General features: G+C 39.6%; 1 protein-coding gene across 1 annotated transcript; it reads left to right on the forward strand.

Annotated features, from left to right (window-relative positions):
• The first annotated feature begins 13459 nt into the window (after positions 1–13459).
• On the forward strand, positions 13460–169337 carry LOC139155896 (teneurin-3). Its single transcript, XM_070731260.1, has 24 exons — positions 13460–13696; positions 46138–46260; positions 61509–61720; positions 65171–65381; positions 65847–65948; positions 66123–66317; positions 69576–69776; positions 72738–72923; positions 91258–91404; positions 103691–103907; positions 105404–105523; positions 106252–106513; positions 121142–121409; positions 123834–123977; positions 128668–128917; positions 133144–133373; positions 134027–134181; positions 135691–136565; positions 149423–149598; positions 150216–150451; positions 154139–154435; positions 156363–157974; positions 162266–162396; positions 164840–169337. Exons 1-24 carry the CDS (start codon positions 13525–13527, stop codon positions 165593–165595), a joined length of 7278 nt encoding a protein of 2425 aa, XP_070587361.1. The 5' UTR covers positions 13460–13524; the 3' UTR covers positions 165596–169337.
• The last annotated feature ends 82427 nt before the right edge of the window (positions 169338–251764 follow it).

The following is a 251764-nucleotide window of genomic DNA, read 5'->3' on the forward strand; positions in this document are numbered from 1 at the left end:
CTCTTTCTCTCTCTCTCCCCTCTGTTGCTATCACCCCCTCTCTCTTTCTCTCTCTCCCTCTCTTGCTATCTCTTTCTCTCTTTCTTTCCCCCTCTCTCCCTCTCTCTTTCTCTCCCTCCCTCTCTTGCTATCTCTTTCTCTTTCTCCCCCCTCTCTCCCTCTCTCTTTCTCCCTCTCCCTCTCTTTCTCTCTCTCTCCCCCCTCTCTCTTTCTCTCTCTTTCTGTCTCCCCTCTCTCCCTCTCTCTCTCCCTCTCTTGCCATCTCTTTCTCTCCCTCTCTCTTTCTCTCTCTCCCTCTCTTGCTATCTCTTTCTCTCTTTCTTTCCCCCTCTCTCCCTCTCTCTTTCTCTCTCTCTCCCTCTGTTGCTATCCCCCCCTCTCTCTTTCTCTCTCTCCCTCTCTTGCTATCTCTTTCTCTCTTTCTTTCCCCCCTCTCTCCCTCTCTCTTTCTCTCTCTCCCTGTTGCTATCCCCCCACTCTTTCTCTCTGTCCCTCTCTTGCTAACCTCCTGTCTCCTCTCCTTGCTATCTCTTTCTCTCCCTCCTCTCTTTCTCTCTCCCTCTCTTGCTATCTCTTCTCTCCCCCACTCTCCCCTCCTCTCTTCTCTCCCTCCCTCTCTTGCTATCTCTTTCTCTTTCTCCCCCCTCTCTCCCTCTCTCTTTCTCCCTCTCCCTCTCTTTCTCTCTCTCTCCCCCTCTCTCTTTCTCTCTCTTTCTGTCTCCCCTCTCTCCCTCTCTCTCTCCCTCTCTTGCCATCTCTTTCTCTCCTCTCTCTTTCTCTCTCTCCCTCTCTTGCTATCTCTTTCTCTCTTTCTTTCCCCTCTCTCCCTCTCTCTTTCTCTCTCTCTCCCTCTGTTGCTATCCCCCCTCTCTCTTTCTCTCTCTCCCTCTCTTGCTATCTCTTCTCTCTTTCTTTCCCCCCTCTCTCCCTCTCTCTTTCTCTCCCTCCCTCTCTTGCTATCTCTTTCTCTTTCTCCCCCCTCTCTCCTCTCTCTTTCTCCCTCTCCCTCTCTTCTCTCTCTCTCCCCCTCTCTCTTTCTCTCTCTTTCTGTCTCCCCTCTCTCCCTCTCTCTCTCCTCTCTTGCCATCTCTTTCTCTCCCTCTCTCTTTCTCTCTCTCCCTCTTGCTATCTCTTTCTCTCTTTCTTTCCCCCCTCTCTCCCTCTCTCTTTCTCTCTCTCCCTGTTGCTATCCCCCCACTCTTTCTCTCTGTCCCTCTCTTGCTAACCTCCTGTCTCCCTCTCTTGCTATCTCTTTCTCTCCCTCCTCTCTTTCTCTCTCCCTCTCTTGCTATCTCTTTCTCTCCCCCTCTCTCCATCTCTCTTTCTCTCTCTCCCTCTCTTGCTATCTCTTTCTTTCTCTTTCTGCCCCCCCTCTCCCTCTCTCTTTCTCTCTCCTTCTCTTTCTCCCTCTGTTGCTATCCCCCCCCTCTCTCTTTCTCTCTGTCCCTCTGTTGCTAACCCCCCCTCTCTCCCTCTGTTGCTATCTCTTTCTCTTCCCCCCTCTCTCTTTTTTTCTCTCAGCAGCGGCAGCAGGGTGATCAGCTGTGAGGCGGAGCTACGGAACCGAGGCACGGACGGCGGCGGCGCAGGCTCGCCCAGCTGGGAGGCGGTGTTCTCGCCCCCCCCCCCCAGCTGAAACTGACATCCGGCCGGGGCGATTCTTCCCCGGCCGGACAAGCACGCTTGTGCTGCCAAAGGCAGCGTGTGGGCAAGCCTGCGCTCTGCTCAGGCTCGCCCAGCTGGGAGGCGGTGTTCTCGCCCCCCCCAGCTGAAACTGAGGTCCGGCCGGGGCGATTCTTCTGCCGGGAGGGCAGCGCCGCCGCGGACCGGCTGGAAAACCCCAACGGCCCGGTCCCGGTCCGCGGACCGGCGGTTGGGGACCTCTGGATTACAATAACAGTTTGTTAACAGAGTTTTGAAACTTAATTTTCTTCTGTTTCATTATTATTGTTTTTCCTGCTAACTATTTTGTCATTAAGATAACACATAGAAGACAAATGAACAAGTTGCAAATAAATGTAGTAGTTAAAATTTTGGGGAGGGCCTGTTTCACAAGTGGTAGAACTAATGTTGTGCTGAATAATAATCAGTATTCAACTTGAAGGGATAATAGATACACTGTATAATGTTTTTTAATGCATCTTTTTTAACATTCTAACTATTTTGTGGGTTTTTTCTTTCTGTTACCATATTTTTTCGGAGTATAAGACTCACCTTTTTCCTCCCTAAAAGAGGGTGAAAATTTGGGAGTGTCTTATTCTCCGAATGTAGCTTTTTCGAAGCTTTTTCTCCAGCCCTACCTAGGTGCTAATGATCTTTCTAATTTCCTACTCTCCCCGAAGAAGGGTTTTCTCAGCCCTAAGTCTTTGTAGGCTTTCATTCCTACTCTCTCTGAAAAAGGCTTTTTCAGCCCTAACACGGTGCTAACAATTTTTCTGGCTTGCAGCATTTTTTTTATTATTACTCCCTATGAAGCAGTTTTTTTCCTGCCCTAAGGCTTTGCAGGTTTATTTGCATTCCTACTCCCTCCTGAAAAAGGTTTTTTCAGCCCTAACCAGAAGATAAAATAATATGCTGAACTGAACAGACTAAGGATCAAATTAAAAAAAAAGCATTAGAGAGAGTGTTACAATTTCCAGTTAGAACTCAGTCTCAGACTGGACAGACGTGGTCATTTCTATTCCTGTCTGATATTTGGAGTTATCATTCAAGACAACTTCTGAAACAGCCCTGTTATATTTATTAATACATAATATAGTTTAATTTGAAATTATTATTTTTGTTTCTCTATCCATTTTATAAATTCTTATTTTGGTTATAATTTATCTTAAGCATCCTGAATTTTTTAAAAAAAATATTTTAAGTGTTTTCTTAAAATTCAACACCGCTGTGTGCTTTACTATATTGGATGAAAAAAACAGGATTCAAATGAAATATGCAATAATAGCATTTGAACAATCTGTGCTGATTCAACAAAATTGTCATTTTATAATTATACTATCATCTTGTTTATCTGGCAAGAGCTATTTGTACTTGATTAAGAAAGCAGTAGGAAGCTGCTTATAGCCTGAGTTTAACTTTGTATAGGAAATCTGCCCTTCTAGTAGTTTTGTGCGTAACTGCCCACCCCTAAATCTTCATTTTATCTACTCAGTGTTGAATTGTTAAAAGCAGCTGATTTTGGCAAAGTTTTGGCAAGTAATTATTTGCAAACTGGTGAGTGCAGCTGCTTTAAAAGTTAATTCTGGCTGTCCCACATGCATGTACTCTGCAAAGACCTTTGATTTTACTTCTTATATGCAGGCACACACTCTCTCATAGACAACCAATGTTGTTTCTGAAGCCCACTGCATAATACTTGCAAAGCAGGCAACTGCTTTAAATTTTTAAAGAGAGATGCTTTGTTCATGTTTACAACATTGCAAAATACTATTTGAAATTTTTTGACAGCCCTGCTTGATGACATTATGATAATGATGATAACCAGAGATTATGGAATAAATCACTAATAGTTTCATTCTTATCCCAAGGTTTTATGGCTCATTGTAATATCATTAGAAAATGTATCATTTTAAAAATGAAAGGCAAAATGACTAAAATGCTGAATGCTACATGAATTATTTCAAAAAGGAATGCAAACCTGGAACCAGGTTCCTTCATTGTTCATTACAAAGGTAACACATCTCCTTTCCCCCTCACATCTAAAGAAGAGTCCAGGATGGGTTACTCTAGCCACATAGCTCTATGGACCTGGTTGAATTTTCTGAGGATTCACCTCTCTAATGACGACATCCTCAGTCATTCGTCTCAGTCCTCAGCTCATGGATGCTTTTATTTCAGCTCCTGTGAGCTCTGGGTTGATCCTTTGTGAATTTTATTCACCTATTCTGGACTTTCCCTGATTTCTCCTTTTCATTTCTTCTTTTCTTGGACCTTTGACTGGAATGACATTATTTTGCTCCCCTACAGTTTCTCTGGGTTCGCAGTGAATGCCTGTCTTGCGTTGCTTTTGGGCTCCTGGGCAGGCTACTTTGAATTGCTGGGGGGGGGGAGCTAGATGCAGGGCCTGTGCTGCTCCAAGTCGTGGCCATGTTTTGAAGTCCCTAACTGACTGGTGGGGCACTGAGCTATTAGTTTTCGCTTTTTTTTCTGAGTTGCTCTACTTGCCTTTGGCGGTGGTGCCGGCTAGCAGCTTGATTTTTACTTTCTGCGTGAAAGTGTGGGCTAGCTGCTTCGGAATTTGGGCCGTCTGAGTGCTTTGACTTTTTGGACTGCTTTTTCAGTAGTAGTAGTAGTAATAATAATAATAATTATTAATTAGATTTGTATGCCGCCCCTCTGCGTAGACTGGCTTCTTACTTAGATTTGTGCAGGTCTCTGAAGAAATAAGGCGCCCTGCCTTTGTGTCACAGCCGCTTGTCTGCCTGAGTAAGGCATTATTAATTATTGTCGGCTCGCCCATGTTTTTTTTTAGCAGGAGCACCATTTTTGCCCAATGGTTGGATTTTTGAAACAGACCTGTGGCTGCCATTTTGTCTTTCATTCATATCAGTAAGGCTGCCATTTTGACACTTGTATTCTGCCACCTCCTTTTGGCAGCTAGTCATTGACAATGGAGCCAGGTCTGGGACTGATCAAGGCTCACCCATGGTTGCCTTGGAGTGCCCCTGCTGGAGGTTTTAGTAGAGTCGACCTTTTCGTGCCTTTTTTGTGGCTCCTGAGGCAGCACTTCATTAGTGCCTCTTGTCTGGAGTAGGAGTCCCCTTAGTGACTGTCCTCCTATCTCCATTGGTACAGGAGCAGCGGGCTTTGGCGTAAGTCTGCCCTACTTTCTGTTGGTTGTTCTGTGGCTTTCACTGTAGCATTCTATTTTCCCCCCCCCAAAAAAAATGTTTTCCTCAGCAGGCAGCAACTGTCTGTTCTGGGGTGGCACGATGGGACAGCATCCTCTGGTGGTCCCAGAGTGCGCCCTTCTCTTTTCTCTACTCCTATTGCGGCGGGGTTCCGCCAGGAGGAGATGTCAGAGCTGGACATTTCCCAATGGCCCCAATGGCACCTCTGCAGAAGGGGTGTAAGGCTCCCTTAGATCTGGCGTTCATGTCACTATTTGACCAAGTCACCGAAGTTACTTGAGGTTCTGCTACATTGAGTGCCATTACAAATACGCGGCCCTTCCCTTTGGTCTGACCTCAGCCCCTAGGACGTTTACCAAGGTCATGGCAGTGATAACAGCTTCCCTTAGGTCGATTCCCATCAGGGTCCAGTGTTTTCTGGCTGACCTGCTCATCTAGGCTTCTTCCCAGTGGCTGGCGGAAAAAGACCTGGCCATGACAATACAGGCCTGCTGGACCATGGTTTATCTGTAAATCTGGCTAAACTACCATGAATCTGGCCCATCTTGGAGCTTTGATTGACACAATCTCAGTTCAGATTTTTCTTTCCCAGGAGCAACAGGACAGCATCTGGTCCTTAGTAGATCAATTATGCACAACTAGAGAGCCGCCGGTGGTGCTCCTGTCGCAGGGAAGATGGTTACATGCCTGGACATCGTTCACTAGGTACAGTTTCATGCCAGATTCCTCCAATAGCTGCTGCTCCCTCAGCGGGCAGGTCGCAATTCATCGTTCACCAGGATCTGAATCCCTTCAGAGGTACTGTGGTCTTTCAATTGGTGGGTATAAGGAGCCATCGAGAAGGGCTGTTATTTCCATGAGTCAGTGAGATTGTTGGTGACCTCAGACACGAGCCTATTTGGCTGGTGTGCCCACTTCGCCTCCAAGGCAGCTCAGAGCAGATAGTTCCCATGAGAGCTCTGGTAGAACATCAATTGGCTAGAACATCAATTGGCTAAAACTCAGGGTGGCCCGGTTGGCCCTTCAATCTTTTCAAGTAGGATTGCAGGGTCAACATGTCCTCCTGATGGAGAAAGTGGCTACAAAGCCCACATGAATTGCTGTGGGGGTACTCGTTCGAGGTCCCTTATGCAGGAGTTTGATACCCTGTGCCAATGGGCAGAGGATCATGTTGTTGCTGTTACTAGCCATATATCCTCTTACCTCCTCCCATTAGTTCCTGCAGATCAATTTCATTATCTGATACATTGTCTTATCCATAATCTCAAACTGAATATGATCCACCATATACCAATACCTTGTATTGGTGTTTACTTCTTCCTGGGGAAGGGGCATCACAGAAAATAATTGAGAAGCACTGCTTTAGCCCAATCCCAAAAAAAGGGTAGCATCAAAGGCTGAAATACATAACCTAAGGAAGGTTGTTCACGACAATACATATAAAAATACCAAACACAAATATTAAAAACCATAGTAATAAACAATTCAAAATTATAGGTGTAGTGCAATGATGGCAAACCTATGGCACGGGTGCCACAGGTGGCACGCGGAGCCATATCTGCTGGCACTTGAACGGTTGCCGTACTCAGTTTTTGGCTGAGGGGGGGGGATGAGGGAGGGCGTTTTTACCCTCCCCCAGCTCCAGGGAAGCCTTTGGGGCCTGGGGAGGATGAAACACAAGCCTACTGGGCCCACCAGATGTTGTCAAACAGGCTGTTCCCTGCATCCAGAGGGCCTGTTTTCACCCCTCCCTTAAATTATGGGTGTGGGCACTCGCGCATGCGCAATAGCATGCACATGTTTTTTCGGCATCTGAGGGAAGAAAGGTTCGCCATCACTGGTATAGTGCATAGGAAGGAATCTCTAAGATCACTGTTCACTATTAAATCTTCTGTTCTATACTAATATATAAAATATATAAATGTAATACAGTGATCCCCCGTTTATTGCGTCCCCAACCATTGCGAACAGGGTACTTCGCTATTTTTCAACCCGGAAGTCAAAATACCATCTACGCATGCGTGCCCGTGGGCACGCATGCGTAGATGGCAACCGGGAGATCAGCTGCTGGGCGGCTTCCCTGAGTCTTCCCCCTCTTGCTGGCGTCAGCGAGGAGTTTCCCCACCGCCCACGCAAACTCCTCGCTGCCGCCCGCCCTTCGCCCGCCCACGCCGTTCATTCTCGCCGCTTTCGAGCTGAATCCGGGAGCAAATTCGCTCCTGGATTCAGCTCGAAAGCGGCGAGAATGAACGGCGTGGAAAAGGCGTTCCTTGCCGTTCGTTCTCGCCGCTTTCGAGCTGAATCCGGGAGCGAATTCGCTCCTGGATTCAGCTCGAAAGCGGCGAGAATGAACGGCGTGGAAAAGGCGTTCCTTGCCGTTCGTTCTCGCCGCTTTCGAGCTGAATCCGGGAGCGAATTCGCTCCTGGATTCAGCTCGAAATTGGCGAGAATGAACGGCGTGGAAAAGGCGTTCCTTGCCGTTCGTTCTCGCCGCTTTCGAGCTGAATCCGGGAGCGAATTCGCTCCTGGATTCAGCTCGAAATCGGCGAGAATGAACGGCGTGGAAAAGGCGTTCCTTGCCGTTCGTTCTCGCCGCTTTCGAGCTGAATCCGGGAGCGAATTCGCTCCCGGATTCAGCTCGAAAGCGGCGAGAATGAACGGCGTGGAAAAGGCGTTCCTTGCCGTTCGTTCTCGCCGCTTTCGAGCTGAATCCGGGAGCGAATTCGCTCCCGGATTCAGCTCGAAAGCGGCGAGAGCCAGCGCCCCCCGGACCCCCAACCCGGGTTTGGGGGGCTGCTAGGAAGCCCTCCATGCCGGCGGCAAACAGCCGCACCGCCCCCAATCTTCGGCTCCTCGCTAGCGCTGTGGGAATAAAAACACCATCTGCACATGCGCAGAAGGTGTTTTTACTTCCGCATCGCTACTTTGCGAAAACCCGCTCGTTGCGGGGGCTCCTGGAACGGAACCCTCGCAACGAGCGGGGGATCACTGTATATATATTTATCTAAGGTAAATATAGCATTTGGTTTAAGTGATTTTTAAAAATGTTAACATATTGCCTATCTTAGATTTTTTTTTCTTTTATTTGAAATATACACTTTTTATCCAAAATAGCTCTATTCTAAACAGCTTACAAAAATATTAAAAATAAATATTCTGTATCATCTAGTTAAAAGCAAGATACACCTAAAAATTTTATAACTTTATCAATAGTATAGTCAATTTTTTAAAAAAATTAGCCTCAGTTGAGGCTATTTAAAGAAGAAATCAGACCTAAGCTCTGATTTTTATAGCTATTGCTGTTTCACATTTATTAAGCTTATTATGCTTCTTAAGATAGTGGCACACCCAAGAGGGACTTAAATCAGATGCATGAGAAAAGGAATGTTCTTTAACACTGCAAAATTTCAAATCATTCAAGACTTTAAAGTTTTCAGATATACTCAGAAATAATTTAGTAGTGAAGACAACTTAGTAATATAGAAACTGAGTTACTGTTACTGTTCTATGTTTTTTGTGAATGAATATAGAAGTAATATTTTTAAGATTGAAGAGGGATTTAAAAAATAAATTAACCAATATCTATAATTCAGTTTATAGACTAGAACTAAGACACATCTAACAGTGTGCTGGCATTAAAATCTTACAAATATCCAGTACTTCATACTCATATTTAATGTGTTCTTCCCTTTAAAGCAGTTATTCCACAGTACCAATCCACTTTCATAATCACAACTTAACAGAAATAGCAGATGTATATTTATATATTTCTTATGGAAATCCAAGTTACAGGTATTTGGCAGATTTGAAATACTTTATTTGAAATTATTGTTCAAGATATATAGTAACAGAAATATGAGATGTATAAGCTTTTAGTTTTTAATTTCTGTGAACTGGGGTTGTCTCCTGGTGTGAAATATGTCCTAAGATAATAACCCATCAGTTCAGAAAATAATAGATTTTAGAATTCAGAAGCCTGAAGAGATCATTTATTACCTTACTATAATACACAACATAACAGATAGAATCATTGCCCCTTTGTTCTTCATTTCCTATCTTGCATTCATTGGTTACATTGTAAGAGCTTTTTGTTTTGTTTTGTTTAGTTTTTGTGTGTATTTTCTGTCTTGTCTACAAAAGTAAAAAGAAAAAAATATCTGCAATAAAATAGAAGCTAATTTTTGTTAAATTAGCTGGGTATGGTATTTCTGTAAGAAAGCAGGAGAACAAGAAGTGCAATTTCTGACTTCCCCATGGTCTGGTCAAACATTGAACATGACCCCTATGCAACCTTCTTTCCTATAAGGTGCCTATGCATTTTGCATCCATTTTTCATTTCATTTCACTGCTGCTTTTTCTCTGCGCTTTTTCAAGTCTGATTCTATCATTATTCTGCTCCATTATTTCTAGTCTACTCAGGACAGTATAAGAACACTTCTGGTCTGATTGAAACAATTTGATGTAAAGCTTATAAAAGTGTTCTGAATTTGAACCATTTTATGTATATCTTATCTCATTTTAAGTGTTTATCAAATGGCTCTGTTGATCAGACTAGGAAAAGTTGGCTAAATTGTCTTTTTTTCCTGAAATAAAAATAGTTGACTTTTTTGTTATGTGTTTAAATAACTTGATAGTCTTAGAAGGTATAGTGTAGCAGAAAATCTCTGTTAATGTTGCATTAATAGTAATATTACTAATATTAATTCTGTAAGAAGCACAAGAGAATATCTTACACCTACGTATAGTTCATAAAGTATAACCTACATATTCTTACTATAAAAAACGTATTTCTGGGCAGCATCTTTACTAAATTAAACCCAGGGTAGAGAAATATTTGATAGTACCATGCATTTCAAAAAAAGAAAACAAAACTTCCAAATTAATCTCACAATTTCAATTCTCATTTATCCATAGGAAAAAGTCTTCCTTTCTGTTTTAACTATTGTAAAGGAACAGGATTTTATATACATCATAATATATCTCCTTTGCTGCTTCTGGGAATTTAAAGAATTAGTATAGCTCCCTAGTTTGTGTCTAAATATTCACATACTACATTACTGCAACATCAGCAGTAATAGGATTTTGTGCATTAGTAGTCATTTTCCTACTTGAGTTCAGATAATATGAAGTGTTTGTATGCATTCTATGTACATGCATTGAAACTACATTACTTAAACCTACATAGAAGGCAATATTAGACACATCAATACAGGCAAGGAACAGATACTGTCTTTTCATTGTTCATTCTAATCCGAAATGTTCAGTGGTAATTTTCTTTTTTAAACGTATAATCAAACTAGTAGAATACTTTTCTGCTCCAAATTTCTTCTACTGAATGGTTTTTGTATATACTTGATTATCTAATTTACCATTCGTAAATGTAGGTTCATTGGGATAAAAAGACATTAAAAGTAAGAAAGGAAAGCTGCTTAAGGCTATGTTCTGAGGATTTTATTGAAACTAGGGTTTTTTTCAATTTTATATACAATGCATATATTCTTCTGTGAAACAAAACATACATTACTCCCCAGATTACAAAAGTACAAGCTCGTTTCTTGGAATGAATGGTACATGTGGTTCATGAATAGCCTGCTGGGGGGGGAAGGAGAAAATAAAAGTGGCTAATTAAATACCTTTTTAAAAATGCAATAACATTAAGTTTACCAATACTAGGTTTACACTTTTAAAACATGAAACTTTAAAATGCTGCTAAAAACTACCTGCTGACTTTCAAGGGTTCATTGCCAATGGAAAATAAGGAATATAGGGATCGTACAATTTGTCAACTGATTTTGACTGCAAGTAAAATAGTGGCATTTTCAACAGCTCATAGCAGTGATAGCGAACTTGTTTTGGTTGGGTGCCAAAAGGGCACGCATGTGTGTGATAGCGCTCATGCATGCTCATGCCCATAATGCAGTGATGGGCTCCTACGGGTACAGTCAGGTACGTTGTACCGGTAACAAAATTTGGAGAATTAAGAATTTTTAAAAATGAAGATAAAATATAAAATAAATCTGTATGTGAGGTTTTTCTGTTGCTTGTTCTACCTTAATTCCTCTCTCTGAAATTTCTTGTTTTTTTCTTCTGTTACTGGCTACCATGTAGAATACTTACAACTTTCCACATTGTGCATTTATACTTGCACTGTGTCTCTATACTTCTGAGTCCTATGGGATTGGGTGGAATATAAGTCAATTAAATTAAATTAAATTTTTCTCTGGACCATATACTCCCTTTAAAGAAAAATTATTTCTTTTATTTGGCTGTTTTTAGTCTGGTTTTTTTTGTGGATGCAGGTAATTCACTTAGTGTAGTATTCACTAAGGCTGCATTACTATTACTATTACTATTTGTCTTCTCATCGTTCCTATCACCCATCTCCTCCCACTTATGACTGTATGACTGTAACTTGTTGCTTGTATCCTTATGATTTATATTAATATTGATTGCTTCCTGATTGTTTATTTGTACCCTATGACAATCACTAAATGTGGTACCTCATGATTCTTTACAAATGTATATTTTCTTTTATGTACACTGAGAGCATATGCACCATTGGGGATAATAAGGACTGTTATGCAATTCTTTTATCCCTAAATCAACATAAAGACATCTAAGCAGAGCTGATTGAAAATTAGATCATTTTCTTTGGTATGGCTACCTCACTAAAGATTTTGACCAATTCGCAAGAGTCTTAAGACTCATTTGTGCCGCCAGGCTTGGGGCTATTAAATTCTTGCCCTCTGGGCGATGAATGTGCTGAGAGAAAGTTGATTGAATGGGAATGACTACTTTTTATGGCTTGGGTTTTTTAGATTTTATATTTAATTAATTGGACCTAAAATGTTATACATTGTTTTATTATATGTTGTAAGCCACCCCCAGTCCTCAGAGAGGGGCAGCATAAAAATCCAATAAATAAATAAATAAATAAAATAATATTTTTTTAAATAGTCATATTTCTTAATGGAACTGTTTCTGTATAGTTGAATAAGGGTTAGTATAATAAATTCCTATCCAGATATCCAGACTGCTGCTCCACATCTTCCTCCTATTACAGTACATATTTTTGCTACAGGATTTTTTTTCCATGTTTGTCTTTAATGAAAAAATGAATGAATAATGAATACGGATAATATGTTTTGTGACATTTCTCAAGCAAGTAATTTTGAGAAGATATTTCTATGATGACACCGCAAATAATAATGCACCATTCCTCTTAGTTCTAGAATATGAAGAACTGATTGACCAGAATTGCTGGATTTTAGCAGTTACCCAATAATTGGTTATCTCTACTTTTAGCTAAAAATATCAGCAATATTTTTAGAGTTCATTTTTACCACACTCTGAACAAGAATAAATAATTTCTCACTCTTTCCCAAGAAAATTGCCTGCAGAACTTTGGGAACATATAGTGTAAAATAATGTATTCTTATACGTATCATTTAGAGTTGACCAAACATGACATCAATATATCAATATTACCTCCAATAAATTTGGGGAGTGAGAATTTCAGCAGCTTTTTAAAAATGCATGTAAGATATTTCTGTTTTCGGCACTGTTTTGCCCAAGCCTATTCTATTAAAAAAGTTTATTAGATGGCAATACTACCTGACCTCGGATCATCTCAAAAAGTTAACTAGTGATTCTCCTGGTTAATATATGTACCATGATATTTTTAAACAAAAAACAATATAGTCTAGACTGAAGACTGATAGGACATGACAGAAGAGGATGGTTTTGATATTTCCATTTAAAAATTATTTTTAAAACTATTGTATACTATAGTCTGTTTTCCCACAATTCCAACCCTGTTAGGTGGATTGGACATTGTCAAGAAATCTATGTATGAAGTGGCAAAAGTTATTTTTACATGTTCAGAAGTATAAAAAACAAATAATAGATAACATTATCAAAATATGGAACAAATGGAAACCAGATTACTTAAAGACCTTAATTTGGAGCAAGCCTAAGAAAGATATAAAAGAATTGAACAATGATTGAAATGTAAATAAAACTCTCATTTGATAGTCATTGGCATTCTTTCATAATGACTTCATATTTTTGTTGAAATAAATATGCTTTTATGAGCTGCTGTGACCTACAAAATATATTCTTGCAGTATTTTGTTTTGCCAGCTAGAGGTTCCTGACAGAAGTCAACAGGAGACTAGATTGGCTTATAGAACATTTATCTTTATCTTATCATGTAAGAAATTTATTTTCTTATTCTTGAGCTCATGAGGCTTTCATAATATAGGAAATATTTATCTAGTTGGTGGTACAAGCTATACACTGTTTCTCTAGATATGTAAGGTTTTACATGTTCTTTAGAAAATGTTTCCAATTAATTTGATTTAACAATTCTCTTAGAAAATCATGTTGGAAGCATTAACAGTATCAATCAACAATTCTAATAACATTTTCCACATAGTACTTGATACTTGCAGCTAAAATATTTAATATCACGTTTAAAACTATTCCTATTTAAGAAGGATTAAGTAAATACAAAGGGAAATATAATAGATAACACATTAAGAAGATAATATTTTACAAATTAGTTTGTGTAGATTTTAAATGTATGTTTTTCTTTTCCCTGCAGGCATTTCCTATTCAAAACAGGAACAGGGACAACACCACTGTTCAGTACTGCAACACCGGGTTACACAATGGCATCTGGCTCAGTTTATTCCCCTCCTACACGACCACTACCTAGGAACACCTTATCAAGAAGTGCTTTTAAATTTAAGAAGTCTTCAAAGTACTGTAGCTGGAAATGTACAGCACTCTGTGCTGTTGGGGTGTCTGTGCTTCTGGCAATACTACTATCTTATTTTATAGGTAAGCTTTCCTTTTTATGTTCATTATAAACATGCATTCTAGTACTGCTGGAAGTAAAGATCTAGGTCTTAAAATAGAGAGTCAGCATCGCAGTTTAAAGATCACTTATTAGCAATTGCTGGAAACCATGTGAGTATTTTTTATTAAAAATATTTTTACATGGAATAGGAAATACCTGCATTTTATAAATATTTTCCTGCAAAAAATGGGATGTGAAATGTCATTTTAAAAAATTGAACTATAATTTAGGAATGTTTTTCTTTTATAAGTGTTGGCTATAATTTAGCCACCATGTTTATACTAAAAGTGTAGCATATTGGTTGTACATAAAATAATTTTCTTCTAGCAAAAAGCCTGCATATCTTTACTTTTAAAAATGTCACCTACACGTGAATAATGAAAAGCATTGCTTAATTCTTGTTTCTTTTTCCCATGCTATAAAACATTATTTCACTGAATAAGTTACTCATGATTTCTTATATTGTACAGTTGAGTATATGCTGTGTTAGTTAATTGTAAAATGCAGTGATCCAACTATCAATTAGTTCATTATATCATAGTATAATGGCAGAGATTTTTACATAAACAGTAAAAGAGTGAAATGTCAGATTTTACTGGCATAAGTGAAATGTTTTTGAACCCCAAATAAAATATTCTGTTAAGATAAGCCCTAAACTTTCTGAAATGTTAAAACTTTGTGTTAAAATGCATTTCTTAAATTTAAGCTCAGTCTAAAGCACCAGCTGAATAAAATATTTGAACTTAGACCCTTGCTGAAGCCACTGAGAATAATGTTAAAGTAATAAAATAACATAAAAATAGTTCTTCAGCAGTTGAAGAAATTTGCTTTCCTTACTGTTTGAATATGATTGCCTGAGGTTATTGCCACACACACACACACATTACCAAAGAAAATTAAAATAATTGCAATTGACTGATTGTGATTCATGATAATTTGATGCAGTATATGGCAATACTGGTAAGATGTTTAATAGACTCAAGACTTTTTGGTTCAAAGTATTAGACAAATTGAATTAGACAATTAGATAACTCTGCATGTGCAGAAACAAAAAAACGTTGAAAACACCAAAATTTTGTGGTTCTATTCCCCCTCCCCACCTGCATGACCCCCACCCATGTGATCCCCACCCGCCTGCCCATGCCACCCGCCCACCCAGAGGCATCCCGGCATACAAAGGTAAGTGTAGCCCTTCACTGACCAAATCGACTGTTCATCCTTGGTTCTGGGGGGAAGAACCTGCCCCCCTCCGAACATTTTCGCAATTTAGATGTCCTCCTGGACTCACAGCTAAGATTAGACCAACATTTGACAGCTGTAGCTAGGGGGACCTTGGCACAGGTTTGCCAATTATGACCCTACTTGTATCAGGAGGCTCTTCTCACAGTCACTCATGCTCTTGTCCAGAATGCAACTGCGCAAGTTGTCATGGGTACACCTAAGTACACCCACATCACACCAATCCTCGGTGAACTGCACTGGTTCCCATTTGGTCTCCAGATGCAATTCAAGGTGTTTGTCATTACCTTTAAAGCCCTACATGGCTTAGGGCTTGATTATCTTTGAGACCGAGTTCTACCATATAGCTCCCAGAGACCGGTGAGGGCCCACAGAGTTGCTCTTCTCCGGGTCCCATCAGCTGAACAGTGTCAAATGACAGGTCTGCGGGGGAGGGTCTTCTCTGTGGCTGCCCTGGCTCTCTGGAACCAGTTACCTCCTGGGATCCAGACTACCTCCACACTATTGGCCTTCTGGAAAGCAGTAAAGACCTGGATCTTATGATAGACCTGGGGCCGCTGATCTTATGGTGGTATCCAACGACATCCAGCCATGAGCAGTATGCAGGGGCCTAACTGTGAATTTTAAACTTTTAAAACTCTTTTTAGAGGATTTGTATTATTATTGATGTTTTATATTTCTGCCCAGAGTCCCCAGGGAGTTGAGCGGCATAGAAAATGAATGAATGAATGATAATACAAAAATACACACACACATACACACACACACACACACACACACACACATACATAAGTTGGACATAAAAAGAATTTGTCTGCAGTGCATAAACTCTCAGTGTATATACAAACAGCAAAGTGATAAGGCATAGATCATAGATGTTATGTTTTAGTTAGATATATAGTCCATCCTTATTCAAATTCTTGACCTTGCAGAGCTTCAGGTAATCTATCTATATATATATAAGTGATATACCATCACACATCATCACATTTAAGAACCATAAGGCTTACAAACTTGAAACTTGGCACGTATGCTTCTCTTGGCTACTAGGTGCTCACTAAGAAAGGATTTTTCAAAATGACCATTAGTATTTTTTATACAGTATATAAGAATATATACATGCTAAGCAGTTAGACGTTCTATTCCCCCTCCCCACCTGAAAAGAACCCCTTCACTAAATCAGGCATGGGTATGGCCAGCGTATGACTCATCCAGCCTGCAGGCTGGGAATTTAGACATTCTACTTCACCTCCCCACCTGAAAAAAACTTTGTTGTAACTGCCAGTTGCCTTATTTTATTTTATTTTATTTATTTATTAGATTTGTATGCCGCCCCTCTCCGTAGACTCGGGGCAACTAAGAACTGTAATAAAACAACATATCACAAATCCAATACAGTGATCCCCCGGGTATCGCGATCCCGATCATTGCGAACGGGCTAAATCGCGATTTTTCAACCCGGAAGTAAAAACACCATCTACGCATGCGCGCCCTTTTTTTATGGCCACGCATGCGTAGATGGCGCCGGGCAGATCAGCTGCTGGGCGGCTTTCCAACTGAGTCCTGAAGCTAATTGGCTTCAGGACTCAGCTCGGAAGCCGCGCGGCTGTTTTAAAACGTCGCTGCCGGCATGGGGGAAGCCCCCCATGCCGGCGGCGACGTTTTAAAACAGCCGCGCGGCTTTCCAGCTGAGTCCTGAAGCGAATTGGCTTCAGGACTCGGGAAGCCGCGTGGCTGTTTTAAAACGTCGCCGCCGGCATGGGGGGCTCCCCCATGCCGGAGGCGACGTTTTAAAACAGCCGCGTGGCTTCCCAGCTGAGTCCTGAAGCCAATTCGCTTCAGGACTCAGCTGGGAAGCGGCGCGAGCGAACGGCGTGGGCGGCAGCGGAAGTAAAAACACCATCTGCGCATGCGCAGATGGTGTTTTTACTTCCGCAGCACTACTTCGCGAAAAACCGATCATTGCGAGGGGTCCTGGAACGGAACCATCGCAATGATCGGGGGATCACTATTTAAAATAACCAAAAACCCTTATTAAAAACCAAACATACACACAAATATACCATGCATAAATTGTATAGGCCAGGGGGGAATGAATATCTCAATTCCCCCATGCCTGACGACAGAGGTGGGTTTTGAGGAGCTTACGAAAGGCAAGGAGGGTGGGGGCAATTCTGATCTCTGGGGGGAGCTGATTCCAGAGGGTCGGGGACGCCACAGAGAAGGCTCTTCCCCTGGGTCTCACCAAGTGACATTGTTTAGTCGACGGGACCTGGAGAAGGCCAACTCTGTGGGACCTAACTGGTCACTGGAATTCGTGCGGCAGAAAGCGGCCCCTTATATTAACACGCTCTGATGCTAAGGAGTTACATATTCTACATAAATGTTCAAGTGTCAAAGTATTAAGCCCGATTGTAAATACTCATTAATTTTCAAGCTTTAACTGTCAATTTATCAAGCCTGATCACATAGTTTTGTAGCAAAGCCACTAGGGTAATTATTTACATAAAATATGTCACAGTACATTTCGGCACCTTTAAGCGCCAATAATGTCAGACATTGAATATCTAAATATGCTGTTATAATGTCCTTTGATATATTTAGAAACTGAAGTATAGTTGATTAAAACTGATCTAAATTTTAATCACATTGGTTTAACTAAATTATTATTTTAAATAAATAATGTTATTAAGTTAAGGTATATTGTAAGTTAAAAGTTTCCTATTAACTTCAATACATCAAAAAGATATTGACAAAATTGAATGGGTCCAAAGATGAGCTACAAGAATGGTGGATGGTCTTAAGCATAAAACGTATCAGGAAAGACTTAATGAACTCAATCTGTATAGTCTGGAGGACAGAAGGAAAAGGGGGGACATGATCAAAACATTTAAATATGTCAAAGGGTTAAATAGGGTTCAAGAGGGAAGTGTTTTTAATAGGAAAGTGAACACAAGAACAAGGGGACATAATCTGAAGTTAGTTGGGGGAAAGATCAAAAGCAACATGAGAAAATATTATTTTACTGAAAGAGTAGTAGATCCCTGGTACAAACTTCCAGCAGACATAGTTGGTAAATCCACAGTAACTGAATTTAAACATACCTGGGATAAACATATATCCATCCTAAGATAAAATACAAAAAATAGTATAAGGGCAGACTAGATAGATCATGAGGTCTTTTTATGCCGTCAGTCTTCTATGTTTCTAACTTGGAGGCATTTAAATACATTCAATTGTGCCTATTTAATGCTCCTTTTTTTCAACTTCAGTTTGAAAACATATAAGACTGACCATAAGTTTGTCTTAAATTTTGATACTACACCATGTTTTATAAGCAGTTAAAAGGGGTGGAGATAAGGGTTGCTTAGTCTCTATAGTTCATAATGCCTTTTGTTTCATACTTGGCATTGTGTTAAGCATACGTTTTGCTGTAAATATACATTAAATCTGTAATTTTTCTTCAGCAAAGAAATTTTATTTTCTTTGAAATAAAAACAATAAAAAGCTGCATATTTTCAAAAGGAAAGAAACCTGTTAAGTCTTGGTTCTTGGCTTCTAATTATTTATATTATCTAGGGCTCCTAACCTTTATTGAACAGATGTTTCCAACCTTCTATATTTTGGAAGGACAAGTCTTAAACTTGTGGAGTGCTCATTGATATTCATAAATGTACTCTGTTACTTTTCTGCATAATTGTCCTACATAATATCTGTAACAGTCCTTACATTGTATGTTGTTGGTATGGAATGTTGTAGATGACTCCTGGAGGTGTGTTTTTTTTTCCTTTTTGGGGCTACATGATCTTTTGGTTTACTTAAGAAGTTTTGGAGGGCTTTAGTTGGTGTGTGTGCTACAATGATGCCTTGCAGTTGTCGTCTATTGGTGATTTCTGATAAGTTTTTATGTAAAAATTTGTTTGTTGTTTCTGATATGTATTCATACTAGCAGTTAGAAGACATGATGAAAATTCCTTAATCTGAGCAGACTGAATCATAGTTTCAACTGGCAAATGGCACATCCAAGAGCAAGTAAATCCGAAATGCTAGGGAATTCCTGGAAGGATGGCATTCAGAGAAATCAGCCACTAGTAGACATTTGGAGATAAATCACATTTACATACTATTTTAAAGAGAGAACAGTTTTGTTTTGTTTGTTTTAAAGCTAAGAGGAAAGCAAAAAGACCAGACTATACCTCTTCCAGCAACCAACATAGATAAACAATGAGCAAAGAACAATAGCCTAAATTGGGGAACTATCAAGGAGAAAGCCACACCTCCACAAACATTGGTAGGATAAGCTACGTATATAAGCAAGTAGCAAGCACTACATTCAGCAGCACTGATGTTACGTAGGCCAGTAATGAAATCTCAGAGCACCAGAATCCACAATTCAAACCTTAGCTGCATGTTTTTAGTCTTTTAATTATCTTTAAATTTTTGGAGTTTTACAGCACTTTTTTTTTGTTACTTTTAAAAAAATAAACATAACAATTTTTACAACTTTGGAATAATTTCCTTCTATTATTTTGTGCTATTTTGCTGCTGTTGGTGCCTCTGGAACTGTAGAATATGGTTCTGGGGTGCAAATGCAGTTGTCTGAGATTTCCTGCTATGAGGAAACTATAAACAAATTGGATAATAAAAAGGTTAGATTCTTTAATCTGTTTTATCATTCCCAGTGGGAAATCAGTGAGAAACAAGCTTCTCTGGCATTTGTCAGGGCATATCTTCCCACGTGGTTACAGAATATTGTCACATTTGGAATATTGGAAATAGAAACACTATTATAACTAGATTTAGTCTATGCAGTGATTTAAATTTTGTTAGGCATGAGAAACTGTATATAAAAAGTCTCCGTACTTTACAATTCCTGTAAACATCTCTCCATGACAACCACAAGAGATTGCTTGTTCTCTTCAATTTATGAAAAATTTATATCTTACTTGACCTTAAATTTGATACAACTCTTTTCTTCATGTTATGAGAATATCCTCCATCTAAACTTTCAATTCACTTTTTGTATAAATTCCACAATAATGTTCTTCTTTTTCCTGGATATGAACATACTGCTTTCTAAGATATCCATTTTCAAATCATAGTATAAAAGTGTCTGCCCTACATTGCAGAATGTTTAAAATATATAACATTTTCTACTTAGCAAATTAGAGGGTATTATAGCTCTGGAGTCACAATTTGTCCTGTGCTCTTCTTGCTATGGAGTTTCAGCCTAAGACCCAACTCCTTTGAGGAAAATGTGTACTTTCTCATTTGATAACATTGTCCTTAGCAGTACAGCTGCTTCTTCAGAAACTGGAATTGTAACTGGTTGTCCAACTTAAGCATATGCCCTACAATAGAAGGACTCTGTTATTTCTTCTGCTGAAAAAGATAGTTAATATTCCTGCTTATCAATTGTTTCTGATAGGCAGTGAAAAATACTAATGGAAGGAATAACATGCAATTTGATCCATCTTGCCAAAAGTCTTCACTGTTACTGAGTTCTGTGCATAGTTAGCTGGCTTTTCAAAATCCAACAAGGAGGCAGTCAACACAGGCTGAACCAACTCCAGAAGATGTCAACCAAGTCTTTGCAGAGACTCTTTTTTAATTTATGGAAGCAGTCTTCTATTGATCAGTGTGTCAGAATATCCAACTATTTGGGCAATTGTCAGATTCCTTTCTTTGACATTATACGATAATGGGATTAAGCATTGCATATTTTTAAACTACTCAAATATCTATCCATTTAGTTTCTGAATATGTTCTATTGGAATAATGAAATAACTGGGGGGGGTTTCAATATTCATCAAAGTATGCAAGGAAAATTTGATTGAAAAGCAATATTTTAAACTTGTCTTTTTAATAAATTACATTTTTTCAGAAGTAACCCTCAGTTCAGCTCATTGGGGAGATTTATCAGCTTTGATATGGCATTAACTTTTTCCATATTTCTTTTTGTCCATGCCACATGTTTTCTTTATCAATTGAAACTACAGTGGTACTTCTACCTACAAATGCCTTTATTTACGAACTTTTCTAGATAAGAACCAGGTGTTCAAGATTTTTTTTTGCCTCTTCTCAAGAACCATTTTCCACTTACAAACCTGAGCCTCCGAAACTAACTGGAAAAGACAAGGAGAAACTTCTGTGGGGCCTCTCTAAGAATCTCCTGGGAGGAAACAGGGCCTCCACCCTCCCTGTGGTGTCTCCAATCGCATGCATTATTTGCTTTTACATTAATTCCTATGGGAAAAATTGCTTCTTCTTACAAACTTTTCTACTTAAGAACCTGGTCACGGAATGAATTAAGTTCGTAAGTAGAAGTACCACTGTATTCCAGTACAAGGAAGTCTACTTATCATTAGTCAGAGATCGTGGCTTCAGTGATTTTGCTCTTCACCTGAAAGAAGAATATTCACATGATTGTTTTGTGCTTCTTTCAAATATATCACAGCTCTACTGATTTTAGATTAATTTTTGTCTCTAAAAGCAAATGCAGGTAGCTTTCATTGGAAGTTTGCAATATTAGGACTATAAAATACCCATCATGATAAATCTGATCTTCCGTCACGATTCATTAATTTACTAATCATTCTTGTTCCATAGACCTGACATTTCTTCTCTAGCCACTCCTATTTTGCCATATCCATATAAATCTCAATCCTGCATAGCTTTTTCAAAATATTACTTCTGTCCTTTGATGACCTGTTCATCTGATGACTAGACACATACCATATGCATCTGTTCAATCTATTATGTTCAGCAGGGATGAGGTTGGGAAGGGGCAGGGTAGTAATTTGTTAGACTTTGGGTTAGAAGATGAATCTTTGGAAATCATATTGAATCAAGATATGGTAATACAAAACAAATAAGGCCAAGATGAATATAATTTCAGGCTTTGCATAGGATGAGAGAGATCACACTGAGTAACAATATATGCAAGGAGTATGATCAACAATATATGAATACAAACCAATGTTCATGTAGCTGCAGAAAAAAACAGTCCTAGGGTGTCTCAATAGAATCATAGTGTCAACATGATGAGAATCCTTGTTATTGTATCTTCTTTATTGTTCAGATCAGATCTAAATCATTTCATATCCGGGGCATAACATTTTAAGAAAAACGTTGACAAACTGAAGCATGCCCAGAGGAAAATACCAAGATGGTAAAAGTTCTGGAACAACAACAGCAAAATGTATGAGGAATGGTTGAAAGATTATCACTCTGGAAGCAAGTTGGACATCAGATAAATATATCCAACAAAAATTAAATAAATTGTATATGCTCATTTTAGTGTTCCTCTTGAATATCAACTTGACCTGTAATAAAGCTATAGTGTTATAAGCTCAGTATCTCTGGATGGTAAATTAAAGTCCCTGAGAACCATTAGCCTAGGGGTCTCTCTAAGCCAATTTTAAAATTTGCTAAATAAATAAACAAACAATATATTCATATACTATGATAATATATGAGCCGGCCAATCTGGTTTGCATCACTTAAACTTTGGCAGGGGAAGATTCTTCTTCAAGATAAACATACCTGGTTTTGGGGAGTGGCACAGCCACAGCTCCAGGAAAGAGGAAGTGGCCCAGGTGGGGCTGGGGAATCTATTGTCTCCAGCAGAGGAAGGCAAGACCAGGTAGAGGGCCAAACTCATGTCCTCCAGAGGAGCCTCTGTGTCCCACTTAGGTCATGCAGAGGTACCCCAGAAGGTGGAGCTGGCTGTCCAGAGCTCTAGGTAGCAGAGGGCAAGCGCCCAGCCCGGCCTTTTGACTTCCCAGGGCACTGGGACCCCACAGACCAGGCCAAACCCACTTCCTCCTCAAGGCTGCTGCTGCTGTGCTCACTCTCCTTGGCCAGGTTGCTCATGGTGTGTGCAGGAGAAAAATGTATGGGTCAGAAGGAGGCTCGCTCCCTCTCCACGTGAGGAGACCTAGCTTTGTAACAAAAGCATCTTTGACAATAGGAAGGGAGACCAATAGGAGAAGTCAGAAGGACGAGACAAGGAGATGGCAAAAGGGCAGCAGGACTGCTCTCAGACCTTCCCTCCCTCTCATTATAATTTTCCTTCCTTCCTTCCTTCCTTCTTTTCTTTTTTTCTTTTTCCTTCCCTCTCCATTTTCCTTTCATTCTTCTTCCTTGCCCTCTTTCCTTCTTTTTTCCTTTCTTGCTCTCCTTCCATCTTTCTTTATTTGTCTTTGTCTTTTCCCTGTTTCTTTCTCCTTTTCTTTTCCCACTTGGATGTTCAAATGCAAAAGGGGAAACATTTCTCGATGCCTCCTTGCCTAGTGATCAGAAGCCACTTTTTACTAGGAGTTTATTTTGTTAGCAGTCTGCCAATGGAAACAAGCTCAGGAGGAGCATGCACGGCCCTCTTGAGCTCCATTTTTGGCTGTGGCATCCTCCAGCACTCTGCCAGTCACCACCAGTTTGTAGATCAGCTCTTGGTTAGCCTGGGCACCATGGGCCAGTTCTTCGCTATTTCCAGGGTGCACTTCTAAAATGTGCACTTTCATTGCAAGGCAAACCGGCAGGCAAGGTAAATGGAACCCACCCTTGCTCCACACCCAATATTGTGAGTGTGAAACAATATCTCTGCTAAGGAAGGATGATCTGCAGGACCACTCTGAGGAATATTCTCAGTGGCAGGTAAAATCACTTGCGTTTGCTCAGACATGGACTCTCATGGATGCATCTAGTTAAGGAGCACAATATGCAAGTAATCTGGAGCAGGTTTGGCTTTGTGACTCCTTAGGAGATGGATAGGATTTGCTAGTCCATTCATATTTTCATCTGGATATTTAAAACCACTCAGAAGATGACTTGGTTGAGTTTATGCAGTGTGATGTTAATGTCTTTGAGGGGATGGCCTCATCAATCTCCAGACAAATGCTAAATACACCATTTTTGGCTATGAACAGTATCACAAGCCATCCCTTAAAACTTTAAAACCCTAAATTACCATTTCCCATTCCCTTAACAACCATTTACTCACCATTATTACTGGTACTCACCAGTGGATAAGACACTTAGTAATCCTGATATTTATAAATATAATTATTTATTAACAATAATTATTTTTTTGTTATTTATTTGCAAAAATTATTAGTTTGGCGATGACATATGATGTCATCGGGCAGGAAAAAACGTGGTATAGAAAAAAAACGTGAAGTATTTTTTTATTAATATTTTTTTGAAAAACCATAGCATAGGCTATTCGTGAAGTTCGAACCCGCAAAAATCGAGGGAACACTGTGCAGCATTTATTTTATTTCATAAAGCATTCCCTCCCCATTCATTCTCCCTCCCCACACTTCATGGCAGTCTGTCACTGCAGAATGGGACAACTCACAGTAGCCAGGTTGATTATTGCAGTCAAGCTTTCGCAACTAGTGGGCATGACTGGGTAAGCCTGACACCACTCATTGGACGCAGTTGACTTGGGATGGTTGGGTCGGTATGGAATAAGTTGCTCTAGCTAAGTCGATGTGGGAACAACTCAGTGCCCCACAAGCTCCTCACCTCCCCAAACTGCTGGTAGCCAAGCTCATGCACACGTGCACACACATTGCTTTCCAAGTCTGGGGACTTTTATTCACAGGGGAAGGAGCGGTCCTTCTCCCCAAGCCCAGGTATGATTGATAGCTTGCCAGCACAGGTGTTGATTAAAGTCTCCCAAGCTTGGAATGAGAAGGAGGTATACTCAGCATGCCACAGGAGACATTATCCCAATTTTAGACATTGTTGGCACTTGGCCTGTTCCCCCGTTTAATGCCCCCTCCCAGCAAAACAGGAAGCGTGGAGTAGAAATATTGCAGGAAGCAATTTCCTCCGAGTCCAACTTCTGCCTTGACATGTCTGGAGAGAAGGAGGGGTTGGCACAGGAACTGTATGGGAGAGACTGGTCAGGCAATGCAAGAGGTGAATGGTGATGCTGCTGCATGTGGACATATGGAGTCTAACTTCTGCCATGACAGACCTTTGGAGAGCAAGAGGAGAATGCAACGCTTTCCAGTCCTGCACGAAGGAGATTAGCCCTTCTCGAAAGGGAATCCCCATTTCCAAACATGCGTGGTAAGGATATTGGCTTGTTGAGACAACCTTTCCTCACATAGCTCCCTCACCACTCCTTCCTTCTCTCAAGATATCTTTGTAGTTCAACCAAGATGCCTAGCCAGCCTCTCTGCACAGTTCCCCTGCCACATCTTCTCTCCAAAGATCTGTCAAGGCAGAAGTTGAACTCGGAGGAAACCGCTCCCTGCATCTTCCATGCTTCCATGCACAGCAAAGTCCTCCATCTCTTGCTTTGCCAGGAGGAGGCACTGGATAGAGAAATGCCGATGGCAATGATGTCTGAGATTGAGAGAACAACATCCTTTGGTATGCTGTGTGCTTGCATGCGTGCGCACACACCATTCCAAGCTTGGAGACTTTTATCCACATCTGAGCTGGCAAGCTGGCAATCATGCATGGGCTTAGGGAGAAGAACCTCCTTTCTCTGTGGATAAAAGATCCCAAACTTGGAATGTGGTGTGTGTGCATGTGTGCAACAGTTTGGGGAGATAGGCATGTGGGGTACCAAGTTGTCCCCATGTCTAGTTAACCAGAACAACTTGTTCTGAGTTGACCCAGCTATCCCGATTCACCCATGCACAGTGAGCAATGTCAAGTCAGCCGTGCTCACTCGGCCTCTGTGAGTCATCATAAACTCCTATCACTGTGTAATAATGAAGCACAAACAAACATAAGGTGGCAGCTGACAGGATGATTGGCCTTCAGCTCTAGAAGATGGGAGGGCAGGGGAAAGAGAGGGAGAGGGAATGAGAGAAAAAAGAGAGGGAAAAAATAAGAGAGAGAGAGAGAAAGGAAATGGAAAGAAAGAAAAAAAAGAAAGGGGCGGCATACAAATCCAATTAAACTTGAAACTAGGAAGGCAAAGAAAGAAAGAAAGAAGAAAAAGAAAGCTTCAGTGAGTGCAGTGGGGTCTGGCAACTTAGTCATTTGGTGCAGCGGTCTCTTAAATAAAAATCATGTGATCATGATCACGCTTACAATTTTACTTCAGTTTTTCTTTGCATGGTAGTTGAACTGGGGTTCTTTCTTTTTGTTTATTGATACCATACATTTTTGCATAGGATAAATAAGCAAAGCAAATAAGAGCAGATTGACCCTATGAAGATCATAAAAGTAAAATAACTGAGTTTTTTAAAGCACTGTTGTAATTCCTGATGACCACTAAACGAGGCAGTTTAGTAAGTAAGGACTGACTATACTTAAGTATGGACTGACTGTATTTCAGTTAATAGCATTCTAAATGTGAAATCTGATACTTAGGACTACAGTTTTCAAGGTCTGGATTCTGTAAAGCAATTTACATAATGTAGTGGACTATGCTTGCTCATATGTGCAGTTAATAACATGAATCATTTAGTATGAAATAATTTAATTTAGCTGTTTCAAAATGGCATACATTAAACAAACAGTGGAATAAGAAATTTTTGACAGAAAAATCAGATATTAACAACTTAGATGTCAAGTCACATTTGAAAACCCAGTTAATGGCCATTTCTAATGTGATGTAAATGTTTTACTATAATTGAGTTATGTGTCAGTATATATTAATAAAGTGAAGGTTCAAAGTTAATTAGAATTTTACACAGTGATGAAAACTGGACAAATTTACATTCACAAAACACTTACCAAGGTAATTAACAAATAGGCACCCTGTGATATAATTGATAGAGTCATACCTTCTAGAATAAATATGAGACTTCTTTTTAAAAACCTTAATAGATTGTATTATATGCATTTATTCAAAAAGAAAATGAAGAAAGCTGAGTAAAGTTGAGATGGTTATTACAGAGAGCACTTTAGATTAAGAAACATTATTTGCTGGGAGGAAAGCATCATATTTGCAACTTTCAGCTATTTTGACTCTTTAATCAGTGATAGATGAGCATATGAAAATAGTTTTTCTTGCTGCTTACAATATGTCTTTCAATTCAACAGATGAAGCGCTCCATAGGTCTAAATTAGAATATATCCTGTGTAAATTGATCTGTCCCCTTCTGTTTCAAACCATACCATATTGAATGTTAAGGTCTACAAATAGTTCTTACTTATTTCATTTAAAATAAAGGAAGCTACTGTTTGAGATTGTAAAATTCATTAAAAGATATTCTCATCTGAAATTTAGAGCATGGAAAATAAAAGACTAGTGTATCTGCTATGTATGCCTCCTCACCTTGATTTCTTAAGGATTCAGGAATTAGAGGACAAAGGTATAGAAACAAAAGCATTTTGTTATTGCTATGACCTATGATCTTAGATTTGTAAATGCATGTAAATAAAATATAAATTAATGTAAATAAGACTTCATAAATATATCCCCTTAATAATTAACATACTTTTTTCTTTGAAGAAGCAAGAGAGAGAAACCAAAGGGACTAATTCCATTCATTTTAAGTATATTTAAAGGCAACTGAATACTGATTTTCAGCCAACAAGTTTTTAAAAATAAATTCAATCTTGAATAATCCCTTTTTAAGCTTAATTCAATTTAATTTAATAATCCTATTTAATGCTGCACTGCATTGGGGTTTTAATGCAGAAAAGTCCTCTTTTTCTCCTTACCCTTGACATAATAAACCAATCATTTTATGGTATGGATTAATATAGGACATTAGAGGGAAAACTGGTTGAGTTTCTTTGTATCAAATATAAATGGAACATTAAAATTCTTACAGGGTTTTTTTTTTTAAAAAACCACATTGATGCACTGTAGCTCTCTTACTTTTATTTGCTACAAAGGCAAAAATCAGTATTTCTAACTTGAAGAAAAACAACAACAACATTTTGTAGTAATGAATTCATCAAAACTTCCTATACTGCATAGAACAAGAAAAGCCTACACATCAGCCCGAATAGGACACCTGACTTTTTTGTTTCCATTCTTGTGAGGTGTTTTCCACCATCAAATTTCTACACATGAGTTCTTCCCAGCTGACCTGCCTTTCATCTGGAGTCACTGGGTCAAACGCAGTGAGGGCTTTGGTTCTCTCAGTAGGCGAGCCTCGAGCTGAGGGCCTTGCATTTGTGGGGGAGGTTCACCACAAGTCAGCCTTAGCAACTTCGCTCCCCTCATATTTATCCGGCTCCTTGTGAGTCATTGTGGTCTGGCCCAACATCATTAGCTGCAGTTGTCACTGGAGCTGTCACGCTCTCATGACTACCAGTCAGGAGAGCTTCTGCGCTATTTACCGCTCAGCAAAGGGGTGTCAGCATGACTGACCTGCAGCAGCCCATTGCGTTCATGTGGCTGTCACCAGCCCTACGGAATGGGGGTCTTTGCTCCACAGGCCGGTTTTGCTGCTTCATAGCCAGTTTCATTAATTCTACTGGAGGACACCCAGGGCTTGCCTTTCTATCTGGCACACTTTCAATGACTTGTTCCAGCCACGGCAGCAGCCATTGTCCTTGGGCCATACAGTGGGGAGGCGACCATCCTTTTGCTATCTGAGGCCGCTCTGTGAGACGGTGGCCATTTTGCCTAAAACAGTCCCCCTCTAGCAGCAGCCATTTTAGAGTGCAGTGGCCATTTTGTTTCTACAGAATGCAGCATTGGCCATTTTGAGGGCTGTGACCACCATGTTACCCAGCTTGCCCTCTTTCTATAGCGACAACTCTGCAACAGGATGGACACATGACAGAAGCACACAAGGGTAAACTCAAAAGTCACTCACACAAGAGTGCAGTCACTCACATTTAGTGCCTGCAGCCTCAGTCTCTGATGCAGCCGGCTTTTTTTCCAATGGGGGCATTCACCCCATCAGTATTCAGCAGCCTCTGCCAGGCTGGGCAAGGTTTCCAGGGCCACCCAGTGGAATGAATGTCACAGGGCCAAAGTGATGGGCAAGATTTGCATCAAGTCTGCTTGCGACAAACAGTTCCCTATTTGGAGCCATCCTGAGGGGCCCACCTTAGCAACCAGAAATGAATGACCTGGACGGTACCCAGGCTGAAGTGGCATTTCTTCATCCATGTCATTGGACAACCCAAACCTTAGCATCACTGACAAGGACATTTGGGAGGTCCTGTCCCGCCCTGAGATTTTGGGGGCTTCAGCTTCCCGGTCCTCTGCAACCTTTACTCCGATGGCTGCTGGGCTTGCTGCTTCATTGATAATAGCAATGCTTGACCCAAATGTTCAGGCTCTTATAGCAGCTGCAATCAAGCAAGGCAATGAAGTGGGTCTTCAACAGAGAGCCAGACTGGCAATTTTTGCAGTCCAGTCAACTGGCCCTTCTGACCACACTTCTGCCTTGGAGTGTGCTAACTGTGGAGACCAGTCTTATAGCCAATCTCTGGGGTCTCCGTCTGATTTAGAGGAGGATGAGATTTTGACCTTTCCGATGACTGAGGGCCTCACCCAGACCATCCTGCTTCTTTGGGTCTTCTTTCACCCTGACCTTTAAGGTGAAGAATGCTGCCAACTTTGGGTCGGCTGCCTCAAGGGCATCAGAGGCTTCATCTCTAAGGACCCCCTGTTTGAGGAGCCTACTTCTGAGGCTGAGGTGATTCCGGCCCCTCATCTCTTTGTTTACCCTTTCCTGCGGCAGTGGCAGACTCCCATATCAGAGCCCTTGCCCATTCTTTTGGACAAATGGTATTTCAATATGGTATCTCACCTGGTACAACATCTCGAGCTGCCTCCTGTTGATGCCCCAGTTTCGGCTTTATATTCTTCTGCTCACCTACAGGGAATCTGATGAGCTGTTATGACCAGAGGACCGGCAGACGGAGCAGGCCCAACAGAGGGCTTACCAGGTGACCGCTTGGGCTTTCCAAGCCTCCACCACTGCCTCCTTCTCTTCTCTCATATTGTTGCGTTGGTTGAGGCAACTCTAGGGGTGCCTCCCTCTGTCTGACCTTAGGGCCAGCCAGGACCTCAACAAACTTCTGGCCGCAGCCCAGTTAACATCTGACGCCACCCTTCAATCGGCCCACTTTGCTGCCAGAGCTACGGGAGTCTCCACTGTGGCCAGGAGGATGCATTGTCTGCATAGTTGGTCTGCAGACACATGCCATAAGTGGTGCTTGGCATCCACTCCCCTTAAAAGGCCAACAGTTGTTTGGCGAAGATTTAAAACCCACATTGATCGAATTGCAAGACAAATAAAAGGCCCTCCCTTCCCTCACCTTTTGTCCTTCCCCTTACAACAGGCAATCCTTTTGCGCCCCTGACCAAGGTCCTGGGTAAGGGAGGTTTCGTCAAAGAGAGGGAATTGAGGCAGGAGGACAAAGATATCAATTTGTTAGCTTCCATCCTCATTGGCTGAAGGGACAGTGTCATCCCATTCTTCTAGGTTAGGTCCACCCTACGAGAAGAGGCATATATGTAAGACCAACATCTCTTTTCTTAAAAAAGAAAAAAGAACAATTGCCAGAGGAGCTCATTTAACTAAAACAAAGGTATCATTACCAATGAGCAAGAAAGTGGCATTTTCTACCTCATTTCTACTATCTTTTAGGGTGATGAGTAATCTGTTTAGAGATTCTTTGTTCCTTAAGGAGAGAAATTGCTAGCCTATAGGTATGTTCTGGAAAGTCTGTAGCAGTGTACCAAGTAATTTGCTGGGCTACCAACATATCAAAAGCTTTCTCAAGAAAATAGGAAAGTAGACCAGCTAACAATAGATGTTGGAAGAAGCCTGTGATACTTCTAGAGAAATTAGAAAGGACAATCTAATTTTGAATAACTTCATCTGTTTTAAATAAACTGTGGAGCCCCTTCAATTTTCAAGTAGGAATGCCCATTAATTGTAAGATTTTCTTGTTTAAAAGAGTATGCCTTGAGAATGCTCTTTTAGACATTTCTTTTACATATACATTTTAAACTTAGTGTAAGACTTTCCTTACTTATGAATTATTTATTAGTTTATGAGAAAGAGTGCAGTATGATTAACATGGTGCCATAAAATTCTTGATCATAATTGATGAAATGTGGTTGTGGGAACGTTTGTTCCACAGATAGAGGTTGGGAAAGTAAATATATCTTTGCAATCAATCACTATTTTAATAAAATATCTTCCAAACTTGCATATTGTGGTTAAAAAGTATGGTGAATAAGAGAAAGTTCATAAAATCTTTTACTAAGGATGTGCATGAAATTGAAATTATTAAATTTTGGGTTTGGAATCAATTCCAAGTGGAACATTGTATTTAAAATTTCTGGATTGGTTGATTGTGATGAATAAAGCTTCAAATAAATTAAGTATTTTGTGTACTTCCAAAATAAATTGAAAATTTTCAGATATGTCAATTTCCATGGACTGCTTATTGACTGCCTTATTCAATGACTAAAGTTACAGTGCTGAAATAATTATTATCAATATCCACATTTATAATTACAGAGTTTTCCTGAGTTACATGATCACCATATTGAATATGTTTTCCTGTGCCTGACCCATTGTTTTTCTCCCCTCCCTGTAGAATGGAGAGATTGGAGGGAAGGGATTACAAGATAGTAGCATCTTATAATAGAATTATAATAGAATTATAATTATAATAGAAACATTGAATGAAGAAACATGGACATGGAAGAGCTCAGGCAGTGAAAGATGAAATACTTTAATTGCAAAGTGATGTCTCCTATCCAAGCTCCAAGTTAAGCTAAAGTGGAAGAACAAAGCCAATCATTTTTCACTATATGTTCTTCTAGTCTCTATTTTTAAGGAGAACATCAAATCACTAAAATGCCCAGCCACATTGATTGGGAACCAGAGGAAATGTAGAATGAATCGTAAGAAGTTGTTGAGTAAATGTAAAAAGAGATTGCCAAACATGAAGAAAAAAAAGAAGGTAAAGTAAATGTCGGGACATATCATGAAAATGATGTATGATCTCTGGCGGGCCCAGAATAGGGGATATTCCTCTGTCCTGGTGTTTCTTGACCCCTGGTGTCTTTCTGCGCTGTCTGGAGGGATTGGGAGTGCTTGGCACGGTTTTACAGCGGTTCTGCTCCTACCTCTCCAGTCAGTTGAGTTGGTGTTGGTTGGAGGACAGAGATCAACCCCTTGGTCCCTCTGCTGTGGGGTGCCTTAGGGGTTGGCTCTCTCCACCTTACTGTTTAACATCTACATGAAACCACTGGGTGAGATCATCTGACGGCACAGGGTGAGTTTTCAGCAGTATGCTGATGATACTCAGCTGTACATTTCCATCCCGTGTCAATTCAGTGAAGTGGTGGCAGTGATATGCCTGTGCCTGGAGGCTGTGAGGGTCTGGATGGGCGTCAACAGGCTCAAACTCAATCCCGACAAGACGGAGTGGCTGTGGATCCTGCCTACTAAGGACAATTCCATCGGTCCATCCATTACCCTGGGAGGAGAATCTTGACCCTCTCAGAGAGGGTCTGCAACTTGGGAGTCCTCCTTGATCCACAGTTGGGGCTAGAGCAACATCTCTCAGCTGTGGCTAGGGAGCCTTTCACACAGGTTTGCCTGGTGCACCAATTGCGGCCCTATTTGAATAGTGAGTCTCTTCTTACAGTCACTCATGCCCTCATCACCTCAACGTTTGATTACTGCAATGCACTCTACATGGGGCTATCCTTGAAGAACGTTCAGAACTTCAGCTTGTTCAGAATACAGCCGCGCGAGTCGTCATGGGTGTTCCTAAATACACCCATGTAACTCTATCACTGCGTGAGCTGCATTGGATTCCGATTGATCTCTGAAGGCTATTCAAGGTGTTGGTTATTACCTATAAAGCCCTACATAGCTTGGTACCAGATTACTTACAGGATCATCTTCTGCCTTACACATCCCAGCGACTGATCAGAGCCCACAGAGTTGGCCTTCTCCATGTCCTGTCACTGAAACAATGTCGGCTGGCAGGGCTGCAGGGAAGAACCATCTCTATGGCAGCTTCAGTCCTCTTGAACCAATTCCCCCGGAGATTAACTCGGCCCCCACCCTCATGGCCTTCTGAAAGGCTAAAAACACAGCTTTGCTGGCAGGTCCGGGGTCATTGAGCATTATACTCTGCTCAAGCCAGTAGCACTGAATGAATGATGTATGAATGATTAAAACTGGGGTTTTTAAATTGTGTTTTTATTATTGTATTTTCTTATTGTTGTACACCGCCCTGTGTCGACTTGGACAAGGGTGGCCGATAAATTTGATTAAATAAATAAATAAATTGCCAAGAAGAGAAAAGACAAAGTTCTCAAGAAGGAACTTAACAAAGAGTTTTTCACAGCTTTCAAGAGAGACAAGAAGCAGTACTAAAGCAACATCAGTTAAGATAATCAAATGGAATCAGATGTGGGAAAATAAGGAAACATTTTGAACTCAACCTTGAATTGGTATCATAGGGATGCCAATGGATAGAAAGTAACTGACTCAAAATTAAAGATGGAAAGAGTGTAGGTAAATTCTGTACAATAGATCTGTTCAAATCCAAAATACCTTTAAAGTTGAACAACCCTTTGGTCATTATCAAATCAGAAGGCTGCAGAAACTGATGGCTTATCTTCAGAAATATGGCAAACTAGAAAAGAAGAATCAAATTATGCCAGAAAATCTGGAGAATTCACACATTGGCAATTACATTGGAAGAAGTTAGTCTAAATGCCAATGTCGAAGAAAGTATAATATTTTTATACTTCAGAACAGAAAAAAAATGGTTTAGAAAAGAAATACTATTGCTGATGCATGCTGGATAACTGAAAAACCAAAGAATGTCAAAAAGATGTCAATATGTGCTTTATTGATTGTAGAAAAGCCTTTGATTGTGTTAGTTGTGTAAAGCTGTCAGATGTTTTTAGGAAAATGGGAACCCGGAATGCATCATTGTCCTTCATCAAAAACACAGTCAAGGAAGATGCAGTCTAGATGGAATTTGATAAAACAGACTGGCTTCAAATTGTCAAGGAGGGAGACAGGATTGTATGTTCCTGGAGTGGTTTCACAATGAAGGAAGAAATATCAATAATCTACTAATGGTAGCTAGCAAGCCCTAGATGATGTTGAACATTATTATTATTATTATTATTATTATTATTATTATTGTTGTTGTTATTATTATTAATTAGACGTGTATGCCGCCCCTCTCCGGAGACCCCGGGCGGCTTGCAACATACAATACAAAACAATATACCGTATTTTCTGGCGTATAAGACGACTGGGTGTATAAGATGACCCCCTAACTTTTCCAGTTAAAATATAGAATTTGAGATATACTGGCCGTATAAGACTACCCCTCTTCTGACGCACATGCATTCGCTCCCCTTCTGTGCTGCGGCCGCGAGGGAAAGGAAGGGGGGGAGGAACGAGTGAGTGAGCGAACGAGAAACGAGGTGTTGGTGGAGACGGCGGGCTGAGGCAAAGGGCTGCGTTTTCCTTCCCTCCCTCCCTCCCTCCTGCCCCCATCCTGGATGGAAGCCCCGCTCGGCCAAGCAGCCCTCTTTTGACGCACATGCCTTCGCTCCCCTTCTGTGCTGCGGCGGCGAGGGAAAGGAAGGGGGGGAGGAACGAACGAGTGAGCGAGCGAGAAACGGGGTGTTGGTGGAGACGGCGGGCTGAGGCAAAGGGCTGCGTTTCCCTTCCCTCCCTCCTGCCCCCGTCCTGAATGGAAGCCCCGCTCGGCCAAGCAGCCCGGGATCTCCGCCGCTTGCAAACCGGGCGGACGGAGCGGACCCGCGCTCACTTTCGGCTCCGGGGACTGCGGGTGGCTACGGCGCCGAAAGGAAAAAGAAGTTGCTGAGCGTCCCTTCGTCGTAAACCTGACGGGAGGCGATGCCGCAAGACACTGTCTCCTCGAGCGCTCCCTTGCCTCCCGAACTCCCGCCTGTGAAGAGAAACCAAAGGGGGAAATAAAAAAACAAGGCGTCGTGCGAGCGCCAACCGATTCCAGAGCTCCCTCGCCGGCTTCATCGACGCGCTGCTGTTGCTGCTGTCACTGCCGCCTGAGGCGGCGGCACTCGAATCTGGCGTGGTGGAAAATCTGGAGGCAGGCAAAGATTTTCCACCACGCCAGATTCGAGTGCCGCCGCCTCAGGTGGCAGCGACAGCAGCAACAGCAGTGCGTCGATGAAGCCGGCGAGGGAGCTCCGGAATCGGTTGGCGCTCGCACGACGCCTTGTTTTTTTATTTCCCCCTTTGGTTTCTCTTCACAGGCGGGAGTTCGGGGAGCTTTCGGCTGGCAAGGGAGCGCTCGAGGAGACAGCGTCTTGCGGCATTGCCTCCCGTCAGGTTTATGACGAAGGGACGCTCAGCAACTTCTTTTTCCTTTCGGCGCCGTAGCCACCCGCAGTCCCCGGAGCCGAAAGTGAGCGCAGGTCCGCTCCCCCCCCTCCTCAATCCCGCTCCCTCCCTCCTCCCGCCCGCGGCTCTGGCACCCGTGTTAAGCAGCAGCTTTCGCTGCGTGGCTGCTGCGTATGAATGACTTCGGCACCGAATGGGCGCAGTATCCGGCGTATAAGACGACCCCCCACTTTGGAAAAGATTTTCAGGGGTTAAAAAGTCGTCTTATACGCCGGAAAATACGGTATGTACAAATCTAATAATGAAAACAATGACTAAAATCCCATTATCTTAAAAAACAATCAATATTTCGCAATCATATCCACACATAACATTTAATGGTCAGAAAGGGTGGGGCATGAAAGACAAGAGGAATAAATATATATTTAAAAGCCTAGAGGTTAAAGCTACTGCCTTACAGACAGACTGCCCAAGTTCAAATCACACTAAGGGTATGGCTAGCAGATGAGAGCAAAATAGCTTAAAATAGTTCTATACTAGTCTTCCTTCCTTTTCATTAGCAGCAAAAATATGTTACATATATTTTTATACATATACAGAGCCAGGGTGATGCAGTGGTTAGAGTGCAGCACTGTAGGCTACTTCAGCTAACTGCTAGCTGTAGTTCAGCAGTTCAAATCTCACCACCGGCTCAAGGATGACTCAGCCTTCCATCCTTCTAAGGTGGGTAACATAGGACCCAGATTGTTGGGGGCAATATGCTGATTCTGTAAACCGCTTCGAGAGGGCTGTTAAACATTATGAAGCGGTATATAAGTCTAAATGCTATTGCTATACGTACCCACACACCTAAAATTCTAATGTCTGTTTATCTGTAAGCTTTCATGGGGCAGTTTTTGAAGTAAGGTATCTTATATGGGCAAATTTATATAATGTGTCCAAAATCCAGGACCTATGGAATACTATGGAATACTTAGGAAACCTGTTAGATGCAGAAAATATAAAATCTTGACACACTTAATTTTGGAAAATATTTGTAGCTCATTGAAATCAGTGCTAGCACTGATGATGTTACCTATTTGGGTAATGAAATGTCTGTGTGATGATCCGGAGCATGGCATGAAAGCAACACAACCAGAGAACAGGTCTAATTCCCCTTTATTGCTCCAACTGTGCCTTCAAACATTCCCACATTTACTACAAGTCCTGGAACAAAGCTCTCACACACACTTTCAGAAGCCTATGGCTGCAAGTAATCCAGTAAGCCAGGTTAATCAAACAGCAACCAGGGCCATCAGTCCAATAAGCCAGGTTAGCCCAAACATTAACCAGGTCCAGCAGTCCAATAAACTAGATTAGCTAAACAGTAACTAGAGCAAGAAATTCAGCAAAGCAAGCAAACTGGCAAGCCCCACAAGACAGAGTACAGCCATCTTCAGGCTTTGGCAAGTGCATATGAGGCTCCCCAGATTCAGCACTTGTTCCCAACAAATGCCCCTCCCGCCGGCACCTGTTCAATGCTTCTAGTTCTGATTTTGACAAATTCACTTTTGAACTTTTAGAAAACTTTTAGAAAAAGGACTCTGTTTTATTTGACTGAATTCTGACTGGCAGCTTGACATACAGATTGAGAGAAATCCAAAGAATAAGAATTGTGTAGTAATATAGACAGGTTTTTTTTAGCTGCTCCGTTTAGAAAATAATTTGCCAGGCTCACCTTTACATTGTAATTACAAATATAACTATACATTGTTAATTAATTTAATACAATGAAATGTGTATAAAAATTGATTAAATGTAAGTTGCTGTTAAAGCATAATAGCAAATGAAGATCTATCAAGCAGTTGCAAAATTATAAATATTTTTTTAAATTTTGAAAGGACCATTTTTTAAATTTTTACAAAATTACTTCCTGAATTTGGGTAGCACAACTAATAGAATCTTTCCTTCTGATTCCATAATAAAGAAATACATCAGTTATCAAAACAATATTAATTTTTTTCTAAAATCACCAAAAATACTGTGGGTATGTTTTTGTATATGGGTATGCGTGTTTGTATCTGTGCATCCATCATTTTAATTTGCAAAAAAACTTGCAATTCTACCATATTATCTTATGGAATCTAAAATAATGTTAATCTTATGTATCAGGAGACATAATAACAATACAGTGGTCCCCCGAGTTTCGCGATCTCGATCTTCGCTAAACGCTATATCGCGATTTTTCCACCCAGAAGTAAAAACACCATCTGCGCATGCGCGCCCTTTTTTTCTATGGCCACGCATGCGTAGATGGTGGAGTTTGCGTTCCCCGCCGGGCAGATCAGCTGCTGGGCGGCTTCTCTGGGTCTTCCCCCTCTTGCTGGCAGGAGGGCGAGCGGCGGGCATCAGCGAGGAGCCGGGGTTTCCCCTTTGCGTGGGCGGCCGGTAAGACCCCAGCGCCGCTTCCCAGCTGAGTCCTGAAGCCAAACGCGGAAGTTCGCCTTTGCCGTTTGGCTTCAGGACTCAGCTGGGAAGCGGCGCGAGCGAACAGCGTGGGCGGGCGAAGGGCGGGCGAGCGGCGGGCGGGCAGGCAGGCAGCGGACAAGCGGCGGGCGGACAAGCGGCGGGCACGGCAGCAGCGAGGAGTTTGCGTGGGCGGCGGGGAAACCCCAATCTTCGGCTCCTCGCTGCTGCGGCGGAAGTAAAAACACCATCTGCGCATGCGCAGATGGTGTTTTTACTTCCGCACCGCTACTTCGCGAAAAATCGATCATCGCGAGGGGTCCTGGAACGGAACCCTCGCGATAATCGGGGGACCACTGTACTTTGTTAATATATATTTTGTAAGAAACTGACACACAGATTGAATATATAAAATTCACTGTAAACCAGTGATAACTGCAGTGCATGCACACATTTAATATAGATTTTGAATGCCAAAAGCACTCAGAAAATAGTTACATAGCACTTTCTTTTTTCAAATATTCAAAATAGATTATTTTTCCCTCCCTATCTTTTCACTTCCCTTTTCTAAAATGTATTTAGTTCCAGCTGTTTCCTGATAATTTAATATAATTGTCAGGGAAGTTATTTAATGAATAAACAGGTCAGGGCACTTTTAAGAAATAAAATTTTAGAAGAAAGGTTTTTGCTGCTATTCAGTAGGATATTTCACTATAAAATATTAGGTGTGGAAAGAATATAATTTTTTTACTATAACAGAAGTATAACAGACAGCCCTCATGGAAGCACTTCACATACTTACATTGAATATGCCTTTCATTATGGTAGTAAAGGCTAATAATTTAACCTATATATTATTGAGTAAACCTTTCAGAAATAATTGAGTTTACCATAATTTATTTCTAAGTTTGTACATACTGACTTGCAGTTATTCTGAGGCTGTGAGTACATTTGATTCTCCCTTGGAATATTGTGATAAATACATCGACCAGTGTTTAAAATAATAATAATAATAATAACACATTTAGTAAACTTGGTATGAACTCATATATTAATTTTATTTTTCCATTCTATAGAAAAGTTTGCTGTAATGAGATTCTTTTAAATGCGCATTTCATTCGCAATTTCATGTTTTCATTTCATGTCCAAGTAGAATAATAGTCCAAGAAGGTATAAAATCATTCAGCACCTTTTATTACATTATATTATAATGGAATATTTGTTGTAATTGTTGCTGCCATCTTATTATGGAATGAATTGCATTCTCTGTATCATTTGTGAATTGTAACACACCATGCAAATTTTATTACAAAACAGGGAATTTTAGCTATCTCTAATATTTGAATGTTACGTTCATTTGACCTTGCTATATTTGACTCCATAAATCTTTCTAATAGATTTCATTACTTTTAGTCATTAACATGTGAAAAAGCTATTTATCATGCATATTTTCAATATGCCCAGCGATTCTACAATTATCCTTGTAGCTTGACATGCATAAACAAGTTTGTTTGCCTTTTCTAAAATTATTAGTAAACTCATATATATTTTAAAGAAATATATTTCACATATGAACTTTTGAAAACCTACTGGCATTTAGAGGTGTTTTTCCTTCTGTGCTAATTATCTAATATTAAATTAGCTTTGTAAACTGACTTTTAGCTGGATCATGAGGAAAGGAATATAATGTAGATGCTTTGCGGTATGCATTGTAGTCTGTGTGTGTGCATTTAAAAGTAAAGTCGAGAAAAGATGAAAAAACAATGGATGTAATCTTCATCTCTTTGGTTATTTTTAAAAAAAATTTGCAGTTTTGTTACAATGTTTGTGTATTATATTTTAGGGTTGAGATAGCATTGTGTTGTGTTAATCAGATAGAAGCCATGTAGGAGATATTTAATTGCTGCATTTTCATTTTTAAAAAATACAAACAGCTTTTTCTATAAATATTTCAAATACACAAATTAAATATCAAAATTCTGTTATATGCTTCTTTGGTTACGATCCCACCCATCTATTTAGATCACTGGAAAAGGTCTTCTGAAAATGCTCATACTTCAAGAAACTCAATTACCATATGGGGAAGTACTTTCTCTTTTATAGTTCCCAGGTTATGGAATGGGCTCTAAGGAAGTGATAATAACAAATAGCTTTTACCAAGGTTTTAATTATTAATTACTTTAAATGACTGATTTTAATTTTGATTTCGTCTTTGTTATGCTTTGTATTTTTCACTGTAATAAACTACCGTGAGCCTCCAAGATGGTTATATTGTCCACAAGCTGTGATTGGTACTTCCTATACTTTTGTTTTTGATTAATTTAAATATTTCATAATCTTTTTATTTGTATGAATGTTTCATAGTTTTTTTAACTTATGAGCTACTAGAATCACATTAGTGAGATGCACTGCTTTGCAAACGAACAAACAAATACTTTGAAAAAATACCAAGATAATTCCAGCAGTTTTCAGGAAATGATATTTGGTCAGGCGAGTTGCATTGAAAATAAGGAAAAATAAATGTAGAATGGGCATGGCCAATGTTCAAACGATACAGGCTTCTCCTGCGCTCCTCAGGGAAAGCCAAACCTCAGCTGTTAGGACACCTGAAACCAAACCAGAACCAGTTCAGATCTTTCCTGGAGTGGCAGTGGAGAAGAGAGGCACCAGTCAGGGGCCAGGGGAGCTTGCAAACCACCACAGAGAACCTGCACCAGCCTCTTGGCAAACAGCTAAATGAATGATTCTGTCGCCGTAGCTAGGCCAGCCACGAATGGAGAGATCATGGATTACCTGAGTGACAAGTGACAAGATCTAAGTGTTTGTGCTGGAGAAAGGTGAAGAAGAACTGAGCTGGGTGAGTGTTTGGCCAATTTAATGATGAAGAAAACTTAAAAGGAACTAAAAGAGGCTTCAAACTGGCGGAATTGGCTATCTAGAAATAGGAAATAGCAGAGATTTAGATATTTAAAGGAACAAGTCCTTTTATAAAGGAACAACTCTAAAAACCCAAACTTTAGGATAACTTTATAATTGGATTTGGTGGGAGTTAAAGCAACTGAAGAAGAATAAGAATTTGGAAAAAATATTTTATAAGTCACAAGTAGATTTAAAATACAGAGTTTCTTCTTTATTAAAAAAGCTGTTTGGGGAAGTAACATCACCATCTGCTGTTAAATTAAAATATTGCAACAGATTGTGGAAAGTTTTGGATTTGGACAGCTGGAAATTGACCTTGCTCGTGAGATAACTAGAAACTTGGTGAAAGAAGATAAGAGAATTTTGGATTGGATTGGATGGAAATACAAAGGGATTATATGGATTTAAGATTACTTTGTGAATTGTGAACTTGATAACATGGAGGTGTATATCTATGAAGAACTGATTGAGATGTTTAAAGACCTTTATGAAGATATTAAAAAATTGTCTTTTAGAAACCAGAGGTGAAAAGCAAGTAAAAATGAAATTGGACTATAAATAATATTTAGAATATACAATGATGGAAAATGAAAATGAAAAAAATGAAAACCCAGGAGACCCAGGAATTGAAAACCCAGGAGTTGAAAAGAGAATAAAAAAGACAAAACAGATTGATGACTACACTGGGATCTACAGTAATAAGTAAAATGAAAAGAGGATTGAAAATGACAAACAGATGATTACATTGGGCTTTTTAGTGATGTGAAAAATGAAAAGTGAATAAAAAAATAAGCAAATTGATAATTCCACTGGGATTCACAGTGACATCAAGAGAGTAAAAAAGGAGTATGAGTATCAGAAAAAACAGGGATAATAGGGAGAAGAGATTAGGAGGAATTGAGAAAAGTCTTATAAAAATATCATATATAAAAAGGAAGGAAAGGAATTTGGGAAAAAAATATTGATACAAAAGCAAAAGAAAGAAAAGGAAAAGTTAAGAGAAGAGGTTGGAAAGGGAAAATTTATAAGAAGTAGAATTTGTGTGAGACCAAAAGAGCATGGATGACTGATGGCTGAATGTTATAAGATTTTTTATTTAGAATCATTGTGCTATATCTAATTATGTTAATAATATTAGTTGTGTATAGGTATGTACAATTAATGAACATAATTATCTCATTAAGAAGTTTTTTTTATAAATTACATGTTGGTTTGAATTAAATTTTGTACTGCACAGAATCTTATCTAGAGGTTCTCCCAAACCCCCGTAAACCCCTGTAAACTCCCAGCAGCCCACCCCTGAATTAAGGTATTAGTCCATTAAAAGAAAGCCCAAAATCTGTAGTTCAGTCAGCCGTGGGTTGCTACTGGTCCAGTCCAGTTCTATGAACTGGTAGCAACAGGAAGTTCCTCCCACCCACCCCGGACATTTATGCACATGCAAACAGGTAGCAATGTGATTTAGAACCGATCACTGGGTTCAGTCATATTTTTATTAGGCTCAATAAACCGACTCAGATATTTTGAGTTCTGTAGGCCTTTTCTTCCGGTAAAGTGTCATGAATGTAACAGGGAAGTTCAGTCAGACCAAATGAGCTCAGTTCAAATTCAAAGTGTAAGATGTAGGTTGTGTTTCATGTATTAGCAATAGAAGTTGTCACTGCACTGTATAAGATTAAATATTTGTTTGTTTGTCAAACATGTACACGATAGCAGGTATCGATATAAACATAAGCAAAGTAAATATAGATAAATGAGGACAATAAGACAGGGACTGTAGGCACAATGATGCACTTATGCATACCCCTTACAGATCTCTTAGGAATTGGGTGAGGTCGACAGTAGACAGTCTAAGGTTAAAGTTTTGGGGGTTTGAGGAAGAAACCACGGAGTCAGGTAGTGCATTCCAGGCATTGATCACTCTGTTGAAGTCATATTTTGTTCAGCCAAGTTTGGAGCGGTTTACATTAAGTTTGTATCTATTTATTTATTTATTTATTTATTTATTTATTTTGTCTAGCACGTGTTGGTAATATACATAGATATAACATTGTTTATATCTGTAAGATGGGTACTGATAAGAGAGAACATAAGGACAGGGACAGTAGGCATGCTGGTGCACTTATGCACGCCCCTTACTGACCTCTTAGGAATTGGTTGAGGTCAATTAGGTGAGCCGCCCTGAGTCCTCGGAGAGGGGTGGCATACAAATCCAATAAATAGATAGATATAGAGAGAGATGACAGTCTAATTTTTGGGGTTTGGTGATGAAACCACAGTCAGGCAGTTGTTTTCTAGGCATTAACCACTCTGTTGCTAAAGTTGTATTTTCTACTGTCAAGTTTGGAGCAGTTCACTTTATGAACCGCTCCAAACTTGTCTTTTAAATGGTTGTCCTTTAAAGATAGCTTTAAAGGACAACAAAAATAATTGCTGCCTTCAATGCTTTGTTTTCATGGGGAAAAGCATATTTTTTCTTTGTATGGTTTAGGAACTTAGTTCAGTGATCACAGTTTGTTTTGAGCCAGAAGCGAATTGAGGTATGATTGCATGTAAGGTTTATTGGCTGTTATTTACTCTGTTTCCTGATTTTTTTATACACAACGTAAAGAATTAAAGTCATGTTTGGAAGGGCAACATTCTGTACTTCCTCATTTAATTTAAAATTAATTTAATTAATTTAATTTAAAAGGTATGTTCCTTTTTTATTCAACAATGTAGTATTCATTCTCAAATAAATGTGTTTACCCTCAGCCCAAAGAAGCAAACTTCTTTTATTTCTGGACATGCAAATAATGTTCTCCCATGTCTCTGGAAGGAGAGTCCAGCATGGGTTTAGCTCGAGTCTTATTGGTAGGGACTGAGTTATAAATTAATATAATTACCATATTAATTAGGTACCGCCCCCTTGCTGCCCCTGTACCTCAGTTTTAAAAAACTCAGTCAAGGAAGGGACTTTGAGTTTTTTACTCCTGAGGGAGTGTATTCAATTATAATGATAATAAACTGTTAATTTCTTTATTAATGTTGTTGTTTTATCTTTATACAGGTATCATACAGCTGGGGTTTCTGCCCTCCGCGGGCAGCACCCCCTTCGGTCTCCTTATGGGGCCTCTTCTCCCCGCGAGTACTGCCCTGAAGAGGAGAGGATGGGCTACAGGTCCCTGTCCCCCGAGGCCAGACCTAGCCCTACACCTCGGGTGGGGGGGGGGTCCGCCCCCCCCATTAACGAGGGCGGCGAATGGCCGGACAAAAGGGGAAAAAAATGTAAAAAATAAAGTCACAGCGTTACCGGGCCGCCTCCCAGCTGATTTCCAGCGTGCCGGTTGTCGATATCGAGCTGAGGCGAGCCGAGGGAAGGCCGAAGGCAGCGGCGCCGCAGGGAGAGGTCCCTTGCCGTTTTCCCCTCACTGGCTGCAAGACAGGCTGGAGAGCCACTTTGAAGGTCGCGCCCGCCATTTTGTAAGGTGAAAAGAGCGCGAAAAGCCGGTATTATTAGCAGGGAGCCTGGCGGAGCGCCAGGGATCGTTGAGGCATGTTCTGCCTAGTAACTCCCCTGATTGGTGGTGGGCTGGTCACGTGACGTGACGTCATTGCCCACGTCATAGCCAAGAAGCTGTAATACAGCCTACAGCTTTGGTATTGTGAGGAGAGTGGCTGCGTTTATTGTTACCGTGCTGTATATCTGGTTAATATTAGCTGTGAGTATGCTGCCCCATTACAATATTAAATAAGGATGGCTGATCAATCCAGCAATCGTGGGGAGGACCAACCCCAATCCACTGCTGTGCCTGCGAAAAATAAGGACAAAGTGTCTGGCAAGGCCAAATCGAAGTCTTCTCAGTCTTCAGCTTCAATTAAGGAGGCTGAGAGGAAAATCAGGGCCTTAGAACAAAGGCTGGAGGCGGCCTTAGCTTCCCCTGCTTCAGGAATTTTGGCCATACCCCCATTCCAGCCTCTTCCCCCTTCAAGAACAGCATCCCCTGGATTGCCCTTGGGGGCCATAGGCACTGCAAGTGAAAGGGATTGGTCTCCTGACCGTCAGGCCTTGTCAGGCCCTCCTCCACCTTCGCCTCTCACTAGGCCAGATAGGCCTGCTTCAGCCACTCATCATGCCTATGGGGTTTCTTCAGGGACACAGGCTTGTGCTCCAACAGCAACGTTCACTCCAACAGCTGCAGGGCTTAGATCCCAAGCTGATGTCTGGCAGGCCTTCCCACCATCCCTGCAGGACATGATTGCCAACGTTTATGCGCAGGGAATGGCGGTTGGGGCCCAACGTGTGACACCCCCATTACCACAGCCATCCCATCCCAGGGACCTTTGGTCAGCACCACCGCCCCCCCCCCCCTGGGCTGGATTCACTTGTAGGAGACACTGGGCTGCTGGAGGAAGACAGTGAGCATGGGAACAATGAACTGTCTGATGATGAGTATGCCTTTCCAGAACAGCCAGCTCCCGCAGGGCTATTTAAGCCAGCTTTATTTAGGCTACTCTTGCACAAGGTGAAACAAACCTTGGATGTGCCAGGTGCGGCGGCACCTCCGGATGCAGGGGATGGACTTAGAACTTCTGCCTCCCTGTGTAAAGAGCAGCCCAGGGAGTCTGATACTGTTCCTGCAATGGAGATATTCTTAGAGAACATCAAGCGCACCTGGCAACACCCAGCAGCGGCCCAAGGCCCCTCCAATGTAGAGCGTCGTTTCTACACATTTGACAACGAGATGGAGAATCTCTTACAGTTTCCGCCAGTGGACAAACCGGTAGCCACACTGGTGTCCAATGCCGCCTTTCCTTCTGAGACTACGGATAGTCTCAAGCCAGATGAGAGACGGGCCGAAACCCTCCTGAAGAAGGCCCACCAGATGGCAGCATGGGCCCTACGGGCTGCATCGACGGCCTCCATCTTTAATAGGGCATCCATCATGTGGATTCAGGAGGTTCAGGCTAGGATGGGACCTGAAGATCCTCGTCTAAAACAGGATCTCAACAAACTCCTGGCTGCGGCCGAATTCTCGTTACATTGATTTTAAATGCAGAAGTGTATGTACTTGAAGTATTTGTTTTTTAAAATATAGTTGTCTGTTTAATAAATCAAGAATGTAGATGCAGTTATAAAGATATAATGAAATTGGAGAGGAGTTGTATATTTTAAAATTAAAATAATTCTTGCCATCTAAAGATGGGTTGGGAAGACATAAAGTCATTAAATCGCAGGTGAAAATTACTCTAATTTCCATTTCAGAAGGTAAGTGAACGGGTTACATTTTGCTTCTATTTCTATTAAATGGAGAATTATGTACTAGGGGTACTCTGCATTATTGTTTTATGGCTAAAATTAATTTATAATGAATTTTTATATGTCCTTTTAAATTTATCAGACACCATTATGCCAAAAACAAAGTAAAATAATTAAAAGCTTATTAAAATATCCATTTGTATTGTATTTTAAAATACCGATGTTGGCTATGTAAATGTTTTCACTGTTCATTGTAGTTTTTTCACCTAATATAACTTGTGAAATGATATATTTTCTTCACCAATAGCAATGCATCTATTTGGCCTCAATTGGCAGTTACAACAGACTGAAAATGACACGTTTGAAAATGGAAAAGTGAATTCTGAAACTGTGCCAACACACACTATATCATTACCTACTGGTGAAAATGGTAAGACAACACATAATATGAATTGGAGTTTTTTTATTCCAATATATTAAGTTTTTAAATATTCTCTGTTATTAGAAATTTAAAACTATAGTTATCTGAATGATCTTGAGCTAGGCCCTTGCTCTCAACTCAACTCTCCTAGGATTCTTGTGAGCAAAATAGACAGGGGCATTATGTACATCATTTAAATTGTACAAAGCAGAGGTGGAACACAAATCCAATAAAATACAAAATAAGAAAATACTTTGAACATTTCTTAGACTTATATACCACTCATAGTGCTTTACAGCCCTCTGTAATTGGTATACAGAGTCAGCATATTACCTCCAACAATCTCATTTTACTAACCATGGAAAGATGGAAGGCTGAGTCAATCTTGAACTGGTCAGGATCAAATTGCTGCAGTCGGCAGAGTTAGTTTGCAATACTGCATTCTAACTACTGTGCCTCTACGGCTCATAGTAACTCAAACCCCATCATGATTAGGCCTCTTATACACCTATATATGCTTGAATTGGAAACAGTGATAATAATAATCAGGCTGCATGTTTTTTGATGTCTTTCCAGATACAATACTTCTGGATTATAGATACAAGCAAATTGGTTCCCTTTTGTTTTTTCAAGTTCTTTCTAAAGTAGTGTTTTCCTATACGTGGTAGCAGTATCCATTGTTCTTTTAATATAACTATATAAAGCAAAGGATGTTGAGTTTTTGCCAAACCATGTACATATATTTTTCTGTGAGGATATTCATCTTCTGCCAGTGCTGCATTTTTCATGAATCTTTCCCTTGTGTTATGAACTGAAATAGCTATTTCTTATTGTACATTATCTGTCTTTTATGTCTTTTCATGCATAATAGAGGTTTCCCTCAAATTATGGCCGCAAATGGGCTGCAGCTTCCTTCCCCTAAGCAAGACAATTGTTAAATAAGTTGCAACTAATTTTAATGACCTTTTTGCCACAATTGTTAGGTGAGTCACACAGTTGTTTAGTGAATCTGGTTTCCCATTGAATTTGCTTTTGTGAACTTCCAAGCCATCTTGGAAGTTCACAAATGGCAATTACATGATTCTCATCTGCTTCAGTCATCATAAATACTTGCTGTTTGCAAGTGCCGAAATTTTCATTGCATGAGTGGAAGGATGCCACAATGGTCACATGTTGACCAGCTACCAGACATTTTTTTCAGCACCAACATAACTTTGAACAGTCACTAAATGAATGATCATAAGTCAGGGACTATCTCTATGTCATTTTCTTAGGTGTAGGAATGAGCCGGCTCGAGTTTTCAGAGAGGGGCGGCATACAAATCTAATTTTTTATTATTATTATTATTATTATTATTATTATTATTATTATTATTATTATATGGCAGCTGGCGTCTTTCAGCAATAAATTATTTTATTGAGATGGCTCCAAAGAAGAAGAAAAAAGTGTTATACCACAATTTTTGAAATCCTAAATATCTGCAGATATTGTTACTATTAGTAGCACTGATGTCAAAAAATCAGTAGTACTGTTTTCTTTTTTTGTTTCAGCATAAGGTATATACTTCTATGTTTGTATGTCAAATCAAGTAAGTTATACTGCTATCTGGGAGTGAATTTACACTGTAACGATATTTAATGTCTTTCTGTCTTCTCTTTTCATGTCTTATCTTTATAAATAGTTATGTTCAGAAAATAATGAGAACACATGAGGAAGTTAATAAATAGCCAGAAGTCAAAACACAGGGCACCACATGACCAAAAGTAAATAGGAATCAATGTGTTGTATGAATCAAAACTGGAGAACAAAAAAAGGTTCCAAATGCCACGATAATTGAGAAACAGTAACAGAAATAGGGTTTGACAGGTTCTGACTGGTTCTAGAGAACTGCTAGCGGAAGTTTTGAGTAGTTCGGAGAACCAGTAAATACCACCTTTGACTGGCCACACCCCCATCAATTCTCTGCCTCCCAAATCCCAGCTGATTAAAAGGAAATGGAAATTTTGCAGTATTCTTCCCCTGGAGTGGTGTAGGAATGGAGATTTTACAGTATCCTTCTCCTGCCATGGCCACAAAGCCATGGCCACAAAGCCATACTACACCCACAGAACTGGTAGTAAAAAAATTTGAATCCCACTACTGATCAGGAACAAGACTATGTTAATAACCAATTACTTTTTGCCTCTTCTATTTTGCCCATTTTAGTTTAAGTAATTTCAGGAATGTAAATTATTTTTTCTTTAAATTGCCTCTTAGATCTTCAACCTCTACTTATATGTACAAATATGTATTTGCTATCATGGTTTCAGAGGCTTCCAAATATTTCAGGCTGAAATTCACGTAGTCTACCTAACATCCTGTTAAGCTATTCTTAAATAAGATAGCTAGCCTTCTTTTCCAACTCAATCCAATTTCAACTAATAATGATTTTTTTAAAAAATTTCAATTCTCCTTTGAAATAGCATGCATATTGAGCTGCCTCCTGTTCATTCAGTATCTCTTAAATTAGAACTGCATTGTAGTCAAAGGTTATTAAGAGAAGAGCTTTGGAATTTTAATTTCATTAACTGAGGTGGAAATATACCTTAAAATTAAAAAATCGATAATTTTCCTGGCAATCTTTTAATTGGGAACTTTGCCCACGCATTCAATTGATTTTATACTTCTGCTGTGGAGAAGTCCTTGAAATTTTGTAAAAAGCAAATCAGTATAATGATTTGAGACAGCCTCCAGTAACTAATAAGATCTAAACCTTTTCTGAATATCTTGTGGATCTTTCCAGATAATCTAGCCAGTGTTTTTGTCGAGGCTCTATTCTTGGGATAGCGAGGTAAGACAGGCTATTGATATAATTGCACTTAAACATTTATTAGTTAAACATTAGTCACTCAGTTGCTGGAAGTTGGTAGCATAAAAATTTAATAACTTTTATCACTTTCTTCATTATTGTGGAAAACCAGAAGACCTCCTGAACACTTATAGGAAATGTAGCTGCTCAAGAGATAACTAGAACATAAAGGGTAGAAAACTTGCCATGAATAGTAAACAGGTGTTAAAATGCATTATAATGCTTGCTGTGAATTAAAAGATGCCAATAAGTTTTTTGTGCTACACTGATGCATCATTGAGTAGATATCTGAAGGACTCATATGTTTTGATGTGTGGGAGCAAATAGTTGTTGCAGTTTATTTGCAAGGTATTTGAAAGATGAAATCATTTATTTTCATGCTGTCAGAATGCCAAAAATTAATACTAGTTCAAATTAGATGTTCATTGTTTCAACCTAGTACAGTTTTATGAAATCAGTTTTAACAACTTGTGCATCCAATCATATGCCCTGGTGTACCTGTCCTTCATAGTTGATGTCTTGTCAGAAGGCCTTGATGAAGTGAATCCATGTATGGTAAATGAGTTTCCATCAGGCTTATGCATCAGAATTTTCATTAATTTCTAGACACTGGTGACATTCCAGTTGGCCTACAAAGAAGCTACTTTTTAGTTCCAATGCAAATTCATTGGAATAGTTTTCTTTAAACATCAGATTTTTCTTCCCTCTTTGTCCTTCAAAAGATTCTAAAAAGTGCTTTAAAAAGATTTTGTAGAATAATATGCTTTGTGTAGTTGGGATATTATTGTAGTTCTGCTCCTAGTGACTTATATATAGCTTTTCACTTATTTATTATTTATATGGTACTCTGTTTCCCATCATGGAGTTTGTAATATATGATCTTGTAGATTCTCCTTAATTAATGCAATATTCCACAACACCATTTTTTAAAATTTAGATCACAGGTCACCAACCAATGGTCCGCAGACTACTGGTGATCTGCGGGAAAAATTTGGTGGTCCACAGAGAAATCTTTGCATTTCTCTTGAGGACCCAAGCCAAAGTTTCCTGCGCTGCTCACACTTCAGCGCTTTGACTCCCAGAGACAGGATGGGTGTCTTTCAGGCAGTTAGCTTGACCGCCTGTTAGGGAAAAGAAGCAGCTGGATTCAGTCTTAGCTTTGTTGTCCATTGCAGATGCTAGATCGGCTCCCTGCAAACTCTCATCTTTCGAGGAACGCTCACTGAAGCGGCACTTCAACTGGGCTCCTCGAGAGACAAGAGTTTTCAGGGACCTGATCTAGAATCTGTAATAGACAAAAAAGCTAGAGTTGACTCTGTCTGCTTCTCTCTGCTGTACTGCTTCCTGGATGTGGTTTGAAGCTCCAAGCCCCAAGTGCCACCTCATCAGTCTCCTGCAACCCCCCTGCCCGCAGGTCAAGCCCAATGGCGACTCTTGTATGCCAAGCCAAGCCCTTTGTGTACTTCAAATCTTCCCCCATCAGGAAACCCCACAAAGCCCTCGCTGCCTCTTCAATTCTCTGCCTCTGGCCAGCCTTTTGGATGAGGTGAAAATACTGGATCGTTGGAAGCTGGGTGGCTATGGCCAGGAAGAATAGGAAGAAGAGTGGCAGCAGTTCCAGGAGGAGGGGAACCTGTTAAACAGCATATTTTTACCTTACTTTTCCACACAAAGGCTTGTTTCCCACCTGGCTCTTTTCCTATGGCTCTTTCTGGAAAAAAAGACCTCTTCCTCTTTTTGTATCCAGCTGGCGCTTTCCAAAGCTCGCTTTTCCAGCATTGGTTGCTCAAAACCCCTTTGATTGTGATTTTAAAAAAAAATTATTATTACATTGGCTGTCCCTTTCCAGACATTTGGAGCAGCCGGAATTATTATTAAGGCTTGTTTATGATATGGAGATTGATATGATATACAGCTTGTTTTGAGGTTTTTTGCAAGGATTTAAAGAGAATCTTTAAGGAAATTGAAGATGATTGGAGATGATTAATGATGTGCAAGAAGAGGAAGTGAACCACAGAGAGGAGAGGAAAGAAGATTTCAAGAAAGGACAGGATAATGATTATCTTTTATTTCATGATTACGCTGGGATGTACACTGAAAAGAAAAAGTATGGACAGAAATATTGGATATGGCAAATTGATGAGATGGAAATTAGAGGGGAGAGAGTGAGAGGAATAGAAGTGTTTGAAAATGGTTAGGCTGATTATTATATTATATTGCGTGGTAACATTGGGATAACCAATGATAAGAAAAGAAAGTATTGGATTTAAAAAGAGGAAAGAAAGACAGGGAAGAGACTGAGAAGTATGAAGAGAAGAAAAAAGAAAAGAGCAAGAAATTTGAACTTCAAGGTGTCAAGAAAGAAATTGGGAAAAGATGGAAAGGAAGAGCTGAGGTTAGAGGGAATTGGTTAATTAGATATTACGTTTGTATCGTTTTGTCTTTTTTTTCTTTATTATAGATATTTTTCAATACAAGCAAATATAAATATTTATGAAAGTATGAAAATTGCTATGGTTAATTATATATTAACCTTGTTTTGTTTTTTGCTTTTTTATTATAGGTATTAAATTTTTAAAGTTTTAATATAAACAAATATAATTACTAATGAAAATATGAAAATTATTGAGGATCAAGTGGAAGAAATGTAAAATGGATGGAATATAATATGAGCTAAAGTTTGGGAGGAGTGATTTCCGATTGTGATGTAATAATTTGTTTTTTCTTTCTTTTTTGTATTTGTTTCTGTTTTTTGTTTTGTTTTTTGTGCATTATGTTAGTTGAATAGAATATATCAATGGGATATTAATGGATATTAATGTGACTGATTAAGGTTAAGAAACTATAATAATCTATGAATCTATGCAATCCAAGTGAAAATTAATGGGATTTGGATGAAATTTTGAATATACGGTACTACCATGTGGAAGAAAAATTGATGAAAATGAGGACATTATATTTTTACAATTGATTGGTTAAACTATTAATAAGAAAATTATTTGTAAAGAATTTATATTACATTTGTTGCTGAATATTAATTTATAGACAAATGTGGATTTTTAAGAGCCAAGGGTTTTTAGTTACCAGGATTTTTTTTAAAAGAAAGATAGATAGGAGATACAACAGCTTAAATTTAAGAAGTTAGAGAAATATTATTTATTAGATGAAGGGAGTATTAGCGTTAAAATTAATTGTAAGATAATTTGACTATCCGGATAATGAAACTAAAAAATGAGGCAGCATTACTTAAGCAACTTACATCAAAAAATAAGATATGGATTTGCGAGTTTGTGTTTGACATGGCTTTGAATAGAGAGCATATGTTTGACTGATATTGAAGATATATGATGTTATAAGCATGTTTGTTATTGTGGAGAATTTGAATCCTAACAAGATATCCCCTTGTAAAGAAATTGAGGAATTTATATGGCTTGGATTGGATTACAATTCTGAAGGAACAGGTACATAATCTGGCAGTTTTACCACTGTCACAGATAAAGTCTGCATTATGAATAGTGGGAGGCAATTCTAGTTAATTTGGAAACTCCCAGAAAAGGCTCTTGCAATGTTGTGTGTGTGTGTGTGTGTGTCTGCTCAAAAAAATAAAGGGAACACTCAAATAACACATGCTGGATCTGAATGAATGAAATATTGTCATTGAATATTTTGTTCTGTGCAAAGTTGGATGTGCTCACAACAAAATGAAATTGATTGTCAATCAGTGTTGCTTCCTAAGTGGACAGGAGTTTCACAGAAGTTTGATTTACTTGGAGTTATATTCTGTTGTTTAAGTGTTCCCTTTATTTTTTTGAGTAGTATATATAGGCTGCATTCAAAAGTGACCCAAAAAGTACAGCTATCACAAAAACTCTAGCAAAGTTGCTGAACTGTATAGTCTACCATAATGTTATTCTGAAAAAAATGCAGTGACTGCCAGTTTACTGTTAACCTGGTTTAGAGTACATATAATGTTGAACCATAAGAGAGGCTGAGTGCCAAAGAATTGAAGCCTTTGAAATATTGTACTGGGGAAGACTCCTGTGAGATCCTTGGATTGCAAGGCGATCAAATTGGTCAGTCCTAGGGGAGATCAACCCTGACTGGTCTTTAGAAGGCCAGATCTTGAAGATGAAACTCAAATGCCTTGACCACCAAATGAGAAGGAAGGAGTCACTAGAGAAGAGCCTAATGCTGTGAAATATTGAGGGAAAAAGAAGAAAGGGGCGACAGAGGATGAGATGACTGGATGGAGTCACTAAAGCAGTACAGTAGGGGTGAGCTTAAATGGACTCCAGAGGATGGTAGAGAACAGGAAGGCCTGGAGGAATGTTGTGTACAGGGCCACAATGGGTCAGACACAACTAACAACAACAAAAATGACATAAGATCTGGAACATGGATATTTGATGCTCTCTCTTCATGTGTGTATTTCATACCAAAGAAGTAGGATATCCTCATATGCATGCAACATGTGTCATGACCAATCTTAATACAAAAGGCCCAGTTATGGTGTTTCTTCCTTGTTTAGTTAAAGTCAATACCAAGCTTTTTAACCTTCTGGAGACAAGATTTACTCAGACATTTTGTTTAATTGGTGCTACTTTATCTGTCTAGACTAGATTGCTATTCTTGCTTTATGTGTTACATTTAATGGTTGTTAGAGCTATTGAATTATTATTGTTGTTTTTTAACTCATTGTGAATTATTTGTTATTCTTGTAAGAAATCGTAGCCTGCTTTGAAATTGTTTTTAATATGAATGTACTAAATATATAATGACACAAATGGTTGCATCAGTCTTCTTCATGCTTTTATTTTCTTATACAGAATAAGATTTATAAATACATAGATAAAATTGCATTGTGTGAATGATTTTAGATATAAAATAAAATTCTAGTGTAAATTAGTAAGGACACAATTTTAATTGTTTTTTAATTTAATATGTATTTTAATGGTAATTTAAAAATCAAAAGATATAAAGACAATCTAAATAGGAATCTCACTGCTTCAGGAAAAGTGATAGAGAAGTAGAACAGAAATACAGTTTAGGAGCAAACTCTATCTCTGATGGAAGCTTTTTTTAGTGTCTTCTCAATTGTTCTGTGGTAGGCAAGACGGAAAACTCATGAATTGATTACTTTGGTTTTTGTGGCTTATCTTTCTTTAAAGTGTTTCTGGCTATATTTGGATTGTACCAGAGTTGTACATCTCCCTCCCTTTGAATGTTATGCACTTTCTTAAAACCTGTATTAATGTACATTTTTTCTATTTTTCAAATAATTTTATTGGTTTTAACTAATAATAAAATACAATACAAACTAAAGGAAAAAAAATACAAAGAAAAGATAAAAGACAACAAAAACAAAAGTGAAGAAAAATGAAAACAAAACAAAGAAAGTAACTTCCCACAGTCATCCCAGATTTCACAGTCTCTTCACTTTTCTTAATTAGCGAATACAAGACTCTTTATCCCATAGGTCAAATCATCCCATAACTCAATTCTTAACTATTGGCAAATCCAGCAAGCAATGTGTCCTGTCCTGCTGACTTACATGTACACATACTGGTGGTTTAGTGGGTTTATTAATATTCTCCAGCAGTTCCCTTCATCAAAAAACTAGACCTGCCCCAATTAAGTCCAACCAAAGCAAACCAGTACTAGTTCACAGATCAATGAGTCCACAAGGCACTTGAAAGTTTCCCAAAAAAGATAAATACACCAGGCAAAATTAAATCCACAACACAGGAGGATTCACAAGGAAAGAAATGATTGTTGACCTTAAATTTTTCAAAACTGTGATAAGTCTCTTTTTTAAGTCCAGCACTTTTTTCTAAAGTGGTAATAAAGGCTTGTTCATATTGCTCTCCATACTTAAATAGGTTTTGTTGCAAATTCTTTTTTTCTATAACAGTTTCTTCTGGAAACATAGTGTTCATAAGAATACAGAACGTAGCTGACATAGTTGAAGCCCCATTACAGTTCTTCAAGAAATATCTCTGAATGCCATTATAATTTATCTATTTTGTTGTTTTCAAAATCAAGAATAATTTTTCTCCAAAAATGGTTTTTATTAATTTTATAAGGTTTTAATATTTGAAATCATATATTCTACTGTTTTCTATAGCCAAAACAGCTTTGATTTTTGCTGTTTATTTTATCCTTAAACTTGTAAAGTTCTGTTTAATTTTTTTATATTAAGGATTGAAAGCAGTCACCCAATGTTTCCAATTCTTTTCATTTTGAAGATATCTAACTTCTTTAAAGTAGTTAATAGGCAATTTCCTAAAGTGGTTACCAAAGGAAATGTGTTTGCAGCTGGAGCAAGAATAGTAAATTCCCTAATCTCCTGATTCTTCCAGTCTCCAGAGACTGCTGCCTTGCAGCCTCTCTTGTGAGACATCTGTATGTATCCTCTCTCCTTCCTCCAGAGATGGTCAAAGGAGTCAATCTGCTTGTCCATTCCTTGTTTCTAGCTGCAGTTGTTGCCTGTGCTTTCTCAAAGCTGTCTTCAGTCTGTCATATTCCTGAAAAAAATCGCTTCAATTCATTTTTTCTAGATGATATATGAAAATAAAACACTACTAATTTTGGTATGGGGGCATTTTAGATTGAAACCATGTATAACAGGATTATATTTTATTGGCTTTTTCTGATGTTCTCCTTTCTAAGTTAATTCACTTTAGGCTAACAAATCAATATTTTTTAAAATGAAAAGTTGATTTAAATGGTTAATGAATAGAGCATTTGTTATATCATTTTGTATAAATATGTTTTCCTGTTCACATTTTATAGATGAATTTTGTGTAACTTTGAAGCAAAATAGAAGCTCTTATAATCAATTTTATGTCCATCATAGTTTCAAAAGAGGTGTGAAATTATTTAGTTTCTTATCTGTAGCATTTTAGAGAGTCTAGATATTCAGACTAAGAAAATATTTTCTATATTTCTTTTTACACATCAAAACATGTTATTATTTTAGTATCCATTATTTTTATCCTTAGGAAGATAGAGTGGCTTCTTACTTTCATTAAAAAAATGGAAATATTTCTGGGTATTTGGCACAAAACAACAAACTAAAACAAGAGCTACAACTAACCTTGCCTTCCGTAAAAATTTAAAGACGCATTTATGCCACCAGGCCTGCGCCATTAGATCCTAGCCCCCTGACCAAGGAGGGTCTTAGTATGTTTTGTGGCGTGAATGGTGATGAATGTTTTAAAATTATATTGGAGCTTTTAAAATCTTTTTAGTCATATTAATTGGAATTTTAGGTGTATTTGCTATGTTCTTTTGATATGTCTACGGAGAGAGGCGGCATACAAATCTAATAAATAAATAAATGTTGTGAGCCACCCCGAGTCATCGGAGAGGGGCAGCATACAAATCCAATAAATAAATAAATAAATAATAAACCATTTAGATGTTCATTTCACCACATTTAAAGATTGTTTATCATTTAAATATTTGGGAATAGTTTTCCCAATGAAACTTTTTCTATAAAAGTTTCTATAAAAATCAGTATAAAGAGATGATTATATGTTCCATTGATGTTATGGGGAAATTATAATTTAATAAAAATAATATTTTAGAATGGGTATGTTTAATTAGAAAATTGCTATGTTAATATTTTGTAACATTTCAAGCAAATTATTAAGATATTAAGTGTGTTCAAAAGGAGGAGGACAAATTCCCTTATTGTTTCAACCTTAGGTATTCAAAAATAGAAGATATTTTTTTGATTTTGGAAATGGGAATATCAACAAGTATTGTGACTGTGATCCTTAATTTTTCATCTCAAGACAAAAATAAACACGATAGCAATCCATGCTGTGTAGTAGCAATCAATGAACTTTTTAAAAAAAGACAAAAATATTATTTAAAAAGCATTGCAAGGGCCCATTTAAAAAATAATGGAAGTAATTGTTTCTTGTATAATCAGACAAGTAGTATTGACCTTGGAGGGGTATAAATTGAAAGGAATAAATTCTTTTTTTAATCTTCCATATTTCCTTTCAGTTATCTCCAGGACAAAGTATTAAGTAGATAAAGGAATCACATCTGCCTATTTTAGTATACATTCCCTAAATATTCCCAATAGTCAGGAATATGACTATTATATTTTTAGGAAGGAAGGAAAGAAAGAAGGAAAGAAGGAGATCGGTTATTTCAAATGAGAGTGTTTGGGGGGTTTTGTTTGTTTTTGAGTTTTGGGGAGTTTTTGCAAAATTGAGATTAAATTGAAAATGCACATGTATGTATGTATGTATGTATGTGTATATATACAGTGATCCCCCGCTCGTTGCGAGGGTTCCGTTCCAGGACTCCCCGCAACGAGCGGGTTTTCGCGAAGTAGCGCTGCGGAAGTAAAAACATGGTGTTTTTACTTCCCAGCAGCGAGGAGCCGAAGATTGGGGTTTCCCCGCCGCCCACACAAACTCCTCGCTGCTGCCGCGCCCGCCGCTCGCCCGCCCTGAAAGGGAAAGCCCCCCCAGGCCGGCTCCGATCCCCCCAGGCCGGCTGCGACGTTTTAAAACACGCGCGCCGTTTCGCAACTGTCTCCTGAAGCCGGACGCGGAAGTTAGCGTCCGGCTTCAGGAGACAGCTGCGAAACGGCGCGCGTGTTTTAAAACGTCGCAGCCGGCCTGGGGGGATCGGAGCCGGCCTGGGGGGGCTTTCCCTTTCAGGGCGGGCGAAGGGTGGGCAAACGGCGGGTGGCCGGGGCGAACGGCGGGCGAGCAAGTGCTGGGGGGGCTTCGCCCTCCCACCAGCAAGAGGGGGAAGACCCAGGGAAGACCCCCAGCAGCTGATCTGCCCGGCGCCATCTACGCATGCGTGCCCATAGAAAAAAAGGGCACGCATGCGCAGTTGGTGTTTTGACTTCCGGGTTCAAAAATCGCAAATTACCCTGTTTGCAATGGTCGGGGACGCAATAACCGGGGGATCACTGTATATTCATATGCATGCAAACCCAAGCTTAATAAACTAGTCCAAATTAAGCAACATGTTGTCCTTGCCTGTTAAAAGCAGCCTGTTAAAATCTACTTCAAAGACTTCACAGAATTTAATTCCAAGAGCATGATGATCACCCAAATTTGAGTTAGTGAACCAGACACTGTACAAAGAGTCTTTGCAAATCTGCATGGAATTAAGTAGTTTCACAAGAATCTCATCCAGAAAAAGGATCACTAAGGCACTGGTTGGGGACTAGAAGTGATAGCAAGCTGAGACATCATGACATTTTATCTTTCACATGTCTCATGTGTCCCAGTGGCAAGTCAGGTCTCACAGGCTTTCTCCAGTTCCCATCAGCTAGACAATGTTGCCTGGAAGAACCTAGAGAAAGAGCCTTCTTTGTGGTGGTCCCTGACCTTTGGAATCAGCTCCCCAGAGATTCGTATTGCCCCCATCCTCCCCGTCTTCCACAAAAGTTTGATGATCCATCTCTGCCAACAGGTTTGGGGCTGCTAAGATTAACAGCTAGCCCCGGCCGACAAATGAACCTATGCTTGACTGTTTGTGTATGGGTGAATGGTGGTTTTGGCATGTTTTAATTTAGATTTCTACTTGTTATTTTGTTGTAAACCGCCCTGAGTCCGAGGAATAGGGCAGCATAGAAATTTAATAAAAAAATTAACCGATTTAGATTTATTTCACTGAATTAGCAAACTGTATTCAATGCAGACAAAAACTTAAAATTTAACTTAATATATTTTTTATTGTTTCTGAAGATGCTGTCACTGTTATCGATAACTTTTGGGGAGAAATATTTGAAAATAATAAATATTATTTGTATACAGACTAAATACATTTATTATAGTAAATATACAGAAGAATAAATTCTAAAATCAATGTTTTGCTATGAAGCCTGTGGTGATATTACTTGGAACAGATCAGGTTTAGATGAATGGATCGGTCAGTCAGTCTGTCTGTCTGTCTCTCACTCAGTGCAGAAGGAAATAATTTTCTTTACAATGCTACAAAGTCAAAACAAAGGATTGAAATGTAAATAAATAAAAATATCAATATATTTTTAAGATTGATCAAGACATTACAAAGTGAACACATGCTACTGGACAGGAGTCCCCAAATGTAGCTTTTTGGAAACTACTCTGTTTCCCCGAAAATAAGACAGTGTCTTATATTAATTTTTGCTCCCAAAGATATGCTACATCTTATTTTTAGGGGATGTCTTATTTTTTTTTCAATGAAGAAGAATTCACATTTATTGCTGAACAAAAAGAAAAGAACATTTATTATATACTGTACAGTAGTTGTCATCACAAAACAGCCTAACCAGGCAAAGTGTGAATCCTATCAAGAATTTCTTACTACCGTACCATTATTTCCGTGTACAACAATTATACTTTCTTCATATGTTATATATGTTCTGTTCAGGAATGCTGTGAAACAAAACTTCTGCGTCTTACTTTCGGGGGTGACTTATTTTCAGGGAAACAGGGTGGTCCATGCAGCTGGAAGTGAGCTGTCAACAAGTAAGCAAAGCTTCATCTGTATTTGCAGCTGCTTCCCTGCGCTACCATCACTGCCTTAGCTCCACCTCAGTTTATCAAGCATTAGATTTTCATAATAGCACGAATCCTGTCAACTATGAAGGACCTAGGTTGCATGGTCAGGGCCGCCACAGAGGAGGCTCTTCCCCTAGGCCCCATCAGATGACTTTGTCAACAATGTTGGAGAAGGCCAACATTTTATATTCTAAAAACAAGTTGATCACACACACAGACACACACACACCACAGAGAAAGAGGGAGAAATTTTATTCTTTGAGAAGTTTAAGAGATGAATTCGAACTAGAAACATTTTCTTTTTTAGCTTGTTCTTGCTGCTTAGCATACTATTTTTAAGAAAAAGGTTTGAACTACTGTCTTCAAATCCCCATCATCTACATCAAAGTCTGTCTCTAGCTTGTGAAAGTTACACAGCTTCCCCCCCCCCCCTTTTAATCCATTTCACACTGAAGAAACATATTATTGGCTGTGTACACTGATTACTGAAATCATGCACCCTCCATCCTATTATTTACTTCTTTGGAATATTTGTAATTTTCTTCTCTTGACTATTAAAGAGTACAGTCCATTGCACTATAGTTGGCAATGTAGCAGATTATAAAATGCAGGGATTCCACTTCATTTTTTTAACCACTAAGGTCTCATACTAAATTTATATTGATACATGAATTGTATATTTGTGGTCCACATTTTCCAAGTGTAATAATAAAAAAAAATGACTGAAAATTAGGAGCATTGTTATTTATCTTTTTTCCCCTAAAGGTATTTTTTTCACTGCGGTAAGTTTTTATTTGGTAAAGGAAACTGATGTTTATCTGAATTAGGGAACTTTTAAACCAAATCATCTGAAAATACATTGATGTCCTAAAACATTACTTTATTATCTCTATTATCTCCTGCTACAAAAAACATAAAATAGATTTTATGAGAAATAAATATTTTACTCTGAATAGTTTTGTTATCTATTCTAGATTAATTCAAAACTAGTTTTACAGTATTTGAAGACATCTCCTATTATCCTCACTAGCACTTGAGACTGTTTAATTAAATGAAACACATAAAAAATAAGAAAGTAGAAATATTTCAAATAGCAAACGGAACAAGTAAGCACATCTGCACAATCTGAAGAAGTATTTCATATGTAGCAAGATCTTACATATTACACTACAAAAGTTAAGAATTTTACAAATGAAAGGCTTTGTCTTAATTTTTATTCTGTATATTACACATAAGATTTTACATGACCATCTTATAGAATGTTCTGCTTTGTGGTTACAGAATAACAGATTATTTGTGCTATGGTCTTTCTGATTGCTGGAATATGTTCGCTATTGTGCTAGTTTACACAACATTTATAAATAAAAACAGTGAATTCTTTTTTGACCATATACATACATTAAATGGAAGGGGAAGCTTTCTTAATATACACATGTTTACTGTTTGAATTTTGTAGCATTAAATAGGGCTTACAATTTCTACTAATACCTGTTAAAATAAGAATTTGCCTCTGTGTGTTTGTGTCCGTGTGTCTAAATTTGTTTATACAAATATAATCCTTGAAAAAAATATAGTTAATATTTTGCCTAACAAAATTAGATATACAGCAGGTAAATAGTGAATAAAATTTTAAAAAAATAGATTAATCACTAACAAAATGAAAATAAAATGCATCCTATAACATTTTAAAGTGAAAGTTATAGGATTAGAGTTTGAAAATGTTTAAGTAAATTTTTTAGTCGTTATTTTTTTCCTCAGTAATTCCTTAAAATCTTTAACATTCGCTGAATGATTTGATTAGTAGCTTAGTTGAAACTAATGTAAATGTTTGACAACTTACTGAAAAAAATAAAAGCTAATACTTTATATTATTAAATTTTCAGGTAAATTAGGATTTACACAGGAAAATAACACTATAGATTCTGGAGAACTTGATATAGGTCGAAGAGCAACACAAGATGTTCCACCTGGGATCTTCTGGCGGTCACAAGTCTTTATTGATCAACCACAGTTTCTAAAATTCAATATCTCCCTTCAGAAAGATGCTTTGATTGGAGTATATGGCCGAAAAGGTTTACCACCTTCACATACACAAGTAAGAGTTGTTTTTAGTGAAAGTAATATTCAGGTCCTCACATCTTTAGAAATGGTTATTATTTTGGATTTTAACAATTTAGTTTATTTTTTATTATTTCATAAATTGTGCCATGGTCATAATATTGGTCCTTCTGAATTATATTTTTACAGTGTATACTTATGCTTTATAAAGATCAGAACACCCAAACGTGAGCTCTCTCATACACACAAATATACACTAATTTATAGAAAAATAGCATACATTTTTTTCAGAAATCTTAAGATAAATTATATGATAAGATATAACTGCTACATTTTAATTATACTTTAATGTGATATAAACTTGATTATGTTTAAAATTGTTTTTTAAATAAATATTTTAACAAAAAAACATTACAATTATTTCTTAAACAAAGGAACTTGAGATTAGATGAGCATTTTCATAAATAACACTTATATGTTTATTCCTTTCTTCCTTCAAAAACCTTTATGATTGCATTTATTTTATTTTCATTTTGCTTTATTGCTGTAAGAAGTTATGTTTTTCAGCATTTGTACGTGTGTGCGCTAATATTCCCAGATGTAGCTGAATGACTTCCCCGTACATTTTGTGTCTGTGTCAGAACAATCTTAGTTGCACAGCTCTGTTTTCTCAGACATCACAAATAAGTCAGCCTGAAGTAATTGATAGTGGCTGACCATTCAAAAATAGTCAGTGGTAGTTTCAAGTTAGTATGACACATTTTTAGAATGTTAGTTTTACTGCAACAAGGCAGTCAATATGTTTATCTAAAGAAACTACAAAATAACAGATACCAGAACAAAACAAAAATGAATGAACTCTTGAGGCACTTATATAAATCTAACACATACTGTACTATATAAGGAGTTTGTAAAGATTATAATTGCTGCAAAGAGTAGCAGCCACTGACACTAATTCTGCAACAAAGATTTTCAAATTTTATTTTAATAAAAGATAGCTCCAGTGTTCAATGAATGCTTATTACTTAATACATGTTGTTATTTCCAGTGTTGCTGTCAAGATCTGGAAGAAAGTTATTGTGATGAAATAAGGCAGATGAAAAACAGAATGAAAAATATGTTAATATAGAATTTAGCAATGTATGCTGTTCACTGCTGCTTTTATTTATTTTTTTAAATAGCTCTGTGACTGCTGGGTCAACAGGATTGTTGTTTTTTTAAGACTCATTAAAAATGCTACTTCACAATCACATATAAAGAGAAAGAAAATAAACTATTATAAACAAATCCTGTAAATGATTTCCCTCAATCATTCATTGAATATTGAGATACAATTATTGTCATTACAAAGTTTCTCTTTGAAAAGAAGTCTGTTGCCTCCTTTTCAATTAAAAATCTGAGTTATACAGATTATACAGGGGGAAAAGCAAGGAGGACACCCAACAGTGACACTGACATAGTGAATTAAACCAACTAACTAACATCTGGACTAAACAATAGGAATCTTACTTTTGACAATCGGGGATGTGAAGATAAAGACTGATAAAGAATCTTCCTGTGCAGAAAAACATAAGAAAAACTACTTAAAGAATTACTATTTTAAGCAAGGTTGTTGGCTTTAAAAGTTGCAATCCCTGACTAATGAGTTCTAGTGGTCAGTGGATTTATAATCCTTTTCCTTCTGATATCAGCAAAATGTTAAATGATGGCTAATACTTTTCCCGATGCATTTAAGGCTTCTGCCTCAATCATGACAGGCACATAATAAGCTGCAGCTTGTGTCCAGTTCTGAAAAGGGAGCAAAATTTCAGGATGCTATTTGAGAGAGCAAGCAATTTCCCTTCATGGTTACTCACTGAGCTATCAGCAAACTGCCTGTAGCACAGTTACTTGACACATAACTCATCGTTAAAGACAATTTATTCTCCATCACTTTGATGCTTGGAAAATTATTGGAAAATTTCCAATAAAATTACCTGTCATGTTAATAGTATTTGAAACAAATATATTTTAATTCTATTTAAAAGTAGATTCTATTCTCCTTCAGATATTTATTTTTATTTTATCATTTGTCTTTTTACAGTCACAGTTGTATGCCAAAAAATAGGTGGCCTTATAAATGTTACGCATAAATAAATACCCATTTCATTAAAAGTATAAATTTGGCTGGTCACCTTCACTTATCTGTTTAAAAGCAAAACCAAACTACAATATTCAAAAGGGAAACATTTTTTTCTAGAATACACATCTAAAATCGTTTAAGATTTTACAGATTAAAATCAATTTCTCAAGATACAGAAGGATCTTGCCAGACTAGAACATTGGGCATTATCAAACAAAAAGAAATTTAATGGTGAAAAAAGTAAGGTTCTACATTTAGGCAAGAAAAACAAAATGCACAGGTATAGTATATGTGGTAGATTGTTGAACAGTAGTAACTATGAGAGGGATCTTGGAGTCCTAATGGACAACCATTTAAATATGAGCAAATAGCGTGCAACAATTGCCAAAAAAGCCAACATAGTTCTAGGATTCATTAACAGAGGGAAAGAATCAAGATCACATGAAGTTTAATACCACTTTATAAGGCCCTGGTAAGACCACACTTGGAATACTGCAGTCAGTTTTGGCCGTCATGATGGAAAAAGACTCTAGAAAAAGTCTAAAAAAGAGCAACAAAAATGATTAGGGGACTGGAGGCTAAAACATATGAAGAATGTTTACAGAAATTGGGTATATCTAGTTTAATGAAAAGAAGGATCAGAGGAGACATGAAACAGTGTTCCAATATCTCAGGGGTTGCCACAAAGAAGAGGGAGTCAACCTATTCTCCAAAGCTAATGCAATTTCATACTCTTAAGCTTTGAAAGGCTTACTCTCTTTTTTTACAATTTGCAGAAACAATTTGTTAATAATTAACAAAGAAACTTTGTTTAATTTTGTGTAATAATTTTGAAAAAGTTGATTTTCTAATAAACATTTGATAACCAATTTGTTGGTGCTTCTGACAGCAGTGTGGTATTTAAACCAAAATAACAACTTTTCTTATTTATATTTTTTTTCTTGTGATTTTAAGACAGAAATATATAGTCACCATGTTTTTGACAATAGATTGTGATTGTTCAAAATTATTAATCCACAGCCTCTATGTGTTCTTTATTTTTATATTCTTAGTTGTGTCCAAATATTAAGATTGTGGTTTATCTTTAGCAAAATACAAATCAATATGATGCACTTCAGCCATGAATATATGCTTTTTAAAAGAATATATCCAGGTTATTTTAAAAGATGATACTCAAGTTGTGTGTTACACACTTCGTTAGCAATTAAAGCAAAATGATTCAAGGAAACAAAAGTCTCATTTGACATAATTTTAAAATGTTATACTTATTACAGCAAACAATATAATTATAGTTTTGAAAATTAATTGCATAATGCATTGATACACAATGTAGCATGTGATTCATTCCCCCCCCCCCCCTTGCAGTATGATTTTGTAGAACTTTTGGATGGGAGCCGATTGATTGCAAAGGAGCAGCGTAACCTTCTTGAGACAGAGAGAGCAGGCAGACAGACAAGATCTGTTAGCCTTCATGAAGCAGGGTTTATTCAGTATTTGGATGCTGGGATCTGGCACCTGGCTTTTTACAACGATGGGAAAAATGCAGAGCAAGTGTCTTTTAATACAATTGTTATCGGTAAGTAGAGTATTCACACTATTCTTTAAGAATTGATATTTTGAATATCTCAAAACTTCTAAATTTCAAACTTTCTAACAGCCTTTCTGCTCTGAGTCTTCAGAGAGGGGCGGCATACAAATCTAATAAATAATAATAATAATAATAATAATTATTATTATTATTATTATTATTATTTTCTAACTATACATAATTATTAAACAAGAAATGTAATTCCATGTTATAGACACAAGATATGAATTAATTAAAAATGTGACATAAAGCTTGTAAAATTTTATTTAAATGTTAGAATTTTATTTAAATATTTTCATTTATTTTCTTGAACGCACATATAATTAGGCATATCATTTCAAAGATAATGTTAATTTACTAACATTAGTAGGTTATATAAAGAAGGGCTTTTGCTGCTTTATTTCAGTGCATTGATTGCTGCCTGTTAGAATTTTCTTCTTTTGGTAATTTCAGAGTCTGTGGTTGAATGCCCTCGAAATTGCCATGGAAACGGAGAATGTGTTTCAGGATCATGCCATTGTTTTGCTGGCTTTCTTGGCCCCGATTGTTCAAGAGGTATATAAACTGAATTATTTCTTAAATAAGTTCAAATAAGCAGCAGAAAAAACAAGTAGTTACTAAGAAACAAGAAAAAAGATTTTGAAGTACAACTTGTCAAGATGTACCTCTGCCTCTAAAGCTTGATTGAAAAGAATTATGTTAAGTTTTCTGTCATGTTTTATTTCACAGCAGCCTGCCCAGTATTGTGTAGTGGCAATGGGCAGTACTCCAAAGGACGTTGTTTATGCTATAGTGGTTGGAAGGGTACGGAGTGTGATGTGCCTACCACCCAGTGCATTGACCCTCAATGTGGAGGCCGTGGGATTTGTATTATGGGCTCTTGTGCCTGCAACTCTGGATACAAAGGAGAAAACTGTGAAGAAGGTAAATAAGCAAATATTGACTTAGGATTGAACTATTATGTTATACACTATATTCCACTACAGCATATTATTGATTAAACATAAGATAACATTAAGTAGATACCATGATGTTTTAATTTCAACTTCTGTGTGTTTCATTCATACATATAATCTTTCAAGCAGGTTAAATACAGAATATAAATACATGTATATTCTAGAATAGTAAACTTAAATTGCTTTATTGATTTATAAGCAAATTAATGTTTTAAGAGCACTGAAAGTAGAAAAAACTAAATTCTTGAAAAATACAGATTTTTTAATGTGTGTGCGTATGTGTGTGTATAATCTTTATTAACTGAACAACTGAAATGACTGATTTAAGAGTATTAACACTACAGTTGTATAAACCTTGTGTGTATCAACTGAATAATTACAAAACTCTTTCAACTGGAGGAAAAAAATGTGGTGATTTTTGCTGGATTTATTTAGACAGAAAAAGCACAACTTTCCACTCTCAATCAAATTGATTTTATTGATCAGCACACACAAAGTAATACAATTAAGTCTCTGGAATTAAATTTTCAGACCATTGACCCTACAAGTGTAACGTTTTATTGAGTCAAATTGCTAAATTAAATCTCATCATCTAAAGCACATTAAAGGGAATTAAGAAAGATAGAGCTGTGCAACTCATTTATTTCCTAAATAGGCTGTGGGTCAACCTGTAGCCGCCTGCTTTTTTGGATCGGACAAGTACATTTCTAGGCTGGATTAATTTCTCTTGTCTTTTTGAATTTCTTTCTTTCTTTCTTTCTTTCCCTATACATAGGCAAATTCTTTCTAACATCAGCAAAGAAATATTGTGATACTTGTAAAAAAGAAGGCAACAATTTTGTCTTTCCTCCATTTCTTGGAGAATATTAATTTACACAGCAGATAAAATAAATATCTAACAGAACATTTGTTATAAACAGTATAAATTAAATAACTGCATTTTACTATTAATATTCAAAGATGCTTTAAAAATAAGAAATGACTAAGTGGGTACTAAAAATAGTGTGCCACAACTATGGTTTGAAAGTAAAAATTGGTGTGTCCAAAACTGAGATTTAATTTTGTTAGAAAACTGAAGAAAAGTATAAATGGAAGATATAACAAGATATTAATTCAGCATTTGGGAATTGTAAAAAGTAATTAAGGCTTTCTGATTGTATGATAGATTATGAGTCAATGGAAATTCATGTTCAGAATCTTCTGAAATTCATAGAATCATACCATGTAATTAGGCCTTTTAGTTTATTTCCAAAGTGACACAGCATTAGCACTGAGCTGACAGTATTTTCTATTTTTATATATTATATTGTATTTAACCTGTCTGTAACATTTGTTCATATATTTCCTTTGGCTGGAGAATTACTCATTGGGACATGTCACAAGTTGTCTAGTTTTCAGCATAATAGCTTTAAAGTGCCCTTTTCTTTAAACTCAGAATCAATATTGCAGAAATAAGATTCTCTCCTTTGATGGTATCAAGCTCTTCAAGGCAAATTCAGCAAAAAAGAACCACATGAATTTCCAGAAATTATCTTTATTGCTAGTATGGAATTAAAACAGAACTTGAAAGCCCACCAAAAAAATAAAGTTCTGTACCTCAAACTATATCTAGCATAATTAAGGCAGAGTAAATTAATCCTTTCTCACATTTTCCCCTTTCAGGAATCCTTTTGGCAGTTGTGAGGGTATTTTTCCTTTTTCCCATAGTCTGTTAGGTATTTTATGAGTGGTGGACATTGTCTTCCCTGCTGCACCATCCAAGGACTCAGAAAATTGCCCAATGTGGGCTCAGAGCACCCTACAATATTTGTGATGCCTAATCCCAAGCAGTGGAAAAGGAACTGAGTGTGTTACAGACTGTGATTCACTCTAATATCTGCTTCAGAGCCTTGCCATATTTGTCGCTTCAGATATTCCGGTTGCAGAATGTAAATCTACCATTCATTACTATGCAGTCTTAAGGCTGATTTACCCACAACTACCTAGAGTCATCACCACATGCCTATGCTGCAAAAGGGTTGATGGGTAAGCAGAGTTTGCAAGATGTTCAAGTGGGCAGGAGCAACAGCAGATAAAACCTTCCTCCTGGACCCTGCCAGCCAGTCTGACGGGATCTGCAACATGCCTCCTCTGCTGGCACAAGTGGTATGCCAATGCAAGGAGGGTAAGATGCTCCCTCAAATAACCTGGACCCATGTCATGAAGTGCTTTAAAGGTGATCACCAACACCTTGAACTCCACCTGGAAGCAGTACACCTGATAACCAATGCAGCTGATTGAGTAATGGTGTTACAGGGGCCATTCTTGGGGCACCGAAATTACCCATGCTGCTGTACTCTGTCCCTGCTATAGCTTCAGAGTGGTCTTCAAGGGTAGCCCGTGTAGAGCGTATTACAATAGTCCAGTCATTTAATAGCTATCCAAAGATCCCTCAGGCACATGATTACCATTACAGACACCATTACAGCAGATACACAATAGGAAATACATCTCTAAAGTAGTATATTTAATTTCAAATCAGTAAGCAGGGTCATGGTCAATTTGCTTTGGCACTGATTTTAGGTCCCAGTTGTAGTCGCTAAACAAGGACCAATTTTTAATTCCAAAATAAATATGTTCTTTGCTAATCTGACTTTATATCGGTCTATGCAGGGAACGGTGTTCAAGCCTTTCTTTTTTTACATCCATTTTCTTTCTTAAATTTCCTCCTCCTGAGCCTTTCCATCACTCAATTGGAAGATGCTTTTTCTCTGTAGATGAGTTTTAGCGCAAAAGACAAATAGAACTATGTAAATTATACTTCATTCTTTATGCATAGATTTTGCGGGTATCAGGAAATTAAACATATAATGGGGACATAAAAGAGAATTAGGGAGGACACGTTTAATATGATACTAAGTTACGAACTGTTTCGGTTTTAGTTATTTAAAAGTTTTATTTATTGACCATCTTGCCTATGTAACTTTCTGTCCTGTTACATAATTTATGACAGAGACACATTTGTCTTTTTCCAGGCCGCCTAATTATTAGAACATATAGCTTTGCATTATGTTATCCTGAAGATGAGTTTGGGTTCTCTTTTCATTTTTCAGTACCTAATAAAATACATGATTCTTTTTTTTTTTTTTTTTTTTTTTTTTTGGTTTTGGTTTATTCATGTTTAATATGAGAAATATAGCCTGGGAAAAAATAGTGCAATTTACAGATGTCAAACTTTTTCTTTCAGCCGATTGTTTAGATCCAGTCTGTTCAAATCATGGTGTTTGTATCCACGGGGAGTGTCATTGCAATCCAGGATGGGGTGGTAACAACTGTGAAATACTGAAGACATTGTGTCCAGACCAGTGCTCTGGCCATGGCACGTATCTACAAGAAAGTGGCACTTGTAATTGTGATCCTAGTTGGACTGGCCCTGATTGCTCTAATGGTAAGAATTTTGGAAAAAATATTTTGTACTAATAATATTATAAACCTCCAACATTCTGTAGTGCTGATTTGATTAATTTATAAATTCCACTAAAACCTACCATTAATGCAAATATTTGCAAGACTAACAAAGTTTTTATTTTCCATAAACAGTTTCTTGTATCAACTACTATATTTAACTTATTTACAGTTAGCAATAGTTGTTAGTTTTAACTTGTAATATACAATGTGTAGTACCCCCATTTAAGATCCTCTGAAAATTGCTCGGAGTACAATTGCCAAAATAGTATTGTTTCAATGGCCAAATGTTTAAAATATTTAGGTATTACAATACTTTGTATATATGCTAAATCATCAATAGCATCAAATTGAATTGATGTTATTATACTGTACACCTAAATGTTTTCATATTAAACTACCTTAACATAAGTTACTCTCCTTGTCAATGCCACCAACTAAAGCCAATGTACAGGAACTGAACATGAAGAAAATGTGCTAGGTTCCCTTTCATATGATAAAATTGGCAGAAATGCAAACAAAAGCCTACAGAACCTAATTCTATATATTTCAAAGACAACTCGAGCTATGTCCAGACTTTCAGAAAATATATGAGAAGAGAGGAAATACATATGTTTTGATCTAATTCTTTGTTTCAGGAAGTTCTGCAAAAAAACAGTAAGCACAGAAGACAACATGTGATCTTGATCCAACTTTCCATATGTGTGTTAATCAATTCCACTCCACATGATCAAATCACCTTCATTCAGATCTATTATAGACTTTCCCTTTTTTCTTAGTTCACAGATACATATCTATTTTCCTTTCATTGATAGTGACTTGTTAATTTGTGCTTTTTAAAATGTTATACTCATGACATTCCAGTCAAAATTTTCCATATTCCATAGTCATTATCAAATGGGTCACTAAGAATTCATTTTGCCACCTGTCGTGACTTAGATTACCAAGGATTTTGAAAAAAAATTTAGAAAGATAAAAAATAATTTAGGTTATCAGTCTTAATAGTTTCCATTCCACATGTAGAATTCCCTGTTAACAATAAGAACATAATACTTACTTGTTATAATGTATTTTTGCCTCAAATTTTAATCAAAGCTCAGTTTGATCCCAGACATTCTTAATCTAAAAATTAACTTGGAAATCAGCATCCATTTGCTCACATTTCATCAAGGAAATGAAACTACTTTTTAAATTAATTTAATGTTGCAAATAACTTTTCAACAATGTTTAGAATTATGTTATTTGAAATTATTTCCACCCAATTAAATGAAGATATTTCAGTTTAGAAAAATTGTTAACATCCCAAAGGAGAAAAGTATAAGATGTTTTGTTCCCTTTTCCTTGGTGGTTGTCCATTAATTAGCTCCCCAATTCCAGTTTTTCTAAATTAACCCTAATTAATAAGCTCATTACAAAGACTGGCACACCTTGCTTTAAAGCAGATCTGCTAAAAGCTGATAAACACCTTCTCTTTAATGAAAAATTGATTAGACTGAGCAGAAAAGGCAAGTCTTTGGAAAATGTGGGTATTCTGAAGTTAATCTATCCAAACATTTTATAACAAAAAAAAATCCAATTCATAACATAAAACATGATAGGAGAAAAGCTTTGCAAGTCAATATTCTTTCTGACACATATACTGTCAACATACTTAAGTGTACATTTGATGTTCTACAGTGCTTTGAAATAGATAAAGTAGTCAAGGTGAATGAATCTTTTTCAGACTTTTATGTTTTTTTTCACCTATCACAAATAATTTCTTATAAACAAGAAATTGTTCCACGAGACTTTAACTTGTCCTTTGGTTATGTTAGATTGCATTTTTCATGAAAACACAAGAAAAAGAAAAAAAAACAAGTATTTTTCATGTTTTACAGAGTAATATAATTATGTACCTTTATTATCGAAGCAGTTGTTGTATTTTCCTGGTTCATAATGAAATTTAAGTTAATCATCCCTGCATAGCCTTCTTTTCTGTCACTTAAGACATAAAACTGTTAGTGCTCAAAAGAAAATTTCAAAATAACAAACATTTATCATACTCAATATAAAGGTCATTAACACTGTACAACTAAGACTTCATTGTTCAAATTAGTTCTATTGATCAGTAATTGTAACAAGGCCTAAAATAAATGGAACCTCAGCATACAAAAATGGCAATAAAAATTATAACTAATCAAGAGAAAGGTTGCTGTATAGATTCATGCCAATCTCAAATATTCACACACACACTCATAGTAAAATAATTCTTGCCACAATGATACAGTACATGAAGTTAGTATTTTTAATGATAAAAAGATACATCTCTGAAACATTATTTTGCTACTTAATATTGTTTATACAAAGCATTCATACTTAACATTTTTGAGATTATAAATACCTTATATTTATTTTTAAAAATGCAAGAAACCCACCTCATCTTAAGAAAAACATCTATGTGGAATTTACCACTGATAGTGTTACTTAACTCTCAAAAGTGTCTGAGAACTGAATTTAAGCAAAATATATGTGTGATTCTAAAATCTGATGAATTCACATTGTATAGTATTTAAAGTCAAATATTAACATTATAGTGTTTTAACTTTTAAGTTTTAAAAACAATCCCATTTTTTAGAACATGTAACACGGTTCACTGAAAATAATCTAAAAAGACTCATAAATTTACACGTGTATGGTTTCAAAGTAGTTCTAAGCAGTACGTAATTTAAAATGGTCACATATTAAAAGAACTCTAAGCTAAGTGAAGAAATCGGTAGAGAGATATTACTAGATCTGCTGAATAAATAATCAAGTGTTAGGAAAGATATAACATATAAATTGCTTGATTTAATTTTCAAAGAGTTCAAATAGCTGGATTTTGGAGTTTAAATAATTGCTGTCCTCTTTTTTTCTTCTGCCTTCTTCCTTCTCCTTTCATATACCACATTCTTTATTCCTGTCTCAGAAATCTGCTCTGTTGACTGTGGTACTCATGGTGTCTGCATGGGTGGAACGTGTCGATGTGAAGAAGGTTGGGCTGGAGCATCTTGCAATCAAAGAGCATGCCACCCTCGGTGTGCTGAACATGGAACTTGTAAAGATGGGAAATGTGAATGCAACCAAGGCTGGAATGGCGAACACTGCACAATTGGTATGTTAGCAGAGAATTCTCAATACTGAACTTAAAAAGTATGTGTCTCTCTGAAATTGAATATTGTTTATTGAAGCTTATTTCTTCAACATAATATTTTCATTTACATATTTGTAAAATGTTATGTTTTTTAAAAAAGAAAAAAGAAAGCAAGTACTGTATATAATGTAAATAGCCTTTGTAAATAGCTTGTCCCAGATAGGAAGGGCAAGAATTTCATTTTACATTTACTAAATTTTCGGTTTAGATTCAGAAGAAAATATTAGAGAAAATGTGCTTTTACTTCTTGGACTCTTAAATCTCTAGCTAAATTAGTTAATGCTAACTGGATTTTTATAATTTTAGGCAATAATAGAATACCTTATGTTAATGTTATAAAAAGAAAAGAAAAAAATATAAGGAAATATGAGACTTGGCTGCAAAATAGCCTAGCAGTCTGACATTGTTTTTGTTATGTTTTGTTAGCTAGCATATGAATTATGTAGGATTTCCACATAACTTTCTATTTCAGTACCGAAAAATTGAAAATGCTGCCTTTCATCACTTTCATTTATAGCTTTTTTTAGGAATAGATATCCTTTGTTTTACATCCTGATATAAAATAAATTTGCTTTTGATTAGTAACACAATATAAAAAGTACTCTTCCCTAGAATTCATTTAATGTTCCTTTCTAAAAGTTAGTCTGTGCCTAAATAAAATGTTCATCTCTGATTTCAGTCATTAACCATCATATCAGGGGGGGAAATACCTCAGCGATTCTTCACATTTGCTCCATATGTCTCCATAAGTCTATGTGACATAGATTATAATTTATCAGTTACAAATTAGACTTTTTCTGTTGTCCTCACTAACCTTAGTAGCACACTGCTGGTTTATAGTTCTTTAAGGATTATCTGCTCTTGTACAATTTTTTTCCAATGCCTTTGACAGAATACACTGTAAAAATAAGCCTTATGATTTTCATGTATTTATTCCATTTGCTTATAGTTATTGCACTGCTGCTTTTGCACTACAACAAAAGTTTTGGATAATAAAACAATTGTTATAATGTTGTAGATAGCACAGTAGCTTGGCTTGGGCTTTTGTTATTTGCACAAATTACCTAGTTTGGCAATAGCATATGACTATTTCTCTCCATTTCTATAAGACTATAATTCTCAACATTATATCAAAATCAGCTAGTTAATTATAGGTTATAAATTCTGCAAAATGCGGCGATATTCACACAAAATATATTATCTTGTTTTGGATATTTCAAATTCAATTTTATTTTTTAAAATACATGTTTTGTGATTTAATATCATCAGTGCACCTGTGTTGCTGTGTATATATGGGTAGCAATAACGTAAAATTGATAGAAATTGATGGAAAACTAAATATAGAATCAATTGGATGCTAAGAAAAAAAACCATTTGGATTAGTATGGTAGTTCACAGCAAGATAAAACTACAGAATAAAACACTAGTAAGACAAAAAAATAGTATCTGACTCAACATTTTTAGTAAATCTGCATAAAGTAACCTGATAAATGTTGTATTGTATTTTATTTCTGATAAAGGCTGGTAAAATTGATAATTACTGTATAACTGAAATAAAAGCAGATATATCTCTGCAATCTGCAATTAGAGACCCTTCATAAACCAAATAATAGAATGCACCAAATGTAATGCATGCATCAGTAGAATTTGGGTGCACTGATTAAAAGGTACTACAGTCATGGTGGCTGGCAAAGTATAAGACTGTAATTCTGCCCAGACTTCAAGTGCATCAGTTTATTTTAATACTGTTTAACAGCTATTTCCCAGCTGTTAGCATTTCATTTTCAATTTTTTAAACCGAATGGCTACCAAACATTCCAGAAGGCTTAGCGCAGAATAGAGGCATGCTGACTGGCATGCCTACATTTTTTTTTTCTGAACAAAGCATGTCTTTGTGATCAGTAATGATCTTGCTTCCCAATGCAATAAAGAACTGGAATGAAAACAAATAGCTGCTCTTTTGTAGTTTAAAGGAATTAGGATTTCCCTATGGCCAGATTACCATTTGAATTGCCTGCATATACATGAAAATCAGTGTAGCTCAATAAACAACTTGATGTTTAAAGCACTATTAGTGGAGAACACCTCAAAGGACTACCTTTCCTTAAATTGGAGACATGGGATTTGGGGGGCTTGGTAATATGTTGCATCCTGCATACAAACAGAGCATCTAATTGAAAATGAGGCAGAAAGGAAATTAAACATTAAACATTAAAAAGAAATAGAAGTTCTCGTTTTGTTCCGCAATTTGTAGTCTAGTAGCACAACATGCATTGTTGCCTTGTGCATGGTTAAAACTTTCACACAAATTAATATGATCATGGAGCAACCGTGCTTCTTTTCCAACATTGGGAACATGCTTACCCATTGTTCAATGGAATAGTGCTGTTTATTTTTCCAAAAGGATAGCTATTTGTGTAGGAGATGAAGCAGGGTGAACCAAAGGGAAGAAAAGAGAAACAGAGTGGCACAATATCCTTATGTGTTAACTTTGGTGCATCGGTTGAGAAAGCAGCAGATCATAAGGCGTTGGTGATGGTGAAAATGCAAGGGTATTATTACTGTTGCAATTGTATTCATGAATCCTTTCTTTGAACTATTGTGTCTTTTCAAGCTTACTTTCAAGTACCCATTAAGCAAAAGTATAGGCCTGGCCCAGACATAAGATATAATTGAACAAATGGAGCATATTTTTTATCCATTTTTTCAGGGTATAAAAATCAGCATGCATTTTAAAGAATTGTACTATATTTAGCAAGGTGTTAAGCGACACTTATACAATAAACAATAAGAGGCTTTGGCAACAAAATAGGACTTTCTAGTCATGAAGCACAATTCTTTTGTTTGTGATATTTACATACTCAATGCATTGCCTTCTTTTAGGAATGCTACATTTTTCAGATTCTAAAATAATGAAGGCCTAAATGGATCATCTCCATATTTCTTCTGCTCATTGTCTAGAAAAAAGGTTACTTTTCTGTATTTTGCCTATATATGGAAACAATTAGATACAGTTTTGATCAGAGCAAACTATATCCATTTTTATACATCAGTTTCACACCTCATTCAATTTAAGAATTCGTTAAAGAATCTACAATTGTATAATGCATAATCTTTATTTCTATTTCTATTAAGATCATTTTTTTCAATTCTGTTCAACATTTGTAAATTGATATAATATAAACTAAATAACTAAAATTATTTAAATTTGGCTATACCAGATGTATATCAGACACATTAAGGGTATTCATGAGTATTCATGAGGCATTTTTAATGTTAAAATAAATTGTTAAGCAGGATGAAATATAACAATCTTGTTAGTGTTTTTGTTATTTAGTAATCTATATCTTCAACTGTGAAATAGTTCCATTTTAAAAATTAAAAACAAGCAAGATAAATGCTTGTGGCTTAAATATAAATAAATTTAAGCATGAGAAATTTCAGTGTTTCAGTGATATTTTCAATTTAAAACATAGGATCATATGTATGTATAACTTCAGTTCAAAACCGCCAAGTACGTCTAGAACTGTTTATTGGACGTTGAAACTGAACTAACAAATCTTGCTCATACTTGCTAGAGCAGTGATGGTGAACATATGGCAAGGTGGCATGCGGAGCCATAACTGAGAACACGCAGGGCATTGCCCTATGTCAGCTCCAGCATGCATGTGTGCGCTGGTCGACTGATTTTCAGCCTATTTTCATAGGGGGAGAGTTTGTGGGGATTGTGGGCATGCACGGTGGGAAGTGCGGGGATTGTGTGCAAGCACGGGGGAAGGCATTGCATTATGGGTGTGGGCACGCATACAAATACTATTGTGTGTGCACACACTCTTTTGGCACCCAAGCCAAAAAAGGTTTGCCATCACTGTGCTAGAGCATAAAGCTTCAAAGGTGTCCCACTTTAATAGAATTTTGAAATTTTATGAAAACAGAAGACTATTGATAGAATATGCTTGCAATGTACAGATAGTCCTTGACTTACAAACACAATAAAGCCCAATATTTTTGTTGCTAAGTTGTTAAGTGAATTTTACATTTCTTGCCACAGTTGTTAAGTAGTTGTTACATTAGTATCATGATTGTTAAGTAAATCGGGCTTCCCCATTGACTTTGCTAGTCACAAGGTCACAACATGACGCCGGAACACATCAACTGTCATAAATACATGCCAGTTGCCAAGTGTCCGAATATTGTTCACGTAACCGTGGGGATGCTACAAATGTTGGAAGTGTGAAAAATGGTATTAAGTCACTTTTTTCAGTGCCATTGTAACTTTGAATGGTCACTAAATGAATTGTTGTAAGTCATGGACTGCCTGTAGTGACTTAAGTCCTACATTATGGCTTAAATGTTAATTGAAGAAATTTTTCTAGCATTTATCAGGTGAAGATTGAGCATTTGTATTATTTTAAGTGTGTGTGTGTGTGTGCACGCATGCATGCATTTGAATTTTTTTTATATACAAGTTATAATTGTCTTAAGTTATTATTATTCCAATAAGAAGGCTAAGCTGAGTGGATTGATTTGGTTTTCCTGAAGCCTATTTCTTAATATTTTCTCAACTAGGACACACAATGAAGCTAATTAGTCTGAGTAATATAAACTGCCTGGAAAAATAGGAAGAAGCTGGAAGAACAAGATAAAGGGGTGGGGGTGGGTGTTTCAACATTATGGCTCTTAGCACATTTTTTGAGAAAACTGCAAGGAGCAACATATAGCACTAAATGTTAGAAACAAAAATTAAGATTTTGAGGAGAATTGCTGTCTTAGAACTGATTTGTTAGGCAGTCTGTTGTTCTTTGACTCTTACCTTAACTATGCTGTTATGCATTCATATATAAAGAGAAGATGAGCCCCAAGTTTACAGATACGTTGGCTGTCTTCTGCCATGATGGATTAAAAAGGTGCAAAAATAGATTTGCTATCCTCTTCTTATATTAATAAGGAGAAGTTAAGAAATAAAACAAACATTTCAATTTGTATGATTCTTGACACAACTACTTTTTGAAATTCCAAGAATAATAGCGTGATTACCAGTTACAAACTGACAATATAAAACTTTACACAAACAGTAAGAAAACAGTACTTGAGATTGAAAATTGCAGACATGCTGTGAGTATGTTACTATAAGGAAATTGATATATATGAAAAGACAGAATCTTCAGAAATACAGCTGGTCTTGCATTCTACAAGGTATGCAAGAAAAAATGCAATCTATTACAATTGTAGGTTCAAATTCAGAATTATTCTTACTGCTGCAGAATTACAAAATGATGAGTAGGCATTCTGTAGGAAAAAATAAAGAACTGTCAGCATGGAACTTGGACTAGTTCAAAAAAGGACAATATTTTTATAATAAAAGATCTAGGGTAAATAGAAACATAATCTCTTAAATTTGAAACTACTAGGCATTGCATAAGAAACAGAAGATATTATATGAACTGAATTCATAGTATTATGTTAGTAATTACAATTAAGGGAAGCGAATTGTCTCTGTGCCAATTTACATTGAGGTTATGAGATAGTTTAACTGAACTGAACATAAAATATGTGTGCAATCATATTATGGTATGCAGTTATCTAATTAATGATTTAACATGCACACAAATTACAGCAGAAGGTCATATTCATAGAAACTACTCTATTGGAATTACATTCTTCATTTATACTCCTACTCCATGTTATTTTGAAAAAAAAATCTTACTTTCCTTTATCATTATGTTCATACAACAGCTTTTGATATTGAATGGTATTGGGATAAGACAATTATCTTTTTATATAATACTATAATAATTAAGATATACAACTATGTTAACAATATATCCTATTTTTCAGACTATAAGACGCACCTAGATTTTAGAGGTGTAAAACAAGGAAAAAAGTATTCTGAACCAAATGGTGTAGTAATATATTATTTAATAAAACACCAGAGTAGCAGAATATTTCTTACAAACATGTATACCTTTTACAACCGTATACACTTTTTACAAACTTCAAACTTGACACTTTTAAAACTTGTGGAATTCAACTCCCAGAATTCCTCCTCCAGTCATGCTAGACTGGGTAATTAGAAGGCAAAAAGAGTCCCGTTTTTGCGAAAAATTGGGTGGTAAAGGGTCTGGGAAGCCTGCAGGGATGTGCTGGGTGATGGCAAAAATGGGGTGGGAAAAGGGTCTGGGGAGCCTGCAGAGAGCTCCTGGGGACTGGGGAAGGCAAAAATAGCTTAATTTTTGTGTGTGGGGGAAACAGGCAAAAAATGGCCCATTTTTAATAAATGGGAGCATTTTTGTGAAATAACTAGGATTCTTCCAAGAGCTGGTCACCCAGTCAAACTGAGCAGAAGGGCCTTAATAAGAGAGTAAGAGTGGTGGACTCCAATCAAGGAGTAGGTACATGTCAGTAACAATCAAGAGAAATGGGAGACACAAAAGATGAATGAAAAATAAAATAATTTTCAATCAGACTGCAGCATAGCAAAATTGACAAAAGTGAAGAGGGTCTGAATGCACTGTATATCAGTGGTGGGTTGCTGCCTGTTCAGACTGGTTCGCCCATACCAGTGGCGGGAATTTGCCCCTGTTCATCGAACCAGTAGCGATGGCCAGCTGGCCCACTTCCCGAACCAGTCCTCCGGTCTGAAACAGTTGGCCAAAAAACTGAAGACGCTTCTTCAATCAGAAGCAAAATATTTTCAAGGAAAAAGAAAGAAATTCCAGTTGCCTCTTGAAAAGCACATTTGGTTCAATGCCATATATTTCTAATGTATTAGTCATTGTGCCTAATCATTAATTCTCATAACAGTAGAACAGTAGACTTGTATAGAATGTTCATTGAAATCTAATTTACCATACCTTAAGTGTTGTTAGTATAATGTCAGTTATTGTTGAAACTTATGCAAAAAGCAAGGTGTTTTTTTAAAGCTAACCTTAAACATAAAATATTATGTTCGATAGAAATAGCTTATAATGGGTATGATTATACCAATATAAATAAGAATGCATTATCTCTCACTGAAAATAATGTCACTATTATGATCTGTATAAGGTAATCAGTAATAAAACAGTGTACTGAGTACCAATTAAGGACCATGAAATCATTAGCTCACCCTGATTTAAACAAGAGATGATGCAAATAAATGGATTTAATATGGGCCTCTTTGCAAGTTATAACTTCAATAACAGTCAAAGCTACCATATGTAAATCTAATGATCCAAGGATACTGATTTATATCTTTAATCGATGATTAATGAAAACTCAGTTTTAGAAAGCCTTTGCTGAGATCTCTTAATAAAGCTTACAGTAAATGAAAACCTTGTACAGTACTAGATTGTATGATATATTGTAAGCAAAATTACAGAAAAAATATTTATTTATTTACATTTTAGTATATACATTGGTAGTGATTAAATATCAGTAAATTTCCACATTTTTTTCCTATATTCAAATTAGAGTTTCTGATAGGTATCTGTCAGTGTGCAGTTTCAACCAGCCCATATTTTACCCAAAGTTTGAGATATGGAAAATGTATATTTATAATTTTATCACAACATTTCATATCTAGATAAATGAACCTCATTTTTATAGTAAAATTTTGTGGTGTTCATGAAGGAATGCTTAAAGTTGAGAAGTACATATAATACATTATACTTTTTCTGCATTTTACTTCTTAACACAATTCCAACAATGTTTCCATTACAAAATTCCAAAAGGGGTGTTTATTCTCAAAAAATACACATCCTGCAATTCCTTTGCTTCATGGCATTTCATTCAAAACTTCCTTTTCCATGAGATTAAAAATACTTTTTTTCAATAACTACATGGTGCTTCTATGGGCAACTTACCTAAGTGGTTATTATTTGATATGGTATTGTACTATTAATCAGTTTTTGTAATTGAACTTTTCACATTCCAAAGAAGTAATGAGTCAGTAGACAGTTTAACATTCTTCTTCTATTCCAACATGTTCTTTCATATTCTTGTTTATATATGGCATTTCATCTTCATGATAGTGTTAAGACCCATTCTTTTTCCTTTCTCCTTTCATTGGCTCCATTAGTTTCATATCTTTAGTCATAAGCTCACTGTTTTGCATTTGATTGTCATTGAAATGGATAGCGATGTTTCCCTAATATAGTAAAGATAACAATGTATATAATATGTTAAATCATAAACTTTTATTATTTTATTAATTTTTAAAGATCATATCAATTCAGATCTTAAGTTTGCATTTGGGGGGGAACTGAAGTTGAGAAATAATATCTATCTGTCCATTGTTGACACAGGTCATCTTTTTCAGTCTTCTTAGCTTGAGATCCTCAATAATTTCTTGCTTGGTGTCCCTGCAGCAGCCAGTTAACTATGCTTTATATGAATTGTGTACAAGCCAAGAAACTCCATAAAAAAACAGATAAAATAAAAACTCACAGACAGCCTAGATTAAAACAATCGAAAAGCAATTCGAAACAAAGCAAAGCAAGACAGCCATCCCCCACCTCACTCAAAAGACAATGCCTGTTTTTAAGAATCTTTGGAACTCTAGGAAAAAGGAAACTACCGTATCTCTAGAGCAGCGGTCCCCAAACTACGGCCCGCGGGCCGGATGCGGCCCGATGAGGTCTTTTAACCGGCCCAGGGCGGCTCACGAGATTTTACTGATCAATATAATAAGCTCCCGAATCTCCTGTCCACTCACCGCGGTCGGCTGCTGAGCGAGGAGAAGGTGGAGAGGCAAGGAGGCGGGGAGTAAAGCGGGCCTGCAATTGGCCAATTTATTTCTCGCCTTTAGGGAGAGAAACTGTTGCTGCCCTATGGCAGAGCAGCAACAGTTCCTCTCCCTAAAGGCGAGAAATAAATTAGCCAATTGCAGGCCCGCTTTCCTCCCCGCCTCATTGCCTCTCCACCTCCTCCCCTTCACCTCCGCAGTGAGTGGATGCGAAATTCAGGAAAAGGCGATGGCAATTGAAAAACTGTCCATTGAGTGGGGGGGGGAGGCAGCTGCTTGAAAACCCCTGACCTCCATCGCCTCCCCCCCTCCACAAGGCAAGCACACCTCGCCGCTGACACAGGCGGTGGGGACCGCCCTGTCCCCCTTCAGGGCCTCTTTGACAGCTCTCGGCATCAGCGGATGCCATGGCGTCGTTGTTGTCGTAGCAGCCACCCTGCACTGGCCACTAAAGCCAGCTGCCCGAGAAAGCAGCGCAGGAAAGCGGCGCATTTAAAAAGCGCAGGGCAGCCACCGCGAAAACAACGGCTCAATGGCGGCCGCTGAAGCCGAGAGGCCGAAGCCCCCTCTCCAGCCTCAACACCAGGCTTCAGGCGAGCAGAGCTGTGCGCTGGCAGCCGGAGCTGTTGGGGAGGGCTCTGCCGGGAAGGGCTGTGACAGCGGCGAGGTGGCCACGCCGGCATTGTTCCTTCCAAACTGCATGTGTGATCACCTCACACAGAAACATTTGCCCCTTTGCGCCGCCCCACCACCCGTTCCTGCAAGTAGAGGTCGGGCGCATTACCGGGAGGTGGAGGAGTGAACGTGGCTACTGCCTCTCAGCTGCAGAGCTGAACGGGGGCGGAGGCAACAGCGGAGCCCGGCGCTGGGGACATGCGGGGCCCGGCGCTGGGGACATGCGGGGCCGCTCATCCAGGGGGGCGTGGACTGGCAAGTCGCCCTCGGTTCTCTCTCTTTCTCTCTCATATACCACTCCGGCAACAAAGAGAGAAAGAGAGAGAGCGGAGGGCGGCTTGTCAGTCCACGCCCCCCTGGATGAGCGGCTCCGCATGGCCCCAGCGCCGGACTCCACCGTTGCCTCCGCCCCTGTTCCAAAGAGGGGAGGGGGGGGGAAGAAAGAAAAAAGAGCTCCAACTTGGCGGAAGGCAGGAGGGGAGAACTGAGCGTGCTGCAGCAAGTTTGCTTGGCTTTCTGGGGCTTTTTTTTTCTCCCCCTCCACCACTCCACAGTCCCAGAAAGCCAAGCAAACTTGCTGCAGCACACTTGGTTCTCCCCTCCGCCTTCCGCCAAGTTGGAACTCTTTTTTTCTTTCTTCCCCCCCTCCCCTCTTTGGAGGTGCAGATTTTTTTCCCCTCTTCCCAATCAGCAAGTGCGCGTGTAGATAAGTCCAACCACTTCCACCCCACCACCCGTTCCTGCAGGAAGAGTTCGAGCACGCTACGCGGAGGCGGCGTGGGGCTGGGCGCTGGGCACCATGGAGGGCGAAGGGGTGGACGTATGTTGGTCCTTTGAAACCGCCGCCGCTTCCGTTCGGGTGAATTCAGGGGGTTAGCTGGAGAGGCGGCGGGGGCGACGGCGAAGTCCAGTGCTGGGGCCATGCAGAGCTGCTCATCCAGGGGGCCGTGGACTGGCAAGCCGCGCTCCGCTCTCTCTTTCTTTCTCTGTTGCCAGCGTGGTGTATGAGAGAGAGAGAGAAAAAGGAGGGGAGAGAGAGAGAAAGCAAGATAGAGAGAAAGTGAGAGAGAGAGAAAGAGGGAGAGATAGAGAGGGAGAGAGAAAGAGGGATAGAAATAGAGTGAGAAAGAAAGAGGGAGAGGGAGGGAGAGAGGGAGAGATATAAATAGGGAGAGAGAAAGAAAGCAAGAGAAAGAGGGCAAAAGAGGGAGAGAGAAAGGAAGAGGGAGAGATACAAAGAGGGAGAGAGAAAGAGTGAGTGAAAGAGACAGAGAAAGAAAGAGAAGAGAGAGAAAGAGGGACAGAGAGAGAAAGAGGGAGAGAGAAAGGGGGATAGATGGAAAGAGTGAGAGAGAGAAAAAGAGAAAGAGAAAAATGAGAAAATTATGGAGAGAAAACGAGGGAGAGAAAAATGAAACAAATGAGAGAGAAGGAAGAAAAGAGAGGGAAGAGAGAAGTAGAGAGGAGGGAGGGAAGGAAGGAGAAACGGAGGGAGTTTCTTGATTTAAGTTTAAATTTACTTGTTAATAAAAATGTATAAATTACTTTATTACTTAATTACTTCTTATTTTAAATATTGTATTTGTTCCCATTTTGTTTTTTACTTTAAATAAGATATGTGCAGTGTGCATAGGGATTTGTTCATAGGGTTTTTTTTATAGTCCGGCCCTCCAACAGTCTGAGGGACAGTAAACTGGCCCCCTGTGTAAAAAGTTTGGGGACCCCTGCTCTAGAGAGATGTCTTTCCAGAGAGTGGGGGGGTCATATCAGAAAAGTAGTGCTTCCTCAATATCACAAAATAACAACATTTAATAATAGAGGGAAATTGGAATGCACCCATCCTGAGAACATAACTGGGTGGGCAGAAGCAATTTGAGATTGACATTTTAATAAGCTTGACTCATGATAATCATTTAGTTTCTGGATGTTAATATCATTATTGTGATTATTGAATAATATCCAAAATATAAAAAATAATACAATATCATGCATAGTTATATAAATATATCTATATATATATAATTCAGTATACTGTATAATTATAATATAAAACTGATAAATATATAATTCACAAATATATATATATAATAACTGAAAAATAAGGGTAATTACATCTATGTAAATTATAACATACCATTATTTAACCATTGCCAAAACTGTGGAAAAAAATACACTAGGCTTTATGTGATTGTAAAAATCTTGAAATTTTTGAAAATATGCTGCATCCCAAATTTATATTGCTTTTATCTAAAACCTTGACTCAGTTTCAAATTTTAAACAATTAGTTTCATCTATACTAGTCCCAGTAAGAATAATGTGTTTTGTTTTGCATAATTAGCTGCATAATTCATGGAAATTGACAGTTCTCCAAATGGAGGGATTAAAAAAGTGCCGTCTCCCAAGAATCCATATTGAAAATAGGTCTTTCTGAGTTATTTATGAATTACCTGAATAAAGGGGGAAGCAGTAAAATTCCCCTGTTTGTGAATCACATAAAATTATCCAAGGCAGCAATAAAAATGTTAATTGGAAAAGCTGTAGAATTGTTTTCCGAACTGAAAATGGCAGCTATTATTCAGAGTAAGTAATGTGATTACCTGGAGAGATTATAAAGAAAAGCTTAATTTCTCATATACAACAATGGAATATAAACAATTATTTACTGACCAGAAAAAGGATTTACTGAGGCGCTTGTGGTAGATAACTCAAAGCTATGAAAACTATGAATTCTGTTTTAAGGGTCATTGTAAAAACACAGGATTTAAAATCAAATTGGAATGCCTTTAAACAGCTCTATAATGCACTATACACTTTGACTACTAGGTATAGTTTTCATGAACATGCTACTGGAATAAATAGATGTAGAGAAAGAAAATCTGAATGTTTTGGATGGAACAGTTTTATTTCAAAAAAGATTGGGATATATAGAATTATTTAATTTAGAAAAATATGACTAAGGAAAGCTATGATAGAGATCATCAAGGGTGGATATACTGCTCTGTATATCCTGAGAATATTTATATTCTCTGTAATAAAGAGAAATTTCTTTCTCAATAGCAAAAACTAAATCTAAACTCCAATTTGGCTAAATGGTGGGAAATTTGTGCAAATACAGGGAAATAATTCTTTACTGTGCTCCTACAAGATACATCAATGGCCACCAACTTAGAAAATGTTACAGGAGGATTAAAAAAATCAGTGGTCATGATGAGTAAGTACTTTTTTCTGAATCAAAGTAATCTTCTGAATAGCAACTGTTGAAACTTTTTCATGCTTTTGTGTAGATGTCTATGACGAAAAAGGAGTTATACCAAACTTTCCCTAGTCTATTATTAAAATTCTACGAAATACAGTGATACCTCGTCTTACGAACGCCTCTTCATACAAACTTTTTGAGATACAAACCTGGTGTTTAAGATTTGTTTGCCTCTACTTAAGAACCATTTTCACCTTACGAACCTGAGCCCGGGTGTGTGGGCTCTGTTACTGCCTCAGTGATTCCCCTGCCTTGTAACTGCCACCACCGGGATTTCCCAATTGCTTGCCGCCCCCGCCGGGATTCCTCACCTCCTTTTGCTTGCACTTGCAGTCCTGATGCGGGGAACGCCAGAGCTACCCCATTTCCCTGCCACTTTCCCCTCTAGCCCTCCACTTCCTCTGCTCCCCGCAGCTGCTCCATCCCACTGCCAAAATCCCCCCTCCAAAAGCTTCCTATGCCGCCCCAAAGCGCTGCCAAAATCACCCCTCCAAAAGCTTCCTACACCACCCCAAATCGCCTCCAAAATCACTCCCCCAAAAGCTTCCTACACCGCCCCAAATCGCTTCCAAAATCACCCCTCTAAAATCTTCCTACACCACTCCAAATCCGCTCCAAAATCACCCCTCCAAAAGCTTCCTACAATACTCCAAATCCGCTCCAAAATCACCCCTCCAAAAGCTTCCTACACCACCCCAAATCACCTCCAAAGTCACTCCCCCAAAAGCTTCCTACACCGCTCCAAATTGTTCCCAAAATCACCCATCCAAAAACTTCCTACGCCGCCCCAAATCGCCTCCAAAATAGCTCCCGAAAAAACTTCCTACACCGCTCCAAATTGCTCCCAAAATCACCCCTCTAGATGGTCCCTGTGCCACCCCAAATTGCCTCCAAAATTGCTCACCCAAAAGCTTCCTATGCCACCCCAAATTGCTTCCAAAGTCTTCCAAAAGACTTTGGGGCAATGTAGGAAGCTTTTGGCGGGGTGATTTTGGGAGCAATTTGGGGCGGCGTTAGCCTCAATTAGGACCTCAATTTCTCACTTCTCCTCGCTGTCCGTCTCCACTCCGTTAGCTTTCACTTTGTCCGCCCGCCTTAAAATTTGGATTTTCCTAATGAGTTTGCACGCATTATTTGCTTTTACATTGATTTTTATGGGAAACATTGTTTCGTCTTACGAACTTTTCTACTTACGAACCTCATCGCGGAACAAATTAAGTTCCTAAGACGAGGTACCACTGTATAGACTTTCAGTTGACCTTGACAACAAAAGTCACAAACCATATAAGCGCACTACAATTAAAATTGTTCATGTTTTTCCATGGGTGTAGCTGTAGAAAGGTATAAATCAGTATATTTGAAATCTAGATTTTTAATTGCTTAATGTTTATATGATTATTTACAGTGAAAGTATACTGCTTTGAAATGAAGGACCACTCTTTTCAATAAATCATTACTTTTTCTGTTTGTGAATTCTGAAAAATTCTTAAATGTCTGTTCTTTTTCTTTTTAATTTTCAAGCTCACTATTTGGATAAAATAGTTAAAGGTACTGTATATGCTCTTACTTGACATAGTTCCATGTATCTCTACAAGCCTTCATATATCTTTATGTATATTATAGTGGTCATTCCATTAGACTTGGCAAGTACAACATATTCATACTCACTGAATTACAGATTTCATTCGTGTTACTTTCCATATGACTTAGATAAGAGAAGACTTAATGTTTTTGTTATCTGTTAACATTTTTACTAAGCAATTTGTTAAATTTCATGATATGTGTATAAATAGATTCACTTTGATGTTCTCAGATGCTGAAGATTACAAGTATTTGTTATTTGTGGTGTCTTTGAAAAGTATCCCAACTTTGTTGTTGGAACAGACATTCAATTATTCCTGTATGAAAAAGATATGAGAAGGCCCCCTGACCTGGAAATTTATAACAAAAACATGAGTTCAGGTCTGATGTGAAAGAAAAGAAACATGTAATGCTTTAACTCTGAATTTGGCATTCAAATATCTTGACATATTTTTAAAAAATATTGGTACTATACACTAAAATCAATCACTAAGCTTTTATTACTAAAAATTGCAAGAAAATCGGTGCAATATGTCAAATCTATTTTACTTGCAAAATTGAAAGCCATTAAACAGCAAATATTTCCATATCTTCAGTTGTTGTTAGAAGTTTGGCTATTTAATTTATTTATTTTTATTATTATCAGTGCTCCCCTTTTTTTCAGATTGCCTTTCTTCTATTCCTTATTTGTGCTTTTTCATTAGAGTATGGCAATATCCAGGCTTTCGTAGAACTATTCTTAACTGCATCAAATTGTCTGCAATACCTTGATGTGTATCCTATGTAGTAATAAAGTGGGGGGAAATTATTTCAAAACTAAAATACATCTTCTGTGTGTATAGTTAAAATGTACAGGTGGCAAAAAATGCTAAAGAAAAAGCAGGCCAATATAATCTCAGCCAGGTAGTATTACATGACATCCATAACAATAATTTCATCATACCTGGTCATGAGATGTTATTATATTCCATTTCAATTAAATTATTGTTTAATTTGTACTAATGTAGATAAATAAAGGAATACATTTATAATTGTTTTAGTCTAACAGACATAGAAACAGATTCTTTCAATAATATTGTCAATCCCCTGGAAAGAATCCTGTTATAGAACCCAGAGATATAGTCAGAAAAAAATGGCACATCTTATATATTAGTGCGTGTGGAGTAAAAATTAAGTCCTAAAATCTTATTTGTAGCTAACAATTATAGTTCTGCTTTATTTGCTTATGTGAATGTCTTACAACACTCATAGATAAGGAATACTAGAATTTTACATATCTATATTTATATAAACTGTCATCATTCTCATACAGGTCATGTTGGCTGCATGCCAGGTTTTCATCAATATGAATTGACAAATACTGTTTTTGATGTAATGTTAGATTTAAAAAATAGAACTTGGATTTATTAAATAATTTTAATTGTTTCCCAAATTTTCCCTCCTTGGCCATAAAAGCAGACAAGATAGGATATAAAGGTAACAGAACAAAAGCCTTAGGGAGATTGTCACAAAAAAAATATAATCACTCTCCGCTCTGTCTTGAAGCACGTCACTACCGTGTTTTTGTTCAGTCTATCAATGTTTTATTGTGGTCCTTATGGTATTTCATTTTGTCCGTCCTAAATACTCAAATACGCACAGCTATTACATTTAGTTGGAAATCTTGTTGGTCCTGTCCCATCCGTATGCAGCCTGAATCCTAATGTTTGTTAGACTAGATGCTAAGCTGCTTCACTATTTTCTGAGCTTTGCTTATTCTGTGGAAAGGAATGTATTTTTGGCATAAAGTATAGTCATAAAATTGACATATACTTTGTGCAATTATTTAAAGCAGAGGTCCCCAACCGCCGGTCCGCGGACCGGCACCGGGCCGTTGGGGGTTTTCAGCCGGTCCGCGGCGCCAGGGCCCCCTCGGCCTTTCCGCACCACCAGCGGCGCTCCCCCCGCCAGCCAGCCAAGCCCCGCGCCCGCCGGAACCGGCTCCTCGCTCTCCCCCCGCCGCCCGCCGCGTTTGCAGGAGGTGGGGAGGGTCGGGCAGCCCGCCAAGGCCAGGAGGGACGCCGCTGCCCCCCCCCCCCCTTCCCTCTCTCCGCCCGCCGCTGCGCCTCCTTGACGCCGAGAGGAAATGCCGGCGTCAAGCGGAGGTCTTCAATGTCGGGGGCACACAGGCGGTTGCACGCGCTCCCTAACTCCCTGCTAGCCCACTCGGAGTATTCAAAATAAGAAAAACCTTTGCCGGCGAAGGCTTTTCTTATTTTGAATATTCCGAGTGGGCTAGCAGGGAGTTAGGGAGCGCGTGCAACCGCCTGTGTGCCCCCGACATTGAATATCACCTTCGCCGGCCCCACCTCTCCTGCAAACCCCCTTGCTGAGAGCCCGGGGCGAAAGTGCTCTCGCAAAGGTGAGGCGGGCAGGGCGTGCGCGCGTCACCGCTGAGAAGAACGGAGAACGGGAGTGAGTGATAGCAACAGACAGCAAGATAGAGAGAAAGTGAGAAAGAGAGAGTGAGAGAAAGGGGGGGGGAGAAAGAGATAGCAAGAGAGAGAGAATGGGAGAGAGAAAGAGCGTGAGAAAGAAAACAAGAGAGAAAGAGTGAGAGAGAGTGAGAAAGCAAGAGACAGAAAGAAAACAAGAGAGAGGAAGTGAGAAGAAGAGAGAGAAAGAGGGGGAGAGAGAAAGAGAGAGGGGGGAGAGAGAGAAAGAGAGGGAGAGGGAGAAAGAGAGAGGGAGAGGGGGGAGAGATAGCAAGAGAGGGAGAGAGAGAAAGAGAGGGAAAGGGGGAGAGAGGGGGGAGAGAAAGAGAGAGGGAGAGAGAGAGGAGATAAAGGAAGAGGAGAGATAAGGGAAGAGAAAGAAAGAAAGAAAGAAAGAGGGATAGAAAGAGAGAGTGAGAGATGCTCAGTGAGCCTTTCTTTGAAGTTGCCTTTCTTTCTTTCTTTCTTTCTTTCTTTCTTTCTTTCTTTCTTGCTCTTTTTCTTTCTCTCTTTTACCTTCCCTTCCTCTATTTCTTCTTTTCTTTCTCCTTCCTACCTTCTTCCCTCCCTCCCTCCCTTCAGTCCTTCCTCTCTTACTCTCCCCTTCATAAGTTTCCTTGCTTCCTTCCTCTGTTCCTGTCCCTTTACCCTTCCTTTCTTCCTTCCTTTCTTCCTTCCTTTCTTCCTTTTTCTTCCTTTCTTTCTTTCCTTCCTTCCTTTCTTCCCTCCATTTCTTGCTTTCCTTTTCCTTCCTCCCTTCTTTCCTCCCTCATTCCCTTCTTTCACTCCTTCCTCTCTTACTCTCCCCTTTCACACCTTTCCTTGCTTCCTTTGCACCCTTCTTCTGTTCCTGTCCCTTCCCTCTTTCCTTCCTTCCTTCCCACCCTCCGTCCATTCATTCACCCATTCCTCTCTTGATCGCCCCTTTTACGGCGCCGCTGACAGCTAGCTCCCCCCCCCCCACCGGGCCATGGAAAACTGGTCTAGCTTAAAGCCGGTCCCTGGTGCAAAAAAGGTTGGGGACCTCTGATTTAAAGCACTGTAATTTCACATGCATATACGGCAACTCTGAGACCAGATGAAATTAACATTCTCTTTTATTGAGTACTAAGGAACATACCTTCCTTTGAATTTTAAAAATACTTCTTTAAACAAGGAGCTTAACAAAATCTACATAAGTAAGTTGTGATACAAATATATCAAATCATTATTTTTAAGAATAGAAGCACTATTGTTTTATCTTGAGGCTATGTTATATGCTGTGATGCTGTTGCCTGCTGTTTCACTAAAGAAAATGAAAATATGATTTTGTCTGGCCCGCAGGTATTTAGTGGTTTCTTAGATATATTTTCTCATGCACAGGTAAGTGGTGTCTTAAAGTGTCAGACAAATCAAAGATGCCACTTAGTTAAGAATAAGAATCCTAGTTAATGTTGCTGTTACTCTCCATGTGCAATTACAGTATTTGTGCTGTTCTGAAGGCCTGTTCCCAGTAAGTGTCCCCTGTTTGTATTTTAATTAGACTGAAATATTTTAGCAATATTTACATCACATGGAGTATATCTTTTTTGTCTGTTTTAACAGAGGGATGCCCCGGCCTGTGTAATAGTAATGGAAGATGTACTCTTGACCAAAACGGCTGGCATTGTGTTTGTCAGCCTGGATGGAGGGGAGCAGGATGTGATGTCGCCATGGAAACTTTATGTACTGACAGCAAGGACAACGAAGGAGGTAGGAGATGTAGAGCAAAATTCTTGCACTGCTAAAAAATGTAAAATTATTGACTTCTTAATCAGGTGAACAAAATACTGCTGTGAGACTGATACAGAGCTTTTACTACCTGGGATGAGATACATGCAGAAATGTGCTTCAACATTTATTGCCTTCATTTTGTATGCTATCAAATCTTTTAAGTGCTGGTTATAGCAAGCAAAATGTGTACATCAAAACCCATTAGTGAACATTAGATTATAACTGATAGTATATCTATCAAAGAGCAAATACAATAATCCAGTGAACTTTATCATAAAAGTGCATACCAACAAAAATGGTTGTGAAATCCATTTTCAGATTAAGTTTTGAAAAAGTTACAGTAATATGCTGAGAAATAGCTTCATAAAAGCTTTTCTTTTTTAACTGCCCTTTATCAGCAATAGTGTCAACCCTAATACTGCATACAGGCTGTCCTCAACTTACAATCATTTATTCCAACCACATCACTTAGCAACATAAATTCCAATCTCAATTGCCATTGTAAGTCAAAGACTACTTATAACTCTTTATTAACTGTATTTTTCAACATTTCTACCAACTTTTTAAAAATTGAGGTTTTCATTACCCATTTTAAATCCTCCCAACTTTCATATTCCTGACAGAAGCAAAACTATTCTGTTTTTTGAATTACATTCAAATCTATATTCCTCTTTCCCTTTCATGTGGGCCATATCATAACTTCCTTGCCTGATTTTTCAAATTGCTCTTCTCAGTATGCATGGATAATTTTTTCCATGTTGCCAATTCCTCCAGCCTCTTCTTGCCTGTCCTCTCTTTCTGAAATAATTACAGTTACATTTTCACCTTGCATGTTTAAGAGGATGCTGAGGTACATTTCTAGTTAACCATTTTGTCACTTCTTTATATTTTATTTAATTGTCTAAGACAGTGATGGCAAACCTATGGCACGGATGCCACAGGTGGCATGCAGAGCCATATCTGCTGGCACAAGAGCTGTTGCCCTAGATCAGCTCCAACATGCATTTGTATGTCAGCCAGCTGATTTTTGGCTCGCACAGAGGCTCTGGGAGAGTGTTTTTGGCTTCCAGGGGAAGGGGGAGGGAGTTTTTACCTTCCCGTGGCTCCCAGGGAAGTCTTTGGAGCCTGGGGAGGATGAAATAAGAACCTACTGGCCACACCAGATGTTGGGAAATAGGTCATTTTTCTGCCTCCAGAGGGCCTCAGGGTTGGGGAAGCTGTTTCACCCTCCCCAGGGATTGAATTATGGGTGTAATACCAAAAGGTATTCTCCTTTTGTAGCAACTTTTAGTTGTTCTGCATTTATCATGTGAATAATTTTAAGTTCTAGCCTATCCACACATTCAGCAACAATAGAAAACTATGGAATATTAAATGTAGTTGGACAATTATACACTACAGTCAGAATCTAAATATAAGTAAAAATATAAAGCAGATGCACCCTGTAGAATACTGTGTTTCCCAAAAAATAAGACCCTGTCTTACATATTTTTTTAACCCTGAAATAAGCGCTTGGCCTTATTGCCATGCTTTCAAAAGCCCGATTGGGCTTATTATTAGGGAATGTCTTATTTTTTGGGGGGTAAGAGGGTATCTAAAACACAAAATTATTAGGAAAGTTACATATCTCTTAAGGGGGACAGTTTAATATTAGATTAAATTAAATACATGGTAAAACTCTGGTCTCAGAACATAACAATCATCTGCCATAATACTGATTTCTAGTGTTACTGGTACTTAATATTGTGTAAAATACTGAGGTTAAGTATTTAAAATTATAATTAGAAAGCAATAGATTATGCCTCTTATTAACATAATAAATTTTAATTTCTGTAATAATCAAATAAACAGTATGGACATTTCTTTATTATGCAGAAACATCATCCTGCCCAGCAATACATGTAATTTAGTATTCATGTAAATGATCCTGCTAAGTATCATTATGTCTGTACAACGAATTAAATAAAAATCTATTACTTTAATTCCTCCTTTGTCTCTAGGTAGATAATACTTCTGCAAAAGATATTACCAAATTGGTGAATTACATTGATAGACATTACAAAATCTACTATACTGAATTCAAAAGCCCCCCCCCCTCTTATTAAAAAAATATTAGCCAGTGACCCAAACAGATTTATTACTTATTACTCAGTTAAATATCCATAAATTGACAGGTGAAAAAAAATTAATCCAGTAGGAAAATTAGAGTCACAGGTGAGATGGGCAGTGTAATATGATCCATCTTAAAAGATGCAGAAAGAAAAAAAGTAGCCATGTTGGAAAATAGGGGGGGGGGGAATAAAACTCGTAGAATGGCAGTGTTGTTATTGTCACAGATATGTCACAAAATGCTGAACTGTTATTTTATTTCTTCAGATTTTAAACTTTCTCATACTAAGCTATAAGACAGATTTGACAAGTGAGATCACAGACTCTTAAATAGCTTTTTCTATTGAAAAGTGATGGAACTAGGATGCAGTTTAAAGCAAAACAAAATACACATATATTTATCATGCATTTCAACTGTAGCGTGTGCTAGCCAGTTTATTTTAATCCTACCAAGTGCTAAAGCAACTAGAGATCTATTATAGCATGTTTGAAAATGAAAGTAGAACAAATGAAATAGAATGATCATTACATTTTTTTTCTTATTCTTTACCATCTGAGTTTTTAAAATCACTATAAAAAACTTGAATTAGTGCAAACTAATTGGACCTCTTCCTTTAATTTTTATCGTCAACTACTATTTAAGGAATAAAAATATATCAGAGTCCTCAAAATAAGCCTCAAACTGAGATGAGCAGCATATAAATTTATTAATAAATAAAAATAAAAATTACTTTACCAATGAAAGGTAAAGACCCAGGTAGTTTCAGATTCTGGTTTGGTAAGTGTCAAATCAACAGCAGATCAAATGCTGCTATATTTTATACAAATGAAAGAATTAGAAAAACTCATAAATAGCTCTACTTGACAGGCAGGGACAACTTTGTGTATTTATTTTTTTTAATTGAAGCTATGTACAGTGGCAAAAGGACACTCAAAATATGATACATGTCATCTAATTTTTCACTGCTTTCCTGCAATATATATGTATGTAAATTTATTTATTTATTTATTTATTTATTTATTACATTTGTATGCTGCCCCTCTCCGTAGACTCGGGGCGGCTCACAACAATAACAAGAACAATGTAAAAACAAATCTAATAATTTGAAAAACACTAAATGTTAATATTAATTATGCTGCTTAAGATTTAATAATAATAACCATTGTTTTTGGTCATCTTCTTTTATGGGGGTTATTTTTATCCTTTTCCTATTTGGAAGGTATCAGATAGCTCCTGATTATTCTGTACTTTTTCTCTGAACAGTTTTCAGGTATATTCTGAACTGTAAGATCAAAGACATTAAAATATTCAAGAAATCAACAAAGTCAAGTGGTTCTGATCTTGAGTGGGTGAAAGCTGATGGTCCCTGGGGTCCATTTCCCAAATCCTCTGTCACTAATTTCCTGACTTGGTGCTGTGAGGAAGGCCAGACCAGCTGTCACTTCAATGAATTACATCTGCTCTAGGGATTATCCTTCAAAAATGTGATATACAGGTAGCCTGTGATCTGTTACTATAAGGAAGCATGCCCATTATGATCACAAGTCATAATAGTCATTAAGTGAGATTCTCACATGATTGTCTTACTTAATATCCCCATTCCATTTCTCCTCAGCGCAGTCATTAAATGACCATGTGGCCTGTTAGGGGAGTGCAAGAATGTCTTTGGGATGGAGGAGACTGGGAAACCTAGCTCAGGGCCAGGTCTGTACTACCAACTCACACAAGGCTTATTCCAAATATTCCAAGGCCTTTCCTTTCCCCTGAGGCAACTTATGCTGCTGTTGTCCCTGCAGACCTTAGGTTTGCTTTCCTACTCAACTAGGTCTCCATAGGCTTGGATTTCCTTTCCCACACCACTGGGTTTCCACAGATCCAGGGCCTGCTTCCCACTCCACTGAGTCCCACATCTTCCTCATCCCTGTCACCAATCAATCACTTATCTTTTTAGTGCCTTAGATATCTTCTTGTCACACAGACTTCCTAGGCATAGAGCAGTGGTCCCCAAACTACGGCCCGCGGGCCACATGCGGCCCACTGAGGCCATTTATTCAGCCCATCGGTGAGTAACAAGAGCACAGGGAAAAGAGAGAGAGAAAGAAAGAAAAGGGAAAGAGAGGGAGGGAAGGAGAAGTGGAGAGGAAGGAAGGAGGGAAGGAAGGAAGGAGAAATGGAGGGAACAAGGAAGAAAGGAAGGAAGGAAGAATGAAATGAATGGAGGGACAGAGGAAGGAAGGACTGTTTTTTTTAGGGGGGGGATACTTTTTTTTATTTTTTTTCTCAACATACATTCAAACAATTTAAATTACCATCTAATTTTCCATGAATAAAATGCAGTATTTTGTTAGTAACTAATATCAATCATCAAAAAAGTTGCAAAAGTTTTTTTTCTAATTTTGTCATCCAGTTACATTCATTTTCTTTTAATTAAATTTCCCCCTTAATGTTCCTTCAAAAAGTGCAACTTATTAACCATTATGCCAAAGTGCTTCCTTCTTTCTTTATACATTTTTCATAAGCCAAGAAAACCTTGTACAGCCAATCAGATGTCAACAAAATAAAATAAAAACATAAACATAAACATATACCAATTTCAGACCTTCTCCCCCCTCTAAATAGTATGTTCCCATTTTGTTTTTTACTTTAAAACAAGGTATGTGCAGTGTGCATAGGGATTTGTTCATAGTTTTTTTTAATAGTCCGGCCCTCCAACAGTCTGAGGGACAGTGAACTGGCCCCCTGTGTAAAACGTTTGTGGACCCCTGGCATAGAGGGACAAAGCCACCTGGCTTCCATTGTGTAGGAAGAAGTAAAATGGCCTGCTCATTTCCCAGTGCAAGCCCCTCCCAGAAGCAGCCACAATTCATCAAAATGGGTGCTGGTTCCAGAAAGGTGCCATGCAACCACCACTATGTTCGGCAGATAGACTACTGCAGTACTAAAAAGAAAGTGACTTGGAGTGGGAACAGATGAGATCCAGAAAGATGGGGAGGACCCAGCAGGATTGGAAGCAGGCTTAAAACCTGAGGGAACCCAACAGAATAAGAGAGGGAGATAGTGCGTCTGTGAGTCAGTAATAAGTGTGGTGGATTGCCAAATGTCCAAATTTTGTTCACCTGATTGCAGAGGCACTGCACCAGTTGTAACTTTGAATAAGGATTGTAAGCCCACTTCATTCAGAGCTGTCATAATATCAAATGGTCACTGAATGAATGGTCATAGGTCAAGGGCTACCTGTATTATCTTGGAATTCTCCAGCCTTGTAGGATCAAGAAGACAGAAGGGAAAAAACAAGAATACTCCCCTCTTTCATTTTTCTCAAATTATCTTGGTCCGATATTAAAAACCTGGTATTATATCTGGGATATATAGACTTTCTGTATCCACTCTATGATTATGGGATGCCCTAAACAGTGGTTCTCAACCTTTCTAATGCTGTTACCTCTTAATACAGTTCCTCATGTTGTGGTAACCCCCAACCATAAGTCCAGCGCCAATTCTCCCAACAGAGCTTTAAGCTAATTGGCAGGAAGGTCAAAGGGACACCTCCACTGTAAATGGCTGATTGGTCAGATTATAAAAATACGTTCCAAGGCACCAGAATAGAAGCTTTAGTTCATAACAGCCTGGGAAATTTGTCTTTTCCCGTGGTCTTAGGTGACCTTTGTGAAACAGTTGTTTGACCCCCAAACGGGTCCCAACCCCCAAGTTGATAATAAATATATATACATTGGTTTAATAATAACAATACAAAATAGATGTGTAAACTAATATACATTTATGTGGAATCCTAATGCTGTCTGAGTTTGGTTGTTTGCTTGCTGACATTTCATTACTTAACTGTTGTAGATAACAAGTGTAAGTTATCGTGGACTCCCTGCTTTTATATAGCATCTTATCCTGCCAATGTTGGCGTGGAATTGGTTTTCTCTTTGGTAGTTCCCTGATTAGGGAATTGTTTTGTGCTAGATTGTTTGTATGGTGTTATTCCTGCCTATCTAGATGTTAGGTGCTGGAAAGGATATGTTTTTGTCTTTTTCTTTACTTTTTTGTTTTGTGGGGGGTGGGGGGTGGGGGTTGTTATTGCTTTCTCCTTCTTAGCCAACCAAGGTCATAGAAAACACACCAAGAACACTAGAGTTAAATTGTGAGCTTCTTAGATTCTCTTCTATTTGAATATATCATATGTATTTTACAACTTATTCTTCAAACTCCATTGAGACTGCATGTGGCAATTATATTTGGACCCTATATATAAATTATTTAGACAGCATAGAATCCATTTGCCATTAAAATTCTTTTGTCAGAATCTGGTGAAACTTCAGGAACTGATATGTTGGAAAAAGGAAGGGGAAATGGTTTCCCAAAGAAGAGAAGTTAAATGACTATAAGTCTTCAAATACTTGAAATACTATCACAAGAAACATGGTGTTGATTTATGCTTCATACCTCCCAAGGATAATAAAAGTATTTCCTAACCACAAATAAAGAGCAAAATGGCTCACTTCCTGATTTGGAGTTGCTACTGTTGGTATTCAAGTAACGGTTGAACAACTATTAATCTGAGCCAGTTTGGAGATTCCTGTTCTGGCCAAGGAGTTGCCTTAGAAGACCTCCAAAGTTTCTCCAACTCTGAGTCTGTTAGGAAAAGGAATGACAAACATCACAGTGCCTGAATAAATCCACATTTGTACAATATTAGATTCAGTACATAGTGGAAAAATTAACAAGCATGTGTTGACAAAGTTTCTGTAACAAGTTCTATTCATAAATATTTTCCCAGAATTTTCCATGGAATTAACGTTATCAACATTACATTGCAGTGCATCTTGTAAAAACAATATTATATTTTTAGCCTTTAAAAAGTATGTTTAAAGATTTTGCATAGATGAATTTTGCATAGAGGTTCAAATTGACGTACCATATATAAATGATAATTTACTAAATGAGACTGTATACAGTATATTGTACCTGACCGATGGATGGATGGATTGATTGATTACATGTTATCCAAGTGGGGTCATCTCTTATTAATCGTATACATATATTGACAGATGCCAATCTGTCCCTAATCTGATTCCTTAGACTTCAAACAGTGCACACATTGGCACTGTAACTGAGTCCATCAATCTTTTAATCTGGGTACAGCTGATCCATTTTTAGAGGTATATCAATAGGAGTGTAATAATTTGCATGTACTATTAATTTTGTGGCTAAATTTTATAAATTTAGCTTTCTTGTTCTCAGATAAGTATTCTTTTAAATGTAAGGAGAAACTTTTTATTCTCACTTATCATTATTTTAAACAATTGAGATTGAAGTTTCAGAAGTATTTTTTTTCCTAAATGATCACACACTCTGTGTTTTTCATTGAAAATTTAAAAAATATCATCCAGATTATTTTTTTTAACATAAGAGACTAAATCAAATGTAATTTGGGGGGGTTAATAAGAAGCTTGAAACAAACAGAGAAATGTAGATATTTTCATAGTGCTTCACAATGAATTTTAAGTCATACCTGTAAAATGATAATGGGGAGTTATTTCTGTGAAAACAACTGTTACAGGCTTGTGTAACTTAAGCTTTTTCATTTTATTCAAAAAGCTGATTAAAGTATTATTTTAGCATTAGGAATGAACACAGCAACACTACAATTAATCTTTTACATAATGTTTTTAAGAGCAGATTAATTTAGCATGTTTTCACTGCTGCCATTTAACTTAGTTAATAGCTAGAAACTTTAAAAAGTAGGTTCTGCTACATTTTTAATCTTGAGTAGTAAATGTCTTCAGCCACTAGCTGAATATTTAAGGATAAGGTTTTGATGACTAAAGCCCATAACAAGAAAGGCAATAACATCACACAGTTGGGCAAGATTGTGGTTTTATAGCAGGATTTTTTGTGGGTTTTGAACATTGCATTTCATAAATATTTCAGTGTGTTAAGCTAATGCAATAGCATTCATTGCTTTTATCTTATTCTTGCTGATAATTAGCAGAAAAATGCATCCTGAAAATATTATACCGGAAAATTCTTGTTCTGAATCATTGCATACTATTTTAATTAATAAATAAGATGGATTTGAGGGCTACATGCCAGCTACTAATTGTCCATCAAATTTGATGCTAGCTACTAAATATCCATCAATATTCTGGACATTTTAAATTGTTCTCAACAAATTATGGTTGTATTACTTATGTAGCATCTTCACATCTCTTTTAAATACCAAAAATAAAATTTTCTTATAATATGTAGACATTTATTTATTTATTTATTTTTATTTATTTTGTCCAATACAGTACACAATGAGGGTTTTAGTGGGTGTATATATATATATATATATATATATATATATATATATATATATATATATATATACACATAGTAAAATACATGATAAAGGTTATAGAGGAGATACTCATAGTAAAATATATCTAAGAAAGAATAGAAAAGAAGATATAGTAATAGAACATATCAATGAAAGAATAGAAGAAGAGATATAGGAATAGAAAAAGTTTAGTCACAGCTAAGATAAAATTTTGACAATATTTCTAAATATACATTTGGGATATTAAACATACTTTATTGATAGAGCACATAACTTGCATACAGGAATTGGGTTAATTGATACAGTGGAGAAAGATGCCCCTTTCTAAACCTCTGAGGATATCTTTCCCATCAGTGTAGACATGAGGATATCTTTCCCATCAGTGTAGACATGATTGGACTAGGTCAATTCAAACTTCAATTATATATATGAGAGCTTTCTTTGTTCCTAAGTATCAATATTTTTATTTAATCATACCAATAGATTTTGAAGAAATCTGCTGCACACCTTTAATAAATATACACTGAATTATTTTGAAGTCATTATTTTGGTGCAGTATATACTTACTCTCTTAAAAAATACTTCAACATTCTCTTCTCAAAAATATTTATACTTTCTTCTTCAGAAGAAGAATCCGTGTGGTTTTTGTGAATCATATGCCTTGCAGAGGTCTTCATGTATTGTTCCTAATTCCTTTTTAGTGTAAAATTTGTTTCATCAATGATATTTGGTTCAAGAAAGAGAGTATATTATTAATAACATGTATTACCCTTCTTCCTTGTATGACATAATCTAAATTCTTCCAGTAGTGATGTGTCTGAAAAAGCTTCTTGCATCTTATTAAATATTGATACAGTACTGTATATATTAACATAGAGAACTACAGTATGGTGTAGTAATTAAGGCACCAATCTAGAAGCCAAGAGACTGTGAGTTCTGGTACCATGTTGGATACCAAGCCAGGTGGGTGACCATTGGCTACTCACTTTCTCTCTGTCCTCTGGTGGAGGATAAGAGTTTTCTTATCCTTTCGTAAAACCTGGATAAAAAAACTGCAGGGAATTGTCCAGGAAGTCGCAAACAATTGGACAGGACTGAATGAGAGACAGAGTGCGCGTGCATGCACACACACACACACACAAACACACACTCTGAATAGCAAGAAGTACAGGTATTTCTTACATTCCTAGTTTGCCTGTGTTTCATTCATCCAATTAGAAATGTGATTGTTTCTTTGAGAGCATTTCAGAGCAAGAATTGCCAATAAACTGTGGCCACTCAGGTGGATTTTTACTAACAATCGAAATTTCTGGAGAAGATTATAATTCTGTTTAAGGATTTTAGCTGTTTGTGTGTGTGCGTGTGTGGCCACACAAAATTGTTCTACCAGCGTGTCCCAACCACCCGTAATTACACGGTAATTAGTCCAGAATGACACACACCGCGTGATAGAAGGAAAACCAACAGTCTTTATCAAAAGAAAAGCAGAAAAAACTCCCTTTTTAAATGTCAAAGGGATTTTCTGGTACACACAAGGCACAGGTTAAATGCAATCCAATTTCTCACCTAGGAACTGGGAAATTGAGTCCAAATTCCAAAATCCAGAAAGTCCACACACAATCTTGAACAGGGAAACAGCAAATCCACGATCTTGACGAAACTATGAATCAGATAAACTTCCACAAGGCTAAATCAGGACGTTGCTCTTTTTATCTGTAGCACTAATTACAGCAGCCCCACCCAACCACAGGTGGCCTCACTTATCTCCTGTAATAATTCTTCAGTTGTTCTCTTCTATGCAAATATTGTAAATATTTTGTCAGCTCTTTTTCTGGTTCATGCAGTACACAGGTTCTCAATGGAAGGAAGACTGGTTGCAATAGATTTTTTTGGAGTCCTGACTGTACCTGTCTTGTCTGGTTGCTGTACCAAATCAGATACTTACAGAAGTACAGATGACAGATTCAAAAATTCCTCTGTAGAGCTGGATCAACAGCTCCTTGGGCAGTCTGAGCTTTCTGAGTTGATGCAGGAAATACATTCTTTGTTGTGCCTTTTTAATTATAGTTCTAATGTTACATGTCCATTCCAAGTCCTGGAAAATTATAAAAACCAGGATATTGTAAGAGGCAGTAGAATATGGGGACTCTTCCCAAAATCAATAATCACCTCTTTCAAATGTGTTCAGCTCCAGATTGTTCTGGCTATACCATAGGGCCAGTTGTTTAACCTCCTGTTTGTATACACATATACAAACATATCCAAAAGGACTCATCACAATCTCAAATGAGACCAATGACTTTTGCATCATCTGCAACCTTCAGTCCTTTAAGAGAGGAATCCTTCAAGATGCACTCATTGATATAGAGAGAAAAGCATAATGGAGAGAGCACACAGCTGGGGAGCAGAGGCTCCTGTGCTAATGTTTTAAGTATTCAGTGTGATTTTACCTGCTGCTTTCTATCTTCTAGAAAGCTTATAATCCACCTACAAATGTGGTCAAGCACAGCTAGCAGAGTCACTTTGCAGAGAAGAGTTTCTGGAATGATGGCATTGAACGCCAAACTGAAGTCTAAAAAAGGTCCCTTTTGTGGGTCCTTGGCGATTCAGGATGTTGTAGATGTAGTGCAGTGCAATGTTAATAGCATCATCTGCCCATCTCTGTCCACAAATTGCAAGGAATCTAGCAGTGGGTCCATAATAATTTTCAGGTGGAACAACACTAATTTTTCAACAGTTTTCATAACTATTGATGTCAGAGCAACCAAACCAGAGCATTCAGAAACTTCGGATCGTGCAGAATGCAGCTGCAAGAGCAATCATGGGCTTTCCCAAATATGCCCATGTTACACCAACGCTCTGCAGTCTGCATTGGTTGCCGATGAGTTTCCGGTCACAATTCAAAGTGTTGGTTATGACCTATAAAGCCCTTCATGGCACCGGACCAGATTATCTCCGGGACCGCCTTCTGCTGCACGAATCCCAGCGACCAGTTAGGTCCCACAGAGTGGGCTTTCTCCGGGTCCTGTCAACTAAACAATGTTGTTTGGCGGGACCCAGGGGAAGAACCTTCTCTGTGGCGGCCCCGGCCCTCTGGAACCAACTCTTCCCAGAGATTAGAATTGCCCCCACCCTCCTTGCCTTTCGTAAGCTTCTTAAAACCGACCTTTGCCGTCAGGCATGGGGGAACTGAGATACTCTTTCTCCATAGGCCTTTACAATTTATGCATGGTATGTTTGTATGTATGTTTGGTTTTATAATAAGGGGTTTTTTTTAGTTGTTTTAATATTGGATTGTTACATGCTGTTTTTTATCACTATTGTTAGCCGCCCCGAGTCTACAGAGAGGGGCGGCATACAAATCCCATTAATAATAATAATAATAATAATAATAATAATAATAATAATAATAATCTGTAGTCATTCAGCTCCTTGATGGAGGATTTCTTGGCCAGCGGGATGATAGTAGAGCATTTGAAGCAAGAAGGGGCATAAGACACCTCCATTTGTGTTTTTATTTTATTTTATTTATTTTAGTTTATTAAAGATGCAGGTGAAGATTACGGCCAGTTGATTAACACAGACTTTCAAGAAAGAAAGAATAAACTCTGTCTGGTCCTTTTCCAGTCTTTTCTGTGTAAAACCTCTTTTCCTAGGATCACTAGAGGAGGTGTTAAGTTCTTTATTTAATCAGAGCTCCCTACCCTTTTAAAGAAGCTAAACTTCTAATTTTATTTCATATTACGTTCAATACAGCAATCATGTAATTATTAGAAAAAATTACTAATAAATATTGCTGGTTTTCTTTTGACTTTTTTTGTCTGTAGATGGATTAGTTGACTGTATGGACCCTGACTGCTGTTTGCAGAGTTCCTGCCAAAACCAGCCTTACTGTCGAGGATTGCCTGACCCACAAGATATTATTAGCCAAAGTCAGCAATCACCATCTCAGCAAGCTGCTAAATCCTTTTATGATCGGATCAGTTTTCTTATAGGACCAGAAAGCACACATGTTATTCCTGGGGAAAGCCCATTCAATAAGAGGTGACTATCATTGTATTAAATAAAAAATAATGTCTTAAGGACTTTTTTTACATTTCTGATGTTCTATTCCCCTCCCCCCCCTCCCCCCCCCTCCCCAAGATAGTTGGAAACCTTTAGACTTTGAAGTCAAACTGTATGGCTATTATGCAAACATAATAGTCTGTTTACACACCTTTTTTCGTTTCTGGTGTTTATGTCCCAGTAGACATTAGGGTTCTGCAAATCTTTACTCCCCAACTGATTTGAGTTAGCGCTGCTAGAAGTATATCATAGATGTGAAATACTTTTGAAGAGAAGGCAGTAATGTACTTTTAAAACAAAACTCATTACATAATATAAATTATAAATTATTTTAGTAACATTATGAACTCTATTATAGTACAGTGCATAAACCTGCATAGGCTTTATTCAGCAGTTACACATTTCAAAATAAGCTGGTAACAGAAAGCAGGTATTCTGTGCCTTCTGGCAAGAAGGTATTAATTTATACTAAGTCTTCTATCTGGAATAATTTAGCTGCATTAATCTGGCTTAACACATGACTCAGCTATTGATTAAAAGTAATAGATAAATATTTATTAACTCCCATAAATTCTGTATTTTGCATCTCCCAAAGATGCAAACTTTCTTCCCTAAAGAGCATGCCTAAAAACAAACTAGCGAAACACTTGCCTTTGGAAAAGTGCAAAAGTTAGGTCTTGATTTCAAAACATCATTACTAATTTATTCATTTTACCCAATGACTCGGAATGCTTTCTTTGGTTGCAGTTCAGAAAGCCTCATATTTTTAATCAGGGAATTGTACACAGTAGTAGCCATTTATATAATGTTCTCCTGTTGTAGCATATCCTATAAATTGAAAAAAATACATACATATGTTCATATGTACCACAAATTGAAATTTATAGAATTAATAATATTTTTATATAATAGCTCATAGTATTTGAAGAATGAAAAAACTCATTTATGTAGGGTGCATTGCTTCTTGAACTTTTCCTATTGGCTATTCATTTTGAAGTGTTGATTTTATGATTGAATGAAATCTACTACCAAATGATTGTACTCATATTTGCAGTTAGAAAGAAAGATGCTGCAGTTGAAAATGCTAAAGCTCAAATTCTAATACATTCAACATGGAATTAACATTTCAAATTCAATAAATTAAATAGAGTAATCATACATAGGATTGCATTATAAATTACTGCATGTAACATTTTCATAGAAAGAAATATACAGATCTAAAAAGGTCCTGTAGCAACAAAATATAGTGGGAAGAGCTGTATTTACTTGATGCAACTTTTTGGTATTCAGATATTGCATGTTCACACACATCGAAGTGTTAACAGAAAGAGTCACTAGAAGTAAATAAGAATTTGAAATGACGTTGAAATTAAACTGCATTTAATACTATGAAATTAATATAATATAATATAATGTTGGACAAAGTCTAATTTGTAAAATGTCTGAATGATCTAAATTTCTGTCTTTCTCCACAGTCTTGCATCTGTTATAAGGGGTCAAGTATTAACAGCAGATGGAACACCTCTAATTGGAGTTAATGTCTCTTTTTTACATTATCCTGATTTTGGTTATACAATCACTCGTCAAGATGGAATGTAAGCTTTTTCATGCACCTGAAATATGGCAGTTTTCATCCTTCTATCTCTATATCAGAATCTTTGCACGGATAGGCTGTAGAATAGCTAAGTGTCATAAGGTTGAAACTTGTTGGACTTTGATAAGTGACCACCAGGAGGAATCAAATTCATCAGCTACATTGGGAAGCAAAAAATCCTGGTTTGCACCAATATTAAACCAGTGCTAAGAAAATTACATATCGTATTTTTTGGAGTATAAGGTGCACCTGAGTATAAGACGTACCTTAGTTTTTTGGGGGGGAGAATAATAGGGGGAAAATCTACCTACCAGGTATTCATCTGGCTAGCACCTTTAGTCTGTTCAGCTTCAGCACATTATTTTATCCCCTGGTTAGGGCTGAAAAAGCCTTTTTCAGAGGGAGTAGGAATGAAAACAAGCCTGCAAAGACTTAGGGCAGGAAAAAACTTTCTCTGGGGGGAGAAGGAAGCCAGGAAGATATTTAACACCTAGTTAGGACTGGGGGGGGGGAACCCTACGTTCGGAGTATAAGATGCACCTAAATTTTCAGACTCTTTTGGGAAGGCTGTCTCATGCTCTGAAAAATACAGTAATTTTTTTTTTCTGAATTCACAAGGAGTTGTGCTCAACATAGAAGAGTTATTACCATTAAATCTTAATTGGTATATATCAGTTGGAAAACTATAAATTTAAGATGTATTACTAAATAATTATCTGGTTTACCTAGGTTTGACTTGGTGGCAAATGGTGGTGCATCATTAACTTTAGTGTTTGAACGATCACCATTCCTTACTCAGTACCATACAGTCTGGATTCCATGGAACGTCTTCTATGTCATGGATACCCTTGTCATGAAGAAGGAGGAGAATGACATTCCTAGCTGTGATCTGAGTGGATTTGTGAAACCAAATCCCGTAATTGTATCATCACCTTTATCTACCTTGTTCAGGATCTCTCCCGAAGACAGCCCTATTATTCCTGAGACACAGGTAATGTGCCATTTAACTATAAAAATCTTTGCATACAAATAATTGAAATGTATATTTAAGTCATTAAAATAACAATAAAAAAACTATAATATATAATTTGTATTGGTCTTACTAGCGTACTGGTTTAAAAGTTTCAACTTTATCAATTCCTAAGTATTAGTCAATAGTCAGCTAATGTCTTAGACTTTCTATAGTTCATTCTGATCCCTTGAAATCTCATTAGTTGCATTTTAGAGTTGTGTGATCCCATTTCACTCCTGACACTTTGTCTTACTATTTTCTGACCAAAAAATTATGTGACACTTAATAGTTAATTTGCCTAAAAGAAATCTTGCTTGTCAAAACATCCAATAAGCTGCAGGAAAAGAATTAATGAATGTAAATGTCTTTTTTTTTTACTCTTCTATGTTATTCCTAGAACATCTGCCTATAAGAAAAACTAATTTGAGTAAGTATACTTATTGGAGAGAGTTACCTCACATCATTTTTCAAAATATTGAAAAAATATGGATGAGGATAGTTTAGAGTCCCCATATATAGAAAAGGTTTCATTCTTGGTTTTCTGGCAAACAGTTTTTGCCACTATTTTGTTGTTTGTTTATGGGGGTTTTTATTGAATAGGATACACTTATATATTCAGCACCATTTAATATCAAACTACTTACCTATTCACATTTGCCCGTTTTATAACTTGATATTCAATTCACACGTATATACATGTATTCACAAAAATGCTTTTGAACCTCCTCTTAACTATACATAAACACAAAGATAAGTGAATCATCAACATTCTGCCTTAATTCTTGCTAATGTAAGTCCTTGCCTCATTGTTTCCATAGTGTTTATTGTAAAGACAAACCAACATTTCAAAAATAAGTTTGCGAAAATGTGTTAAAATTTAGGGAAATTTCATGACAATAGTCTGTTAAAAGTTTCTTTATCACTATCCAGTCTATTTGTATCTTCATTTAAAACAAACCCTTAAAATTAAAATGGAGTACATGAAAAAATAATGTCTGGTGAAATTTAAAAACAACGATTAAACAATTACCTGCCCATGGTATAGTTATAGCCAATGTTGCGTCTGTGTGTGGTCTGCAGATCTTAAGCAACTTGCTTGTAATCCTTTCAGTTGTTTGGCTCAAGTGTTATATCCACTCTTTCCAAAGATAAAACAGTAGCTTTTGGCAATGTAAAAACTATGCCAGTAACTAATGAGTAACCTTTTTTTCCTCAATACAAATTATTTTAGAAAGTTTTTTTCTAGCTACTTTTGCTCCTGAAAAACACGCATTAAATTTATAGCCTTTCAAAGCTGTTTATTGGTGAAGTAACTTAAAAATAATGCCATAACAGAATTAATCTGTTGCAAAGTTTAGTTTTGATTTGTTCTCAAGAAGCTGGCTAGTAAAATACCAGCACATTTTATTTATTTTTCACATTTCTGAACTATCCATCTCCCTCAATTAGTAATAATTGTCTCATAAAGAATTACTTGAAAGTCATTTCATCAATTATATTAAACGATTTTTTAATGGGATCCCATCCTGATTAGACTTTTTTCAGAATCTTTTACAGGTAGACCTCAACTTACAACCATGACAGAGATTACAATGACCATTGCAAAGAAAAGCAGTTCTCAAATGATTTGCACCTGATTTTATGACCTTTTGTGCCATAGTTAAGTGAATCACTGCAGTTGTTACCAAATCAGGCAATCAGCTTTCCCATTGACTTTGCTTGTCAGAAGCTGGCTGGGATGGTCACAAATAACATATGACCCCAGGATGTTGCAACGGTTGTAAATAAATGCAAGTTGACAATTCTGATCACATGGTTGTGGGGGTATTGTGATGATTGTAACCAGGTGGTCTGATTGATTATAAGACACTTTTTTTCAGTGCTATTGTAAATTTGAGCAGTTGCTAAATGAATGGGTTATATAACAGCACTGAAAAAATGTGACTTACATTTTGCACAATTACAACCTTTGCATCATCCCCATGATTATATGATCAAAATTCAGATGCTTGACAACAAATTCATATTTGCCATGTCCCAAGGTCATGTGATCACCTTTTGCAACATTCTAACAAGTAAAATCAATGGAAAATCCAGATTAATTTATCAATTACAGTGATTCACTTACAACTATGGCAAGAAAGGTAATAAAACAGAGCAAAATTTACTTAACAAATGTCTTACTTAACAAATTTTGGGGTCAGTTGGGATCATAAGTTGAAGACTATCCATATATAGTTTCGCCTCCAATTTATTTCTTACATTCATTTTCTTTCTTTAGCAGGTTAATTCTGAATTCATGTCACATATTTTTCTATGGAAAAGGTAGTACATAAAATTATGTAATAATTGCCATTTTAAGTATGAATAAGAGATTGCTCTATCTATAAGTTGGAACCATGCCTGCTTGTCCTTAAAGCAATCTGATTGAGGAAGAGAAACATTAGCCATGACCTTTTTGTTTCAAATGGTCTAAGTGAATCTATCCAACTTCTCTGATTGGTATATTAAAGTAAATGAAAAGCAGTTATGAAGACTTTATGAAAAGATGTGTGAATGATTTTTCTCCTATGCGCTGCTTGAGAGTCCAAGTATGGGATTTCTGCCATTGCTAAGGGACTGAGTTACAAATAGTCATGGTCATGCCTCTCTTGTTCCATTGGCTTTGATCTGCTTCAGTTCTCTTAACTCAGTTGAGAAAGGGACACAAATAATTTATCCTCAGTTTCTTAATAACAACTAAAGTATTTGGACTCTCAGTTTGAGTAGCAGCCGTGTTAGACAAGGACAACAATAGGAGTCCTTGACCTGAGGGCTACACTGAGTTGTGCTTCAGCTATGAGGCACTGGGAGTGGCTTGCTTCCTTGCTGCATTAATTGCCAAGTGACAAGGTAGCTTGCAAAGCGACACTGTGAGTGCCAGCTTGGAATCCCTACCCTCCGTGGGCTATACTCTACTATTACTTTAGTCAGCGACTCAGTGATATTATTGTTATTTGCTCAGCTGTTTCTGCTACCTGAGGAAGCCTCCCAACCATAAATCACTTAGTGGAACTGCGGAGAGATATCAGCTCACTAGTGTTCACCATTTTGCGCGCCAAAGTTAATGCCAGAACGAATGACCCAAAGTGGCTATTGCAGCTCCTGAAAATTAATTGCTAGCTGGCTGAGTGATGGGAGGAGTCTCGCTATTGCAGATGCCGTTTACGCTCAGAATGGTGACTATTGGGCAGCAGCTCCAATCTGAAAGCCTCTGTCTTGCGCAGAGATCCTTTTGCTAGCAGTAAGTGTGTAGCTCCCCAGAATTCTGGGTGACAAACACCACCCTTTGTACAGTAATACCTCATGATACGAACTTAATTGGTGCAAGGAGGAGGTTCGTAAGACGAAAAGTTCGTAAGACGAAACATTGTTTCCCATAGGAAACAATGTAAAGTCAATTAATCCGTGCAACCAAAAAAAACCCCGCAAAAAAACGGCTTTCCGGCTGTTTTAAAAGGTGACAGCTGGCCTGGGAGGCTTCCCAGCACCCCCCCGAACCCGGGGTTGGGGTTCGGGGGGGTGCTGGCAAGCCCCCCAGGCCGGCTGCGACCTTTTAAAAACCCGTGCTGCTTCCCATCTGTCTCCTGAAGCCAAACGCGGAAGTTCGGCTTTGCCGTTCGGCTTCAGGAGACAGATGGGAAGCGGCGCGGGTGTTTTAAAAGGTCGCAGCCGGCCTGGGGGGCTTGCCAGCACCCCCCAAACCCCGAACTTTTGCCGAACTTCCGGGTTCGGGGTTCGGGGGGGTGCTGGCAAGCCCCCCAGGCCGGCTGCGACCTTTTAAAAGAGCCGCGCCGCTTCGTAGCTGTCTCCTGACGCCGAACGCTAAAGCCGAACTTCCGCGTTCGTCTTCGGGAGACAGCTGCGAAGCGGCGCGGGTGTTTTAAAAGGTCGCAGCCGGCCTGGGGGGCTTCCCAGCAACCTCCGGGGTTCAGCAAAATTTTGCCTCTTCTTACGAACTTTTTTCGAGTTACGAACCGGCGTTCGGGAGGCTTCTGGGAAGCCCCGCCGCCCAGCTGTTACCTTTTAAAACAGCCGCGCGGCTTCCCAGCAGTCTCCGAACACCGGTTCGTAACTCGAAAAAAGTTCGTAAGAAGAGGCAAAATTTTGCTGAACCCCGGGTTCGTATCACGAGTTGTTCGTAAGACAAGGGGTTCGTATCTTGAGGTACCACTGTATTTCCAAATATTCTTTACAAGACTTTTCAGGAGTCCCTACTCCATTTTGTCTGGCTATCTCTATAATTTAAACTGAGTTACAGGAATTAATATCCTCACAGATATTACTCCATTGGAGAGCTGCAGGTATCATCATTGCTGTAAACCAAAGCCAGATTACTCTCTGCATTGACATTTATCCAGAACAAAGGTCCTCCTGGTTGCCAGACCATCTACATCTGCAGGAGAGATGCCAACTACTTCGGCTGGTGGTTAGATGGAAGGGACCCTGTCCAAGGGAATTCTGGAAACAATCTAAGGCCAAAAGATCCAGTACATGCACTCACCTGCCTTTAAGGATGCTGAGCACTGCTTCAGAGCTCTTGAAAAGGAATTTGCCAAAGCCCAGCATCAACTGAAATTGGCCAAAACAGCTACAGTAACCTGGCAAGAGGAGGTCCAGAATCTACAAGTTTCTTCCCCTGGGGCTGTGCAAGATTGGTCCTCTGACCACGCTCTCGGTCATCAGGACACAGGGGTTCCTGGTATGTTTGTAGAGCCTTAGGAAATGGCAGATCAGGGTACCTGATCAATTCCACACCTATTTATGAAAACCTTTCTTATGGTGCTTATTGTAGCAATAGATTGCAGCAATACAATAGCAGTGGATACAAGATGCATACTGTATGTGACATTAAAATACAAGACATATCAAGCACTGTAATAAGGAGCTGCCCTTTATTATTATAACTATACTTTTCTAATGAGACTGGGCTTCTGGAGCATCCCTTGGGGTCAAGATACAATGCTGATTATCATGAAAATACTACCCAAGCCTGTGTTGAGGGAATAACTTCATCCAATGAAGTTGCCTGCATGTAAAAGTTAAACAAGAGATATGAGAGCATCAACAAGTTAAACAAGAGATATGAGAAGACTGCCTTCTCTATTATGGTCCCAACCCTCTGCAATAGAAACTGAAATTTATGTGCTTCTTACTATGATGGCATTTCAGAAGGGTTTGAAATTATGGTTTTTCTCCATATTTTAGAGTAGGATATTTGTGGAGCCTGTTGGTTATGTTTTCAATTTGGGGAGAGGCAGATATGGCGGGAGCCACGGAGCTAGCCGTTCCAGGAGAAGGCGGGAATCACTGCTTAATAACGATCTCTTGTTCCGGCTCCGTGAGCTCAACCCAGAATACTGGTGACGAGTGTAATTCTGGCCCTGGGCTCAAGCTGCTGCTACTCAATGCCAGGTTGGTGGGAAATAAAGCTCTCTTCATACGGGATTTGATCCTGGATGAGGAGGCCGACCTGGCATTGTAACTGAAACCTGGCTGGGCCCGGAGGGAGGAGTTCCTCTCTCTGAAATTTGCCCAAACGGGTTTCAGATATGGCATCAGCCTCGACCCCAGGGAAGGTGGGGGAGGAGTGGCTATTATAGCCAGGAAGAGCCTTTGCCTGCATAGACTTGTTGCTCCAGAGATTGCGGGTTACGATTCCCTCCTGGTGAAGTTGGACTTAGGGGTTCAGATGGGCTTGTTTCTCACGTACCTGCCTCCCAGCTGCGTGTCACAAGCCCTGCCTGTGCTACTCGAGGAGGTAGCCAGGTTGGCGGTGGGGTTCCCCAGACTTATTGTCTTGGGGGACTTTAACCTGCCGTCACTCGGCGAAACCTCTGGACTGGAACAGGAGTTCATGGCCACCATGACAGCCATGGACCTGACCCAAGTAGTACAGGGTCCGACTCACATGGGAGGGCACGCACCCGACATGGTATTCCTCTCTGAGCAATTGAGTAATGGTCTGAGACTAAGGGGCTTAGAAGTGTTACCTTTGTCATGGTCAGACCATTTCCTATTGCTCCGGGAGTTGAAACTCCCTTGCAGAGTAGTGCCGAGGATTTTAACACGTTTTTCGCTGATAAAATCACTCGGATCCGGGTGGACCTCGACTCCAATTGGGAAACAGAGTTGACTGACAACGAGTCAGTCGAGGTGACTGGGGCTCGTACTTGTCCATCTGTCTGGGAAGAGTTTTATTTATTTATTTATTTATTTATTTATTTATTTATTTATTTATTTATTAATAGAGTTGAAAGGGACCGTTAGGTCATCGAGTCCAACCCCCTGCCTGAGCAGGAAACCCTACAGCACCCCAGCCAAATGGAAGTCCAATCTCCTCTTGAAGGTGTCCAGAGTTGGGGAGTTCACCACCTCCCCTGGCAGGCAGTTCCATTGGTTGATCGCTCTGACTGTCAGGAAGTTCTTCCTTATTTCCAGGTTGAATCTCTCCTTGGTCAGCTTCCAACCATTGTTCCGCGTCCGGCCCTCTGGTGCCCTGGGGAATAAAGAGACCCCTTCCTCACCGTGGCAACCCCTCAAGTATCTGTAAACTGCTATCATGTCCCCTCTAGACCTTCTTTTTTCTAGGCTGTCCATGCCCAGTTCTCTCAATCTCTCTTCGTAAGTCTTGGTTTCGAGTCCCCTAATCATTTTGGTTGCTCTTTTTTGCACCTTCTCCAGAGTTTCGATGTATTTTTGGTAGTGAGGTGACCAAAATTGGATGCAGTACTCCAGGTGGGGTCTGACCAGGGCATAGTAGAGTGGTATTAGTACTTCCCTGGTCTTGGAGCGTATTCCTCTGTTGATGCAGCTTAGGATTGAGTTGACTTTTTTGGCTGCTGCTGCACATTGCTGACTCATGTTTAGTTGATTGTCCACCAAGACTCCAAGATCTCTTTCGCAGTCACTACTGCTGAGTGGGGTATCTCCCAGGCTGTATGTATGTCTAGGGTTCTTTTTGCCGAGGTGGAGGACTCTGCATTTGTTGGTGTTGAACCTCATTTTGTTGGTATGGGCCCACTGTGATAGTCTGTCTAGGTCTTCTTGTACTCTGAGCCTGTCCTCAAGGGTGTTGGCTACCCCCGCCAGCTTGGTGTCATCTGCAAATTTTATTAGTTCCCCTTTTATTCCCTCGTCCAAGTCGTTGATGAAGATGTTAAAGAGTACAGGATCCAGGACAGAGCCCTGTGGTACTGATCTGGTGATACCTGATGAAGTGGACAAGGCCATTGGAGCTGTGAGTTCCGCCACCTGTTTGCTGGATCTGTGTCCCTCCTGGCTGGTTTCGGCCAGCAGGGAGTTGACACGGAGCTGGGTCCAGGAGATTGTCAACGCTTCTCTGGGGAGGGGGTCCTTCCCAGATCCCTACAAGGAGGCACTTGTGCGCCCCCTCCTCAAGAAGCCTTCCCTGGACCCAGCCGTTCTTAACAACTATCTCCCAGTCTCCAACCTTCCCTTCATGGGGAAGGTTGTTGAGAAGGTGGTGGCACTCCACCTCCAGCAATCCTTAAAAGAAGCTGATTATCTAGGCGCTCAACAGTCAGGATTCAAGCCCAGCTACAGCATGGGAACTGCTTTAGTCGCTCTGATGAATGATCTCTGGCGGGCCCAGGACAGGGGTTTATCCTCTGTCCTGGTGCTTCTTGACCTCTCAGCGGCTTTCGATACCATCGACCATGGTATCCTTCTGTGCCGGCTGTAGGGGTTGGGAGGCACTGTTTTCCAGTGGTTCTCCTCCTACCTCTCCGGTCAGTCGCAGTCGGTGTTAGTGGGGGGTCAGAGGTCGACCTCTAGGTTGCTCCCTTGTGGGGTACCTCAGAGGTCGGTCCTCTCCCCCCTACTATTTAATATCTACATGAAACCGCTGGGTGAGATCATCCAAGGGCATGGGGTGAGGTATCATCAATATGCAGATGATACCCAGCTTTACATCTCCACCCCTTGTCCAGTCAGTGAAGCAGTGGAAGTGATGTGCCGGTGCCTGGAGGCTGTTGGGGTCTGGATGGGTGTCAACAGACTCAAAATAAATCCTGATAAGACGGAGTGGCTGTGGGTTTTGCGTCCCAAGGATAATTCCATCTGTCCATCCATTTCCCTGGGGGAGGGAATCACTAACCCCCTCAGAGAGGGTCCACAACTTGAGCGTCCTCCTCGATCCACAGCTCACATTAGAGAAACATCTTTCAGCTGTGGCAAGGGGGGCGTTTGCCCAGGTTCTCCTGGTGCACCAGTTGCAGACCTATCTGGACCAGGAGTCACTGCTCACTGTTACTCATGCCCTCATCACCTCGAGGCTCGACTACTGTAATGCTCTCTACAGTGTTCGGAAACTTCAGATCATGCAGAATGCAGCTGCGAGAGCAATCATGGGCTTCCCAAAATATGCCCATGTCACACCAACACTCCGCAGTCTGCATTGGTTGCCGATGAGTTTCCGGTCACAATTCAAAGTATTGGTTATGACCTATAAAGCCCTTCATGGCACCGGACCAGATTATCTATGGGACTGCCTTCTGCCATACGATTCCCAGCGACTAAACAATGTTGTTTGGCGCGACCCAGGGGAAGAGCCTTCTCTGTGGCGACCCCAGCACTCTGGAACCAACTCCCCCCAGAGATTAGAATTGCCCCCACCCTCCTCACCTTTTGTAAGCTCCTTAAAACCTACCTCTGCCGTCAGGCATGGGGGAACTAAGATATTCTTTCCCCCTAGACCTTTACAATTTATGCATGGTATGTTTGTATGTATGTTTGGTTGGTTTTATAAATAAGGGTTTTTTAGTTGTTTTAGTATTGGATTGTTACATGCTGTTTTTATCACTGTTGTTAGCCGCCCTGAGTCCACGGATAGGGGCGGCATACAAATCCAATAAATAAATAAATAAATAAATAAATTTGACAGAATGTGCTGGTCTGGAAGCCCCACATCTTCTTTCTACTAGTTTCTTTTATTTTTTCTAGTTATTATTATTGTGGTTATTATTATTATTATTAATAATAATAATAATAATAATAATTAGATTTGTATGTTGCTTTTCTCCGAAAACTTGTGGCGGCTCACAGAATAAATATAGAAACAAAGCGTACAAAACAAATCTAATACAGTGGTACCTCAAGATACGAACCCCTCGTCTTACGAACAACTCGTGATACGAACCCGGGGTTCAGAAAAATTTTGCCTCTTCTTACGAACTTTTTTCGAGTTACGAACCGGTGTTCGGAGACTGCTGGGAAGCCGCGCGGCTGTTTTAAAAGGTCACAGCCGGGCGGCGGGGCTTCCCAAAAGCCTCCCGAACGCCGGTTCGTAACTCGAACAAAGTTTGTAAGAAGAGGCAAAATTTTGCTGAACCCCGGGTTCGGTTCGGGAGGTTGCTGGGAAGCCCCTCAGGCCGGCTGCGACCTTTTAAAACACCCGCGCCGCTTCGCAGCTGTGTCCCGAAGCCGAACGCGGAAGTTCGGCTTTAGCGTTCGGCGTCAGGAGACAGCTACGAAGCGGCGCGGGTGTTTTAAAAGGTCGCAGCCGGCCTGGCGGGCTTGCCAGCACCCCCCCGAACCCTGAACTTTTGCCGAACTTCCGGGTTCGGGGGGGTGCTGGCAAGCCCCCCAGGCCGGCTGCGACCTTTTAAAACACCCCGCGCCGCTTCGCAGCTGTCTCCCGAAGTTGAATGCGGAAGTTCGGCTTTAGCGTTCGGCGTCAGGAGACAGCTGCGAAGCAGCGCGGGTGTTTTAAAAGGTCGCAGCCGGCCTGGCGGGCTTGCCAGCACCCCCCCGAACCCTGAACTTTTGCCGAACTTCCGGGTTCGGGGGTTCGGGGGGTGCTGGCAAGCCCCCCAGGCCGGCTGCGACCTTTTAAAACACCCGCGCCGCTTCGTAGCTGTCTCCTGACGCCGAACGCTAAAGCCGAACTTCCGCGTTCGGCTTCGGGAGACAGCTGCGAAGCGGCGTGGGTGTTTTAAAAGGTCGCAGCCGGCCTTGGGGGGCTTGCCAGCACCCCCCCGAACCCCAAATCCGGGTTCGGGGGGTGCTGGCAAGCCCCCCAGGCCGGCTGCGACCTTTTAAAAGAGCCGCGCCGCTTCCCATCTGTCTCCGGAAGCCGAACGCTAAAGCCGAACTTCCGCGTTCGGCTTCAGGAGACAGCCGCGAAGCGGTGCGGGTGTTTTAAAAGGTGACAGCCGGCCTGGGGGGCTTCCCAGCATCCCCCGAACCCGGGTTCGGGGGGGTGCTGGGAAGCCCCCCAGGCCGGCTGTCACCTTTTAAAACACCCGCGCCGCTTCCCAGCAGTTGCCGAAAGCCGGTTTTTTGCGGGGGTTTTTTGGTTGCATGGATTAATTGACTTTACATTGTTTCCTATGGGAAACAATGATTCGTCTTACGAACCTTTTGTCTTACGAACCTCCTCCTTGCACCAATTAAGTTCGTATCATGAGGTATTACTGTACATTAAAAAACTACAGCTAAAAACTCTATATATTACTCAATTAGACAATCCAATCATACCATGCATCATATTTATTGGTCAGGAGGGCAAGATCTAATTGCCCCAGGCCTGGCGACATAGGTGAGTCTTAAGACTCTTGCAGAAGGCGAGGAGGGTGGGGGCGGTATGAATCTCTGGGGGGAGCTGATTCCAGAGGGCTGCCCCCCCCCCAGAGAAGGCTCTTCCCCTAGGTCCCGCCAAATGACATTGTCTGGTTGACAGGACCTGGAAAAGGCTTGGGATTTATGTGGCAGAAGGTGGTCCCATAAGTAATCTGGTCCGATGCCATGTAGGGCTTTGTAGGCCATTACCAACACTTTGAATTGTGTCTGGAAACCAACCGGTAACCAGTGCTGTCCGCAGAGTGTTGGAGAGACATGGGTATATCTAGGAAGACCCATGACTGCTCACGCGACTGCATTTTGCACAATTTGAAGTTTCCGAACAGTCTTCAAAGGTAGCCCCATTGCAGTAGTTGAACCTCGAGGTGATAAGAGCATGAGTGACCTTGAGCAAGGACTCCCTATCCAGATAGGGCCGCAAATGGTGCACCAGGCGAACCTGGGCAAACGTCCCCCTCGCCACAGCCCAAAGGTGATGTTCTAGAGTCTGCTGTGGATGTTTTCATATAAGCCCTTAGTGTCAGTTTGTAGTTGGACAGCCCCTGTATTTCATATATAAATAAAATAAAGCTCTGAGGCAACCTATAAATCACAAGCTTTATTCACTCATCTCTTCTATCATCACCAATTGGAAAGAACCATAGTTCTCTAAAGATTAAGAGGTCAGATAAATAAGCATTTTTATTGCACCCACTGTTGTGGAAACAGATTTCAAATGGTCCCTGAAAATGCTCCCAATCCATGTTTGATATCATTCAAAAGGGAAGTTTCTCCCTTTGGTCATCAATCTTATATTGGATTTCTTGTGGAAGGTGACCGTATTCCATTAATAGGACCCATGTACCCCAAAGCATGTATGGATCTGAGTAGTAGAGTAATATTTATATAACATATTTCCTCCAAAGGGAATGCATATACTTTCCACCCTCAAGAGCAGATATTTCTTTTTACTTTGATGATTCTAATGCTCGGTCTAAATCCAGCCTTTTTGGGGGGAAGGGGATTCTGATGTTTAATAATTAATAATATGTGGGCCTAACAAAGCTATATCCCAGTTGCTATTTTAAAAAATTCTTGCAACTCTGAAAAGTATAGGGGTTTTTTTTCAGAAGCTAACCAACTTGATTTGATACTTACAGTTCTCTCTTTAGGAAAAGGTTCATCTTAATGAGGAATTCTGGTAGCTTTATAGCTGAAATTTAAACTTCTAATTTGCAGTGGGGGGTTTCAACTGAGTTGGGAGTTCTCTTGAATAAAGTAGTTGGCCCTATTGCCTTGTTGTTTGCATGATCTTTTTATGAAAGGAAAGTGTTTTTAAAAATTTAAAACATTTCTAATATCAATGAATATTGATCAAAATACATATAAGCTTCCCTAAGCAACATTTTAAACATTTTCATGTTAGTAACAACCATATAAAATATAATTATAACATTTGGAACTAAATTCTATAGGAGTTAAAGACGTTGTATTTGTACTTTAAAATAAGGTAGATTCTCTTTTACCAAGCTTTACCTACAATACAAGGAATCTTGTCTTACTTTTTATTTTTTTAAGTATTACTTATTAAATTCTATATTTTTTAAAAAGATTACATTTCTATAAATGAATACTTCTCTTTTAAGCTTTTTACCCCTTTATGCTTAATCTTGCTTTAGTCTTCCGCTGTAATGTGGGAATAACCTTGAGAGATAAAGGGAAGACATGCTGCATAGGGAATAATCATACATAAGGAAGAGAAACCAGCAAGTTCTTAACAGTCAGAAAAATAAATCTAGGAAGGACTCACCATAATTGATCAGTTTGTTCAAAGTGACAATGGGAGATTTGTACTTTCAGATTTGCAATTCTACTAATGTAGCCATACAATAAAGTAGAATTAGCTCATCTGTTTATATTTCCTGACTAGTTTACTTGGGAGGATTGACTATTGTAGTACTCTTTTTAATTTATTTTACAATGAGCATTTGATTTTTTTTTTTAAAAAATACAAAATGACTCGCAATCAAATAAAAGTGGATTATAAAACTTCCTACTCTATGCATTACTAATTTCATTTTTATATCTATATACATACTGACTTGATCAAACAACAAACAATTATTCTGAAAACACCAGAAGTCATACTGGCAATAGATAACATGAGTGCAGAGGCCAGTCCATGGTTAAAAGTATAAATCACAGATGCCACTACAGTGACATCATCAATCCCTCCAAAATCATAGCCAAAGTAAGTCCAAGAATCAATGAATTCACAAAGATATTAAAAGGATAAAACCAATACAGTGATCCCTCGATGTTCGCGATCTCGATCTTCATGAAACGCTATATCGCGATTTTCCCCACGATGACGTCACTCTCTTCCTTCCTCTTGCTCTCGAGCGGCAAACAGCGGGTGGGCGGGTGAACGGGCGAGCAGCAAACGGCGGGCGGGCGAAAGGGCAGGCGGCAAACGGCGGGCGGGCGGGTGAACGGGCGAGCGGCAAACAGCGGGTGGGCGGGTGAACGGGCGAGCGGCAAACAGCGGGTGGGCGGGTGAACGGGCGAGCGGCAAACGGCGGGCGGGCAGGTGAACGGGCGAGCGGCAAACGGCGGGCGGGCATCAGCGAGGAGCCGAGGAGGCGGGGAAGACCCAGGGAAGGTTCCTTCGGCCGCCCAGCAGCTGATCTGCTCGGTAGCGCAGCAGCAGCGAGGAGCCCAAGATCGGGGTTTCCCCTTTGCGTGGGCGGCTGGGAAACCCCGCTCTTCGGCTCCTCGCTGCTGCTGCGCTACCGAGCAGATCAGCTGCTAGGCGGCCGAAGGAACCTTCCCTGGGTCTTCCCCGCCGCCCACACGCAAACCCCACCATCTGCGCATGCGCAGCCATGAAAAAAAAGGGCGCGCATGCGCAGATGGTGTTTTTACTTCCGGAACCCTACATCGCGAAAAATCGATTATCGCGAGGGGTCCTGGAACGGAACCCTCGCGATAATGGAGGGATCACTGTATATCAGCAATATATAATATACTAACATACCATATTTATTAGATGTAGATAGAAGTAAAACTAAAGGCCAGTTTGGTATAGCACTTTAACTCTATGAAACCGAGAGCTCTAGTTATTTCTTAAGCATGGTGCCAGTTGGTTAGCTTTAGACCAATCGTTGTCTGTCTACACTAGTAAAAAGATAATGGCCAACCAAGAAAATTAGGAGTCAAAACTGACTTGAAAGTTGAAAACATATATGCATGTGCACAAACACACACACACACACACACACACACACACACACACACATGTGCATTAAAAGCAGAGGGGAAAAATAATTGAGTTGGGCTTAGCTTCTGGGGTTCCTAGAAATGTACCAAAAGCCATAGCTCAGAATACTGAAGTAATGGTTTACTTAAATGGATACAAGACAATTTATATGAAATCACATTATTAAAGTTATGTTCTTTTCTGGCAAAAATAATTGGAAATTGCCAGCACAGTCTTCTTCCAATAGGTTGTGATATTGATCATATAATCTAGACAAATATTAGTTTAACTTTCATGTTGATTAGTCATCATTAATTATTGAAGACATACTATGTCAAACAGGTAAGTTAAATTTTCCATAAACTTTCAGTCCAGGTTAGTTTAAAAGAAAAAAGTTTTAAGTTTAATTAAATGCAGTCTCAAATTTCATCAACATTTGTATAATATGAATTACCGGTATTTTCAATACTGCTATATTTGCTTCAGTTCCATAGAGAATATTTTTCTAAAAGCGCTTGCACTTGTACATCTTGATAAAACTATTAAATTGTATTTCAAAATTCCAGTAAAACTGGATAGTACATCATATAAAACTGAATAGATATTACTATTTTCAAATGATTCCTACAAAGCTAGGTTTACAGCTAAGTAATTATCCAATTACGTGCACTAAACAAATAGCAAACTTAGGTTAATTTGTCATTTTTATTTTTATTTTCATATTTTAGGTGCTCCATGAAGAAACTGCAATACCAGGAACTGATCTGAAATTATCATACTTAAGCTCCCGTGCGGCGGGGTATAAATCTGTACTTAAGATCACAATGACACAGTCTGTGATACCATTTAATTTAATGAAAGTTCATCTCATGGTGGCAGTAGTAGGAAGACTTTTCCAAAAATGGTTCCCTGCATCTCCAAATTTGGCTTATACGTTTATATGGGATAAAACTGATGCATATAATCAAAAGGTCTATGGTTTATCTGAAGCTGTTGGTAGGTTTTGTTTGTAACTTATCAGGTTCTTTTGAATGCACTAATATTATGTAGCAAAAATTATATTCAATAGTATAATTCATGGTGGATACATTCTATAGAAAAAAACCAAAATTATGCTGTAAGTTAAATACTGTTGCAGTCTGTTATACAAATAAAATGTAATTTTTACACACAAATATAAAAATATAAAAACAATAATCATTAATTTTGCAGTTATTATATTGATTGTGATAAACTGTTATTTTTACATTGGGGGAAAGTAATAGTTAGAAATAATTGCATTGAGTAGATAATTTCTAATGCTAACTTACATGAAGAAACATACATTTGCTTTTGTAGAAAAAGCCTTATGCAGCCATGGTGTTTTCAAAACTGCCTGAAATTTGCTATTGAGCATCTGATACTTCACAACACATGGAGTAATAAACTTATTTCAAGGGAACAACAGTATATCAATACAGTGATCCCTCGATCATCGCGAGGGTTCCGTTCCAGGACCCCTCGCGATGATCGATTTTTCGCGAAGTAGCGGTGCGGAAGTAAAAACACCATCTGCACATGCGCAGATGGTGTTTTTACTTCCACGGCCGCCCGCCCTTCGCCCGCCATTGCCAGCTCCGCTTCCCAGCTGAGAAGCAGAGCCGGGGACATCCTAGCTCCGCTTCTCAGCTGGGAAGCAGAGCTGGGGTATCCCCGCGCTCGCGCGCGGCGTCCGCCATTGCCAGCTTCACTTCCCAGCTGAGAAGCGGAGCCGGGGGTGTCCCGAAGCGCGCGCGCGCTTGGGGACACCCTAGCTCCGCTTCTCAGCTGGGAAGCGGAGCAGGGGTTTCCCCCGCGCGTGCCGCCCGCCGCCCCGTTGCTCGCACCGCCGCTGTCTTACCGGGGCAAGTGGGGGAAGACCCAGGGAAGCCTCTGCCCGGCGGGGAAACTCCACCATCTACGCATGCGTGGAAGGGCACGCATGCGCAGATGGTGGAGTTTACTTCCGGGTTGAAAACTCACGATATAGCGTTTAGCGAACATCGAGATCGCGAAACTCGAGGGATCACTGTATACGAGAGCTTTTAGTTTTAATTATTCAGTACATTAAATCTTCAAATACTGTACTAGAAATAATTACTAATTAAATGTCCGAACCTGAAAATAAGCAAACCAAGATGTCTGAATATGCAAATAAACAATTATTTACATATTTATTTATTCATTCTATTTATACTATTCCTTCCCTTCAGGAGCTAACAATATATTATATAATGCTCCTTTCTCCACAGTGTTCTTTTAATAATGATAGTGTGATAGGTTGGGCTAAACAATTGTGAAACTCTAAAATGCCCAATGACTATCCACAGCTGGATCCTTCTAGTCCTAATCTATCATTTTAATTAACACAGTACACAATTATTCTACACAAATAATAGATGTGAAAAAAGTTTTATTTAAAGTTATTCTAGGATAAAATTATATTGAGGTCTTTCTGAAGTAAGACACAGGAGATGACAAACAGTAAAAATGTGTATCCATATTGATTTCCTAAATAAAATTTATACGATCATAGTTACCTCTGTTGGTAGACCAAATCAGTGAATGAAATAGACAATATTTAAAACTACATAATTCACTGTACCAATTAATATTGACACAATTTTCAGAGGAATGGCAGTTATAGAATTACAAGAAAACCAACTAAATGTTTGAAACTAAATGTTTCAAACACAATTACTTTGGTCAGAATTTTTAGGATCTGTTTTACCATGTGTAGTGTCAGAGGTCCAACCGATGTCATAATTAAATCATGAGCCTTCAAATCCAACTTCATCCATGGAAACTTACTTGGTGAATTTAGGCCAGATGCTCATAGCGTAACCTAAATATAAAATGGCGGGGAAATAGCAGAGAATATGCTAGTTTGAGTTCATGGAGGAAATGTAAAATATAAATCTAGCAAATGGATAAATACTATATTCCATAATACCTTTTGCCATACAAAATATATTGGTTTTCTTATAATCTTTTTGTTATGTTTTTATTGAATTTTATTAATGAGAATAGTAATTGTGATCTTTGTATCTATGAATGATTAACTCTTTATTCTTGATTGGATTCTGAATCAAGGATCAGTGACCTTTTCAAATCATTTAATTTTTTGAATTTAATTTCCAAATCTTTAATTTCAGAATTTGGCTACTACATTGCCAGCCTTTTTTGGATTTCTATTTTACTATATTGTATTGTTAGTGCTTTAACAGATATTTGTTTAAATGTCAAGATTTAAACATTAAAATTAATCAGATAAAATAATTAAAAGCCTTCACAGTCACACTATATTAATAACACTGTAAAATGAAAATAAATTAATCATGACTATATTGAATTGCATTGCAATTGTTTACAGTAAAATAATTATTCTATTATTTATTTCAGTATCTGTTGGTTATGAGTATGAATCTTGTTTGGATCTAACTTTGTGGGAAAAACGGACAGCCATTCTACAAGGTTATGAACTGGATGCCTCCAACATGGGTGGATGGACACTGGACAAACACCATGTGTTAGATGTTCAAAATGGTGAATATTATTAATCTTATAATGTTATATAGTGTATCTTAATTGAAAGGCATAAAATTGCACCTTACAGAAAAAGTGTATAGGCATTCTCTTGGAGAATGCTCTTATTTTTTCCAATAATGTGATTAATTCATTACTTTAAAATACAGAAGCATAAATTCAGAAATTACAATTCTCCTTTATTTTAAAATTCAAATATACATGCATACCGTAACCCTCATAAACAACATGACAATATTTCCCTTCTCATAGTACATATGAAAATACTGTATTGCACTTTCCTGCCTCTCCAAATCAATTAATTTCAATGCAATATAGAGTACACTTTCACTCTTTTATCTGATTCTTTCTTTCAAGATATACGTTATGTAATGTATACAAACAAGCAAACAAACTATGTGTCTTTATGAGAGGAGGGAGAGAAAAAAATGAAATAAATCATAAAAGGTTGATTAAGGAATATCTCCTTTAGAAAATATCTCTGTGAGCACAAAACTAAACACCTGCTTGATGGCAAATAATCAAATGTATTTGTCTGTCTGTCTGTCTATCTATCTATCTATCTATCTTCTATGCCAGTGTTTCCCAACCTTTTTTGAGCCGCGGCACATTATTCACATTTACAAAATCCTGGGGAACATTGAGGGGGGGGGGCTAAAAAAAGTTTGGAAAAAAAATTCTCTCTTCCTCCCTTTCGCTCTATTTCTCTCTCTCTCTCCCTCTTTCTCTCTCTCCCTTCCTTCCTCTTTCTTTCCCTCTCTCTCTCCCTCTCTCTTTGTTTCTCCCTTCCTTCCTCTCTTTTTGGCTCTCCTTGTCTCTCCCTCCTTCCCTCCCTCTATGTCTTTCCCTCACCCTCCTTCCCCCCTCTCTTTCTCTCTCTCTCTTGCTTTCTCTCTCTCTCTCTTGCTGTCTTTCTCTCTCCCCCCTCTCTCCCTCTCTCTTTCTCTTTCTTGCTATCTCTCTCTTTTTCTCTCTCTTTCTCCCCCTCTCTCTTTCTCTCTCTCCCTCTCTTGCTATCTCTTTCTCTCTCTTGCTATCTCTCTATCTCTTTTTTGCTTTCTCTCTCTCCCCCTCTCTCCCTCTCACTTTCTCTCTTGCTATCTCTTTCTCTCTCTTTCTCTCTCTCCCTCTCTTGCTATCTATTTCTCTCCCCCCTCTCTTCCTCTCTCTTTCTCTCTCTCACCTCTCTCCCTCTTTCTTTCTCTCTCTCTCTCTTTTGCTTTCTCTCTTTCTCTCCCCCCTCTCTCTCCCTCTCTCTTTCTCTCTTGCTATCTCTCTTTTTGCTTTCTTTATCTTTCTCTTTCTCTCTCTTTTTTGCTTTCTCTTTCTCTCTCCCCCTCTATCTTTCTCTCTCTCTCTTTCTCCCCCTCTCCCTCTCTCTTTCTCTCTCTCCCTCTCTTGCTATCTCTTTCTCTCCCCCCTCTCTCCCTCTCTCTTTCTCTCTCTCCCTCTCTTGCTATCTCTTTCTCTCTCTCTTTTGCTTTCTCTCTCCCCTCTCTTTCTCTCTCTCTTTTTTGCTTTCTCTCTTTCTCTCCCTCTCTCTTTCTCTCTCTTGCTATCTCTTTCTCTCCCTTGCTATCTCTCTCTTTTTCTTTCTCGCTCTCTCTTGCTATCTCTTTCTTTCTCTCTCTCTTTCTTGTACACCACGCCGCAGCAGCGGCATTGGGCAGTAGCCGTGGGGCGGCGGCAGGGTAATCAGCTGTGAGGCGGAGCTGTGGAACAGAGGCACCGATGGCGGCGGCTAGACGTGTTGCTAGATGCCATACATGCTGGCGTTGCGCTGGGCATGGACATGGGGCTGGAGCCTCCATCCCGGCCCAGCCAGCAGCAAGTGCCAGCCACGCAATTCCAGCATGTCCAGCCGCCGCCGTCGGTGCCTCTGTTCCGGAGCTCTGCCTCACAGCTGACCACCCTGCCACCGCCCCATGGCTACAGCAACGTGTCCAGTCGCTCATAGGAACCCCCCCTCAGAACAATGGACAGATAAGTAGGCTGTCATTAGGAGGAAATGCCCACAACCACTCGGTCTTGTCTGGCTTGACTCCTATCCAGAACCTTACAGCTTCTATGCACCAGCACATCACTTCCACCACTTCACTGAATTGACATGGGGCACAGATGTATAGCTGGGTATCATCAGCATACTGATGATACCTCACCCCATGTTGTTGGATGATTTCACCCCGTGGCGTCATGTAAATGATAAATAGTAAGGAGGAAAGGACAGACCCCTGCAGCACCCCACAAAGTAGGGGCTGAGTGGTGGACCTCTGCCTCCCTATTAATACCGACTGTGAACGACTGGAGAGATAGGAGGAGAACCAGCATAGAACAGTGCCTCCCATTCCTAACCCCTCCAGCCGTCACAGAAGGAAACTGTGGACAATGGTATCGAAGGCCACTGAGGTCAAGAAACACCAGGATAGAGTAATGACCCCTATCCCAGGCCTGCCAGAGATCATCCATCAGCATGACCAAAGCAATTTCTGTGCTGTGACCAGACCTGAAACCAGACTGAAAAGGGTCAAGATAATCGGCTTCATTCAAGGACCGCTGGAGTTGGAACACAACCACCTTCTCTACAACTTTACCCAAGAAGGGTAGGTTGGAGACTGGTCTAAAGTTTTTCAACTCAGTTGGATCCAGAGATGGCTTCTTGAGGAGGGGTCGTACAACTGCTTCTTATGCTGATTTAATAGGGAAATAAGTAAAATATCAGCCTTTCTCAAGAGATGGTATCCTATACTTTTTAAACGGGCCGTTAACATGAAATAATATAAAACGAAGCTATCCAGTCAGTGCGGTAACTCCTGTAAGGCAAAAGAAATCAGTGGCCAAAAATGTATTAATGCAATCGTGTTTTTTAAGTATATGTATACTCATTTAATTATTTTTCTATTGGGTATTTTCTGTTTGTAAATCAACTCCAATGCTTAGAGAGTGCTTAGGAGGCAGTTGGCAAATAATGACTTTTGAAAGTGCAATTGAATAAATGAAGTGACTAAGATGAATGAGCTGGAAAAATGCATTGGCTTAGAGCAAATACTGTGACAGGTTTTTATATGGATATTTTGAATGACTGCAATAGTTTAATGTTTATCTTTTCTTTGTTTATATTAAAAGAGAGATGTGAAGTAACAATTTTTCAGTGAATGAGGAAATGTGTAAATCAGAGTATCAGTGCTAACCTCTAGGAAACATGATTAAATGTATAGAACTCGTGTATTGAAGTGACATTACAGGTTTCCTGATTGTCATAAAAGATGTAATCCTAGAAGCAGGGGTGCAGATTCCAGTAGTGCACTTTTTTCCTAAGTGCTTATGAGGAACTGAATTCCATATAGAGTAATGAAACAGTCTTCCATATAGTCTTCTGGTAGATAGGGAGGGAAGTGGGTGAGTGGATGGAAGGTAGGTAGGTAGGTAGGTAGGTAGGTAGGTAGGTAGATAGATAGATAGATAGATAGATAGATAGATAGATAGATAGATATGCTTAATAATATATGAAATATTTACCTAATGAAAATAAAGTAGCATGGATTATGAAACTTCATAAATATATTTTACTGGTAATTGTAAAGTATAATAATTATCATGAATTACAGTACAAAGTGATATGTACATTGCATAATTTAAATTAGATTGAGATTTATAATGAAACAAATGTTACAATAATAGCCACTGTTCTTGCAGCAGACTTTGATTGACCCATTAATCTTGATAATAATGAGGAAAGAAGTCTATCAAACAGACAGCATTAATTGTGAAGTCTACATTAGGTACATATCTTCCTTCCCCACATTTCCTGTGAAGGTCATAAAATATGACGCTGGCAAGATACTTTGTCTGTTTCCAATGATTGTTGATGCCTCTGAGCAGAACTAGGTTTAAAGGGCAGGTGGCCTGCAAAAGCATTTTTGTTATGTTTGACATATGAGAACGTAACTGCAAATACATTTTAAAACCAGACTCTGCAACCCAAAGTAAATTGCTATAAAACCATTTTGCAATGTGAAATTGAGGCTGTCAGAAAACTGTTCTACAGTAATAATGTACTAATACAAGATTTTGATTCATAACAGCACATATGTTTGTAGTTTATTCCAAGAAAAGAAAGAATGTGAAAACATTGCTCCAATCCAACATTCAGCCGAAACTAAGAGAAAATCTGCATGCAAATGAATTCTGCAGTTCTCTTTCATAGACCAGACTGAGAAGCAGTTTATGCAGAGATGCAGTGAACATATCAGCTTTCTGGAACAAAAGAAGACAAACATCGATTTGGATTCTGCTCAGAAACAGAAGAATATTGCTAACTGGGGTTACCTGCAAATATCTCTTGTTCTTGGGCAGACTTGAGAACCAGTTGTACAGCAGCTGTTTGCATATAGTTCTGCTTCTACATGTTTGGTTTATTATATGTTATCATTACAAGTCAAGATAGAAAATAATGTAAGAGGCATTCATTATGGATTCCTAACACTGAGTTAGCTGTAAATACGAATGGTTGAGGACAGGATATCTAACTATACATTACTACATACTGTAAACTTACAGTTGGAATTGAAGGGACAATGCCAATGGGATTCTAAAACATTGTTTCTTGCTTTATTTAAAATATATCTGGTTATTAAAATTTATTACAAAGAAAGGGGAGATCATGTTTCTGGTTTGTTTTTGTTTTTTAAAGGAATCCTGTATAAAGGCAATGGGGAAAATCAGTTTATCTCTCAGCAACCACCAGTTGTCAGTAGTATAATGGGTAATGGCCGACGGCGCAGCATTTCTTGCCCAAGTTGCAATGGTCAAGCAGATGGCAATAAACTCTTGGCTCCAGTTGCCCTAGCTTGTGGAATTGATGGAAGCCTGTATGTAGGAGATTTCAACTATGTTCGACGGATATTCCCATCTGGAAATGTAACAAGTGTACTTGAACTAAGGTATATTTTCCCCTAATTTTAGATACCTAATTTTTAGAATGTGGTTGTGATGATTCAGTAGGGTCTCTTTATCCATCAGAATATGAAAATATAAATGATATCAAAATATTATTTTACCTACACAACTAGAAAACCATTTAATATATCATAAACATTCAGGTGGCCATGCCAATGGAACCGCTATATATCATGGCTACAGTGTTTGACTATTATTGGGGATGCTAAGTTTGGGACTTCTTTCAGCCATGAAAATTCACTGGGTGATTTTGAATCAGTGTTTCTCAGTCCTGATGATTTCACAGGTTGGTTATTGTGGGGAAAATTGGAGGATGGAGCATTGTATATACCACCTGGAGGCCCCAGAAAAAAAGACATGATATCAATCTAACTAATAAATTAATACATAAAATTAAGGCTAAATTCTTACTAGCAATCTTACCAATTTTTTGGTTCTTTTGACTTTTTCCTTCTAATATTGTTCTTTTTGCTCTTCCTTCTTTTGCCTACCCACCAAGAAATAAAGATTTTAGACATAGGTAAGCATTCTAAGCATGTTCATACATTTTGTTGAGGCTATTATTGGCTTTAAATGAGTACTACAAAAACTGCTTCAAACATTTGAATAAAATTATATTAAAACTATTCTGAGATAAATCTTAGTATAAGGTAATCAAACTACTTTCACATTCCAGTTTAACTTGTTACATTTTAAAGTATGTTTCTGTAGGAAAATGTAATACTTAAAACGGATAAAACAGTGCTTCGTTATATTTATATATTTCTGATTTGTTTTAAAGATACAGTGATACCTTGTCTTACGAACACCTCTTCATACAAACTTTTTGAGATATGAACCCGGTGTTTAAGATTTGTTTGCCTCTTCTTAAAACCATTTTCACCTTATGAACCTGAGCCTGGGTGTGTGCGCAGTGATTCCCCTGCCTTGTGACTGCCACCGCCGGGATTTCCCATTTGCTTGCCCCCGCTGGGATTCCCTGCCTCCTTTTGCTTGCACCTGCAGTCCCGAGGCGGGGAATGCTGGAGCTGTCCCATTTCCCTACCACTTTCACCTCTAGCCCTCCACTTCCTCTGCTCCCCGCAGCCGCCCCATCCCACTGCCAAAATCCCCTCTAGCCTATCACTTCCTTTCCCCATTTTGCTGCTAAAATCACCCCTCCAAAAGTTTCCTACACCACCCCAAATTGCCTCCAAAATTGCTCCCCCAAAAGCTTCCTACACCACTCCAAATTGCTCCCAAAATCACCCTTCCAAAAGCTTCCAAAGTCTTCCAAAATCACCTCTCTTTTCAAAATGCCTCATTACTCCTTGATTCCTTTCTTCACTCCGTTTGCCTTTGTTAGGACCTCGATTTGGGTGGCATAGTAAGTGTTTGCCTGGTTTCTCCTTGCTGCCTTTTTTCACTCCATTTGCCTTCGTTAGGACCTCAATTTGGGGTGGCATAGGAAGCGGCTGGAGGGGTGATTTTAGGAGCGATTTGGGGCAACGTAGGAAAGTTTTGGAGGGGTGATTTTAGGAGTGATTTGGGGCAACGTAGGAAGGTTTTGGAGGGGCAATTTTAGGAGCAATTTGGGGCAATGAAGGAAGGTTTTGGAGTGGCGATTTGGGGTAACGTAGGAAGGTTTTGGAGGGGTGATTTTGGAAACAATTTGGGACAACGTAAGTAGCTTTTGGAGGAGTGATTTTAGGAGAGATTTGGGGCGGCATAGGAAGCGTCTGGAGTGGTGATTTAGGGAGCAATTTGGGGCAGCGTTAGCCTTTATTAGGACATCCATTCCTTGCTTCTCGCTGTCCGTCTCCACTCTGTTAGCCTTCACTTTGTCTGCCCGCTGCTGTTTTTTTAAAGCCTTAAAGTTTGGATTTTCCTAATGGGTTTGCACGCATTATTTGCTTTTACATTGATTCCTATGGGAAACATTGTTTCATCTTACAAACTTTTCTACTTATGAACCTCATCACGGAACGAATTAAGTTCGTAAGATGAGGTAACACTGTATTAGCTATTTTTTATTTCAATAATTCACTATCTTCATTCTGCTATACTCATCCCCCACCTCATTGTCTTTTGAGCACCCTCAATACCATTGACAGAGAATGCAATGCTGTCTTTTTATATGGAATCCATTACACATTTGATTGCTAGGTATCAAGGCTTGCAGTAATCCAGATTCATAGTGGAGCATTGTATACATGTAAACAAACATGTCTGGGTTTCAACAGAATAGATCAGAGAATGTTTTAGCACTGTAATGGAAAATCTGAAATACAAAATCAAATCTCTGCACCTCAAATGTGTCTGAAGCTCTTAACATTGGAATAGAATGGAATTGGGAACAGGAAGAATAACAGAACAGAATACTTTATTTGGCCGTGTGATTAGACACACACAAGGAATTTATTTCTAGTGCAGAAGATATTAGAGAGAATCTACTTTTGTGTGTGTGTGTGAATTAAAATAGTTCGAATCTCACTTTCTTTATGATGTGTTTTAATGACATACAAGAGTTTCCCATCTCTCCAACCACAAAAGGTAGCTTCCATTAAATACATATTCCTTGAGTTGTTCTCTCTCATCTTAAAAATAACAATATTTGGGTTAGTATGTATTCACTTTATTTTTCAGTGTTTTTCTAATGTAATAAAACTAAGTCAAATGCCACTATTTTCTGCAAGTTAATTATTCTTTTATTTAAATTTAGTTAGTTTAACTTTCTCCAACCAAACTCTGTAAAATTATTATCCAAAGCTGAATTTTATATCTAATGAAAGCTCTTATTTGTCTTTAAACAAAGTCTAAGCACATCAGTGAGAAATTATAAATGAAAAGGCATATATTTTATCTATTATAACCATCATTATTTTATGTTAAAGAATTTTCAAAAATATATTTTCCAATTAAGAGGTTTCTGATCAAATTCAGACATATTTTAAAAATAAAAATAAAAATCAGAACAAGCTGCCAGAACCTTTACTGCTTTGCCAAAACCTGTTCACAATTTAAAAATAGTTAGAATGCCACCAGTTTATGCTTTTATTGTTCAATTGCTTTGCTTCATTAATCAGATTTTACCAAAACTTAAACAGATTATATTTTCCATCCAGATTTTTGTGTCTATTAAAATGACATATTAATAATTATTCAAAATTTGTCTCTACTTAAAACCATAATTTAGTTACAACTTGTTTACATTAACCCCTGACACTCTTTACCAACAATATTACACGCAATGTGTTATTCTAAAACTGTTAAATTTATATTTATGAAATACTAAGCAGTATTTTTTGTGAACAGATGCTCTGATATGACCAAATCTATTGGATACATGTTAGTAGCACATTTGCAAATAAATTAGAAATTGATCTGATGGATACTAAAGCTTTGTGCATTAGTAGGCAGTCTAATATTATCAGCTATATAGACATTCTTTTATGCCATAACTTAGATCTATTGTTATTGATGCAGCTAATTAAACTTTTGGATTGTATCTTTGATCAGCAGATATATTCAATAAAGTTATTTACTCATTAGGAAAGAACACTTTTCTCCAAACTTTATTGAGCTTTGAAGAAAAGGTCCAAAACTGTGTATTATTTTATTTTATAGGAAAATGTGGTGGCCTTTTTAGAGATTTTTTAAATGCTGTGATATTTTTTTTTAAAGATGTATTTATTCACAAATATGTCAAACATAATGAAACTATGCTCAGAGATAAGAAGGTGCTTTTTGATCAGAAGAAAAAACAATATATTATTTATCAGTAATATAGATCATACATTCAAATGGCTTAAATTTATGAGAAAATGTTGAGAACAAAGAAACAATCTAAGGGAAGACCCAGATATGATTATTTGAAACTAACATTTCAAATGCGTTAGAGATGTCTTAGAATTATACACAATTGTAGTATTAAAAGAAAAAGATCACAAAAGAATTAATTTGATCCAGATTTTAAGGAAAATGACAGTCTACGTGCCTATACAACTAGACCAATTGTTCTCAAAGTGTAGTCTTTGCCAAATCAATTATTTTTTAAAAAAATAATTTCTAAATATCAATAGATATAGCCCATATAAACGAAAGTTTTTTGGAGTTCTCTATTATTTTTTTAGAACGTAAAGAATAATAAATGTTCAAGAGCTACTGAGCTAGACAAAAAAAGTGACATGAGATAACATACTAAAAAAACTTGTTTTCCTTTTTGCAGCAGTAATCCCGCTCATAGATACTATCTTGCAACTGATCCAGTCACAGGAGAATTGTATGTTTCTGATACCAATACAAGACGGATTTATCGTCCAAAATCACTTACAGGAGCAAAAGATCTGACAAAAAATGCTGATGTAGTAGCAGGGACTGGAGAACAGTGCCTTCCATTTGATGAAGCACGATGTGGCGATGGTGGCAAGGCTGTAGAAGCTACTCTGATGAGTCCGAAAGGTGGAGGAAATTGAAAATTTATGAAGCAAAAAAATTAGTCAGCACTCATGATAACATTTAACACTGTTTAGTGGTATACTTACATGTTGTTTTCTAAATGGAAGAATCTTCCGAAAGTAAAGTTGCAAAAATGAAGTCTTTGATTTCCTATCGTTAATAATTTGTCTTTCATTATGCATTATGAATATTTTTACCATCTATCAAAGATATCTATGGAAACCTGCAATGATACCTAAAAGATGGCATGTATATGATGCCATAATCATGCAAAATCCATAATTACATACATTAAATGTGTTGCAAGTACAGAAATCATGCCAATTGCATGATTGTATCATTATGCATATGTCATCATTTGTACATCTATGGTTGTATATGCATGCTATAAAGACTTTGTATCCAAGGAATCATGAAGGGTTCAATAATTAGACACAACTTTTAACAAACTGTAACAAGCAATGTTTTATGTTCATACATGATATGCCAGAACACTAAATACATCTGGTTAGAACCCAATTCTATTAAATCTTTAGAATCATTCTTGGTATGTAACGAAAAGGCTTAAAAAACAGTGTATAAATAGGAAAAACGTTGATTGTTATAATTTGAAAAAAAATCATATTGTATATGCTTGTTTTTTTGTTTTACTGAAGGAGTGGCGGTAGATAAGAATGGATTAATCTATTTTGTTGATGGGACTATGATCAGGAAAGTGGACCAAAATGGAATAATATCAACATTACTTGGTTCAAATGATCTGACTTCTGCGCGACCATTAACATGTGACACCAGCATGCATATCAGCCAGGTATTTTTAACAAAGATCTTTCTTCTTAGTTCACATAATAACATCAAGATCTTCTTTCTCAATCCACTAATGAAAAAATAAATAAAGATCTAAGGGAATTGATTATTCATTCATTCATCCAGGTCTTATCTATCCATTCACATGTCTTTCCAGCAAATAAAACTCCTGGCAAGAAACAAGGAAAGACTGAGGTTTTTTAGATTTTTATGTTATGGGATTTTCCTATGCTTGCATTTACTGTATTTACTGTATGCTTTCTGTCTGAGAATTCTAGACAATTAAAAATATTCAGCAATAAATTTTGTGTTAAGATATTGATAGTTATTTCAACTCTGATCACTCCTTAAAATAAAATGTACTGCCTACTATAAGAGCCTTGTGAATTTAGTGCCCTAGGGAATAACCTTCAGTTAAGTAATTTATTACACAATTCTAAAAAATGTAAATCATAAAAGTGAAACAATTATAAAAACAAAGATTTTATGCACTTTCTAACATCATTTTAGAAACAATTAACAAACAACAAAAACCTTCAAGGTGGAGTCTAACCATTATTTCACATGTATTAACAGACCTATTAGAAAACTACAAGATTCAGATACATTTAGTACAAACATTTATTCATTATTCTAGTATGCTACAAACAACTTGCTTGCTTCCTTGCTGCGCTGCGCTGCAGTGGGCCAAACACTAATGTAAAAATCAGAACTGTATTTCTGAAAGCAATTTAACCCATGACAAAAATCAGGAAAGACTATCAAACTTCATAAATCAGCATGTTTATTCAAAGCTGCTATTGTCTGAGCATAACTCAGATGCCGTATCTCCCAATCAGAACTATGATTGCAATGGCATAGATTTTGCAACTTTCTAAGAGATTTTGCTAGATTGATATTTTAATAAAAGGCTCATAAATTGATATACTGTAATTTTAAATATTGCCTTTTTTCAGTAGAGTTTCTCTAGATTTTTTCTTTGTATTGCTGGGTTTGTATAGAGACAAGTTCTTAATATTGTGTGGGAGTTAGACTTGAAGGCCCAATTTGTTTTCACAGAACTCCAATATACCGTTAACTTTTAACATATTAAAAGAATTGGAAGGGTCCTTGTAGGTCATCCAACCCTCCCACTCAAGCAAGAAACCCTACACTCTTTCTGACAAATGGCAATCCAGTCTCTTCTTGAAAGCTTCCAGTAATGAAGCTCCCACAATTTAATTTTTTAAATTATTTAATTCATATAAGTCCAGCTTGTTGTATTGTTTGTATTGCTTGTTGCATTGTTTCCAGACTGTTCATTGTTTTTAATTTTTAGTTTAATTGTTTTCACCTAAATTAAGCCATTTCAATTGTTGAATAATACCATTTTCTGTAATCCCATGCAATTAAAAGAAAACAGACAGGCATTCCAAGAGTAGCAACTAGAGCTATTTTAAATTCCATTCAGAAAATTTATTTGACTAAAGCCAGGTTAACTAATGTGTTAATAAATTGTTCTTGTTTTGATAAGGTACGTCTGGAATGGCCAACAGATCTAGCTATCAACCCAATGGATAACTCCATTTATGTGCTGGATAACAACGTAGTGCTTCAAATTACAGAAAACCGGCAAGTCCGTATAGCTGCTGGAAGGCCAATGCACTGCCAGGTTCCTGGAGTGGAATATACAGTGGGAAAACATGCAGTACAAACTACCTTAGAATCAGCCACGGCTATTGCTTTATCTTATAATGGGGTGCTTTACATTACAGAAACAGATGAAAAAAAGATAAACAGAATAAGACAAGTAACAACTGATGGAGAAATCTCATTAGTTGCTGGAATACCGTCTGAATGTGACTGCAAAAATGATGTTAATTGTGACTGCTATCAAAATGGTGATGGCTATGCTAAAGATGCCAAACTCAGTGGTCCTTCTTCCTTAGCTGTATCTCCCGATGGAACACTGTATATTGCAGATCTTGGAAATATTCGAATAAGAGCTGTGTCAAAGAACAAACCATTGCTGAATTCCATGAATTTTTATGAAGTTGCCTCTCCAACTGATCAGGAGCTGTATATCTTTGATGTCAATGGCACCCATCAGTACACAATGAGTTTAGTCACAGGAGACTATCTGTACAATTTTAGCTACAGTAATGACAATGATATTACTGCAGTTACTGACAGCAATGGAAATACCCTTCGTATTAGGCGTGACCCCAATCGGATGCCAGTAAGGGTAGTATCTCCTGACAATCAAGTCATCTGGTTAACCATAGGAACCAACGGTTGCTTAAAAAATATGATAGCGCAAGGACTGGAACTAGTCTTGTTTACGTATCATGGCAACAGTGGACTCCTAGCAACTAGAAGTGATGAAATTGGATGGACAACATTTTTTGAGTAAGTATAAGCTTAATATGTACCATTTTTAAGCATGCACAGGTTGGTTTAATTGAAATTTGATGTATATTAATAAGATTGATAAAGCAACTATTAAAAGAGGAATTGTGCATGCAAAACAAAATAGATGATCTACCTGATAAGAAATCTAGAGCAATGCTGTAACCAGAGCTGATAACCAAGCAAAGTCAGTCAATTCTATTTGTGTACTATAGAAAAATAGGTAACCAGTATTAAGTTATTTTGACATGTAGTGCCAAACTACTCTGAGGTAGAAAGTAGAAAGGTTTATTGTTTTCTGTAGTGCAGATGTGTCAAAATTGATTTCATTGAAAGCCGCATCAGGGTTGTGTTTGACCTCAAGTGGCTAGCATGAGCATGGCCAACTCGATATCATTTGTGTCAGGGCCCCCTCTGATAGCCCGCAGGAAGCCCTGCCAAACTCTGTTTTAGCTGGTAGAGATATCATGGGTCAATCCTTCGCTGTTTCCAGGGTAGCCCTGCGGGTCAGATCTAAGCACTCCACGGGCCAGATCCAGGCCCCAGGCCTTGAGTTTGACACCCCTGCTGTAGTGTGTTGAGCAGCTGCCCATAATTGTTTTTACTGGTTCCGGGAAAGTTGCTTTCCTCAGCAAAATGTCAGCATCTCTTTTCTTAATTATTCTATGTGTGTTCTTTAGAACAGTGATTCCCAACCTTGGCAACTTGAAGATATCTGGACTTCAACTCCCAGAATCCCTCAGCCAGCGAATGCTGGCTGGGGAATTCTGGGAGTTGAAGTCCAGATATCTTCAAGTTGCCAAGGTTGGGAAACACTGCTTTAGAAAAGCAATTCAGATTATTCAGAACTCTGCTGGATTGGGTCCCAAATCCATCTAATCCAGCATGGATTAGATTCATGTATCATTTTCCATGTATAGCTAGCCAGGCACCACCTAGAAAACACACAGTCAGATTCTGAACGGAACAGCATCTTTTTCTGTGTACTTCAGAAAAGTGCTATGACTTATAAATAAAATAGCTGTAGAAAGTTTGTTACATCAATATAATGTTCCTATTGCAATACTAGTAGAAGGGACATAAACCTAAATGACCAGTCTGAAAAATATTAACGGAAATAACTTAAACTTAAACATTACTAGGAGCAATAAATAGAAAGACAGGAATGGAAGTTGATTTTTAAGTTGATACAGTACAGGATGTGAAAGATGACCATGGAATAAAAATGAAAACATTCAAAAGACAATAGAAGAAATTTAAAGGGCAGAAGAAGGATATGCTATAATCGTAAAAATACGAAATTAGGTGAGATGAAACATTAAACCGCCCATTTAAATAGATTAGGGAATTAAATAAGCACTAATGGAGATATTTAGAAGCATATTGCCAACCCTATGTTAATTTAAAGAAATAAAAGAAACTTCCCTTTCCTTTCCACCAATAAAAGCATCTCAAAGTTCTCTGTTTTTATCCTAAACAATATGACACACTATATATGGGAAAGATTATTAATAATTTGACTCATTTCTTCCATACACTTTACTATGCAGGCTGAGTCCTATAATTGCTCCTAACATGTAACATCTCCTGTTATTCAAAAAGGCCATTTGACTGTCAGGTCAACTTTTATAGGTGTGATAATAGAAAATTTACCTTGGAATCCGAATATAGTTTTTCTTTTGTTAAAAGAAGCCTCTAAGGAATTTTTATTATTCAGGCATGTAGCTTTTTTCCAGAAAACAACTGAAGTATGATTCTATTAGGTAAATCAGTTAAATATTCTTTTCAATAAATGTATGAGGACTGGTATTTCTTTTCTTTTTTTAATTTTTTATTTTTTTTATTAGAAAAAGTAAATTCATGTATAATATAGATAACAAACAAAAATACAAATACACACATAACTTTAAAACCTAGAGAGATACCTTGCTCTCTCTTTCTTTACATACAGTATTATCCCTTATATAAGTTTACACAATTTGCAGATTTTCATATCGGTATTTTTCATGTTATTCCAGTTTAGTTCTATTTCTTTTATAAATAGTAGTAGTTACTTAAATTCATAATATATAAGAAAAAAGAGAAAAGAAAACTTAAATATTTGTTACAAATAACAATAATTCTAAATCAAATACTGTACGTATATCCTACCACTGGTATTTCTTAATGCATTTAAACATCCAACTGTTTAAACAACATGAAATCTTAATATTTTGTGATAACATGTATTCTAAATTGATATATTCCAATAACTAAATATAAAATTATGTCAAAATACATGGAAAAGTATGTATTGAACAAAATGAAAATAAAATATTGTTTTGATCCTACTTCACAATTTAAATAATCAAACCATATTCAGTTTTATTTTTACTTTTGTCTTTTACAAAGTATGTGCTGTCCAATCCATTTGTGACTCTTGGCAGTTTACAAATACTGATATAAAAGCCAAAGTAAAAAGTCATTAAAGCTCATTTAAGAAGGTCTTAAAAATTCTAAAGAACTCTTTAGAACACTAGGAGATCTCAATAAAATATGTTAAGCCCCTTCCAGAACTGTAACAATTACAATAGCAAATTGTTCTTACAATAGAAGAAAACAGAATTAGCAAAAAGTATGGTGCAAGCTATATAGGAATTAGCAATTCTTCAAATAGCCTGGCTCCAAGCTACATAAGATATTATATACCATACTGAGCACATTGACTTGGGCTCATGAAGCAGTTATTAACCAGTATAGTTGGTTTCTTATTTCCTACAAATACCATTCATCATCCAAATTATTACATTGTGGAGCAATTGGAGTTTGAAAACTATTTCATCATGCCAAATCAAAAAAACCACTTTGCAAATTCTATCCTTGCATAAGCCAGTGCTGATAAAAGATCCATAACATAATGTGGCTTTTGAGCACCAGTATCAGACCCAAAAGGATCTAAAAGCTGTACACCTGACCAATATGAAGTCTAGCCCAAAGAAAGGAAGCACTTGTACCTTGTCTGAATTGGGTTTGACTTATTCTCCCACATTTAGCCCTTTACATCTAAGTGACATACACAAGAACTCTAAGCCTGTAATCCAGGTTTACATAAAACAGGTATAGACAAATATACAGCAATCTTCACCCATGCTAAGCTGGTATGACTTATTCCACATCAGAATGCAGGGCTATTTGGGAAGAGTTCTTGATGTCTCCAAAAGAAATAATAACTTCCATGAAATGCTGCTGTTTTGGGGGTGTTTTGTTTTTACTTTCAATCTAACACTATAAAATACTGCCATATGTTGAACGAATATAAATTTGTCATCGTCATTGTTTTAAGTTTGGAGATGAAATGTCACATGTGCTAGAGGCTTGGCTATTCGGGGTCCTAGTAGAGAATTGTGCCCATGTTCAAATGTTGTGGAAAACAACCAACAGAGTAGATGTTAAGTAAATTAAGGAGAGTCTGATGCATTGATCTCTTTTTACACAGTTAAACTTTATGATTTAGTCAATATCTGGACCATAGTCTTAATCGGGTTTTTTAATTTCCTCTTTTCATTTAATTTTTGCTCATATTTTAGGTGCTTATTTTTAATTGTTTTATTATTAGCTATTGTTGAAAATAAAGCATTAAAAATAAAATACATTTTTATGTTCATTGCAATTAGATTCATGAACAGCTATTTAAAGGCGAAACTTTCTTACTAAATATGTATTAGTCACATTAAAAACTAATTCACATTATATGAAAAATCTTAACCTGCAGGAAGTCCTTCCCATGTTAAGAAAAGGTTAAACTCGTTCATTAAACATGCTATTCTACTGATTATACAATTTCAGCAACACTGAGATGCCATACATGATATTTTCTTCCAACAACGGAGCCAAGATAAACATAGCAAGACACTTAGTAGATTGAGTTTTAAGTCTTCACCAATAACATTTGAACTGACATTTTTAAATTATTTAACTGAGATGCAGAAGGACCTAACTCTATTTTTTGATGGATGAATTCTATTGGGGAGTGGGGGTTGGTATTCTGAAACAGGGAATTCCTGGTAGACAATTCAGACTTTCACTTTATATAGTCTAGAGTCCTGTATGAATCCCCAAACTTTCATGTTCAATCTTAATTGTTATTTAACTTTACTGCTAAAAATCCAGATAAAAGTTTCAGTTGTTCTGGGGTTCTCTATTGGAATGCCGAACTATGAAATACAGTAGTCCACTAGCTATATGTTATCCATAAACCTTTTCAGAATCACTGTATTTTTTATCCATGCGCTTTTTTTAAATTTATTTATTTATTTATTTATTTATTTATTTATTTATTTATTTATTTATTTATTTATTACTTAGATTTGTATGCCGCCCCTCTCCGAAGACTCGGGGCGGCTCACAACATGTAGAAACAAATAATAAGTAAACAGACAAATTTAAAAATATTTAAATATTTAAAAAACCCCATATGCTAACAGACGCACACACAGACATACTATGCAAAAATTAAACATGCCCAGGGGGAGATGTTTCAGTTCCCCCATGCCTGACGGCAAAAGTGGGTTTTAAGGAGTTTACGGAAGGCAGGAAGAGTAGGGGCAGTCCTAATCTCCGGGGGGAGTTGGTTCCAGAGGGCCGGTGCCGCCACAGAGAAGGCTCTTCCCCTGGGGCCCACCAGGGGACGGGACCCGGAGAAGGCCCACTCTGTGGGACCTAATCGGTCGCTGGGATTCGTGCGGCAGGAGGCGGTCTCGGAGATATTCTGGTCCAATGCCATGAAGGGCTTTAAAGGTCATAACCAACACTTTGAATTGTGACCGGAAACTGATCGGCAGCTAATGCAGACTGCGGAGTGATGATGAAACATGGGCATACCTAGGTAAGCCCATGACTGCTCTCGCAGCTGCATTTTGCACGATCTGAAGTTTCCGAACACTTTTCAAAGGTAGCCCCATGTAGAGAGCATTACAGTAGTCGAACCTCGAGGTGATGAGGGCATGAGTGACTGTGAGCAATGAGTCCCGGTCCAGATAGGGCCGCAGCTGGTGCACCAGGCGAACCTGGGCAAACGCCCCCATCGCCACAGCTGAGAGATGTTGTTTATACTGGTTCTAGAACTAATGCACGTCCAGTTATCGTAATGATAGAAAAGAACATTGCCATGAGAAACTAATAGGATCACTTATATAGTATTATATAAAGTATATTTAGAATTCTTGATTAGTAAAGCATGCTATGAGAGATTTGCATTTGATTGGTAATTTTCAGTAAATAAAATTTCCAACAATAATACTGCAAATGAAGAGTCAGATTGGTATAATGGCTAAGGCATCAGAGTAGAAACCATGGCATTGTGAGTTCTAGTCCAGCCTAGGCACAAAGCCATCTGGGTGATTCTGGGCCACTAGGCTAGTCATTTTCTTTCAGCCTTAGGAAGGAGGCATTGGCAAACCACTTCTGAGAAACCTGAGAAACCAAGAAAAGTCATGGACTTGTCTAGGTGGTTGCAAAAAACCCCTCTTGAAATTAATATTTATACTTCACTGTCTCTGAGCCAATGAATACAAAAATATCACTGTTTGATTTTCTGAGACAGCAACTGTCTCATGTCCCAACTATTTGCAGATGCTATGACACAAAATATTATTGCAAATAGGCATGGAAGTAGGTAATACTTGTTCATGCTCAGCCCTAAAATTTTATATTAGAATATTTGCCATTTGGAATGAATTATTACATTAATATACACCATGTGATTATAAATACCCATTTAAAATATGCAGATATGAAAAGCTACTGAGTAGCTGTTAAAACATAAGATGATTATTATGATTTACTTCAGGTCCATTTTATTATACTACTATGGATGTGTTATACAACACATTTAGCTTTGTTTCAATCAGCTCGTTTCTGAGTTTTCACATTACAGTACATTAACTCATACCTTAACCTTATAGGTTCACATAGTACAAAGCTTACCAAGTTTTTCAAATTTATATGACTATAGTCACAAATTTTGCAGCCTACCTGCTTGAGCATGATCTGACTGTCTGATTTTATTTGTTTGTTTGTTTGTTTGTTTGTTTGCCACATAAATATTTCTGACCCAATCGGAATCAGTATCTGGTACAATTTAGATATACAGGTATAGTAGCATTCTGTGATATTTTTTTTCCTGAATTCTATTAAACCAAAAGTGGAAACCAAGGTTACCAAGGCAAATAGAGTTAGAATTGGTTAACATTTGGATTATGAAAAAATGCCAAGGGTAGATCTAAAACTAGATTAGGTTATTGGAAGAACATTGCAGAACACAAATAAAACATTCCTGTGTCAGTTTTAGCCCAGGAATCAACCCATGGTTGGGTTTTATTCAAAGGGGTCTTTCTCCCTATAAAAACAAATACTAAAATTAGTATTTAAATGAGCAAATAAGTACTATTTTCATTGTGTTTCAAAAGGCTGCTCATCTTGCAAGGCATTCAACATTGCAATTAAAAATGTAAAAAGCTGTTTAATTATCTGCGGTAAGGTCAGGTGAATTATCTATTGTCATTCAGTCCTAATTATTCTCTGAGTTGCTAAATATTTCCGTAATTATATATTGGATTCCAAAGCAAGTTTTGCATGCTAAATGCATTATTTTTCTAACAAAACTCTGCCCTTTCTTCCACATTTGTCTGGCTCACAGATTATTAAAACATGTAATTTCTCTGATATGTGCATGACAGTTTGAAGGAAGATTTGATCTTAATTGTGTTTTGAGAGATGTATCAAGAGTAAACTGTGAAATCCAATAATGAAATAGTGTTTGATCTTTCTGTCTGATATGTACTATTTTATAAATACAATTACTTCTGTATTCTTATTGCTGTAGTTACATTATCTTGAATTTAGTGAAGCAGAAATGAAATGGACTGACCAAATAATTTTAATCCATTGCATAGCCCCAGATTAATTGTATTGAACACATAAATAAAAGAATATGTATATGACATTAAAAATCATACACTATAAAAGATAATTATTAAACATTATCGGGCAAATGAGTTCATTTTCACAATCCATAGTGATTGTTGTTGCTTTGAGATTGTAATACAGACAGATATAGACACAGACAGACATAGACCGCCATGCAGTCATTCTAATATCAGAATATGGTATAATATGACAAAAAGCCATATTGGTATAGCTGTTAACATCTACCTTTTAGCTTTGTACAAAAATATTTTGTTTCTTCCTGTATATTTCCCTCTCAATTGATCTAGTACTGCAGCCAGGAGATATCTACTTATAGGCCAGGATTTATGTAAACCATACAAAATGCCTAATGCTGCATTTATTCCAACTTTGTATGTACAATTCACCACTTGAGATTTAAGGATCTGGATAAAAGAATTAGAACCATTTGTCAAACTCCATGTAACTGACAAACGAAATAACTAAACAACACACAGATTTTAGAAGAGCTACTTTAGTGATAATCAGAGATAAAAACATAATTTTAAAAATGATAAGATTAAATTCCTATCCACATAAAGAGAGTCAAGTAAGATTCAGTCTCTTTAAAACAGTTTCTTCAACAATCCTGAAATCTAAGCTGCATTTCCTCTTCTCACAAAAGCTAGACCAGGGGTCCCAGGTCATGGATGGTACTTTGCCCACCAGGAAGGAACCAAACCATGCAAGCAAACGAAGGCCCAGTCACGCATACACAGGATCTAGTCAGCACTCAAAATGACACCACCATCATCTGCAGATGCCCTCCATGGAGCTGGTCCCCAGCACCGAAAAGGTTTGGGGCCGCTGAGCTAGACTCTTTCTTGCCCGCTTCTTTCCCACTCTTTAATTCCTAATTTGATTGAGATAGAAGAAATCCCTGTGAATATTCTGATAGTGTAAATATTGTATTTTTCGGTGTATAAGATGAACCTTTTCACTTTAAAAAAGTGCCTCAAAAACTGGGTGCATCTTATACATCAAATGCTGCGTGTGTGGGGGTAGTTGGGCAGCGGTCAGCAGCGGCAGCCATCCCGTCATTCAGTGGCTGTCCAAGAGGCCGCCAAGCAGCCCTTGGCTGCTTCCCTCCCTGCGGGACTCTGGCAGGCATTGCCTGAGGTGCCCTCCCAGGAGGCGGAAAAGCGGCTGGGGCGAGTGGCTGAGGAAGGAGCTCGGCAGGGGCTGCCTCTCTCTGGCTGAGGCAGCTTAGTTTGGAGCACCCTGGCCGCACATACCACCCCTGGTTGCAAAGAGGAATGGCGGAACTCCTTCAGTCCTTTGCTTTGGTGTCAGGGAGAAGACAAGCGGCATCTGCGCTAGTTTCCAAGCCTCTTGCATGACTGTCTGGGAGCCCCGTCCCCCGCCCCGCACACACACCATTTCATCCTGCAAAATACACACATGCACACACACACACACCGTATTTTCCGAAGTATAAGACGCACTGGAGTATAAGACACACCTTAGTTTTTGGGGAGGAAAATAGGGAAAAGAATCTGCTTACCAGATATTCATCTGGCTAGCATCCTTAGTCTGGTCAACTTCAGCAAATTATTTTATCCCCTTTAAAGTTAGTGCTTTAAAAAAAACCTTATTTGAGAAGCTGGGAACATCATTAGCACCTGGGAAGAAACATTAGGAGCAAGTAGGGAATGAATGAATATATATATATATCCCAGTAGGGGTATGGCTAGCTGATGAGGCCAGAACAAGCCGAAATAGCGCAATCCTAGTCTCCCTTAATTTTAAAAATTCAGCAAAAACATATGATACATACACACACATGCACACACAAAAAGACAGGGTTTGGAGAACATTCTTTACAGAGAGTAACAGTGAAAGAGTTTGCAAGACGGTAAGAGCTGGGAGTGGGGAAAGGCCTGCAAAGACCTAGGGCTTGGAAAACATTCTTTGCAGAGAGAAACAATGAAAGAGCCTGCAACGTAAGAGCTGGGAAGATATTAACAGCTAGTTAGGGCTGGGGTAAAAAAGCTACATTCAGAGTATAAGACACACCCAAATTATCGGCCTCTTTTAGGGAGGAAAATGTGTGTGTTATGCTCCAAAAAATACTCTGTGTGTGTGTGTGTATGATTTTTTTGTCGAGTCACCCTGGTATATGAAAGTTGCATACAGCTTTCTTTTTGTCTCTCGGCTCCACTAGGGGCTATATTCCAAGGCAGATGAGCTTTTTTGTAGCAGACAGCTATAATCTATAAGTGTAACATATTTTTGCTGATAATGAAAAGGAAGGGAGACTATTATACTGTAGATCTATTTCAGGCTCATTTGCCCTCATCAGGTAACCACAAATCCCAGTAACGGTGTGGCTACCTTATGAGAGCAAATAAGCCCGTAATAGAACTATAGTAGTCTCCCTTCCTTTTCATTATCAGCAAATATATATAGAGAGATATAGAGATAGAAAGAGAGAGACAGAGACAGAGACAGGGATACTGTAGACACATACGTACATACATACGTACGTACGTACATACATAAATACACACACACACGTACACCTAACTTACTGAATTATTACACTAAAGATATTAGAAAAGCCTTCTGTCATTTCCAAATATAAAGTTACAATAATACAAACCTTTAGAGCACCTAATTAAATTTAACCTATATTTAAAATATCTAACTATACATTGTGAGGGAACTCTAAGCTCCTGGCTTGTAAGAGATAAGCAAATGTTATTATTGAGAGAAAGAAGAGATCATTATTTTCAAAATCAACAAAGTGAAGTGAACTTCAAAAAGTACCTTTAAAAACTGCTTATTAAAGTACTCCTGGAAATTTATTGTGCTTGACACATTTTGAGGAAAATAATGTAACCCCGAATGAAAAGAAATTGTGAAATGGGACATTTTATTTCCCAGAAGTAAAAAATGAAATGAAATAAAGGGAAGCAAAATACCTTTTTGCTGATGTTGTAGCTTTCAAGTTGCACCCAATTCAATTCAGGAATACAGCAATGACATATACATTGAAAGTTTAAAAAAACAGATCTGTTTATTTAATCACTTGTTTTAAAATAGTGTGGAAATCAGCTCATACTTTTAACAATGTTACATGCTTTCTTAATGTTTGTTAATGTGTTATGGGTAAATGTAAAAATTTAAAAAATAAATAGGCTAATTTAGGGCTGAAAACCCCAGGTTTGCTATTCTTCTCTTTTTAAAAAAAAGGTTAGCTCTAAACATTTTGTACACCTAATAAGCCTATGAATGTTTTACTAGATTTTTTTAATTGCCTGTTAACCATGCAAAATAAATGCATATTTCTACATAATAACTTAGAAGCAGGATATTTTCTTTGATATGTAATTACTGCACATTTGATTTTAGCCAAAGGCCGAAAAGTAATACTGTACTCTATTTTTTTCAAATTGTATAAACTCTTCATTTTTTATTATATGCATAAGAATATATTTTCAGTAAAAAATTTATGGAGCATGTGCACAAGCAGTATTGTACAAAACTGTCTTATGTTTAATTTTGCATCCTAAAAATAAAAATGTCAGTATATGCATAATAACTATGAACCTATGGAAAAATTGATACATTTTCTGCCAAATATGTAGATGAAGTGTTCTAAGGATTTTCAACCGATAGATTTATTAATTTCAGCTGAATATGAATTTTTATATTAATATTGAATATCTTGAAAAGGAAGATCAAGTTTTTTCATCAAATAAATAGACATTTGTAATTGAAGTAGTCCTCGAATTATGACCACAATTGGGCCCAGAATTTTGGTCACTAAATTAAGTGAATCATCCTGTAGATCCAGTTTTATAATATTTTTACCATGGCCATTAAGCAAATCACATAACCATTAAGTATATTTGGCTTCCCCAATTGACTTTGCTGGAAGCCAGATGGGAAGGCCACAGATCATGGTCATATGATTGCATATGATTACTCTGATAACTATCATTTATGTGAGCCAGTTGCCAACCACCCCTATTGTGATCGTGAGACTATGGGGGTGGTGTGATTCTCATAATGTTATGAGCCGCCCCGAGTCTTCAGAGAGGGGCAGCATACAAATCTAATTATTATTATTAATAATAATAATAATAATAATAATAATGTGAAAGACAGATTGTAGATTAAATTTAGAATAAAATTTCAAGCTAGGCATGACAGTAATGTCTTCAGATAGAATAGATAAATAATAGTATCAAGAAATTGACTGCTTAAAATGCATGTAGATAAAAAGAAAGGAGAAATAGCTTAGACAGAAGAACATGAAATAGCATAAAAGCAACTAAGAAGCATATACTATACATCAGAGGTCTCCAACCGCCGGTCCGCGGACCAGGACCGGGCCGTTGGGGGGTTTCAGCCGGTCCGCGGCGCCGCTGACAGCTAGCTCCGCGGCCCTGCGCCTGGTCAGAGCTCGCGTGGAGGCTGCCTCTCTCCTCCTCCCATATTTTGCCCTCCTCCCAGCCTCCTGGCCGCATTCACCTTCTTCTGCCACCTCCAGCATCCAGCTCTTCCTCCGCTTCTCGCTTCTCTGACAGCCGAGCGGCGGCCCGGAGGCTGGGAGGGGGGCGGAGCACTTTGAATCCTGGCAGAAGCTGCTGCCCGAGTGCTCTTGGCCGGCGGGATTCAAAGTGCTGGGGTGGGGGTGTGTCCCGACAGCCCCCCCACCCCAGTGCTTTGCCTCCCGCTGGGCAAGAGCACTCGGGCAGCAGCTTCTGCTGGATACGGGCGATGGGTGGGACGAGCGGCGCGGAAGCCGGTGGCTGTGGCAGCTGCTGCAAGAGGCTTCCGCGCCGCTCTGTCCCACTCATCGCCCGTATCCAGCAGATAGGCTTTGAGTTTTTGGCTGGGGGGGGAGAAGTAGGACCTTCCTAACTCCCCCCCCAGCCAAAATCACAAAGCCAGGCAGCCCCCAGCCGCCAAAGGAGCCTCCTGATTCTCCCCGCCCTTCTGTCCCGCTCATTGCCCGTGTCTGGCAGAAGCTGCTGCCCGAGTGCTCTTGGCCGGCGGGATTCAAAGTGGGGGGGGTGTCCCAGCGGGAGGCGAAGCACTGGGGTGGGGGGGCTGTCGGGACACCCCCCACCCCAGCACTTTGAATCCCGCCGGCCAAGAGCACTCGGGCAGCAGCTTTCCTTCTACATATGCACAGAAGCTTGGTTTTTTTCACTGTTCATGTATGCAAAGCACGTGAACATAGTGCACACTGCATGCAAAAAAAGCACCAAACGAAGCAAACCGGCAGTGAGGTAAGTTAGAACGCACTCCTGAACGTGTCCCTTTTATATTAAGAATTTTATGTTTTTCCATTCAATTTTTTATTCCCAGTGAATGCATTACAATAGCCCTACACTAGAAGTACTCCTATCACAGCTTATTGTTGTATCATTACGAATGTGATGGGGTCAGAAATGTACATTAACAAAGTTCACTCTCTTCATAAACAGATAAGGCCCATGCTAAATTAAAAAGAAAAAAAAATCAAAACCGTTGGATCATCATTGGTATCAAAATGAATTAAATCTACCCTTATTATGAAACGTGAATTTGGAACATAAAACAATTAATCCCTACTAGATATTCTCCTTTTAAATAGCAAAGTAGATTGCAGTAAGGTTTGATCACGGCCCAAAGAAACATCTATGCAGACTTGGGAGCCATTGGGTTTTTCCCTTCTACCAAACTTCCTTTATATATTGAAAACGCTTTCAATAAATTCTTCATTTTTTTCATTGTGCATAATTCAGGCATAAAGCCACAAAATTCCTCACTGTTATCAGCAGAAATTTCTAGTTTGAGTCAGTGAGTAAAAACAATTCATTCTTTTGTTTGTTTGTTTGTTTGTTTGTTTGTTTGTTTGTTTGTGTAAATTGTTTTAGTTATGACAGTGAAGGCAGATTGACCAATGTCACATTTCCAACTGGAGTGGTCACTAATCTACATGGAGAAATGGAAAGGGCTATTACTGTAGATATTGAATCATCTAGCAGAGAGGATGATGTCAGCATCACTTCAAATCTATCCTCAATTGATTCTTTCTATACAATGGTCCAAGGTACGTTAACAAATAAAATGAAGCAATAATCTTCAAGAGAAAAAAATGAATTAAAAGAAAAAACAACACTGTTACATTTATTACAAGTTGTGATGAAAACAAGCCTGAAAGGAAGGTTAGATAGTTGTTTTTGTATAGCTGTATGGTTAAAACCTTAATCTTCTATAATATGCATACCTGTTTAGAAGAAAACTCAACTAAATTAACTCATGAACTCTATGATTGTGTCTCTAATTTTTATGATTACACTTTCACTAGCTGTGGATGCAATTTGCAAGTTAATGTTAAAAATATTTAGTTACATTGATTAAAACCTCTTATATATAGTCTGTTTCTAAAATGATTCCAAAGATGCAAGTACATGTAAAATAATGCTTCTTACGGCATATATTTGTCATACATTGGGATATGCATCAAGAAGTCAGATAATGCTGAAAGGTCATAACCAAAAAAAATTAAATTACAAGTTCATTGTTTTAAATGGTTTAAAACTAAAATGCTTGTATTTTGTTGAATGCAACTGAATGTTGCATTAATATTGGCTTGGTTTGTGTTATGAATAATTTTGTATGAAAAATCTTGGTTTAGAAATACATATTTGTTGGGTTTCATTTCAGATCAGTTAAGAAATAGCTACCAGATTGGATATGATGGGTCTCTCAGAATCATCTACGCCAGTGGTCTGGATACACACTACCAAACAGAACCACATGTTTTAGCAGGTACAGCCAATCCAACTGTAGCAAAAAGAAATATGACTCTTCCTGGAGAAAATGGACAGAATTTAGTGGAGTGGAGATTTCGAAAAGAACAAGCACAAGGCAAAGTGAATGTGTTTGGCCGTAAGCTCAGAGTAAGTTACATCTCTAATGCCTTTTTAGTAGTACAGAAGACCTGACAGCTTTCACTGCTTCAAATGAACTTTTTTTTTCTTTTAGCAAGTCTTCTAATAAGATAAAAAGGGAAAGGGATAATCCTTGCTAATATAATTTAAAGTTAATAATGCCTCAGAAAGAAATATCTTAATTCATATTGTTTTATGTTTTCCGGATTTATATCCCTTAGTTTTTACCATTACCATTACACACTAAATATGAAATCCTTCCTATACAACCCTATCTTTTCTGTAGATACACAGAGTGAACATTTTAGATGACACCCAATTTACAATGCTTTAGGTTAATCTTAAATATTAGGCTATAGTCATCAGCTGTATAATTTCTTATTTTAAAAATGAAGAAGTTGAAAACCAAAGTGTGTTTCATTTCATTGAATGTATGAAATGTGGGCTGTCTCTGTAGTATGTTGGTTTGTGAGCTAGTGTCCAGGTTAAAGATACAGTACTAGCTTTCACACCGAAGGATTTCAAGCATGCTTGGGAAATAATTGGGCTTTTATCTGTGTTTGTAGCATACTATCTGAAATAGTAAATCCCCTAGTTTTAGCAGGATCTCTAGATATGGAAAGATGTTAGTAAGACTGAACACCTAATCAGCACTGTCTCAATCTCATTTGAATGTTCTATGGAAAAGCCTTAATTTACCAGTACCATGATAGCAACAGAAGTCAGTATCCATGAGTCCATCTAGTCACAGGTCATAACCATGTGGAAGATTGCAAACTGAAACCTAAAAGCATAAATGGAAGAGGCATGAATGAATTAGAATGATGTTATGTATGCCTGTGAAATTAAGAATTGAATGGAATGGTGTTGATAAGATAAAGTAGGGAGGTTTTAATTAATAAAAAGGCTTAAATGAATATCAGAAAGTATGCATTTATGTTGAGGCTGCTGAAAATAAAATTTGTAGGTTGGTGATAATTGCATATTATTTTCCAGTGAATGACAATAACAGAGAAGTTTTGGAAAAATTGTGTAACATATTGAACGAATGCAATCCAGGGGGAAAATATTCTGTTAGATGATGGTGATATGAATAGAAAAAGGTAATAGAGGGAATGTTGGCTGTTCTATGACTTGTGGACTTCAACTCCCAGAATTCCTGAGCCAATCATGCTAGCTCAGGAATTCTGGGAGTTGAAGTCCAAATGTCATAGAAGAGCCAACATTCGCTATTCCTGCAATATATAGAAAAAAAACTTACTGCCATTTCGACATCAGAGAATTAAAGCTTCTGCTGAACACACATTTACAAAAAGCTTGGTTTTCAACATGTCATTGAAGCAGATTGCAAAAGGGAAATAAATGATTAAAAAAACCATAACTGATATAATTGTTTATGATTACAAACCTAGACATTAGTGAAGGATATAGGGGAGATGAGAAATTATGAATGTTGGGCGGGCCATTATTTGAAAACATCAAAAGTGAATTTAAAAAAATAAGCATGGAAAAAAGGAAGTAACTGTAGGAATTAAATGTATGAGCTATATCTGAAAACTTGCAGAATATAAATTAATCTCTCAGAAGAATGAATAGAAGTGAATATATGTAAAGAGGATTTGAAGTTGCCTGGAATTAAGTGAGAATCACACTCATTGTGTAGAAGTGACAAAAGTACTACGGAATGTGGGGGTTACTCTAATGACGACTGGATAACAGTGTTCCTGTCTAACAGACAACAAGTAGTCAAAATAGGAAGTGTCATATCTAATTCTGGTCCCGTCATCAGTGATGTCCCTCAAGGCAGTATTTTAGAACAAACACTCTACATAAACTATCTTTGTGGCCATATTATAAGCAACTGTGTTATCTTTGCCGATGATGTTAAACTAATTGCTCAGAACGTGAGTGAACCATCACAAGTTGTCTATGTGCCATTGTACGTGGTGCACAAATGCACTAAAAACAAGAGTGATTTGCAAGAATAAAAGTATATGGACAGCTATAGTGAATAGTTTCGTATAAATTAGATTTAGATATACAGTAGTTCTTTTTTACTTTTTGCATTTTTCTTACCTTATAACCTATGATTTACTGTTTCTTACTGCTTTTCTGCAGTTTCTAGAAAAGCATGCATTTATACAATGCACATGTACTTTGAAACCTTTCAAAAACATTTCTTATCAAACACGATGATGAAAAGAAATATATTGCAAACAATTCTTATTGACCCTCACTTTTGAATACTTCAATCAAATTACAGTTGCCTAGAGGATTATTGAAAAAGATTTTGAACAGCGGGACCCCAACTTGGAATAGATTTTTCTGTCTCTATTCAGATAATTAAAGACTAGCAATCCACCATCCTTGTTAAAATGCTTTCCTTTTAAAAACTTTTGGAATATGATCAGAAAACTTTGGACCTTTTGTTTCTATTGCTCAACAAAAATCATTCTCTCTAGGCTATCTAACAAAATAAATATTTTGGTTTACAGATCTTACCATCTTTCTCCTGAGAAGTTCCAGAACTAATGATAATGAATCATTAATCCATTTTTTCAATAGAATTCTGTTTTCTAAATATAGCGGAATTTTATTTGACATAGTAAATACTGACACTAAAATTAAAAATAGAACTACAAACTTAAAACAGACGGTAAAATTATGAGAAGAATGTAATAACACAATTGAAATTAAAATGCAATTATTGTTCTGGGTGGTTTTGTATGAAAAAATATTAGTGTGTACATTTTATATTGTCTTTATAAGTTTTTTCTGTACAACTGAAAAGCATTACTTTTCATTGCTCCTTGCTTCAGTGGATTACAGAATGTATCCAACTTCCTGGTCCTAATGATATTTATTTATAAATGTCTTCGGCTGTAGAATTGATCAATATTTAATAAGTGAAGGGGTTTTTGTTGTTGTTTTTTAAATGTGGCATTTGGCTAGATAATTCTACAGTCCTTGGCTATTAGGTCAAAATATCAAAAATTGTTTTTATTTATGAAAGTCTGAATAATGTATTGTCTGCTTTAAGAATATTACTTTTCATAGAGTTTAAATATTTCTTTCTGGCTTCAAGCAACGCAGCTCAGATGATCCATTAGCCAGAGAATTATTTCCGAAAATTCTTCCTATTATATTCTATGTGTAATATAATACACCTTATAAAATTAGAAAGTAAATGAACATTGAATTTTTCTTGCCTATAAAATAAGCTAATTTTATTATATGAAAGAACTGCCAGTGTGTATTTTTGATTATCTATTTGAAAAGCAGTTCTTACATTTCCCCTGCATATTTGTTGGCCTTTTATTTTGATTTTTCATTATTATAGTGATAATTCTGCTATGTCTTCATAATTTCCTCTGTAACTCTTGTTGAGTATAAAAGTTCTCAATGGCTATATTGTTGAATTATATTAACATTTAACTAAATTCTATCAGCATTAATTGAAAACATTTTGAATAAATGTCAGTGCATCTTTATTTAATGAAACCTTTTAAAATGGCAACCTAATCCCTGGCTATTATACTAAGAAGCTGCTAAATTAATTTACTGACAAAGAAAATCAATATTGATCTTTAAACAATAGTATTCAAACAGTGGCTGATTCTATAAAGAAATATTAAGGAGCTCAGTGCCCCCCATGCACACATTATTTATTTTGTTGTCTTATTTGTTTCTTAAAAGGTTAATGGTAGGAACCTCCTTTCAGTTGACTTTGATCGGACTTCAAAGACAGAAAAGATTTATGATGATCACCGTAAATTTCTACTGAGAATCGCCTATGATACTTCAGGACATCCAACTCTCTGGTTCCCAAGCAGCAAGCTTATGGCTGTCAATGTTACCTATTCATCTACAGGTCAAATAGGTAGCATCCAACGAGGCACCACTAGTGAAAAAGTAGATTATGATGGACAGGGAAGGATTGTATCTAGAGTATTCGCTGATGGTAAAACATGGAGCTACACATATCTTGAAAAGGTAATCTACTATTAGTTGGAATGTTGGTTTACAGTTCTATTAAAGAATTATTCCTGCATAAAATGTTAAAATTATTGTTGCATGATATTTGCAGTTTTAGGCATAGAAGGAATGTGTGTACACGTGCATGCACACATGCACACTTTACTCCAAGATTGTGCAGTAACATATATGATTTTTTTCTGATTCATTCCCCTAGTCTGTTGTATCTTTACAACAGCCCCGCAAAATCAGGTGGGCTAAACAGTAATGATTGATCCCAGTGAAGGGCTACCAAAAATTTTACTACCACACTGTGGGCGTGGCTTATGCAGGATGCCCTGCATTTTCTTTCAACATCTTTCAGTGCAAATTGGGTGCTCTGGGGTGGATCTCCATTTTCGCTACCCCACTGCGTTCCCGCCCCATCCGGGCAAGTAGCCCACCCCTGGATCCTACTCATCCAGGAAACTTTCTAAATTTGTGGTCATTTGAACCATGGTCTCTTTGGTCCTAGCCCACATCTTCACTGTTGCACTGTGTTTAAGGAAAATCCATCCCAGAAAACTGATTGAGATACATAAATATGCAAGATATGTTTGATTTCCTGGAATTTACTGGCTTGTTGCCTGTGGATACAATTTCATGGAATTTAATTATGTCATTGACATCATGGGGAATGATTATACATTTCTAAGATTTCAATGAGATTGAAGCACATTTAGGTGGCAAGTAGAGTCAATATATTTGGAGGTACTCTTTATGAGCAGTCATGTTAACCTAACGCTTTTCTCAATATCGTAACGATTGTTTATTTAATGTTATATTTTTTCAAATGAAGTTACTCTTAAGAATATCTGTTAACACAATAAAAACACAGAATTTTATAACTGGATAGTAAAAACAGCTGTAAGTTTTCCAGGCTAAATCTGAAAAGGGAATCTAAAAATGTTTTCCAAAAATTGTTTTCACCTTGCACCAAGAAAGAACAGCATATTCACTATCAAGTCAAACTTAATAAAGAGTTCTAAACTGCAGCATAAATGTAACAATTTAAACAATGATTTTTCATTGTGTATATGTGCCTCTCTGTCTCTTACAAACACATATACATACACACAAACATTAATGTGTTTTTCTCATATTCATCCAGCAAAGTTGCTTATTTATTCTTGGCTCAGAATTAGGGGGGGGGAGGAGAGTTTGTCCAAAATGAAATATGGTATTAAATCAGTGCTGCATACTTAATTATATACTCCCTAGCATGGCAATACTGAACAAAGCATAAGAAGTCTTTTATCATTATTTAATTTGATGTCCTTTAGTGGGACAGAGTAGAATTTGCCTTAGGTGGAAATAGCTACCAACAGTGACAGATGCTGAGAGTTTTATACATCTTCATGTGAGTAATATAAAATAACAGTGGTAGTGATGTGTAATGCCAAAGCTTTACAAAAGGAATCATTTGGTGACTAATTAACTCTGCAAAATTTGATGTAAATAACAAGCCAATTGCTTCACCCATCTGACAAATAGATATAAAAGAGGAAGTTCAGGGATCTTCAGGCTAGTAAAATTCTCAGTAAATTATCTCTAATTACAGGAGTGAAATTGTCTCCTCCATATGTTGTTCCCTTCTTGAGTTTCTGGCTTAAGACAGCCTCACTTTTGTACTAGTATTAAACATGACTTATCCCAGTCCATTGACAATCTGCTGTTTGGCATTGAATACTTGATAAAAAGATGACACAGTCACAAGAAGAACACATTATGAATCTGGAGCGACTCATTACAGATCCTCTTACAATTAAGTATCCAAATGAATTAGACAATTACCAATATGTAAGGTCAAGAATTACTCAATTTGAATAATGATGATTTGGTAAAAACAGTGTTGCTAGTCTACCAATACTTTTGGCACTTGATTAAATTCTGTTTTCTTTTTCAGTCAATGGTTCTCTTACTGCATAGCCAACGGCAGTATATCTTTGAATATGACTTACTGGATCGCCTTTCTGCAATTACCATGCCCAGTGTAGCTCGCCACACTATGCAGACTATCCGTTCTATCGGCTACTATCGGAACATCTATAATCCTCCAGAAAGCAATGCCTCTGTCATCATGGACTACAATGAAGAAGGACAGCTGTTACAAACTGCTTTCTTGGGCACCAGCCGGAGAATCTTGTTCAAATACCGAAGGCAGACCAGGCTTTCTGAAATTCTATATGATAGCACAAGAGTGAGTTTTACTTATGATGAAACAGCAGGAGTTCTGAAAACAGTAAACCTCCAGAGTGATGGCTTTATTTGCACCATTAGATACAGGCAGATTGGTCCATTGATTGACAGGCAGATTTTTCGCTTTAGTGAAGATGGAATGGTAAATGCCCGATTTGACTACAGCTATGACAATAGCTTCAGAGTGACTAGCATGCAAGGTGTTATCAATGAAACTCCATTGCCTATTGATCTCTACCAGTTCGATGATATATCTGGAAAAGTTGAGCAGTTTGGAAAATTTGGGGTTATTTATTATGATATTAATCAGATAATTTCAACAGCAGTAATGACTTACACAAAACACTTTGATGCTCATGGTCGCATAAAGGAAATTCAGTATGAAATATTCCGTTCGCTTATGTACTGGATTACAATTCAGTATGACAATATGGGCCGAGTAACTAAAAGAGAAATTAAAATAGGCCCATTTGCTAACACTACCAAGTACAGTTATGAATATGATGTTGATGGCCAGTTACAGACAGTTTACCTTAATGAAAAAATAATGTGGCGCTACAACTACGACTTGAATGGCAATCTCCACTTGTTGAATCCAAGTAGTAGTGCTCGATTGACACCACTACGATATGATCTGAGGGACAGAATCACTCGACTTGGTGATGTCCAGTACCGGTTAGATGAAGATGGATTCCTGCGACAGAGGGGCACCGAAATATTTGAATATAGTTCTAAGGGCCTCCTTACCAGAGTTTATAGCAAAGGCAGTGGATGGACAGTGATATATCGTTATGATGGGCTTGGAAGACGTGTTTCTAGTAAAACCAGCCTGGGACAGCATCTTCAATTTTTTTATGCAGATCTGACATTTCCAACAAGAATAACTCACGTGTATAACCACTCAAGTTCTGAAATCACTTCTCTTTATTATGACTTGCAAGGACATTTATTTGCCATGGAGATTAGCAGCGGAGATGAATTCTATATCGCCTCTGACAACACTGGAACCCCGCTAGCTGTTTTCAGTAGCAATGGTCTAATGTTAAAGCAGATTCAGTACACTGCCTACGGCGAAATCTATTTTGATTCTAACCTTGATTTCCAGTTGGTGATAGGCTTCCATGGAGGTCTTTATGACCCACTAACCAAACTAATTCATTTTGGTCAAAGAGATTATGACATATTGGCAGGCCGTTGGACTACACCTGATATTGAAATTTGGAAAAAAATAGGGAAAGATCCAGCTCCTTTTAACCTGTACATGTTTAGAAATAACAATCCAGCCAGCAGAATACATGATGTGAAAGATTATATCACAGGTAAATACGTACATTTAATAAAGTACAATTTCTTATTGTTTTTATCAAATTACATTGTACATGTATATCAACTTAGAATTACAGCATCTGATATATAAAAGTATATGGAGTAGGAATATACTTTGTTAAGGTATAATGTATGTGTAATCTACCTTGCTTCACATAAGTGAGAAGTATACACAGATAAAATAGTAAATAACTATATCGCTTTTCTTAATTAGATCTCTCTGAGATCTTGTGTCTATAGATTCAGGATTGTTTCTTTTTCCCAGGGAACAATTTCATTGTAGCCAATGATAGATGTAGTGACTTAATAGACAATAAGACTTATCAAAAATCTTCATAATAGGCCTTGTTCTCTGTTTCTGTAGAATATTTTATCTCTTAGAGGATTCAAAAGAAAATGGGTTTTTGATGTTTCCATTTGACTACATGGTTACTATGGCAACAGTTTATAAATCTGCAAATTTATTGTATATTATGAGTGCTATTTTGCCAGATGGCCAATATTTCTAGGAAACATACTAGGATTCCTTGCTTGCATGATAACACCTTGGATCTTTAAAAGGAAATTTTTCCAAGCAGTGCAAAAATTCCTTCTTGCTATTTATGGTTGTAGATTTATCTGTCATTTAAATAGTGGTGCTTTTTGATTTACATAGCTCTACTATGTTTTCAAGTTACTTAATAGAAAGGCCTTAAACTGAGAAATCTGATATTTTAATATTTAAGCATTTTTGTATCCAAAATCTTAATTCATAATATACTTTCATTTTGTTGATAAATATACTATACCGTATATACTCGAGTATAAGCCGAGTTTTTCAGCCAAAAAAATGGGCTGAAAAACACAACCTCGGCTTATACTTGGGTCATTGACAAAGTCGCCACAAGAGGGTGCCATTGCTTGAGCCAGAGCGAGGAGGCACCAGCTTTTGTTCCCTCTCCCACGCCGTAGGAGCTGTGGGAGGGATGGAGCTGGTGCCTTCTCTCCCTGGCTGAAGCAAAGGAGGCAGCCATTTGCTCCAACCGAGAGGGGGAAAAACCAATGGGAAGCCGGTGAGGTCGTGTGTGTGTGTGTGTATGCCCCCTCTCCCCCCCACCGTGAAAAAAGCCAGCTACCTCTTGCTGAAACCCAGAGGCTTTTTTTTTTTACTCCCTGTGTGTATTTGTCAACAGGTTTACAGTAACTATTCCTTGCTCTCTCTGCATTGCCCTTAGTTGGATTAAAAAGGCCCCCTGCTGTCAGATTCTCCTCCCCCTCCTTTGAAAGGATTTAAACTGTTTAAAAAATGGTATTTTGTGGTAGTTGCTGTCCTTGCTTGGATAGGAACTAATAAGGCAAGAGCTAGACAGGAATTCCTAAAGTGTGTTTGTGGATCTTTAAAAGTTGCCTTTTATAAAGTGGGTTTGAGAGCAAGTTTCAATTAACAAGTATGAGGGGAAGCATTCTACATATTTTAAAAATGAGTTTGATTCTTAATAGGACCTGCATATTTAGGATACAAAACCACAAGAGCTGTCTGTGTTTTGCAAGTTTTGCTTGTCTCCCTAGTCTGTCTGTCTGTCTGTCTGTCTGTCTGTCTGTCTGTCTGTCTGTCTATCTATCACCTACCTACCTACCTATCTGGTTTTCTATGCTGATAACCTCACAGCAGCTAATGCTGAAGCTCTGTTTGGATATACAGATTTATTTATTTATTTATTTAATTAATTAACTGGATCTGTATGCCGACCCTCTCCAAGGACTCAGGGTGGCTCACAGCATATATAAAAACAGAACAATAATGTAAATCCAATTAATGATGAGATGATGAGAAGGAATCCTGTTTTAAATTTACAGAGCTAGTTTACTCGTTTTCTTTAAAATAAATATTCTAAAACATGTGATCTTCTGATGTTTCAATTAATGTAATTTTATTGGTTTCCATTTTTATAAGTTACCAGTAGCCACTGCATTTTCTAACCTCGGCTTATACTCGGGTCAATAAGTTTTCCCAGTTTTTTGTGGCAAAACTGGTGCCTCGGCTTATACGCGGGTCAGCTTATACTCGAGTATATACGGTATACAGTGATCCCCCGCTCGTTGCGAGGGTTCCGTTCCAGGACCCCCCGCAACGAGCGGGTTTTCGCGAAGTAGCGCTGCGGAAGTAAAAACACCATCTGCGCATGTGCAGATGGTGTTTTTATTTCCGCAGCGCTAGCGAGGAGCCAAAGATTGGGGGCGTCGCGTCGCCGCCGACATGGGGGGCTCGCTAGCACCCCCCCGAACACCCACGCGCCTTCCCAACTGAGCCCTCAAGCCAAGCGCAGAAGTTCGCCCTGGCGCAGGCAACACGCGCTGCCATCTTCTGAGCGGATCAAGCCCGGCTCCTCTCGGCCCAGCATCCCGGGCCAAGCGGCTGCCTTCCGTCACTGAGCCTGGCTCGCCCGGAAGATCGTAGCGCGCGTTGGCTGCAGCGGCGGCGACATTGCTGCCGGCTTGGCTTCCCTCGCCGCTGCAGCCAACGCGCGCTACGATCTTCCGGGCGAGCCAGGCTCAGTGACGGAAGGCAGCCGCTTGGCCCAGGATGCTGGGCCGAGAGGAGCCGGGCTTGATCCGCTGAGCCTGGCCGGCTTGGCTTCCCTTACCGGCGGTGCCGCCGCCGCTGGTGCCGCCGCTGCTGGTGCGGCCGCCGCTCGTCCGACCGCCGCTCGTGCTTTCGGAGCTCCTCCGGCGTCACCCGGCTTCTGGTAGAAGCCTTCTCTCTTTTTTTTCTTGCGGCGAGCCCGAGCCGTTCCTCTCTCGACCGCAGCCGAGCTTCCCTCGGCCCCCTTTGGCCCCGTCGCCTCCTCCCCGCCTGCTTTTCCTCGCCAAGCGCACGAAAAAAAAGAGAGAAGGCTTTTGCCAGAAGCCGGGTGACGGCGGAGGAGCTCCGAAAGCCGGAGAAGAAGAGTCTCGCAGGCGGGGAGGAGGCGACGGGGCCAAAGGGGGCCGAGGGAAGCTCGGCTGCGGTCGAGAGAGAAACGGCTCGGGCTCGCCGCAAGAAAAAAAAGAGAGAAGGCTTCTACCAGAAGCCGGGTGACGCCGGAGGAGCTCCGAAAGCCGGCTAGCGGCTTTTCCCCCGCAAGAACTCTTGAGAGGAACAGCAAAAAGGCCACTCAGGCGCGTCTCCTGAGGGGAAGCCAGCGCCGCCCGCCCTTCGCCCGCCCATGCCGTTGCTCGCGCCACTCAGCTGGGAAGCGGGGCTGGGGTTTCCCCGCCGCCCACGCAAAGGGGAAACCCCGGCAAGAGGGGAAGACCCAGGGAAGCAAACTCCACCATCTACGCATGCGTGGCCATAGAAAGAAAAAGGGCACGCATGCGCAGACGGTGTTGTTTACTTCCGGGTTGAAAAATCGCAAATTACCCTGTTCGCAATGGTCGGGGACGCAATAACCGGGGGATCACTGTACTGTATTTGGACACCATTGTATTCTTTTCTTTCAAAGAAATGGATACAGGTTCATTGTAAATCACTTGAAATATTAATGCCAGCTGCACTCAATAGCTAAGAACTATCCTTCCCTTTTTCACAATGAATTATTTGTACAACTTATTTACCTAATTATAACACACTTATCCTACGATGTACCAGAGAGAATCATGCTACCTGTACATTCCTGCTTAATTTTTACGACATTGCACTACTGCTGCTTAATACTTACTACATTACAGTAATTTGGGATAAGTCACAGTTGCATTGTGGAATTACATAATTGGAACAGTAGACCAAATATATTGCACATTAGGATCTTAAAGATTTTACTAATTCAGTAAAGAGGCTTTTTTCTAAAAGAAGTCCAAATACCATTTTTTGGCAATAGTCATGCTCATATTGTATGATCACATAGCAGTATTCTTCACCTACAGTTTCTTCCGTTCCTTGTTGTCTTGCAATAGTTGAATTCACGGGATGTGAGGATCTAGTGCTCTCCCTATGTTTATTAAGGAGATAACCTTATCTGCATAAAGAAATTATGTGGATCACATGTAATCATCAATAGATCATAATTATTGCTTCAGATTATTCTGGATTATATAATAACTTCACTACATTCTTTTCTCTGGGTCATAAATTGTATATAAATTAGGACAACGTTTAAACAAATAAACTGCAGCCCTGCCAAGGATTTTCTTCTCCAAATATATTTTAAAGCTCAGAGCATTATACAGTTCACCGACATTCATTCAAATTATGCTCCACTAAATCCAATCACAGATTGAGGGACATATGACGTTTTTCTAACTTACTTTATAATTGCTTTCTAGATGTTAACAGCTGGCTGGTGACATTTGGTTTTCATCTGCACAATGCGATCCCAGGTTTCCCTGTGCCTAAATTTGATTTAACTGAACCTTCCTATGAACTTGTGAAGAGTCAGCAATGGGATGATGTACCGGTAAGAAAAAATCCTCAGAGGCATACATTGAATTTTAAAAAATCAAAACATATTGGAGAGATGTTTCTTGATATACTTTTGTCCCAAAACTATATAGCAGATAACTAAAGATTAGGCTTAAATTTTAACATTTCCTAAACTGAAGTGAGAGGGAGGAAATGATTTATCAATAAATAATAGTATTTTAAAATTCTTTTCCCCCCTTCAAATTATAACATTCCCAATGGAAGCTATAGAGATTGGATTGATAGCAGCACCCTGCCTCCTGGCTAAAAGTGAACAATGTAATAAAAAATAGAATGTGAAAGAAACAGAATAACAGGTGATATAAATTATGCATATTGTACAGCAGTACAATTTTACTTGCCTTTAATATTAACCGTGTTTTATATGTGAAGATAAAATATTGAATATAAAATCACCCCAGGTAAAATGTATTACATTATATGAAGCCCAAACTCAAACACCTTGTTTTAAAATATATATATTGCCAAATAGAACTATAAAAGTAAATCATTTACAAAAATCTATGAAATGTAAAATAGAAAGTCATATGTACCATTTAGGAAAATAGCAATTATACATTTTATACAGAAATCAAAAATCCATTAACCCTCAAATTCTCAGTACCAGCAATAAATGAAAAACATTAAATAGCTGGTAACCTTTCAGGTGTATTCCAAAGGAGCTTTGTGACTTACCAGACTATTAAAATATAGAGTCAAAATAATTTCATGTTATATGAATCTAGAAACATTTTGTTGATATTTTTACAGCAGAAATCTTAGTCCTTTCATTATAAAAAATATGTATAATTTCTTTCCCCTGCATACAAAAACTAACATAAGTGATATGAAGGATTCACCACGGCCTTTTCTCAAACTGGATATTAAATCTTGGGATAAGTTATCTGGTGTAATTGCTGCTATCAATATTTATTTAGTAAATTTGAATTTCTGAGGTTGTAGAAATGTAAAAACATTGTAGAGAAAACTATTATCCTTTTTACTCATAGCTCATTTCTTAATCTTGTGAGTTCTCTCATATCTTGTTCAAGATCAAGTACAGGCAAAACGTGACAATGAGATCATGGAGGTCTTTTATTGATGGGGTCACGCCCATCAGTGATCCAAAATGCCCGGTTTCCCTGTGGAAGAATGTAAAGGGAGCACAAAGAGACAGTGCACAGTGTCGAGGGAATGAAGGGAAGCAGAGCCCAAAGGCATTATCATAACAGTGGACATGAGAGATTAGGAAGGAATAAGTAGAAAATGAAGTCACAAAAGAGCATACAAGAAAGCAAATAGGGAAGAAACTCATGTAATATAAATCCACATGCAGCTTTAAAACCTCTAAAAGTCCACCAGCACTGAATGTAACTTTCACAGCATAAGGCCTCATAACAATTTAAAATTGAATTTCTATTGTGACATGAATCTCCAAAAACAAACCTTTGGGTCCTAATGGTATATCTGGACACTTACTCCTAAATCAAAAGCAAGGCAAAAGTTGTGAAATTAAAGTTGTAGAAATTTTAAGCCAGTGGAGAAAATCATTTCACAGATCCAGAAGTTGAAAATGCAATGAATTTCCATGAGATAGATTAGGTAGAGATAGTAGTGGTCCAAAGTTACTTCTACATCCCATTGTGGCACAAGGATACGGACGCTGCTCTAGAGAAGTTTATCACACGTTTCTGTATCTGGTACATTTTATGTGTGAAGATACGAAAGTTCAGAGATTTCAGGGAAGAGCTTACATTGCCTTTCTGGTTGAAGCTATAGCATATAAAAATGCCCGATAATAAATAGATGATACCAAATAAAATTGAACAGAATATATAAGCAAGCATAAAACTTTCATGGTAGACATTTTTCATTTATGCAATGAGGAAATCACTAAAGGAGAGCTCTAGAAAATTACTTATAGGAATGCAGGTAATAATTATTTTGGTAATTATTTACATTATAAGTATGCATCAAAGATACCTTTTGTTTTTAATTCTTTAGCAAATCTATTTATTGCATTCATCTTCCTATTCGGACAATACTTTATCTTTCTACAATTTCATGGTGTATAAATTAATATAATAAAGACTGATGTAAAAACCTAGTGAAGCATAGCAGATCTCTGCATTCAGTGTTTCTAATTTTATTTTGATTGGTTAATTATCAAATTAAGAATAGTTAGATTCACTGATTTTTTCTTTGGAGTGATTCAGTGCTACTTTTTAAACTTCTTAATCAAAAATAATAATAAATATTGAAATATATCAAGCAAAGTAGAACTTATAAGAGTGGAATCCAGTCTGTGAATTCAATTAGCTGCAGCAGTGTCATTGTGGCATATCATTTTGTCAGTTGTAGGCTCCATGCCAATAAATGCTTGACTGTTGGAATTTATAGGCTTGTAAAAAAAAAAAAATCTGTCTTCTTCTTTTCAGCCAATTTCTGGAGTGCAACAAGAAGTGGCAAGGGAAGCAAAGGCTTTCCTATCCCTAGGAAAGATGGCAGAAGTCCAGATCAGCAAGCGCAGACCTGGTAGCGAGAAATCCTGGTTGTGGTTTGCAACTGTGAAATCTTTGATTGGAAAAGGAGTAATGCTTGCTGTCAATCAAGGCAAAGTACAGACCAATGTGCTTAACATTGCAAATGAGGATTGTATCAAAGTGGCAGCTGTTCTGAATAGTGCATATTACCTAGAAAACCTGCACTTCACTGTTGAGGGAAAGGACACACATTATTTCATTAAAACCACTTCGCCTGAGAGTGATCTGGGCACGCTGAGATTGACAAGTGGCCGGAAGGCATTGGAGAATGGCATCAATGTCACAGTTTCCCAGTCCACCACTGTAGTGAATGGCAGGACTCGTAGGTTTGCTGATGTTGAAATGCAGTATGGTGCATTGGCTCTTCATGTTCGCTATGGCATGACGCTTGATGAGGAGAAGGCACGGATATTAGAACAGGCTAGGCAAAGGGCTCTCTCCAATGCCTGGGCCAGAGAACAGCAACGAGTGAGAGATGGAGAGGAAGGGGCCAGGCTATGGACAGAAGGGGAAAAGAGGCAACTTTTGAGTGCTGGAAAAGTTCAAGGATATGATGGGTACTATGTACTCTCTGTTGAGCAATACCCCGAATTAGCTGACAGTGCTAACAATATACAGTTCCTTAGGCAAAGTGAGATTGGAAAGAGGTAACACATTGGTTGAGCTTGGCCTGCCAAAGAGACGGACCCTGTGCCAGTGTCTTCTAAGAGGGGAGACCAAATAGTTTGCTGCATTATTACTTGAGCCTAAATATACATCTTTGCTCAGATTTTTCTGTAGCACAATCTGAATGGACTCTACAACAAAAAAGAGCCTTCCAGAAGAATGATAATGTTAAAAAGAAAAACTGGAATTATGTTTTTTTTTTCTGAATGACCTTAAAGGTGATCTGCTTTAAAGAATATGTTTACATATGCATATCGCTGCACTCAAGTTGGACTGAAAGTACAAAAAAGAAAGATCTAAAGAGTTTCCAACTGGCAGAGTATTCCAGTAACTAAAAAAGAAAGTGATAACAGTGTTTCCAAATATTACTAAATTGTTGACTTTTACTTACAAGAATTAGTCTTTTTTCCTCTTCTTCCTTCTCCCGCTTCCTCCTCCTCCTTCTCTTCTGCTCACTCCCCTTCTCTGCCTAGGATGTGGTATATAATCTCTGTTCATGTTAAGCGGGGGAGAAGACTCTTTGTGTATGGACACCCCAATGGCTTTAACAGTGCTGCTTTTTGAAAGGACACTGGCACAAGCAATTTATTCTACAATCAAAATTTGGTAATGGATTTTACAGTGATCATGGGGTTTACCTTGGGGAAAATGGCAAACAGAATTATTGTCGCAGAGAAGCAAAGGAAGCTTGATTTTTTTGTAAATTATGTGAGACAAGTTGTTTATGGATTTTTATATGAATTACAATTTACTGTACATCAAATATTAGTCTCAGAGGAGTTAATTTATGTAAAGTGTTTAAAAAAGTTTATACTTAAATAAAATAATAAAAATATGCAGTGTGTGAATTTTTTAAAATAATTGCACCTTTTATTATGTTATAGCTGTACAGTATCAAGAGTTATAATGTAGAGATATAACAGTGTACAACAGTTGGATAGAAAGAAGTGTTAATATTTTTGTATTAACTTTAACATGGTGGGTTTTTCTCTTTGGATTACTTCTGAAAAAGGATGGAGAAATCACAGACTAGAAGGAAATGGAGTTCTCTTCCCCCCCCCCCTCTCTCGCTCTTGCTCTCTCTCCTTCTTCCCTCCTCTCTCTTTGCTTGAGCCCTGGCAAGCATGGTTTCATCAGTAACTGCTAAAAGGAAGGAAGAACAATTCAGCAAGACTCATTTGTTTACCATAAAAGATTTGTAGGTTGGACATGCCTTGTTCTCTTTCAGAGCTCAAGGTGTAATTATTCATTTTGCAGTTTTCTAATGTGTGGGTTTTAAAAAAGGGGGGGATGTGAAGTTGTGTCATGTCATAAAAGGAACATTTCCATACTTCTTTACACAGGAGTAAATTCCTTTGTGGGATTTATTTTTGATGAATAAATTTAGGACTGCAAGCTAATGGTTCATGAAGGCAAGTTGATGCTCTTCTAAACATACAGGATTGCTTCTCACAATATAGTTTAACTGGGACAGCTGGAGGTTAATTGTATCATGGAAATATATCTGTATCCATGTTGGAATTTATAAACGTGGGTAATTAGCTCTTTTGTCTTCTAAGGATTAAGCAACGTCATATAGAAGCCTCATAAAACAGGATCTTTTTAGGTGGTTTCTATGAATGTTTTCATAAATATAAATATATCCCTTAGACACAGGAGAGAATGAGAAACAAGGGGAAAAATGGACAGAAAATTAGTAAGACTCTGTCCATGACAACACCATGACATCATAGGGCTGAGGGGGATGTTCCTTACATTTTTAGTTCAACTTGCAAAGGACAGGATAAAGAAACACCTCCCAGCCATCCTGATTGTTGCCAGTGTGTGCTAGTGAGAAAGCAATAACTGAGTTGCTTGTGTCTGGGAACTTGTGAGTCTTTGTGGTTTCTTTAGTTTTGGTTTGGTTTTTTGCATGTGTGAAAAAGGCACTCATTTCTCAGATAGAAAAAAAATGGAATTGTATCTGGGGAGATGGAACAAAAAGGAAGTTATCCTATCAAGTAAAACAAATTGAAAAAAACATCCAAGAAATTGATAATTTTAGGATAATATCTAATCAGTATTTGTGGGTATCATGATGTTTAAAATGTGTGTTAGGATTTGAGTTGTGCTGATAGAAGAATTTAATGTAAACCATGTATAATTTTCTGAAACCAAGTTATAGTATCAGATTTCTCCTGTTGAATACATCAACCAAAATGAATATTTCTGAATAGTTTCTAAATATATCTCCATGATTGATAAAATCCAGGATGGCATATAATTTTCATGCCAAATACCAGCCTCGCACTGAATTGGTCCAGCACTTCCTTATTAACAAATCAGTCAAAATACCTGTCTCACGAAGTTTAACATACTTAAAAATTCTGTAATGACTACCTTTTCACATTTTTCTAGTTAGTTTGTTAGTGCAGAAGATTGTGTAAAAACTGGAAATGCTCAGCTTCCATTAAAAAAAAAACCTTTCAGGCACAAAAAAAAATACTGGCAGTTTCTGGTAACCCTCTTATGGAAAAACACATTGAAACAATATTTTGATCCCCAATCCTTTTTTATAAGTATAATAATACAATTTAACTTGCAATTGAGCTGAATGTTGCATGATTTGAAAATACATTTAAACTTTTTATCGGTATTAGTATTGCATAATTTATATGTGGGAAGGAAAAAGGAAAATCTCAATAGCCTAATCCCATCCTTTGTACTATTTTTAGCAACATATATTCAAAAATATTATTTATTTGGGGAAAACTAGTCCATTTTCATTTTTCTGTGCTAAAAAATCAAGATGGAAATGCCAATTAAATACATATGAAACATGTAAAAAAATTAGATGAATTTTTAAAAATTGTTTTCTAATTGCTTTTGGCACAGAGATTGTGTGATAGACTTGTGCTTTCAGTTACACAATGTGTATTTTGTAAAAGAATTATGGAATGATCAAGCAAGCCACAGTATTACTTATCTGTGTCCCGTTGGGCACAACCTATACAGAACAACAATCTATACATTTAGAACCAGTGTTATTTTATTACATTTAAAGTGTAAATAAATACATTATTGTTAATTTTCAGAAACATAAAGAATCCAAATTTAGAAATTAGGATTTAAAAAATGCTAATCAGTGCCATTATTTTCTATCTAAGTTTAAATCTCAGTACAGCCTGTCTATAGTTCTTGCTTGATAGAATTGCAGAGGGTATTTTTTTTTAAAGCAATGGTTTTCTGTTATTTTGGGCTCATACTGGAAATACAGTAATATGCTGTTCTATAGAAATACTGCAACAATTACGATGTGTGACAAATTGGAATAGCACTAAGATTTCTGTTGATGCGTGCTTGTGCTTTCACAAATAACTCAAACTTTTATTTGTTGGCTCAAATTGAATAATGGCCAATTAATTTTCTTCATAAGTTTTTAGTAGATCTTTTTCATACTGTAAAAAAATATGATATGTTCCTACATGACATAGTGACTGTGGGGAAAATGTAAACTAAAAAGGTTTTTTTTAATGCAAAACTGTATTAAAGTAATCAGCCTATGGAAATTCAGAGTATTTTAGGCAAAGCCAGTCAAAATGTTTTCATGCAATTTTGAAATGTATTTTTTGTCTAATTTGTATTGTTCTTTTCATTTGCCTTCCAAACTTTATATGTATCCTGAAGTTTTCCACAACTTGATGACTATAGATTGCATCTAGGCTTTCCAATAAAAGCCGAGCCAATGTGTCTGTGTTTAAATTTGTTTTTTTAACTATGTGTGTCAGATATTACAAATGTTCTGTTACTTTTTGTTTTAACTTTATAGATGCAAAGTGATCTGGTTGTATTAGCATTGATTTATTTGCTCCACGATTGGGAATTGTTTCCCGCACCTTCTGCCAAGGCAAACTATGGCAGGGAGGGATCACCACAGAAATACTTTACGCTAGTATTAACTAAGTTAAGCTTCACTTAAAAAAAAAAGATTGAAGCTAGGTCTCTCATGCTAAAAATAACAAGGTTCATTTAACTAACTGATCATGAGCAGGAACCTTTCACAGGGAAGTGGCATCTTCAAATCATTCAGTATGTTTTATGTGTAGTGATAGTGAGTCTGCGGAGAGGGGCGGCATACAAATCTAAATAATAAATAAATAAATTTTGATGTAAATTGGAATTTTTCGGCCACTCCTTGCCTCCCTCAGCATGCCCCACTTATCGATGAAGTGATGGCTAAAAAGGAGACTTGCACATAATGTTAGAGACAGGGCGGCTCCAGATCCCACAAGCTTTCTGTAGGGTGGGGCTGGACTACTGCACAACCAATTGAAAATAGGCGTTCAGGTAAGCAAACATCCTTTCTCCCGCATGGAAGAGGGGCATTGCAATATTTATTTGTTTTTTATTTATTCATTCATTCATTTATTCATTCATTCATTCGATTTTTATGCCGCCCTTCTCCTTAGACTCAGGGAGGCTTACAACATGTTAGCAATAGCACTTTTTAACAGAGCCAGCATATTGCCCCCACACTGCTATGCCACCCCGGCTCTTCCTTGTATAGAAATCTGCAGCTTGATAACATGTCAAGCAAGCAAATCATGTTCCTGGTCTGCTACACATAACCCTACACATACTGTATATGCCTACTCCAATAACAGAAATTAGTTCTTCATTTTAAATGGAAAAAGACTGCCTGTACACTTACAGCTTTTCACAAGTAATGAATTATTTATTAATCATTCCAATTTTTATATCCTTTTAGGATGTTCATTGTCTAATTATAATCCTTACAGGTAAGTCTAAAATATCAGCTCATATTTTAGATGAGGCGACTTGAATGAGGGCAACTTATTGCGAATTCTAAATAATTCACAAACTACATAAGGCATAATTCAATTCTTGATTTGTATCATTTATTGTAGGTGAAAGAAAATAATGATTTCTTTAAAAAATATATTTTAGAATATCTTTTTATTTTAGAATATCTAATATTTGTAGTCCCAAATGTTAGTGGCAGAGACAGTCAACATTTAAAACATACTTTATTGTATGTTTATAAATCTTAGCAAAATCCCCCAAAATAACTATAATATTTCAGCAAAAGATAACCCCATTAGTTTAATAAGATAGAGTTCTTACCAAGCAATTTATATGCCTTGGTACAACATACACCATTCCCAACTCAAAACAATCATTGGGCTAATATAGTGCCATAAATTCAATTATAAAAATCCATTTTCAGGTTAGAGGCTAAAAAGAAGACAAGGAATAACAGTTTAATATATGAATATACATTACACTGATTCATGAATAAGTTTAATGGTATCTATCGCACAAATATGATAATTAAAATCAAATGTCAAAATTGTCAGGGCCACTTGTAACTAACTTCTTCAGGGTTTTTTATTTTTATTATTGGGGCATTTTGAGGGTCCAGATTAATTCACAAATCTAGATTGGATGTGTTAAGTATCTTCTGTATAAAAGACTCTGGGTTCATTGCTTTAGAAATCTAACCCAATCCATATTTGTCTCACTGCAGTGCCCTGACATTATTTTCATACTTGGCATCAGGCAGTAGAAGTTTATCACCACTGAGATTAAGCTCACGTTCCATGTAAAAGTTCCATTAGATACTGCAATTTCCATTCACCTCTGCAGTTGTATGGCCAAGGAAAGGGATCGTTGTGTTTTACCAATTAAAAAATGTGTCTTTGGCATTAGGGCAATATGGTGATTTCAGAAGGCGCTTGCAATGGGCATAAAGTTGAATCAAAACCATTTTTATTGCATCTCACTGTTCAAGCTGCATAAATCTATGAAAGAATGTGGGTATTTTAAGGAATTGTAATTTGAGCCTGTCAATAAGTTCAAAAACACCTTTTCCCTTCACCCTTTTGTATTGTGATCATTGCACAGCCCTATGAAAGGCATTATTTAGCCCTAAAATGAATTTGTTAACCCAAATTAGACAATAGCACAGCTAAACAAGGCAATTAAGCATACTTTTCCACATAGTACAAAAATCATCACCAGCAAACTAGGAATTGGTATCAGAAATAAAATATAATTCAAAAAGCTGTAAAGAAGACCACTGTTAAACAAATAACTGTTTTGATGGTTTTTCCAAGTTCTTGTACATTTTCTTTTCAGTTAAAATTTGCTGACACTCTACAAACAAATGCAAAGGTCTAGAAAACAAAAAGGAAACTTTCCTCAACTGTACTTTATAAGGCTCACAAAAATAATAAAGCTAGCAAAAGTTTGACATTTAGCGGTGGCTGACATTTTTAGCTTTAAAAGGGGGCTTATTTTCTCACTGACCAATCTTCTGAATTTGAAATGTTTAGTAATTAAAACTACAAATTGTGCAGGAGTTAGAACAACCAACTTCTAAATATTTACTTAGCTCTACGTGCAATATATTTTGCATTCAGGTGCAATATGTGTTCATCTTCAATATGTAAAAAGCATTTTTTTCAGTGAAAAAAATTGCATTTTTATAAAAAAACTATACATACAGCAATGATACCGTGTTTCCCCGAAAGTAAGACAGTGTCTTACTTTCTTTTTACCCCCAAAAGCCCCACTATGTCTTACTTTCGGGGTATGTCTTATATTGGAAAAAATAAGACCCACCCGGCCAAACCACCTACCCGAACCTGCAACACCTGTGTCCGGTAAAAAGTAGTCTTTTAAAAAATCTTCTTGAAAAATCTGGGTCTTCATTTTTACCCACCGGGGGGGACAAAGAGCCCGAAGCACCCTCCCCCCCCCCACACAAACACACGGAGACACATCCGCATTCCCGCCTGCCCGCCCCCTCCGGGCCCCGCCATGACGTGGCAGCCGCGTCCGATGCACACGTCGGCCTTGACACGTGTCCGCCCACCTGGCGTCTCCGAAGCTTACCGGTCTCTGGCGGGAGCCTTTCGGCAGGAGAAGCCTTCGCCGGGCTGCTTCGCTGCTTGTTCCCCGCCGCCCCCCCCTCCATACGTCACCGCCGCCTCCGTCTGATCCAAATGTTGCTGTTCCTGCTGCTCCCGCCGGCGTCTCAAGCGATGCCGTGTTGCCCGTCCCGGCTAAGCCGGCCGGACGTTGTTCGTCGTCGTGGAACAAGCAGCGAAGCAGCCTGACAAAGGCTTCTGCCGAAAGGCGCCCGCCAGAGACCGGTAAGCTTCGGAGACGCCGGGTGGGCGGACACGTGTCAAGGCCGACGCCTGCCGGAAAGGAGGCGGGCGAAGGAGGGCGCAGCTCTGGCCGCTCGCCTCGGAGCCGGTCGGCCTCGGTGGCCGCTTGCAGCCGAGCCACCGGCGCCACCGCCTCTTCCCCTGTCGAGGCTCGGCTGCAAGCGGCCAGCGAGGCCGACCGGCTCCGAGGCGAGCGGCCGGAGCTGCGCCCTCCTTCGCCCGCCTCCTTTCCGGCAGCTCCCCGCGCGCCACCGCCTCTTCCCCTGCCTCGCTGGCCGCTTGCAGCCGAGCCTCGGCAGGGGAAGAGGCGGCGGTGAGGCGAAGGGGATGGGCGCGCGGGGAGCTGCCGGAAAGGAGGCGGGCGAAGGAGGGCGCTGCGGCAATGGGAAGCGCCCCGACCTCGTCTCGGGCGACAAGGGGTGGAAAAGGGGGGGTCCTTTCAAGCGGCGCTGGGCGAAAGAGGGCGGGCGGCCAGCAGCAGAAGGCGAGAGGTGCCTCCTTCTCCGGCAGATCGAGCGCGCGAAGAGGCACCTCTCACCTTCCGCCGCTGCTGGCCGCCCTCTTTGGCCCAGCGTCGCTTCGGAAGCCGCCGAACGCCATCAGGGGGGCGCTTGGCAAGCGGCACTTCCCCGCGGCACTTGGCGAGCAGAGAGGCGGTCGCCAAGCGCCCCCCTGACGGCGTTCGGCGGCTTCCGAAGCGACGCAGGACAAAAGAGGGCGGCCAGCAGCGGCGGAAGGTGAGAGGTGCCTCTTCGCGCGCTCGATCTGCCAGAGAGCCGGAGAAGGAGGCACCTCTCGCCTTCTGCTGCTGGCCGCCCGCTCTCTTTCGCCCAGCGCCGCTTGAAAGGACCCCCCCCCCCCCTTGGCTTCTGCTGGGGGTGGGGGGGGTCCGGATGCCCCCTTCTCCGGCTCTCCGGCATATCGAAGAGGCACCTCTCACCTTCTGCCGCTGCCCGCCCGCCCCCTTTCACCCAGCGCCGCTTCGGAAGGCCGGAACCCTCCCGCCGCAGACCCAGAGATAAAGGAGGCGCGGAGCGGGGAGAGCCGCCTGGCAGAGCGCTTGCAGGCGGTGGGGGGGACGATGGCGGTGGGGACGTATGTCGAGGTTCTACTGTACCCCCGTGTTTCCCCGTAAGTAAGACATATGTCTTACTTTCGGGGTACGGCTTATATTAGCCGACCCCCCTGAAACCCCCGATATGTCTTACAATCGGGGGTGTCTTACTATCGGGGAAACACGGTATGTTTTCTTTTTAAAAAATTCAGAAACCTTTCAAAACAGGCAGGGTTGGCATGCTCCAGATTCATCTAACTAAGGTGTGTCATCAGTCAGGACCCTGGAAGTGCCCCTTCCCTGTAGCAGGGGCTTCGCTATAGAAGAAGGTTCCATCTGAGATTCAGATGCTCCCATTCAGCTTGTATTTTGGACACCTTGGAAACCTGGACAATGAGAATAATCAAAAATCCCATTTAGGCTGTTCAGATCTTGCTTTTTGCTTCTGTCTGATTTTTGTGTTTCATTCTTGTTCCTTGTTGTAGAGTTTTTGTTTCATATTTTTTACTTGTAAACCTTCCAGAGTCATTGGTTCTTTATGAACCCTAAGTAGCTTAACTGACTTTTTTTGATGCAAAACATAAAGGAAGGAGTTGTCTGAAGTACTAGAGAGATGTGAATATGGAAACACAATTTAAGGATTTTAGACGTAAACAAGCTGCATTCATATGTACCTTCTAGTATGTACATCTCCTCTATAAAAAAACCTTCCATTTTATATCAGTACAGTAGCAATACATGCAGAATTATACTAACTACAGTAGTTAGTTTCAAAGAGCACTAATTAAAAATATATCAATTACAACAGAATATATCATCTATCTATCTAGAATAGAAAAGAGAATAGAATAGAATTTTTATTGGCCAAATGTGATTGGACACACAAGGAATTTGTCTTGGTGCATATGTTCTCAGTGTACATAATGTTTGTCAAGAATCATAAGTTACAACAGGTACAAATAAGTAATCAAATCATATTAGAAACTAGTCAATATAAATTGTAAGGATACAAGGATACAAGCAACAAAGTTACAGTCATAGAGTCATTTGTGGGAGAAGGTGGGTGATGGAAATGATGAGAAGACTAATAGTAGTGCAAAGTTAGTAAATAGTTTGAGAGTGTTGAGGGAATTGTTTAGCAGAGTGATGGCATTTGGGGGGAAATGTTATTGTGCCTAGTAATTCTAGTAATGCAGGGCTCTACAGTGTTGTTTGAGGATAGGAGTTGAAGCAGTTTGCGTCCGGGATGTGAGGTGTTTAAATATTTTCACAGCCCTCTTTGACACGTGCAGTATACAGGTCCTCAATGGGAGGCAGGTTGGTAGCTATCTTCCGAAATCTGTATCTGTCATGTTGGTTGCAGAACCAGTTATAGAAGTGCAGGTGACTCTTTGTAGAACTGTATCAGCAGCTCCTTGGGCAGTTTGAGCTTTCAGTGTTGGTGCAGAAAGAACATTCTTTGTTCTGCTTTTTTGATGACGTTTTTAATTTTAGGCATCCATTTTAGGTCTTGCAAATATGGTTGAACATACAAATTTAAAGGTCTCTACTGTTGATACTGTGTTGTCTAATAAGAGGTGGAAGTATGGGTGGGTTTCTCCTAGAGTCTACCACCATTTCTACAGTTTTGAATGTATTCAATTTCCGATTGTTCTGGTCTCACCACAAGATAAGTTGTTCAACCTCCTATTTGTATGTGGATTCATCACTGAATGAATTGAATCATCACTGAATGAATTGAATCATCTATCTATCTATCTATCTATCTATATCATCTATCTACAGTAGATATCTCTCTATATTGCTAATTGATTGCTAATTAGTAGGATCAAACCATATTTTTAACTGTGAGAGAATTAAGCTAATCTTTGAAAAAATTGCTTATAGCAGTGAAAAGAGAAGACAGAACACAACAAAATAGCTTTATTTGGCCAAGTGTGATTAGATGCACATGGAATTTGCTTCTGGTACAAAAGCTCTCAGTGCACATGCAAAGCAAGAGAGTAATAATGATCATAATAATACAAATAAGAGTAGTTAGTAGAGAAGATGCAAAGGATAATAATAGTACTACACTACAGCCATACATAGATGTAAGACAGTGCTGTGGGAATTAGGTGCTCAGTAGAATGATGGCATGAGGAGAAAACTCCCTGTACCTAGTTTTGACATACAATGTCCTATAGTGGTATATTGAGAGAAGAAGTTGAAATAGTTTATGTTCAGGATGTGATGGTGGCTACCAAATGTCCAGCAAGCTGACCATCAAGCTGTATTTATTGTTAGAAATCAAATGCTTTACATTTTTTCACTTATTAATTGCGGATGAGATTAAGGGTCATTTAGTCATTTACTGGAAGGATATGTGCATTTTCTAGAAATGCTTTAAATAAGCCCTAGAAAAACCCAATCTTTCTCAATGGCTATTAAATTAGTGCTATTTGTAGAGCTGAATCTTGATAAAGATTGTGATATAAAGTGCCAGACTAAAGAAACATATTTCAGAACTCAATATAACCAGGTCCAGTTTTCTAATTCATTTTAATTCCTTTTCTATTAGTATTTTTTATAGTTATCCCCCTCCTTTTTTCTAAGAAAAAAAAAGTTATATATAAAGGAAAGTCATTATTTGTCATTGTAAACTAGGGTTTTCTGTGCTCTCAAATTAAGTTTGGCTCAATTGTTAAACTGATGTAAAGGAGAATGTGATTGAAAATAATCAGAGAACCAATAAACAACTAAGGAGAAATTTCCTGACAGAATAATTAATCCCTGGAATAATTGACTCCAGAAGTTGCGGATACTCCAACACTGGCAGTTTTTATGAAGATGCATAGGGTTTCCTACCTAAGCAGAAGTTAGACCAGTAGACCTTCAAGGTCCCTTCCTACTCTGTTATTCTGACTGGACTCTAAATTGGGCAAGTCTAATGATTTGCTGGGGGTTGGGGGAATGAGTTTGATGACCATTGTTACTTGCAGTTACAGGCTGTCTCAAAAAATTAGCAGTTGGATCATTAAATAATTGAATTGAGACTGTAGACAATTGAGCAAGGCATAGTTCTATGTCAGTCACTAGTCACTACTTGGATGAATGTTAGCTAGTAGGGGTTAATTTTGTTTTATTAAATCAAGTGCTAACTTATCCACAAGCAGTCAATGGTTACTAACTAAACCAGGGGTGTCAAACTCACATCATCATGGCGGCATTACATGAATTTGACAGCTCTGCTCTGGACAAAAAACCCACCACTTCTGCAAGATATGTAATCAGTAGTATTAACATGTAATCTTGATTAGATCTAGATCCTAAAACAATGGGTTTGTTTGAGCATGTATATCATTTGGAGACAAGAATTTTTATTATTCACATGGACGTTAGTTCTGGTATTTACAATATACCAGAGCTGAAACCAAGTAATTTTAAATACATTTCTAGAATTTTGGTGGAAAGATTCATTTCTAGGGTTTTTTTTTTAAAAAAAGAGAGAGAGAAGGAGAGATTATAACTCTCAGTCTTTCTGAAAGAGGAAAAAAATTGTTATTAAAGTTTAATTTAGTAAATATTTATATTTTAGTAACCTGACTTAAAAATATATCATTTCTAAATGTAAAGCTTTCAACAATATAATGTTAATATTAAAGGGATCCATTTAAAAAAGGTGGGGGCAATGGTGATACTCTTGATTGCTCCATCAAGCTCTTAACTGCAGCTATATTGCATCGTTTAAAATGTCACATATTGAAAAACAACTAGATCTTCAGAGGCTTTATCTTAACATTATTACATAAACATTCCTCCAGTGAGTAGCAACAAAACATTCCGGGAGGTGAAATTACAAGATCTAATTAACCTGAGACATGTAGAAACAGAAAACTCATGCTTGACCCCCTGAGAACGTGCTGTTTCCATCCTTCATTGAAATTGTCTCAATACAATTTAGTAGGCAATGAAAGCAATGGGTTTTCCACAGGAATTACTTAAAAACCTATCTGGTTTAATAGAAAATGGAAGTGTTTCACTAGGTTGTTTGCTTTAAAACCACTTGAGAAAATTCTACAGCAGAGACAAAACTGATATTCACATCTCTGCCAAAAGATTGTTTTCAATCATAATCCATGTAAGAACTCAATTGTGCTCTTTTTAATTGTTCCATGTTCTGATTATGCGTATTAAATGGCCTCTGTTCCAAATATCAGTACAATCTGAATCATGGAAAGTATCCCTAAAAATCATCAAATACATCTGAGCCCTCTTTTGTGGAACAATCATGTAGAGGAACAATTTAAACTTCATCATGGGTGGAGCCAGCATTTCAGGATGGGTTGGCCTCGTCTGCTCAGAATGAAGACAGAGTCTGTCTTATTTTGCCAGGATTCACCCTGCTAGCCCCCAGCATCGCCTCCGTCCTCAGCAAGACAAAAGTGGCAAAACTTTGCTCCCATCCTGATTTCTGGTTTCACCGATTGGAATTCACAAGAAAATCTGATGTGTGAGTTTGGGCTCTTGCTTTCCATCTTGAGAGCCCAAAGAGTCAGCAGAGCTCTGGCTCTGGCCACTTTGGTGGGTGTCGGGCCATGCAGGGTGGCATCGACTTTGAGGGGCTTTGGCCCAGTTTGCCACAGGAGTTGGTTTTTCAGTTCCTTCATGCCCTTAGAGCATGGACAAAAAGGGGGCCTGGGTTCCGCTCTAACCATGGCAGCGACCATCTTCGGCTCCAGCTGATAGGCAGCATGAAGGATTAATTTATTTTGTTGTGCCCAACGGTCACCAAAACCTTGTGCTCAGGCAACGTGGTCATGAGGGCTTGCCATCCTCCAGCCATTCCCCAGCCCACCACACTGAAAGAGGATAAGGCCCCACCCAGGAGTTTTCAATCCACTGGAGTCTAGAGCTTGCATATCTCCTGTGAACCCTGCATTTTAAATCGTGCACTTCTCCACAACCATTGCCAATTGCCAATTGCACTTAGGTGATCATAAGGCTGTAGAAAAAGACATCCTATTCCCTCACAGCTTGCTCTGGTGGGCACTGGAGGATCCCTTCAATGCTTGCCACCAAAATCGTCAGTTGGTGTGGCCATTTTTGATTCAGCAGTCGGCTTGGCTTTTCCCAAGACAGTGGACACAGCTCTCTTGAGTGGCAAGCCAGGTGGCAAACAACTTAAAAAGTCCAACAGGCCTGATCCGGAGGATGTCCAATCCCAGTCTTCAGGATGCGGTCATATTCATTCATTCATTCATTCATTCAGTTATTAGATTTGTAGGCCACCCCTCTCCGCAGACTCCGCAGACTCATATCACCCTGCTCTCTCTACCACCTCTAGGGTGGAAGAAAAAGCAGAGAAGTGCAGGGACAAGGCCCTACAGAAGATCTGCAACAGATCCTCCAAGAAATAGTCCAGATACCTGCCACACCAGAGAAGGGACTGGTGATCATTTAGCCCTAGATACACCAGGTCTCCCCAGATCTAGCTCAGACATCTAGGGCCCCTCTAGACTGGGCTCTTTCTCCAGTCAACCACCTGTGATGCTGGCCACAGCCCCAACTGAACCAACTACCAGGCCACCAGTCACCACACAGCTCTAGGGCCTCCTGCAGCTTTTGATCCAACTAATCTCCACCTGTTGATCGCAGTAGCGGTACTGAGCCTTCAATCCTTTGGCTGATTGGTACCACTGAATCCCGAATGTGTGATTGAGATCTTGAGGCCTGCAGACACATACACACACATGGGCTCTAGCACGCACTTAGATAATCCAGATTGCTTGTTTGATGTTTCTGACGTTGGCAGCCAAGATTATTGGCAGGAGGAGGAAAATGGTGGTGACTTTGAGTTTTTGGAAGATAAGAGAATGTCACCTTCATCTGCCCTTTTTCCACCTGGCCTCTTTAAGTCCCAGCCTCTTTAAATTACTCCTATCGAGCCACATCAGGACTCAATGCTCCTTCTCCAGCAGTAACTATGTCCCAAGGGACTGTTCCATGTTGTGTTCAGAAATAGTAGTCGATCCCAGTGTTGGGCCTCATTCCATCTTTGACAGACTGAAAATTCTTCAACATAGCTTCTGACCTTTCTGATCTGATCACTGTTCAGTCGATGCACCGATCTTGGCCTTACCTGTCCCCTACCACCATGCTGGGTGAGTCGGTTGAATTACTGAAGCCGGAGAACAGAAGAACGGAACAAGCCCTGATGAAAGCTCACCAGGTAGCCACCTGGGCAGTCAGAGCCTCTTCCACATCACTCATCTGCAAGACCACATCCACACCTTGAACTTGAGGGCCCAGCAGAACTTGAATAAAGTGTTCGCAGCTACTCAGTTTCTGGCTGATGCCACACTGCATGCTTCCCGCTTTGCATCCAAGGCTATGGCCAGTGGCCCGTGGTTACCTGCCACAAGTGGCATCTGGCCTCAATAAAGGAACAAAATCTCTGGGGACTCCTTAGAGCCAATTCTGCTAGAATCACATGACAGGAAGAAAGTCCTTCTGTCCCTTCCCAGGAAGGGCATCCCTCAGCAGAGCCCTACTAATGCCGGCCCTTTACCAGGTCTCCAGGTTTCCCTGGGCCCCAGGTCAGTACGGATCTAAGCAGAACCAGAGGGGGGGAGGGAAAGGGGGGGCAGTTTAAGACGCAATTCTGGGGGTTTTCAGGAAGCTATCCCTTCAAGTGGACCAAGTGGTGAGTGGCACAATGCTCCAATTGATGGGTTGTCTGGCCTGATTTTGTTCAGTTTGGGAAGAGATCACCCAGGACATCTGGGTATGGTAGGCAGAATCAGGCAGAATCAGGCAGAATTAGAAGCACAACATGAAAGTGTAGGTAGAAAAGGCAAGGCATTATTAAGCGGCTAGTAGGCGCACAATATTTTGGAAGGCAAGGAACTTTCTGGCTAATGGACTGCCATACAATGACATTTCAAGAGCTGATCCATGATTTTATGGTAACAGAAACAAATGAAATGCTTTTGCTTAATATTTTAGGCTCAGGTGCACAAAATTGCTCCATTATAGAGATAGAGATATGGGGCATTGGTCTTATCTGATACGCCTTTTATCATAGGGTGGAACCAGCATTCAGGATGGGCTGTTCTTGTATACTCAGAATGAGGACCGAGTCTGTCTTTTTTTGCCAGGATCTGCCCTGCTAGCCCCCATGGCAAAACTCAGACAATGGCCAATAATCGTAGGCTCTCATCCGGTCAAAAGCTCCAACAATCCAAACCCCCTGTCCAAAGCAAATTTTGCATGAGAAATCAGACAAACAAGACTGCATATGGGCGGGACTAAATGCTGGCTCCCTCTTATGAGAAGAGGCTTATTAGGTAAGACCAATGCCCCTTCTCCATTGTGGGTGGAGCCAACATTCAGGATGGGATATGCTTAAGCCAAATGTTCCCCCTTGGGAGGGAACAGTCTGTGTCTAGGGAACCTCCTTGATCAACCTCTGCAACACCTGTTGTCCAAAGGCTACTTCTGCCGACACATACTTCTCAATCTTGTAATGGCAAATAAATTGAGAAGGTGAAGCCCAGGTGGTTGCTTAACGCACCCCAAAGATGCCTGAGTGGCCCAGGCCATGGTGGTGGCAGCACTGCGTGTTGAGTGCGCTGTGATCCCTGCAGGTCGAGGTAGGGAAGATAACTTTTATGGTGATTGTGACGCAAATCCAACGGCCAATGGTCACAGAACACACCCAGATACCCAAGAAAAGCTACAAGAAGAGACTTCGGCTTACATAAAGGACGAGTCTGTCTATATATATCCTAACGTCCAATGAGTGCCAAAGCCTCTCTGATGGGTACGTCAGGTGCTTGCAGAGAGAGGGCAGTACAATTTTCTAATTTTGTGGAAAAGTGGAAGGAGGGGGATGTTGCAGAAAGTAGCATTTCTGACCATGATGTGCATGAAAAACCCATGGAAAGTGAGAAGTGTTTCCAGCTGAAATGATATTATAGCCTTCCTTCTGCAGCTGTGAGACAGGGTAATAACCAGGAAAAAGGAGCTTTGAAAATAGGAAGGCATGAAGAGAGAGAAGGATTTGGCTCCCCTCTGTTTGCCATGTATGTTTCCCTTTAATTGCCTCCCAAAATGGCACTTTATAGGACTGCAGTGGCAAATTGATTCGGCACGCTCATTTGACATAATTACATCTAGTTTAGTTCTGACTGCAGTAAAGCTAGTCTCGATACATGCAAAGAACTGCGACTCTCAACAGCAACACCAATTGCTTTCCTTAAAAAAGGTTAATTTGAGAGGTTCTAGGCCAGGTGTCCCCAAACCTTTTACATAGGGGGCCAGTTCACTGTCCTTTGGACTGTTGGAAGGCCGGACTATTAAAAAAAACTATGAACAAATCCCTATGCACACTGCACATGCCTTATTTTAAAGTAAAAAACAAAATGGGAACATACCATTTAGAGGGGGGGAAGAAGTCTGAAATTCACATATGTTTATGTTTTGTTTTTAATTTTCTTTTGTTAACATCGGATTGGCTATACAAGGTTTCCTTGGCTTATAGAAAATGTATAAAGAAAGAAGGAAGCACTTTGGCATAATGGTTAATAAGTTAGAAATATAATTGATGTACTTTTTGAAGGAAAATTAAGGAGGGAATTTAATTAAAAGAAAATGAATGTAACTGGATGCAAAATTAGAAAAAAAAACTTTTGCAACTTTTTTGATGATTGATATTAGTTACTAACAAAATACCACATTTTATTCATGGAAAATTAGATGGTACACTGTGTTGTTTGAATGTATGTTAAGAGAAAAATAAAATAAATTACCACCCTCACCAAAACAGTCCTTCCTTTCTCTGTTCCTCCATTCATTTCATTCTTCCTTCCTTCCTTCCTCTCCACTTCTCTTTCCCTCCCTCTCTTTCTTTCTTTCTCTCTCTCTTTTCCCTCTCTCTCATAAAAACTTCTGTGCCCCATCATGCGCCTCGGGGGGGTGGGGGGTGGGAGAGGCTTTGCCATGAACGCCCAAATTATCAATCTGTATTTAAAGTATGTTTAACGTTTAACAAAGCCAATGTCTAAAAAATATGAGATAATTTTTGAAAAATGAGAGGACTCCAAATAAGAAGGTGATTTTTTATGAGGGTGGGTTTTTTTAATCCCCACAAAATATCCTGTGAGAAAGCTTTTTCAATTTAACACATAGCTGAGACCCATGTAATGTCAATTCCAATGTTAAAAAGTCTAAGCAGGCAGGATGAATAAAGTTGAGGGGGATGCGTTTCTGTCTCTGTCTCTCTCTCTGCTGAAAAAATGAGACTCCCGGTAAGTCAACTTATGGAAAAGGTGGAGAGAGGGCGAGGCGACAGCTCCGGTGTAGGCACAAGTCTATGCCCGCCGCTTTTCCCCCAGGGCGCCGCTTCTGCACGCAGGTGGCGAGGCCATCCAAACGCTGCCTCTTGTTTCCTGGGGGGGTTTTTTGGCTTCCCGTTTCTTCCCGGCGGTGGGAAGAATATCAGCAGGAGTGGATGGAGCGTGGTCTCCGGACACAGCAGGAGAAGCCGGGCAGGGCTCAGAGCCCATGGGGGTTTCTCCCAGCCGACAGCAGATCAGCTGTCAAGCGGGAGAAATGGCGCAGCCTCTACTGTGCGGGGTTTGAAAAACCTGTGCAGAGTTTGTTTTTTGCCTGTGCAGCCGCATACCACACAGGCTAGAGGGAACAGTGGCCAGGAGCAGAGGATGCAGACGCATCCTGTATTCCTGTCACTCACCCACGGGCCGGATAAATGGGGACCGCTGTTCTAGGCTGTAGTTACTGCAAGCAAAAACTGTAAATATTAGAGAAAGATCAGCACAATTTACCAAAGCACCAATGAGCCTCCCCTTCTAAAGAAGCATCCCTCCTTGATCCATTCTGAAACTTCATAGCCTTTTACTGCAAATATTAAAACACTATTTACAAGTTATTAAATACATTGAAATAACTGCCCCCCCCCCCCTCTGTCACCATTTTATCTGGATTTCATTGATTCTGGGCTTTAAACATGCTGATTTTTAAAAAGTGGAAGAGCTTAATGTTGAAATGACTTGCTGGAAATTTCTCCCACTTTTATCCTTCAAAGCTGCAAACAGACTAAAAGTGGAAAAATCAACCTACAGTAATACCCAGATTAAAAAAAAAATAGTCCAACATGCTTCTTTTGGTGACAATAACCATGTGGTTCCAAAATGTGACTTTGACTTCAATCTACATGATTTCCCTGATATCAACAACATGAGAGAGGAAGCTTGGGAAAAACTTGGATTTTAAATATTTATTAAATTGCATGGATTCCCAATGGGTTAAGGAAGATGTTACATATAAATGTGCTTCTCTACAAACTATGAAGAGGGCTATACCCATAAGGAACTTATATTTACTCCATATGCATCCTACCACAAATATGACACTTAGTGGTGAGGAGAAATTGGAAGATAGTTTGGGAAGAAGGGGAAGGGGATACTTCATTCGATTTGAGCCAAGTCTGCATTTCTTTTGCTATTGTTTGAAGAATTCTAATTATCCTGCATTTTAACAGCTTAGCACTGCCCACAGAGTTTCACAAATAAAGGCTATTACTGCTACTTCATGCTTCAGCTCACTGATTTCTGGGCCTTACGAAGAGAAAAAAAAAGCCTTCTTAAGATCTCTTTTCACCCCCAGCAAAAACTTTATGGAACAGATTCTTTTCATCTGCTAGATCAAAATGGAGCTGCTGCCAAGAAATTGTTATTCTGGCCAGATGAATGTAGCAGGTCCCAGCATGAACTACCCTTGCTGTCATTTAGCTGTTCAGGCTACAAATTGCCAAACAGCAAAAAGAAACTTTAAAAATCCAGACAGAGAGAAGAAGATTAATTTGTAGTATTAACCATGTAAAAATGGAAGCTTTATGAGAGACATGAAACTATCATCTAATGTTTGTCTCTTTAAAAATGTTGATTCAGTCAAAAAAACAAACAAACCCCAGATTGATATGCACTTCAAACTTGCCTCTCCTTATATTATAACTACATAATAAAATAAAGGGAGTTTCCTAATAACTTCAGAAGCTAGAAATAATACAAGCTGCTTTGATTTTGATAACACTTTGATTTTGTTCAGTATTGTAACTTTTTGTGCTTATTTTCAATGATGTTGGAGGTGAGCCAAAACTACATGATGGCAGTCATGGCCCAATGATCAAAGGATTATATATCCATGCAACATTAACACAAAAAAGGGACAGGACCTCTTGATTTTCTAATCCCATCCCAGCTCACAGATCCACAGCAAATCATTTTATAATCATAGTTTTGCCAAATTGAATGTATTCATTTGAAATACAAATGCCTAGGATGGTGCTTAGCTTCTCCATAAAGGGTCCATATAGTAGTTGACAAGTTACATAAGCTAAACCTGCATCATGTAATACTTAGCAAATAATCCTGCCACTTCAGAGAGGAGGCAAATGACAGGTATTTCACTCTGAGCTAGGTTAATTGCTGGCTGGCTGGCTGACTGGTTGGTTGGTTGTAGATATTTCATTACCAAACTGGGTAACATCATCAGGAATTTACCTATTAATATATATTGGATTTGTATTAATATATATTGGATTTTCATTTTGAAAAAGCAAACCAAGCTCAGATATCACCAAGAACACTACAATTCAACCAGTGGTGGGTTGCTTCCAGTTTGGCCTGGTTTTGAGAACTGGTAGCGTCAGTGGTGGGAGGCTCTGCCACCTACCCACGATGCTTCTGTGCATTATGCACACATACAAACTGGTAGGAAAGGTTTTAGAACCCACTACTGAATTCAACCCTGAGTTACAGACATTCTCTTCTATAGGAACAACAAGAACAAGTGTAGTAATCCTTCAATCACACGGTTAGCTTTGAGGCCATTCTTAATCATGGAAACTTGATGGATAATGATGATTATTATTTTTTTACTAGTCCAACAAAATAATTTTAAAAAAAATTCCTACCGGTTGTATGGATGAGGCTTGGTGGGCACCCCACTCCAGGGGAAAGGATATTGTAAAATCTCATTTCCATCCCACCCTAAGGCCAACCAGAGGTGGTATTTACCAGTTCTCTAAACCAGTGTTTCCCAACCTTGGCAACTTGAAGATATCTGGACTTCAACTCCCAGAATTCCCCAATTCTGGCTGGGGAATTCTGGGAGTTGAAGTCCAGATATCTTCAAGTTGCCAAGGTTGGGAAACACTGCTCTAAACTACTCAAACTACTATAGAACCTGTCAGAACCTATTCAATTTCACACCTGGTGCAACCAGAGGATTTTCTCAGAGGATTATTGTTAGGAAAGAGCTGGATAAAGGAATATCATGTACACAATACTGGGCCCTAGGAATGAAAGCAGATGACAAATCTAATTAGAAATAAAATTATACAAAAGCATGCACATTATGCTTCCAATATTAAAAATGGAACTAGGATTTATGACCCGGTGATTGCTTTCCTGGCATTGTGGTAAGTTCAGGAAAAGTTCTTTACCCTTGTGCCTGAGATCCAAATAGCCTGCAAAAATGAGGGACAGGCTTTCTCATTCAACTTAAGGATAGAATGTCCTGCCTTTCTCCTTTACCTAACAATCACACTACAAACCTTTACCATTGAGGAAAAAACTCTCAGGCATTTTAGCCACTCTTAATTTTTAAAAAAAGATATTTAATGTTTAGCTGCTGATTAATTCCTGTGAATCATTTTAAACTGGACACCAATTTAAAACTCAGGGCTGGCTACCTTGCATTGGACTACCAGGCTCCTAGAAAGGTGACTTTCATCTACATTTTCTCTATCCACATTTTTAACAGTGTTTTCCCCTCTCTGCTCTGTTTATTTATTAGCAGACCAGTCTTGCCCACTAAGTCCACCTCATTCTAGCTTACACCAATATCTTCCTCTAATTGGTGGCATTTTCAATCTTATGAGGGATGAAAAGTCTTGAGGCAGCTCGGGTAAACTGATGGTTCCTTTATTCAGTTCTAGTGAAAGTGACTTCAACTGGAATGTGTCTGACTTTACAGGGAACAGACGCTCCTTTTATACATTTTAGGCTCCCGCCAAAACTCAACTGTCAGCGTCTTAGCCAATCAGGCGCGACTGCTATTTTTAACTATTTTACATAGAGGCTCAACAAGGGGCTTTCCCCCACCTCCTGACTTCAGGGACCATTTGAGGCTTCACTGCTTTTACGAAAGGCTGCCCCTTGTTTTGTTTTTGATTTTCAACAGTTTCAATGATGATGTCAACTCGCGAAGCATTCCTGACCTGCTCTCGAGTTCCCATAGACAGAGGCATTAGGGCATTGATGGTGAACCTTTTTTTTCTCGGGTGCCAAAAGTGTGGGTGCACGCTATCGCACATACCCAAGTGCCCAGACCTATAATTCAATGCCCAGGGAGAGTGAAAACAGTTTCCCCCACCTCCAAAGACTCTCTGGATACTGGAAATGGCCTGTTTCCCAACTTTTGGTGGGCCCAGTAGTCTCGTTTTTCATCCTCCCCAGGCTTCCTTGGAGCTGTGGGAGGGTAAAAATGCCCCCTCCCACCTTCCAGAGCCTCTGTGCAAGCCAAAAATCAGCTGGCCAGCACACACATGCACATTGGAGCTGAGCTAGGGTAACAGCTCGCATGCCAGCAATGTGGCTCCGCATGCCACCTGTGACACCCATGCCATAGGTTCCCCATCACTGCATTAGGGCATCGGTTGGAACCCTGACAGAAGGAAGTGAAATGCTGGTAACTGTCTTGATTGAATTCTCTTTGATAGGTTCATCACATTAATGGCCATTTTGATGGTGACAATGATAACAATGATAGTGGTGATTACTAACTGAAATTAATGAGCGTTGGTTCATATTTCATAGCCTAGCTCAGGTGACAAAAGGAGCAATAAACTGTGAGAGGTTTTTCCCTCTGAGATAGGCTCAAAATATGCTGACAGAAAGAAAGTGATTGGTGCTTGCTTTCCTGGAATGGTTGGAAAAAGAAGCAAGGGATCCACCAAATCCACCAGCCAAATTAGCTGTGGTCTTGAAAGAACTCCTGGCCATCATAGTGATCAAGTTGGAAGGAGGAAAGAGGGTTTCTCAAGTGGGCTTCATTTCTAGGTAGTTTACTTGTGGGAAGCAAGCAGCTAAAGGTCGTGTTCCAGAAAATGAAATATATGATACACTATTTTAAACAAATAACATGCATAGCTTTGTTTCAGATGAAAAGAAATTCCTCAGCCCGATAGCTCTCCTTAATCTTGCATGGACTCTGAACAAAAGAGGCCACAGATTTTACTGTAAGAAGCCTACTAATCCATCCGTCAGCCCTAGTAGAAACAGCATCACAAAAATTGTTCATCACCACTTTCTGTTCTCTCACATGGGTTAAAAGGCTTGGCTCTGAACACAACACATTTCCAGACAGCCATATTAATTTGCCAGCACCACCTCCGGGCATTTTTCTCAACACAATAGCCATCCCATATGTAGCAATTATTTATGCCTCCCTCCCTCCACTTGTCACTTCCACTTAGGAGGTCATTGCAATTTTACATTTTTAATCCTGAATCTACTGTGGCTGCCAGTACAGGAGCAAATGCCTTTGGAGTTTTGCAGTCCAGAGTCTGACTGCTTTTGCCCACCCAAACTGTCCCCTCCGCTTGGTTAGTCATTACTCAGTAGTTGAAGTGAAACCTCTCTATGATGTGTCAGACTTCATCAGAATGATAAAGTTTGAAAGACAACAGATTGACATCCAAAAGTCTTACTGTACATTGTAGAGAATAGAAGAATATAATTTATTGGCCAAGTGTGATTGGACACACAAGGAATATGTCTTGGTGCATATTCTCTCAGTGTACATAAAAGAAAAGTTTTTCAAGAATCAAAAGGTAAAACACTTAATGATAGTCTGGGTACAAATAAGCAATCCAATCATATTAGGAACCAGTCAATATAAATTGTAAGGATACAAGCAACAATACCAGTCAACGAAGCAGAGGAAGTGATGTGCCGGTATCTGGAGGCTGTTGGGGTCTGGATGGGTGTCAACAGACTCAAACTCAACCCTGATAAGATGGAGTGGCTGTGGGTTTTGCCTCCCAGGGACAATCCCATCTGTCTGTCCATCACCTTGGGGGGGGGGGGAATCATTGCCCCCCTCAGAGAGGGTCCGCAACTTGGGCATCCTCCTCAATCCACAGCTCACATTAGAAAAACATCTTTCAGCTGTGGTGAGGGAGGCGTTTGCCCAGGTTCGCCTGGTGCACCAGTTGTGGCCCTATTTGGACCGGGAGTCACTGCTCACAGTCACTCATGCCCTCATCACCTCAAAGCTCGACTACTGTAACGCTCTCTATATGGGGCTACCTTTGAAAAGTGTTCGAAAACTTCAGATCGTGCAGAATGCAGCTGCGAGAGCAATCATGGGCTTCCCTTACACCAACACTCCACAGTCTGCATTGGTTGCCGATCAGTTTCCGGTCACAATTCAAAGTGTTGGTTATGACCTATAAAGCCCTTCATGGCATCGGACCAGAATATCTCTGGGACTGCTTCCTGCCACAAGAATCCCAGCGATCAGTTAGGTCCCACAGAGTTGGCCTTCTCCGGGTCCTGTTAACTAAACAATGTTGTTTGGCAGGACCCAGGGGAAGAAACATAGAAACATAGAAGTCTGACGGCAGAAAAAGACCTCATGGTCCATCTAGTCTGCCCTTATACTATTTTCTGTATTTTATCTTAGGATGGATATATGTTTATCCCAGGCATGTTTAAATTCAGTTACTGTGGATTTATCTACCACGTCTGCTGGAAGTTTGTTCCAAGGATCTACTACTCTTTCAGAAAAATAATATTTTCTCAGGTTGCTTTTGATCTTTCCCCCAACTAACTTCAGATTGTGTCCCCTTGTTCTTGTGTTCACTTTCCTATTAAAAACACTTCCATCCTGGACCTTATTTAACCCTTTAATATATTTAAATGTTTCGATCATGTCCCCCCTTTTCCTTCTGTCCTCCAGACTATACAGATTGAGTTCATTAAGTCTTTCCTGATACGTTTTATGCTTAAGACCTTCCACCATTCTTGTAGCCTGTCTTTAGACCCGTTCAATTTTGTCAATATCTTTTTGTAGGTGAGGTCTCCAGAACTGAACACAGTATTCCAAATGTGGTCTCACCAGCATTCTATATAGCAGGATCATAATCTCCCTCTTCCTGCTTGTTATACCTCTAGCTATGCAGCCAAGCATCCTACTTGCTTTCCTTACCGCCTGACTGCACTGTTCACCCATTTTGAGACTGTCAGAAATCACTACCCCTAAATCCTTTTCCTTTGAAGTATTTGCTAACACAGAACTGCCAATGCAATACTCAGAGCCTTCTCTGTGGTGGCCCCGACCTTATGGAACCAGCTCCCCCCAGAGATCACAATTGCCCCCACCCTCCTCGCCTTTCTTAAGCTCCTTAAAACCCACCTCTGTCATCAGGCATGGGGGAAATGAGATATTCCTTTTCCCCCTAGGCCTATACAATTTATGCATGGTACGTTTGTGTGTATGTTTGGTTTTTAATAAGGGTTTTTTAATTATTTTAAATATTAGATTTGTCATATGCTGTTTTATTATTATTGTTAGCCGCCCCAAGTCTACTGAGAGGGGCGGCATACAAATCAAATAAATAAATAAATAAATAAATAAAAAATAAACAAAGTTACAGTCATACAATCATTTGTGGGAGGTGATGGGGTTGTGGGAAACAATGAGAAGTTTAATAGTAGTGCAGACTTATGGAATAGTTTGACAGTGTTGAGGGAATTATTTATTTAGCAGAGTGATAGAGGTGAGTGACAGAAGGTGTTTAGAAGGCAGGAAGGTGGAGATGATGAGCTCTCCTCTGCTACTTCTAAAGGTTGACATGCTCATCGTTAACAGTGGTGTAGCATTCCCACTTTTCCGTATCGGAAAAAGCTAGACAAGGCAGAAGCGTTCTGATGTTATTTTAACACTGAAAGGGCTTGGGAAATACAAAGCCTAGTGGTCTGGAAAAGACTCAGAATGGTGTGCCTGAGGCAGGAGAAAGGTTTTGCTTTGGATTTTTGATTTCCTGAAATATCGCTAACAGCACATCGTCAGTATTGTACTGTGGCAATTATGTCTTTTTATAGCACATCGCTTTCTAACGTGAGATACAATTTAAAGTCTAAACATACTAGAATATTGCTGTTAAACTGTCTCCAACCAAGTGTCCATGTACACATACTGCACTAAAGCCATTTAATTTGCTTAACATCAGTTCACTTGCAATTAATATGCCTGCCATAACAAGGCCCATAAAATCGCTAGCAGTAGGGGAGTGAAATGATTATAACATTTTTCCCCTTTCAGCAATACCCATCTATTATCTGAGCTCTGTCAAATCTTTGTAAAGGTAGAAATAAGAAGCTGAGCAGCATCTGAACAGCTGTTGTTTACTGAAGCAATAATTAGTAACAGAGATGGCATTAAAATACCTGCTACCTGAAATAACAGCAAAGCAGCAGATGAACACACGCACGTGTGTCCCCGACCTCCTGGCTAGACAAACCAAAACAACTAACAATACAAAGAATAGGCTGCTGCTGAGATTACTTAATTTGTTTTATTAAACATTCAAAAGCTTCCCAGATGATTCTGCTCATTTAAGACAGACCTGCTTGGTGCCACATAATTAAATTCAAGTCATCCCACTTGACTCTACTATGCTTCTCTGGATAATTACTAGTTCAGTGCAAGTATCTTTGGATTCAGGCAGATATTCCAGTCCATCTTCGGAAGATAATATTTGAGCTGAGAATACGGTACCTCTACTTAAGAAGGCCTCTACTTAAGAACTTTTCTGTTGTGGTTGGCTCTGGCCCAGCTCCTGCCCCAAGGAATGTGGAGGTGGATGTGGGGAAAACATCCACATGCCACAGGCCTGTTTTGCTCCCGATAGAATCTCCCGACGAAGGCTCCTCTGACGAAGGAAGCACGAGTAGCAGGGAATTGGGGAGTTTGGCAGACATCTCAGGAGGAGATCAATCATCCTTATCATCCCTGGATTCTGAACAAGAACTTATGACGGACCCACGCATGCATAGAGTGATGCATAGGAGAGAACAACTGAAGGATTATTACAGGAGGTAAGTGAGGCCACCTGTGGTTGGGTGGGGCTGCTGTAATTAGTGCTACAGATAAAAAGAACAATGTGCTGATTTAGCCTCGTGGAAGTTTATCTGATTCATAGTTTCGTCAAGATCATGGTTTTACTGTTTCCCTGTTCAAGATTGTGTGTGGACTTTCTGGACTTTGGAATTGGACTCAATTTCCCAGTTACTGGGTGAGAAATTGGATTGCATTTAACCTGTGCCTTGTGTATATCAGAAAATCCCTTTGACATTTAAAAAGGGAGCTTTTTCTGCTTTTCTGTTGATAAAGACTTTTGGTTTTCCTTCTATCGTGTGGTGTGTGTCTTTTTGGACCAATTACCCTGTAGTTACGGGCCAGCAGAATATTTTCTAGATAAGAACTGGGTGTTCAAGATTGTTTTGCCTCTTCTTAAGAACCATTTTCTACTTAAGAACCCAAGCCTGAAAAGATTTCCCAGGATATTTGAGAGCGGCACAAAGGCCCGGCCAATTTCCTGCCATTCTCCCTTTAGTCCCGGCCATCTTGGGCTTTTCTGGGCTGCCAGAGGAGCTTTTCAGTGGCACTTAAGGAGGCTTTGGCAGTCCAGAGCGAACAAAGCATTTTTCTTTCTCTGGGCGCTTGGAGAGAGAATAAACCACTTCATTGTTGTGACTCCCTCGCGCTGCCTCCCATACGCCCGGAATGAGGTTGCGTCTGGGCGCGGAAAGGCAAAAAAGGGTGCTTCGCCCTGGCCGTATCAACTTGTCTACAGCCAAACTAAGGAGTCACCACAGTGAAGGAAAGGTGCTGGCTACAAAGCAAGTGAGCCAGAGGAGAGGGGAGCCCTTCAGCATGGGAAGAGGAAGCAGGTAGCAGCAGCAGCAACAGCTGCCTTTCGGTCAAAGGAGCGGGAGGTTCCCCCCTCTTGCCTGCCTGGGTTTCTCTCTCTGGCACAGTGTATGAGAGGCGCATGATCCTCCTCGCCGCTTCAGAGTCCCTGGTTTTTTTTATTCCCCTCACCTCACCTTCTTCCTTCAGCAGCGACTGTCCTCCTCCTCTTCTTCCTCCTTCTCCCTGAGCTTTTATTTCTTTCCTAATGGGTTTGCATGCATTATTTGCTTTTACATTAATTCCAATGGGAAAAATTGCTTCTACTTACAAACCTTTCTACTTAAGAACCTGGTCATGGAACAAATTAAGTTCTTAAATAGAGGTACCACTGTATTTAATAAATTAAAATAGACATTTAAAAAAACAATTTTGAGGGGGGAAAGCACCAGTCCATGGTAGGCAAACCCAGATCAAGCTAGACAATTTGGAGCACAAATCAAGACTGAAAAGTATTAATATGTTCCAGAGACAAATAACTTTTTTTTCAGATATATTCCCATCCTGACATTCCTAGCTAATACATTTGAAAGTCTTGACTTGGAAGAGCAAGCAATTTGGACATTTGTTACTGAATATTGTTTGTTTTAAATGAATTACAGCTAAGCAGTAAGTATGGGCAAGTATTTCTTTGATGGCTAAAGATCTCCAGTTAGTGTTGAAACAGACAACAGTAGGGGATAAGCCAGGTGATTTTTCCATCCTCTATATACTTAAACACCTTGCTGACTGTTGTGATTCAGCCTGAGGCTTCTCAGGGAACGGCTGGAACTCTGCCGGCTCCATGCTCAGAGGGGGAGGACGAGGAACAGGAGGAGGAGGAGGACCAGGCAGATGGGGAAGAGGAATGTCAGGATGAGGAGGAGGGAGAACGGCCTGAGACCCCCGGGAGGGAGCTCTCCCCAGTGAGTAGCCTGGAGTCATTAGATGAGAACGCACAAGCCATCATAGATATGCGGCAGAGAAGGGCAGCACAACGAAGGGGACAATTAGCCAGGTATTTCCATCCCTAATAGGCAACAGCTGGGTTTGGGTGTGGTTCTCCTCAGAAAGGTTGAAAAGGCAGGCCCACCCTTCCTGTATTGTGGAGAGTTATCTTTTGGGAGTCCTGTGACCTTGCTTCGATCCTTGGAGTCTCTGATTCTGGCTTGTGGCCTCGAAGGCTGAAAACTTGAGGGAGGCGTGGGTTTTATTATCTACAGTGGTGTGTGTGCCAGCAAGAAGCCTGTTGTATTGTCTGGCCGTCGTGACTCTTCTGTGAAGCTTCATAGCATTCCAGTTTGTAAGAATAGTTTTTGTTATCTGTGTTTGTTTTCAAAGATATAAAATGACTTTGCTTTTTACCAGCGTGTCTGGCTACTCTTTTTAGTTGGTGTTGACGTCTGGGGGAACCCAGACAGAACACTGACTAGGGTTGGTTCAGCTTATATCCCATTAATGAATGTTGGATCTGGGTCTTCATGGGGTTGTGAAACAACATGGAAATGAAAATTTAAAAATCCTTAGGAGAAGCAATCCATCCGAATCTGAGCTGTCCAGAAAAATACTTGGATTGAACCATATGGTCAGTATAAATTGATCTTTTACAACTAAAGTCTTGTGTGAGAGAAAATAGGATTTAGGGACCAAAAAAAGAATAAAGAAGGGGACTAGAAAAGAGGTACTTTATGATTTGCGACTCTTTGAGAAATGTGATCTTTTGGCAAACTGACAACTGCTTGATAGCAATGTGCATGCGTTTGCTTTAACATTACAAAACAGATTTGTAAAACATCACACATAACAAGACCCAGGAATCTCTACTGCTTCCTTCTCCAAAGAAAGATAAATTTGAGCAGCCTTGCCTCACGTTACTTAGAAAGTGAGAAGCATATTCAGTCCTATGGCCAACTAGTCCATAGTAGCCACCATTCTTTTAAAGCAGTGTTTTTCAAACTTGGTAACTTTAAGATGTGTAGGTTTCAATACCCAGAATTTGTCAACGAGCATGAGGAATTCTGGGAATTGAAGGCTACATATCTTAAAGTTGTCAAGTTATTTTAATAGAGCTCCTTTAAATAATCTTCAAAAGAAAATTGACCTTTTAAAACATTATTTAAAATAATTCAGTATCAAAACTAAGCTTAGAGCATTCATACTGTTCCAATTAAAATAAATGTTATCAATCTTCTTATTATGGAAAATCCATGAGAAAGATAGTAACCTGTTCTGGGAAATTTTTCCTATTTATGTCACAGAAGAGAAGACTCCTGGACCCATAGAGCACATATTCATGCAATCCCAGTTCAGGAAATGACCAGTTCTGGGAAATCTGAGTCAATGCTGATCCTGAGCACTTCCACAAAAATAAACAAGACAATAAAGCTGCTACGTGGTGTTTATTTAGTCAAGAAGAGATCAAACTGGTAACTTTCTAATCTATGATGTAACATTGAGTAGAAGTCATTATGAAATTGACTAGATATGATTTTCTTTAAAAGGGGAATTGTAAAATTGATTGGAAACAGGCACACTCAGGAAATTAATGGCATTTAAAGCCCAATTTGAATCCATCAGGGATTGGCAATGTAATAACCATGATGCTGATTTAAAACACCTGACAATCTTCCTGCCCACCTGACTTTGTATTTTAAAAACTTAATAGGAAATTATAATAAATGGGAAGCTAGTATGCTACAAAGTGCCATCTTCTAAAATCAACCTTATTTAAAAGTCTAAATTCTGAGAAAATGAAGCAGCGGTTCTGTCTGATTAGTAGCGAGCCCATTATTAGGGAGACCTAGATGGGTTCAATGTTAGGGAACATACTAGCAGACTGCAAGGAAGGTGTTCTGTCTTAGCGCCGAGCCCCCAGTAATTAGATACACACAGTCCCAGAAAGAAGAGACACACAGCAATAATTACCAAGTAAAGCAAGATTTCAAAAGCATAGATGTCAGAAGCTAACTGGAAGGCTGAAGCTCATTAGGAAAGCCAAAAATGTGCTATTTTGAAACACAAGCCAAATACAATAGCTGATACTAGATGTTTCTGAAATTAACTACATTGTTCTCTGCAAAAAGGCATGGCGCGCCTCACATTTAAATAGCGTGAGAGTGTAACCCAATAGCCAGTAGTGCTATTCATGTGCAAATCTCCTCCTAGCAAGCCACTCATGCCTCCTAGATGCCCTGCACATTCTAGCATCCAGAAAAGGCTCCTCCTCTTCTCCTGAGTCAGTCATCTCAGGAAGCGCAGAAGGCCCTGGTTGCTCTTAAACCTCCGACACCATGTCCCCTTCACTGTCAGTCTCAGATGCCAGGAACACAGAATGCATATACTGTGCCTCCACTGTCTCTGCATCTTCTGAGTCCATGACTAATCTCACAGGATGCAAGCAAACAACAGAATGACTCAGAGCAACTTTGCCATTTTGAATTTTAACCAATCCCAATAGCTAGAAAAAGGGCTGGTTAGCAAGAAGATAGGAGATTAATATTGCAATAAATCAATATATCTTTCCTTCCTCTGAATGACTGATAACTTCATGTCAAATCATAAAAAGTATCGATAAGAGTCAGTGCTCATAGTTTATACCGCAGGATTCTCAAACTCGTGGCATCAAGGCGATGTCACGTGATGCATTGGGAATTTTGCTTCTTTGTTAAACCAGGCGAGGGCAGCATGTGGCGCATCTAGCCCATAGGCCACAGGTTTGACATCCCTGCTTTACAGGGATGGGAGCAGGGGTGGGTTGCTCCTGGTTTGTCCCGGTTCTTAGAACTGGTAGCCCTGGCAGTGGAAGGCTCAGCCAGGAACACTTCTGCACATGCACAGAAGCATTGGATGCATATACATATACAAACCAGTAGTAAAGGGTTTTAGAACCCACTACTGGATGAGAGCCAGGGCTCACAGCAGGCTTTGGCAATCAATAGAAGCTAGATAAATCTCTGCCCGACTGCATCATTGACTTGTCTCTGAGACCAGTGTGACTTTTTCCATCCTGACCCAGCTGTCCCGAATCAGACGTACCCAGTGAGTGGCATCAAGCTGGCCACGCCCAACCTACCATGCCCACCACGCCAGTCATAGTCATAGATGCAACTGGCCCTTTGAGGGCAATCTTAATGCTGTTGCAGCTCTCAATGAAATTGTGTGTGACACCCCTGCTGTAAATTGTTTAGATAGCAAGCCTTGGGTCAGGACAAGAGGGAAGCTGTTGTGATTCAGCCTGAGGCTCCTCAGGGAACGGCTGGACCTCTGCCAGATCCATGCCCAGAGGAGGAGGACAGTGAACAAGAGGGGGAGGACCAGGCAGACGGGGGAGAGGAACGTCAGGAAGAGGAGGAGGGAGAGCAGCCTGAGAACCCCGGCCTGGATTCACTGGATGAAGACGCACAGGCTATAATAGACATGAGGCAGAGACGTGCAGCCCAAAGAAGGGGCCAATTACAAAGGTATTTCCATCCTTGAATTGGCAACAGCGGGGTTTGGGTGTGGTTCTCCTCAGCAGGGTTAAAAAGGCAGGCCCGCCCTTACAGGCTTGTGGAGAGTTATCAACTGGGAGTCCTGTGACCTTGCTTCGATTCTTGGCGTCTCTGATCTTGGCTTGTGGCCTAGAAGTCTGAAGACTTGGGGGAGGCGTGGGTGTTATTATCTCCAGCGTTGTTTTTGCCAGCAAGAATCCTGTTTTATTGCCTGGCCTTCGTGAAACCTCTGTGAAGCTTCATAGTGGTCCTGTCTGTAAGAACAGTTTTTGTTACCTGTGTTTGCTTTGAATTATATAAACTGCCTTTGCTTTTTACCAGTGTGTCTGGCTACTCTTTTTGGTTGGTGTTGGCGTCTGGGGGGACCCAGACAGAACAGAAGCTACCACTTTAATGACAGAACAACTAAAGACAATTTCGCAGTGCCTCCTTAGCAGGGTGAAAATGAGCACTGACAATGTTATTATATATCCCTTAAACGTAGTGTGATAGGCAGATGCAATTCTACCCTTTATCTATCTTGGCTTTAAGAAACAAATTGCACAGATTATTACAGTAAAAACAGCATGTGTGGGAGCAAACAGCATCTGGTGGAAAAGAACCAAAATGGAGATTATCCTATTCATGCAGAAGCACCCATTTGATATCAGTGAGACTATCAAGGCAGGCCTCTGTTGAACAATGCAGGATCTCACTTAAGAGAATGAGCAGGGAGATCCCAAAACGGGATGGTTGGCTTTCTAGCTTTTGAAATTAGGGAAATTCATTATTGTTGAGAAGGATCCCTGTTAGTCCATTAAAGCAGAGTCTAACATTTATATATCATTAAAAGAAGATGATATATAACACATGTGTTGGCCTATTAAAATTACAGTTGTTGGAAATCTACTAATTGCTTTTTCATCAGATATGTTCATAACACAAGCCAACGCATTCCTGCATTAGAGTGAAAAAAATGTGCAAAACCCTAGGTGAAATAGATTTAACCACTCATCCATTGATCCAGGATGCATAAATATCAACGAGAGTTAAAGACACTCAAGATAATAAATAAATACGTTGACACAAGATGAAGCAGGGGCTGCCTGCAGTTCAATCATGATGTTTCAATTAACTTTTAGAGAGAAGCAACTCAAAACAGTTTCTGAAGCCTGTCCTACCTCTCAGCCAGAATCAGACAAAATTTAAGTAAACACACAGCTAGTGACAGCATTGAGCAGCAAAAAGAAACTCCTTCATAACCTGAAATTAAGGTGTATAAAGTAACCTGGAGTGCCGAGTGTTGTGTAGCAGATAGCTTTATATGATGGAAAGAAAGCATGGAGTGAGAATTACTAAAGTTAAGAGTCTAAGTTTTGTAGAAAAATGTCTTGATGGTGCTTTCTGCATGAAAAAAAAACTTTACTTAAGAAATAACATGGTGATAGAAAAACCACAGTTACTTAAGTCTAGCTCTAGTTTTAGTCATAGATAGACTAAATTATTATGGTTTATCCTGGAGCCTGGAATGTTCTCTCTTCCATTATGGAAAGTGTACAGCTGAGAGACAGAAAATTGAACTGAGAAAAGAATCAAATAATGAAGGCCTGGAAAAAACTCCAACTCAATATATGTTATATAGAAGTATGCAAAAGCATATGGTGCATAGACGGGTGGGCTGCTAAGGTGAAAGATGACATGTGCTCACCCCCGTGGCTCTGACTGCTAGCGGAGTCCTACGCAATTCTGCTACTGCACCTGGGCAGGTAGCAAAATTGCCCAAGGACACGCCCCCTCAACAATTAGTATACTTTTGCTCATCTATATATTTTATTTTTTTAGGTAAACTATCCATTTCTGCACGCATTGTATTTTTTTCTATTATATCTTCCTCAATAGGCATATTTACATTTTTCCAATACAGTATTGTGCAAGCACTCTTCTCACTGCTATCATTGTATGGAGGATTAGAAACAATTGGTCTTTTTCAACATTTTCACAGGCTATACCTAACAGAAAAAATTCAGGTTTCTTTTAATTTTTCTCTCTAGTATTTCTTCTAGCCATGTTTCTTGCCTGTTCTTAAGTGAATCTCTGCAATTGTTAAGTTAGTAACATGTTGTTAAGTGAATCTGGCTTCCCCATCAACTTTGCTTATTAGAAAGTCAGAAATATGACTAGTTGCACTGGATTCCGCTAACACTCAGAGCCACAGGGGCGAGCACCTGTCACCGTTCCACCTTAGTATTGCAACCATCATAAATATGAGTCAGTTTTCAAGCATCTGAATTTTGTTGCAATAGTTGTGTGAAAAATGGTCATAACTAAGTCCATTCTTTCAGTGCCATTGTAGTTTCGAATAGTCATTAAACAAACTATTTTAAGTGGAGTCAGAATTGCCTGCACACTTGGTATTGGCACAAGAGATGCAATAATGATTTTTTAAAAACCACAGAAATCTATATCCATGATGATTATAAAGATGCACAAATTTTATTAGAGAAATTTGATTTGATTGAGTTTAACTATCAGATATTCTACAATATAAGCATAGTAGTGTATAATATTTAAACAGAATCAGACATTTCTAGATTCTGACTACAGCTTCTCCTTTACATCTTTTTTTCCCTTTATTGTTACTGTTCACCTTCAAGTCTGTGAAGTTTCTGGGTTGTGGTGTGTTTCTCTGGAATGAGAGAAAAATCTAATCTTCAAAGAGGAAACAGTGTCAGTCACTTATTAAAGTGCAGCTTTAGCATGCTACTTCAACACAACTGTTTGCATTTCACAGGACACCACCTGAGTTGAAGGCATGTCAAAATTCAAAGGCTTCCAAACCAGAAAATTAATCATTAGAAAGCTGAAAACTTAATAGCTTATTTTTTTAAAGTACAAAATGAAATTGAAATACTGTACATGCAGCAAATCCAACTCTTTACCTGGACTTTGTCAGGTAAATGAGTTTTAATATATCATTTGGTCCTGTTAAAATCTGACATTGATTTTCTCCAAGAGGTAGAAGAGAAACAAGTATGAAGTAAGGTGACCACCATTTCTGTCACTTTAAAACAAATACAGTACCTTAAAAACTCTAGTAGCAATGGTTCCCTCTCCTGGTCAGGAATTGAAGTGTAACATTGAAGCATGGCGAGGTCTTGACCCAAAGCAGGAACAGATGGAACTAAATGCACCCCAAATCTAAAGAGCAAAACACATGCAAATTCCTGCCCACATAACTAATAGGGACACTCGGGGAATTATTCATCTATTCCAAAAAGACATACTGTCCAAGTTGTAATTGGACAGAGATATCAGCATTACAGAACAATGGCAGGGCAGCCTGAATATTATAAATGTTATGCGTGCACCTTCCCTTCCAGAAAAACACCCTCCTCTGCAGATTGAGTAGGGGGAAAGCAAAGAGGCTAATGGCCACCTGCTCTGCACACCCTCCCCCAAAGTGCACTCTGTGTTTAATAAGTTGATGGGTCTTTGTCAGCAAGTCCATCCAAGCTAATATTCTGTGTTTGCCAATGAATAGTTCGGGTCAATGGCATTTTCAATGACCTGCATACCTATCAATATATCAAACTAATGGGGGTCATTCTCCCATGCAGAATTTTACTGCATCGTAATTTTTGTGTTGTACATGCTTTAATTTTTACTTGGGGTTTGTGTATGTCCTATTCTAAACTCTTCACTTTAACATCTCATAACACACCTGCAAAATAAATTTAGAGGGGGAAAGCCTCAAAGCCTCAAACCTGTTGCTGTACTGGGTCTGCAAAGTCCATAAAACTGCACCTGGTTTTATGCTAGTGAAATCAGAATAGGACTGGCTCTAGATTATGCTTCTAGATACACTCTATTGCCTGCGCCTTGGAGAGAACCAGTCATTTTACTTCTACTCAGAGGTGAGCTGCTAAGGTGGAACAGTTACATGTGCTCACCCCTGTGGCTCTGAGTGCTAGTGGAGTCCACCGCAATTATGCTACTGTACCTGGGCAAGTAGCGAAATTGCGTGCGGACGTGCACGTGTGCCCGTGTTTCAGCGTAATAACCGTGCTGAAGCACGGGCGCACCTGCGCGTTTGCGCGCGATTTCACTACCTTCCCAGGTGCAATAGCATAATTGCGCTGGATTCCGCTAGCACTCAGAGCCACAGGGGCGAGCACCTGTCACCGTTCCACCTTAGCAGTCCACCTCTGCTTCTACTGTATTTTAAGTGTAGGCAAGAGAAATAGAATTATTTCCAGACCACACTTTCAGGACTATCAGATTGCCCCCAAATGTAAATTTCACTAACTTTGTACTCCCATGGTGCTGAGTTAATTAAATGCGCAATTACAAGTGCCTAGCTTTTCAAGATATGATGGAGAGCAGATCTCGCTAAAGCTTCATATTGACTTTTTAATGCATATTGTATTGCTAGGTACAATAATATCATTGTTAGAAGGAAGGCAGCTTGCATACATCAAAACATCTATGAGCAATTTTCTGTATATGTATTTACAATGGAGGAACTAAGGAAGTCAAGCAGCAGTTTTTCTGGAACTCTTATCAATGTCCATGTTGGTGGACATTAACCAATGTGTTGTTTATTGCCAAGTCTTCAAGTGCTGTAGTTTTCTTCTTGTTGTTTGATAATCTTATTTTACTTTCACTTTATTTACTGAGTGCCTCAAACTAGCAAAAATGTCAACATTGGCCATCACTAGAAGTTCAGAAGAGAATTGATCCCAAGTGGCTAAGAAGATCACAAGGAATGATGGCATCAATTGTATTTTATTCACAATACAGTTTAACACAAATAGTTATTGAATTCTCTGAGCTCATCTTTCCTTTCCCAAAGGAAAAGAAAAAACATCTCCCTTCTCTCATCCTGGCATAACTTCATATACATTTAATCCTGTTCCACAACTCATGAAGGGGTACAATTAAGCACAATACCCCGACCCTTTTATCATATTTTGATACTCAGAGACCAGCTTGGTTAATTATTTTTCATTGATGCATTACTGTCTGAATGTCATCCCATTTTCTTATACTGAAATAGTTGCTCTTCTATTTAATGCCCTTAAAAATAGATATTTAATGGAAAAATGTAGTTTACAGATACTGTAGAAATATTATCTATTTATTCATACCTAAAGGCAGAGGTGGGCTTGCTAAGGTGGAACGGTGACGTGTGCTCACCCCCGTGGCTGTGAGTGCTAGCGGAATCCAGTGCAATTCTGCTATTGCACCTGGGCAGGTAGCAAAATCATGTGCGGATTTTGCTACCTGCCTAGGTGCAGCCACGGGCGCCCCTGCATGTCTGCGTGTGATTTTGCTACCTCTCCAGGTGCAGTAGCAGAATTGCACTGGACTCCGCTAGCACTTGGAGCCACGGCGGTGAGCACACGTCACCGTTCCACCTTAGCAGCCCACCTCGGCCTAAAAGGCCTCTTTTCTGTAATGTGGCTTAGCTTAATTATATTTCAGTATTCCACATTCACATCAAGGCAGATCAGAATAGAAGAAACAGATTTCTGAAATTCATAACAAAGACCAACCTATTGTTCCAACAAGACCAAAAGAGTAAGATAATTTTTTGCAGGAAGTATAAACACATAATTGAAACTCAGGTTGTGACATGTGACCTATCTGTAGCATACTAAGGTCAGCTTTCATCTGTTAAAGCTTATTACAGCATGTTTTTAATAGACGTATAATTATAGTCCATTATTATTGTACTACTCAGTACACCATGCGCTACTAAGTACTGCACATTATTGTAACATATGGCTCTTTCAAAACACCACAGGAGTATTTCTATTAGGAAAGAAATAAAGTGGTTGGTAAACAGGATTTCTATGTATTCCAGGCAGTTCTTATCAGGCCATGTTTTGAATGGATTGCCTTTTTTAGATGTTCATAGACACTGAGAATGCATTAACACTCCATACATGCATATATCACCTTATACAAAATATAAACTGACAAATCTAGAATCTATAACACTTTAGAAGTGTACAATAATCAGGTCAGATTCAGGATTCTCTAAAGCTATTTAACTTAGAAAAAAGGGGATTTCTTGGGTAATTTTGCAGAGCTTTATAAACAATAGATTGATTACGAGCACCAATTCGTTTTTCTCTAAGTGCTTATGGATTAGTTATTTGCTTTGTTATATGAACATCAGAAGTACAGGAATCAAACAGGACTGAGATTTATATATTGGGTTTTCACCCATTATATCTGGTAAATCAGTCCACATAAGCCTCTGTCAGAGTGAAATCTGTTGTGTTCTGGAGTCACTTTTTAAGTGTGAAATCCATGTACTAGATCTATAAAATGAAATAGCATTTCTGCCCTTTATCTCTATTTAACCATTTGTTTAAAATCTGGCTCCTATAAACAGAAGGAAATTTTTGGTCCCCAAAGGCACCATAATAGCACCTTAGGATTATAAAGTACAGTGATACTTCATCTTACAAACGCCTCGTCATACAAACTTTTTGAGATACAAACCCGGGGTTTAAGATTTTTTTGCCTCTTCTTACAAACTATTTTCACCTTATAAACCCACAGCCACCACTGGGATGCCCTGCCTCCGGACTTCCATTGCCAGTGAAGCACCCGTTTTTGTGCTGCTGGGATTCCCCTGAGGCTCTCCTCCATGGGAAACACCACCTCCGGACTTCCGTTGCCAGCAAAGCACCGGTTTTTGTGCTGCTGGGATTCCCCTGCAGCATCGCAAAAACACAGAAGTCTGGAGGTGGGGTTTCCCATGGAGGGGAACCTCAGGGGAATCCCAGCAGCACAGAAACGGGCGCTTCGGCTGGCAAAAGGGGTGAATTTTGGGCTTTCACGCATTAATCGCTTTTCCATTGATTCCTATGGGAAGCATTGTTTCGTCTTACAAACTTTTCACCTTAAGAACCTTGTCCCGGAACCAATTAAGTTTGTAAGACAAGGTATCACTGTAATTAGTAAATTGAAATGGAAACAAGTAGTGAACATTATCTATGGAATTAAAAGCCCCACATTTTTATGCATTAAATGCCCTCCATTTTTATTCATTATGCAAGAAGCAATTTGCAAGAACTAAGCTAGTTTGTTCCATTTTTGAATGTATCACAAATAGCCAAAAAAATCTCTATCCCAAATATTGATGTTTCAAAAGCATCAAACAAGCAGTATGAGGAAGCAGGTTTTGAGAGAGTATAAATTGTTTTGGTGAATAGGATTTGACAAAATTTCCGAGTAGCTAATAAATTAAGTGCCATATTTTTATACAGACTAGACAAAGTATCTTCCACGTCTGTAACTCCTCTATAAAATGTAGTTAACAGCTAAATTTATTCTTATTATTGTGTTTTCATTTGAAATATGTCTTTATTAACAGAACAGTTAATAAGAAGCTATTCAAGTATGCTTTGAAAATATACACTGCTCAAACAAATAAAGGGAACACTTAAACAACACAATATAACTCCAAGTAGATCAAACTTCTGTGAAATCAAACTGTCCACTTAGGAAGCAACACTGATTGACAATCAATTTCACATGCTGTTGCGCATGTTCAACTTTGTACAGAACAAAGTATTCAATGAGAATATTTCATTCATTCAGATCTAGGATGTGTTATTTGAGTGTTCCCTTTATTTTTTTGAGCAGTATATTTTGTTTAAAATTGAATCAATCACAAAAGAATCTTACAAAAAGGTAGCACAGTTTTCTTTAGTATTTGTGAAATTGTAAATTGTGCAGTTAATCATTTACCAAATTGAATGTGATCTTTCCTTTAGCTTCTTGAAAGATTGCAAATGATTAGTTTGCCATCAGGAATAGTCTTTCCTTCTATGACTTCTGACATGTTCTTGCCTTTTCTACTGTGCAAGGTAAAGAAACCATATAGAAATAAAGTTGGCTACAAATCAAGACCATCTTAATCTTTCTTTAAACATAATGGTATAATAAAAAAAATGAAAGAATTCACACAGGTCACTTACATAGAATTATGTTATGGTTTCTGAGCACTGTACAATCAAAAACACTGAGGTGTAGGTTTTCCCCCTATGCCTTTATGCATCTCCTCAAAATATCATATCTCTCTTTCTATCTCAAATGTTTTCTCTAAGGCTTCAAGGTGTAAAGGCTTTAAACTATAATAATGCAAAGTATAAAATCAGAAATACTCAAATATTAGTTTGAAGACTCTGAGGGATTTCAGCAATGATAAAATTGCTTGAAAATTGAGTGAAGAAACAAGATCACTAACCTCACCTACCTGCTGAAACTTGCACGAGCATAATAAACATTTTTATACAAATTGTTAAGTATGTAAATAATGGATGTAAATAGTTGCCTGAGGAGAACGCTGTCTCCAGGCAGATTGTAAAAGACAAGGTTGCGTCTGATTGGCTCAGACGCGTGACAGCTCTTTTGGCGCGAGCCTCAAGAGTATAAATAGAGCCGAGTTTCCCATTGACAGCTGGTGAGTTCCCAGCTGACTGTCACTTACAAAAAGAGCTTAATAAAAGGAACCACTGTTTAGCACATTGGTCTGGCGTCTCAATACTTTTCACTGGCGACGAGAACCGGAGAAACCCACGAGCAAGATGAATCCTTCGCAGATCGGCCGGGCGCCCGACTATTTCGACCCCGAGAAATCGTCTTGGGAAGCCTACATGACACGCTTCGAAATCTTCCTGGAAGCAGCCGGTATGGGGACCGCCGAAGATGACAGAAAACGAGCCATCTTCCTCAACTATTGCGGCCCTGAAATCTTCGATTTGGTACAAACGCTCACCGACCCGCTTCCAGCAAAAAATGTCCCATGGCCAGAATTACAAGCCAAGCTTGCGGGTCACTTCAAACCCACGAAGCCGGCTGTGGTATACCGCCATCAATTCTCAAGGATGGCTCAACGAGACGCTGAGTCCATAAACCAATTCGCCACAAGACTCCGCACAGTACTGTCAAAGTGCAAGTTTGACAGCCCGGCAGCTCGACTAACCGACGCAATTATTTTCGGCATGAAGAACGCCACCGTTCGAAACAAGCTCCTCACCGAGGACGAGCCAACCTTACAAGCCGTCATTAAACTGGCTCAGACAGCCGAGGTCGCCGAAGCAGCAGCTAAAGAACTACAACAACACGGAAGCAAAGAAACTGTCTCCAAAATCTCCTCCGCAACTGACCCAGCAGACGACCTCAGCCCTCCTGCCACCGCCGACGACACCTGCCTACTACTTCCGAACGACCCATCCAGACATCCAAGATACCCTCGACCACCAGCCCCATGCCCAGGTTGCCGGGGAAATCATCCGCGACTCCGCTGCCCCTTCCGGGATGCCATCTGTCGCCGCTGCAATCGGCGCGGGCACATCGCTGAGGCCTGCCGGGCTCCCCTGCCCGAAGAATCTTTCTCCGCCCCTCGACAACAACGAAACTCCTACCAGCCTCCACTGGCACGGGAAAACCGGCCTCCCAGAGGTTTCAACCGGAAAAACAACTCAGCCGCTAACCGCGACTACAACAGAGGTAATCAACAAACTTACGTAAATTGCGCAAATTCACCGCAAGGCAACAAAATAATAATTTCTTTGCTCCTAAATGGCAAGCCTTGCGATTTAGAGCTGGACACCGGGTCTAAACACTCTATTATGCCTTGGGACAAATTCAAAATGTATATGCCTGATGTTTGTAAATCAGATTTAACTCAGACTACTTTAATTATAAGAGATTTCCAGGGACATGTCATCCCTGTCTTGGGTAAAGTTGATATTCCTGTACAATTCAAATCTGTAAAATGTTCCCTGCCTTTGGTAATTGTAGATGGGGCAAGGCATTCCCTCCTAGGTTTAACCTGGATGCCCCCCTTAGGAATTGAGATTTCTGGGATATGTATGCTTGATTCTCCCTATAACACCCCAAACTTCGTACAAGAATTCCCTGAAGTATTCAGCCCCACTTTGGGAACATATAAGGGTGACCCTATTTCTTTCTCCATAGACCCCAAGATCCCACCCATCAGGCTAAAGCCAAGAAGGGTTCCCTTACCTCTTCTACCCAAACTAGACCACCAGCTGGACCAACTTATCGCTCAGGGAATTCTAGTCCCTGTAGAGCAAGGGCCTTGGGAGACGCCAATTGTCACGCCGTTAAAACCTGATGGCTCTCTAAGAGTCTGTGCGGACTACAAATCAACCATAAACAAGGCCCTTCAGCATCACCCCTATCCTATACCTGTAGTCCAGCACCTCCTACACTCCTTAGGAGATAGAAAAGTTTTTGCCAAAATCGACCTTGCTCAGGCATACCTGCAGCTTCCGGTCGATGAGCCTACCTCATTGGCACAAACGATTGTCACGCACAGAGGTGCTTTCAGATGCACCAGGTTACAATTTGGGGTGAGCATAGCCCCCGGTATATTTCAGAGTCTCATGGAGCGTGTGCTAACAGGTCTTGAGGGAACCATTCCATACTTCAATGATATTCTAATTTCTGCTCAATCCCTCCCACAATTGAACCAAAGAATCAGGGCTGTGCTACAACGCCTCCAATCTAAAGGGCTCAGGGTAAAAGCTGACAAATGTGTGTGGGGCACCAAAAGCATTGAATTCCTAGGGTATAGAATAGACTGTCAGGGTATCCACCCCACAACTGATAAATTAAAAGCAATTACCGAAGCACCTGAACCAACCAATAAGACTGAACTGCAAGCATTCTTGGGTCTTCTGAATTTTTATTCTATTTTCTTGAGACAGAAGGCAACGGTCGCAGAACCCCTCTACCGGCTGCTTCAGAAGGGAATTCCCTGGACCTGGGGCAGACCTGAACGCGAAGCATTTTCTCTAATAAAAAAATTATTGACATCTAATAGCGTGGTGGTTCAATACAGTTCAGTCTTGCCCATAAGGCTTACTTGTGATGCTTCGGCTTATGGGGTGGGCGGAGTCTTGGCCCACGTAATGCCAGACAGTACAGAAGCTCCCATTGCTTTCTTTTCTAGAACGCTGACCCCCTCTGAACGAAACTATAGCCAGTTGGATAAAGAGGCCTTGGCTTTAATAGCTTGCATAAAGAAATTCCATAACTATTTATTTGGAAGGAGGTTTGAATTAATAACGGATCACAAACCCCTTTTGGGACTTCTGCCTTCTGATAAACCTACCCCTCCGTTCATGCCCCCAAGACTAATCAGGTGGGCTTTATTCCTCTCCAGTTACCAGTATACCTTAATCCATAAGGGGGGGAAATCCATAAGTCACGCTGATGGACTAAGCAGGTGCCCTTTGGCACAAAGAGTAGAAGACCCAGCCTCCTCTGAGGATGTATTACTATTAGAGATAGAAGAAACCCCTCTAACTTCAGCCAGGGAAGTGGCTGAGCATACTAAAACAGATCCCATTCTTCAAACAGTCATAAATTGTATACATAGGGGTTGGCATGGGGGACCAGAAGAATTGGGGCTGGCAGATTATAAGACAAAACGGCTAGAATTATCCTATCTAAAAGGATGTGTATTATGGGGGGACAGAGTGGTCATTCCAGAGACTCTTAGGAAAAAGGTACTGACTATGTTACATGTAGGACATCCAGGTATTGTCCGAATGAAAGGTTTGGCCAGGGGATACCTGTGGTGGCCAGGCCTAGATATCGACATTGAGCATTGGGTAGCCAGGTGTGACCCTTGCCAGGAGTCACGGCCCAATCCCCCTCGAACTGCCCCTGTGGAATGGGAAGAGCCTACTGGACCTTGGTCCAGAATTCACATAGATTTTGCTGGCCCCATTGGGTCTCAGTATTTCCTAGTGATCGTGGATGCTTTCTCTAAGTGGGTAGAGATAGTGGCAATGCAAAATATAACCACATGTGCCACTATTAAAGCTCTGTATCATTTATTTGCAACCCATGGGTGTCCTGATGTACTTGTTTCAGATAATGGGCCACAACTGACCGCCCGACAATTTGAGGTGTTCTTAAGTAACCTAGGGGTCAGACATGCGCTAATATCCCCTTACTCCCCATGGGCTAATGGTCTGGCTGAACGCTACGTTCGTGTGGCGAAAGAAGCACTGCGCAGGGCAGGCCCTGGGGAAATACAACATAAATTAGACCAATTTCTTTTAATGCAGCATATTACGCCTAATGCTGTCTCCCATAAAAGCCCTGCAGAAGTTTTAATGGGACGAAAACTAAGGTCTCCTTTAGACAGGTTGCACCCTCGCTATGCCAATACTATGGGTCAGAGTGAAATGTCTGTACTACCAGAAAGAAGCATGTATCTAGGCCAAAATGTGTTTCCCAGGAATTTTGATGGGGGAGTCCAGTGGGTAAAAGGGAAAATCATTCAACAAACTGCCCCGAAAACTTATTTGGTACAAATAGAGGATGGCCGTACTTGGAAACGGCACATTGATTACTTAAGGGGGCGAATTAACTCTAATAATACGCAAACAGCCATTGTAACATCTTCCCCCAAAGCAGACTCTTGCGTTCAACCAGGGCTATTGGATTTAAATTTGGACTTACCGAGACTGGAACGTTTCCACGACGACGACGAACCACCATCGTCCTCCTCCGATGTCGACTCAGCTCCATCCCATGCAACGCAGCTGGCCAGAGCCCCCACTCGGGCCCAGCCATGCTCCGGATCAGACAGAGAGCCAACCTCCACCATCGAAGTCCCAGACTCAACTGATCTGCGCAGGTCTGAGCGAGCCTCGCGCAGACCCAGTCGATTGGAGGACTTCATCACATGGCTCAACTGATGGACAGTTTCGCTTGACTAAGGAGGGAGGGGTGTTAAGTATGTAAATAATGGATGTAAATAGTTGCCTGAGGAGAATGCTGTCTCCAGGCAGATTGTAAAAGACAAGGTTGCGTCTGATTGGCTCAGACGCGTGACAGCTCTTTTGGCGCGAGCCTCAAGAGTATAAATAGAGCCGAGTTTCCCATTGACAGCTGGCGAGTTCCCAGTTGACTGTCACTTACAAAAAGAGCTTAATAAAAGGAACCGCTGTTTAGCACATTGGTCTGGCGTCTCAATACTTTTCACAAATTATTGGACAAAAGGCATTATTTGAGATGCCTCCATAAAAGTCTATTCTGCACTTCACACAGATATATTTTAAATTAATGCTTTGTTTCTAGAAAGTATGCCATGCGGCCCTCATCTATCTATTCATTTAAATCTTAATTAAATATCATGCTATGTAGTCGAGTGATCCTCAAACCTGGCAACTTTAAGAGTTGTGGGCTTCAACTTCCTGAATTCTCCAGCCAGGTATGCTGGAGAATTCTTAAATTAAATGCTTAAATATAAGTTGCCAGGTTTGAAGACCTCTGATGTAGTCCTTCCATTATCACTTAGCACTTCTCTTAATTGCATGAAATTCGTCATACAGTGATCCCTCGAGTTTCGCGTCTTCAAGTATCACGAAAGGGCTATTTCGCGAGTTTTCAACCCGGAAGTAAACTCCACCATCTGCGCATGCGTGCCCTTCCACGCATGCGTAGATGGTGGACTTTCCCCGCCGGGCAGAGGCTTCCCTGGGTCTTCCCCCTCTTGCCCCCGTAAGACCCCAGCGGCGGCGCGAGCAACGGCGTGGGCGGGTGGGCGGGCTGCACGCGCGGGGACACCCCAGCTCGGCGCTTGGGGACATCGCAGCTCTGCTCCCCAGCTGGGAAGCGGAGCTAGGGAGTCCCCACCGCGCGCGCATTGCTGGGGAAAGCGCGCGCGCTTGGGGACATCGCAGCTCCGCTCCCCAGCTGGGAAGCGGAGCTAGGGAGTCCCCACCGCGCGCGCGTTGCTGGGGAAAGCGCGCGCGCTTGGGGACATCGCAGCTCCGCTCCCCAGCTGGGAAGCGGAGCTAGGGAGTCCCCACCGCGCGCGCGTTGCTGGGGAAAGCGCGCGCGCTTGGGGACATCGCAGCTCCGCTCCCCAGCTGGGAAGCGGAGCTAGGGAGTCCCCACCGCGCGCGCGTTGCTGGGGAAAGCGCGCGCGCTTGGGGACATCGCAGCTCCGCTCCCCAGCTGGGAAGCGGAGCTAGGGAGTCCCCACCGCACGCGCGCACCCCAGGTGCGAGCAACGGGGTGGGCGGGCGAAGGGCGGGCGGCAGTGGAAGCAAAAACACCATCTGCGCACGCGCAGATGGTGTTTTTACTTCCGCACCGCTACTTCGCTAAAAATCGATCATCGCGTGGGGTCCTGGAACGGAACCCTCGCGATGATCGAGGGTTCACTGTATAGAGAAATTTCTGAATGATTGCAACAGTTGCCTTCTGAGATGTATTCTATATCTTCTCCTATGCAACCTCCCAATTATCCATCATGGTAAAAAATGGACGATCCTTTCCTTTCAAGTGTCTTCAGATTACATAGTGTTCTATCGCACAATTTTTAAATATTGTATAAAAGAAACGAGGCACACATCCCTACTTGTTGAATCAGTGTGAGTTGGTAATTCGTTGACATATTTCACAAGAAGAGTCCTTCACTCCTCCTCCTGCAACAAAATACAGACTTATAATTCTGAAATTAGACAATTTACAACTGTCACCTCGGAACTGATCTAACCATAGTTCACAAAATCATATACCAAAATGTCCTTCCTGTTAACTTCACCTTCAACCACAACAACACACGTAACAGATTCAAACTAAGTTTAAACTGCTCCAAACTAGACTACAGAAAATACGACTTCAGCAATAGAGTGATCAACGACTGAAATTCACTACCTGACTCTGTTGTTTCTTCCTCCAACCCCAAAATCTTCAACCTTAGATTGTCTACACTTGACCTCTCCCCTTTTCTAAGAGGTCTGTAAGGGGTGTGCATAAGCGCACAATTGTGCCTACCATCCCTGTCCCATTGTCTTTTTTATCTTTACTTTCTATGCTATGTTTATATAAACTACTATCCTATACTTGATTGACAAACACAATAAATAAATATATAAAATAAAAGTCTCACTGTTTTGCAAATCTTGATACCTAGCTTGATTGTGTATAAATTATACAGGCTTAATATACAAGTCTGAAGATCCACACACATGCACACACACACACACACACACACACAAACACACACTGACTTTGGCATCCAAAAATAAGTTTAGTTATAGTCACATTCTCAGCCCTGCTTCAAGATCTTGTCCTCAAAGCAATTAGGAACCCTTAAGGCACCTTGGGAGCTCCAAATGAACTTTTTAGGCTAGGCTCCAAACAGAAGCAGAGGGAAGCTGCAGATGTTTCTAGCCTTCATTTTCTCTCCCAACAATTGCTTTAATGGGTTGGAATTCCTGGGAGACAATTTGACTTTTGCTCAGACTCATGCCACGCTTTTTAAAATGCTGATTGTGCAAAAGCATAACGCTGTCAACAACCTGTATTCAGTAGTATTTCAAGTAAGAAAATAAAGGGCCATCTGATCTGTCAAGAGGAAGGTGGAGATTTTGTTTGGAAAATAAAAAGCAAAAATGTTCTTGCAGAATCAATAGTCAAATCGATACCAGGCCGTCCCGCCGAAAGCTCAGTTCAACAGTGGGCTTCTTTCCACTTCCCCGCTCCCTCATTACAGCAATCATCCATTAAAGGGAATGGATGATACATGCATTGCCAGGACCGCATCTTTGGTAAGTGTTTCTGTAACAATAGAGTAATGATTATTTTGCAGTATTGCATTTTAATAATTAAAATAAAGCATTGAACATTATGCCTGCTACTCTGTGGGAAATGTTTCCCAGTAACTAGGGCCCTAAGAAAGCATAATTTACATTAGCAAAGAGATGCTTCCACAGAATAAAAGCCTAGGGTGAAAATGTAAAGGTGACCCTGACTTGTTCACCCACTTTCTCAAGTAGAATCAACAATCAATGCTTTAAAACATGTTTTCGCCCCTCAAGGATTTACTGTATTTCCACAGCTGCATTATGTGCCTAGGAAGACTATTATCCTAAAGCATCAGTGAAGTTGCATACCAGAGACAAGAGATCGTGCCCCACACCCAAAAGGAAGGATATAGAAGAGTTTTATAAAGTGCAATTTTAAAGGTGCAAGATTTCTTTTTTAACAGACCATAGCCAATGATGAAGTCACAAGTCATGGTCCTGTTTCAATGGTTTTTGCTTTGTGTATCATCTGTGAAATGTTATTCTATTGTAAAATGTATTTTATGCGCTATACCCAACATTGATTTCTGTAGTTTTAACACTTAAAAGTGACTATTTCACAATTCACTTGTTATGACCAGACATATGAGAGGATGGGTTACTGATCTAAACCATTAACAATTATTTAGAAAATAAATTTTAAACAAGTGTTATTGGTCATGCTAAAAATGCTGAATCCTCTATTTTAGAAAACTACTACCGTAAAGACAGAAGAGTTCTATCTTCACTTACATCTAATATCAACTTCAGTCATTATTAATACTAGAGCTGCCATATTTCCATTTTTATGATAATGAGCACAATCATTTGTCTTTCCACGGGATCTAAAAGTAATTTCTAAAACTAAATAGAAGTGGATGTGGTCATTGCTTGAATTAGAGACCACCTGAGAAGCTTACACATCATCTTGACTTCCATTATCAGATTAATCATTGTGACATCCAACATTAGACAAAATGTTCTAGAGGATTAATTTCCACAAAGATTGTGAGCAATTAAGAAACATTAAGCATTCTTTCAAAACAGCAGGAAAATCTCCAATTGCTCCTTGCCTTCCCTCATTCACACACAAATGAGAGAAGCAGCTTATTTCATAAAGCCCTTGACCAAATTGGAGAAAGAGTTAAAAATGAATACATACAATGGCTGACTATTAAGCGAAGTCACTATTTTGGGCCTTTTCCAAATGACTGGATTTTTTAAATATTATGGTGAAGCTAATACATACAGGAACAATTCATCATAATGTCTCCTCTTCTGGACCATAATGTTACTTCAGAATCTTTTTTTAAAAAAATAATTCCATTAGGATTACAATTGTTAAAATAAAAACAAATTTAAATTGCAAAATGTAGGTGTGTGGGTGTGTATGTAAAATAAAAAAATATGAGGTGCAGCAAAAATGGAAGTAAAAAATAGAAAAAATACTCCCCCCATTTGGGACACCTCTCTAACTACAAACAATTTTAATAAATTATCAACATATTTTAAGATGCAATCAATGTACTCGTCTTCTCATTATTCATCTCTTGAATACTAATAAAATCTTAAAACTTCATCACTTATTTCTTCTTACCATAAGTCCATTAAGGACTACCTGAAATAACTACATAACCATTTTAACCTTAATCAAATCAGCCAATGCTATATTCCTTCCCCCCACTTTTAACAATCTTAGATTTTAATCTACTAAAATAAAAATCCTTTGGATTGATTTCTTTTGAACATGTTTTTGTCTTTTGTCAGCAAATCATTCAAAGCTTTAACAGATCTTTTTTGTAAAATCAGTAAAAAAAAAATCTGCATTAATATGTATATATCCTTTCTAAATATCATGACATCACTCAGTTTCATTTATATATTCAGTGTATATTTTTTCATATAATTTTTATTGCATGTCATATTTATATTCCACATCAGAGGTGTGTTCATCCTGGTTTGGACCAGTTCACCCAAATTGGTAGTGATACCCTGGTGACATCATAATGCACGGAACCGGTTCGGTCGGTGCTGGTTTGTGAGCCTGCCATGTTTTTTTAAAAAAAAGATTTTTAAAAGACTTTTGGGGGGGGGGTCTGTTATTTTTTTTCTGTACATGCGCCAAAGCTAAGTTTCTGACACTGTGCATGTGGTCGCCATCTTGTTTTCAGCTTGGAGGGGAGATTTTTTGGATTTTTTGCCACTGCGCATGCACATGTAAAGCAGCCACACAGCATGGGAGGAAGCGAACTGGCAGCGAGGTAAGTTAGAACCCATCACTGTTCCACATACTCTGCCATATACAGTGTCACATTCAAAAAGGGACATCTAGTTCACCATGAATCTTTTCCAGAAATCCCAGGATTTGAGAATCTTCAAGGTCAAATGTTTGGGTAATTTCACCAGAATCTAGGAGAAAAGAGAAGAAATTGCTGCCATTAAAAATTGATAAAACTTTGGTTTTGTTAGTTTTATTAAGTATCTTGATCAGGCACTGTTCAAACACCAATGTCTAGCCATATAACCATTGAAATTGAAACACAGCATTATTTATACAAATGTAGAGATAGATAGATGATAGGTAGATAGGTAGGTAGGTAGGCAGACAGAGACATATTGGTAGATATAATTAGATGAGAGAAAAGAGAGAGAGGAGAGAGGGAGAGAGAGAATAATTCTCTTATTGTTATTAACTAGGTCTTAATGAATTGCACTTCAATCATGTTATATAAGTGTGCTGAACCATAACTAAGTAGACACATGCTGGAAGGAGGTTCATGAGAACTTCCAAGAACTGTGGTATAAGTTCAAGAAGAGGCATAATTTGTGAATAAACCTGGGTAAGTTGATAATGTGCATTAGAGTGAAGAGGGAAGGATTATAGCAGATGAAAATGGATATGCAATCAGCTTTAGAAATATTAATGCAATATAAAGACATAAACATATCTAAAGATAAAAGTATACATTTTTATACCAGCCATATCCCCAATTAATTACTTTTTATAATGCATCCTGAATATCATTCCCTCTCCCTCCCTCCTTCCCTCCCTCCCCCTCTCTCACGCACACCTACTTCCCATATTTTTATCCTGACAGTCATGTGACTCTTGGTAGTAAAAAAAATCCGTAATCCAGATAATAATTAATATATAATAATGTAAAGCAATAAAAACAATAATACTTTTAAACCTAAGCTATGTAAATCCTTAATAAGTACTTAATTTTATTAAGGATCTTTATTGGGAAATTCTCTCTTAACTTATTTTAGAAAGCTAAGGAGTGCCTGAGTTAATCTAATTTCCTAGGGGAGACTATTCCACAATACAAGCACATCTTCTTAGCCTGCTAATTTCATGGCAGTACAGAATTACAAGTAATTTCCCACAAAATGTTTATATTGGGTAGGACAGTTCTTGTGGAAGAACGCAGTCTTGGTGGTGCCTTTTCTTCAAACCATTATTTATTTATTTATTTATTTATTTATTTATTAAATTAAATTAATTAATTAAATTAATTAATTAACTTATTTATTTGTTTATTTATTTATTGGATTTGTATGCCGCCTCTCTCCGTGGACTCGGGGCGGCTAACAACAGTGATAAAAACAGCATGTAACAATCCAATACTAAAACAACTAAAAAATCCTTATTTATAAAACCAAACATGCATACAAACATACCATGCATAAATTGTAGAGGCCTAGGGGGAAATAATATCTCAGTTCCCCCATGCCTGACGGCAGAGGTGGGTTTTAAGGAGGTTATGAAAGGCAAGGAGGGTGGGGGCAATTCTAATCTCTGGGGGGAGTTGGTTCCAGAGGGTAATAGAGTGTTCTTTATTTAATAATAAAAGAGAAGGCTCTTCCCCTGGGTCCCGCCAAATGACATTGTTTAGTTGACGGGACTCGGAGAAGCCCACTCTGTGAGACCTAACTGGTCGCTGGGATTCGTGCGACAGAAGGCGGTCCCAGAGATAATTTATCACTCTATAGCCCTGATGGAGAACCTATGGCACGCGTGCCACGGATGGCATGCAGAGCCATATCGGAGGGCACATGAGGCACATGCGCACTAGCTGATTTTCAGTCTTGGGGAAGGCCATTTTACTCTTCAGAAGCTTCAGAGAAAAACAGCACAACAGGCAAACTGGAAGTCCTTTTTTTCTGAACTTCCGGTTTGGCAATTTTTTTACCATACCAGGTTTCAGTGAGGCCTGTGAGCATGCGTGGGGACAGGGGGGATTGTGTGCATGCGCAGGGATGCACACGGGTGTGTGCATGCATGGGGAGGTATGGTTGTGGGTATGTGCACGTGTGCTAGCACATACAATACCCTTTTGGCACACAAAACAAAAAAGGTTCGCCATTGTGGTTCTATAGGGCAGCGTTTCCCAACCGGTGTGCCGCGGCGAGAGGCGGCGGAGGAGAGTGGGCGGATCGGGCGGGCAATGGGGCAGGGCGGAGAAGCCAGGGGCGCGTTTGGCCGGAGGCACCTACTGCGGCACCTCCCTGCCCCTGCCTCCCCATGGTGCCTCTGGCCAAACGCGCCCCTAGCTTCTCCGCTCTGCCCCATTGCCCGCCCGATCCGCCCACTCTCCTCCGCCGCCGCCTCCTGCCTTGGGGCGAGCGATCCGGGAGTCCGGGACTGTGTGGCTTTGCGCCATGAAGAGAAAACGGCCGACTTTTCCCCGCTGCCGTTTTCTCTTCATGGCGCAAAGCCACACAGTCCCGGACTCCCGGATCGCTCGCTTCTCCGGTCAGCAAAGCCATCTGCCCAGCCCCAGGAAAGCGCCGCGCTGACTGGAGAAGCGAGCGATACGGAAGTCCGGGACTGTGTGGCTTTCGGCCGGGCTAACGGGAGGCGGCGCGAGGCCGGGCGCTGGGGACGTCTGGGAGGGTGAGGAGGCTGATGGCTGCTGCGCACTCCACTCTCTCTCCGGCTCTCTCTCACTCTTTCTTTTTCTCTCTGTTGCTGGCGTGGTGAACGAGAGAGAAAGAGAGAGAGAGAAAAAGGTGGGGAGAGAGAATGAGAGAAAGAAAGCAAGAGAAAGAGAGGGAAAGAAAGCAAGAGAGAGAGAGAGAGAGAAAGGGGGGAAGGAGGGAGAGGGAAAGACATAGAGAGAGGGAAGGAGGGAGAGAGAAAGAGAGCAAAAAAGAGAGAAAGAAAGAAAGAGGGATGGAGAGAAAGAAGGGAAGGAAGGAAGAGAGAGAAAGAGGGAGGGAGAAATAGAGTGAAATGGAGGAAGAGATATTTTTTTTGTCCAAACTTTTCTTTAGCCCCCTCGCCCCCCCCTTCAGTGTTCCCCAGAATTTTGAAAACATAAATAATGTGCCGCGGCTCAAAAAAGGTTGGGAAACACTGCTATAGGGTACAACTAACACTTTAAATTGCACTTGGAAATCTCTTGGTAATAATTGAGAGCCCATGATATTTTTATTAGTCTTCTCGCTGCACTGCAAGGAGAGTCCAACATGGGTTAATCTTCAGCCTTGCTGGAAGGGACTGAGTTAAAAATTAGCATAAATAACTGGTCCAACCCCCATGCTGCCCTTCCTGGGTCAGTCTTATAATAAAACGAAGTCATTGTGACAGTAAACCAAGGAAATCTTTATTGAGAACCAATTGAACTGGAATTAACTCAAACTATTCAGAACCCTGTGACCCTGGGCAAACAGCCTGGTGGGTTTGGACTCTCCTTGCAGTGCAGCGAGAAGACCGTTCAGGTAAGTGCAACGGTTCTTCTCCACTTGTACTGCTTCGGAGAGTCCAACATGGGATATACCCAAGCTTAACCTATTAGGGAGGGAGAAGGCTGGACCAGGGGCGCAGTATCGGTGCAAACTCTCTGCAGTACTCTGCGTCCAAAGGCCGCTTCAGCAGAAGCGAAAGTGTCTAATCTATAATGTTCAATGAATGTATTGGGTGCGGCCCAGGTTGCTGCACGGCAAATGTCGTCTATCGGTGCTTGTGTTGCCCAGGCCGCTGATGTGGCCGCACTCCTTGTTGAGTGGGCTGTAATGCCCTGAGGAATTGGAGTGGGCCCTAATTTGTAGGCCGTGACGATACAGGAACGGATCCAACAGCTAATCGTTTTGGATGATACCTTGTTCCCCATAGATGCTGGGAAATATGAAACAAACAGGGCCTCCGTTTTCCTAAAGGTATTAGTTCGTCTTATGTAGATTTTGATGGCACGTCTAACATCTAACTTGTGCCATTTGAGCTCCAGTGGGTGAGACCCGTGGGTACAAAAGTCTGGTAACACGATGTCTTGTGATCTGTGGAAAATAGTGTTCATCTTTGGTAAGAAGGTCGGATCCGGTCGCAAGACCACTGTATTTGTGTGGAAGATGCATAAATCCGGTCTGACTGACAAGGCTGCGAGTTCGGAGACTCTCCTTGCTGAAGTGATTGCTGTTAAGAAAGCTGTCTTTAGGGATAACAGGCGTAGAGGTATGTCCCGTAAGGGTTCAAAGGGAGGCCCTATGAGGGCCTGCAATACTAGTGGTAGGTCCCATGTAGGGAAACGATGTATTGGCAGAGGCCTGATATTTGCTGCCCCTTTAATGAAATCCCGAATCCATGGGTGCTGGGAAATTGGGCGAGAAAAATCCATTTTAAGAATAGAGGCTATTGCAGCCGTTTGTCTGCGAAGCGTGTTAGGTGACAATCCTTTGTCCAAACCAGCCTGTAAGAACTCCAGGATCTGTATTACCGGTGGTGATTGGGGATCCTGATTCCGACCTCTGCAGAAGGAGCAGTATGCTTTCCAGGTTGCCTGATAAATTCGTGTCGTGGAGGGCCTACGGGCCGCTTGGATGGTGGTGATCACTCTATCCGGGACCTGTTCGCTCCTTAATCGTTCCCCCTCAAGTGCCACACAGCAAGACTCCACCATTGGGGCTCTGGATGGCAAATTGACCCGTGTGTCAGCACCACCCTGTGGTGTGGGATTCGCCAGGGAGGGGAGATTGAGAGGTCCAAGAGGTCCGCAAACCAAGGGCGTCTGGGCCAATACGGTGCCACCAGAAGCAATTCTGCCTGTTCCTGTAATAGTTTGTTTATTACTCTCGGAATCAGACAGACTGGGGGAAAGGCATATAGCAGTCCTTCCGGCCAAAGGCAGGTTAGCGCGTTGATCTGTTCCGCCCCTGGTGATGGGAATCGTGAGAAGAACCTGGGTAGCTGACTGTTGTGATGGGTGGCAAATAGGTCCACCTCCGGAGTCCCATATTTGTGTACGATCTCCCTGAATAGATCTACTCCCAGGCTCCATTCTGTCGGATCTATGGTCGTTCGACTGAGCCAATCCGCTTGAATGTTCGAGGTGCCGGATATGTGCTCCGCCCGTAGGGATGCGAGATGTTGCTCTGCCCACCTGAACAGCGACTGAGATTCCCTCATTAGACAGCCCGATTTGGTGCCCCCTTGATGGTTGATGTGTGCCCTCGTTGCCACATTGTCTGTGAGTATCCGTACATTCTGACCCCTCACCTGTGCTGTGAAGCGCTTGAGTGCTAGGCGGACCGCCCTGAGTTCCAAGTAATTGATGTTTTGGCATGCGAGCTCCTCTGGGCTCCATAGTCCCTGGGCCACTCCCACACTGGAGTGGGCGCCCCAACCTGAGAAGCTCACGTCCGTTGTTATAGTCACCTCCTGTTGTAGTAGGAATGGTGATCCTTGTAGAAAGGCTGGTGATGTCCACCATGGAAGTGATTGGCGAACTTCCGATGAAATTGTTACCAATCTGGAGGAATGACTGGTTCGGTTCCTTTGAAAAGGAATGAGGAACCATTGCAGGGGCCTGGCATGAAGTCTGGCCCAGGGTACAATGTCCATGCAGGATATGAGGACTCCCAACAGTTGAGATAGGAATGCCAGCGTTATCGTACGGCTGCGCTGCAATTCTGTGACCAAGGCTCTGACTTTGCTCTGACGTTCCGATTACAGGAAAACTTTGCCGATCATGGTATCTATGTTGGTACCCAGGTGAGGCAAATACCTGGTCGGCACGAGATGACTCTTTTGATAATTGATTGAGAACCCCATAAACTCCAGAGTTCTCATGGTTTCTGCCAGATCCTGACGTGCCCAGCTGGGACTGCTGGATAATATAATTATGTCGTCCAAATACGCCATAAGGTGTAGAGGACGTGTTCTGAGCTCTGCGGTGAGTATGTCCAATAATTTTGTGAATGTCCTGGGTGCTGATGATAGGCCAAAGGGCATGGCCCTGTACTGGAAGTGGTGGCTTTCGAAGCAAAACTGGAGGTACTTCCTGTAATCTGTGTGTACTGGGACATGTAGATATGCCTCCTTGAGGTCTATTGACATCAGCCAGTCTCGTTGACGTATTGCTGCTAGTATTGTTTTTAGTGAATGCATTTTGAACCTGCGGTATTTTATGTACAAGTTCAATTGCTTCAAATTCAATATGAGGCGGCACCCCCCTGAGGCCTTGGGGACTATGAACACTATGGAATAGTACACTTGTCCCTCCTGGTGCGGTGGGACCCTCTCGATGGCACCAACCTGCAGTAGATGTTGGATCTCCTGGTATAGGAGGTCGCGCTTGTGGTTGTTGAACAGTGCTGGGCACTGTAGAAATCTGTTCGGAGGTTTCTGGGTAAATTCCAGGGTGAGGCCTTGGGCTATGGTGTTCAGAGCCCAAGTGTCTGTGGAGATAGACGCCCAGGAGGCGGTGAAGTGCTGTAGCCTTCCTCCTATGGGGCGTGTCTGGGTAAAGCCATTTGTTCCTTCGAAAACCTCCTCTGTTAGATCCTCAGTAAGTCTTCCTCGTTTGCTGGAATTGCCTGTTCCGGTCTCCAAAGTTACCCCTGTCTCTTCTGTAGGAGGACTGGGAGTACGACCCCTGGGAATACGACCTTCCAGCCTGGGGTGCAGCCATGGAGGAAGTCTCCGCCCGAAAGGGCTGGCGTCTGAAATACGGAGTGGTGCGTCTTTCTTGACGTCTGTAGGTTCGAGGCATGACTTTTTTCTTGTCCTTGTCCTCTATGAGGACTTTGTCAAGTGATTCACCGAACAATTTTGTCCCATCAAATGGGGCCGAGGCTAGCCGCCATTTGGATTTGGCATCAGCCTGCCAGGTTCTGAGCCAGAGTAAGCGACGAGATGATTGGTTCGCTGCCAGGGCGCGAGAAGAAAAGCGAGATGCTGAAAGAGTAGCGTCGGCAGAGAATTCTGCAGCAGCAAGCAGTTTGTTAAGGTCTTGCTTTAAGCGACCATCCTCAGGTCCTAGCTTCGCGAGCATTTCCTGGAGCCATAGAACTGAAGCTCTGTTAAAGAAAGACGCTGCTGAGGCCGCTTTAAGGGCCCATGCCGACATCTGGTGAGCTTTTTTGTTTATTCCCTCTGCCCTGCGGTCTTCTGGCTTCAGACCGTCTGCCACCTCTGAGGGAACAAGCGCATTGGATACTAGGGCAGCGATAGGAGCGTCTACAGATGGGAATTCTAGCAAATTTTCCAGCTCTGGCTCAAAGGCATAAAACTTTCGTTCAGAAGCTGTTGGGCCTAAGGCACCATCTGGATATTTCCAAGGCCTTTTAACATTGTCCAGGAAAAGCTTAGGTGCAGGAATGAGGTCTGCCTCCCTCTGGGGCTCCGTGAGTACCCTTGAGGCCGGTTGAGGGGACAATGCTGGGTCTGTGGGTTTGTCAGGAGTACCCAAGGCGACAGTCATTTTAGCTTTGTTGAGGAGTACCCGAAAGATAGAGGGCCTAAAGAGGCCAGAATGAGCTGGAGGTTCTGGAGGGGGGCCCTCGTCCTCAGACAAGCCATCATCTGGTTCTGAGCTTTGCCCTCTAAACACAGGATCTTCCTCCAAAGACTCATGAGTAGGAGATGGTGGGGCCGGGGCTGCCCAGATGTTCCTCTGTAGAGAGGGAGGAGGAGGAGGAGGGCGTGGCGAGGCAGGGGGAACATTTGTTGTGCATTGTTGTACCCCTGCTACTATGCCATGAGAGTAAGCCGAGGCTATCGTATCCTGCAAAGCTGGTGGCAGGCGTTGCCAGGTATCTGGGGAAGATCTCAGCCCCGCAGCTGTTGGGGTAAAGGTGGCAGTTGGCAATGGTTGAGGTGCCATGTGCCATGCAGAAGAGGCAGAAGAGGGCCTGGCAAGTTCGGGTCTTATTGGTTCTGCCACCTGAGAAGGGCCCAAACCTATCTGGTGACCAATCTTTATTGGTAGCCAACCCCATTCCTTCTGGGAGCCTCTGAGGGGGGGTCCCGGTTACCATCCCCACATTCTGACCTGGCCCTGCTGATACAGAGCTAATGGTTTGCCTCTGCGTTTCCAACTGATCCTCCAACGCTTTAATCTGGCGCTCAGCCTCCTTTAGCGCAATGGAAGATTGGGAGCTCTTAGACTTGGCCTTGGAAGAGTGTGTTTTCTCCTTGGCCTTTACTGCTGAGGGCTCTGTTGCCCCTTGCTGCGGGAGGTCAGCCATCAGCAATGAATTCGAGCCTCCAATATTGTAAGGCTTGCAGAGGAGTTTATTTGCTGCGTTTGTTTTGCTGAGCAAAAATGGCTACCACTGGTTAAGTGCCGCCTCTTCCTGTCTGCGACAGGATATCTGGCCTCCTCCTATTCATCCTGAGGTTAAGCGGGGTGTCCGTCATCCCCTCAAATATGGCGGGCGGAAGCTCACCCCTCTAAGGAGGTTTCAAAATGGCGACTCCCTGCGTTGCGCGCCATGCTTCCAATGGCCGCGCCCTGAAATCGGCCATTTCCGACGGCAACGTGGCTCGCCCAGGCTGTTTCGGCTCCGCGGCGTCCTTCCTCCGACTCCGTGTGTTAAACGGCGGATTTGGCGGGAATTTCAAAAAGTCCTCCTTCTGCTTTGCCATGGGGAGACTTCACAAGTCGCTCCGAAGAGAGGTATGGCCGCGCAGGCCGGGGATCTCCTTCGCTTTGGCGACACCCGGTCTTGGGAGCTGTACCCGCGCAGGGAAGAGGCTCCGACCTGGGAAAATAGATGCAAGGGCGATACTCCGCAGAGCAGGGGCCCAATCCCGCCGATGCAGCTGTCCATGGATCTGAAAAAGAAAACAGAAGTAGAGAAAAAAACGTTAGTAACATATAGTAATTTAATTGAAAAAATAACAAAACGAAGCTAAACTACTCCTAGACCACAAAAAGTCACAGGAGGAAAAACTCATGTGTCCCTTCACTATGACTGAGTTTTTTAGACTAACCCAGGAAGGGCAACATGGGGGTTGGACCAGTTATTTATGCTAATTTTTAACTCAGTCCCTTCCAGCAAGGCTGAAGATTAACCCATGTTGGACTCTCCGAAGCAGTGCAAGTGGAGAACTAGAGCACATCTCCATGTCTGAATAGGCATTAGACAGCATTGTTAAAGGAGCTAGGGTCCTCCAGCTGTGGTATTTGGAAAAGTCATCCAAGATATTGTAATAGTGTTCTTTATTTAATAATGCAGAAATAAATAAAATCCTTTTGAATTGCAAATATATTTTGCAAACAAATACATTCATCTCCCGAAACATATTGGTATGATGCAATTTGATATCAATTTTTAAAACTTCTCAAGAACTTCTTTCCTGTAACCCCTCTACCTTCCAGAAATACGAAATTCAATTTTGCATGCTCTGCATTGAATTGTTTGAGCTTTGTACAATTGCATTCTACATTACAAATGGCTGTTCAGTTGGCATAAATTGAAATAAGTAAGATAAAGGATGTTGTTTTAATCTAAGAAACTACTCAGTGAAGTGCTTGCCATGTTTTTATGTGCAGGTTTCATTAAAAAGCCCAGGTATTATTAGGTTTTGCATTATCAGTAGCAGACTTATTAATGCTTCACGAACAAATGAAAAGAGCCATTGAATGTCTATTAGAGTGTAACAAAATTACCCTAACAAGGAAATGGTTCCATAGCAAAGGTATAACAATTAGTAGCTATTTAGATCAAATATCTTACATCTATATCAACAATGAATTATTTCCAGATCCGCTTCCATTTAGGTTTTTATCTGTGTTAATAACTGAGATTGAAAATAAATGTTCTCCTCCTGTTTTCTCTAACTCCACACTCACTGTACTGCAACAACTAGCAGAATGGAGAATGGGAGGAAATCTGTGTGTGTGTGTGAATGATGTATGTATATGTATGTATCTGTATACATATGTGCATATGTAATACATACTTCGGTATTCTCCAGGACAATTAGAAGGCAGACTATAAATGCTACGTGTGGTGTTCACTACGGTGGTGATTACTCATTCAGGCATAAAGGTCATCATTTCAAATTGCACTGACTAGTGATAGATATTCATATCCAGTTGTAAGCCATCTTTTAAAGAGAAGGTTTCTTTTGGACAACTTTATTTAGAATAGACTGACTCTGGAAGTCGATGTCCAAATTACATTTGCTAGGGTGGTTTAGGTTAAGTCAGAGATAGCTTTTCCACCTATTACTCCTCACATAGTGACTATATCAGCAAGTCACAACAGATGTTTTTCTTCTGTTTATTGTGTTACTGTTTTTTTAATGGATTGCAGAATTTTGGAGTGTTTCTTTCTCATCACCCCCCCCCCCCCCCCTTTTTTTCTTTGCTGGATAACAAATAGCACTGAATTCAACAAATGCATACAAATGGCCTCCATTACAATTTTAATGTCCTCATGGAATTGGAATGAAAGAAAAGCTTAATATAAATCTTCTTTAAATAACCAGAACATTAATTCAGACAGGGACCTCACCACCAAGGCTGAGCTGGAGACTTCACCGTCTGCTGTCCTTCTCATAAATTAATTGAGGTCGCTTGGTGAACAGCGAATCCTGGAAGGAGCATATCTGTCAAGATTGCAGATTGCTTTTTTCCCTCCTCTAAGTTTGCAAAAAGTCACAACTTACAATACCTTCATTATGTCAATGAGAATGGCTTTCCAGTTGGAAAGAAATGTGTGTTTTATTCCGTGAGGCCCAAGATTTATAGAAAAAGCAATTTCCTTTCACAGCCAAGTCACAACAATTCCCATCCCCACACAAAAAATGTCATTTCACGTCTCTCATTGTCACCTTTTCCTGACAAACGTATATTCTTTCAGCTTCATGTGTACTGAAGAATTGTGACATTTAATGGCCAAGTAAGGTTAATCATAGGTGAGTGCATATATACTGGATGGATATTGCTAGGAGAGAGGTATCCTCTGGCTTCAGAGAATTGAATGATCTGGGTATGTGATCTGATGTCTCACACAATTCTGCAAACACGGGGAGCTAATATTTCAATTCCATCTTGGGAGACTGAAAATCCACCTCAAAATGTTACAATACCCAAGGACTGTGACCTAAGATGCGGAAAGAAAGAGATACATATCACGCCCTCAAGTCCTCACGGGCTGCCGCTTCTCTTCCTGACTTTCACCATCACTGTGCATTTTTAGGCAAGTGTAGAACAGCTTCTGGGGAAGCTTTAATTTATTAGTTTCTGTCACAATCCTGAACATAATGTGCACTGACCTTGTACTTGGATACGTGGATGCAAATAGGCAGTTTTCTCAGGGCAAAGTGCTCTATTAGCATTCATTAATGCTAATGTTACTCCTCGATATAACATAAAACTCTTAATGCCAAGTTATTTGCTGAGGAGCAATATAAAAATTGCTACTCCACAGCGAGTCTAAGCCACCTGCTGATCCAAATCAGCAAGGAGATAATGAAGTGCATGTCTGCTTCCTTTCATTACATAGTGACTCTCTGAAAAGAACTGCAGTTCCAAGGCTGTCTCCCGAGGCTTTATGAGAGGCCTGAGACAAATGAGTTTCCTCCCTGTCTTCCGGCAGGCCACAATTGTTTGATCTCACTATCCTGTTCTCAGAATGGCTAGTTTAAATTTTTTTTTTACTTCTGTATTATTTGGTTCCTTTTTCTACTGCTTCCTTACAGAATAGCCAGATCCAAATAAAAGCTCTTGTTTTCTTTTGCCCATGGCTTCTTTCTGGTCGATCTGACTTTCTCCATAACTCCCAGGGAAATGCCCTTTTCTGCAAATTACTTTGAACCCTCTATTTTAGTCAAGTTATTATCACAGGCACATAAGCAAGTTGGAGAGCCACTGGTTTTAGAACTTAGCAATGGACCTCTTTCTTTCATTATAGTATGTAAGACTTAGTTTGATTCTTCCTCCAACTAGCACTGACCCAAAGGCCAAAATAAAGAAGGAACTCAAACCAAACTTGTATTTCCTTTGTTTTGTTGTTTTATGTTTTAAGGCTTATTTCAAGTCATTCAAGTCATACTGCTAGGTTCACAGAGACAGAGAAGGAGAGGTAAGAGATAAATTTCTGATTGACTGGAAATTTCAATCTGGATCTTCTCAAATATACAAACCACAGGAGTAGTTGTCCCAAACTGATTTTTTTTCAAGAGGCAACTGAACTTTTTTGTTTTTCTTTGATGTTTCGTTTGCCATCCCAGAAACTTCTTCAGCAATGGAGCTGAAAAAGCTTTTTGGATGAGTCTTCGGAGAGGGGCGGCATACAAATCCAAATAATAAAAAATAAATAAAATAAATAAAACTAAATGTCTTCAAAGGAAAACAAGAAAGTCTAGCTGCCTCTTCAAAAAAAGCACCTTTGGGACAACCATGACCTGGATTACTGAGAATCTCTATAGGGACTACAATAGTTATTCCGAACCATTAAATTTGCTTTGGAATTTCAAAAAGAGCAATTTTGCTTTTATAATTTTTGGCTTAGCAGTAACCAAAGCCAAGATATATTACATCTCTTTATAAGTTGTAGTAAACAATAGCTCCCTTTTGTATATTGCCACATAAACCTAATTTCTATATACTTTTCCCCAATACGAATTTCATACTTTTTGACTTATTAAAAGAAAAGGAAACCTGACGTTTCCATGTCCCTGCATCTCTACTCAAGGGATATCTGTCAACCTTGGCAATTTTAAGATAGGTGGAGACTTCAACTTACAACAAAAAAAAGTCAACAGGCTTTTTATCTCCATGCTGGCAAATTTAGCTTGTTACTAGGATTATTTTTAAAATTAAAGTTTCTTATTTCCTGTTTTGTGCTATAAATCCTGAGAGAACTTATTTGCTCTGGCAGGAGATATATGCTTCACAGATGCTGTTGGCAAAGGCATGTCTGCTAGCAGGGTCTAGGACAGAGGTCTTCAAACTTGGCAATTTTAAGACTTGTGGACTTCAACTTCCAGAATTCCGGGGGTTGATGTCCACAAATCTTAAAGTTGCCAAGTTTGGGGACCCCGGGTCTAGGAGGAGCACCCTTTCTGCCGTGGTGGAGCCTTGCTGGCATTTCGCAAGGCTTTGAAAACTTAGTTTTGTGCCTGGGCCTATTGCTTCACTTTTGTTGAGGGTCATTTTATGATGCTTGAATGCTATGTGCTTTTATTGTTACATTGTGTATTTTATGTGCTTTATCTATTTTATTACAAACCACCTAGAGCAGTGCTTCCCAAATAGTGGGGCGGGGGGCCCTGAGGGGGCGCAGAGCAAGGCCAGGAGGGGCACATGACCCTGAGGAACATGTGTTTTTTTGCCGCAGGGTGTATGATGCGCTTCATACCTGACACTTGTACCAGTCCCTCCGTCACATTCCTCAGCGTTTGTTTGTTTATTGTATTTAAATGCTGCTCACTCCAAACAGACTCTGAGCAGCTAACAATCGGAATAAATATAACAATAAAAACAGTTATAATCTAATAATAATAAGTCAGTAATAACAGTAATACAAAAAACATACATACTTGCAATCAGCCTAATTCCAGGCCTGCCGGAAAAGCCAGGTCTTAAGGGGTTTCCAGAAGACAAGTAAGGTTGAAATAATGCGGATCTATGGAGGCAGTTGATTCCAAAGGGTCGGAGCCACTCTTCCCTGAGGTCCCGTCAACCGACATTGTTTGGCGGATGGGACCTGGAAAAAGCCAACTCTGTGGACCCCTACTGGCCACAGCGAAGTATGAGAAAAATGGCAGCCCATTCTAAAAGAAAACGTCATGCAAGTTCTTCTCAAACTCATGAGACATTTTCTTTTAGAATGTGCTGCCCTGGACACAATGCCAAGGAAAGTGACAGAGGTACCGGTAAAAGCATTAGGTAGGATGCGCATCTCGCAGTGGGGGGCAATTTGGGGATGGCAGGTCATACGGGGCGGGCCATAAGACGTGCAGCAGCAGAGAGTTGGGAGTGTAAAATGTTTACTTCTTCCTAGGTGGGGGGCTGTTATAGAAAATAATTGAGAAGCACTGACCTAGTGTCACGTATATGAAATTGGCAGCTATATTACTCAAGTAAATAAATACAAATACAGACATACCCCAGAATATCTGTGCATGTTCAGACTTGCAAAATCCACAGAATATTGAGTGTCAGTGAAAAAATAAATACAATGGACGGAGAGAAAATTGGGGTTCTACTGGTTTGCTTTATTCCTGTACTGGCATAGCTGACTGGCTGAAACATAGTCTGAATAGAAGATTACCTACTGGACTGGGCTATCTTACATTACATTTCTCTTTCTTGTTGTAGAATTCTTATAATATTTAATTCCTAAAACTAATATAAAAAACAGAATGGTAAAATACAATTTATGGAGTGCTGCTGTAAATTGCCATACTCTTTGTGGTTTGATATTGCATAGTATTGATTTTAGTTAATTTGTAGAATTATATAACTTTGTAGAGCAGAAGTCCAGGATTCAAATATATGAATATTTTCATATATAGCAAAAGATGTAAATCATTCATTTGGAAGGTATTTTGAACATTCATACGCTTACTGTAGGTGAACAACTAATGTTACTGCTATTACAAAAACACAGAATATGATAACAACTCTGTTGTATCTTGTTTACTGCCTTCTGTCACCATGAAATATTGGAGTATAGCAGCTATGCGTGATATGAACAATATTGCCAAGTTACTGCTAAATACAAGTGACAGAGTTCCTTAAGTTAACAGTACATTGGAGATAGCCAATTGATTTAGACTACTACTTCTTATTTTAATTGCTTACAAAACACTAACAAGCTCTGATAAGATTCAACCCCAGCTGTGATGCTTTGTAGCTTCACATCATGATGCTGCATTTTCTCACCATGACTCTGCATCATCATGCTATGAAAGTAATTACAATACTATTTATTTATTTTATTGCAAGCACTAGTATTATTCCCAGTACAATATTTAACAGTTTGAACAGTGCTTGTGTTTTTAAATGCAGATCATCATGTCTTCAGAGTAAGCATCAAATAAACATGATACGGAGAGCAAACAAATTTTATTCAGGAGTCGTGTGGTTGCTGAGTTTGTAACAGAGTTTTTACTGACCTTGTTGATTTGAATTTATATTGGTTTGGGTTTTCATTATGCTGTTTGAATATGTGCTTATGTATTTTACTTTATCACATTTGTAAGTCACTGTAAGACGCCTTTGGATTAGTCAGCATGATATTAAATATTAGAAATATAAATGTAAATACTGTTTTACTTGCAATGAATTTAGCACAGCAGCCAAATTGTTGGCGAATATGTCTGAAAGCTGAGTGCATGTTTTCTGCAATCAGTTTTCATATCTAAAATATGAAATGTAAACAAACATAATATGGTATCTAAATCAAGACAGAAACATATTTTCAGCAATATTAGCAATTAGGCTTAGCACAATTGCTAGTAAATACAGAAAGAACATTAAATCTTTATTAAAGGACTTGAAGTTTCTGAACTAACTAGAAAGGTTTTAAATAAAATCTTTCTTGGTAAAAGGCCTTTGGCTGGATGCAGCTAAAGAGTTTCAAATCCACATTTCTAAACTTATTTAACTAACAATTACAGCACCATAGAAGTATAAAAGTAAATCCATTTATTTAGTAAAACTATATGAACGCATAATATTAATGTGTCTATTATAATTAGGGAACATCATAAAATTTATTTGCTAGAGATTTATTTATTTATTAGATTTCTATGCTGCCCTTCTCCTTAGACTCAGGGCAGCTGAGACATTAGCCCCAGGGCAAAGTGAGACATTAGCCCCAGGGCAAAATGAGACATTAGCCTCATGGAAGAAAAACTTCAAAATAATCATGGAAAAAATTAAAGTACATAGAAAGACACAGAGCTAATAATTGGAATTAATAAATAAAATGTATGGATTTAAATATGGAATCAAAAGAATCTGGATGATCAAACAGAATATACTGTATGAAATAAAAGTTTAAAATACTTAAGGTTTTCATTCTTTCATATCACCAAATTATTATAAATTAATATCAAGCCTTTTATAAATCAAATCATTTAAAAAAATAAAGTATACACAAAAAACAACCAGTGAAAGATTTCAGTCATAATTATTTAATTATTACCCAAATATTTATTTTAGAATCCTCCTGTGCTGATTCCTTATAATAATTGGCAGGCAGGTAAAATATTACAAGCACTAAATGAAATTTAAAAAACCCTTTAGATAGCAATTTAGAAAAACAAAAGGTGTCTCAAATATTACATCCTACAATGAAGTATCCTATTGAAACGATTTATTTTATTAATAAATGACAAGAAGAAAAAATAAATACACACACACACACAAACACATAAGAATTATAATGTGTTTAACAGATTTGGCAAAATTACCAACAATTTTAAAAGTGTTAATGTCAACTGTATAGCTAACGAATCCAAAAAAAGAACTCCTTGCACATTATTTCCAAAAAGTAAAACTTTAAAGAAAGAACTTTATTAAAATCACTCTTGACAGTTACATACGTTTCTTTCTCAATTGATAAGTAATCCACATTATTATAACAACTTTTTCAGAGATTACAACAGACATCATATTTATAGAAACACCTGTATGTCAGAGAATCATAAGGAGAAGGAAAGTAAAGAGACTGGCCCTCTTGTCTACATTACAAGGTTGCCAAGTTATGCTTAAAAAAATTCAATATGGTGGCCGTGAAGGTTTAATGAGTTTTGCTTGATCGTCATCAAGCCGTTGATCATCACTGCCATCTAGCCATCACTGCTATAATGTACCAGCACAGATTATCTAGGGAAGAAAAAAACCCTAGTAAAACTAAATTTTAATTACAAGAACTAAAGTGTATAACTTACTGGATACTCTTGTGTTACTCAAGAGTATTCTGGATACACTAGAGTTTTTCCAGTGGACCATTGCATACTGTTATAGGTAGTCCTGAACTTACAACAGTCCATTTAGTGACTATTCAAAGTTACATCACTGAAAAATATGACTTTTGACTCTTTTTCACAATTTTGACATTTGCAGCATCCTCATAGTCATGTGACCAAAATTCAGATGCTTGGCAACTGGTTCATGTGCAGGGGTGGGTTCCACTTACCTTTGCCACTGGTTTGCATCATGTTTCATGCGCCCACACTTGTGCAATTTCACTTCCGCACATGCTCAGTAGCAGGATTCAGCCCAAAACACAGTTGATCAGCTGTGCTTCAGGCAAAGAAATAAAGGTAGGTATCAACCCAGGAAAAGGCAGGAGGGCTCTTTTTAAACCAGCGGAAGATGGGAAGCCATCCAAAGATGGAAAAATTCACCAAAATTTCAAAAAACAAAACAAAACCGATGGCGGAGCCCAGACAAGCACGGACCAAATCAGATTCGTGTCGCTATTGTCACATCACCAGCGGATCACTAATGGTTCAGACGATCGGGTGCAAACTGGGAGGAACCCACCCCTGTTCATATGTATTTGCCCAAAAATCATATGATTCACCTTTTGCAATCCTCTCACAAACAAATTCAATGGGAAAGCAAAGTTTATTTAACAACCGGATTGCTAATTTATCAACTACAATGATTAAAATTCACTTAACAACAGAAATTTGGGGCTCAATTGTGGTTTTAAGTTGAGGGCTACCTGTATTATTTTTATAGTGTTGGAGGTTGACTTGGTACAACAGGACAAGTCTTATACTCTGTTTAAAAATACATATCAGATATCACTAAGCACAGATTAATTATATTCCAACTTTTGGAACAACAGTTAACGTGTACTTATGCTCTGCTGATTCAAAGCACATTAATAGATCACCTCAAAAAGATATCAGAGTACTTGGTTTAATTTAAATAGTCCATAGCCTTCTCTTCAGAGTAATGGCTGATATCTGATGCCAAAATAGTAATTTGGGGATGCTGCCAAATTAGCTAATAGACCTGTGGTTGTGCTTTTCAATGCAGACTCTATATATTTATAGAAAGCCAAGGAAGAGGGCTTTGGGCCTTTCCTTCGTGCTATAATGACCGAAGCTTAAGAGGGAATGTTTCTTTCTTTCTTTTTTAAGTTATAGCATTCATTAAGAAACTACAAAACATAAGCATAAAGATACTCAATCAAATTGAGCAGAATAAGTTTTAAATATTTCAGGACTCCCCATCCCCTCCAGGTTTTAGCTCTTTATGTTATCTTTAATGTATTTATTGCTAAACATGGTAACTATATTCTGGCTACATTGAAATTATTAACTAGCCAGGTTTTACACAGATCTAATTGGTATTTATAAGGACTATCAACCTTTAGAGTTGTATTGTCAGCCTCTGTAAGTGCGTTATTTAGGATGCCCCCTGGGTATTTCAAATATCATACTGCCTATAGAAAAGGACTAGTCTCATTGATGTCAGAACTTTGCTCTACCATTTATATTTTTGTTTCTGACTACTTTCCTCTGCCAATACCATCTCTAGTTAAGATGTCTTTAAATCCTCAATTAACGTTAGTCAAAGTTAGTGAAAGTTATTCATTTATGAATGCAAGGAAAAAAATACACTATTGGTTTCTTGTCTAGAGTAGTTTATTTTCTTTCTTTTGGAACATTTTTGAAAGTAAAGGCAGGCATTGCAAAATGTTGTTTCAGAACAGGAAGGCCTGGAGGAATGTTGTCCATTGGGTCACAGTGGGCCAGACTTCACAACTAACAACAACAAAAATAAACTAACTGTTAAAATTCATAGAAATTATTTAGATCACAAGTTTGTTCCTTAGATAGAGACAGACCAGGACTGTCAACAAAAATGGAAAATTCTGTGCCAAGACTTCCTCCAGAAGTCCTCCAGAAGTCTTACTAGTGGCACCCATAGTTCTCATATTGATTTGTAATATTTTTGTTACTTTCTACTATTAATTATATTAATATTGTCATTACTGTTTTACTTTCTTCCTCTTGGTTTTTATACTTGCCTCTTGATAGCAGAATAAGAATTGTTTCTGAGTTCTTATTCTATTATTGTCAAAATAATAAATAAATTACAATTATAAATTATAAATAAATTGACAAGTTCAGATGCTCTGTGTGTGTGTCCATAAATTCTTGAAATAATTTAAATTTTTTAAATCTGCTATAATTTTTATTGTTTGTAGTAGAGCGGAGTGTAAATCTAATTAAAAGTCAATTAAAAGAACAGCTAGTATTAATTTGTATTGTGTTTCTAACAATTTTCATGAACCAATAAGTTCAGCTTTTTCAAATGAATGTCAGTAGAAATTGGTTTACAACAGAAGTTCCGCAAATACCATTTCTGATGGCCTTCGCTACTATTAATACTTATACATGCAGTTCTTATGGTATAGTTGATACTGAAATTATTTACACTAGATATCCCACAAGAGACATTTAGATAGCCAGAGAGAGATTGCTCCTGAAGCAGTAGAGCATGAATTTGTCATCTGAAAACAAAAGCTGTAACCATGAATGCCGCTGTCGCTGTTGTGGTGTGCTGCTTTGTTAGCAATCAAACAAGCAAAAGGAAGCAAAACAAAAACAACCAAGCAGGATATCAGGAAAAACTGGACAAGCAGCACATATGGGAAAACAAATCTTCCAGCCCTTGTCGGCTATTATTTGGAAGAAAGTGATGCGTTACACCTCAAAATGTGCTCATGAAGTAAGGAAGAGTGAGTTATGGCTACCCTTAACAATTTAGCAACTAAGAAAACAACGTCTTACCTGGGCAGTGGCTCTCCTAAAGTAATAATTTCACCCATTCAAATATTTTTATGAGATAATGATTGATTTCCTTTCCTTCCTGCACAGATAATAAATTCACATTGTCCCACCTTGGCATGAATCCCTCTGGCATTTGCTAGGTGTTGAACTATAAATCATTTCTAAAAACCTATTTTTTCAACCATTGCTATAAATCTACACGTAGTTATATAAAAGAAGGTTTATATTTTGCATTTTTGCATTTCTACACATGCTAATAAAATCTAAAAGATATAGAGACCATCCAATGGTTTTAATAAGTTGGATTTGTAAACAAAGAGAAGAGACAATATTGAGTCAATGTATTTCAATTAAACTTGCTTACCTTTACATTGCTTAATTCAATTTGTTCTCTCCAATGTTAAGAAAGGAAGCTATCCTTAAGCCATATGGTAGATATTATAGGTAAAGTATAGGTATTATAGATAAAGTATTATCAAAATTTGTCTCTCTACCAAAAAACTAATTAAGTTTTTGCAGTCTCTGGCTACAATATCATGGTTATTTTACTGTCCATTGTTTTTCAAACACTGTCCATAAGACTAAAGAAGGCTCTTGTGTTCAACCCATCTGCTATTCACCTCTGCTAATATTGATTTCAAATGTACCAAAAAAACTTCAACTATTTTTAGATTGGAAAACAACAACACCACCCCACGCTCTGGAAGGCCGAAAATCAGCTGGCCAGCATGCATACTGTATATGCGCTGCAGCTTACATAGGGCAACGCCTCGCGTACCCTCAGATATGGCTCCGTGTTGCACCTGTGGCACCTATGCCATTGGTTCGCCATCATGCACCTATTGTATACCTTGACTTCCATGAATTTCTTTGTGGGTTCACAAAATATTTTCCTACCATATTATTCTCTTTCTTTTGTACCAGTTATTTTTAATCAACTTGCATTTAAATTTATTACCGTCCTGTATCAGGAGCTCAAATTAACATTGCTTATTATTTCTATTTCAGTAATACTCTATTGTGAACAGTGTTCCCTCTAATTTTTTTTCGGGGTGAGCGGAAAAGTATAGTGTCTGAGCGGCAGTCCCTTTGGCACTGGGCGGCATATAAGTATAAATAAATAAATAAATAAATAAATAAAGTAAGTAAGTAAGTGTGGGCGTACGCTATCACACATGAGCAAGTTCTTGCATCCATAATTCTATCCTTTCTATGTCTTCCTTCCTCTTTCCTCCCTCCCACTTTCCTTTCTATCTCTCCCTCCCTCTTTTCTTTCTATCTTTCCCTCCCTCTTTCCTTTCTATCTCTCCCTCCCTCTTTCCTTTCTATCTCTCCCTCCCTCTTTCCTCCCTCCCTTTTTCCTTTCTATCTCTCCCTCTCTCTTTCCTTTCTATCTTTCTTTCCCTCTGCCTTTCTCCAAGCCCTTCCTTTTCCCTCTCCCTAACTACTTCCTTCTCCCTCCTTTCTATCTCTCCCTCTTCCTTTCTCTCTCCCTTCCTCCCTCTTTTTTGTTCTTTCTCTCTCCCTCCTTCCCTCCCTCCCTCTATGTCTTTCCCTCCCCCTTCTTCCCCCCTCTTTCTCTCTCTCTTGCTTTCTTTCCCTGTCTTTCTCTCTTGCTTACTTTCTCACTTTCTTTCTCATTCTCTCTCCCCTCCTTTCTCTCTCTCTCTCTTTCTCTCTCGTTCCCCACGCCGGCAACAGAGAGAAAAAGAGAGAGAGAGAGAGATGGAGAGAGAGTGGAGGGCGCCGTTGTCTTCGCCTCTGCCCGGCGGCTCTGCAGTGAAGAGGAAGCAGCCGCGCACCGCCTCCCGGGAGCCCGGCCGACTTTTGGAGCCGTTTTGTTTTCGGCCGGGCAGAGGCGGCGCGCGGAGGCGAAGACACGGTGCCCGGCCACGCTCCGCCTCCCGGGAGCCCAGCTGAAAACAAAACGGCTCCAAAAATCGGCTGGGCTCCCGGGAGGCGGAGCGTGGTCGGGCACCGTGTCTTCGCCTCCATGCGGCTCTGCAGCGAAGAGGAAACAGTCGCGCACCGCCTCCCGGGAGCCCGGCCGACTTTTGGAGCCGTTTTGTTTTCGGCCGGGCAGAGGCGGCGCGCGGAGGCGAAGACACGGTGCCCGGCCACGCTCCGCCTCCCGGGAGGCCAGCTGAAAACAAAACGGCTCCAAAAAACGACTGGGCTCCCGGGAGGCGGAGCGTGGCCGGGCACCGTGTCTTCGCCTCCGTGCGGCTCTGCAGCGAAGAGGAAACAGTCGCGCACCACCTCCCGGGAGCCCGGCCAACTTTTGGAGCCGTTTTGTTTTCAGCCGGGCGGAGGCGGCGCGCGGAGGCGAAGACACGGTGCCCGACCACGCTCCGCCTCCCGGGAGCCCAGCTGAAAACAAAACGGCTCCAAAAATCGGCTGGGCTCCCGGGAGGCGGTGCGCGACTGTTTCCTCTTCGCCCACCCGCCCGGAACATTCAAAATAAGAAAACCCTTCGCTCTTACTTTGAATGTTCCGGGCGCGCGCGCAGGCAGGGAAATGGGAAGAGCGCGCGCCGGGCCGTGCGCCCGCCAGCCTCCGGAGAACGCCTGCCCCTCCCCCCTCTCTTGCAGCGGAGGAGAAAGAGAGGCCGGGCGGGTGGGGGGCAGAGCCGAGAGGCCAGGAGCGCGAGGGGTCCGGGGGCACCATGGAGAGGCAGGTGTGGCCGCGGCTCCCTTCTACTGCCCGCGCCTCCCCCCCGCGGGCTGGCAGGGGGATGGGGAGTGCGCGACCGAGGAAAAAAGTGCACGCGGGAGTATTTTGGAGCGCGCGCGCACGTGCGCAGCTTACAGGGAACGGTGATTGTGAAGTTTGCTGGGCATTCGTATGCCATTGCCACTTCTCTAAATCCCTATCTTTAGTAGTTAGCTTTGCATTTATCTCAGTTTTTTGTTTCCATCCTCCATATGACTTGATTAAAAGCTCCCTTGATTAGGATTGCCATGCTTTTGCTAAATGCAATCTTCCCAGTACTTAAGAAGTATAGTTTTTGCCAGAAGTAAATTATTAAGAAAGCTCTTTGACCAGGGTCCAAAAATGGAAGCTTTTATGTTGGAAATATGTGTCTAGAAAACCACAGACTTGTAGTGGCTCATATCTACCAAAGGCTTACTGCAGTACATATATTTATCATTCATCCATTTCTTCGACAGAGCTCAAATACTTGCCAAATGCTTTCTAAGACCAGATATGCCTAATCAGAGTTATATTCTTTAACAGAATATCCTTTTTCCAAGGCTCAAGAATGAATTGTGTGGCCGAAGGAGACAAAAATCCCAAAATATAGATAATTTTAAATACTATCGTTGGGATCTAGTCCTATGATCTAACACAGGGGTCCCCAACCGCCGGTCCGCGGACCGGGACCGGGCCGTTGGGGGTTTTCAGCCAGTCCGCGGCGCCAGGGCCCCCTCGGCCTTTCCGCACCACCAGCGGCGCTCCCCCTGCCAGCCAGCCAAGCCCCGCGCCCGCCGGAACCGGCTCCTCGCTCTCCCCCCGCCGCCCGCCGCATTTGCAGGAGGTGGGGAGGGTCGGGCGGCCCGCCAAGGCCAGGAGGGATGCTGCTGCCCCCCCTTCCCTCTCTCTGCCCGCCGCTGCGCCTCCTTGACGCCGAGATGTCGGGGGCGCACGGCCGGTTGCGCGCGCTCCCTATCTCCCTGCTAACCCACTCGGAATATTCAAAATAAGAAAAGCCTTTGCCGGCGAAGGCTTTTCTTATTTTGAATATTCCGAGTGGGCTAGCAGGGAGATAGGGAGCGCGCGCATCCGGCCGTGCGCCCCCGACATTGAACATCACCTTCGCCGGCCCCGCCTCTCCTGCAACCAGCTTGCTGAGAGCCCGGGACGAAAGTGCTCTCGCAAAGGTGAGGCGGGCAGGGCGTGCGCGCGTCACCGCTGAGAAAAACGGAGAGAGAACGAGAGTGAGAGCAACAGACAGCAAGATAGAGAGAAAGTGAGAAAGAGAGAGTGAGAGAAAGGGGGGGAGAAAGAGATAGCAAGAGAGAGAGAATGGGAGAGAGAAAGAGCGTGAGAAAGAAAACAAGAGAGAAAGAGTGAGAGAGAGTGAGAAAGCAAGAGACAGAAAGAAAACAAGAGAGAGGAAGTGAGAAGAAGAGAGAGAAAGAGGGGGAGAGAGAGAGAAAGAGAGAGGGGGGAGAGAGAGAAAGAGAGGGAGAGGGAGAAAGAGAGAGGGAGAGGGGGGAGAGATAGCAAGAGAGGGAGAGAGAGAAAGAGAGGGAAAGGGGGAGAGAGGGGGGAGAGAAAGAGAAAGGGAGAGAGAGAGGAGATAAAGGAAGAGGAGAGAGAGAAGGGAAGAGAAAGAAAGAAAGAGGGATAGAAAGAGAGAGTGAGAGATGCTCAGTGAGCCTTTCTTTGAAGTTGCCTTTCTTTCTTTCTTGCTTTCTTTCTTGCTTTCTTTCTTGCTCTTTTTCTTTCTCTCTTTTACCTTCCCTTCCTCTATTTCTTCTTTTCTTTCTCCTTCCTACCTTCTTCCCTCCCTCCCTCCCTTCAGTCCTTCCTCTCTTACTCTCCCCTTTCATAAGTTTCCTTGCTTCCTTCCTCTGTTCCTGTCCCTTTACCCTTCCTTTCTTCCTTTCTTCCTTCCTTTCTTCCTTTCTTTCCTTCCTTCCTTTCCTCCCTCCATTTCTTGCTTTCCTTTTCCTTCCTCCCTTCTTTCCTCCCTCATTCCCTTCTTTCACTCCTTCCTCTCTTACTCTCCCCTTTCACACCTTTCCTTGCTTCCTTTGCACCCTTCTTCTGTTCCTGTCCCTTCCCTCTTTCCTTCCTTCCTTCCCACCCTCCGGCCATTCATTCACCCATTCCTCTCTTGATCGCCCCTTTTACGGTGCCGCTGACAGCTAGCTCCCCCCCCCCCACCGGGCCATGGAAAACTGGTCTAGCTTAAAGCCGGTCCCTGGTGCAAAAAAGGTTGGGGACCTCTGATCTAACAGAACTGGAATGGAATTAAATGTGAAATGTGCAATCATGTAAAAGGACATCTGCAAGAATTACAGATTTCTTGCTCAAAATGATTGGTAGGTTATATCTTATATCTCTGAAATACACTACAATAAATTTAAAATGTATCTTATTTTTCTGAAAGAAATATCTGGTACAAAATAAACCAGGCAATTCCCAGGTTATGAGCCTTACCTTATCAAACAGAGTTATGTTATCAGTGGAGCCCTAGTACAGTATTTACGAACAAGTCCCCAAACTACAAATCTTGCAGCACCACAGCAGTTGTTTGCCTTTATAAATAACAAGATGCTCTGCAATATTCATCCTGCACTTTGCCAACTAAATGGAGCTCTGTTTAGGCCTGCGCAAGCCTCGCCCAACACTTTGCAGACCAAAATGGAGGTTCACTCCATTTAGGTCTGTGCAGCACCACCCTTCTGAACCTCCATTTTGATCTGCAAAGGGCCAGGTGAGGCCTACGCAGGCCTAAATAGAGCTCCATTTTGGCCTACAAAGTGCTGGCTGAAGCCTGTGCATACCAAAATGGAGCTGCAGAGGGATGAGCACAGCTGAGAGTCCAGAGAGAAGACAGCTTGCTATTCTTTGCAAGGGAAAACAATCGTGGAGAGCATGCACTATTTCAGTGGGTCGGGAAGGCCTTGGGTGATCTTAAGCAGGTAGTATCACTAGCCGCCACCCCATGGCCTTACCCACATTGAAATACCTCATGTGCACTTAACGAACCACGTATTCTATTAGCGAAAGCATGGGTGAAAGGAAGGAGTGATCCCGTTCAAGGTGCAACATTCACACCCACAAATCCTCAGGTTATGAATGGAATGGACAGGCTCCATTACATTCATAACTTCAGGACTATCTGTAGTAAGTGTTCGTCACATTTATACACCCCGCATCTCATTATTCGCTTTGGTCAGTTTACAAATAAAAAAATTATAAAATATATAGAAAAGATAAAAAGACAAAGTTAAAAAGACAGAGTTAAAAGAGCAGTTTAAAAAGTGTGCTAATTTTGAAGCTTCTTGAAAAATCACTTCCTTCATTATTAGCATGCCTGCATGCAGGGGTGGACTACTACCCAGATGGGGTGGAACGCAGTGGGGTAGTGAAAATGGAGCTCCACCTCAGTAAGCTGCGCGCGTGCGTGTGCCCCAAAATACCCCCCCGCGCACCCTTTTCCACGGGCGCGCGTTCCCCATCTCTCTGCCAGCCGATGGGGGGGCGGGGAAGTGCCAGCAGTAGAAGGGAAGGGAGCCGCAGCCGCCCCTGCCTCCCCACGGTGCCTCCGGCCCCCTCACGCCCCTCGGCCCTGCCCCCCACCCACCTGATCCGCCCCCTCTCCTCCTCCGCTGCCTCCTGCCTTGTGGCGCAACTTCCCCCGCAGCAGTGGCGGCTGCGGCTTCTCAGGACGAAAGCGCTCCCAGCCAGGGGGCTGCGAGAGAGGGCTTTCTCCGTGCGCTTCGGGAATGTCTGCCCTGCCCCTCTCGCAGCCCCTTCGCTGGGAGCGCTTTCGTCCCGAGAAAGCGCTCCCAGTAGGGGCTGCAGTAGAGGCAGGGCCGGCGTTCCCGAAGCGCTCAGAGAAAGCACTCTCGCAGTCCCCTCGCCGTCGGTGCCTCCGTTCCGGAGGTCCGCGTCACAGCTGATCACCCTGCCGCCACCCCACGGTTACTGCCCAATGCCGCTGCTGAGAGAAAGAGAGAAAGGGGGGGAGAGAGAGATAGCAGGAGAGAGAAGAGAAAGAAACAATAGAAAGAAAGAAAACAAGAAAGAGAGAGAGATGAAAGGGGGGAGTGAGAGATACCAAGAGAGAGAAGAGAAAGAAAGCAAGAGAGATAGAAAGAAAGAGTGAGAGAAAAAGAAAGCAATAGAGAGAGAGAAAGAAAACGAGAAAGAGGGGGGGAGAGAGAAAGAGAAAGAAATGACTCTTGATTTAAAGCATATGGTAAAAAGCACCCAAATAATAACAGAGAAAAAAAACCCCCAGCCGTTTGTGTGTGTGTGTGAACTCTTGAACCATTGCCAATAGCTCACCTGTTATTGGAAATGGTTCAAGAGTTCACACACACACACAAGGGGGGAGGAGACAGGGATGGAAAAAGAGGAGAAGATAGTAATAAAATAGATTTTGGTTTTGTTTTATTATTAATTTCTTTTAATAAAAAAAGAAGGGATTTTTTTTCTTATTTATTTATTTATTTATTCTTCTATGCCGCCCAGTCCCAAAGGGACTGTCGCTCAGACACTATACTTTTCCGCCCACACTGAAAAAAAATTAGAGGGAACATTGCCCCAGAGCACCCAATTTGCACTGAAAGATGTTAAAAGAAAATGTAGGCTGTCCTGCATAAGCCACGCCCACAGTGTGGTAGTAAAATTTTTGGTAATTCTTCACTGCCTGCATGGCTCTATATCCTTGGGGGAAGTCCTTGTCCATATTATGCTCACTTTGAGCTTAGTTGGAGATTACAGGACATTGAAAGAGCATTCAAGTGATAACAAATCCTCATTTGGAAAGTTTTACAAATGCACAAAAATTAGCATATCTAAGGAGTCAAGTTGAAAGAAGAATGCATCTTTAGTCATATTATTTTTATTGTATTTCAGACAACTCTAGATGTTAACTGGGTACCAGCCATGCTTCATTTTAAAGAAAAACAACATTTCCTGTAAAATCCCACGGTTTATGGACTTAATTTCCATGCTGGCATATGCTGGGTTAATACAGTAACAATATTATATTTGTCTTCTGGGTACTTATAAATGATTTCAGTTGTTAAGATTTTGTTTCTCACTGTTGTAAATTTAGAACAAAAAATACTAAATATTTTAGATATTTGTTTTCTGTCCTGTTATTTATTGAAGGAAAACAATTAGCATGTTTGCTACTTAAAAACGCAATAAACAGTTTGTATTATGAGAAGAGTGCTTTAGAGTATCCTGCTTGGCACACATTCCTCATTAAAAGTCCTTTATTCTGTCTAGGTCCATTCAATTATTAGGCGTGTGTTTGTATTTTTATCATGTATTATGTATATGCTTTTTAAGCATAGCCATTAGTCTTAATTGTAAAGTTTAAACTGCTATTTAATTAACATTCATTTTGGCAGCAATCCTAAATTATTTTTCATGAATTCCACTACATCTATTATAGACAGAATACAGAATTAAGTGCTTTAATCATTCAGCTCATATTCCTTTCTTTTTCCATCCATCCATCCATCCATCCATCCATCCTCCATCCATCCATCCATCCATCCATCCATTGGTAGTAAACTCCAGATCTTTACCTTGCTATTGAGTGATTATGAACATTCAGACATGGTGCATATTATTAAAATCTGGAAGGATAAAGATAAGCGTTTATCCTTCAGGATACTTGGCAGCAAGGCGAAGCGGCACTGATATTTTTAAAGACAGTACTGTATAGTGTTGATCAAAGGGATAGGACAGGGATGCTGATAACACTGTGCTCAAACCTCCCTAAAGTGCTCACGTGTTGGAATCTCCTGTTACTGTTCAATAGCTTCACAGTCCATGCTGCAGGGCTGGGCCAGGTAGAGCCTGGAGGTTCGTGGTCCTTAATAGCTACCATCACCTTATCTGAAGTAATCTTAAAGCCCGATATGAAAGGGCAAAAAGTCTTATTGATAGGTACCCATAACTGTATGAAGGGAAAGGGATGATTTGGAGAGTTCACCCCTAGCACATTATCTATTGAGATGATTTTGGGCAAATACTTGGGAAGGTTCCCAGTGATCTTACTAATAGTTCCACTGAATGCTCGATTGCCCATTGGCATCTAAGAATGACTTGGGCATTTGGCAACACAGTTCTTGAACAACCTGTCTTGCGTACTGAACTCTGATGGTCCCTTGGTATACTGAGGAATCTCAGGAGAAAATGTGGCAGAATTAACAACTAGCAAATAGAAGAGAATAAGAAGAAATTGACCAAATATAGCAATGATGGTGAACCTATGGCACGGGTTCCACAGGTGGCACGCAGAGCCATATCTGCTGGCATGCAAGCCGGTGCCCTAGTTCATCTCCAGCGTGCATGTGTGCCTGCCAGTTCATTTTTGGTTCACACAGAGACTTGGTGAGAGTGTTTTTGGCTTCCTGAGAGCCTCCTGAAGGATGGGGGAGGGCGTTTTTACTCTCCCCTGGCTCGGGGGAAGTGTTTGGAGCCTGGGGAGGGTGAAACATAAGCCTACAGGGCCCACCAGAAGTTGGGAAACAGGACGTTTCCGGCCTCCAGAGGGCCTCCGAGGGGCGGGGGAAGTTGTTTTCGCCCTCCCCAGGCATTGAATTATGGGTGTGGGCACTCACGCATGCGCAATGGCATGTGTACGTGCTCTTTTGGCACCTGAGAAAAAAAAGATTCACCATCACTGAAATATAGTATGAATTCACGTTCAAGCCTACATCAAGACAATAAGGAAGGTGAAATGCTTTAGTGTGATGAACTATAGGACAGCTGATAGTATCATGTTATGGTAGCCTTTTGAGGGAGGAATATCAAATAGCGCCCCTGCCTCACCACTGTTACGATTGACAGTGCTTGGTTGATAAAAATCTATCAGATTTACAGGTTTTCTTGACTCTTAAAGGGAAGAAAGAGTCCAATGGGATTACTGGGGTAGTATCTTGGCCAATCTTTGGGGATTTTTGGCCTCTTAAGAATGTAGATGTTTTCTAGTATATTCTCATTCATCAATAGTTTGGATCCATGCTCTTATGGCTCTTTTGGGTGGAGGATGGTGTGGCATTGGATACTTCTATGGTGTTATTGTATAAATATGTTTTTGAATTTCTGAAACTTTTGAATTCATTACAAAGGATCTAAGATTAAGATTCCCAATCTGACTAATTTATGGATATTTTGTTTTAGCTTTTATTTTAACCATGGATTTGTAACTGTTTCTTAATTGCAAACTATCAAGTTCTAATGATTGCGGCAGGCATCAATTGATATAAATTTCTGTGCTCCATTCTGATCTTAACTATAAACATTAGCACTATCAAGCTCCGGTGGAAAGGGAAATTATATATATTATATCTCTGCCCCAGAGAGATATTAAAAACTTACTTTTCTTTCATTTATGGGTCACCTAAGTTAGACATAGGAGATTGTTGTACATCTGAGACTTAATATGAATTGAATATTGCATTTAAACCTACAGCTGTGATTTTCTCTATATGCAAAGGTGCCATTGCTGTCATTTATCATTAGGTTCAAATATATTCATATTAATATAAAACTCCACTACGCAAAATAATATGTGGTATTAAATTGTTACTAAAGGATTAGTAATCTTCCTATATATATAGTATGTCAAGATACCGAAGGATTCTACCAGTGGGTAGAACATAAAAATTGCAATTGAATTTGAAAACCGGATAACACCAAGAAAATATGGCCATCCAATATACTGCATATAGATCAGGCAGAGATTAAATTATGAATTTATACACTTTTTCTATATTCATATCAAAGTAGTTACCAAATCTGTAGCAAAGTAAATGTATTTTCCTTCACTCATGCGTTGTTTCTGTAAATTAAACAATGATTGCACACAAATTTTTATCCTGAATTTCTTCAGTATAGTTATATCAGAATGATGTAAAGGTTAACTTCATTCCCAATGTTCATTCAAACTTTCTTTCCAGACCCTGGAAAAATCAGGCATGTTTTAATGAATATTGCTACTGGCTTCTTTTCAGAAAAAGCCTCAATGCTCCCTCTCTACAACCTGCCTGTTTCCTGTGCAGCAGTCATTGAGTTTTTTTCCCTCTTCCCCAAATCAAAACAGACAGCCCATACAGGTAGACATATTCTTGCATTGCTTACTCCTCACATCTCTACAGGCCCAGCTGGGATGCCTGCAGTCCTAGATGGATGGAATATAGCATAGAAAAAGGCATTTGCCTGATATGTGTACAAGAACACATCTTCAACAAAGCTTGTTTCTCCAGAGATTGCAATAAAAGCTCAAAGACTGTAGGACTTGTAGTGTTCTCTTTAAAGTGAAAAGCATTTTGGTGCATGTGTGTGTGCATGTCTATGGATTTAACGCAAAAGCCTAAGATATGCATGTGTTTGTACTAGTACTGAATTTCTGATACAAGAATTAAGGTTATATAATTTTGTTTCTTTGGACGAGTATTTTTCAAACTTGTCAACTTTAAGATGTTGCACTTCAGCTCCGCAAATTCCCTAGCACGGGAATTCTGGAAGCTGCTCCACACTTCTTAATATTAACAATTTTGAAAAACTGCTTTAGATAGTCATTCTCTTCCTCTTTTTTTCCCCCGTTTGCTACAATCTCCTTCAATAGAATCAGAATTTGGGAATATTTTAAAATGATTTATTAGTAGTGTTTTAGAACTAGTCAAAATCACACATCTCTGTTATTCAATAAATAATCTATGTCTTCTTCCAGCGTCTTCCATGTGGACCTGCAAAAAAGATGCTACCGCTTTACGAATCATATTAATGAAAGGTGGAAAAGTGAGTGTGTGGAGGGGGGTGGAATGTTGCTGCTATGAAATAGCAGAAAGTTGCTACAGTCACATGGGATTTTTTTTCCTTCCCATATTCAAAGTTTACATAGTCCTAGGAGTTATTCCATTTCCTTATAAAATATAACAAAAATAAAATTGGTTACTTCATTATAAAAGTTAGATACAGGTGAAACTCAAGAATATCATGCAAAAGTTCATTTATTTCAGTAATGCAACTTAAAAGGTGAAACATAATATATTAGACTCATAACATGGAAGGCAAGATAGTTCAAGCCGTGATTTGTCATAATTGTGATGATTATGGGGTACAGCTCATGAAAACCCCAAATCCTCCATCTCAGAAAATTAGAATATTACATGCAATCAATAAAACAAGGATTGTACATAAAACAATTTTGGACCTTTGAAAAGTATAAGCATGGCTTGGGCCTCTTTTGTAGCAATTACTACCTCAATGCATGGAAGCGATCAGCCTGTGGTACTGCTGAGGTGTTATGGAAGGCTGGGATGCTTCAATAATGGTCTTCAGCTCTTCTGCATTGTTCGGTCTCATGTCTTTCATCTTTCTCTTGGCAATGTCCCATAGATTCTCTATTGGGTTCAGGTCAGGTGAGTTTGCTGGCCAATCGAACACAGTAATCTCACGGTAATTGAACCAGGTTTTAGTGCTTTTGGCAGTGTGGGCAGGTGCCAAATCCTGCTGAAAAATGAAGTTAGCATCCCCATAAAGCTTTTCTGTGGAAGGAAACATGAAGTGCTCCAAATCTTCTGGTAGATGGCTACATTGACCCTGGACTTAGTGAAGTACAATGGACCGACAACAGCAGATGACATGGCTCCCCAAATGAACACAGACTGTGGAAACTTTTGCATCTCATTTGGAAACCAAGGACCCAGAGTACAGAGGAAGAATGGAGAAGCACACATTGCAAGTCCAGTGTGAACTTTCCACAATCTGTGTTGATTTGGGGAGCCATGTCACCTGCTGGTGTTGGTCCACTGTAGAACTGCAACCATGCCTATCTTTAATTGAGAATGCAAGCACTTTGTATTCCTTCTAATTAAAGGCGTAATGGCAAGGGAGTATAAAGATTATAGCAATAATTAGTTAAAGTCCATGTACATGTATTTTATTCTTTAGTCGTTATCTAGGGTATTATACACTTATTTTATTGGACATAAACAAATGTCAAAAGTAGCTTATTTTAAGCCTAAAAAAGGTTTTCAATTTTCATCCTTATAACATGGTATCTTTGAAGATCAACACAGGAATATTATAGTCACACTGGGATTCAAACTTTTTCTTGCTTGTCTCTCCTTTGAATATAGCAAGTCTATTGAAAAGTACAACCCTTTTGTGTTATCTATTAGTAATGAAAGTCAGCAACATTCCTCTTCGTTTCATCTCATAATGCTGTGATTGTTAATTAATGTCTTACAAACCAGAACTTGTATATATGGAATGTTTCCTTCAATAGGTAGCCACTTACAAGCACACTATCAACAAAAATTATACTGACTCCCAGTTTGGAGCAACACGATTCCACTCATCCTCCAGATCAGAACTAACAACAGAGCAATCAGACATGTGTACGTGCTTTGATTAACCTTAGCCTTCTTGACTCAGAATGATAGCTATAGGTAGAGCTCTTAAAAAGGCAAAGACAATCTGCTATTTTACTTCTAAAACATGGCAGACTTCTTAATGGAAGTGTGTACTTTAAATATTTATTTGTTCTGAATCTAAAGAATGTAAAGAGCATTCTTCTCACGCTATTAGTAAATCTATAATCCCTTGATAGTATGACTGTCCGAAGTGAGAGACCAAAGCATCTGGAAAGGCTGAATTGTTTGATGTACTGGTAATACTTGGCATGGATATTGCCATATATTGACCTTGAAGAACAAAATTTATTTATAACAATTTTTCCAACAAATTTTTTCTGTCAATTGCTATGCCAGTGATGGTGAACCTTTTCCCCTTCGGGTGCCGAAAGTGTGGACGCACATACTATTGCGCCTGCGAGAGTGCCCACACCCATAATTCAATGCCTCGGGAGGGCGAAAATTGCCTCCCCTCCCCCTCTGGAGGCCTTCTGGAGACCAGAAACAGCCCATTTCCCATCTTCTAGTGGGCTGGTAGACCTGTTTTTCATTCTCCCCAGACATCAGAGGCTTCCCTGGAGACTGGGGAGGGCAAAAACGTCCTCCCCCATCCCCCCAGAGGCCCTCCAGAAGCAGAAAACGTCCTCCCAGAGCCTCCATGTGATCCAAATATCAGCTGGCCATTACACACATACATGCTGGAGCTGAGCTAGGGCAGTGGCTCACGTGCCGGCAGGTATGGCTCTGTGTGCCACCTGTGCCACCCATGCCATAGGTTTTCCATCACTGTGCTATACTATGCATTTCGTTATGAAACAGGGAAACAGTATCTCTTCAGATAAATTGGACTAAACCCTCCAGAAATCTTAATTATTGCTATGATATATTGAATTCAAAAATTATCACTTCAAAATATAAATTGCTTTGCTAATTCCCTTCTTGCAAAATTTTAATAAATTCTGTAATATATTGGCTTACTATTCAGAGAAAGCTAACAGAAATGCTTATTTCAGTGCTCAGGTTTGGATTACTAAGTCCTTTCTATTTCACATTTTAAATTGAGTTCCTTGAAAGCCACAGTTTCTGAACCATTACCATTTTAAGAATGTAATCTATTTTCTGGCTACATTAGCATTTTGTTTCCTATTTTCAAATTAATGAAAATTTCCTTAGTTGTACATAGAATCTATTCCTCTCATGAAAAAGTTGATGATATTCATACATTTTCCACTATGACCATAAGATCTTTCTCATGTTATTTTGCCCAATTACATTTATTGGTGTGAAAAAGGGTATGACAATAATAGCAGATTGTAGGACTTACATTTACATTTGCCTAACCAATAGTAATTTATGTATGAGCAAAATACCACCAATCTCATTATAGTCCTATTTTCATCTACACTGGATATACTTTCACAGAACAAGACAAAGGCTAGAGGAAGTTTAATGAAAAAACAAAATGCAAAGATCTTTTACTGCTCTAATATTTTACAATAAGTGATACCTCGTCTTACGAACTTAATTCGTTCTGTGACAAGGTTCATAAGTAGAAAGGTTCGTAAGATGAAACAATGTTTCTCATAGGAATCAATGTAAAAGCGAATAATGCGTGCAATCCCAGAACTCACCCATTTTGCCTCATTACTGCCGGCATTCTGCTCCTTGTTTGGGGGCAGGTGGAGGAGGGGGAAGACAGTGCAGGCTGCCCGGAGGAAGCCTCGTGGGTGGATTGACAGCCGCGGGAACCTGCCTGGCGGTTTGTCAGCCGGCGGGGCTTCCATCCTCCTTGAAACTGTTTTCAGTGGCGGCGGCGACAGGCAGAGGGGAATTCCTGGAGGATTTCTTTAGCATCAGCGGCAAAGGCACCTTGGCCAATCCTGCCTGAAAGCCACCAGCAGGAAGAAATCCTCCAGGAAATAGAGCAGCTTGTCAGTAAGACAACATTGCTCCGCTTCCCCGTTTGCCCACTTTGCAGCAGCAGGGCAAAGGTGCCCCAATCAATCACTCAGCAAAAGCACCCTGGTCAATTCGACCACTTTACAGCACCCGGTCAATCCTGCCCGGGAGCCACCAGTGGGAAGAAATCCTCCAGGAAGGAAAGCAACTCTCCTTCCTGGCAAGTGGGTGAAGCAGGAACGTCATTGTCTTCCCGACAAGCTGCTCTTTCCCGCAGGACAATCCTAGAACTCCAGTAGGGCCTCCCGGACATAAAAACCTGGAGAAGACGGATCGTCCTGCGGGAGTCTGACAGCGGCTTCGGATTTGGTCCGATTTCTCCCCTCTAGCAGGGCAGAGAGGGAGGCCAGTGCCCAGAAATGAGGCCGGGAAGCCTCGGCGTGTCCGGTCAATTAGCTGCTCTCCTTCCTGGAGGATTTCTTCCCGCTGGTGGCTCCCGGGAGGGATTGACGCTGTGCCTTTGCCACTGTGGCTGTAAAGTGGGCGAATTGACCAGGGTGCTTTTGCCGGGTGATTGACTGGGGCGCCTTTGCCGCTGCTGCTACAAAGTGGGTTAACGGGGAAGCGGGAGCGATGTTGCCTCCCTCACAAGCTGCTCTATTTCCTGGAGGATTTCTTTAGCAGCAGAGGCAAAGGCACCCTGGCCAATCCTGCCTGAAAGACACCAGCGGGAAGAAATCCTCTAGGAGGGAGGGCAGCTCTCCTTCCTGGCAAGAGGGCGAAGCAGGAGCGACGTCTTTCCGACGAGCTGCTCTCTTTTCCGTAGGACAATCCTAGAACCCCAGTAGGGCCTCCTGGACATGAAAACTCGGAGAAGACGCACGTACAAACAGCCCCTGCATTTCCCTCCCTTCCCTTCCGGTCATTGCAGCCGGACAGTAAGTGCGGAGTTTTCGGTCTTTGTGGAAGGCTCTCTGAGACACTCCCCCCGCCCCTCTCCCCGTCCCTGCACGGAATGCGTCTCGAGTAGTTCCAGGAAAGCAAAGCCTTTTCTCAAAGGGGGGGCAGAGGAGGAGGGGGACAATCACTCTTTTCGCTCTCCTGCTATAGGATTGGGCAGGGGGTTGGGAAAATGCGGGCAGTTGGTGGCCATTGGCCCACTGTCCTGAGCCAGTCTTGCCCTGTTCTGGCATAGCGCCAACAGCTCAGGCTGGGCCATCCGGGAACCGGGCAACGCAGCTTCCACATGGCGGGAGCTGCAGAGAAAGGGCGCCTCCGTCTCCTACTTGCCCACTTCTCCGATGGCAGCCGCCGCCTTGAGCCATCTGTGGAGTGCCATGGGCAGGCAGCAGCTCTGGAGACACAGCCGCCTAAGAACCTTTTTGGCTGCCACAGCAGAAGTGACCACGGGGGGGGGGGGGGGCGCGAGGTGAATCGCGCGCTCTCTCCCTGAAGGGAAAGTACTGGCAGTTGTGCGAGCAGGCAGCCCGGGATTGAGGCCCATTTTGGGAGGACTCTGGCATGGGAGAAGCTCCGCATCATACCGACTGCAAGAGACTACCATCCCTCCCCATTGCCTTCAAATGATGCTGTAAGCCTGGCTTCTCTCACACCCCCTCTTTCGCTGCCTTCCAAGGACTTCGCTAGCCTTTCTTGATCCACCTGCCACCCTGGGGCGGCTGCGGAGAGCTCCTTGGACACCCTGTTTTCTAGCAAAAGGGATGGGGGGGGGGGTGAAGTCCCCGCACGGCAAAGCCTGGCC

This window comes from Erythrolamprus reginae, unplaced genomic scaffold (assembly GCF_031021105.1).
Source record: "Erythrolamprus reginae isolate rEryReg1 unplaced genomic scaffold, rEryReg1.hap1 H_9, whole genome shotgun sequence".
Taxonomy (NCBI): Eukaryota; Metazoa; Chordata; class Lepidosauria; order Squamata; family Dipsadidae; genus Erythrolamprus; species Erythrolamprus reginae.

Bases quoted from the DNA above. Each gene is read 5' to 3' on its own strand.
- LOC139155896 (XM_070731260.1), top strand. From the start codon at position 13,525: ATGGCATCTGGCTCAGTTTATTCCCCTCCTACACGACCACTACCTAGG. The intron at 106,514-121,141 runs GTAATGTGCCAT...TTCATATTTTAG, and splicing joins CTATTATTCCTGAGACACAG to GTGCTCCATGAAGAAACTGC. The intron at 136,566-149,422 runs GTAAGTATAAGC...AAATTGTTTTAG, and splicing joins GGATGGACAACATTTTTTGA to TTATGACAGTGAAGGCAGAT.